Below are 281,957 nucleotides of genomic sequence, written 5' to 3'. Positions count from 1 at the left end.
CTCTCTCTCTGTCTCTCTCTCTCTCTCTCTCTCTCTCTCTCCAACATTAAAGACTTGAGGAAGTTGGAATACCTTATTGCAATATCAAGACTAATGGGTTATTATTCTCTCATGGTCCGTTTCCGTTGTTGCTGTACTTGACCTTGGTAAAACCCGTAACATTTATAATTCAAATTACAGGGTCCACCAAGATCATTTAGTCAAGATTAAATCACATTTCCAGAGGAAGGAACTGCCTCCTTAATAATGACCTAGCTGCCATTTTGCACAAGGCTGCTGAATTCCTGTGTCACTGTGTCTCAGAGGAGAGGAGGTCCCTGTTCCAGGTGTCACATGACACTGTGACATTCCCCATCTGTTCCTCACACGCAGTGCTAACATGCCTGACATGTCCGGCCATAAAAACAACCTGTACCTGAGGACATGCTAGCTAGTTAGCGGTTAGTTTTTACTTCAGAGCTAACATTCCAACCTCGGAAGGGGTGCTAGCTAAGCCTGGTACCAGATCTGTTGGTTCTTTTGCCAACTTTATCGTTATTGTCAAGCCCAACATGCATGACAATTACATTTGTCAAGAGACCAGAAACAGACTGACACCCAGGCTAGATGTTAGCTAGTTAGGTCAAACCCAACCACTGACATTCTGATTCTAGTGATAGAAATGACATGCCGACTGGACTGACGTCACTTATAATGTTCTCTTTGAAGTTAGAACACAAATTCCTGAACACAGTATTGATGTTGCAAATGTGAATGTGTTGTCTTGGTGAAGAGACCTTCACGGTTGAAAAGCTATGTGTCTCAGTATGCGAACTGAAGGCATTAACTTCACTTTTGGGAGGAGCAATATTGGGTAGTGGAGTTTTTTGTTTGGTTCTTAATGCCTTGGAACAGATTGTTCAAGCACCACGTAACATTTTGGCTGTGTTATTGCCCGTTTTTGGAGTGCACATTTCAATTTGAAGGAATTGCTAGTCGTCATGAACATAATAAAACACTTGGGAACAGTAATACAGATTTATTTTACTTTCTCCATATAATTCATGCTTTACCAAGCAGTGCTAACTTTTATATGCAGCCTACATATTGCATAAAAAATGTATTTCCTGCCAAAGGCAAAGTGTTCATCTATGAAAGAAACTATTGAAGTCTGGAAGAAATTATAGGCTATATCACACAGGTGATGTAAGGGATTCTTTGGAAAATTGGACAGACAGCTACTGTGAAATACACACATGTAGACGCCACGACGGCTAGGCTAGACACAGGATGGAGCTACGTTGATAAAGGCAAAAATAAAGGATCAACCTATTTCTCTGGCACGATTTGTGTCTGCCTATGTCTGGTTCATAAAACACACAGGGTGTGAGAATGGGTTAGATATATCAGGGTTGAATGATTTTTTTTGTTGTTATTTATAATGCTCTCTGAAGAACCTGAGTCTCGAATGGTGTGTACGTTTTTACTCATGTGTGTGTGCATATTAGCCAATCCTAATGAAATCTGTCTGAAGATGTTCTGTTCTGAGCCGTTACCAAACCCTCTCTCCACTTCTAGACACTTACTTAATGGGTACACTTACTTACGCAACTTGAAATAAATAAAAGCATTGGAATTTTTGTTTTTCATTACAATAGCTTCTATTCCAGGGGTACGACCTTGAGATATAAAGACGAAATTGACTGTAGCACTAGGATATCAAAAGGCCATCCAGAGACCATTTTCGCCATGAAACACTGTATTGTCTTCAATTACCTGATGATTATTGCAGATATCCCCCTTGTGACACACACACAGCCTTGAATTGAAAGCTGAAAGAACATGATCAAATGCCCTCGTAAAGTTGACTTTTGTTACAGTAACTGCAGAGGTATGAGGATATATTATAGTAAGTTCCCTCTGGAGAAAGGAACGACAGAAATAGTATATTTTCTACGATTTCCCATATATCTGTGATGTGATTCAGGAAACTCGGTGTGAAATCAAAAATGACTCAGAATGAACTGTCTAGACACCCAAGACCTTGAAATGTGAAATTGGACCGGAGAGAACATTGCGCCACTACTCTGCAGTACATTGAGTACAGCACAATCACATCAGAAGGTTATCCACCACAATGGCTCTTGCTTTTCAATCAACCAATCAAATGTATTTATAAAGCTCTTTTTACATCAGATGTCACAAAGTGCTATACAGAAACCAAGCCTAAAACCCAAATCATCAAGCTATTAAAACCTTCCCCAACCAGAAACTGTGGATTGATGGCAGCATTCGCGCAAAACTGAATGCACGAACCACTGCTTTTAATCAGGGCAAGGTGACCGGAAACATGACCGAATACAAACAGTGTAGCTATTCCCTCCGCAAGGCAATCAAACAAGCTAAGCGTCAGTATAGAGACAAAGTAGAGTCGCAATTCAACGGCTCAGACATGAGAGGTATGTGGCAGGGTCTACAGTCAATCAGGGACTACAAAAAGAAAACCAACCCCGTCGCGGACCACGTTGTCTTGCTCACAGACCTTCTAAACAACTTCTTTGCTCGCTTTGAGGACAATGAAGCGCCACCGACACGGCCTGCAGGCTCTCCTTCACTGCAGCCAACGTGAGTAAAACATTTAAACGCTTTAACCCTTGCAAGGCCGCCGGCCCAGACGGCATCCCTAGCCATGTCCTCAGAGCATGCGCAGACCAGCTGGCTGATGTGTTTACAGACATATTCAATCAAACCTTATCCCAGTCTGCTGTTCCCACATGCTTCAAGAGGGCCACCATTGTTTCTGTTCCCAAGAAAGCTAACGTAACTGAGCTAAATGACTATCTCCCCGTAGAGCTCACTTCTGTCATCATGAAGTGCTTTGCGAGACTAGTCAAGGACCATATCACCTCCACCCTACCTGACACCCTAGAGCCACTCCAATTTGCTTACCGTCCCAATAGGTCCACAGACGACGCAAGCGCAATCACACTGCACACTGCCCTAACCCATCTGAACTAGAGGTCGACCGATTAAGCGGAATGGCCGATTAATTATGGCAGATTTCAAGTTTTCATAACAATTGGAAATCGGTATTTTTGGGCGACGATTTGCCAATTTTTTCATTTTAATTTTTATACCTTTATTTAACTAGGCAAGTAAGTTATGAACACATTCTTATTTTCAATGACGGCCTAGGAACGGTGGGTTAACTGCCTTGTTCAGGGGCAGAACGACAGATTTTCACATTGTCAGCTCGGGGGATCCAATCTTGCAACCTTAATGTTAACTCGTCCAACGCAATAACGACCTGCCTCGCTCTCATTGCACTCCCCAAGGAGACTGCCTGTTACGCAAATGCAGTAAGCCAAGGTAAGTTGCTAGCTAGCATTAATCTTATCTTATAAAAAACAATCAATCATAATCACTAGTTAACTGCACATGGTTGATGATATTACTAGATATTGTCTAGCGTGTCCTGCGTTGCATATAATCTGACTGACCATACAAGCATACAAGTATCTAAGTATCTGACTGAGCAGTGGTAGGCAGAAGCAGGTGCGGAAACATTAATTCAAACAGCACTTTCGAGCATTTTGCCAGCAGCTCTTCGTTGTGCGTAAAGCATTGCGCTGTTTATGACTTCAAGCCTATCAACTCCCGAGATGAGGCTTGTGTAACCGAAGTGAAATGGCTAGCTAGTTAGCACACGCTAATTGTCATTGTGTTGCTGGTTCGAGCCCAGGGAGGAGCGAGGAGAGGCACGGAAGCTATACTGTTACACTGGCAATACTAAAGTGCCTATAAGAAAATCCAATAGTCAAAGGTTAATGAAATACAAATGGTATAGAGGGAAATAGTTCCTACAATAACTACAACATAAAACTTCTTACCTGAGAATATTGAAGTCTCATGTTAAAAGGAACCACCAGCTTTCATATGTTCTCATGTTCTGAGCAAGGAACTGAAACGTTAGCTTCCTTACATAGCACATATTGTACTTTTACTTTCTTCTCCAACACTTTGTTTTTGCATTATATAAACCAAATTGAACATGTTTCATTATTTACTTGAGGCTAAATTGATTTTATTGATGTATTATATTAAGTTAAAATAAGTGTTCATTCAGTATTGTTGTAATTGTCATTATTACAAATAAAAAAATAAAAGAATTGGCGGATTAATCGGTATCGGCTTTTTTGGTCCTCCAATAATTGGTATCGGTATCGGCATTGAAAAGTCATAATCGGTCGACCTCTAATCTGAACAAGAGGAAAACCTATGTAAGAATGCTGTTCATCGACTACAGCTCAGCATTTAACCCTGGGTCTCGACCACGCCCTGTGCAACCCTGTGCAACTGGGTCCTGGACTTCCTGACGGGCCGCCCCCAGGTGGTGAGGGTAGGAAACATTTCCACCCCGCTGATCCTCAACACTGGGGCCCCACAAGGGTGCATTCTCAGCCCTCTCCTGTACTCCCTGTTCACCCATGACTGTATGGCCATGTGTAATGGATGTGAAACGGCGAGCTAGTTAGCGGTGGTGCGAGCTAAATAGCGTTTCAATCGGTGATGTCACTTGCTCTGAGACCTTGAAGTAGTGGTTCCCCTTGATCTGCAAAGGCCGTGGCTTTTGTGGAGTGATGGGTAACGATGCTTCGTGGGTGACTGTTGTTGATGTGTGCAGAGGGTCCCTGGTTCGCGCCCGGGTATGGGCGAGGGAACGGTCTAAAGTTATACTGCGGCATTGATGCTGTTGACCCAGATCACTGGTTGCTGCAGAAAAGGAGGAGGTCAAAAGGAGGGTGAGTGTAAAGGATGTGAAATGGCTAGCTAGTTAGCGGTGGTGCGAGCTAAATAGCGTTTCAATCGGTGATGTCACTTGCTCTGAGACCTTGAAGTAGTGGTTCCCCTTGATCTGCAAAGGCTGTGGCTTTTGTGGAGTGATGGGTAACGATGCTTCGTGGGTGACTGTTGTTGATGTGTGCAGAGGGTCCCTGGTTCGCGCCCGGGTACGGGCGAGGGAACGGTCTAAAGTTATACTGCGGCATTGATGCTGTTGACCCAGATCACTGGTTGCTGCAGAAAAGGAGGAGGTCAAAAGGGGGGTGAGTGTAAAGGATGTGAAATGGCTAGCTAGTTAGCGGTGGTGCGCGCTAAATAGCGTTTCAATCGGTGACGTCACTTGCTCTGAGACCTTGAAGTAGTGGTTCCCCTTGCTCTGCGAGGGCCGTGGCTTTTGTGGAGCGATGGGTAACGATGCTTCGTGGGTGACTGTTGATGATGTGTGCAGAGGTTCCCTGGTTCACGCCCGGGTATGGGCGAGGGGACGGTCGAATGTTATACTGTTACACATGCACGCCTACAACTCAAATCATCAAGTTTGCAGACGACACTACAGTGTTAGGCTCGATTACCAACAACAACGAGACGGCCTACAGGGAGGAGGTGAGGGCCCTCGGAGTGTGGTGTAAGTAAAATAACCTCACACTCAATGTCAACAAAACAAAGGAGTTGATCGTGGACTTCAGGAAACAGCAGAGAGAGCACCCCCCTATCCACATCAACGGGACAGTAGTGGAGAAGGTAGAAAGTTTTAAGTTCCTCGGCGTACACATCATGGACAAACTGAAATGCTCCACCCACACAGACAACGTGGTGAAGAAGGCGCAACAGAGCCTCTTCAACCTCAGGAGGCTGAAGAAATTTGGCTTGTCACCTAAAACACTCACAAACTTTTACAGATGCACAATCGGGAGCATCCTGTCGGGCTGTATCACTGCCTGGTATGGCAACTTCTCTGCCCACAACCGTAAGGCTCTCCAGAGGGTAGTGAGGTCTGCACAACGCATCACCGGGGGCAAACTACCTGCCCTCCAGGGCAACTACACCACCCGATGTCACAGGAAGGCCATAAAGATCATCAAGGACAACAATCATTCGAGCCACTGCCTGTTCACCCTGCTGCCTGTTCACCTCGCTATCATCCAGAAAATGAGGTCAGTACAGGTGCATCAAAGCTGGGACCGAAAGACTAAAAAACAGCTTCTATCTCAAGGCCATCAGACTGTTAAACAGCCACCACTAACATTGAATGACTGCTGCCAACATACTGACTCAAATCTCTAGCCACTTTAATAATTAAAAATTGGATGTAATAAATGTATCACTAGCCACTTTAAACAATGCCACTTTATATCATGTTTACATACCCTACATTACTCATCTCATGTGTATATACTGTACTCTATATCATCTACTGCATATTGCCTATGCCGTTCAACCATCGCTCATCCATATATTTTTATGTACATATTATTTTTTCATTCCTTTACACTAATGTGTATAGGGTAGCTGTTGTGAAATTGTTAGATTACTTGTGAGATATTACTGCATGGTCGGAACTAGAAGCACAAGCATTTCGCTATACTCAAATTAACATCTGCTAACCATGTGTATGTGACAAATAACATTTAATTTCATTTGATTTGTGGACAATTTATGTTGTTCTGTATTGCATAGAGCACTATTACTCAATTCAATATCATCATACACAAAGACCCATGGGTGGTCACACACACATACACAAACTCACACACGCATGCACACACATGCACGTACACACATAAGACATGAGTGTAACATGGTTTGGCAGGACAGCTATGGAGAGCTTTCCTCAAGGGAAAGCTGAATGAACAGAGCTCTGTTTTGCATGTTAAGCTGAGATAACTCGGCTCATTTGGGAGGATTTGCCTTGGATGAAAAAGACAAAGACGGTGCTTAGCCAAAACAGAAACACACACACACACACACACAGACAGACATGGTACAACTTTTTCATATGCAAAGTCTGAAGTTCAACAGAGTGCAGTGAAGCATGATGCAGTTGTTTAGTTATAAACCTGCTAAAGGATAGGCCTCTATCAGCTGCCTGAGGGAAATCCAAGTACCTAAAGACAGGTGGTCCACAAATATCCCTGGCACAATGGGTGTGTTTGCCATGTGTGGGATTGCGCATGTGTGAATTTCTGTGCTGGAATGTTGTGCATGTGTGCTTTCATATATGCGTGTGTGTATGTCTGTATAGTGCCAGCCGGTAGTGATGGGAGGAAAAAAATCTATACAGTTACATATGACAATATTATATACACACAAAAATGTTTATACATTTTCGCTAAATAGCATTAGCTATCGCTAGTCTGCTATACCCACACCAAAAGGTCAGTGTTTTTCATCCTACAGCTTGTTCTCCATCTTCTTTTAAATAGTGAGCCAACATGTTTTCAGCACTTTTATTTCCATGGCTGACCAAAACAAATTGTCTCATGCTCTCGTCTCTCTGCAGGAGATATACAGTGCATTCGGAAAGTATTCAGGCCCCTTGACTTTTTCCACATTTTGTTACGTTACAGCCTTATTCTAAAATGGATTACATATTTTTTTCTTCATCAATCCATACACAATACCCCATAATGACAAAGCAAAAACACTTTTTAGACATTTTTGCAAATTTATGAAATTTTTTAAAAAATATTAAAAAATTACATTTACATAAGTATTCAGACCCTTACTCAGTACTTTGTTGAAGCAGCTTTGGCAGCGATTACAACCTCAAGTCTTCTTGGGTATGATGCTACAAGCTTTGCACACCTGTATTTGGGGAGTTTCTCCCATTCTTCTCTGCAGATCCTATCAAGCTCTGTCAGGTTGGATGGGGAGCATTGATGCACAGCTATTTTCGGGTCTCTCCAGTGATGTTCGATCAGGTTCAAGTCCGGGCTCTGGCTGGGCCACTCAAGGACATTCAGAGATGTTTTTATTTTATTTTTATTTCTCCCTTTTCTCCCCAATCTACCCCTTTTTCTCCCCAACAGTCTTGACTCATCGCTGAGGTAAAGGTCGAGAGCCATGCATCCTCCGAAACACAGCACTGCCAAGCCACACTGCTTCTTGACACACTGCTCGCTTAACCCGGAAGCCAGTGTCACCAATGTGTAGGAGGAAACACAGTCCAACTGGCAACCAAAGTCAGCTTGCAGGCGCCCGGCCCTCCACAAGGAGTTGCTAGAGCGCGATGGGACATGAACATCCTGGCCGGCCAAACCCTCCCCTAACCTGAACGACACTGGGAAAATTGTGCGCTGCCTCATGTGTCTCCCTGTCACAGCCGGTGGTGACACAGCCTAGGATCAAACCCGGGTCTGTGGTGCGATGCAGTGCCCTAGATCGCTGCACCACTCAGGGAGCACCGACATTCAGAGGCTTGTGAAGCCACTCATCCGTTTTCTTGGCTGTGTGCTTAGGGTCGTTGTCCTGTTGGAAGGTGGACCTTCGCCCCAGTCTGAGATTCTGAGCGCTCTGGAGCAGGTTTTCCACAAGGATCTCTCTGTACTTTGCTTCGTTCATCTTTCCCTCAATCCTGAGTAGTCTCCCAATCCCTGCCGCTGAAAAACATCCCCATTTCCTACAGACGTGACACTTGTAATTTTTCATTTAATCCATTTTCGAATAATGCTGTAATGTAACAGAATGTGGAAAAAGTCAAAGGGTCTGAAGATTTGGAATATCTAATCGCAATAAAATCACAGTATCGAATCGCAATACATATAGAATTGTAAGAATCGTGAGAATTGCAATACATAACGTATCAGCACCTAAGTATCATGATAATATCGTATCGTGAGGTCCCAGGCAATTCCCAGACCTACCAGCCAGCAGTAGGGTGACACAATTGTAAATACCCAAATGCGGGACAACGCAAAGATTTTGTGTGACATTCGTGGGACAGTGTAGCCTACATGAACAAAACACACACACAAATCTCCCTCCCGCTGAGTAATTGAAGCGCACATTGCCTACTACTATTTAACGAGAGACCCTTGTTTGTCTGGTTGGTCTCAAAACACTTTTAAAACGTGATTGTGGGAAGAAGTAGCACCAAATGTGTTGAATGCGCAACTAATAGAGAGCCTCAAATTCGTCGAAATCACCTTATATATTTCAGTCTAATACGGCTATTTACATAATTTTGTTGCTCTTCGTTAGAAGCACATTTTTTTGTACGTACAGTAGTAACCACAGTTTCATACTGTACTGTCTTTGTAGTAACTGTCATGTCCAAGTTTAGCTGGAATTTAGCCTGAAAGGATTTGACAAATGTGATTGGTTGACATTGCCCCACATCTCGTTTTGCGCTGCGCAGAATATCAGCTCGCAACAAGCTATTAACATCACCAGTATCTTGTCATAAGCGGAACGTGATTGCAAAAGAGACACTGAAATGTGGGACAAATTGGTGTAAATTAGAGATGTTTTAATTTGTTGATAAAATTGATATGATTGATGGACAGGTTGGTTGCGGGACGCTGGACAAATGGCCAAAACACGAGACTGTCCTGCACAATCCGGGACATGTGGTCACCTTAGCCAGCAGGTGGGAGAAAGTTGAATCCTGGGGGGGGGGGGGGGGGGATCAGTGACTACGTCTGCGCCTCTATGTCTAGCAGCAATGCATGTTGGGTACCCAGGTAGAGCTGCAGCATCTGGCCCAGCTTCATGAAGAAAAAACACCCGCTTAAACTGCTTTGCTAACTTAGATAAAGCAACAATGCCCTTTTACCGTTCATCACCAGCCCAATGTAGTGCATGACTGAGGACATTTAAAGGTGAGCATGCTACTACTGCTAAACATAGAGCATAGCCTAACTGATAGCTCGTGTCTGTTATACAGCAGTGAGGCAAGCAGTTAAATGCATGCCTGACAGTAATAAACTCAACCAGCCACCCAGCCACAGCCTAAATGTCACCACTCAGCATGTTTCACTATGGAAGACTCGTTTAAAGGAAAACTCCACTCCAAAACAACATTTTGGTATTGTCATGTCAGCAGTCAAGTTTTCAAGATATTGGACATTCAAGAAACAAAGTGTCACCAGGCCACATCATCACATTGCATGTTGCATCATAATGATGATGTGGCCGGTGACACTGCTTCTTGGAAGTCAAATAACTTGAAAACTTGACTGCTGACATTGGACTAACAGTGGACTAATGGATTCCTCCTTTGGTATTTTAAGATCCCCATTAGCTGTTGAGAAAGCAGGGGCTACTCTTCCTGGGGTCCACACAAAACATGAAACATGACATAATAGAGAACGTTAATAGAAAAGAACAGCTTAAAGACAAAACTACACTGAACAAAAATAGAAACGCAACATGTAGCAATTTCAAAGATCTTATTAAGTTGCTGTTTATATGATGAAATCAGTCAATTTAAATAAATTCATTAGGCCCTAATCTATGGATTTCACATGACTGGGAATACATATATGCATCTGTTGGTCACAGATACCTTTTTTTTAAATGGGCCTCACAATTTCATCACATTATTTCTGTGCATTCAAATTTCCATCGATAAAATGCAATTGTGTTCGTTGTCCGTAGCTTATGCCTGCCCATACCATAACCCCACCATGGGGCACTCTGTTTACAAGATTGACATCAGCAAACCGCTCGCCCACACAACGCCATACACGTGGTCTGCGGTTGTGAGGCCGGTTGGACGTACTGCCAAATTCCCGAAAATTACATTGGAGCAAGCTTACGGTAGAGAAATGAGACAATCAATTGTCTGGCGACAGCTCTGGTGGACATTCCTGCAATCAGCATGCCAATTGCACGCTCCCTCAAAACTTGAGACATCTGTGGCATTGTGTTGTGTGACAAAACTGCACATTTTAGATTGGCCTTTTATTCTCCCCAGCACAAGGTGCACGTGTGTAATGATCATGCTTCTTGATATGCCACACCTGTCAGGTGGATGGATTATCTTGGCAAAGGAGAAATGCTCACTAACAGGGGTGTAAACAAATTTAAGCTTTTTGAGAAATAAGCTTTTTGTGCGTATGGAACATTTTGGCGATCTTTTATTTCAGCTCATGAAACATGGGACCAACACTTTAAATCCTTTGAAGGTCCAATATAGCCATTTCTATCTCAATATCAAATCATTTCTGGGTGACAATGAAAACGGTGTCAGAAATAGAGCTTTTTAGCGCTGTATTTTGAAAGGTATATAATTTAGATGAATCAAATTAATTAATGTTTAATAAATCAAAATATATATTATAAAGTATTTAAGGTCTTTGGCAGTACACTCACACGATGATGTTGGATTGGCTGTATTACCAAAGTGGCAATGGTAACACTAATGATCTATCACTGAAATCAACTAAACTCCAATGGACATCAATGGTACAACAGGAAAGAAATTACATACAGTATATTCCATGCAAATAATATCACAAAGAAATCCATTGAAACTGCTAAAACCCCCTGTTACAAATGACAGGCCTCGCCCAGCCAATCAGCGGCAGATATTTGATGGATGGGGTCATCTAGAAGGCACATGCCATTCCGTCTATCCATTAAAGCCTCCACTAAGACAGTTGGCAGAGGAAATGTCACAGGGCCATGCCACATTGCAGGCTTAATTACCGGTGTGTGTGAAAGCCCGGGCTCAGGCTTAACACCAGTGAGATCACTATTGATCCAGTCTCTACCAACCGCTGTAGTCTCCTGACCAGCCCACTCCTATTCACGCGTGCGTGTGTGTGTGTGTGTGTGTGTGTGTGTGTGTGTGTACCTGCCTATGCTCATGAATGGACATGGGAGACACATAGTCCACACACACTGTACACAACACACACGTGTAAACACATCATCATCACTGACAAAGAGGCACACACAGTTCTACACTGATCCCCTGCAGCACATGCTTCTAAATGCATGACACTTGCACATTTGCACTCATGTACCATGACCGTAGACACATTTTCTCTCTCTATCTACTGGCTGGCGGAGGAAGCCTGAGCCAGAGAGCCTAAGTGGAAACACAAAAACCACCAATCATCCTAAACTTCAGAGTCCAGGCATATTATTGTATTGTCAAGTGTCTTTATATCAATGATCATCCTGTGTTGGTTTTTACTGTGTGTACACTAGTCTAAATTGGTATTTCAAGGGTATTTTGAGTAAATCAGAGTAGCATTTAGAAGAAGTAAAAATGACTATGTCCTAGGGGCCTCTCAGGGGTGCACAAATTTGGCTTTGCCCTATAGCACTACACAGCTGCTGATTTGAAGAATCAACTCATCATCAAGCTTTGATTATTTGAATCAGCTGTGTGGTGCTAGGTCCAAAAAAAACTCAAACGTGCACCACTGAGAGGCCCCAGAAACCCTGCTCTATGTAAACATGACTAGTTACTTTGGGCCTAGATTACTACTGTATAACAAAAGATGGGCCTGACGTTTCCCCTTGACTTTGACCCTGCTGGGCCTACATAGCCCTGGCACACTGATCCATCCAGACACAGTCAGAGGGTGTGATTTGGCCACAGCCCCAGTTCACAGGGCCATGTGAGGAGGATAGGGACTCTCTAGTGACTCCAGTAGCTCCAGATTGATTCTGCAACATGGCTGCCGATGACGCAGGCCTCGTTCCAACACGATGAGTTCATACTGTCCCTGACTACCTGCTTGACTGATGTACACTAGGCTAGCATAGCATATTGTAATGAACTGATAAAGGGTCCAATCACGAACTTGGGTCTATTGTGGGGAAAATGTCATAGGATCAAAGAGGATAGAAGCCATTGACCCCTGTACAGACTGCCTAGAGCCTTAGCTTGGTAAAGGGGATATTGATCAGCTTGCCTCTCCCTCGACCAATGGCGGAAACAGATTGAATTATCCTAGCGATTCACAGGCCGTTCATCCCAGTTGGTCATTGATAATCACTCCCTGAGGACGGTGAGGCTAGCTAGCGGTCAACGCTAACTGTAAATGATCCTAAAGCATAGCCATCCGTTACAGAAGAAACTGATGTCTGCTAACCACGAGATCCCTGAAAGCCGGCAAACACAGTCAGTAAAGAGCTACTCAGCTGTTTCAATGGGTTCTTGTGTGGCTCAGGTGGTAGTGCCTGTCACTTGCAATGCCAGAGTTGTCGGACAAAAACCTCTTATCTCCAAAACAAAAAATCTGGAAATTACAAATAAATGACCATATTTTCCAATTAATGGACATATATTTACTCAATTTCAGAAGCTATTTTAAATACATTTTCTTAGTCCTAGAGTCATAAAATGTTGAGAGTACATTGATGCGAATGTACTGCTTTCTATACGTGTTAAAAGTAAATGAACCAAAATTGAAAAGGGACAAAAAGTTTTGTTATGAGGATTTCCTCTGACAGCGCAACGAGATACTACAATGAAAGCTTCCCTCAACATATGATATCAACCAACGTCTATCATTCAAACACCACAGAGCAATCCGTCCCGCAGCAGATCCAGTACATCATCACGAGCAGCCAGCCCAGTAGAATGACCGAACCATTGTGGAAGCCAGCCGTGACCACGTAGTTTGAACACTCCCATTTCACCACCCATTCCAATTCAAACCGTTCCATCAACAGCCGTCTCTAACATTCACCCATCATTCCACTAACATACAGGTCCCGTGAAAATGAATCGGGCAGAGAAGACAGATAGTTTGACCTGTCCAAGACGGAATATGTCACTTTGTTATTTTCTGTCCCCAGTACACCTCTCGGGGTGAGTTTGCAAGACAGTGTTGATGAGAACAGAGGACTGCTACATATTCCTGCCTCATTTCACAGACAAACTCCAACCCTCTTCTCGTCAGCAGTGCAAACAGGAGAGCCCTTACTGTGCCCAGTATTGACTAATGGTCTACCACATTAAAGCTGTTTGCCTGTGTTGCTTGTGTCATGCCTCTGCTCTGTCTCAGTAGTGAGAGGCAGCTCGGACAGCTTCTACGTTCTTGATTTCATCAAATCTATTATGATTTGGATCCCATAGGCCAGGGATGGGTAACTTTGATGGGGGTGGGTTAGGGTTAGGGTTAGCCTAACCCTAAGTCATCATGAGGGGCCGCAGTGGCTCGGGGGTCTGCGTACCTACCAGAGGAGACTGGTGGGAGGAGCTATGAAAGGCTGTAATTTTTTGGGGTGTTTTAGAGTTAATTTCTTGCAATTCTACACATTATGCCATTGGTGGAGAGAAATGTTAGCAGTCCTTAATCCTCAATCCTTATCTGAGTGAGAGTGACTAACAAAATCAAATCGGGGCCCCCCCCGGTCGGTAATTTCTACCATGACTGGTACAAGTTTAGATAGCTGGCTGCTAGACTGACCAATCAGAAAAATGTTAGTTGACATGGGCTAATCGAATGACTGTCAGTGACCATCCTAACGTATAAGGCGCTTCTTTCTTTCTTGTCCTGACGAGAGAGAGAAAAAAAACTGTCGGGGGAGGTTATCTTCTTCACTGTTCGACTCATCCAGTAAATGTGGAGGAAGAGTTAAGATGGAGTGTTGCTTTCTTAACACATGTAACCGCAGCCCAATATAGCAGCTTGAGTATGGGTGAGTGGGTGTGTTGAGAGCCGTGGGTATATGAACAGCGAATGAGCTAAATTGGGCAGATGTGTTGCCACTCAAGACCGTTTTGCGTGGCTGATTGGGCTGCACGATGAGTCAATAAGCCGGTGACCAGTGCACCGGTGTTGTATCGACGTGCCTGCCGACTTGGAAGTGCTTCCTACTGGGTATCACGGTCGTGTCACAAGCAGTAGCCAACATGGCCATTTTTTTCTCTCACCATGATTTTATTTCAAGTAGGATTCAACAAACACAATAAATAACTAATATTGATAACCATTTAGATGTTGGGTTGTGCTGTGGGGGAGTTCTTCGTGGGCTATACTCGGCCCTGTCTTAGGATGGTAGGTTGGTGGTTGGAGATATCCCTCTAGTGGTGTGGGGGCTGTGCTTTGGTAAGGTGGGTGGTGTTATATCCTACCTGTTTGGCCCTGTCTGGGGGTATCAGTGTCTCCCGACCCCCACAGTGTCTCCCGACCCCTCCTGTCTCAGCCTCCAGTATTTATGCTACAGTAGTTCATGTGTCGGGGGGCTAGGATCAGTCTGTTATATCTGGAGTATTTCTCCTGTCTTATCTCTTTCTTTCTTTCTCTTGGAGGACCTGAGCTCTAGGACCATGCCTCAGGATTACCTGGCCTGATGACTCCTTGCTGTCACCAGTCCACCTGGTCGTGCTGCTGCTCCAGTTTCAACTGTTCTGCCTGCGGCTATGGAACCCTGACCTGTCCCAGACCTGCTGTTTTCAACTCTCTAGAGACAGCAGGAGTGGTAGAGATACTCTCAATGATCGGCTATGAAAAGCCAACTGACATTTACTCCTGAGGTGCTGACCTGTTGCACCCTCTACTGCAACCACTGTGATTATTATTATTTGACCCTGCTGGTCATCTATGAACATTTTAACATCTTGGCCATGTTCTGTTATAATCTCCACCTGGCACAGCCAGGAGAGGACTGGCCACCCCTCATAGCCTGGTTCCTCTCTAGGTTTCTTCCTAGGTTCTGGCCTTTCTAGGGAGTTTTTTCCTAGCCACCGTGCTTCTACACCTGCATTGCTTGCTGTTTGGGGTTTTAGGCTGGGTTTCTGTACAGCACTTTGAGATATCAGCTGATGTAAGAAGAGCTTTATAAATCAATTTGATGGATTGATTGAGATGTCACCTTGATACATACAAAAATACAATGAACTGCTAAATGGGGAGGGCATGAACGGCAACAACACAAGGACACATGGGAAGTAGCTACCTAGTAGCCAATATCAGGGTGACAGTCACAGTAAGCAACAATACACCCATCAAAAAAAAACAATTCTCAATTTTAGAACTGAAAATGTACAGTTATTTGTGTAAAACTAACAATGAAGTAAGACTCAGACTCATCCTCTGGCTTAAAAACAGAAGTTCAAACTCTTGCGGTACGTTATCTCAATGTATGGTAGTTGCGTGTTAAGAAACAACAACAACAACAAAAATGCTAAATCAAACCATCTAACCTAGGGCCTCCCGGGTGGCGCAGTGGTCTAAGGCACTGCATCGCAGTGCTAGCTATGCCACCAGAGATTCTGGGTTTGAGGTCCGAAAGCAGATGTCGCGTCACAGGCTCTCTTTCCATTTCCCCTGAAAACCGGATGCAACCGGTTATGACCGACCCTTCTGAGTGTGGTCAGTGACTGACATAACAAGAGAAACTGCAGATGCACAACCATATTTAGAAATTGCTATTGTGTGTGGGTTTTTTTGCGTTATTTGTAACTTATTTTGTACATAATGTTTCTGCCACCGTCTCTTATGACCGAAAAGAGCTTCTGGATATCAGGACAGCGATTACTCACATCGCACTGGACGAAGATTTTTTCATAAATGAGTCGGACACGAAGGATGTACTTCAGACACTGGACAAGGCCCAAATTCCCATAATTTCCACGAGAAAGAGACAGAGATATCGGGGACGTAGGTCGGGGTGCCTCCGACGGCGAGTGTGTAATCTGCCTCTACCAATCTGCCTCTGTCTTAGCCAACGTACAATCATTGGATAACAAAATAGACGAGCTACGATCACAAATATCCTACCAAAGGGACATTAAAAACTGTAATATTTTGTGTTTCACAGAGTCGTGGCTGAACAACAACACGGATAACATACAGCTGGCAGCGTTTACGCTGCATCGGCAAGATAGAACAGCTGCCTCCGGTAAGACAAGGGGTGGCTGTATATTTGTAGACAACAGCTGGTGCACGAAATCTAATAATAAGGAAGACTCAAGGTTTTGCTCGCCTGTGGTAGCCTAGTGGTTAGAGCGGTGGGCCAGTAACAGAAAGGTTGATAGATCGAATCCCCGAGCTGACATGGTAAAATCTGTCGTTCTGAACAAGGCAGTTAACCTTCTGTTCCTAGGCGGTCATTGTAAATAAGAATTTGTTCTTAACTGACTTGCCTAGTTAAATAAAGGTACAAAAATGATAACCTGTCGACCACACAATTTACCAAGAGCGTTTTCATCTTTATTTTCTGTAGCTGTCTATTTACCACCATAAACCGATGTTGGCATTAAGACTGCACTCAATGAGCTGCATAAGACCATAAACAAACACTAAAACGCTCATACAGAGGCGGCGCTCCTAATGGCTGCTGGAGACTTTAATGCAGGGAAATTTAAATCTGTTTTACCTCATTTCTACCAGCATGTTAAATTTGCAACCAGATGGAAAAAACTCTTTACTCCACACACAGAGACGCATACAAAGCTCTCCCTCGCCCTCTATTTGGCAAATCAGACCATAATTCTATCCTCCTGATTCCCGCTTACAAGCAAAAACTAAAGCAGGAAGCACCAGTGACTCGGTCAATAAAGAAGTGGTCAGATGACACAGATGCTAAGCTACAGGACTGTTTTGCTAGCACAGACTGGAATATGTTCCGGGATTCTTATCATGGCATTGAGGAATACACCCCATTTAGTTATTTTTTATTTCACCTAACCAGGTAGGCCAGTTGAGAACAAGTTCTCATTTACAACTGCGACCTGGCCAAGATAAAGCAAAGCAGTGCGATTAAAAACAACAACACAGAGTTACATATGGGATAAACACACGTACAGTCAATAACACAATAGAAAAATATATGTACAGTGTGTGCAAATGTAGTAAGATTAGGGAGGTAAGGCAATAAATAGGCCATAGAGGCTAAATAATTACAATTTAGCATTAACACTGGAGTGATAGATGTGTAGAAGATGATGTGCAAGTAGAGATACTGGGGTGCAAAAGAGGAAACATTAAAAATAACAATATGGGGATGAGGTAGTTGGGTGTGATATTTACAGATGGGCTGTGTACAGGTACAGAGATCAGTAAGCTGCTCTGACAGCTTTCCAATCTTTGGGGATCTCAGATGATACGAAAGAGAGGTTGAACAGGCTAGTAATAGAGGTTGCAACAATTTCGGCTGATAATTTTAGAAAGAGAGGGTCCAGACTGTCTAGCCTAGCTGATTTGTAGGGACCCAGATTTTGCACATCAGCTATCTGGATTTGGGTGAAGGAGAAGCGGGGGGTAATAGGCTTGAGCAAGTTTCTGCAGGGGGTGCAGAGCTGTTGGCCGGGGTAGGGGTAGCCAGGTGGAAAGCATGGCCAGCCGTAGAAAATGCTTATTGAAATGATCGATTATCGTAGATTTATCGGCGGTGACAGTGTTTCCTAGCATCAGTGCAGTGGGCAGCTGGGAGGAGGTGCTCTTATTCTCCATGGACTTTACAGTGTCCCAAAACTTTTAGGAATTAGTGCTACAGGATGCAAATTTCTGTTTGAAAAAGATACCACTTTTAAAGAGCAACCAGGCATCCTCTACTGACGGGATGAGGTCAAAATCCTTCCAGGACACCCGGGCCAGGTCGATAAGAAAGGCTTGCTCACTGAAGTGTTTTAGGGAGCGTTTGACAGTGATGAGGGGTGGTCGTTTGACTGCGGACCCATTACGGATGCAGGCAATCAGGCAGTGATTGCTGAGATCCTGGTTGATTCACATATAATTTCACATATGGTGTCCAGGGCACAGCTGGGGCTGAGGGGGGTCTATAACAAGCGGCAATGGTGAGAGACTTATTTCTGGAAAGGTGGAATTAGAAAAAGTAGCTCGAATTGTTCGAATTGTTTGAGCACAGACCTGGATAGTATGAAAGAAGTCTGCAGGCTAACTCCGCCCCAGTGACATCAGCCAGTGACATCAGTCACTGGCTTCATCAATAATTGAAATAAGTGTATCGATGACGTCATCCCCATAGTGACCGAACGTACATACCCCAACCAGAAGCCATGGATTAAAGGCAACATCCACACATCCACAAGGAGCGGAACTCTAACCCGGACGCTTACAAGAAATACCGCTATGCCCTCCGATGAACCATCAAACAGGCAAAGCATCAATACAGGACTAAGAATGAATCATACTACACTGGCCTCAACGCTCGTCTTATGTGGCAGTGCTTGCAAACTATTACAGACTACAAAAGGAAGCACAGCCGAGAGCTGCCCAGTGAAACGAGCCTACCAGACAAGCTAAATTACTTCTATGCTCGCTTCGAGGCAAGCAACACTGAAGCATGCATGAGAGCATCAGCTGTTCCGGACGACTGTGTGATCATGCTCTCTGTATCCGATGTGAGTAAGACCTTTAAACAGGTCAATATTCACAAGGCCGCAGAGCCAGATGGATTACCAGGACATGTACCCGACCAACTGGCAAGTGTCTTCACTGACATTTTCAACCTGTCCCTACTGAGTCTGTAATGCCAACATGTTTCAAGCAGACCACCATAGTCCCTGTGCCCAAGAACACTAAGGTAACCTGCCTAAACCACTACAGACCCGTAGCACTCACAACTGTAGCCATGAAGTGCTTTGAAAGGCTGGTCATGGCTCACATCAACACCATTATCCCAGAAACCCTAGACCCACTCCAAATTGCATACCGCCCCAACAGATCCACAGATGATGCAATCTCTATTACATTCCACACTGCCCTTTCCCACCTGGACAAAAGGAAAACCTATGTGAGAATGCTATTCATTGACTACAGCTCAGCGTTCAACACCATAGTGCCCTCAAAGCTCATCACTAAGCTAAGGACCATGGGACTAAACACCTCCCTTTTCAACTGAATCCTGGACTTCCTGATGGGCCGCCCCAGGTGGTAAGGGTAGGTAACAACACATCTGCCACGCTGAACTTCAACACGGGGGACCCGTGCTCAGTCCCCTCCTGTACTCCCTGTTCACCCATGACAGCATGGCCAGGCATGACTCCAATAACATCATTAAGTTTGCAGACGACAGTGGTAGGCCTGATCACCGACAACGATGAGACAGCCAACGTGATCGAGGCAAAGGAGATGATTGTGGACGACAGGAAAAGGAAGACCGAGCATGCCCCTATTCTCATCAACGGGGCTGTATTGGAGCAGATTGAGAGCTTCAAGTTCCTTGGTGTCCACATCACCAACAAACTATCCAAACAGACCAAGACATTAGTGAAGAGGGCATGACAAAGCCTATTCTCCATCAGGAGTCTGAAAAGATTTGTCATGTGTCCTCAGATCCTCAAAAACGTATACACCTGCACAATCAAGAGCATCCTGACTGGTGCATCACTGCCTGATGTGGCAACTGCTCCGCCTCCAACTGCAAGGCACTACAGAGGGTAGTGCGTATGGCCCAGTACATCACTGGGGCCAAGCTTCCTGACATCCAGAACCTCTATACCAGGCGGTGTCAGTGGAAGGACCTAATAATTGTCAAAGTCTCCAGCCACCCTAGTCATAGACTGTTCTTTCTGCTACCGCACGGCAAGCGGTACCGGAGCTCCAAGTCTAAGTCGTAAAGGCTTCTTAACAGCTTCTACCCCCAAGCCATAAGACTCCTGAACAGCTAATCAAATGGCTACCCAAACTAGTGCCGCCCCCTTTTACGCTGCTTCTGCTCTCTGCTTATCATCTAAGCATAGTCACTTTAACTCTACCTACATGTACATATACATACTACCTCGATTATCTCGACTAACCAGTGCCCCCGCACATTGACTCTGTACCGGTACCTCTTGTATATAGCCTTGCTACTGTTATTTTACTGCTGCTCTTTAATTATTTGTTATTTTTATTTCATTTTTTACTTATCTCTATTTACTTAACACTTATTTTTCATAAAACTGCATTGTTGATTAAGGGCTTGTAAGTAAACATTTCACTGTAAGGTCTGCCTACACCTGCTGTATTTGGCGCATGTGTCACGGTCATTATAAGGATCGGACCAAGGCGCAGCGTGGTATGCGTGCATTCTTATTTATGAATGTACGCTGAACAAACTAACAAAATAACAAAATGAAACGTGAAGCTATACAAACGAGTGCTGACAGGCAACTGCACATAGACAAGATCCCACACCAGAAAGTGGGAAACAGGGCTGCCTAAATATGATCCCCAATCAAAGACAACGATAAGCAGCTGTCTCTGATTGGGAACCATATCAGGCCAACATAGAAAAACAAAAACCCCTAGACATACAAAACCCTAAACATACAACACTTGAGTACCCACCCTAGTCACACCCTGACCTAACCAAAAGGCTGGCTGCCGGCCGCAAAACAGAAACTATAGGGGAGGTTCCGGGTGGGCATCTACCCTCGGTGCCGGCTCCGGTTTCCTGACGCAGTCCCCCTGCTTACACTGATCCCTCCGCTTTTGTGGCACCAGATCGTGGATCATCGCCGGAGACCCGAGATTGGGGACCGTCGCTGGAGACCCCGGACTGGGGACCGTCGCTGGAGGTTCCAGGATGTGGACCGTCGCTGGAGGTTCCGGACTGTGGACCGTCGGTGGAGGTTCAAGACTGTGGACCGTCGTTGGAGGTTCCAGACTTGAAACTGTCGCCGGAAGCTCTGGACTGGGAACTGTCGCAGGAAGCTCTGGACTGGGAACTGTCGCAGGAAGCTCTGGACTGGGAACTGTCACAGGAAGCTCTGGACTGGGAATTGTCGCCGGAACCTCTGGACTGGGAACTGTCGCCGGAACCTCTGGACTGTGGAGGCGCACTGGAGGCCTGATGCGTGGGACCGGTACTGGTGGTACCGAGCTGATGACACGCACCTCAGGGTGAGTGCGGGGAGGAAGCACAGGACATACTGGACTGTGGAGGCGCACTGGAGGTCTGATGCGTGGTGCCGGCACTGGTGGTACCGGGCTGGGGACACGCACCTCAGGGCGAGTGCGAGGAGCAGGAACAGGACATACTGGACTGTGGAGGTACACTGGAGGCCTGGTGCGTGGGACCGGTACAGGTGGCACCGGGCTGATGACACGCACCTCAGGGCGAGTGCGGAGAGGAGGCACAGGACGTACTGGACTGTGGATGCACACTGGAAACCTGATGCGTGGGACCAGTACAGGTGGCACCGGGCTGATGACACGCACCTCAGGGTGAGTGCGAGGAGAAGGCACAGGACTTACTGAACTGTGGAGACGCACTGGAGGTCTGATGCGTGGGACCGGTACAGGTGGCACCGGGCTGATGACACGCACTTCTGTCACGTTCGTTATAAGGATTGGACCAAGGCGCAGCGCGGTATGCGTACATTCTTATTTATTAAAAGAATGTACGCTGAACAAACTAACAAAATAACCAAACGAAACATGAATCTATACAATCTATACGAGTGCTGACAGGCAACTGCACATAGACAAGATCCCACACCAGAAAGTGGGAAACAGGGCTGCCTAAATATGATCCCCAATCAGAGACAACGATAAACAGCTGTCTCTGATTGGGAACCATATCAGGCCAACATAGACATACAAAAACCCCTAGACATACAACAACCCTAGACACACAAAACCCGAGACATACAACCTAGTACCCACCCTAGTCACACCCTGACCTAATCAAAATATATAGAAAACAGAGATATCTAAGGTCAGGGCGTGACAGCATGTGACAAATTAAAATGTATTAGATTTGATGTTGTATTCGACTATTCTAGGCAACTTAGTTCGTAACATTTTCTTCATAAAAATAATGTCATTTTTTTTGCGGGGGGGGGGGGGGGGAGTATCCACGGGCCTACAAAAGGGGGGTGCCAAAGGGGGTGAACTGAATGCGGGTTTAAGGCGCCCGATGCCTACGCTCATCACACAGTAAGTCTTCTTGACGTGATGGTGTTCATACCAATGATGTTCTTTATTCAACTGTTCAGCTACTGTACTGTGCTTTTTGTCATGCCCATAGTCATTCAAATGTGGTAATATAACATTACACAGGATGGACACATAGCAGACTTGAAACACTGATGTCCTCACGTGAGACCAGCATATCAGCCTGTAGCTCCAGACAATGTAGCTATGATGACCCTGTCGATGTGGAGAGACTGCATTGCAACATAAACGCCAAGGCAATGATGCCTGGAAGTAGACGCCTAGTGGGCGTTTCTACACCACAAAGCCATAAAAATGGTGTTTCACAGTGGGAGAGCTATAGCTCAATTAGGACCGTTGTCTTAGATTGGTATCTGCAGCGTGCTTTACATGTCAGTGTAAACATTGTCACGGATATTATATGACTATCATTATGCATGTCTTGATTCAGTAACTGCTTTGCTGTGTAATAGCTGATAGTGCCATATGATGATGACAATGGCAGCATACAAACTGGTAATTGTCATAGAATTGCTATCATCAAAGCACGACTCATATAAACTACAGTCTGGTATAGGCTAGAATAAGATTTTACCTGTGCTCATGGTAATCGCAGGATGTTTCTTCACAATCCGATGTACAGTGGCTATAGCCTCATTCAACTACACACCTCTGGTCAGGAGTGTAGACTGCACATTGATGATGCCTCCCTGCAGAAGATGCTTAATAAGTCGACTCCCCTATGTCCCTTCAGAGATGTATCCTGTAGTACAATGTCGAAGCTATGAAATGTTCTGCCGCCGTCAATTAGCGCTGATACTGGAATATAGCAATATCGTATTATGCGGCACAGTAATTGTTTTACTTCCTTTCCGACAGCACGGGTTGGGTTTGGGCGTACAGTCGCGCTTGACGCTTGCGCCGCTGCTTCAGCAGGAGCATCACTCGAACCAGGCGATCAATAGCGCCTCAACAGCTCCACTGGGCTCCCCACGAACAAGGGCGTCTGGGAAATTGCGTTTATACCAATAGAAACCAGATTTCAAGTGACTTCAATTTCCGAGTGGTACGACCGCGACGCAGTGTAAACAAAACGCGTTGGAATGCACTGTGCGATAGAGCAGAGGCACTGCAATAACGGCAGTGTATATTCTCCCCGAAGTGGCTCTTTTATCAGTCGTAGAAAAAATGTTTTGGACACAATGCTGTAGCCTGGAGTGATGTGTAGTTCTTCAGAGAAAAGTACATTCCCCTAATATTATTGTTGGACTTTCTTAGGCCTATCTATAGGCATATTATGTGAGGCCTATTATATTAGCCTATAGAAATTTGACAAAGGCCTACATCACTTTTCATTTCCAACATTCAAGTGATTGAAATGCACAACGTCCATGACTGATAATCAATACAATAATTCATTGAGTTATTATACACAATAATTGGAATATATAACCTCATAAACAACCATTTTTCATTTGAAATCTATCAGAAATCAGTACATTTTAAAACACTGTGTATAGAGTACAATACAGAACAGCACAGTAGGCCTGCAGTAGCCTAAAGTGTTATTCAAGGTCTAAGGATTTTTACTTTCCTATGCTTTTTGTATGGCCTGATGGGCAAAGAGCAGGCTTTACTGCAATGCTGCTATGCCGTTTCGTCCAGATGAAAACAAGCACAATATACAATGTTGCAACTAAGTTAACATTTTCAGATGAAACATTGGTTACATTGTTCATCATAACCTCATAAACTCAGCAAAAAAAAGAAACGGCCCGTTCTTTCAAAGATAATTCGTAAAAATCCAAATAACTTCACAGATCCTCATTGTAAAGGGTTGAAACACGGTTTCCCAAGCTTGTTCAATGAACCATAAACAATGAATGAACATGCACCTGTGGAACGGTCTTTAAGACACTAACAGTTTACAGACGGTAGGCAATCAAGGTCACAGTTATGAAAACTTGGGACACTAAAGAGGCCTTTCTACTGACTTTGAAAACACCAAATAAAGATGCCCAGGGTCCCTGCTCATCTGCGTGAACGTGCCATAGGCATGCTGCAAGGATGCATGAGGACTGCAGATGTGACCAGGGCCATGAATTGCAATGTCTGTACTGTGAGACGTCTAAGACAGAGCTACAGGGAGACAGGACGGACAGCTGATCGTCCTCGCAGTGACAGACCACCTGTAACAACACCTGCACAGGATCGGTACGTCCGAACATCACACCTGCGGGACAGGTACAGGATGGCAACAACAACTACCCAAGTTACACCAGGAATGCACAATCCCTCCATCAGGGCTCAGACTGTCCGCAATAGGCTGAGAGAGGACTGGACTGAGGGCTTGTAGGCCTGTTGTAAGGCAGATCCTCACCAGACATCACAGGCAACAATGTCGCCTATGGGCACAAACCCACCGTCGCTGGACCAGACAGGTCTGTCAAAAAGTGCTTTTCACTGACAAGTCGTGGTTTTGTCTCACCAGGGGTCTGATTCGTGTTTATCGTCGAAGGAATGATAACACCGAGGCCTGTATTCTGGAGCGGGATCGATTTTGAGGTGGAGGGTCCATCATGGTCTGGGGTGGTGTGTCACAGCATCATCGGACTGGGGTTGTTGTCATTGTAGGCAATCTCATTGCTGTGCATTACAGGGAAGACATCCTCCTCCCTCATATGGTACCCTTCCTGCGGGCTCATCCTGGCATGACCCTCCAGCATGACAATGCCACCAGCCATACTGCTCTTTCTGTGCGTGAGTAACAGAGTGAGAGGACGTTTCTTTTTTTTGCTGAGTTTATTTCTACTTTAGGGTGGCAACAATGTAACGCGATATGGAGGTGGGTGACTAGCGGAGACGGTGGACAGTGGTTGGAAGAGCGCGCTTGTTTGAAATGGAAAAGCGTTGTGGTAACTTTCGATTAAAAAGTGCATCAAGACGAAGCAACTGCTTTACAAGTGGGAGGCACTGTCGAGCGTTACATCCAGAGGGGATCGTGCTGATTGTACGGAGATTGTGACAGACGGTTAAATGGAATCCCTTGAGAAGGCAAGAACAAGATGTATGTCAGGAGAAGTACAGTACAGTACAGTATTATTATCACGACGCCAGGACAGCGGAGTCAATCACCACCTTCCGGAGACACCTGAAACCCCACCTCTTCAAGGAATACCTAGGATAGGATAAGTAATCCTCCTCACCACCCCCCCTTAATGATTTAGATGCACTATTGTAAAGTGGCTGTTCCACTGGATGTCAGAAGGTGAATTCACCAATTTGTAAGTCGCTCTGGATAAGAGCGTCTGCTAAATGACTTAAATGTAATGATAAGGAGACGTATACCTGGAATACGGAGGAGGAATGGAAAAGGAGAGGCAGAGGAGGTCTAAGAGAGAGATGGAGGAAGAGGGTGAGCTTGAAAATGGCGGGGAAAAGGAAGATGGGTTGTTAAAGAAGAATGGTAGAAAGTGTAAGTCGAGTGAGGTGACGACAGGAGGAGAAATGGAAGCGAATGAGGTTGACGTATTTGAGGTGGTAGGCATGGTGGAACACATGGAATTTTTTTAGCTTCTAAAATGTGAGAATTGGGTTTTCATGAGTGAATGAGGCCCGACTCAGTGGCCCGCCCACGTGAAAAGACATTGGTTATAAACTATGAAACACGCCCTCCTCTCCCTTCCTATATAAAGCCTTGACCACAATATAACTTTCTATTCCGGGTACATTAGGATGACCATCCGATGTCAGAAGGGTTCAGATAATAACTACAGGACTAAGCCAACCTCAGCGTGAGCTTTGGTTTTGAACTCTTATTCACTACAGAAGTGATACCTCCTAGCCGTTGAGTTAGCAACAGCAGCTGCAATTGGGTTTTCCCAAATAAAATTTGATTTGATTTGCAAACGTGGGCTAGGAGAGGACACGACGTTACTACAACGTATCCAATTTACCACCAGAGACATTATTCCGAGGACAGGAAGATCTCTGTTGGCCAACACGACCAGCATCTACGACCAACCTACCGATGCGCAGCTCAGAGTAAATATGTATTGCATTTTCCTTTTCCAAATGGGCAGTAATTTAGAATGCATAAGATTCTGTATTTACGATAGAGTAGCTGCCTACGGCCCGATAGAAACATTGCTTCTCCCTTTGTTTTTCAGTCTTCCCGCTCTTTCACTCAAACCCAGCCCCCTTTTCTTTGGGTAACCAGCTGTCATATCTGTTCCGTCCGCTAGGGACGTTTTCCTTTTTATGACATAATTTGTAATCAATGTATGGTTCATTCTGTGTATATGTAATTCTGTGTGATTAGTTAGGTATTTAGTAAATACATAATTAAACCCAATTTTGTATTGCTGATTCAAATTGTTAGCCAGGGTTCCAAGAATGTACAACTTTCAGATGAGACTGAAATAAGGTGACGATTAATATTGACTGATATTGATATAAAATATTAACTATGAAGAGTTTTCTGAAGATAACAGCTCTATAAATATTATTTCGTGGTCCCCCTGACTTTCTAGTTAATTACATTTACCTGATTAGCTCAATCAGGTAATATTAATTACAGATAAAGTATTTTATAGAATAGCATGTCATATCACTTAATCCGGCATAGCCAAAGACACGACACTGTACTAGCTCTTTGTGCCGAATACATTGTGTTGTTACAGGTGTCAAGCTTATGGGCAGCAGTGTGTAGGAGGGAGGTTCCTAGGTGTGAGAAGTGTGCAGAAGGGCATGAGACAAAATAATGTGTATCATTGGGGAAAGTAGTGGTATGTGTTAATTATAGGGGTGCCCATGGGCTGGAGATCAGAAATGTCCAGTGCGTGAGAGGCAGGTTGAGGTATCCAGGGTCAGAGTAGTGCAGAAGTTGTCATATGCTGAGGCGGTGAAGAAAGTAGAGGAAGATGGGTCAAGGGGAGGGATCCTGAGAGGAGTGGTGTGAATAGTATATCTGTACCAGTACAGAGGGATAGGCCAACAAATGATATATGTTTCAGTAAGATTGGATTTTTAGCATGTATAGCGTTGGTTATCAACTGTACTGCAGGAATGTAATGTAAATAGCAGAAAATAGAGGTTGTGGTGGCAGCTGCAGATAGGTATTTTGGTGTGCGACACTTGACATCAGAAGAGTTACAGGGTGTGTTAAGCAGTGGTGTCCCATCCTTTCAGGTTGTTGGTCTGAGGTAGGACTAAATAGATTTAAATAGTGGAGTAGGGGGGTGATTTTTGTATTTTTTTGTGATTGTCGTGTTAGGTAGTAGGGTATTTATTTATTGATTTTTCAAGCAAAGTATAAGGGAGTTTTACTCCAGTCTAGTAGGTGGCGGTAATGCTACATTGTTTGGATACCAACCGCCGTTAAACCTCATCGAAGAAGAAAAAAACTACGTAACGTGATATGGAGGGGCGTTGCCTTGAGTGACGTCGATTATTCGCGACTGACAGCATGGCAGGAGAGACATGCGTATAATATTTTGATCAAGCAAATATATTTGGTTACGCTACTTTTTACGAACATGCAACTAAAAGAATCAGATGAAGACGGCTTTGGAATAGAGATTGTACTTCAACAGGGAGACAGAAAAGCACCATCCTGTGTGCATGGTAAGTACCCAAATGTCTGAATGATTGCAAAGTTAGCTAGCTTGCTAGCGTCTACTTAGCTAGGTTTGGGAAAAGGGCCATATGAATCTATTATATAACGTTAGATACTATCTAGCTAACTACAGTCCAAAGCTAGCTATATTATTATAAGTTGTGTTTTACCATTGACATCTGAAAAAGGAATTCTTCGGTGAAGTATGCATACTGTAATGCAGATGTTCTTGCCCCCATGCAGGTCCAACTTTGCTGTTTGAAAAGGTCTGCAAAGGAGAGGAGAAAGGCCGGAGGTTTTATGCCTGCTCAGCGTGCAGAGACAGAAAAGAATGCAATTTCTTTCAGTGGGAAGATGATAAGGTAACCGAGTTAACTAGCTAGCTTTTTAAAATGTTATTTACTGGCAAATATAGTTGGCTTACACATACACTGCATTCGGAAAGTATTCAGACACAAAGTTAAGTATTTTTATTTTAGCAAATGTATTACATTTAAAACGGAAACCTTTCAATCAGACTTTTTGCTATGAGACTCGAAATTGAGCTCAGGTGCATCCTATTTCCATTGATCATCCTTGAGATGTTTCTACAACTTGTTTGGAGTCTACCTGTGTTAAATCCAATTGATTGGATATTATTTGGAAAGAAAGCTACCTGTCTTTTTAAGGTCCCACTGTTGACAGTGCATGTCAGAGCAAAAAACAAGCCATGAGGTTGTAGGGCTCCGACAGGATTGTCGAGGCACATATCTGGGAAAAGGACCAAAAAATGTCAGCAGCGTTGAAGGTAACCAAGAACACAGTGGCCTCCATTATTCTTAAATGGAAGAAGTTTAAAACCACCAAAAACTCTGTGCCGCAATGCACCCCATCCAACTAACAGCTTGAGAGGATATGCAAAGAAGAATGGGAGAAACTCTCCAAAATATAGCTGTGCCAAGCTTGTAGCATCATAGCCAAGAAGACGCAAAGCTGTAATCGCTGCCAATGGTGATTCAACCAAGTACTGAGTAAAGGTTCTGATTACTTCTGTAAATATTTCAGTTTAAAAAAAAAATATATATATATATATATACATACATACATACATTTGCAAATGGGGGGGGTCTGAATACTTTCCGAATGCACTGTATATGTAGTGGCTTAGCTACCTCGTCAAAAGTTCCTGATGGCCACTCTGGCACAGGTGGGTTTGGACATGTTCAAAGACTGCAGCAAAGCAAACCACTTTCCAGCATCGATCTTTAGTTCAGTCGACTCTTCTGGCAATTTATTAGCACCAAATGTAGCAAGAATTCCATAGTCAGATGTCATTACAGTAGGTGCATGTCATAGAGTTTGACGGTGTAAATGGTAAACTGACACAGTCCTTTTTTTAAATGTTAAACGTTATATTTTTTGACTATAGCCTACAAGTGCTTTTTTTTATGGTACCTTTATTGATTCCTTTGACTTATTGGAAGTCCTCGGTTGAGTTCTTCACCGACGACATTGCAGACACATGCCAGATCTTACAGAGCCTAAAACCTGCTAACCACATGATGTGTGCCATCTGATGCCCAACTGCACAGTCGGTGGTGTGGTGTGTGGCATGCAACCGTTGGTTGACCGCAATGCAATACCTGTGCGTCTGGTTGTGCAGATGGCTAGCTACACTCTCCTATTTTTCACCAAGTGTGTGACTTGAGCGTCTTGTGTTGTAGGTGTCTGAGGCCAGGCTTTTGGCCAGAGAGGAGGAGAACCGGTCAAAGATGCCTCCTTTTACCCATCAGGAGTACTGCTCCAGGTAAATGGCCTACACTTGACCTGTAAGGGGGCTCTATCCACGGTTCCATTCCACGTTAGAATGGAACAGAATAGGTGTGTGGATAGCAGCTCCATTGTAAGTACCTATTTTTTTAAATTAAGATGCCAGGAAGATCATTGATCTCTTGAGATGCGTCTTGTTTTCACGTGTAATTTAAAACAAATACTTAGTAACAAGAATAAGATGGCAACTACTGTCTAATTACATTAACAGCATTAAAAGTTGTTGTACAACTACTAATAGATCTACAACTAATAAAAAAATACTGCTACAACTACTATTAAAATGTTTGTTTCTTCTTTCCAATCCAGGTTCAGAAAGTTCCTTGCCCTCCCCCTAGGAAGGAGGTTCTGCCAGGACTGTCAGCTCCTCCTCCTACCAGGGAATGGGAAATCCACGCTTCTCACAAGATGTCGCAGGCTGATGACATCACAGAGGCCCGGCTGAGCAGGCCTAGTCTAATGCTCAAACCGCTGGAGAACAAGAAGAGTAACGCCCAGTACCTGTTTGCCGACCGCAGCTGTCACTTCCTGTTGGATACTCTGGCCAAACTGGGCTACAGGAAGGTGCTCTGTGTCGGAACACCCAGGTGAGGGGTTTGATTTAATTGAGACTGTTTGCCTGTCGCTTTGATTAAACGGAGATTGTGTTAATTCTAGTTTTTTTGCCCGTTTGGTTCACACGGTACCTCTCTGTTTCACTCCATTCCAGAGTGTTTTCTTGAACATGGCCTGTTTATTTTAGATTAGATTCAAGTGCTTTGTTATGCTCAGGGTTTTATGTGTATGATTGATTGTTGAATTCACTGTTTCTTCCAGACTCCATGAGCTGATCAAGCTAAGAAATCAGGAGGGCAAGAGTGACCCCATGAAGAGTCTGCTACTGGACATTGACTTCAGGTCAGTTTTATTTTATTGGATCACACAATGCATAGATACTATTTTACAGCGATGAGCATTTGAGATGAGTGACCAAAACAGGCATCGAAAGAATTTAGAGCTGAGCACACACTTTAAAAATGTGTATCCCATTTACACGCTTTTGTGAAGTCGGCTGGGGCCACTACTTTTACATATGGGTGGCCCCAGTTAATGCATTTTGAGCCACACAGGACCCATGGCCTACATGAATGCGCTTATTGCTTTTTGAGCGATGCCTATTGACATTTATGGATTGCGATGGGAGTGTTGACGTCCCGTATCTCCATATGACAAGCCCACGCCTGTCCCTCCGGTGGCCTTAGGAGGCGGAACACAGGGTAGAGGGGCTCCGCGAACTGATGATTAACCCTGTCAAACACGAGCATCAGGGCTGCAGAAGACTCCTGCAGCACCTTCATCGTATCGGCGTCCTAGAATTCCAGGTTGCCCTTGCTGGTGGAGCATGCCACACGGGCCTGTCGTTTTGCCAGGCGGAGAGACGCCCATCACGAAGCGCCACGAGTTCCTGTTCCGCCACCAGCTTGGCTGGTGTCCCGCCCATTTCTGTCCAGGCAGCTGTAGGCCACGCCCACAGCCCAGGCGGAGCAGCAGCGGACGTTGGCCCGTTGTCGCGGCAGCAGAGTCGAGTGCGTAGCAGGCGTGGTCGAACTGAAGGGGGTGCTCTGAAGAGGACAGGGTGGGCCAGAGAAGCACATGCCTCGTCCCTCTCCTGTAACTGTCATTGGCTATGGCAGTTCTGCCTATGAATGGTCACAGGGGAGGAGACCGAGACGATGAGGGGATTCGATGGATCTGTCCTGGGCGCCCTGGTAGGCGTGTTTTACCTGGTTGACAACCTAACCGAGCAGCGCAGATGACTGTTTTGATTTGAGAAGGGTGCTCCTCTCTCGTCTCTTTTCCTGTAGTACTTCTTGATATTCTACAGGGGGAGCCATGGCACCACTCTGGGCTGAGAGAGAAAAATCTGGACCAGAGGACACCACCCAGTCTCTCTGACCATCGGTTATTGGGTCGTTCTTTGCCGTGGCTTAGAAAAGACGTACACACTTGTCAGTTAGTAATCACATGCATTGAAGACGCGCCCGCAAAATCTATTCGCTACCGTTGTGCACCGACGATCCCCCTTCATTCAATATGTGGTTCTCTTAAATCCGAATAATTTCTAGCAATGTGTTGGCAGTGTGATTTGTATTATGAAGGTGAACTAGTGCTTCTGGCTTTAGGAGGCTGGTGTCTGTGATCTCGAGGCGTGTCTGTTGTCTGCGTTCTCCAGCCTTTCATGATCATCAAAAAATACAGGTCATTCTACAAAATCGTCAAACAACTAGCAGGATCGCTGACTGCAGGATAGCTCTTGAATTAATGCTTTCTTGACTCGACGTTCACAAATGAGTGGTGTCATTTATTAGTATATAGGCCTATCGTGCAGCGTTCTGTGCCCTATAACCCTCCCCCAAAATAGACGTAATCATAATGTGCAGTATGTTTCCGAGATGCTCTTCCTGTTTCTGATCCGTCCTGTTCGTCTGCAAGGAATGTGTCCGGTAGAACAAGGGAAAGGGCGCGTTGACAAGCTAAAGTGTGTGTGTGTGCTGCTGTTAAGTGCCCTTCAGTGATTATCTTGGCAAGATTGTAAAGTTATATTTACACCCATACACTTCTGTTGACTTTCTCAGCCTTCTCCTGTAGGTCAAACTACAGTAGTGGTCCCACCTTGAACCAATGTCACACAACCATTGACTTGCTATGGGCGTCCATAATAAAACATTTTAAAGCAAATGTAACCTGGAATGTTTTTATTTTTGTGTCTTTTCCAGATATGCCCAGTTTTATGGCACGGATGAGTTCTGCCACTACAACATGTTCAATCATCACTTTTTTGGAGGCGAGGTAAGTTTCAACCTTATGTTTGTCTTAGAGCCTTTGGATAAATCCATGAAAAAAAGTCTTGATATCCGTTTTTTATTTTTTACACAGGCGGCAAGTGGGGTCCTCCGAGCCTTCCTCGGGGAGGAAGATGGGGAGAAGGTGATAATGGTGTCCGACCCTCCGTTCGGGGGCCTGGTGAAGCCTCTGGCCCACAGTTTCTCTCAGATCTCAGAGACCTGGCGGAAACTGCAGACCTCCGAGGGCGGTGTTGTGGAGATGCCCATAGTGTGGATCTTCCCTTACTTCTTTGAGCCACGCATCCTTGAGTGCTTCCCCTCTTTCACCATGCTAGACTACCAGGTTACCCATCTTCTTTTTTTTTTATAGACGTCAGATGCATTCACAAATGTACCCATTTGCATGACTAGAGAATACTGATGGGTCATAACATACATTTGTGTGGTGCTTTGTCAAACTCCTAGGTGGACTATGACAACCATCCCCTCTACAAACATGGAAAAACGGGTAGAAAGCAGTCCCCAGTCCGCCTGTTCACCAACCTGACACCACGAGACGTCGTCCTCCCTAGGGAGGAGGGTTACAGGTGCAGTGTATACACACACACACACACACACACCAACCTGACCTCGCGAGACATCGTCCTCCCTAATATACAACCCACCTCACCCTATCGCGGGCGAGCCAAAAAACATTATTACAGTAAGATGTTATCCTAGATGGAAAATATTTGTTAACAGCTCATTGGTCGGCTGAGAGATTTAATTGGAGTGGGAAAGTATTGGAGGAATCCTTCAGAGGCACGATTACGTTAGATTCATCCGTCTGTCTCTTCGCTTCTCTTTTAGATTCTGCAAAGTCTGTGCGAGATATGTGTGGTCTGGGAACAAGCATTGCACTAAATGCAACCTGTGCCCTTCAAAGGTATGCATTTCCCTGTCGCAGGCCGGGAAAAGTAAGGTTGGACAGTTGTAACTTGATGAAATGGTTCGCTCTCAGGTGTCACTTTTCACAACCGATCAGGCTTTTCCTCATTTTTGTCTCCTTTGTCCTTTCAGGACGGGAGAGTGTGGAAGCATTGCTCAGAGTGTCAGAAGTGCGTGAAGCCATGTGAGTATCCCATAGACTCTGTCATCTTATCCAGAGCGACTTACAGTTGTGAATGCATATGTTGTTTTTGTACTTTCTCATATTGTCGTCGTCGTCCCCCCGTGGGGAATTGAACCCACATCCCTGGTGTTGCAAGTGCCATGCTCTACCAACTGAGCCACCCGGTACCACCCCGGCAAACCCCGATGTTCATATTTTGGTTGGAGTGATGGTCTGATTGGTACCTCTGCCCTCTCATCACCTCCCCAGCCTGGCGCCACTGCCAGTCCTGTGCCCGCTGTGCCCTCCCAGACCACCCCTGTGGGAATAGCCCAGGTCTGGAAGGCTGTTTCAACTGTGGCAGCCTGAAGCACAAGCGCAGAGCCTGCCCCCTCAAAGACAAACGGAGGACCGATAACAGGTGAGTTTTACTACCTGTGTCATATACCCAGACACAACCCATAAACACACGGACGAGCACAGGGCTGACGTGACTTATTTCCCAAGACACTAATCTGAAGTGCCTGTGCTACCCGGTACAGTGTTGATGCAGTCTAAACGACTAGTGTTCGTACGGGCTGTTTACCTGCCTGACGTGTGAGTGTGTCAACTTTCTCTCTGTTTCCGTGTGTGTAGATCCAAGGCCATGAATTCCAAGAGGACGTCTGGGGCCCAGCGCAGAGCCAACAAGTTGAAGAAGAAGATGACAGAATAAGTCCCATGATCCCACTCTCCTAATCAGACAGCGAGGGAGATGTGTGTATGTGTGTGTGTGTGGCAGATGTGAAGTTGCTATTGAGAGCTCATCGTCTTTCATGTGTGGTTTCTGTACTGTAGACAGTCTTTTTTTAAAAATTGTACATGATGTTTTTGCATAATAAAAGCATCGAATCAAGATGGAATCGCATGTTATTTCACAAAATTCTCGATTTCCTGGTTTTTGCGACTGTCTAATTCCGCCATAGTGCTCGTATGAACATGTCTATACAATGAACAAAATACGTAGTTGAATGCTCTGTGCACGTTTACTAGGCTTTACTTGAGATGATTGCTGGATGTTTCCGCCAGTAGGCATCTGCCATTGCGTCAATATAACTGACTGGATGTATGTGTGAAACTAGAGCGGCGCCTTTAGGACATCTCTTATGTCACAAAATAGGTGAAGGACATGACCTTTTTTTTTAGTTCTGTGTTCAATGGGGCTCTGGATAAAACATTTGACGCCCCCCCCCCCCCCCCCCCAAGTCATGTCCTTCCAAGAAAAAGGAACGCAGGCAGTCAACAGACGATGGGGGCGCTTTCAGGACCCTCTGGAATAGTTGTGGGATCTCGGTGCATTTAGAGTGTTTGGTTGCTGAATAACAGTGTAGAAGATGAGATGTGAATGCTGCCTTGGAACAAAAGCTACTGGAGAGATTTCATTCCAAGGCCAATTGGTGACGAGATGTTGAATCTACCCGATATGCATTTGAATTAGAAATGCACATTCGTATGAACTGGAGTGACTCATAAATTGATTTTCATTGTGTTCCTTTGTAAGCCACATGGGGGCAGAATGACTTCCCGCAGCGGTCATGGACACCATTCCCTGTGGATTTTCAGTTTATTTACTTCCACCACAGGAGGTTGCCGGCACCTTTTAATTGTGGAGAACGGGTTCGGGGTAATCACTGGAGTGGAATGGTACCAAACATGGTTTCCATGTGTGTGATGCCATTCGCTTCGTACCGGACATTATTACGAGCCCCCCCCCCACAGTAGCCTCTTGTGGCTTCCGCCTAACCTTATCCGAACGTCTCATTGATGTGTTTTCAGTGAATGCAGTGTGAGTAGGAGTGGACATAAAGACCTTATCGGAAGTGACACTGAGCATACATGCACACACACACACCGGCCACTGCATGGGGACAAGGGAGCAATAGAGAACACACAGCCATATTCATACATATATTCATGGGGAAGATGGAACGAAGAGAGATTCACAGTGAGCCATAACACACAGGGAAGTGAGCGACCGCCTGCCCTAACACACACACACACACACACACACACACACACACACACACAGCCCTTCCTCGGTGGTAGAGGGGTCTCTTCAGGACAACCTTGCTTCAGTGAGCTGAGCAGAGATCAATTCTCAAATTGCTCTACCGCCCTGAAGTTCCTGTGCAGTGGATACAGTGTCCCTTTGGGCTGCTCCATACATCCAGTTTTACTGGTCTGTGTCAATCATTTCCTGGCCAATTATCCACATCAAATGAACAAGACTGAAGTTGTGTCAGGCACACTTCCTCGGAGACTGAAAAGGGAGACCGTGACTGGAAAGAGTGAGAGACCAGAGAGGAGAAAGAAAGTGAATGGCCAGCAGACCATTTGAAGCTGAACAGGGCTGACTGGTGTTTCAAATGGTAAACAGATCTATATCTGATGTCTGCGCCTCTATGAGTTGGAAATGAGTCTATGGGTGAGAGAGAAAAAAACTAATTTGATCTGTGATTGACTGGTTAAATGGACTGTCTCTTCTCCCAACGAATTCAATAAATCTGTTTAATCTTTTCTCTTTTTTCCCTCCCACATCAAACCACTACTGGGACCGGTTAGAGGAGGGATGAGGAGGAGTAGAAAGAGAAGTGGATCAGAATAGAGATCAAAGAACAGGATGCGTGGGGACACACATGCACACAGACTACCCGGTCTGTCCCCCTGTATCTCCTCTCAGTTGTCATAATGTCCACTTAATTATCTGGTATTTCAGAAGCTGTTATGGTCCCTGTGGATATGAACCGTGTTTTGGTCCAGGATCTTGTTGTAAATGGACGACGTCCTTGCCAGGCCACACAAAGCTCTTGTGTGAGTCCTTTGTAACACCTCGGGCGAATTCGGGTTTTAATTCAACTGCTGCGACGTGTTTCTCTTTCTCTACCTGTCGTTGTGGTACTGTGCTGGCATTTCTTCCTATTTTTGATCCCAAGCACCCTTCCATTTGTTCCTTCGAGAATAAGAGTCGAGCGCGTTATTTCCCTTCACCTGTTGTGGCGCGGCAAAATGAGATGGTGGTACTTCCAAAATGACAAAAACCCATCCGTCAATTCACTTCGGTCGCAAGATGTTAGGCCCAGTTGATTGACACATGGACCACCATGTTCATGTGAAGTTCATGTAGCCATCATTTATTGAATGGCTACACAGTGAGTGGAGCTAACGATCACAGCTGTGCCAACTGTGAAAATGGCAAACAACAGCTGTTGTAGAGAGAATGTTGCCCATTCGGGCTCCTAATGTTGACAGTTGCCTGCCTCTGGCCTGAAATTGACAGCAACCAATATAGCCATGTGGGCCGAAATGGTTGTGGTGATGGGGGGAGGAGTTTCTGTGCTGTGACAGAATGGCAGAAGGAGTCTAAGGACAAGGAGTGTGTGTGCAGCGACTGGATTCATTCCCAGAATATTTCTACATTCAGGCCTGGCTCTGTCTCAGGTGTACAAGCCAAGGACCTGTTATTGTGTGTTAACAGCCGTTGACTGTGTCTGCGTGTGTGTGTCCGCGAATTGCATGCGTATGTGCACGCGCGTGTCATGCACCTTCTTATCCCAAAGCAAACTCTTCAGCAAGCCTCCAAAGTCTAAATTCATCATCTCTTATCAAAATCTACACTAACACAATCTACCTGCCCTATTTCTATAACCTGTATCAGCCTTCCTTATTGCATCGCTGGTCTCTATCACTGATTTGAACAGACTTATGTGATAGTGGGATCCCTTGCCTCATAGACAGGTCCAGAGGTGCATAGTGAAATGTCACGTGTGACAAAATTGGCCCACAGGAAATGGTGTCCCTCTCCTTTGGCCCTTAGCATGCGGGTTAAACACTGAACTGGACACTGTACGGTCAGCTCCTGTGATTGGCCTTGAAGGCACACAGGCAGAAAGTTTATCACGAGCTCTAAGGACACCAAACAGGACATTGGAGGGAGGGGGGGGGGGGGGTGGAATAGCCACAGGTAAAATATGATCTAAAAACCAGATAGGCCTACATCTGAGTTGTCATCGTTTTCACGACCTATAAAGACACTAAGATAATCACTAGAGTACAAGAATGAAGTAAAAAAAAAAGATTTGGAGGACATTACATGACGCACATCTGAAGGAACCAGATTTAAGCAAAGAAATGTAGCATTTGGCGTAGGAATAGGATGTCTCTTTGAACCCCCCGTAACCTTTGAAGCAGAGGACCAACCACCCAGCGGGTCTGTTGGGATCTCCTTTCATGCAGCGGGAACAAAGATTAACGCATCCTCACGCCACGGCAGGTGACACACATCTTAGACCTTACATGCACCGGCACTCACGCCACACACACACACACACACACACACACTCCCGTGAGGTTGTACGCACACGCATACTCAGTGATGGGAATGATCAATTAGAAACAGCCAAACCCTCAGACTACATCCAACTGCTCACACATCCCATACATACACACACTGTTGCATCATGTCTCACCCCAGACACTGTGATTTCCCTGTTTTCAACTTCTGAAACTCCTTGTAACTCTTGTTACTAAGGAAGTGTAGAGGAGAGGAATGGAGAAGGAATATCTCTGTCCCAGCAGGTCAATTCCAGTAGCAACCAGGACTTAAACATGGAGTTTAGTTAGTGGGAGTGGTGGACCTGAGATTTCAATGTCAACCCTTTCACTCACTCATAAACACACACGATCAATGGGCCTGTATGTTTAAAGAGCATGTGTCTTCTGAGAGTTGCTGGGAGATAGGGAGATATACAACAAAAATGAGCGATGGAGAATAGAGAAGGGGAAAGAAATAGAAAGTTGGTGAGAGAGAAAGAGAGGGTTAGAGGAGAAGAAAAGAGCGAGAGAAAGATAAGGGGAGAGAGAGACCACGTTACAACAAGAGGTCCCAGCTCACTATCCCTGCAGGGCTGCACAGTAGGGAGGAAGGGGGGGGGGGGGGTGCGAGAGGTGGAGCGGTGGAAGAAGGGGTTGTAGCGGTGGGGGCCGGCTACTTCTCCGCCTTGGCAGAGAGGGAGCAATTATCAATCCCTCTCTCCATCCCCTCGATTCCTCCATCCCCTCTAGTCCCAAAAAAGGATATAAATAAACAGCCAGTCCTCCCAGAGCCCTCGCCAGAAAGGGGAAAAGTTTTACACGAGAGGAGAGGAGGAACGGAGAAGAGAGGAAACCCCTTGTCTCTGGTGTCAGAGTGTGTGTTCGGTGGTAGCAGCCGTGGTCAGAAGAGAGAGGGAACACATTCCTCCACCATGGGGTGAGTACTGCAGCGATAGAGGGGACGCTGTGTCGTCCCGACTGTAACCACCTTTTGCCTGTGAGTTTATCATCTTTCCCATCGCTGTGACTGGGAGAGTATGTGCGTGTGTGTGTTTACGAGTGCTTATCCCAGCAGCTCGGATGGGCGCACTTCATAGGGTTAAGGGTAACTGTGAAACTGAGAAACACACTGTGCTCACACACACAACCAGAAATCACTTCTGGCGTTTGTGTGTGTGTGTGTGTGTGTGTGTGTGTGTGTGTGTGTGTGTGTGTGTGTGCCAGAGGAGGCTGGTGGGAGGAGCTATAGGAGGACGGGCTCATTGTAATAGCTGGAATGGAATCAAGGGAATGGTACGAAACACATGGAAACAACTTGTTTGTCATTCCATTCATTCCTGCCATTACAATGAGCCCGTCCTCCTAGAGCTCCTCCCACCAGCCTCCTCTGGTGTGTGTGCATGCCTTCATGCGTGTGTGTGCAAGTGGATGTGTGTTTGCTAAGACGGCATTACTTTAAGTGCATGGCATCGGAGCAGACCTGTGACTATAATTGACTGTGCATAATGGAACAACCTCACGACGTAATTCTTTCTGAGTGAAACTTTAACACTGGCGCAGAAGAAACGCCAGGCAGACGGAAAAACAACTTAAGTGGCCCCGCTGTCTCGGAGCGGGGGCATTTACGTCCTTATGATTTATATCCACTCACAGTCCAAGACTTTTCCAACATGTAGGCTTGTTTTTCCCAGTTCGCCTCCAGACTACATTTATTATCCTTCGTTTAGCGTTAGCGACTGTCGTGGCGTGGGTCTTTGTAACCTTGCTGCGTACGTCTCGTCTTTTGACTTTCGCATTTTTGACAGCTCCCAGCTCATGCTTCAATTCGCCAGAAGCGTGGGGTCTCTTTTACGCGTTTCCCTATGTGCGTCCATGGTGATGTAAATACAATTTGAATAAACACGTCACAGTAAACATCGCCAGTGGCTCCCAGGAACACAGCTGTTCGCGGAGTGAAGCCAATCTTCGTGGGAGTCGGTGTCCGTGTCAGACCCTGGGAGGGAGAGATTCCTCTAAAAACATCTTTATTGAGCCAACAATACAAACCGTTGTGCAGCATCACCTCTGACCTCTAACCTTTTAGAGTGGACTATCCTGATTTGTCCAAATCCCGTGATGACTGGAGTCTGTATGGAGGAAGCTTAGGGCTTCCCTGCTGGTCAGTTTCCTCATTAAACTCTAGAGACAGCATGCTTCTCTTTCCTTCTTTCTCTCTCCCGTTCTCTCTCTCTCTCTCTCGGTCCACCAACTGTCTCTTCTCTGTTTGCCACCCATATTTACAAGGTTATTAAACACAAAAGGCACATCCTTCCCTACTAACTATGGGCCTATCCCTCTGTTCTTAACTAACCACAGTGCTTCATCAGAGGACCTCAGCACTCTGCTCATGTTGTTCTAGTTCTGCCTAAGACTGGACTCGGGAGAATTCTTTGCATTGTTCTATTTACAGGCGAAGTATGCCTGCAGTCCTGCTGGCTTATCTGTGACGTCAGGACGGGGGATAGGAGAGGCTTCCGTCACAGTAGATTACTGTACCTGATGCTGGGGATGAGTTTGTTGTTTGCTCTGACGGTAGATGGCTTCATCTTCACAGCTTTTTGGTCCGTTCTGGTCTGTTGCTCATTCTGCCCCGAAAACCTAACAATCTGGTTTTGTTGGTCTGGTTGTGGAAATGTCTCTGGGGCATTTCTTTTGGGATTTGTGCGTCCCTTGCTGGTGGTTTTGGTGCGGGTGTCTGTCGGTATCTTGATTGGTGTGGAGAGCTCTTTTATCTTCTGAAAGGGCTGAGTATGTTGATGGACAAAGTGTGTCGATGTAACTGAGCAAGTATTATAATAATTTGGTGGGTGCTTATATTTGTCCTGTGTTTCACACGCTTGTGTGATTTGGACACGTGTTGTTTTTTTCCCCACCCTGAGACACTCTCGGAGAGTGGGGTCACAGCCAGGGTCTGCCATTGTCAGTGGCGACCGTGCAGCAATTAGGGTTAAGTGCCTTGCTCAAGGGCACATAGACAGATTTTTCACCTTGTCGGCTCAGGGATTCAAACTAGCAACCTTTCAGATTATTGGCCCAGCACTCTAAATGTTAGGCTACCTGTGGCCAACACTGATTGTGTGTACTTGTATGTAATGCTGGAGCAGTGTCTCTTGACAGATGGGGTGTTTTTGACTAGAGGATTTTGATTGGTCAAATTGAAGAGATAATGGTCAACATTTAACTTCAGAATAACATTCCATCAGACTGCAGTCTTTGTCTTGCACTCTGCTCTCAAGTGGTGCCACACCAGAAATGCCTGTTAACAGTGTCTTTTGCAATAAGATCTCATGGTTTGACAGCGTCTGACTTGAGTATTCCCAACCTGGTCTCAGAGCATATTGTATTATTCTGTATGTAAATCCAAGATACTCCATTTAGTATGATATGTTATGTTTCGTATGGTATGTATTCATTTGTGGATGTGCGTCATCCATTTAGTATGATATATTACTAATTTCAATTCGTAGGATATATTACGAATTACAATTCAGATGACATGTTACAATTTGCAATTTGTATGATATGTTACGAATTTGTTGTAGCTAACGTTGGCTAGGTGGCTAATTTTAGCTAGGCTAGGGGATAAGGTTAGGGTTAGGGGTTAGGTTAAAGGGGTTAACATTGAGTTAAGTTTAGGCATTAATTTCGATTGGTAAGTTAAGTGTTGGTTTTGAAGTAGTCAACTAGGTGGGACTTCCTATGGGTTAAGGAAGGATCACGTTATTCCATCCAGGTCAGGGTTCCCCAAATGGTGGTTTAATTTGTAATCTGAGCAAACTAATTAGAAATGTCATTTTTGTTTATATTATTTATAACTTTCATTGTTGGACATAAAAGACTGTAAAAACACCAGGAAATCAGCTCCAAGTGATTTTTCTGTTCCCACATAATATAAAGACACATGGTAGAAGAAATAGTAGTCGAAGAAGAAAATTGCCTACTTCAAAATGGAGACGGCCTCAATGGAGCTGCCCGTGCGCTCACAGACGCCACAACGGGACAAATACAATGCTGCGATCTCTATACATTCCCATGCTCCATTTACAGCTTCAACCCACCTTTTCAAATCCATGACAAGATACACAAACGCGCTGGTGTGTCGCCTCTGTTTTCTAAATAGGTATTTGCTCAGAAGGAAAGTAATAAAAGGGCTCCATCCGTTTTATTAATGGCTTAAGTCAGCGGCTTCATTTGGATTAGGCCTCTGCAGGCCCTGCTTGGAAGTTATTACTTCATAATGCGATCATGTAAGCAACAGCCCATATGCTTCTCATCACAGGGGAATGGCATCCGTCCAGAGGGGAAAAGAGAAAGGCAAAGTTGAAAAATGCATATCTGATCTACAGTATGTCCCTCGGGAGACCGTTACATGTCACACACACACACGTTCACGGGCACGCTCACACGCACACTCTCCCTTTCTTTCTGGTAATGGAGGGAGACCTCAGTGACGTGGTGTTTTTTTTTGGGGGGGGGGGGGTTGAGGTTTCATGAGTCACTTTTTCCCTCAGGGGGTAGCAGAGCAGTGCCAAGTTCCCATTGTGTCCGTCCCAAATATCAATTTCGGGACGGACACATAGCCAAGAATAGAATAGCCAACATAGCCAAGAAACGAGATGAGAAGAAGTGCCGTGGTCAAACAAGAGAAGAGGATGTAGATGTAGAAAAGGCCACTGCTGCTTAGTTTAGGTTGTATATGTAAGGTAGCATGGAATGGGGGCAAACGTTTCACACCCTCACACCTAAGGGTGCTGGGGAGGTTTGACAGGGGGCCCCAGAAAAGAGGAAAAACATGACTCCAAGCTTTCAGGCTCTAAAAAAGTACTTTGAGGGTAACGTGATTGAGTGCTACTGAAGTATAGCTCAAACACTTACACTGACCAGGCCATGTGTTTCCTATGAGGTCTGAGCTACGATAGCGTGTCGCTGACGCTTGCCCTGTCAGATGGAAACTAAATCTAGGACACATTTCCGCTCCCCCGAGGTGAGTGTCTCGCTCTCGCACGTCTCAGCATTTATGCGAGGAAATTGAATTCAATAAATCTCTCTCGAGTGTGTGAGATTAAACAAAAAGGACGGAGGAGGAAGATGAAATATTTGATACCTAAATATGGCCATATCCATCTCTAGCACTCTCCTGAGTAATGTTCTCCATTTGGTCCCCTGTCCTGGACTAAGACGTGTGTGGGATGGAGGTTGCTGCTGGGAAGACGGGTCCTTATGTGTCTGCGTCTGGTCTACGAGATCAGTGGTTCCCAACTCCAGTCCTCCAGTACCCCCAACAGTACACATTTGTATTGTATCCCCAGACAAGCACACCTGCCGGGGTACTGGAGGACCGAAGTTGGGAACCACAGTATTAAATGACATGACAGGGGGGGTCCAAAGATTTTTAGGCCAATGATGGCTTCCTTAAGTGATATTTGATTTCAACCTGAATTTAAGCCAAGCAAAATGTTATACACGGAAACCCACCTGTGGAGAAATATTATTTGATATAAACATTAGAGGGCAAAATTGGTAACATAAATGTATTGCTGCTCAACACCGTAGGTAGGCTACTATATTTAGAAAGAAACATTGTTTAGTTGAACGTGTCTCACCCTGGCCAAGAGGGGCTGTGACTAAACTCGGTACCATAGATCCAACTACACCACTCTAAGTTTACACCAAGAGCATAGGGAGCTCTAAATAGCATTTGTACCATAGGCTACACGAGTTATTTTAGTTAGGGATTGAGTGGAAGAACATGGAAGGAGTGTCAGAGGCAGGTCACTCTTCGGTATGTTTGATTTTCCTCCAATTGTCAGTATCCATAAATTAACCAGTTAGCGGTGCACGGAAATGGAGGGAGGATGTAAAACAAAACCAGTTACACAATCAAATGAGACAAAAAAAAAACTGTTTCCGTGCAGGTGGAGGGAAAGCATGACGGCTAACTAACTCCGGGCATCGTCTATCAAATCATACTTCTCTTAACAAAACCGAGGCTTCCAAAAAAGAGCTCTGCCACAGCTTCAGTCAAACGTAGCGTCCCTCTCCCCTGCATCTTATCACCTGGGCGGCCGCACCTCGGACAACGAAAACAACGGTCACAAAAACAGGGTGGCAATCACATTTCTCAATTCGTCACGGTGTTAACAAGCACTCAACTAGGAGCACATACAGTGGGGAGAACAAGTATTTTTTATACACTGCCAATTTTGTAGGTTTTCCTACTTACAAAGCATGTAGAGGTCTGTAATTTTTATCATGGGTACACTTCAACTGTGAGAGACGGAATCTAAAACAAACATCCAGAAAATCACATTGTATGATTTTTAAGTAATTCATTTTGCATTTTATTGCATGACATAGAAGTATTTGATCATCGACCAACCAGTAAGAATTCCTTACTGTATGTTAAAGCATGCACAGTAATCAAGGGCATTCATCACGCCTGTGACAAGTGGATGAATCCCTAAAACCAAAACATTACAAACTGAACAATGTTTACCAGCCTCTCTCTAGAACCAAACATTAACCATGGGTTTATTAACAATGTGGCAGCATCATTAATATCTATTAGAAAGAGCCGAGCCGAACCACCCAGGGGATGCTGGTGCTCTCTCTCTTTCCTACTCTCTCCCTCTCTGTATCACCCTCTGTCTCAATTCAATTTCAATTTAAGGGGCTTTATTGGCATGGGAAACATATGTTTACATTGCCAAGGCAAGTGAAATAAACAATTTAAAAAATGAGCAGGAACCATTACACACAAATTTCCAAAAGAATAAAGACATTTCAAATGTCATTATGTCATTATGTCTCTCTCTCTCCCCATCCTCTGTATATCACTCTCTCTCACTCTCTCTGTCTCACCCCTTCTTTCTCGCTCGCTCACTCTCTATTTCTCTCTCATCTCCCTCTTCCCTGTCTCTCTGCCTCCCTCTCTGTCTCTTCTGCACAATCTCCCTCTCTACCTTTTCTGTATGTGTTTGTGCCTGCTAGACGACTGTGCCAACCAAGCATCCTGGGCATCTGGCTATACCCAGACAGACCTCCCTGGGCGCTGATGGATGCCCAAGAGCCGGCACATCTCCAACACCCAGCCTGGCAGGCTGGCGCCTAATGCCACACATTCATCACCCACCACTGCCAGCCCCCAGAGCAACAGAGCTCTCTAGCCCCACAGCTCCACACACAGCTCAGACACAGCAGTGGGCTAATTCATTTAGGGTGTAGCTGGATCTGCCTGCCGGCTGCTTGCTGCCACTGCACCAGACACCAAGGCCTCTCTGTTGGAATTAATGGAGTTTTCATTTAATACATTTTTTTTATCATCTAATAGAATGTGTCAAAATGGGAGGAATGAGGTGTGGGGGGATGAATGTGATGGGTTGTTCTGCCTCACACACTGTGCTGGGAGAATTTCAGGAAGTGGCAGTTTACCCTCACAATAGTATTGTTGGAGCCATATTGAAAATGGTCATGTTGATGAAAATAACGTTGTGGAAACACATTATTTGAAAGAAAATGAAGAACACCACTTGGTTCAAATATAAACATTTCTCCCTCTCTGTCATCACGCGTGGCTGTTTCTCTTCCTACATCAACATAAGAAACTGTTTTCCAGTTCAGCAAAGTTGACGTCAATTTGTCTTGTCGTTGCGTTACCTATCGACAGTGTTGATGTGATTTTGTCTTGTTGTTGTGCATGGAACTCCAACTAATGACAGTGTGTATCTCAGTAAAAACACCCCAGCATTAGGTCACTGATTACTTCTGGAAAGCTCTGTCAAAGGTGGCTTTTACCGACTGAAGTTCAGAACCACTTGCAGGGAATTAACAGGTTATTAGTCTGTTTAGACACATATTACCTGATAACACTGTAATCTGGCAGTGCCTTGGGATAGGATGACAGGAGAATGAGATAGGAGCATATTATTATTATTATTATTATTACTACCTCAGTGAACAAGAGAGTTCTAGGAATATGTTCCCAGAACTATTGTAACTCAAAGTGGAAATTGATATTAGTTCATGTGTTATTATTCCCCATAATCTTGAGTTACTTGAAGTATTTGAGGAATTGACATGGTTTATCGGGAATGGTTGACTGTGGTCCTTGATGGCCGTGGCAGGTATCTACTGGTTGTAATCCAAGTCTTTAATCAGTGACTTGCTGATTAAGGCAAGTGATGGCTCTCAATGACATCAACTGGCATCAATTTACCTACCAGGGAGAAAAGCTCATCAGTTGCACACTCGTTAAGCCCCACCGGATCCCCACAGTGGCAATTAGAAGAGCAATTAGGAGAGACCCGTCCCCATAAACCACATTAAGTTAGGTAATCCAAGGACTCTTCTATCAAAGTAGGACAGGGCATGACAAACCTGTAGCCCTGTGCTATGTTGACTAGAGAATGACATTTACACTAGTGTAGGGAGTCAGGAGTGCATGCGTGCATACTTGCATGTTAAGGACAGGTTAGACCAAGATTAACGTTGGCCGTGCACAGTAGATCCTCTGCTGGGTGTCAACAGAGATACTGTATGTAATGATGAGATGGTCTTGTCTCCGCCTAAACAATGGGTGTTGTCAGCTTATCGGTCTGATTGTCAGTCTGCTTATCGCTGTATTCACCCGTGGACAGATTTTGACAGGGGTTGACCCTCTCGTCTACACATTGTTTGCAGGGCCTTTCCTATAACGTCATCATCCAATCCCTGTAGTATCTCCCCCAGAGGTCTGTAACTAGCAGCAGATAAACCCATCCGTTGTTCGCCATCTGTGGCTCCATGCCTATTTGAGAAATACACAACGATGACAAATGGGGGCATCATCGTGTTGCTCTTCCTGAACCAACAAGGGGAAGGCAGGAAAGACTCAAAACCGCTACCTCTCGCCCCCAGTTGCCAAGCAACAACGATCCTCCCACGATATCTGAAATTGTATAAGGAGCCTCGTCGTTACCAAATATGGATCATTAAAAGACCATTTAGGGTCTGATGTGTATCTGGTATTCCAAAACAGAGAATATTGTTACAAACAATTTTCAAGATAAATGAGAGATGTAAGGAGTAAACATTGCGTTTGAACTTAGGATGTACTTAAAAGTTAGAGCACTCTTTTGTAAACGTGATAGAAATATTTGCAGTACCTATAGATAGGATATTCTTTTAATATGATACAATATTATTACACGATGAATGGAGGTGTTTTGAAAAGGTAAAAACAAACTTACTGCAGGTGAAATCCATTGAACCTACTGTAGTTCAGAGCCTGCCTGTTTTTCATTAACCTAAGCTGAACTGACTATCTATGAGCTGCTGGCGTTTTAGGAATGTACACATGTTCCTCTCGGGATAGGCGTATCTTTACTTATAGTCTTATGTCCATAAGCAATGACACCATCCCTCTCTCTGTGTGTGTTTGTACGGTGGGACTTTGGTGTACAATCCTTTCCCAAGGTTTGTAAACACCTTTCAAGAAAGTGAGGGGCGTGTGACATAATTTTTGCACGCACAGCACCAGTGGTGGAAAAAGTACTCAATTGTCATACTTGAATAAAAGTACAAAGTAAATGCTACAACATCAACTTCTTTATTAAGAAAACCAGACGGCACAATTTGTATTTCATTTGTATTTATTTACGGACAGCCCGGGACACACTCCAACACTCAGACATTATTTACAAACAGAGCATTTGTGTTTAGTGAGTCCGCCAGATCAGAGGCAGTCGGGATGACGACATGTTATAATGATAGGTGTGTGAATTGTACCATATTGCTGTCTTGCCTGCACATTTGAAATGTAACACGTACTTTAGGTTGTCGGGGGAAAATGTATGGGAGTAAAAAGTACATATTGTCTTTAGGAATATAGTGAAGTAAATGTAGAAGTTGTCAGAAATAGAAATAGTAAAGTACAAATAGTAAAGTACCCTAAAAAAAAACGCCTTACAGTACATTCAGAAAGTATTCACTCTCCATGACTTTCTCCACGTTTTGTTATGTTACAGCCTGAATTTAAAATGGATTTACATGTACATGTTGTGTTGCAGGCCTACACACAATACCCCATCACTTCAAAGTGAAATGATTTTTTTAAATGTGCACAAATCAATACAAATAAATCACCTGAAATGTATTTCATCAATAAGCATTCGTCCACTTTGTTATGGCAAGAGCTTATATAAGTTCAGGCGTAAAAATGTCCTTAATAAGTTGGATGGACTCACTCTGTGTGCAATAATAGTGTTTAACATTGTTTTTGTAGGACGACCTCATCTCTGTACCCCACACATACAATTATCTGTAAAGTCCCTCAGTCGAGCAGTGAATTTCAAGCACAGATTCAACCACAAAGACCAGGGAGGTTTTCCAATGCCTTGCAGAGGGACACCTATTGGTAAAAAAAAAGCAGAGTGAATATCCCTTTGAGTTATTGATTAGACATTGGATGGTGTATCAATACACCCAGTCAATAAAATGATACAGGCGCCCTTCCAAAACTCAGTTGCCGGAGAAGAAGGAAACGGCTCAGGGATTTCACCATGAGGCCAATGGTGACTTTAAAACAGTTACCAATGGCTGTGATGGGAGAATACTGAGGATGGATAAACAACATTGTAGTTACTCCACAATACTAACCTAAATGACAGAGTGAAAAGAAGGAAGCCAAAAACAGAATAAATATATTCCAAAATGTGCATCCTGTTTGCAAAAAGGCACTAAAGTAAAACTGCAGAAAATGTGGCAAAGAAAATAACTTTATGTCCTGAATACAACGCGTTATGTTTCAGGCAAATCCAACACAACACATCAAGCACGGTGGTGGCTGCATCATGTTATGGGTATGCTTGTCATCGACAAGGACTAGGGAGTTTTTGGGGGGATAAAAATAAACAGAATAGAGCTAAGCACAGGCAAAATCCTGGAGGAAAACCTTGTTCTGTCTGCCTCCAACAGACACTGGGAGACCAATTCACCTTTCAGCGTGACAATAACTTAACACACAAGGCCAAATATACACTGGAGTTGTTTACCAAGATGACATTGAATGTTCCTGAGTGGCCTAATTACAGTTTTGACTTAAAGTGTCTTGAAAATCTATGGCAAGACTTGCAAATGGCTGTCAAGCAATTGATCAACAACCAACTTGACAGAGCTTGAATAATTTTAAAAAGAATCATGTGCAAATATTGTACATCCGGTTGTGCAAAGCTCTTAGAGACTTACACATACATATATACGGCTGTAATCGCTGCAAAAGGTGATTTTGACTCAGGGGTGTGAATACTTATGTAAATGAGATATTTCTCTATTTCATTTTTAATAAATTTGTAAATATTTCTAAAAACATGTTTTCACTTTGTCATTATGGGCTATTGTGTGTAGGTGGGTGAGACAAAAAAAAAGTGTAATCCATTTTGAATTCAGGCTGTAACACAAGAAATGTGCAATAAGGGGTATGAATACTCTCTGGAGGCACAGTAAGTGGTACTTCAAAGTATTTATACTTAGTTGCTTTACGCCACTGCACAGCACCGTGAGATGGATGGTAAACACAGAAATTCTGCCTCCGATTGTTGAGAAGAAGACCTTGGTTGTATTCATTAGTGCACCTGTTTTCACATTTCACAACAGAAAATAAGAAAAGTGTTTCTTATTGAACACGTTTGGGAAGTTCCACTCCCTGCTTGTTTCAATCTGCTATCTTCTGTTTGATGCCTAATGAATTTGACCCTCAATGCTAACTCACTGTTTCTTAACAGAAGAGCAACATGTGACTCGAACAAAGATTGGTGATAAAGAGGCTTCTGAGATTAGGAAATCATTATGCCTTACAAACCGGTCGATCTAGCCTAGCATACATCTCAAATGACCCTATTCCCTACAATATGGTGCACTACTTTTGGCCAGAGCCAGAACCACATACTAGAAAGACATACAGTATGGCCCTACTACTTCTGTCCAGAGCCAGAACCACATACTAGAAAGACATACAGTATGGCCCTACTACTTCTGTCCAGAGCCAGAACCACATACTAGAAAGACATACAGTATGGCCCTACTACTTCTGTCCAGAGCCAGAACCACATACTAGAAAGACATACAGTATGGCCCTACTACTTCTGTCCAGAGCCAGAACCACATACTAGAAAGACATACAGTATGGCCCTACTACTTTTGGCCAGAGCCAGAACCACATACTAGAAAGACATACAGTATGGCCCATACTAGAAAGACATACAGTATTACTTTGGCCAGAGCCAGAACCACATACTAGAAAGAACCACATACTAGAAAGACATACAGTATGCCAGAACCACATACTAGAAAGACATACAGTATGGCCCTACTACTTTTGGCCAGAGCCAGAACCACATACTAGAAAGACATACAGTATGGCCCTACTACTTTTGGCCAGAGCCAGAACCACATACTAGAAAGACATACAGTATGGCCCTACTACTTCTGTCCAGAGCCAGAACCACATACTAGAAAGACATACAGTATGGCCCTACTACTTTTGGCCAGAGCCAGAACCACATACTAGAAAGACATACAGTATGGCCCTACTACTTTTGGCCAGAGCCAGAACCACATACTAGAAAGACATACAGTATGGCCCTACTACTTTTGGCCAGAGCCAGAACCACATACTAGAAAGACATACAGTATATGGCCCTACTACTTTTGGCCAGAGCCAGAACCACATACTAGAAAGACATACAGTATGGCCCTACTACTTTTGGCCAGAGCGCTGTACGTCTGCATAGTATGTGGCACTGGCCAACATTAATGAACTATATGATTTGAGACAGTATTGATTTTCAGATAATAAGTGTGTAAATCAGGTTACTACCATAAGAGCCTCAAAGAGCAATCTGGTCTCAGGGCAATTCCTAGGATTTGGTATGTAAATGCTCTTACCTCCATTTAGTATGCTATAGAAGTTAGGTTACATTATGAATGGAATAGTGGTTGTGCAGTATCGAATGAACGGAAATATAGTATTATACGTATTACCCAGTCGTACAATAGCATAGGAATTTGATGGTATAACTTATCATGCCCCTTGGAGGTCATATAGTATTATACGTCTTTCTCTGATACCATGTTCCTTATTGCGTTGTAAAAAAACTACATTGAGAATTACGGTGAGAATTTACGTTGGTGGTTACGAGAACTAACGGCAAATGTTAGGATAGTTTACGTAAATGGTTAGGATGACTTTTAAACGACAGAGGTTGGCAGAATGTACATAGCAGGTTAGTTAAATTGGGTTAAGGTTAACATCAGGGTTACGGGAAGCTCTCTCCTACACGACTCTTTGTATTGTTAGACGGTCCACTGTACAAGTCCAATCTCCCTACTTTCGTTTCTGTCTGAAGAAACGAGAACATTAATATGTATAATTTGTCTTGGAGGTGCTCAGAAATACATTGGGTATGGACTCACGCATAGGTTGCCCTTCTGGTGAGCAATGTGTTGTGAGGCGGTGGGTGTAATAACGTTACCCCCGGGCCATGCAAAGATAATGGTTGGTTATCTAACTCAGCGATTCTCAACTGGTTCAGACTGGAGTGGGTCGCGACTGTCTTATAAGAAAAAAATAATACAAAAAAATACATGTATTTTTTTTAATTTTTATTTTTATTTTATTTAAATGAAAAACACTCCATTCTGAACTTAAACGACTAAAAGCACGTAGAAAGTGTTTAGAAATAATAAGAAACCTATATATATATTTTTTTTATATATATATTTATTTTTTAATTAAGTTAACCTCGGAACTAACTTCAATTAAAGTATTTTCAAAATAGAGTTATTAGTAGTGCTATTTCGCGGATTTGTTTGATTTTGTGGTCTAAAACCAGTGAGTTTAACGTTCTTCATGAAGAATATGGGCAGAATACAATTGTTAACAAGGAGAATGTGGGACTGTTTTTCCTTGTCATATAATTGGTAGATTTACTATCGGTATAGTTTTCCAGATTGCATTTTGGGAACAATAAAAAAATGACGATGTAAATATTGGGGAACCTGATCAATATGGGTTCCGAGGTAAAAAATAAGTTGAGAACTACTGATCCAATTTAATTAGTGAGTTTCCGCTCAGATTTTTTCCAGTGTTGCTTTCCACCAAGCAAGCACCTTTTCCACGCACATGCACACGCTCATGCTTGAACGCACTCACATGCACATGTGCACACACTGTATATGCACACACATACATGCACGCGTGCGCGCGCACACACACACATTAAATAAATGTTTAAGGGTAGGTTAACAACAGATCACCCCATTCTGATATGTTATTCCTTTTTTCTTTCTGTCTGGGAAATTGTATAGGCTGGAGGCAGATTCATGACCATTACCAGAAGATCAGTATTTTTTGCCTGAAAAGTGAGTTTGAAAACATTCAGCATTGTATGTATGTGTATGCCTGTGTGTGTGTGTGTGTGTGTGTGTGTGTGTGTGTGTGTGTGTGTGTGTGTGTGTGTGTGTGTGTGTGTGTGTGTGTGTGTGTGTGTGTGTGTGTGTGTGTGTGTGTGTGTGTGTGTGTGTGTGTGTGTGTGTGTGTGTGTGTGTGTGTGTGTGTGTGTGTGTGTGTGTGTGTGTGTGTGTGTGTGTACGTGTGTGTGTGTGTGTTTGTGCATGCACACATGCATGTGTGTGTGTGAGTGTGCGTGAGTGTGCTCGTGTAATGTGTCCAATGAGTAGTGTGAGTGATTTTAAGATCATGCATCAAGAGGCTCTGTAATCAATCAACACAATCACTAATCAACACAGACAAGGACAGAGATTACTTTCCATGACATTCACACTAAGATTAGTGGTCCCTGAGCCATATATATATAGCATACCAAGCTTTGGAAGCTATCCTTCATGTTGGCACTAATTGCTCCATGACAATGACATTCTAATTTGCATTCTGTCTTGGAACATGTTGGAGCCAAGATGGGGCCCGTAAAAAAATTTAAGCTCCAACTGGGTTCCCTGGATTGTCCACTATGGCTGTCTGTGAACTCTAATAGCCCATTCCTCCTCAACAGAACCTAGGTCGCACAGACGACTGATGGGACACTCGGGCCCACTTCTTTTTCCATTATGCTTCACCGAGTCCCCACGAGTCACACAAATCCATCCATTATGTTGACACATGTCCCCATAAACCACTTTAGATTGTATTAACCAAGGAACCGTCCTATCAAAACAGGAACGGGAATAAATGTATTTCTTCTCATGGGGATCATCTAACAAAATGCAGAGTTCAGACAGAGGTAACTGATAATATGTTACAGTGTGATGCTGTATATGATGCAGTATTACAGCATGATGCAGTTTAATGCAGTATGATGTAGTATGTGCAGTTCCCATCCTGACAGACACCTAGTTAAGTTTGCTGATGACACTGCCTTGATCAGCCTGTTGCACGATGATGAGGAACACCATGCCCGGTCCTAAATGACTTTTTAGAGGGGTGTGACGGATCACACTTGGTCCTCAATACCAACAAGACCATAGGCTTCAGGAAGCAAACAACACCTACCTCTGCAACATCTATCAGAGGTCAGAACATAGAGGAATACAAATATCTGGGTGTCCTCTTGGACAATAAACTTCGGTTGAGTAAATTAACAGACCTGATCTACAAAAAGAGTCAACAGAGACTGTACTTTCTCAAAAAACGGGTATCTTTTAATGTTGACTGTACTATACAGACCCTGTTTTACAAATCTTTTATTGAGAGTATTTTAACTTTTTGTATTGTTTGTTGGTTTGGCAATGCTACTGTCAGTCAGAAAATATGCTGAGAAAACATTTTTTTGTATTTTTTTTTATAATTTTTGAAACAAGTAATATTTTAAATTTCACTTCACCAATTTGGACTATTTTGTGTATGTCTATTATATACAATTCAAATAAAAATCTATTTAAATTACAGGTTGAAATGCAACAAAATAGGAAAAACGCCAAGGGGGTGAATACTTTTGCAAGGCACTGTATATCAGTATGATGCAGTATTACAGTGTGATGCAGTATTACAGTGTGATGCATTATATGATGCAGGGAGTACAGTATGATGCAGTATTACAGTATGATGCAGTATATGATGCAGTGTTAAAGCATGATGCAGTATATGAGGCAGTATTACAGTAAGATACAGTATTACAGTATAATGATGCAGTATATGATGCAGGTATTACAGTATGATGCAGTATATGAGGCAGTATTACTGTAAGATGCAGGATTACAGTATAATGATGTAGTATATGAGGCAGTATTACAGTAAGTGTAACGGTTCTCGTCTGACGAAGGAGAAGCGGACCAAAATGCAGCGTGGTGGTTATTCATGTTCTTTAATGAAAAGGAACTCGACATGAAATAACTAATAATACAAAAACAACAAACGGAACGTGGAAACCTATACAGCCTATCTGGTGACAACAAACACAGAGACAGGAACAATCACCCACGAAATACTCAAAGAATATGGCTGCCTAAATATGGTTCCCAATCAGAGACAACGATAAACACCTGCCTCTGATTGAGAACCACTCCAGACAGCCATAGACTTTGCTAGATAACCCCACTAAGCCACACACCCAACACCCCACAAAACCCCAAGACAAAACACACCACAATAAACCCATGTCACACCCTGGCCTGACCAAATAAATGAAGACAAACACAATATATTACGACCAGGGCGTGACAGTAAGATGCAGTATTACAGTATTTGAGGCAGTATTACAATAAGATGCTGTATTACAGTGTAATGATGCAGTATATGAGGCAGTATAACAGTAAGATGCAGTATTACAGTATAATGATGCAGTATTAGAGTATAATGATGCAGTATTAGAGTATGATTCAGTATTACAGTATAATGCAGTATTACAGTGTGTGCAGTATTAAAGTATGATGAAGTATTACTGTGTGATGCAGTATATGAGGCAGTATTACAGTAAGATGCAGTATTACAGTATAATGATGCAGTATTACAGTGTGATGCAGTATATGAGGCAGTATTACAGAATGATGCAGTATATGAGGCAGTATTACAGTATGCCACAGTATATGATGCAGTATTACAGTATGATGCAGTATATGAGGCAGTATTACAGTAAGATGCAGTATTACAATATAATGATGCAGTATTACAGTAAGATGCAGTATTACAGTATGATGCAGCATTACAGTACGATGCAGTATATGATGCAGTATTATAGTGCGATGCAGTATGTGAGGCAGTATTACAGTGCGATGCAGTATATGAGGCAGTATTACAGTAAGGTGCAGTATTACAGTATAACGATGCACAACTCACAGTGTGATGCAGTATGAGACTGTAGATATGTGGAATTATTTCTCTATCTACCAAAAGATGCAGATACTGTAGATCCCAGATGGGTAGGTCCACTGTGAGTTTAGATCTCTCCTTTAGAATGATGGAAACTGTAATATATCAGGCTGGTAATTGGGATGTCTGACAAGCACCCTTTGATGTTGAGATGGATGAACATACATGGGAAACTGAGCGCATTGAGTGCATTCCCAGACATGGTCTGTTTCAAAGCCAAATTCCTCTGGTTTACAGATAATAGGGAAAGGCAATTGTTAGTGCACCTACTATATTTATGGTGGAAGGGAAGGCATAGAAATACACGTAATTGATGCAGAAATACACGTTTGATGTCATTAAAATAGCATGTGCTGTATAGGCATACTAGAATTCTCTCAGGCAAGGCTGTCAGAGCTGTAGCTGGAATGGTTATTCCAAACTAAAACTGCTCACAATGTCACTAATGAGTAACATGATATCCCTTCATCCTGATTGAGTAGTTCATTAAATGTTTTTAAACCACCTGTTTGCAGCTGAAGTTTCTCTCGCCAAACCCATTCAAGGTATTCAAGGTATTCAAGGTAACATCAGTACTGTTGCAGCTAAAACACAGCTATCACTTTTTCATTTTAGCCCGGGAACAGGGAACATTGGCAATGTACAGCTTATTCAAGTGATCTTGTTTCTTCAGTTTCAGTTTAATTTCCCGTTTCTTGTCAGTGACTGACTACGTGTGTTAAAAAAGCATCTGCTGCGTATGATGATGATGATGATGATGATAATGATTGCAAAAACTTGAAACAGTTTTGAGCAGCGGGTGCTACACATTAGCAGTGGATGGCTTCCCTCGTTAGGATGTAAAACACCTGTACCCTTGCAGTACAGCTCTATACACAGTAAAGGCAATCCATTACTGCCGACTGCCTGCATCTACTACACATGTGTGATATTACTTTGACGCTGGGAAAGGGTTGGGGAAACCCTGTGCCAGATGACTCAAATGTAAATGTGAAAATGTAAATGCAGTCGGTTTCACTCGTAAACGTCAGTCATTCTGAAGCGCCGTGACAACACTGCAATGGGGGAAGTGCTACGTGCAGAGATGGGGGGGGGGGGGGATACGTGAAAATGTGTCTTGTTACAATAACAAGATACTCTAAAGACCAATGTATCAAGCTAAAATGCAAGATACTTATGCAAGTGCACACCTTCACGACGACAACATTTTCAGTAACGGTAACAAAAAACCTTGACTGTGATATGTGGTTGTTTATCTACCGTAGTTGAATGCACTGACTATAAGTACCTCTGGATAAATGACCAAATGTAAATCACCCCTTTCACCTCGCACTGCTATCAGAAGTCTGATGGCACTATGGTGTGATGAGTGTCTGCTAAATTACCCAAATGTAAATGTACAAATGAACAATTGCAGAGCACACCGTGTCACACCCTGATCTGTTTCACCTGTCTTTGTGATTGTCTCCACCCCCCTGCAGGTGTCACCCATCTTCCCTATTACCCTCAGTGTATTTATACCTGTGTTCTCTGTTTGTCTGTTGCCAGTTCGTTTTCTTTGTCAAGTCAACCAGCGTTTTTGTGTCTCAGCTCCTGCTTTTCCCAGTCTCTCTTTTTCTCGCCCTCCTGGTTTTGACCCTTGCCTGTCCTGAGTTGGAGCCGCCTGCCTGACCACTCTGACTGCTCCTGAGCCTGCCTGCCGACCTGTACCTTTGCCCCACCTCTGGATATTTGACCTCTGCCTACCCTGACCCTGAGTCTGCCTGCCATCCGGTGCCATTGCCCCACCTCTGGTTTACTGACCCCTGCCTTGACCTGTCTATTGCCTGCCCCTGTTGGATTATTAAACCATTGTTAATTCGACGTTGTCTGCATCTGGGTCTTACCTTCACACCTGATACACTGGGTGTTATTATTGGCCTCGTTTCTGGGCGGAGTTCATTAGAATAATACCCAATGTGCTTTGCAAGTATTAATTTTCAATTGTACATTTTAGTCTTTTAGCAAACACTCTTATCAGTGCCATCAGTCTTATGATACCACTGCAGGGTGGAAGGGGACAGACATTTTGAAACGCTATAAGAAATTATATTAAAAAGTATTTTGTATTTTGAAAATACAAATTACACGTCTAAGTATTCTTTTAACCAAATACATTGGATTGTAGTTCAGGCCAGTGTAACACAAATGTCAAAATACTTAAAAGTATTTCAAATGTAATTCAATACGTATTTCAAATACAAGTCGCAGAAATCTCTGGCTACATGTTATTACAGCTGCAGGTGCACTGACAAATCCAGTACATTGAGTTTTCTGCTTAGAATCGGCATAATCTGCATAATACTCATCAAGTGTGTTTATGTGTGTGACGCTTAAAGGCCATGTATTCAAATGAATCTTGTCAAATGCCTCTCGCTCATAATTTTGCCCCCAGGGAGGTGTTGCAACGATTATAAAATCACTCAAGAAAAACTTGCTCTGTCAGAAAGACGATGAAAGGTTCACTGGCCCCTATGGCTTCTCCCTGGTTTGTTTGTCGAAGCAGGACACACACACACACAGGCACGCTCACACACTTGCATGCACTCACAACCATCCACCTACTCATCCACTCGCACACACACACACACACACACACACACACACACACACACACACACACACACACACACACACACACACACACACACACACACACACACACACACACACACACACACACGCACACACACACACATACGAATGCACACAGGCGTCAGGCTCGCAAGCACAAACACACACACACCTCAAACTGATCAGACAATAGTGGTAATAGAACGACCATAATAACTATGTTTCAATTCAAACCCTCTGGAAAATGAGGGTCTTCTTCTTTCTCCCTGGTTCTTTGTGGAAAACTAGATCCATTTTAGCCCCTCTAATGTCAACAAAACGATGGTTGTTGCTGCGTACGGCTATATTTCCGGTCCCTTTTTGTACATTTGAACACTAGTAGGACCAATCTACCTTTTATCAGGGCTCTAAAGCAATACTAGTTGTGCCCCCCCAACCCATGGATTTAAAATGCCCCCTTTAGGCAGGTCATCCTCAAGCCGGTCCTGATGTCAAGGCTCAGGAGAGGAAGAAGAGGACAGAAACGAACCATGACTGATATTGCTCTGCAAATGGAAATGTGCTCTTTCTGAGTGAGTGGGCTTCCAGCGGCTCAGGAAATGACTTTCTTTTGTCTGGAACAACTTAGTGATCCCCCAGTCTTCCACTGTAAACACATGGTTCCATGCAATAGAGGACAGTTGTATAACATCGGGAACCGGGTTCTCGGAGAACATTGAAACAGAACAGGCCCCTAAGCTGCTTCGGACAGACAGACAGAGGTAGTAGGTCATCTCGTTCAGTTAGGAGTTCGTCCCAGAGACCAACCCTCCCCCGGGACTGTGAACTTAAACCTCTTTTTCTCTCGTCCAATTTGATTTACCAGTGACCGTGTGCTCTGGGCTGACGTTCTACAGAGACGGTTCTGTGTTTTGTCAAATATGGAGAGGAAGCATGGAAAGTAGCCATTACAGCCCAGACCCATGCTTCTTCGCTACTCTGCCTGCCTGCACATATTTCAGCACACAAACTGGCCTGCTTAGAGAGAGGTATTCTAATCTAAGCTATTCTATGGGGTATTTCGAAGCAGACACTTCTCACATTGTTCATCTTGTGTTAGTAGTTTATGTCAGAGGGGTAGACCTGAAATGTACTGTACCTGCGATATCTGAAGGGCCATGAAATTGCACAGGACAAAACATCACACTTAGCTTACATTGAGTACATGATAAGTACTCCTAATATGCGAAGGATAAGAATAACGGTATGAGTGCTCTACGGCACACATTAAAGCCGTTCTCCAGACAACACAGTTAGTCTGATCATCTCTGTGTTCTTTTCCTAACATCTGTCTGTACCAATAATGACAAAGCACCAGGAACAGCAGAATAATCACCCATAATAACATCTTTATAGTGCAGTGAGTGAACACTGAGTTACATTGAGTCTCCATTTAGAACAAGAGAATATAGGCCTTCTACCCCATGGTCTTTTCCCATTATGAGCCACAGCCATAAAGTAGCGTCCCTCCATGTTTCAGAATAACTCGTGTTTACTTAATGGCTCCACTGGAAAAGCCTGCAGGGCAAAGTCCACCGGAGAGGAGCTAAGAATGGGTTGAGTTGAGGTAGAGAGATCCCACAGGCTCTGTGTGTGTCTCTGTGTGTGGTTGTGTGTGTGTGCACTCGAGTGAGTGTGTGTGAGAGAGGGGGGGGGGAGTAGTGGATAGTGTGTATATAAACTGTGTATGTATTAGATTGTGCTGGTGCAAGCTACTACCCACTGTGGTTAAGAAGTAGGATTGTTTCCCTATGATAGCCGTGTGTGTGTGGTGCACTGCACTCAGCATTGCTTCCATGATAGGAATGTACAGTATATGGAAAGGTTTACTGCAGCGGGGTTATCTCTCAGAGTACAACTGAAGGCCACGTTTACAATAGGGAGCTGGCTGTTTAAGCTGGAGCCGGGAATTATATGGTGGAGAGGGGAGTGTTGTTTGACTGGTGAGTGAAGGCCGAGTCATCACACCCAACCTCTCTCTGTCTGCTGAGTGACTACACCTGGACAGTGTTCCTGTGAAGGACATACACGCACTTGAGAGCGTGTACACACACATAAGCACGCACACACACACGCACACAACCAATACACTTCCAGGATGACTCCTATGCTTTCAAGGTCCCCAGACTGGTGTCATAGACATCATAAACGTAAATCCAAGACACTCAAATTAGTATGAAATGTTACATGAGACAAAAGGAGAGTGGTTGGGCATATAACGCGAACGTCTGGCAACCCAAACACATCCTAACTTTAAACCCTAACTTTAACCCCTAACACATATTCTCCCGGCTTTGGGGACCAACCCAAAGCATTTTCTTGCACTTCTATACATGTTTCCATGTCTAATGTGTATTCATGTGATATTTGAGTGACTCAAACATTATTACAAACTGATGATTCACTACCCAATTCTGAAATTGCACCTTGTGCATTCTACTCTCACATCTTTCAAGAGTAAGTTGAAAGTCGGACTGAGTTCCTTCAAAGCCCCACAGTTTGGGAACCACTGCCCTAGCCTAGCTAACGTTAGCGTTAGCCACCTAGCCACCCCTAGCTAACATTAGCCACAACAAATTGGAATTCGTAACATATCATACATTTTGCAAATTAGAAACATATTGTACATTTTGCCAATTCGCAACATGTTTTACGTTTTGCAAATTTGTTACATTGTATGAATTGCAATTTGTAACGTATCATACGAATTGTCATTTGTAATGGATGATGGACATCCACAAATGAATACATACCATACGAAATGTAACGTATTATACTAAATGCTCTGGGACCACTTTGCAGCAGAATGACAGACAGTGAGATTTAGAGAGAGACCTGACAAGTCTAGACCAGCTCGGTTTTGAAACACACACTGTTGGAACATCTGGAAGAGAGCCTGGGGTGGCCCTGTGTGTGTGTGTGTGTGTGTGTGTGTGTGTGTGTGTGTGTGTGTGTGTGTGTGCGGTTGTGTATGCGCGTGTGCGTATGTGTGTATATGCATGCGTGCGTGTGTGTGTATGTACGTGTCTGTCCTGGGCATATGTGTTAATTTTGGGGAAGGGTCCCACTATCAGATCCCCCTATCAGATAGACTGGATGCCTAATGTTCTGGGCTGTCCAGATTCTCTAGTAGGAGGGCCAGGGAGCTCCCATATGCCTGGGGAGCGGGTCCTGTGCTCCCAGGGGTAAAAGAGATGCCATCTGCTGGGTAAGGTAACACCACAGTATCAGCATGGTCCCACTGGCTGGACACCAGAGAGACACAGGATCTAAAGGGCCTGTGACAATGAATAGTATATAGTGGAGGCCATTACTATTTGCCAATTCAGTGTGGGCCTCGGAAATGGGCTGGGGAGTTCAAATGGAGCATGTTCGGTGATTGATTGTATTGAGATTGCACACTCGGTGGTTCGTATTCATAAAGCGTCTTAGAGTAGGAGTGCTGATCTAGGAACAATTTGGCTTTTTAGGTAATAATGCATTGTATTATATGGATGGGAGGGGGCCTGATCTTAGATCAGCATTCCCAATCTGGGATATTTTTTTATTAATAAGGGCTAGCAGCTTAAAATACAGATTTTTGTTGTTGTTGAGGAGAACCAGTGGGTCATCCCTCCTTGCAAAAGGTTTCCTTGTAGTTGCTAACGATTGTTTTGCCCTTGTATCAGCATTCACCAACACCCACTCAAATATATGAGGCAAGTAAGGTCATTTGAGTGTAAGGAAGGAGCCATAGCTCATGCTGTATGTTAAGTAGTTCCATGTATTCATGAGAATATGCACATGGTGAAAATGTCGATCTATTTGGTTGACAGTTCGGCTTAAAATATGTTCAGCTGACTTATCGAGGGCACATTTGAACCATCTTCCATGAATTAACTTAGTTCACTGATGTGAAAATCTCTGCCATCCTGAATATGTACACATATTATTGTAAATTATGCCCTTTGATGTAAACCCATATCTACTTTTCTGTCAAATAAACATACAAACAAATCACAAGAAAACATCGCTTTTCCATTTTGGAATTTAGAATCCGTTATTGGAGGGAGGGGGGGCATGTTGCTGAGGCGATGTTGCTGCGCAAAGGCAATGAGACTCTTGCAGAAGTCTACCCACAGGCGCTCACAATGTAGGAAGCGCTCGCTTGAAAACAGATTACCACCACACACACTGCTTGCCAGTGACTGATATTATTTGCTTCCATCTTCGGAGTGTTGATGGTAATCTGATTAATTTGAGGAATTTTGGCTCTGAGCATGGAGAGCTGCTATCTCCCCGAATACGAAAGGATGGAAGCGTGGCTTGACGACCACTTGGAGTTCGCTCACTCCTACTTTGTCAGGAAGGCTACAAGGTAAGCGCGGGGTGAGATTTAAGTCGTAACTGATTAATTGCATTTCCGAAACAGGGATAGCTCCTTTTCTGATACATCCTCGCTGTCTATTACATTTGAATCAATCTGAGCGATAATTAATGTGTTCCTGAGTTGAAACAACCTGAGGTGTTTCAACGTAAAACGACATGCTACTAACGTTACTGACTTGTATTATTGGCCCGGACCATCGGCACTACAGTCAGTAACCATTCACCAAAATAGCAAGAGAATTGAGAGCATAAGTGTAATCATTAACCTTTATTCGGGCGATTCCATTCCACGCTGTTCCAAAAAGCGCAGTGAATTAAAAGTTAAACAGGTTTTGTTGTGTTACCACAACTTCTGGAATAGATACTATTGACATTATTAGTTGTTTTGGTTTTATTCTAATATAAAGGTGTTATGGCATGTTTTGACATATCGCAGTGGCTCGTGTGCAGTTTGTGTTACTGTTTAGATAAGACATTAAAGGCTGGATACATTTGCCTAGATTGCAATCAGAACCTAAAAGGACAATTATTTCATGTTTAGACATACAATCAGTAAACAGTCATTATTTACAGTATTTTATATCACAGCAGCACACTATAAATTCCTGGGTGAGGTGCCAGTTGTTGCAAGCAAGCAGGGCATATTCTGTCCATATAGTGATGCTGGCACCTTGGCATCACAACTATCAGTCCTAGTTTCGTTTCGAGTTTCAAGTTTTATTGTCACTTGCACAAGTACAGTGAAATGCCTTCCTTGAAACCTCCAAACCCGACGATGCAGTGATCAATATCAATGTGGCACAACAACAAAAATAACACAAGGAAGAACAAAAACACAATAAATAAACATACGAAATAAGAAGAACACGAGAAAGTACAAAGCTTTATACGGTGTCAGTTCCAATACCGTACAATGTGCGGGGATACTGGAGTGGAAGAGGTAGATATGTTTAGAGGTAAGGTGACTAGGCATCAGGATATATGACAAACAGAGTATCAGCAGCATAAATGACGATTGTATGTGAGTGTGTGTAGAGTCAGTATACACGTTTGTGCAGGTTATGTGTGTGTGTTGGAGTGTCAGTGTGCGTGAGTGTGTAGAGTCCTGTGAGTGTGCATAGAGACAGAGCAACAACAACAAAAAGGAGTACAAGGGTCAACTCAGATAGTTTGTGTAGCCATTCTTTTAGCTATTTAGAAGTCTTATGGTTTGGGGGATAGAAGCTGTTCAGGAGCCTATTGGCACCTGTACCACCTGCCGTACGGAAAGCAGAGAGAACAGTCTATGGTTTGCGTGGCTGGAGTCTTCAATGATTTTCCGGGTCTCCTTTTCACACCGCCTGATAAAACGGTGCTGGAAGGCAGGCAGGGAGATCGGCCCCAGTGATGTACTGGGCTGTCCGTACCACCTTCTGTAGAGCCATCCGATCGAGGGCGGTGCCGTTGCCATACCAAGTAGTGATGCAACCGGTCAAGATGCTCTCAATGGTGCAGCTGTAGAACTTTCTGAGGATTTGAGTGCCCGTGCCAAACTTTTTCAACCTCCTCAGGGGGAAGAGGCGCTGTCGTGTCTTCACAACCACGCGCGTATGAGTGGACCATTTTAAGTACTTGATTTGAACACCAAGGAACTTGAAGCTCTCGAACCACTCCACTGCAGCCCCGTTGATGTGGATAGGGGCATGCTCGCCCCTTGTTTCCTGTAGTCCACGATCAGGTCCTTGGTCTTACTGAAGTTGAGGCAGAAGTTGTTGTCTCGGCACCACACTGCCAGGTCACTGACCTCATCGCTGTAGGCTGTCTCATCGTCATCGGTGACCAGGCCTACCACCGGCCTGTCTTGATGATGGTGTTGGAGTCGTGCGTGGCCACGCAGTCGTGGGTGAACAGGGAGTACAGGAGGGGACTAAGCACACACCCCTGTGAGGCCGCCGTGTCGATGCTCAGCGTGGCGGAGGTGATATTGCCTACCATCACCACAATGGGTTGAGACTTCCACTGCACTTGTGTCAGCACATCATTTGTTGTCGATGAAGAGGCAAATCCCTCCCCCTCTCGATTTCCCTGACTCTACTGTCCTGTCCACTCGGTGACTGCAGAATCCATCGAGTTGGTTAGCCCCGAGGGCTATCTTGTCCGAAAGCCATGTTTCAGAAAAGCAGAGTTATGAGAGTCCCGTTTGTAGCAAATCCACGATCAGAGGTCATCCGTCTTATTATTATTATTATTAGTGATTGGCCAATAGAATGGAGGGAAGAGGTGGCAGGTTTTCCCTACGGCTTAATCTCGCCAAGATTCCCCCTCTCCTGCCTCTTGGAAACCCTGAAATGTGGGTCGGAATTACATAAAGCGCCCAAGGCAGATGAGTCAAAGTTAAAATCGTAATTGGGGTAAGTAACTGCTGATCTGATGTTCAAAAGTTGTTGTTGGCTATAAGACATGATAGTGGATGCCTTCTGTGCAAACAAAGTGAAGACTTCATTGGGGCTACTTATTTGCATTTGTCTAATCAGAATAAGTGTTTGTCTATCCAGAATAAGTGTTTGTCTATCCAGAATAAGTGTTTGCCTATCCAGAATAAGTGTTTGTCTATCCAGAATAAGTGTTTGCCTGTCCAGGTTTGCATAACTTACATTTCAGTCAAATAATCTTATCTCATTTGATACCATCCCGTTTTCCACAGGCCCATGGAAAGGTCAGACATATTTCTCTTAGAGATGTTAACAGGAGATATGCATTTTCTTGTGTGTATCCACAGTAACCGCGTTATGTGAAACATGATTTGATTGACACGTCGAAATATATCCGTTTGCACATATCATCAGATCGGATGTTTAGGTCTGAAACTCATTTCTCTAAGAGCTCCTAAGGACACATTAGGGCTGCTCTATGGGGGATTCTCACTAGGGGGTCTCACACACACACACACACACACACACACACACACACATACAATCACACACACACACAGACGTACACACAGGTTGCTGTCTCTTATGCTTGGCGAGATAACATTCCGCTTCCATCGGCTTGCGATTTCATAGTGCGGTTAGGGCTCAGTTTTATGTGTCTGGCAGGCAGCCTAATCTCCAGGCACATTTCATGGCAAATCCGTTTTTACAGACGCCGGGGGTTTCGGAAGGTTTCAGTAGGGCTGTTCAGCCAAAGTAAGTCTTTGACAAAATAAAAAAGGTTGGGATTTGAACCTAGGACCTTGTGGTTAACAGTGTTTTTTTAATGCTGGCACTGTGCATATCAGTCATGCTTTACAAATGTGCACTGCCGACCAGAATTAGTCTGTGAGTTACTGTGTGAGGGGGAACGTGTGTGCGTGGTGCGTGCATACGCGTGTGCCGCTGGAATTGCGGTAGAAAGTTGTTCAAATGTCTAACATTGTTGATGAATGTATTGTACGTCTGGTAAGGCATATCTCATGATGTGTTGTAATGCATGTCCTGTATGTCCTGTCTATTGTCTATTAGGAGATGGAGAAATCTGGTAGAACCTCTTCGCACTACCTCCACATGTAAAGCTTGTCAAATACACAAATTCCTCAGATTGTTTATATTTTCCTCTAATATCCTATAATGTCATATTGACCTGTTGTATGATATTGGTTATTGTTTTTATAATGTCGTATAATGTCCCGTGTGTTGTGTGTTGATACAGGGAGATGGTGAATGCCTGGTTTGCTGAGCGAGTCCACTCCATCCAGCCCTCCTCATCATCCTCCTCCTCGTCATCCTCCAAAGAAACCCTTACACCTCAGAGACCCACCCAGCCCTCAGACAGTCCCTGCCTAGCCTTCTCCCTGCCCCCTTCCCTGGGCCTGAACGACGGGCGCTCTCCCTCCCCGTCCCCAGCCCCGCTCCTAGCACCCCCACCCGCAAGATCTCTGCATCTGAGTTTGACAGACCACTGAGGCCCATCGTGGTCAAGGACGCGGAAGGCTCACTAACCTTCCTCTGCGACGCCGAACCCGACCGAGGCGACATCCGGACGCCCATGCCCTTCAGAACCCAGCAGGGAGGGGTCGGGCTTGGCATCCCCGCGGGGATGATGGACGAAGTGAGCAGTGCCCGGGGGTTGGACCGCTGTGCCAGGCTGTTGGAGTTGGTGAAGGATGTGTCGAGTCATTTGGACGTGACGGCTCTGTGCCACAAGATCTTTCTGCACATCAACGAGCTGATTGCTGCCGACCGCTACTCCCTCTTCCTGGTAGGTAGGGGCATGATGGGAAAGAAGGATTGGGCACGGTTAGCTTATGAGAGAAAGAAGGATTGGGCACGGGTTAGTCTATGAGAGAAAGAAGGATTGGGTACGGGTTAGCCTATGAGAGAAAGAAGGATTGGGCATGGGTTAGCCTATGTCATGAAACAAATTTAGTATGAGATGATGAAGGATTAGTTTTTCAATTATATGGTGCTGAATTAAACTGTTGGAATAGTTGGCTCCCAAGTGTACTTCCTGCTCTCTCTTATTATGAAAAATTATTATTATTAGAATGACATTTTTCATATTATAGATTCCCCCCCCCCCCCACACCAGATACAAAACATACACATTCGAACAACAACTTACAAATGCACACAAACCACGACTACACCTGCTCTGCCCAGACCCGCATGCTCACACCTCCATCCCTAGTGCCTGCATTATTGTTTGGCACATTGTGTCAAATTGTAAAAAGAAATCAATCTCGGTCGCCGGTGTTATTTCAATAATACATCATTCGATTTTTCCATTGTGTTAATGATGGCCGATTGATTGATTTCCACGTTTTTAGTACATGTTTTTTTCAAGATGAGAAGAGACCCATTTGGCTGGATGATTATCTCACAACAATCCGATATGCCATTGTCTTGAACTATGCAGACAGACGGATTAAAAGTAAGTCTACATTGTAAAACCTTTGACAGCCAACTTTCTAGCTCTGCCCATGGGCTGAGACTTCACAGCAGTCCCAGAAAGCATGGATTATTGAGTCCTTGTTAGTTTCACACTTAAGACATGACTCTGTCGTTGTGCTGTAGAATTTGTGAATTTTGTCTCTTGTATGATACATTCTATACATTCGTTTATGCTGGATTAAGCATACATTCTAGTTAGCTGTAATTTCATTAGCTATGCTCCAACAATCCCTCCATCTTGTGCCAACTTCAGTTATTTTTAGGTCTTGGTTCCAATAGTTTATATTTTTTTTCTAAAAGAGTTGGAGATGCTCTCTTTAAAGTTCTGTATATCTTCCCTCTCATATAAACATCCTTTTCTGACTCAAATAAGATTCCCTCAAGGTTGCTCTGGTTTCTAATCAAATTTCATGATATGTAACTTTTAAGTAGCATATACTTGAAAATATTTACATCGGTCAGTCCAAAATGGCTTTTTAATTATATTTCTGGAAATAAATGTACATATGTACAAAAGTATGTGGACACCACTTCAAATGAGTGGATATGGCTATTTTAACCATACCCATTGCTGACATGTGTATAAAATCGAACACACAGCCATGCAATCTCCATAGACAAACATAACGACTGCGAGCCAGGCGTAATGGCCCAACATTAGTGCCTGACCTCAGTAAATCAAATCAAAGTTTATTTGTCACGTGTCCCGAATACACCTTACAGTGAAATGCTTACTTATAGGCTCTAACCAATAGTGGAAAAAAGGTGTTAGGTGAACAATAGGTAAGTAAAGAAATAAAACAACAGTAAAAAGACAGGCTATATACAGTAGTGAGGCTATAAAAGTAGCGAGGCTACATACAGACACCGGTTAGTCAGGCTGATTGAGTTTGTATGTACATGTAGATATAGTTAAAGTGACTCTGCATATATGATGAAGAGAGAGTAGCAGTAGCGTAAAAGAGGGGTTGGCGGGTGGTGGGACACAATGCAAATAGTCCGGGTAGCCATTTGATGACCTGTTCAGGACGCTTATGGCTTCGGGGTAAAAACTGTTGAGAAGCCTTTTTGTCCTAGACTTGGCACTCCGGTACCACTTGTCATGCGATAGTAGAGAGAACAGTCTATGACTGGGATGGCTGGGGTCTTTGACAATTTTTAGGGCCTTCCTCTGACACCGCCTGGTGTAGAGGTCCTGGATGGCAGGCAGCTTAGCCCCAGTGATGGACCATTCTAGTTTGTTGTTGATCTGGACACCAAGGAACTTGAAGCTCTCAACCTGCTCTACTACAGCCCCGTCGATGAGAATGGGGGCGTGCTTGGTCCTCCTTTTCCTGTAGTCCACAATCATCTCCTTAGTCTTGGCTACGTTGAGGGATAGGTTGTTATTATGGCACCACACGGCCAGGTCTCTGACCTCCTCCCTATAGGCTGTCTCGTTGTTGTCTGTTCTCAGGCCTACCACTGTTGTGTCGTCTGCAAACTTAATGATGGTGTTGGAGTTGTGCCTGGTCATGCAGTCGTGGGTGAACAGGGAGTACAGGAGGGGACTGAGCACGCACCCCTGTGGAGCTCCAGTGTTGAGGATCAGCATGGCAGATGTGTTGCTACCTACCCTCAACACCTGGGGGTGGCTAGTCAGGAAGTCCAGGATCCAGTTGCAGAGGGAGGTGTTTAGTCCCAGGATCCTTAGCGTAGTGATGAGCTTTGAGGGTATTATGGTGTGGAACGCTGAGCTATCGTCAATAAATAGCATTCTCAAATAAGTGTTCCTTTTGTCCAAGTGGGAAAGGGCAGTGTGGAGTGCAATAGAAATTGCATCATCTGTGGATCTGTTTGGGCGGTATGAAAATTGGAGTGGGTCTAGGGTTTCTGGGATAATGGTGTTGATGTGAGCCATTACCAACCTTTCAAAGCACTTCATGGCTACAGACGTGAGTGCTACGGGTCTGTAGTCATTTAGGCAGGTTGCCTTTGTGTCCTTGGGCACAGGCACTATGGTGGTCTGCTTGAAACATGTTGGTATTACAGACTCAATCAGGGAAATGTTGAAAATGTCAGTGAAGACACCTGCCAGTTGGTCGAGCACATGCCTGGAACACACGTCCTGGTAATCCGTCTGGCCCCGCAGCCTTGTGTATGTTGACCTGTTTAAAGGGCTTTCTCACGTCGGCTACGGAGAGCATGATCACACAGTCGTCCGGAACAGCTGATGCTCTCATGCATGCCTCAGTGTTGCTTGCCTCGAAGCAAGCATAGAAGTGATTTAGATCGTCTGGTAGGCTTGTGTCACTGGGCAGCTCTTGGCTGTTCTTCCCTTTGTAGTCTGTAATAGTTTGCAAGCCCTGCCACATAAGATGAGTGTCGGAGCCGGTGTAGTATAATTCAATCTTAGCCCTGTGTTGACGCTTTGCCTTTTTGATGGTTCGTCGCAGGGCATAGCAGGATTTCTTGTAAGCTTCCGGGTTAGAGTCCCGCACCTTGAAAGTGTCAGCTCAACTTCTGGTTGGGGTATGTACGTACAGTCACTGTGGGGACGACGTCCTCGATGCACTTATTGATAAAGCCAGTGACTGATGGCCCAACATCCGTGCCCGACCTCACTAATGCTCTTGTGGCTGAATGGAAGCAAGTCCCCGCAGCAAGGTTCCCACATCTAGTGGAAATCCTTCCCAGAATAGTGGAGGCTATTATAGCAGGGGGGCCAACTTCATATGCCCATGAATTTAGAATGAGATATCAACAAGCAGGTGTCCACATACTTTGGTCATGTAGTGTGTTTCCTGTTACCACGTCATTTACGGTTTCTATGCCTTTAGTTTTCCTTGTGAATGATTGAGAATTCTGAAACGCTATCCAAGGATTGTTCCATAGGGTTGTGTTTTTAGGGAGTGATACTGGTTCTTGTAGAATATGTTTCATTTTCTTCCATATTGTTATAGTTTTATTAACTATGAAGTTGTTAATGTTCTTAGCTTTATCCTTTGAACATAGACATGTAAAAAGATTCTGGGGATGAGCATGTGCATCTTCAATATGTACCCATTGTTCGTCTAACTATGTTGCAAGTAAAAGCCTTGGGTAGCGTGTTGCAGTTTAGGCTCCTCAGGGGAGGAAGGGGAGGACCATCCTCCTCAGTGAATTTCATAAAAATCTAAATTGTAAAACATTTAAAATTATAATTTTTATATAAAACAATACTAAATATAATCACGTGACCAAATAATTGATTAAAACACTATTTTGCAAAGAAGGTCTACAGTAGCCTGTAGGGCAGCACCATGGTGTAGCAGGAGGACAGCTAGTTTCCATCCTCCTCTGGGTTCATTGACTTCAATACAAAACCCTAGGAGGCTCATGGTTCTCACCCCCTTCCATAGACACACAGTAATTATGACAACATCGGGAGGACGTCCTCCAGCCTATCAGAGCTCTTGCAGCATGAACTGACATGCTGTCCACCCAATCAAAGGATCAAGAGAGAGAATTACAATAGTTGAACAGTTTTGAATAAGTTAATTTCTTCCAAAATGAAGGAGAAGTAAGAGAAGCAGTTTCACTTACTTAGCTAGCAAATTCACCTAGGTAGTTTAGCCTACTGAAACACCCTGCTAAAACAGAGGGATGCTATGTTAGCTAGCTGGATATGACTTTCCAACAAGGTAAGCTTTTGGTATTACTAATTTATTGCCACCGGGGGCCACGCCGGTGTAACTGCTTACTGACTATACACTGTAACAATACTACATGATTGTAGCAGGTTTACTAACGCGTTCGTTTTATTAGCTATGCTGACTATGACGTTACTTTAGCTAATATGGTGACAACGATGTAGGCTGTGTGTAGCGGTTTGGCATGAAAAGGTTTTTTCACCTGGTCACATACAGCTGATGTGTTGTACATTGAAGTCCACAAGCGAAGGGAAGAGGTGAGATGAGGAGAGTTGCGAGAACGGATACAACGTGGCTGCTATGAAAGGGAACAGTGTTTACGCGTGATCAGGGGTGTATTCATTCCGCCAAATCTGTTGAAAAACGTTTCTTAAACGGAACAAAACGGGGAATTAACATACCTGAATTTGTCCAATAGAAGCTCTCGTTTGCAACTGTTGTACTAATGATTACACCCTATGTCAGCTAGATGCAGGCATAGGGTGTAAAAGGCAGTATTAAATGTCACTGTCTGTCCATGTGTCACTGTCTGTCACCTCATATTTTCCTCTCGACCTGTGTGCACCTAAGTTGTAAACTTTCATTCATACGCTAGGTTTAAGCAACCTCATGATGGGTATAGGGAACATTTTGTAGCCTAAACCTATCGCTGTTACATTGAACTGGGTGAATAGAATATGAATGACAGCCATCCAATATGCTGTAATAGAAATAAAACTCACCCTCCCTCATCTTTAACGGCACTTACCGCCACTGGCGTGTTGATACAATTCCAAGTCTGGAAGGTTAAAACCACACTCAGACCTTTTTATTCTATGAATTTTATTTGCTCATATCTTTGAATTCCTGTCTAATCCTTATCTAATTATACAACCGTATCAGGTAGAAATGATAACATTTCCATGCAAATTAACAGTAAAGTATCATATCAAATCATGGCGTAGTGTAAACTGTGGAGCATTTTGCACAGTTTCTTCCTGTAGAATCTCAATAGGTATGACCTCACTTCTGTTCCTCGTTTTGTGAATCCCAGGTGGGCGAGGACAGCTCCAACAGGAAGTTCCTGGTGAGCAGGCTGTTTGATGTGGCCGAGGGCTCCACACTGGAGGAGGTGTCCAATAGCTGCATCCGCCTGGAGTGGAACAAGGGAATTGTGGGTCACGTGGCGGCCACGGGCCAGCCCCTCAACATCAAGAATGCTTACGAGGTGAGACTTAAAAAATAATAATATAATAATAATATTTAACTAGGCAAGTCAGTTAAGAACAAATTCTTATTTTACAATGACGGCCAAACCCTCCCCTAACCCGGACTACTCTGGGCCAATTGAGCTCTGTCCTATGGGTCTCCCGATCACGGCCAGTTGTGATACAGCCCGGGATTGAACCAGGGTCTGTAGTGACGCCTCAAGCACTGATATGCAGGAGACGGAGCCTTTCTTTCCTCGTTTTTTGGTAGTCTCATTCTCCTTTTTATTTTCCTTCTTGGGTAATGCTTTAATTTACTATACGATTTCAGCTGGTACTTACTAAAACATTATGCGTTTAAAAGCAGTAATTTATGGAGCCTGTTTCAATGAATCGTCAAGAAACCCAAAGGTAGTTATCACAGTAGGTAATTGAATGATTATTACAACATATTCCCGTGTACATTCTAAGTACTACCTAAATAAAGGGTAATGCTCTTTTGACCTCCTTTTTTTGCAGCATCCCTTGTTTCTCTGCTTCGTGTCAAGTAATATGGACACCCGGTGGGATTATGATGATGAATATAATGAGGATGTTGGGTGTGTGTGTTTTGAATCAGGCCACTGTTAGTGTCGGGGAGTATGTGTCTTTGCTGTCGGAGTGCAGGACCTGAGAATGACTGGCCAAGCATAAACCACAGAGCGGGAGGGAGGGAGGGAGAGAGGGAAGGGGGAGAGGGAGGGGAGAGGGAAGGGGGAGGGTGATGGGGAGGAGAGGGAGGGAGGGGGAGAGGGAGGAGAGGGAGGGAGGGAGGGGTAGAGAGGGAGGGAGGGGTAGAGAGGGAGGGAGGGGGGAGAGGGAGGGAGGGGGGAGAGGGAGGGGTAGAGAGGGAGGGAGGGAGGGAGGGAGAGAGAGAGAATTTAAAAATCATAGATAAAAAAATGATCACGTGGGTCAAAAAGTACATCACTGGATTGAAGGACACACATTCAACCCCTCTCACACACACGCTTAAAGTGAAATACTCACAAAAATCAGTGCGAGTTGACCTTTTACGTAAGGGCCCAGACATACCTCACTCATGACATGTCGTCCCTTGACAGTTTGAGTATATCGATCCTGTTAGGTATTGTTTTACAAGACGTATCACTTTCTTGCTGTAATCAATAATCAAACCGTCTTGACCTTTCAACCTGTCATTACCAAGGCAGTCTAAGATGGTCAGTCATGAGTATATAGAGTATAGTAAAGGTAGTAACGCTGTAATGATCTGTAATGATTAAAGGTCGTAGTATCAGTCTTGGCCCAGTTACAATGTCATGGCCCCTGGAGATCATGCCGGATTTTAACCTTTGACCCACATAGTGATGTCACTGCACAGGGCCTAAAACAGGGCTCAGCTTTCCTTGCTGTCTCTCAGACACGGAAATTACATGGTTTTGCTGAGTGTGTGTATAGTGTGCGTGCGTGCATGTGTGTGTCCTTCAGCTGCAAGTGGCCTCTGTTCTACTCCATTTTTGCCTTGCTGTCACATGTACATTAAGAGCAGGATTGTAGACATACAGTATGCGTTTGATTACGTACATGGCGCGTGTATCTACTCACACCGCAGACCTGATCCCCCTCTCTAGGACAGTGGTTTCCAACCTTTTCAAAACCCTTTAAGTACCCCCTGTAAATAGGCCAAGTACCCACAAGGGTCCTAGTGCCCCTGGTTGGGAACCACTGTTCTAGGAGATGTAAACTTATCGGTGTTCTCCCAGTAGGGTCCCAGCTCTGTCAATTGGTGGAGAGAGAGATGAAAGCCAGAGTCTGTAAGGAGGACAGGATGTGTAATGTGAAGAGCTCACACACACACACACACACACACACACACACACACACACACACACACACACACACACACACACACACACACACACACACACACACACACACACACACACACACACACACACACACACACACACACACACACACACACACACACACACTCAGTCAGACCCCCTGTGGAGGAAGTATGTCTTTGAAAGAGAACGCAGATGTTTGAGAGAGAAGAAGAGTGTTCTTTATTCTTTGTATACATGTCCATGTCTCCTCACATGCAATTTCATGTGACATCACTCTACCTTACCCCTGATTAGCTAGCTGCTACGCAATCATCTGGTTGCCGGCCAACAGTGTTCAGACTAACGACGATGACTTTATTGGTGATATTTATAGCACTTAATTTTGATGAAGTGGCCGGGTGTTTTCCTAAACAAGCCTACAGGGACCTAGACTGGAGGGAGGGAGAGAGAAGAAGAGATAAATTAGAAGAGACAGAGCGAGGAAGAGACAAAGACAGCGAGAGAGAGAGAGAGCCCGTGGCTTCTTGTCAACGCACCTGTGTCCAATTAGTTTGTTAATCCGGCACCTGTGTCCAATTAGTTTGTTAATCCGGTATGGACACAGGAGAGGAGGTGTGTGTGTGTGTGTGTGTGTGTGTGTGTGTGTGTGTGTGTGTGTGTGTGTGTGTGTGTGTGTGTGTGTGTGTGTCTGTTAGCAAAACAAGCCACCAGCTGGGTCCATAGAACCTGATACGGGACCTGCGTTATGTTTTTACAAAACAGCCAAAGCTTTCAGGAAGTGCATCTGCGTCACTCTGCATGGAGGTAGCTCCTACCTAGGGAATTCCTAGCTCTCTGATTGGCTCGTTAAGCCCCAGTTTGGGCAGTTGTGACGGCATTCAAATTGGTGGTGAAACCTGGGATCAAAAGTCCCCTCTGGATGGTTGATGTGGCGCAGCACTCTGTGGGGAGAGTGGTTGGCAACCGCACAGGCCAGACCCATATGTGGAATTTACAGGGAAGTTTTCTTACCAATACCCCTACAGTGTTGTCTCTAGAACAGCGGTCACTTTTACACTGAAAAAATATATAATCTCAACATGTAAAGTGTTGGTCCCATGTTTCATGAGCTGAAATAAAATATACGCATAAAAAGCTTATTTCTCTAAAATGTTGTGCCCAAATTTGTTTGCATCCCTGTTAGTGAGCATTTCTTATTTTCCAAGATAATCCATCCACCTGACTGGTGTGGCATATCAAGAAGCTGATGAAACATTATGATAATTACACAGGTGCACCTTGTGCTGGGGACAATAAAAGGCCACTCTTAAATGTGCAGTTTTGTCACACAACATAATGCCACAGATGTCTCAAGTTTTGAGGGAGTGTACAATTGGCATGCTGACTGTAGGAATGTCCACCAGAGCTGTTGACAGAGAATTGAATGTTAATTTCTCACCCACAGACCATGTGTATGGCATCATGTGGGCGAGCGGTTTGCTGATGTCAACATTGGGAACAGAGTGACTCATAGTGGTGGTGGGCTTATGGTATGGACAGGCATAAGCTATGGACAATGAACACAATTGCATTTTATCGATGGCAATTTGAATGCACAGAGATCCTGAGGCCCATTGTCGTGCCATTCACCCACCATTATCACCTCATGTTTCAGCATGATAATGCTGTACACAATTCCTGGAAGCTGAAAATATCTCAATACTCACTAGACATCTCAACCTTTGAACATGTTTGGAATGCTCTGGATTGACGTGTTGGCCAGCGTGTTCCGGTTCCCGCCAATATCCAGCAACATCGTACAGCCATTGAAGAGGAGTGGGGACTACATTCCACAGGCCATAATCAACAACCTGATCATCACTATGGAAAGGAGATGTGTCGCGCTGCATGAGGCAAATGGTGGTCACAGACACGGACTGGTTTTCTGATCCACTCCACTACCTTTTATTTTAGATATCTGTGACCAGTCATATGAAATCCATAGAATAGGGCCTAACAAATGTATTTCAATTGGCTGATTTCCTTATATGAACTGTAACTGAGTAAAATCTTTGAAATTGTTGCGTAATGCATTTATATTTTTGTTCGGTATATTTCAACGATTTCTGTGACCAACGTAAGTTATACACTAATGACCGACTTAGGTAATATTGACTCCGAGATAGAACTATTAAAAAAATCATAGCCACATTCATAGCAAAAACAAAAGTTTTCTCTTGTTAAAATATCATCAGTTATATAAATTACTTTAGAATTCAAATAACCAAGGCAGATTATTATTTTAAGGAAAAGTCTGCCTCCAAAGATTTGGTCTGGCTCTAGCCATTATATTCTCAATCTCTACATTAGTCATAGAGATTTTGGCCTGCAATCAAAAGGTGTCTCAGAGTACGAGTGCTGAGCTAAGTTACTGTATATTATCGTATTCCTTTTTATTTAAATGGCAATTTTTTTTATCCTATATCAGCACTCCTAATTTGAGACTCTTGAAGACCGAGGTCTGAAATTCTAGTTGATTAGGAGTTCCTCTGTTTAGAGGCGTGTCCAGTGTTAGAGGAAAAGAAATGACTCATTTGGGAAAGAGAGAGCAGTTGATTTGGTCCTTGTTTATGTGGGGTGGAGGTTAGAAGGGAATTTATATGGGAATTGGAAAGTGGGTGTTTTATGAAATCAGTATAATGTTCATCGTTTCGTCATAAAATGTGTCAGTGTGTGTATTAGGCATCTGAGGCGTGCTCGTACATGTGCACACACCATCTAGAAAGAAAGGTCACGGTGTGGGTGGTCGTAGAACCACAAGGAGAGGGTACTTCAGGACATCCATCCACTCTGGATGCATCCCAAATGACTCCCCATTCCTTATATGAAATCCTACTTTTGACCGTAGCCCTATGAGCCCTGTGTAAAATGAGTGCACTATATAGGGAGTAGGGTGTCATGTGGGACTCAGCCTCTGTCTCACCAAATAGGGATCCAGAACAGTAGTCTGGTCATTCTCACAGTAAAGCGAAAATGTGGTGGTTATTCCTTTAAGTCTAGTCAATTGTCTAGAATGTCCATGTGTTTCTGGGCCCATATTCACAAAGGAGGAAATTCAGACCTGAGTTACCCGTGCGTAAATGGAACATTATTCAATTTTTATGCACTTTTCTCTCTATGCGTATTCTGACCTTGGGGGAAATACCAGTGCCAGCAAGGTACACGTTTAGAGTGGCGATCAAAGAATTTGAGGTGTGTCTACAGATACGCCATATTCTGACCTAATAATTCCACCACCTTTACACACGAGGAAACCATGAATAAGGTTGAGCAAACCAAGTGAAAAAAAAGCATCTCATTAATTGTTTTCTGATATAAATATGAGCATTCTCCATGAAATTTGATTTATAAATTGATATGATAAGAGCTACATTTAATTTATGTTACAGCCTGAATTTAAAATGGTTTAAATTGAGATTTGTTGTCACTGGCCTACACAGTGACACTGGCCTACACACAATAGCTCATAATGTCAAAGTGAAATTATGTTTTTCTAAATTTTAACCCCTTTGTTATGGCAACCCTAAATTAGTTCGGTAGTAAACATGTGGGAAACGAAGGGAAACACTCAGAGATTTCACCATGAGGCAAATGGTGACTTTAAAACAGTTACAGAGTTTAATGACATGTACATATATTCCAAACTATGCATTCTGTTTGCAACAAGGCCCCAAAGTAATATTGCACAAAATGTGGCAAGTGATACATTTTTTGTCCTGAATACAAAGTGTTATGTTTCTGGCAAATCCAATACCACACATTACTGAGTACCACACTCCATATTTTCAAGCATAGTGGTGGCTGCATCATGTTATGGGTATGATTGTAATCCTTAATGACTGGAGAGTTTTCAGGATAAAAAAATAAATGGAATGGAGCTTAGCACAGGCAAAATCCTAGAGGAAAACCTGGGAAATGAATTCACCTTTCCGCAGGACAATAACCTAAATCACAAGACCAATTCTACACTGGAGTTGCTTACCAAGAAGATAGTGAATGTTCCTGAGTGTCCAAGTTACAGTTTATATAAAGTTTATATAAATCTACTTGAAAATCTATGGCAATATCTGAAAATGGTTGCTAGCAATGATCAACAACCCATTTGAGTTTGAAGAATTTTGAGAAGTATAATGGGCAAATGTTGTACAATTCAGGTGTAGAAAGCTCTTAGAGACTTACCTAGAAATACTCATGGGCTGTAAATCGCTTCCAAAGGTGCTTCTACAAAGTATTGACTTAGAGTTATGTAAATGAGATATTTCTATGTTATAACTTTGCCATTATGGGGTATTGTGGGGTATTGTGTGTAGATTGTCTTTTTTTTAATCTATTTTGAATTCAGGCTGTAACACAACGAAATGTGGAATACGTCAAGGGGTATGAATATGTTCTGAAGGGACTGTAGGTATAATGTCGGCTAAATGACCATTTTTTTCAGATCTATTTTACCTTATGATCGAGGAGATGAATGTGAAACCAGTCATATGGCAGGAAACGGAAACGTATATCAACATGACTGTTAGGACTGTTTATGCCCCTTTCCCACAGTGAAGTAGTGTGCCGTTATGCCGAATTTGAATCGTATGACCTTATAACTTGAAGGGATAAAACGTGGAGACACAAGCCAAATTGGATGACAAAGGCAAAGAGCCACTCTAAATGTAACCTTTGTGTTCTCTAGGATGTTTTAATCGTGTGCCCCAACTTTTCCTGTTTCTTTCAATTTGTAGGCTATAGCCTATGTTAATAAATATTGTTAGCCACTATCGATAGCAAGTCATAACATAGTATATTTAACTTCCAATTCAGTATTCATTCCCTTCATTCCCTACATTGGTATTATTCCATTCCATTGTTTGATTTAGCCGACCTTTATTTATGTCCTCTGTAAACGCGGTTACGTCATTTTGGTTTGTGGCTGAGGGTCAAGTAATTGTGGATGGTGTTTAATGAAGACCAAATACAAATTGTAGTAAAAAAAAAGAAGAAATTGGGACATGCAGGGTTATTAAATCATGATGGAGCTTATTATGGAGCTCAAACCTTTACTTAGAACTTGCTATCACACAGTTCCGTGATCAGTGAGGGCCCTGAGCAAGGCAGTTAACCCACTGTACCCCGGGCGCCGAAGACGTGGATGTGGATTATGGTAGCCCCCCCCCCCACACCCACACCTTTCTGGTTCAGAGGGGTTGGGTTAAATGCGGAAGACACATTTCAGTCGAAGGCATTCAGTTGTACAACTGACTAGGTATCCCCCCTTTCCAATTACGGTATATGTATTATATCATACTACGCTATACTCTTCTCCATATTCTAATTATATTTACATTTACATTTACATTTAAGTCATTTAGCAGACGCTCTTATCCAGAGCGACTTACAAATTGGTGAATTCACCTTCTGACATCATATTGTAGGCTAAACTACTTCCAACGCTTACATTGATGAACTTTAAGGTGGCAACTTTCAGAATTAATCAAAACACCTTTTTTAAATTCATGCGTAGAGGCTCTGTTTTTCCATGAAGTACGATTCATGATTATTCCCCTAATCAAAAAATCATGTCTACAATCAGAGGTTTAAAATCTACCCATGGGTTCTGAGACGGAGACAGATAGGCAAATGCTTTCATGGCTATCTTTCTATATTCCGAACGCATTCTCTATAGTCTACATTCAAGTCTTGTGCTGATCAAATTCAAATTAAGGGTACACCACATTTGCTTTAGAGAAATAAAACAGAAAAAAATGAGTTGAACAAAAAACTCCTAGATGAAATTGGTAGGCCACCCAGGGGATGTGTTTTCTGGGGTTGAAGTAAATGTATTCAGTGTGCACAAGGAAACCACGCCCACAAACCTGGTTTTGCCCCTCCATACGGTAAATCTGAATACCAACTACTGAGAAGTACGTAGGAAAGGAGTGCGTAGTCTGGATCGGCCCCGAAGTGTCTCAGGGCTGACCTAGGATCGGTTGACCATTTAAATCATAATGAATAAGAGCGGGGGACCTGATCCTAGGTCAGCGCTCCTACTTACGAGATGCTTTGTGATTACATGTCTGGTCACGTTGAATGAGATTGTAATTCATACTGTTTGTATCTCATCACAGGACCCCAGGTTCAATGCAGAGGTGGATCAGATTACAGGCTACAAGACCCAGAGCATCCTGTGTCTGCCCATCAAGAACCATAGAGAAGAGGTGAGACACAATTGACTGTGAAAGTAACCGCCCCTTTACGCTTCACTTCCGGGTCATGCCCTGTGCGGTTTTGAATGGGCTTCAAGGGAGACTGTGAATACTTCAGAAAGTATTCACACCCCCTTGACTTATTCTACTTATTTTTTTATGTTACAGCCTGAATTTAAAACGGTTTATATTGAGATTTGTTGTCACCGGGCCAACACACAATCGAACTCATAATGTCAAGGTGGAATTGTTTTAACAAATTAATTAAAAATGAAAACTTGAAATGTCTTGCGTCGATACGTTTTCAACCCCTTTTGTTGTGTCAAGGCTAAATTAGTTCAGGAGTGAAAATGTGCTTAACAAGTCACATAATAAGTTGCATGGACTCACGCTGTGTGCAGTAATAGTGTTTCACATTATTTTTGAGTGACTTTCTCATCTCTGTACCTCACATATTATCTGTAAGGTCTCTCAGTCGAGCAGTGAATTTCAAACACATTCAACCACAAAGACTAGGGAGGCTTTCCAATGACTAACAATGAAGGACACCTAATGGTAGCTGATATTGAATATCCCTTTGAGCACAGTGAAGTTATTAAATATACTTTGGATGGTGTATAAATACACCCAGTCACTGCAAAGAAACAGGCGTCCTTCCTAACTCAGTTGCTGGAGAGGAAGGAAACCGCTGAGGGATTTCACCATGAGGCCAATGGTGACTTTAAAACAGTTAAAGAGTTTAATGGCTGTGATAGGAGAAAACTGAGGATGGATCAACAACATTTTAGTTTCTCCACAATACTAACCGAATTGACAGAGTAAAAAGAAGGAAGCCCGTACAGAATAAAAAATATTCCAATACATGCATCGTTTTTGCAACAAGGCCCTAAACTGGTTCAGTCTTTCCATCATACACTGGGAGGTTAATTCACCATTCAGTAGGACAATAACCTATAACACACAGCCAAATCTACACGGGAGTTGCTTACCAAGAAGACAGTGAATGTTCCTGAGTGGCTGAATTACAGTTTTGACTTAAGTCTATGTTAAAATATATGGCAAGACCTGAAAATGGTTGTCTAGCTAGCACTGATCAATGACCAATTTGACTGAGCTTGAAGAATTTTGAAATTAATAATGGGAAAGTGTTGCACAATCCAGGTGTGAAAAGCTCTTAGAGTCTTACCCAGAAAGACACACTGCTGTAATCGCTGTCAAAGGTGATTCTAACATTGACTCAGTGTTATTTTATAAATATATATATTTTTTTACAAATGTTAGAATTTTTCTTCCACTTTGACATTGCAGAGTATGTTGTGTAAATCATTGACAAATATTGACAATTTAATACATTTTAATCCCACTTTGTAACACAACAGAATGTGGAAAAAGTCAAGGGTTGTGAATGCTTTTTGAGGGCACTTTACCTCAGAGTTTACAATTGAGCAATTGAGGTCAGATAGAAATCATTTCATTTTTTTGCTCCTGTTCATCTTTCTGTTTTCTACTCTTTGTAGTTGTGGCTCTGCGTTTTGATGGATGCTCTTCTTGCGTGTGTTTGATCTACTTCTCTCCTCTCTATTCCCCCTCTCATCTCTTTGGTCTGCCAGGTGGTAGGAGTGGCTCAGGCCATCAACAAGAAGTGTGGAGAGAACGGTACTTTCACTGAACAGGATGAAAAGGTACTGGTGGAGAAAGACACCGGTGTTCAAAGCTCTCTTTCTCTGTAAATGCCATGCTCTGAATCAAGCTCATAGTCTTGATTTCCCTGACAGGACTTCTCCGCCTACCTGGCCTTCTCCGGGATCGTCCTACACAACGCCCAGCTCTACGAGACGTCCCAGCTGGAAAACCGACGCAATCAGGTATGTTGCTGTGAGTGGATTCTTATGTTCTCAAAGTGTGTGTGTGTGTGTGTGTGTGTGAGTGTGTTTGTGTATGTGTGTGCCCCTGCGTGCATATGTAACAAGCTCTCACGGTCTCACTGCAGAATAAGACATTCTCCAAACGTCAAATTTTGAAGTTGCTCCAAACGTCAAATTTCAAAGTGTTTTTGTTGCTCCTGCTGCTCTATATCGTTCCATTTTGCCAAACGTCAAATTTAGAAGTGAAATGTTATGTTTAGGCCCTCAAAGGGTTAAGGTTAGGTTTATGGTTTGGAATAGGGTTAAAACATTAAGTTTAGGCACTCAATCCATAAGGATAAGATTTGGGATAGTGTAATAATAATACAAATAAAAAAACTGAGTCCATGACTGGGATTGAATACGCAACTTTCTGATCCTGATATAATACCCAACCACCACCCCTGTTTACAACACCCTAGCAAAACCCAAGTCTACCTCGTGGTAATAGTGCTCACTATTTCCCCTAGTGGAAGCTAGCAAAACCCAAGCCAAGTTCATGGTAATAGTGCTCACTATTGCCCCTAGTGGAAGCTAGCAAAACCCAAGCCGAGTTCATGGTAATAGTGCTCACTATTGCCCCTACTGGAAGCTAGCAACATCCAAGCCTACTTCATGGTAATAGTGTTCACTATTGCCCCTATTGGAAGCTAGCAAAACCCAAGCCTACTTCATGGTAATAGTGATCACTATTGCCCCTAGTGGAAGCTAGCAAAACCAATGTTTACTTCATGGTAATAGCGCTCACTATTTCCCCAAGTGGAAGCTAGCAAAACCCAAGCCTACTTCATGGTAATAGTGCTCTCTATTGCCCCTAGTGGAAGGTTTTGACGGCATTTCTCAACGTCCTCAGGAGATGGATAGACATGCAATTTCTGGAACAATCTCCCTGGCATATGCGAAAGGTGTGTGTGGGTGTGTTTACCATGCTTTCTTGTGAGTGTGTGTTCGTGTGTTTGTGTATGAGTACGTGGGTTTGTGTTCATGCTGTCATATGTTTGTGTGTGTTAGTGGTTTACTCTGTCTCCCCCAGGTGCTGTTGGACCTGGCCAGTCTGATCTTGGAGGAGCAGCAGTCTCTCGAGGTGTTACTGAGGAAGATAGCAGGCACCATCCTCTCCTTTATGCAGGCCCAGGGCTGCACTGTCTTCATAGCTGATGGAGACTCTATGGTGGGTTCACACGTGCACACACACTCACTCACTCACTCACTCACTCACTCACTCACTCACTCACTCACTCACTCACTCACTCACTCACATACATGCTTGCCAGGGCAGTACACAGAACTTTCAGGGGGCAGGTGCTCAAAATGGAAAAAAATGGCACCCACTGGTGAAATGATGACTATCATAATTCATATCTCGCAATTTATAACATAACTGATTGCTTCTGTAGATAAGATTTGACCATTCCTGAGCATAGGCCTATTTATTTCTCGAACAACACTCATCCCAAATCGTAAGCAAGCTACAGAGTGACTCCTAAAGACATGATTGACATCGGGAAAAGGGGGTAGGCTGATCAATGGTGTTAAATCTGCTAGTTAATATTTAGATTGCGATTTATCTCCAATGCTCTTAAATATTAACTTAATAATATAGTATTCCTAATCTTCTGACTCATGTTTGGATATCGGGTGCATGCAATCTCCGTACAGGGCAGTCTCCGTACAGGGCAGTCTCCGTACAGGGCAGTCTCCGTACAGGGCAGTCTACGTACAGGGCTTCCTCCGTACATGGCAGTCTACGTACAGGGCAGTCTACGTACAGGGCAGTCTACGTACAGGGCAGTCTACGTACAGGGCTTCCTCCGTACAGGGCAGTCTACGTACAGGGCAGTCTACGTACAGGGCAGTCTACGTACAGGGCAGACTGGGAAAGACTTGACGATGTCACAACGACTTAAGGGCACTGGGTTCAGAACAACAACGACCCCAAAAAAAGGAAGAAAACACCCAAAAGGCCACTTGGCGAGTGGGAAGGCAAAGGGACAGGTACAGGGAGACCCGTATCTGTGCAGGTGCCTGATGCTTGCACATGCACACACATTCAAAGAGACAAAAGAGAGAATGAATGGAGGTGCCACAGAATGACAGAAAGAGAGAAATAAGGAGATGAATGCCTTGATTGACACTGGGTAGGCGGAGAGGGCAGCGCAGTCCACCTTGTTCACAGTTCCATGGTGAGCGAGAGAACAATTATAAAAGAGAGAGAAAGAGGAATGATCAAAGAGAAAATGGAAGAGATTGTATTGACAGTGAATAGACATGTCTCAGCGAGGAGAGAATAACTACAGGACTTCCACAGTATTCTATAGAGACCCATTCTGTTCTGTATTCCTCTTGTGTAGCTCCAGCCTTGAATACCTTTTGAGGTTTTCTATTCAGACAGCCCATTGACAACACAGCAATCTTCAATATCGTTGGTATGAATGATGATGCTTAATCAAGGGAGAGTTCAAAATAATTCCCATTCATTTCGGGATCAAGGTCTATGGATTTCCCCTAGGCCTACTCTATTGAATTGTCAATACAGACTGCATGGAATTTGGACTGAGCTCGGCCACTTTTGTACGAAAACATTGAACAAAATGATATTTCGGGTTCAACTATCCCAGACAGCATCCATTGAGAGGCCCTCAGCATTTAGCCGAGTACTCGCGATGCAATCAGCATTAACAATTGAAGGCTGTTTTGTTCCCTTGTTAGTGGGGTAAATATGAAATGCCATTGTAATAGAGAAAAGGAATGACTGCATTGAGCCCAGTCCACTAGACAATGAGAAACATTATTCTAGAAGTGCTTGTTTGTGTTCTTTCTGCCTCCTATGGATATGAGAGAAACGGAACTGAATGGGACGTGGCCTGTCTGTTCAGATCTAAACTGTAACTAGAACATAGAGTAATATGACTGCTGGTGGCTATGGAAACTAGTACATATAGTAACATGACTGCTGATGGCTATGGAAACTAGTAAATAGAGTAATATGACTGCAGGTGGCTATGGAAACTAGTACATAGAGTAATATGACTGCTGGTGGCTATGGAAACTAGTACATATAGTAATATGACTGCTGATCGCTATGGAAACTAGTACATATAGTAACATGACTGCTGATGGCTATGGAAACTAGTAAATAGAGTAATATGACTGCAGGTGGCTATTAAAACTAGTACATAGAGTAATATGACTGCTGGTGGCTATGGAAACTAGTACATATAGTAATATGATTGCTGATGGCTATGGAAACTAGTACATATAGTAATATGACTGCTGGTGGCTATGGAAACTAGTACATAGAGTAATATGACTGCTGGTGGCTATGGAAACTAGTACATAGAGTAATATGACTGCTGGTGGCTATGGAAATTAGTACATAGAATAATGTGACTGATGGTGACGATGGAAACAAGTACATAGAATCATGTGACTGCTGGTGGCTATGGAAACTAGTACATATAGTAATATGACTGCTGATGGCTATGGAAACAAGTACATATAGTAATATGACTGCTGATGGCTATGGAAACTAGTACATATAGTATTATGACTGCTGGTGACTATGGAAACTAGTACATTTTGTAATACGACTGCTGGTGACTATGGAAATTAGTGCATATAGTAATATGACTGCGGATGGCTACGGACACTAGTACACAGAGTAATATGACTGCTGGAAGCAATGGAAACTAGTACATAGAGTAATTTGACTGCTGGTGGCTATGGAAACTAGTACATAAAAGAATATGACTGCTGGTGGTTATGGAAACTAGTACATAGAGTAATATGACTGCTGGTGGCTATGGAAACTAGTACATAGAGTAATATGGCTGCTGGTGGCTATGAAAACTAGTACATAGAGTAATATGACTGCTGGCGGCTATGGAAACTACTACATAGAGTAATATGACTGCTGGCGGCTATGGAAACTAGTACATAGAATAATGTGACTGCTGGTGATTATGGAAACTAGTACATAGTCTAATGTGACTGCTGATGGCTATGGGAACTAGTACATAGAGTTATATGACTGCTGGTGACTATGGAAACTAGTACATATAGTAATATGACTGCTGATGGCTATGGAAACTAGTACATATAGTAATATGACTTCTGGTGGCTATGGAAACTAGTACATAGAGTAATATGACTGCTGGTGGCTATGGAAACAATTAAATAGAGTAATATGACTGCTGGTAGCTATGGAAACTAGTAAATAGAGTAATTTGACTGCTGGTGGCTATGGAAACTTGTACATATAGAGTAATATGACTGCTGGCGGCTATGGAAACTTGTACATATAGTAATATGACTGCTGACGACTATGGAAACTAGTACATAAAGGAATATGACTGCTGGTGGTTATGGAAACTAGTACATAAAAGAATATGACTGCTGGTGGTTATGGAAACTAGTACATAGAGTAATATGACTGCTGGCGGCTATGGAAACTAGTACATAGAGTAATATGACTGCTGGTAGCTATGGAAACTAGTAAATAGAGTAATATGACTGCTGGTAGCTATGGAAACTAGTAAATAGAGTAATTTGACTGCTGGTGGCTATGGAAACTAGTAAATAGAGTAATATGACTGCTGGTAGCTATGGAAACTAGTAAATAGAGTAATATGACTGCTGGTAGCTATGGAAACTAGTAAATAGAGTAATATGACTGCTGGTAGCTATGGAAACTAGTAAATAGAGTAATATGACTGCTGGTAGCTATGGAAACTAGTAAATAGAGTAATTTGACTGCTGGTGGCTATGGAAACTAGTACATATAGAGTAATATGACTGCTGGCGGCTATGGAAACTTGTACATATAGTAATATGACTGCTGACGACTATGGAAACTAGTACATAAAGGAATATGACTGCTGGTGGTTATGGAAACTAGTACATAAAAGAATATGACTGCTGGTAGTTATGGAAACTAGTACATAGAGTAATATGACTGCTGGTGGCTATGGAAACTAGTACATAGAGTAATATGACTGCTGGCGGCTATGGAAACTACTACATAGAGTAATATGACTGCTGGCGGCTATGGAAACTAGTACATAGAATAATGTGACTGCTGGTGGCTATGGAAACTAGTACATAGAGTAATATGCCTGCTGGCGGCTATGGAAACTGCTACATAGAGTAATATGACAGCTGGTGGCTATGGAAACTAGTACATATAATAATAGGACTGCTGATGGCTTTGGGATCGGGTACATAGAGTAATTTGACTGCTGGAAGCTATGGAAACTAGTACATATAGTAATATGACTGCTGGTGGCTATGGAAACAATTACATAGAGTAATATGACTGCTGGTAGCTATGGAAACTAGTAAATATAGTAATTTGACTGCTGGTGGCTATGGAAACTTGTACATACAGTAATATGACTGCTGGCGGCTATGGAAACTTGTACATATATTAATATGACTGCTGACGACTATGGAAACTAGTACATAAAGGAATATGACTGCTGGTGGTTATGGAAACTAGTACATAAAGGAATATGACTGCTGGTGGTTATGGAAACTAGTACATAGAGTAATATGACTGCTGGGGACTATGGAAACTTGTACATATAGTAATATGACCTCTGGCGGCTATGGAAACTAGTACATGTAGAGTAATTTGACTGCTGGTGGCTATGGAAACTAGTACATATAGTAATATGACTGCTGACTACTATGGAAACTAGTACATAAAGGAATATGACTGCTGGTGGTTATGGAAACTAGTACATAAAGGAATATGACTGCTGGTGGTTATGGAAATTAGTACATAGAGTAATATGACTGCTGGTGGCTATGGAAACTAGTACATAGAGTAATATGAATGCAGGTGGCTATGGAAACTAGTACATAGAGTAATATGACTGCTGGTGGCTATGGAAACTAGTACATAGAGTAATGTGACTGCTGGGGACTATGGAAATTAGTGCATATAATAATATGACTGCTGATGGCTATGGAATTTAGTACACAGAGTAATATGACTGCTGGTGGCTATGGAAACAATTACATAGAGTAATATGACTGCTGGTGACTATGGAAATTAGTGCATATAGTAATATGACTGCTGATGGCTATGGAAACTAGTACACAGAGTAATATGACTGCTGGTGATTGGAAAGTAGTACATATAGTAATATGACTGCTGGTGACTATGGAAACTAGTACATAGAGTAATATGACTGCTGGTGACTATGGAAATTAGTGCATATAGTAATATGACTGCTGATGGCTATGGAAACCAGTACATAGAGTAATATGACTGCTGGTGACTATGGAAACTAGTACATATAGTAATATGACTGCTGGTGTCTATGGAAACTACTACATATAGTAATATGACTGCTGGCGGCTATGGAAACTAGTACATATAGTTATATGACTGCTGGCGGCTATGGAAACTAGTACATAGAATTATGTGACTCCTAGTGGCTATGGAAACTAGTACATAGAGTAATATGACTGCTGGTAGCTATGGAAACTAGTACATAGAGTAATTTGCCTGCTGGTGACTATGGAAACTAGTACACACAGTAATATGACTGCTGATGACTATGGAAACTAGTACATAGAATCATGTGACTCCTAGTGGCTATGGAAACTAGTACATATAGTAATATGACTGCTGGCGGCTATGGAAACTAGTACATAGAGTAATATGACTGCTGGTGGCTATGTAAACTAGTACATATAATAATATGACTGCTGATGGCTTTGGGATTGTGTACATAGAGTAATTTGACTGTTGTTGGCTATGGAAACTAGTACATAGAGTAATTTGACTGCTGGTGGCTATGGAAACTAGTACATAGAGTAATTTGACTGCTGGTGGCTATGGAAACTAGTACATAGAGTAATATGACTGCTGATGGCTATGGAAACTAGTACACAGAGTAATATGACTGCTGGTGGCTAAATATGACTGCTGGTGGCTATGGAAACAATTACATAGAGTAATATGACTGCTGGGGACTATGGAAATTAGTGCATATAGTAATATGACTGCTGATGGCTATGGAAACTAGTACACAGAGTAATATGACTGCTGGTGGCTATGGAAACAATTACATAGAGTAATATGACTGCTGGTAGCTATGGAAACTAGTACATATAGTAATTCAACTGCAGGTGGCTATGGAAACTAGTACATAGATTAATATGACTGCTGGTGGCTATGGAAACTAGTTCATAGAGTAATATGACTACTGGTGGCTATGGAAACTTGTACATAATGTAATATGGCTGCTGGTGGCTATGGAAACTAGTACATAGAGTAATGTGACTGCTGGTGATTATGGAAACTAGTACATATCGTAATGTGACTGCTGGTGGCTATGTAAACTAGTACATAGAGTAATATGGCTGCTGGTGACTATGGAAAGTAGTACATATAGTAATATGACTGCTGATGGCTATGGAAACGAGTACATATAGTAATATGACTGCTGGTGACAGGAAACTAGTACATATAGTAATGTGACTGCTGGTGGCTATGTAAACTAGTACATATAGTAATATGGCTGCTGGTGACTATGGAAAGTAGTACATATAGTAATATGACTGCTGGTAGCTATGGAAACTAGTACATATAGTAATTTGACTGCTGGTGGCTATGGAAACTAGTACATAGGGTAATATGACTGCTGGCGGCTATGGAAACTAGTACATAGAGTAATATGACTGCTGGTGACTGGAAACTAGTACAGATAGTAACATGACTGCTGGTGGCTATGGAAACGAGTACATATAGTAATATGACTGCTGGTGGCTATGGAAACCAGTACATAGAGTAATATGACTGCTTTTAGCTATGGAAACTAGTACATAGAGTAATTTGACTGCTGGTGGCTATGGAAACTAGTACATAGAGTAATATGACTGCTGGTAGCTATGGAAACTAGTACATAGAGTAATATGACTGCTGGTGGCTATGGAAACTAGTACATAAAGTAATATGGCTGCTGGTGGCTATGGAAACTAGTACATAGAGTAATATGACTACTGGCTGCTGTGGAAACTAGTACATAGAATAATGTGACTGCTGGTGATTATGGAAACTAGTACATATAATAATGTGACCGCTGGTAGCTGTGGAAACTAGTACATATAATAATATAACTGCTGCTGACTATGGAAACTAGTACATAGAGTAATATGACTGCTGATGGTTATGGGAACTAGTACACAGAGTAATATGACTGCTGGTGGCTATGGAAACAATTACATAGAGTAATATGACTGTTGGTGGCTATGGAAACAATTACATAGGGTAATATGACTGTTGGTGGCTATGGAAACTAGTACATATAGTAATATGACTGCTGATGGCTAAGGAAACTAGTACATTTTGTAATATGACTGCTGGTGACTTTGGAAACTAGTACATATAGTAATATGACTGCTGATGGCTAAGGAAACTAGTACATTTTGTAATATGACTGCTGGTGACTATCGAAACTAGTACATATAGTAATATGACTGCTGGTGTCTATGGAAACTACTACATATAGTAATATGACTGCTGGCGGCTATGGAAACTAGTACACACAGTAATATGACTGCTGATGACTATGGAAACTAGTACATAGAATCATGTGACTCCTAGTGGCTATGGAAACTAGTACATATAGTAATATGACTGCTGGCGGCTATGGAAACTAGTACATAGAGTAATATGACTGCTGGTGGCTATGTAAACTAGTACATATAATAATATGACTGCTGATGGCTGTGGGATTGTGTACATAGAGTAATTTGACTGTTGTTGGCTATGGAAACTAGTACATAGAGTAATTTGACTGCTGGTGGCTATGGAAACTAGTACATAGAGTAATATGACTGCTGGTGGCTATGGAAACTAGTACATAGAGTAATATGACTGCTGATGGCTATGGAAACTAGTACACAGAGTAATATGACTGCTGGTGGCTAAATATGACTGCTGGTGGCTATGGAAACAATTACATAGAGTAATATGACTGCTGGGGACTATGGAAATTAGTGCATATAGTAATATGACTGCTGATGGCTATGGAAACTAGTACACAGAGTAATATGACTGCTGGTGGCTATGGAAACAATTACATAGAGTAATATGACTGCTGGTAGCTATGGAAACTAGTACATATAGTAATTCAACTGCAGGTGGCTATGGAAACTAGTACATAGATTAATATGACTGCTGGTGGCTATGGAAACTAGTACATAGAGTAATATGACTACTGGTGGCTATGGAAACTTGTACATAATGTAATATGGCTGCTGGTGGCTATGGAAACTAGTACATAGAGTAATGTGACTGCTGGTGATTATGGAAACTAGTACATATCGTAATGTGACTGCTGGTGGCTATGTAAACTAGTACATAGAGTAATATGGCTGCTGGTGACTATGGAAAGTAGTACATATAGTAATATGACTGCTGATGGCTATGGAAACGAGTACATATAGTAATATGACTGCTGGTGACAGGAAACTAGTACATATAGTAATGTGACTGCTGGTGGCTATGTAAACTAGTACATATAGTAATATGGCTGCTGGTGACTATGGAAAGTAGTACATATAGTAATATGACTGCTGGTAGCTATGGAAACTAGTACATATAGTAATTTGACTGCTGGTGGCTATGGAAACTAGTACATAGAGTAATTTGACTGCTGGTGGCTATGGAAACTAGTACATAGAGTAATATGACTGCTGGTAGCTATGGAAACTAGTACATATAGTAATTTAACTGCTGGTGGCTATGGAAACTAGTACATAGAGTAATATGACTGCTGGTGGCTATGGAAACTAGTACATAGAGTAATATGACTGCTGGTGGCTATGGAAACTAGTACATAAAGTAATATGGCTGCTGGTGGCTATGGAAACTAGTACATAGAGTAATATGACTACTGGCTGCTGTGGAAACTAGTACATAGAATAATGTGACTGCTGGTGATTATGGAAACTAGTACATATAATAATGTGACCGCTGGTAGCTGTGGAAACTAGTACATATAATAATATAACTGCTGCTGACTATGGAAACTAGTACATAGAGTAATATGACTGCTGATGGTTATGGGAACTAGTACACAGAGTAATATGACTGCTGGTGGCTATGGAAACAATTACATAGAGTAATATGACTGTTGGTGGCTATGGAAACAATTACATAGGGTAATATGACTGTTGGTGGCTATGGAAACTAGTACATATAGTAATATGACTGCTGATGGCTAAGGAAACTAGTACATTTTGTATTATGACTGCTGGTGACTTTGGAAACTAGTACATATAGTAATATGACTGCTGATGGCTATGGAAACTAGTACATTTTGTAATATGACTGCTGGTGACTATCGAAACTAGTACATATAGTAATATGACTGCTGGTGTCTATGGAAACTACTACATATAGTAATATGACTGCTGGCGGCTATGGAAACTAGTACATATAGTTATATGACTGCTGGCGGCTATGGAAACTAGTACATAGAATTATGTGACTCCTAGTGGCTATGGAAACTAGTACATAGAGTAATATGACTGCTGGTAGCTATGGAAACTAGTACATAGAGTAATTTGCCTGCTGGTGACTATGGAAACTAGTACACACAGTAATATGACTGCTGATGACTATGGAAACTAGTACATAGAATCATGTGACTCCTAGTGGCTATGGAAACTAGTACATAGAGTAATATGACTGCTGGCGGCTATGGAAACTAGTACATAGAGTAATATGACTGCTGGTGGCTATGTAAACTAGTACATATAATAATATGACTGCTGATGGCTGTGGGATTGTGTACATAGAGTAATTTGACTGTTGTTGGCTATGGAAACTAGTACATAGAGTAATTTGACTGCTGGTGGCTATGGAAACTAGTACATAGAGTAATATGACTGCTGGTGGCTATGGAAACTAGTACATAGAGTAATATGACTGCTGATGGCTATGGAAACTAGTACACAGAGTAATATGACTGCTGGTGGCTAAATATGACTGCTGGTGGCTATGGAAACAATTACATAGAGTAATATGACTGCTGGGGACTATGGAAATTAGTGCATATAGTAATATGACTGCTGATGGCTATGGAAACTAGTACACAGAGTAATATGACTGCTGGTGGCTATGGAAACAATTACATAGAGTAATATGACTGCTGGTAGCTATGGAAACTAGTACATATAGTAATTCAACTGCAGGTGGCTATGGAAACTAGTACATAGATTAATATGACTGCTGGTGGCTATGGAAACTAGTACATAGAGTAATATGACTACTGGTGGCTATGGAAACTTGTACATAATGTAATATGGCTGCTGGTGGCTATGGAAACTAGTACATAGAGTAATGTGACTGCTGGTGATTATGGAAACTAGTACATATCGTAATGTGACTGCTGGTGGCTATGTAAACTAGTACATAGAGTAATATGGCTGCTGGTGACTATGGAAAGTAGTACATATAGTAATATGACTGCTGATGGCTATGGAAACGAGTACATATAGTAATATGACTGCTGGTGACAGGAAACTAGTACATATAGTAATGTGACTGCTGGTGGCTATGTAAACTAGTACATATAGTAATATGGCTGCTGGTGACTATGGAAAGTAGTACATATAGTAATATGACTGCTGGTGACTATGGAAAGTAGTACATATAGTAATATAACTGCTGGTGGCTATGGAAACTAGTACATATAGTAATATGACTGCTGGTGGCTAAAGAAACTAGTACAGATAGTAATATGACTGCTGGTGGCCATGGAAACGAGTACATATAGTAATATGACTGCTGGTGACTGGAAACTAGTACATATAGTAATATGACTGCTGGTGGCTATGGAAACTAGTACATAGAGTAATATGACTGCTGGTGACTATGGGAACTAGTACATAGAGTAATATGACTGCTGGTGACTATGGAAACTAGTACATAGAGTAATATGACTGCTGGTGACTGGAAACTAGTACAGATAGTAACATGACTGCTGGTGGCTATGGAAACAGTACATATAGTAATATGACTGCTGGTGGCTATGGAAACCAGTACATAGAGTAATATGACTGCTTTTAGCTATGGAAACTAGTACATAGAGTAATTTGACTGCTGGTGGCTATGGAAACTAGTACATAGAGTAATATGACTGCTGGTAGCTATGGAAACTAGTACATATAGTAATTTAACTGCTGGTGGCTATGGAAACTAGTACATAGAGTAATATGACTGCTGGTGGCTATGGAAACTAGTACATAGAGTAATATGACTGCTGGTGGCTATGGAAACTAGTACATAAAGTAATATGGCTGCTGGTGGCTATGGAAACTAGTACATAGAGTAATATGACTACTGGCTGCTGTGGAAACTAGTACATAGAATAATGTGACTGCTGGTGATTATGGAAACTAGTACATATAATAATGTGACTGCTGGTAGCTGTGGAAACTAGTACATATAATAATATAACTGCTGCTGACTATGGAAACTAGTACATAGAGTAATATGACTGCTGATGGTTATGGGAACTAGTACACAGAGTAATATGACTGCTGGTGGCTATGGAAACAATTACATAGAGTAATATGACTGTTGGTGGCTATGGAAACAATTACATAGGGTAATATGACTGTTGGTGGCTATGGAAACTAGGACATATAGTAATATGACTGCTGATGGCTAAGGAAACTAGTACATTTTGTAATATGACTGCTGGTGACTTTGGAAACTAGTACATATAGTAATATGACTGCTGATGGCTAAGGAAACTAGTACATTTTGTAATATGACTGCTGGTGACTATCGAAACTAGTACATATAGTAATATGACTGCTGGTGACTATGGAAACTAGTACATATAGTAATAAGACTGCTGGTGACTATGGAAACTAGTACATATAGTAATAAGACTGCTGGTGACTGGAAACTAGTACATAGATTCATGTGACTCCTCGTGGCTATGGAAACTAGTACATAGAGTAATATGACTGCTGCTGACTATGGAAACTGGTACATAGAGTAATATGACTGCTGTTGGCTATGGAAACTAGTACATAGAGTAATATGACTGCTGGTGGCTATGGAAACTAGTACATAGAGTAATATGACTGCTGGTGGCTATGGAAACTAGTACATATAGTAATATGACTGCTGATGGCTATGGAAACTAGTACATAGAGTAATTTGACTGCTGGTGACTATGGAAACTAGTACATAGAATCATGTGACTCCTAGTGGCTATGGAAACTAGTACATAGAGTAATGTGACTTCTGGTAGCTATGGAAACTAGTACATAGAGTAATATGACTGCTTTTAGCTATGGAAACTAGTACATAGAGTAATTTGACTGCTGGTGGCTATGGAAACTAGTACATAGAGTAATATGACTGCTGGTGGCTATGGAAACTAGTACACAGAGTAATATGACTGCTGGTGGCTATGGAAACAATTACATAGAGTAATATGACTGTTGGTGGCTATGGAAACAATTACATAGAGTAATATGACTGTTGGTGGCTATGGAAACTAGTACATAGAGTAATATGACTACTGGCGGCTGTGGAAACTAGTACATGGAGTAATATGACTGCTGGTGGCTATGGAAACTAGTAAATAGAGTAATATGACTGCTGGTGGCTATGGAAACTAGTACATAAAGTAATATGGCTGCTGGTGGCTATGGAAACTAGTACATAGAGTAATATGACTACTGGCGGCTTTGGAAACTAGTACATAGAATAATGTGACTGCTGGTGATTATGGAAACTAGTACATATTATAATGTGACTGCTGGTAGCTGTGGAAACTAGTACATATAGTAATTTAACTGCTGGTGGCTATGGAAACTAGTACATAGAGTAATATTACTGCTGATGGCTATGGGAACTAGTACATAGAGTAAAAAGACTGCTGGTGACTATGGAAATTAGTGCATATAGTAATATGACTGCTGATGGCTATGGAAACTAGTACACAGAGTAATATGACTGCTGATGGCTATGGAAACTAGTACACAGAGTAATATGACTGCTGGTGGCTATGGAAACAATTACATAGAGTAATATGACTGTTGGTGGCTATGGAAACAATTACATAGAGTAATATGACTGTTGGTGGCTATGGAAACTAGTACATATAGTAATATGACTGCTGATGGCTAAGGAAACGAGTACATTTTGTAATATGACTGCTGGTGACTTTGGAAACTAGTACATATAGTAACATGACTGCTGATGGCTAAGGAAACTAGTACATTTTGTAATATGACTGCTGGTGACTATGGAAACTAGTACATATAGTAATATGACTGCTGGTGACTATGGAAACTAGTACATATAGTAATATGACGGCTGGTGACTATGGAAACTAGTACATAGATTCATGTGACTCCTAGTGGCTATGGAAACTAGTACATAGAGTAATATGACTTCTGGTAGCTATGGAAACTAGTACATAGAGTAATATGACTGCTTGCGGCTATGGAAACTAGTAAATATATTAATATAACTGCTGCTGACTATGGAAACTAGTACATATAGTAATATGACTGCTGGTGACTATGGAAACTAGTACATAGAGCAATATGACTGCTGGTGACTGGAAACTAGTACAGATAGTAATATGACGGCTGGTGGCTATGGAAACGAGTACATATAGTAATATGACTGCTGGTGACTGGAAACTAGGACATAGAGTATTTTGACTGCAGGTGGCTATGGAAACTAGTACATAGAGTAATATGACTGCTGGTGACTGGAAACTAGTGCATATAGTAATATGACTGCTGGTGACTATGGAAACTAGAACATAGAGTAATATGACTGCTGGTGACAGGAAACTAGTACATATAGTAATATGACTGCTGGTGACTATGGGAACTAGAACATAGAGTAATATGACTGCTGGTGACAGGAAACTAGTACATATAGTAATATGATTGCTGGTGACTATGGGAACTAGTACATAGAGTAATATGACTGCTGGGGACTATGGAAACTAGTACATAGGGTAATATGACTGCTGGTGACTGGAAACGAGTACATATAATAATATGACTGCTGCTGACTATGGAAACTAGTACATATAGTAATATGACTGCTGGTGACTATGGAAACTAGTACATAGATTCATGTGACTCCTCGTGGCTATGGAAACTAGTACATAGAGTAATATGACTGCTGGTGACAGGAAACTAGTACATATAGTAATATGACTGCTGGTGACTATGGGAACTAGTACATAGAGTAATATGACTGCTGGGGACTATGGAAACTAGTACATAGGGTAATATGACTGCTGGTGACTGGATACGAGTACATATAGTAATATGACTGCTGGTGACAGGAAACTAGTACATATAGTAATATGACTGCTGGTGACTATGGAAACTAGTACATAAAGTAATATGGCTGCTGGTGGCTATGGAAACTAGTACATAGAGTAATATGACTACTGGCTGCTGTGGAAACTAGTACATAGAATAATGTGACTGCTGGTGATTATGGAAACTAGTACATATAATAATGTGACCGCTGGTAGCTGTGGAAGCTAGTACATATAATAATATAACTGCTGCTGACTATGGAAACTAGTACACAGAGTAATATGACTGCTGATGGTTATGGGAACTAGTACACAGAGTAATATGACTGCTGGTGGCTATGGAAACAATTACATAGAGTAATATGACTGTTGGTGGCTATGGAAACAATTACATAGGGTAATATGACTGTTGGTGGCTATGGAAACTAGTACATATAGTAATATGACTGCTGATGGCTAAGGAAACTAGTACATTTTGTATTATGACTGCTGGTGACTTTGGAAACTAGTACATATAGTAATATGACTGCTGATGGCTATGGAAACTAGTACATTTTGTAATATGACTGCTGGTGACTATCGAAACTAGTACATATAGTAATATGACTGCTGGTGTCTATGGAAACTACTACATATAGTAATATGACTGCTGGCGGCTATGGAAACTAGTACATATAGTTATATGACTGCTGGCGGCTATGGAAACTAGTACATAGAATTATGTGACTCCTAGTGGCTATGGAAACTAGTACATAGAGTAATATGACTGCTGGTAGCTATGGAAACTAGTACATAGAGTAATTTGCCTGCTGGTGACTATGGAAACTAGTACACACAGTAATATGACTGCTGATGACTATGGAAACTAGTACATAGAATCATGTGACTCCTAGTGGCTATGGAAACTAGTACATAGAGTAATATGACTGCTGGCGGCTATGGAAACTAGTACATAGAGTAATATGACTGCTGGTGGCTATGTAAACTAGTACATATAATAATATGACTGCTGATGGCTGTGGGATTGTGTACATAGAGTAATTTGACTGTTGTTGGCTATGGAAACTAGTACATAGAGTAATTTGACTGCTGGTGGCTATGGAAACTAGTACATAGAGTAATATGACTGCTGGTGGCTATGGAAACTAGTACATAGAGTAATATGACTGCTGATGGCTATGGAAACTAGTACACAGAGTAATATGACTGCTGGTGGCTAAATATGACTGCTGGTGGCTATGGAAACAATTACATAGAGTAATATGACTGCTGGGGACTATGGAAATTAGTGCATATAGTAATATGACTGCTGATGGCTATGGAAACTAGTACACAGAGTAATATGACTGCTGGTGGCTATGGAAACAATTACATAGAGTAATATGACTGCTGGTAGCTATGGAAACTAGTACATATAGTAATTCAACTGCAGGTGGCTATGGAAACTAGTACATAGATTAATATGACTGCTGGTGGCTATGGAAACTAGTACATAGAGTAATATGACTACTGGTGGCTATGGAAACTTGTACATAATGTAATATGGCTGCTGGTGGCTATGGAAACTAGTACATAGAGTAATGTGACTGCTGGTGATTATGGAAACTAGTACATATCGTAATGTGACTGCTGGTGGCTATGTAAACTAGTACATAGAGTAATATGGCTGCTGGTGACTATGGAAAGTAGTACATATAGTAATATGACTGCTGATGGCTATGGAAACGAGTACATATAGTAATATGACTGCTGGTGACAGGAAACTAGTACATATAGTAATGTGACTGCTGGTGGCTATGTAAACTAGTACATATAGTAATATGGCTGCTGGTGACTATGGAAAGTAGTACATATAGTAATATGACTGCTGGTGACTATGGAAAGTAGTACATATAGTAATATAACTGCTGGTGGCTATGGAAACTAGTACATATAGTAATATGACTGCTGGTGGCTAAAGAAACTAGTACAGATAGTAATATGACTGCTGGTGGCCATGGAAACGAGTACATATAGTAATATGACTGCTGGTGACTGGAAACTAGTACATATAGTAATATGACTGCTGGTGGCTATGGAAACTAGTACATAGAGTAATATGACTGCTGGTGACTATGGGAACTAGTACATAGAGTAATATGACTGCTGGTGACTATGGAAACTAGTACATAGAGTAATATGACTGCTGGTGACTGGAAACTAGTACAGATAGTAACATGACTGCTGGTGGCTATGGAAACGAGTACATATAGTAATATGACTGCTGGTGGCTATGGAAACCAGTACATAGAGTAATATGACTGCTTTTAGCTATGGAAACTAGTACATAGAGTAATTTGACTGCTGGTGGCTATGGAAACTAGTACATAGAGTAATATGACTGCTGGTAGCTATGGAAACTAGTACATATAGTAATTTAACTGCTGGTGGCTATGGAAACTAGTACATAGAGTAATATGACTGCTGGTGGCTATGGAAACTAGTACATAGAGTAATATGACTGCTGGTGGCTATGGAAACTAGTACATAAAGTAATATGGCTGCTGGTGGCTATGGAAACTAGTACATAGAGTAATATGACTACTGGCTGCTGTGGAAACTAGTACATAGAATAATGTGACTGCTGGTGATTATGGAAACTAGTACATATAATAATGTGACTGCTGGTAGCTGTGGAAACTAGTACATATAATAATATAACTGCTGCTGACTATGGAAACTAGTACATAGAGTAATATGACTGCTGATGGTTATGGGAACTAGTACACAGAGTAATATGACTGCTGGTGGCTATGGAAACAATTACATAGAGTAATATGACTGTTGGTGGCTATGGAAACAATTACATAGGGTATTATGACTGTTGGTGGCTATGGAAACTAGGACATATAGTAATATGACTGCTGATGGCTAAGGAAACTAGTACATTTTGTAATATGACTGCTGGTGACTTTGGAAACTAGTACATATAGTAATATGACTGCTGATGGCTAAGGAAACTAGTACATTTTGTAATATGACTGCTGGTGACTATCGAAACTAGTACATATAGTAATATGACTGCTGGTGACTATGGAAACTAGTACATATAGTAATAAGACTGCTGGTGACTGGAAACTAGTACATAGATTCATGTGACTCCTCGTGGCTATGGAAACTAGTACATAGAGTAATATGACTGCTGGTTGCTATGGAAACTAGTACATATAATAATATAACTGCTGCTGACTATGGAAACTGGTACATAGAGTAATATGACTGCTGTTGGCTATGGAAACTAGTACATAGAGTAATATGACTGCTGGTGGCTATGGAATCTAGTACATAGAGTAATATGACTGCTGGTGGCTATGGAAACTAGTACATATAGTAATATGACTGCTGATGGCTATGGAAACTAGTACATAGAGTAATTTGACTGCTGGTGACTATGGAAACTAGTACATAGAATCATGTGACTCCTAGTGGCTATGGAAACTAGTACATAGAGTAATGTGACTTCTGGTAGCTATGGAAACTAGTACATAGAGTAATATGACTGCTTTTAGCTATGGAAACTAGTACATAGAGTAATTTGACTGCTGGTGGCTATGGAAACTAGTACATAGAGTAATATGACTGCTGGTGGCTATGGAAACTAGTACACAGAGTAATATGACTGCTGGTGGCTATGGAAACAATTACATAGAGTAATATGACTGTTGGTGGCTATGGAAACAATTACATAGAGTAATATGACTGTTGGTGGCTATGGAAACTAGTACATAGAGTAATATGACTACTGGCGGCTGTGGAAACTAGTACATGGAGTAATATGACTGCTGGTGGCTATGGAAACTAGTACATAGAGTAATATGACTGCTGGTGGCTATGGAAACTAGTACATAAAGTAATATGGCTGCTGGTGGCTATGGAAACTAGTACATAGAGTAATATGACTACTGGCGGCTTTGGAAACTAGTACATAGAATAATGTGACTGCTGGTGATTATGGAAACTAGTACATATTATAATGTGACTGCTGGTAGCTGTGGAAACTAGTACATATAGTAATTTAACTGCTGGTGGCTATGGAAACTAGTACATAGAGTAATATTACTGCTGATGGCTATGGGAACTAGTACATAGAGTAAAAAGACTGCTGGTGACTATGGAAATTAGTGCATATAGTAATATGACTGCTGATGGCTATGGAAACTAGTACACAGAGTAATATGACTGCTGGTGGCTATGGAAACAATTACATAGAGTAATATGACTGTTGGTGGCTATGGAAACAATTACATAGAGTAATATGACTGTTGGTGGCTATGGAAACTAGTACATATAGTAATATGACTGCTGATGGCTAAGGAAACGAGTACATTTTGTAATATGACTGCTGGTGACTTTGGAAACTAGTACATATAGTAACATGACTGCTGATGGCTAAGGAAACTAGTACATTTTGTAATATGACTGCTGGTGACTATGGAAACTAGTACATATAGTAATATGACTGCTGGTGACTATGGAAACTAGTACATATAGTAATATGACTGCTGGTGACTATGGAAACTAGTACATAGATTAATGTGACTCCTCGTGGCTATGGAAACTGGTACATAGAGTAATTTGACTGCTGGTGGTTGTGGAAACTAGTACATAGAGTATTATGACTGCTGGTGGCTATGGAAACTAGTACATATAGTAATATGACTGCTGATGGCTATGGAAACTAGTGCATAGAGTAATTTGACTGCTGGTGACTATGGAAACTAGTACATAGATTCATGTGACTCCTAGTGGCTATGGAAACTAGTACATAGAGTAATATGACTTCTGGTAGCTATGGAAACTAGTACATAGAGTAATATGACTGCTTGCGGCTATGGAAACTAGTAAATATATTAATATAACTGCTGCTGACTATGGAAACTAGTACATATAGTAATATGACTGCTGGTGACTATGGAAACTAGTACATAGAGCAATATGACTGCTGGTGACTGGAAACTAGTACAGATAGTAATATGACGGCTGGTGGCTATGGAAACGAGTACATATAGTAATATGACTGCTGGTGACTGGAAACTAGGACATAGAGTATTTTGACTGCAGGTGGCTATGGAAACTAGTACATAGAGTAATATGACTGCTGGTGACTGGAAACTAGTGCATATAGTAATATGACTGCTGGTGACTATGGAAACTAGAACATAGAGTAATATGACTGCTGGTGACAGGAAACTAGTACATATAGTAATATGACTGCTGGTGACTATGGGAACTAGAACATAGAGTAATATGACTGCTGGTGACAGGAAACTAGTACATATAGTAATATGATTGCTGGTGACTATGGGAACTAGTACATAGAGTAATATGACTGCTGGGGACTATGGAAACTAGTACATAGGGTAATATGACTGCTGGTGACTGGAAACGAGTACATATAGTAATATGACTGCTGGTGACAGGAAACTAGTACATATAGTAATATGACTGCTGGTGACTATGGGAACTAGTACATATAATAATATGACTGCTGCTGACTATGGAAACTAGTACATATAGTAATATGACTGCTGGTGGCTATGGAAACTAGTACATAGATTCATGTGACTCCTCGTGGCTATGGAAACTAGTACATAGAGTAATATGACTGCTGGTGACAGGAAACTAGTACATATAGTAATATGACTGCTGGTGACTATGGGAACTAGTACATAGAGTAATATGACTGCTGGGGACTATGGAAACTAGTACATAGGGTAATATGACTGCTGGTGACTGGATACGAGTACATATAGTAATATGACTGCTGGTGACAGGAAACTAGTACATATAGTAATATGACTGCTGGTGACTATGGGAACTAGTACATAGAGTAATATGACTGCTGGTGACTATTTAAACTAGTACACAGAGTATTATGACTGCAGGTGGCTATGGAAACTAGTACATAGAGTAATATGTCTGCTGGCTGCAATGGAAACTAGTACATAGAGTAATATGACTGCTGGTGGCTATGGAAACTACTTCATATAGTAATATGATGCTGATGACTATGGAAACTAGTACATGGAGTAATATGACTCCTGGTGGCAATGGAAACTAGTACATAGAGTAACATGACTGCTGGTGGCTATGGAAACTAGTACATAGAGTAATATGACTGCTGGTGGCTATGGAAACTAGTACATATAATAATAGGACTGCTGGTGGCTTTTGGATCGGGTACATAGAGTAATTTGACTGTTGTTGGCTATGGAAACTAGTACATAGAGTAATATGACTGCTGGTGGCTATGGAAACTAGTACATAGAGTAATATGACTGCTTTTAGCTATGGAAACTAGTACATAGAGTAATTTGACTGCTGGTGGCTATGGAAACTAGTACATAGAGTAATATGACTGCTGGGGACTATGGAAATTAGTACATAGAGTAATATGACTGCTTTTAGGTATGGAAACTAGTACATAGAGTAATTTGACTGCTGGTGGCTATGGAAACTAGTACATAGAGTAATATGACTGCTGGGGACTATGGAAATTAGTACATAGAGTAATATGACTGCTGATGGCTATGGAAACTAGTACACAGAGTAATATGACTGCTGGTGGCTATGGAAACAATTACATAGAGTAATAATACTTCTGGTAGCTGTGGAAACAAGTACATAGAGTAATTTGACTGCTGGTTGCTATGGAAACTAGTACATATAATAATATGACTGCTGCTGACTATGGAAACTAGTACATATAGTAATATGACTGCTGGTGACTATGGAAACTAGTACATAGAGTAATATGACTGCTGGTTGCTATGGAAACTAGTACATATAATAATATAACTGCTGCTGACTATGGAAACTGGTACATAGAGTAATATGACTGCTGGTGGCTATGGAAACTAGTACATAGAGTAATATGACTGCTGGTAGCTATGGAAACTAGTACATAGAGTAATATGACTGCTGGTAGCTATGGAAACTAGTACGTAGAGTAATTTGACTGCTGGTGGCTATGGAAACTACTACATATAATAATATAACTGCTGCTGACTATGGAAAGTAGTACATAGAGTAATATGACTGCTGATGGCTATGGAAACTAGTACATACAGTAATATGACTGCTGGTGACTATGGAAACTAGTACATAGAATCATGTGACTCCTAGTGGCTATGGAAACTAGTACATAGAGTAATATGACTGCTGGTAGCTATGGAAACTAGTACATAGAGTAATTTGACTTCTGGTGGCTATGGAAACTACTTCATATAGTAATATGATGCTGATGACTATGGAAAGTAATACATAGAGTAATATGACTGCTGATGGCTATGGAAACTAGTACATACAGTAATAGGACTGCTGGTGACTATGGAAACTAGTACATAGAGTAATTTGACTGCTGGTGACTATGGAAACTAGTACATAGAGTAATATGACTGCTGGTGACTATTTAAACTAGTACACAGAGTATTTTGACTGCAGGTGGCTATGGAAACTAGTACATAGAGTAATATGACTGCTGGTGACTGGAAACTAGTGCATATAGTAATATGACTGCTGGTGACTATGGAAACTAGAACATAGAGTAATATGACTGCTGGTGACAGGAAACTAGTACATATAGTAATATGACTGCTGGTGACTATGGGAACTAGAACATAGAGTAATATGACTGCTGGTGACAGGAAACTAGTACATATAGTAATATGATTGCTGGTGACTATGGGAACTAGTACATAGAGTAATATGACTGCTGGGGACTATGGAAACTAGTACATAGGGTAATATGACTGCTGGTGACTGGAAATGAGTACATATAGTAATATGACTGCTGGTGACAGGAAACTAGTACATATAGTAATATGACTGCTGGTGACTATGGGAACTAGTACATATAATAATATGACTGCTGCTGACTATGGAAACTAGTACATATAGTAATATGACTGCTGGTGACTATGGAAACTAGTACATAGAATCATGTGACTCCTCGTGGCTATGGAAACTAGTACATAGAGTAATATGACTGCTGGTGACAGGAAACTAGTACATATAGTAATATGACTGCTGGTGACTATGGGAACTAGTACATAGAGTAATATGACTGCTGGGGACTATGGAAACTAGTACATAGGGTAATATGACTGCTGGTGACTGGAAACGAGTACATATAGTAATATGACTGCTGGTGACAGGAAACTAGTACATATAGTAATATGACTGCTGGTGACTATGGGAACTAGTACATAGAGTAATATGACTGCTGGTGACTATGGAAACTATTACATAGAGTAATATGACTGCTGGTGACTATTTAAACTAGTACACAGAGTATTTTGACTGCAGGTGGCTATGGAAACTAGTACATAGAGTAATATGACTGCTGGTGACTGGAAACTAGTGCATATAGTAATATGACTGCTGGTGACTATGGAAACTAGAACATAGAGTAATATGACTGCTGGTGACAGGAAACTAGTACATATAGTAATATGACTGCTGGTGACTATGGGAACTAGAACATAGAGTAATATGACTGCTGGTGACAGGAAACTAGTACATATAGTAATATGATTGCTGGTGACTATGGGAACTAGTACATATAGTAATATGACTGCTGGTGACAATGGGAACTAGTACATAGAGTAATATGACTGCTGGGGACTATGGAAACTAGTACATAGGGTAATATGACTGCTGGTGACTGGAAACGAGTACATATAGTAATATGACTGCTGGTGACAGGAAACTAGTACATATAGTAATATGACTGCTGGTGACTATGGGAACTAGTACATAGAGTAATATGACTGCTGGTGACTATGGAAACTATTACATAGAGTAATATGACTGCTGGTGACTATTTAAACTAGTACACAGAGTATTATGACTGCAGGTGGCTATGGAAACTAGTACATAGAGTAATATGTCTGCTGGTGGCAATGGAAACTAGTACATAGAATCATGTGACTCCTAGTGGCTATGGAAACTAGTACATAGAGTAATATGGCTGCTGGTGGCTATGGAAACTAGTACATAGTGTAATGTGACTGCTGGTGATTATGGAAACTAGTACATATAGTAATGTGACTGCTGGTGGCTATGTAAACTAGTACATAGAGTAATATGGCTGCTGGTGACTATGGAAAGTAGTACATATAGTAATATGACTGCTGATGGCTATGGAAACGAGTACATATAGTAATATGACTGCTGGTGACAGGAAACTAGTACATATAGTAATATGACTGCTGGTAGCTATGGAAACTAGTACATATAATAATATAACTGCTGCTGACTATGGAAAGTAGTACATATAGTAATATAACTGCTGATGGCTATGGAAACTAGTACATATAGTAATATGACTGCTGGTGGCTAAAGAAACTAGTACAGATAGTAATATGACTGCTGGTGGCTATGGAAACGAGTACATATAGTAATATGACTGCTGGTGACTGGAAACTAGTACATATAGTAATATGACTGCTGGTGGCTATGGAAACTAGTACATAGAGTAATATGACTGCTGGTGACTATGGGAACTAGTACATGGAGTAATATGACTGCTGGTGACTATGGAAACTAGTACATAGAGTAATATGACTGCTGGTGACTGGAAACTAGTACAGATAGTAACATGACTGCTGGTGGCTATGGAAACGAGTACATATAGTAATATGACTACTGGCTGCTGTGGCAACTAGTACATAGAATAATGTGACTGCTGGTGATTATGGAAACTAGTACATATAATAATGTGACTGCTGGTAGCTGTGGAAACTAGTACATATAGTAATTTAACTGCTGGTGGCTATGGAAACTAGTACATAGAGTAATATGACTGCTGATGGTTATGGGAACTAGTACACAGAGTAATATGACTGCTGGTGGCTATGGAAACAATTACATAGAGTAATATGACTGTTGGTGGCTATGGAAACTAGTACATATAGTAATATGACTGCTGGTGACAGGAAACTAGTACATATAGTAATATGACTGCTGGTAGCTATGGAAACTAGTCCATATAGTAATTTGACTGCTGGTGGCTATGGAAACTAGTACATAGGGTAATATGACTGCTGGCGGCTATGGAAACTAGTACATATAATAATATAACTGCTGCTGACTATGGAAAGTAGTACATATAGTAATATAACTGCTGATGGCTATGGAAACTAGTACATATAGTAATATGACTGCTGGTGGCTAAAGAAACTAGTACAGATAGTAATATGACTGCTGGTGGCTATGGAAACGAGTACATATAGTAATATGACTGCTGGTGACTGGAAACTAGTACATATAGTAATATGACTGCTGGTGGCTATGGAAACTAGTACATAGAGTAATATGACTGCTGGTGACTATGGAACTAGTACATGGAGTAATATGACTGCTGGTGACTATGGAAACTAGTACATAGAGTAATATGACTGCTGGTGACTGGAAACTAGTACAGATAGTAACATGACTGCTGGTGGCTATGGAAACGAGTACATATAGTAATATGACTACTGGCTGCTGTGGCAACTAGTACATAGAATAATGTGACTGCTGGTGATTATGGAAACTAGTACATATAATAATGTGACTGCTGGTAGCTGTGGAAACTAGTACATATAGTAATTTAACTGCTGGTGGCTATGGAAACTAGTACATAGAGTAATATGACTGCTGATGGTTATGGGAACTAGTACACAGAGTAATATGACTGCTGGTGGCTATGGAAACAATTACATAGAGTAATTTGACTGCTGATGGCTAAGGAAACTAGTACATTTTGTAATATGACTGCTGGTGACTTTGGAAACTAGTACATATAGTAATATGACTGCTGATGGCTAAGGAAACTAGTACATTTTGTAATATGACTGCTGGTGACTTTGGAAACTAGTACATATAGTAATATGACTGCTGATGGCTAAGGAAACTAGTACATTTTGTAATATGACTGCTGGTGACTATGGAAACTAGTACATATAGTAATATGACTGCTGGTGACTATGGAAACTAGTACATATAGTAATATGACTGCTGGTGACTATGGAAACTAGTACATAGATTCATGTGACTCCTCGTGGCTATGGAAACTAGTACATAGAGTAATATGACTGCTGGTTGCTATGGAAACTAGTACATATAATAATATAACTGCTGCTGACTATGGAAACTGGTACATAGAGTAATATGACTGCTGGTGGCTATGGAAACTAGTACATAGAGTAATATGACTGCTGGTGGCTATGGAAACTAGTACATATAGTAATATGACTGCTGGTGACTATGGAAACTAGTACATAGAATCATGTGACTCCTAGTGGCTATGGAAACTAGTACATAGAGTAATATGACTTCTGGTAGCTATGGAAACTAGTACATAGAGTAATATGACTGCTTTTAGCTATGGAAACTAGTACATAGAGTAATTTGACTGCTGGTGGCTATGGAAACTAGTACATAGAGTAATATGACTGCTGGGGACTATGGAAATTAGTGCATATAGTAATATGACTGCTGATGGCTATGGAAACTAGTACACAGAGTAATATGACTGCTGGTGGCTATGGAAACAATTACATAGAGTAATATGACTGATGGTAGCTATGGAAACTAGTACATATAGTAATTTAACTGCTGGTGGCTATGGAAACTAGTACATAGAGTAATATGACTACTGGCGGCTGTGGAAACTAGTACATAGATTAATGTGACTGCTGGTGATTATGGAAACTAGTACATATAATAATGTGACTGCTGGTGGCTATGGAAACTAGTACATAGAGTAATATGACTGCTGATGGTTATGGGAACTAGTACACAGAGTAATATGACTGCTGGTGGCTATGGAAACAATTACATAGAGTAATATGACTGTTGGTGGCTATGGAAACTAGTACATATAGTAATATGACTGCTGATGGCTAAGGAAACTAGTACATTTTGTAATATGACTGCTGGTGACTATGGAAACTAGTACATATAGTAATATGACTGCTGGTGACTATGGAAACTAGTACATATAGTAATATGACTGCTGGTGACTATGGAAACTAGTACATAGATTCATGTGACTCCTCGTGGCTATGGAAACTAGTACATAAAGTAATATGGCTGCTGGTGGCTATGGAAACTAGTACATAGAGTAATATGACTACTGGCGGCTGTGGAAACTAGTACATAGATTAATGTGACTGCTGGTGATTATGGAAACTAGTACATATAATAATGTGACTGCTGGTAGCTGTGGAAACTAGTACATATAGTAATTTAACTGCTGGTGGCTATGGAAACTAGTACATAGAGTAATATTACTGCTGATGGCTATGGGAACTAGTACACAGAGTAATATGACTGCTGGTGGCTATGGAAACAATTACATAGAGTAATATGACTGTTGGTGGCTATGGAAACAATTACATAGAGTAATATGACTGTTGGTGGCTATGGAAACTAGTACATATAGTAATATGACTGCTGATGGCTAAGGAAACGAGTACATGTTGTAATATGACTGCTGGTGACTTTGGAAACTAGTACATATAGTAACATGACTGCTGATGGCTATGGAAACTAGTACATTTTGTAATATGACTGCTGGTGACTATGGAAACTAGTACATATAGTAATTTGACTGCTGGTGGTTGTGGAAACTAGTACATAGAGTATTATGACTGCTGGTGGCTATGTAAACTAGTACATATAGTAATATGACTGCTGATGGCTATGGAAACCAGTACATAGAGTAATTTGACTGCTGGTGACTATGGAAACTAGTACATAGATTCATGTGACTCCTAGTGGCTATGGAAACTAGTACATAGAGTAATATGACTTCTGGTAGCTATGGAAACTAGTACATAGAGTAATATGACTGCTTGCGGCTATGGAAACTAGTAAATATATTAATATAACTGCTGGTGACTATGGAAACTAGTACATAGAGCAATATGACTGCTGGTGACTGGAAACTAGTACATAGAGTAATTTGACTGCTGGTGACTATGGAAACTAGTACATAGAGTAATATGACTGCTGGTGACTATTTAAACTAGTACACAGAGTATTTTGACTGCAGGTGGCTATGGAAACTAGTACATAGAGTAATATGACTGCTTTCAGCTATGGAAACTAGTACATAGAGTAATTTGACTGCTGGTGGCTATGGAAACTAGTACATAGAGTAATATGTCTGCTGGTGGCTATGGAAACTAGTACATGGAGTAATATGACTGCTGATGGCTATGGAAACTAGTACACAGAGTAATATGACTGCTGGTGACTTTGGAAACTAGTACATAGAGTAATATGACTGCTGGTGGCTATGGAAACTAGTACATAGAGTATTATGACTGCTGGTGACTATGGGAACTAGTACCAAGAGTAATATGACTGCTGGTGACTATTTGAACTAGTACACAGAGTATTATGACTGCAGGTGGCTATGGGAACTAGTACATAGAGTAATATGTCTGCTGGTGGCTATGGAAACTAGTACATGGAGTAATATGACTGCTGATGGCTATGGAAACTAGTACACAGAGTAACATGACTGCTGGTGACTATGGAAACTAGTACATAGAGTAATATGACTGCTGGTGGCTATGGAAACTACTTCATATAGTAATATGATGCTGATGACTATGGAAACTTGTACATATAGTAATATGACTGCTGGTGACTATGGAAACTAGTACATATAGTAATGTGACTGCTGGTGGCTATGGAAACTAGTACATATAATAATAGGACTGCTGGTGGCTTTGGGATCGTGTACATAGACTAATTTGACTGTTGTTGGCTATGGAAACTAGTACATAGAGTAATATGACTGCTGGGGACTATGGAAATTAGTACATAGAGTAATATGACTGCTTTTAGCTATGGAAACTAGTACATAGAGTAATTTGACTGCTGGTGGCTATGGAAACTAGTACATAGAGTAATATGACTGCTGGGGACTATGGAAATTAGTACATAGAGTAATATGACTGCTTTCAGCTATGGAAACTAGTACATAGAGTAATTTGACTGCTGGTGGCTATGGAAACTAGTACATAGAGTAATATGTCTGCTGGTGGCTATGGAAACTAGTACATGGAGTAATATGACTGCTGATGGCTATGGAAACTAGTACACAGAGTAATATGACTGCTGGTGACTTTGGAAACTAGTACATAGAGTAATATGACTGCTGGTGGCTATGGAAACTAGTACATAGAGTATTATGACTGCTGGTGACTATGGGAACTAGTACATAGAGTAATATGACTGCTGGTGACTATTTGAACTAGTACACAGAGTATTATGACTGCAGGTGGCTATGGGAACTAGTACATAGAGTAATATGTCTGCTGGTGGCTATGGAAACTAGTACATGGAGTAATATGACTTCTGGTAGCTATGGAAACTAGTACATAGAGTAATATGACTGCTTGCGGCTATGGAAACTAGTAAATATATTAATATAACTGCTGGTGACTATGGAAACTAGTACATAGAGCAATATGACTGCTGGTGACTGGAAACTAGTACATAGAGTAATTTGACTGCTGGTGACTATGGAAACTAGTACATAGAGTAATATGACTGCTGGTGACTATTTAAACTAGTACACAGAGTATTTTGACTGCAGGTGGCTATGGAAACTAGTACATAGAGTAATATGACTGCTTTCAGCTATGGAAACTAGTACATAGAGTAATTTGACTGCTGGTGGCTATGGAAACTAGTACATAGAGTAATATGTCTGCTGGTGGCTATGGAAACTAGTACATGGAGTAATATGACTGCTGATGGCTATGGAAACTAGTACACAGAGTAATATGACTGCTGGTGACTTTGGAAACTAGTACATAGAGTAATATGACTGCTGGTGGCTATGGAAACTAGTACATAGAGTATTATGACTGCTGGTGACTATGGGAACTAGTACATAGAGTAATATGACTGCTGGTGACTATTTGAACTAGTACACAGAGTATTATGACTGCAGGTGGCTATGGGAACTAGTACATAGAGTAATATGTCTGCTGGTGGCTATGGAAACTAGTACATGGAGTAATATGACTGCTGATGGCTATGGAAACTAGTACACAGAGTAACATGACTGCTGGTGACTATGGAAACTAGTACATAGAGTAATATGACTGCTGGTGGCTATGGAAACTACTTCATATAGTAATATGATGCTGATGACTATGGAAACTTGTACATATAGTAATATGACTGCTGGTGACTATGGAAACTAGTACATATAGTAATGTGACTGCTGGTGGCTATGGAAACTAGTACATATAATAATAGGACTGCTGGTGGCTTTGGGATCGTGTACATAGACTAATTTGACTGTTGTTGGCTATGGAAACTAGTACATAGAGTAATATGACTGCTGGGGACTATGGAAATTAGTACATAGAGTAATATGACTGCTTTTAGCTATGGAAACTAGTACATAGAGTAATTTGACTGCTGGTGGCTATGGAAACTAGTACATAGAGTAATATGACTGCTGGGGACTATGGAAATTAGTACATAGAGTAATATGACTGCTTTTAGCTATGGAAACTAGTACATAGAGTAATTTGACTGCTGGTGGCTATGGAAACTAGTACATAGAGTAATATGACTGCTGGCGGCTATGGAAACTAGTACATATAATCATGTGACTCCTAGTGGCTATGGAAACTAGTTCATAGAGTAATATGACTGCTGGTAGCTATGGAAACTAGTACATAGAGTAATATGACTGCTGGTAGCTATGGAAACTAGTACATAGAGTAATATGACTGCTGGTGACTATGGAAACTAGTACATATAGTAATATGCCTGCTGGTGACTATGGAAACTAGTACATAGAATCATGTGACTCCTCGTGGCTATGGAAACTAGTACATAGAGTAATATGACTGCTGGTTGCTATGGAAACTAGTACATATAATAATATAACTGCTGCTGACTATGGAAACTGGTACATAGAATCATGTGACTCCTCGTGGCTATGGAAACTAGTACATAGAGTAATATGACTGCTGGTAGCTATGGAAACTAGTACATAGAGTAATATGACTGCTGGTAGCTATGGAAACTAGTACGTAGAGTAATTTGACTGCTGGTGGCTATGGAAACTAGTACATATAATAATATAACTGCTGCTGACTATGGAAAGTAGTACATAGAGTAATATGACTGCTGATGGCTATGGAAACTAGTACATACAGTAATATGACTGCTGGTGACTATGGAAACTAGTACATAGAATCATGTGACTCCTAGTGGCTATGGAAACTAGTACATAGAGTAATATGACTGCTGGTAGCTATGGAAACTAGTACATAGAGTAATTTGACTTCTGGTGGCTATGGAAACTAGTACATAGAATCATTTGACTCCTAGTGGCTATGGAAACTAGTACATAGAGTAATATGACTGCTGGTAGCTATGGAAACTAGTACATATAGTTTTATTACTGCTGGCGGCTATGGAAACTAGTACATATAGTTTTATGACTGCTGGCGGCTATGGAAACTAGTACATATAATAATATAACTGCTGCTGACTATGGAAACTAGTACATATAGTAATATGACAGCTGGCAGGCTATGGAAACTAGTACATATAATAATGTGACTGCTGGTAGCTGTGGAAACTAGTACATATAGTAATTTAACAGCTGGTGGCTATGGAAACTAGTACATAGAGTAATATTACTGCTGATGGCTATGGGAACTAGTACATAGAGTAAAAAGACTGCTGGTGACTATGGAAATTAGTGCATATAGTAAAATGACTGCTGATGGCTATGGAAACTAGTACACAGAGTAATATGACTGCTGGTGGCTATGGAAACAATTACATAGAGTAATATGACTGTTGGTGGCTATGGAAACAATTTTATAGAGTAATATGACTGTTGGTGGCTATGGAAACTAGTACATATAGTAATATGACTGCTGATGGCTAAGGAAACAAGTACATTTTGTAATATGACTGCTGGTGACTTTGGAAACTAGTACATATAGTAACATGACTGCTGATGGCTAAGGAAACTAGTACATTTTGTAATATGACTGCTGGCGGCTATGGAAACTAGTACATATAATCATGTGACTCCTAGTGGCTATGGAAACTAGTACATAGAGTAATATGACTGCTGGTAGCTATGGAAACTAGTACATAGAGTAATATGACTGCTGGTAGCTATGGAAACTAGTACATAGAGTAATATGACTGCTGGTGACTATGGAAACTAGTACATATAGTAATATGCCTGCTGGTGACTATGGAAACTAGTACATAGAATCACGTGACTCCTCGTGGCTATGGAAACTAGTACATAGAGTAATATGACTGCTGGTTGCTATGGAAACTAGTACATGTAATAATATAACTGCTGCTGACTATGGAAACTGGTACATAGAGTAATATGACTGCTGGTGGCTATGGAAACTAGTACATAGAGTAATATGACTGCTGGTAGCTATGGAAACTAGTACATAGAGTAATATGACTGCTGGTAGCTATGGAAACTAGTACGTAGAGTAATATGACTGCTGGGGACTATGGAAATTAGTACATAGAGTAATATGACTTCTTTCAGCTATGGAAACTAGTACATAGAGTAATTTGACTGCTGGTGGCTATGGAAACTAGTACATAGAGTTATATGTCTGCTGGTGGCTATGGAAACTAGTACATGGAGTAATATGACTGCTGATGGCTATGGAAACTAGTACACAGAGTAATATGACTGCTGGTGACTTTGGAAACTAGTACATAGAGTAATATGACTGCTGGTGGCTATGGAAACTAGTACATAGAGTATTATGACTGCTGGTGACTATGGGAACTAGTACATAGAGTAATATGACTGCTGGTGACTATTTGAACTAGTTCACAGAGTATTATGACTGCAGGTGGCTATGGGAACTAGTACATGGAGTAATATGACTGCTGATGGCTATGGAAACTAGTACACAGAGTAACATGACTGCTGGTGACTATGGAAACTAGTACATAGAGTAATTTGACTGCTGGTGGCTATGGAAACTAGTACATAGAGTAATATGACTGCTGGGGACTATGGAAATTAGTACATAGAGTAATATGACTGCTTTTAGCTATGGAAACTAGTACATAGAGTAATTTGACTGCTGGTGGCTATGGAAACTAGTACATAGAGTAATATGACTGCTGGCGGCTATGGAAACTAGTACATATAATCATGTGACTCCTAGTGGCTATGGAAACTAGTACATAGAGTAATATGACTGCTGGTAGCTATGGAAACTAGTACATAGAGTAATATGACTGCTGGTAGCTATGGAAACTAGTACATAGAGTAATATGACTGCTGGTGACTATGGAAACTAGTACATATAGTAATATGCCTGCTGGTGACTATGGAAACTAGTACATAGAATCATGTGACTCCTCGTGGCTATGGAAACTAGTACATAGAGTAATATGACTGCTGGTTGCTATGGAAACTAGTACATATAATAATATAACTGCTGCTGACTATGGAAACTGGTACATAGAATCATGTGACTCCTCGTGGCTATGGAAACTAGTACATAGAGTAATATGACTGCTGGTAGCTATGGAAACTAGTACATAGAGTAATATGACTGCTGGTAGCTATGGAAACTAGTACGTAGAGTAATTTGACTGCTGGTGGCTATGGAAACTAGTACATATAATAATATAACTGCTGCTGACTATGGAAAGTAGTACATAGAGTAATATGACTGCTGATGGCTATGGAAACTAGTACATACAGTAATATGACTGCTGGTGACTACGGAAACTAGTACATAGAATCATGTGACTCCTAGTGGCTATGGAAACTAGTACATTTAGTAATATGACTGCTGGTAGCTATGGAAACTAGTACATAGAGTAATTTGACTTCTGGTGGCTATGGAAACTAGTACATAGAATCATTTGACTCCTAGTGGCTATGGAAACTAGTACATAGAGTAATATGACAGCTGGTAGCTATGGAAACTAGTACATATAGTTTTATGACTGCTGGCGGCTATGGAAACTAGTACATATAGTTTTATGACTGCTGGCGGCTATGGAAACTAGTACATATAATAATATAACTGCTGCTGACTATGGAAACTAGTACATATAGTAATATGACAGCTGGCAGGCTATGGAAACTAGTACATATAATAATGTGACTGCTGGTAGCTGTGGAAACTAGTACATATAGTAATTTAACTGCTGGTGGCTATGGAAACTAGTACATAGAGTAATATTACTGCTGATGGCTATGGGAACTAGTACATAGAGTAAAAAGACTGCTGGTGACTATGGAAATTAGTGCATATAGTAAAATGACTGCTGATGGCTATGGAAACTAGTACACAGAGTAATATGACTGCTGGTGGCTATGGAAACAATTACATAGAGTAATATGACTGTTGGTGGCTATGGAAACAATTTTATAGAGTAATATGACTGTTGGTGGCTATGGAAACTAGTACATATAGTAATATGACTGCTGATGGCTAAGGAAACAAGTACATTTTGTAATATGACTGCTGGTGACTTTGGAAACTAGTACATATAGTAACATGACTGCTGATGGCTAAGGAAACTAGTACATTTTGTAATATGACTGCTGGCGTCTATGGAAACTAGTACATATAATCATGTGACTCCTAGTGGCTATGGAAACTAGTACATAGAGTAATATGACTGCTGGTAGCTATGGAAACTAGTACATAGAGTAATATGACTGCTGGTAGCTATGGAAACTAGTACATAGAGTAATATGACTGCTGGTGACTATGGAAACTAGTACATATAGTAATATGCCTGCTGGTGACTATGGAAACTAGTACATAGAATCACGTGACTCCTCGTGGCTATGGAAACTAGTACATAGAGTAATATGACTGCTGGTTGCAATGGAAACTAGTATATGTAATAATATAACTGCTGCTGACTATGGGAACTGGTACATAGAGTAATATGACTGCTGGTGGCTATGGAAACTAGTACATAGAGTAATATGACTGCTGGTAGCTATGGAAACTAGTACATAGAGTAATATGACTGCTGGTAGCTATGGAAACTAGTACGTAGAGTAATATGACTGCTGGGGACTATGGAAATTAGTACATAGAGTAATATGACTGCTTTCAGCTATGGAAACTAGTACATAGAGTAATTTGACTGCTGGTGGCTATGGAAACTAGTACATAGAGTAATATGTCTGCTGGTGGCTATGGAAACTAGTACATGGAGTAATATGACTGCTGATGGCTATGGAAACTAGTACACAGAGTAATATGACTGCTGGTGACTTTGGAAACTAGTACATAGAGTAATATGACTGCTGGTGGCTATGGAAACTAGTACATAGAGTATTATGACTGCTGGTGACTATGGGAACTAGTACATAGAGTAATATGACTGCTGGTGACTATTTGAACTAGTACACAGAGTATTATGACTGCAGGTGGCTATGGGAACTAGTACATAGAGTAATATGTCTGCTGGTGGCTATGGAAACTAGTACATGGAGTAATATGACTGCTGATGGCTATGGAAACTAGTACACAGAGTAACATGACTGCTGGTGACTATGGAAACTAGTACATAGAGTAATATGACTGCTGGTGGCTATGGAAACTACTTCATATAGTAATATGATGCTGATGACTATGGAAACTTGTACATATAGTAATATGACTGCTGGTGACTATGGAAACTAGTACATATAGTAATGTGACTGCTGGTGGCTATGGAAACTAGTACATATAATAATAGGACTGCTGGTGGCTTTGGGATCGTGTACATAGACTAATTTGACTGTTGTTGGCTATGGAAACTAGTACATAGAGTAATATGACTGCTGGGGACTATGGAAATTAGTACATAGAGTAATATGACTGCTTTTAGCTATGGAAACTAGTACATAGAGTAATTTGACTGCTGGTGGCTATGGAAACTAGTACATAGAGTAATATGACTGCTGGGGACTATGGAAATTAGTACATAGAGTAATATGACTGCTTTTAGCTATGGAAACTAGTACATAGAGTAATTTGACTGCTGGTGGCTATGGAAACTAGTACATAGAGTAATATGACTGCTGGCGGCTATGGAAACTAGTACATATAATCATGTGACTCCTAGTGGCTATGGAAACTAGTTCATAGAGTAATATGACTGCTGGTAGCTATGGAAACTAGTACATAGAGTAATATGACTGCTGGTAGCTATGGAAACTAGTACATAGAGTAATATGACTGCTGGTGACTATGGAAACTAGTACATATAGTAATATGCCTGCTGGTGACTATGGAAACTAGTACATAGAATCATGTGACTCCTCGTGGCTATGGAAACTAGTACATAGAGTAATATGACTGCTGGTTGCTATGGAAACTAGTACATATAATAATATAACTGCTGCTGACTATGGAAACTGGTACATAGAATCATGTGACTCCTCGTGGCTATGGAAACTAGTACATAGAGTAATATGACTGCTGGTAGCTATGGAAACTAGTACATAGAGTAATATGACTGCTGGTAGCTATGGAAACTAGTACGTAGAGTAATTTGACTGCTGGTGGCTATGGAAACTAGTACATATAATAATATAACTGCTGCTGACTATGGAAAGTAGTACATAGAGTAATATGACTGCTGATGGCTATGGAAACTAGTACATACAGTAATATGACTGCTGGTGACTATGGAAACTAGTACATAGAATCATGTGACTCCTAGTGGCTATGGAAACTAGTACATAGAGTAATATGACTGCTGGTAGCTATGGAAACTAGTACATAGAGTAATTTGACTTCTGGTGGCTATGGAAACTAGTACATAGAATCATTTGACTCCTAGTGGCTATGGAAACTAGTACATAGAGTAATATGACTGCTGGTAGCTATGGAAACTAGTACATATAGTTTTATTACTGCTGGCGGCTATGGAAACTAGTACATATAGTTTTATGACTGCTGGCGGCTATGGAAACTAGTACATATAATAATATAACTGCTGCTGACTATGGAAACTAGTACATATAGTAATATGACAGCTGGCAGGCTATGGAAACTAGTACATATAATAATGTGACTGCTGGTAGCTGTGGAAACTAGTACATATAGTAATTTAACTGCTGGTGGCTATGGAAACTAGTACATAGAGTAATATTACTGCTGATGGCTATGGGAACTAGTACATAGAGTAAAAAGACTGCTGGTGACTATGGAAATTAGTGCATATAGTAAAATGACTGCTGATGGCTATGGAAACTAGTACACAGAGTAATATGACTGCTGGTGGCTATGGAAACAATTACATAGAGTAATATGACTGTTGGTGGCTATGGAAACAATTTTATAGAGTAATATGACTGTTGGTGGCTATGGAAACTAGTACATATAGTAATATGACTGCTGATGGCTAAGGAAACAAGTACATTTTGTAATATGACTGCTGGTGACTTTGGAAACTAGTACATATAGTAACATGACTGCTGATGGCTAAGGAAACTAGTACATTTTGTAATATGACTGCTGGCGGCTATGGAAACTAGTACATATAATCATGTGACTCCTAGTGGCTATGGAAACTAGTACATAGAGTAATATGACTGCTGGTAGCTATGGAAACTAGTACATAGAGTAATATGACTGCTGGTAGCTATGGAAACTAGTACATAGAGTAATATGACTGCTGGTGACTATGGAAACTAGTACATATAGTAATATGCCTGCTGGTGACTATGGAAACTAGTACATAGAATCACGTGACTCCTCGTGGCTATGGAAACTAGTACATAGAGTAATATGACTGCTGGTTGCTATGGAAACTAGTACATGTAATAATATAACTGCTGCTGACTATGGAAACTGGTACATAGAGTAATATGACTGCTGGTGGCTATGGAAACTAGTACATAGAGTAATATGACTGCTGGTAGCTATGGAAACTAGTACATAGAGTAATATGACTGCTGGTAGCTATGGAAACTAGTACGTAGAGTAATATGACTGCTGGGGACTATGGAAATTAGTACATAGAGTAATATGACTGCTTTCAGCTATGGAAACTAGTACATAGAGTAATTTGACTGCTGGTGGCTATGGAAACTAGTACATAGAGTTATATGTCTGCTGGTGGCTATGGAAACTAGTACATGGAGTAATATGACTGCTGATGGCTATGGAAACTAGTACACAGAGTAATATGACTGCTGGTGACTTTGGAAACTAGTACATAGAGTAATATGACTGCTGGTGGCTATGGAAACTAGTACATAGAGTATTATGACTGCTGGTGACTATGGGAACTAGTACATAGAGTAATATGACTGCTGGTGACTATTTGAACTAGTACACAGAGTATTATGACTGCAGGTGGCTATGGGAACTAGTACATAGAGTAATATGTCTGCTGGTGGCTATGGAAACTAGTACATGGAGTAATATGACTGCTGATGGCTATGGAAACTAGTACACAGAGTAACATGACTGCTGGTGACTATGGAAACTAGTACATAGAGTAATATGACTGCTGGTGGCTATGGAAACTACTTCATATAGTAATATGATGCTGATGACTATGGAAACTTGTACATATAGTAATATGACTGCTGGTGACTATGGAAACTAGTACATATAGTAATGTGACTGCTGGTGGCTATGGAAACTAGTACATATAATAATAGGACTGCTGGTGGCTTTGGGATCGTGTACATAGACTAATTTGACTGTTGTTGGCTATGGAAACTAGTACATAGAGTAATATGACTGCTGGGGACTATGGAAATTAGTACATAGAGTAATATGACTGCTTTTAGCTATGGAAACTAGTACATAGAGTAATTTGACTGCTGGTGGCTATGGAAACTAGTACATAGAGTAATATGACTGCTGGGGACTATGGAAATTAGTACATAGAGTAATATGACTGCTTTTAGCTATGGAAACTAGTACATAGAGTAATTTGACTGCTGGTGGCTATGGAAACTAGTACATAGAGTAATATGACTGCTGGCGGCTATGGAAACTAGTACATATAATCATGTGACTCCTAGTGGCTATGGAAACTAGTTCATAGAGTAATATGACTGCTGGTAGCTATGGAAACTAGTACATAGAGTAATATGACTGCTGGTAGCTATGGAAACTAGTACATAGAGTAATATGACTGCTGGTGACTATGGAAACTAGTACATATAGTAATATGCCTGCTGGTGACTATGGAAACTAGTACATAGAATCATGTGACTCCTCGTGGCTATGGAAACTAGTACATAGAGTAATATGACTGCTGGTTGCTATGGAAACTAGTACATATAATAATATAACTGCTGCTGACTATGGAAACTGGTACATAGAATCATGTGACTCCTCGTGGCTATGGAAACTAGTACATAGAGTAATATGACTGCTGGTAGCTATGGAAACTAGTACATAGAGTAATATGACTGCTGGTAGCTATGGAAACTAGTACGTAGAGTAATTTGACTGCTGGTGGCTATGGAAACTAGTACATATAATAATATAACTGCTGCTGACTATGGAAAGTAGTACATAGAGTAATATGACTGCTGATGGCTATGGAAACTAGTACATACAGTAATATGACTGCTGGTGACTATGGAAACTAGTACATAGAATCATGTGACTCCTAGTGGCTATGGAAACTAGTACATAGAGTAATATGACTGCTGGTAGCTATGGAAACTAGTACATAGAGTAATTTGACTTCTGGTGGCTATGGAAACTAGTACATAGAATCATTTGACTCCTAGTGGCTATGGAAACTAGTACATAGAGTAATATGACTGCTGGTAGCTATGGAAACTAGTACATATAGTTTTATTACTGCTGGCGGCTATGGAAACTAGTACATATAGTTTTATGACTGCTGGCGGCTATGGAAACTAGTACATATAATAATATAACTGCTGCTGACTATGGAAACTAGTACATATAGTAATATGACAGCTGGCAGGCTATGGAAACTAGTACATATAATAATGTGACTGCTGGTAGCTGTGGAAACTAGTACATATAGTAATTTAACTGCTGGTGGCTATGGAAACTAGTACATAGAGTAATATTACTGCTGATGGCTATGGGAACTAGTACATAGAGTAAAAAGACTGCTGGTGACTATGGAAATTAGTGCATATAGTAAAATGACTGCTGATGGCTATGGAAACTAGTACACAGAGTAATATGACTGCTGGTGGCTATGGAAACAATTACATAGAGTAATATGACTGTTGGTGGCTATGGAAACAATTTTATAGAGTAATATGACTGTTGGTGGCTATGGAAACTAGTACATATAGTAATATGACTGCTGATGGCTAAGGAAACAAGTACATTTTGTAATATGACTGCTGGTGACTTTGGAAACTAGTACATATAGTAACATGACTGCTGATGGCTAAGGAAACTAGTACATTTTGTAATATGACTGCTGGCGGCTATGGAAACTAGTACATATAATCATGTGACTCCTAGTGGCTATGGAAACTAGTACATAGAGTAATATGACTGCTGGTAGCTATGGAAACTAGTACATAGAGTAATATGACTGCTGGTAGCTATGGAAACTAGTACATAGAGTAATATGACTGCTGGTGACTATGGAAACTAGTACATATAGTAATATGCCTGCTGGTGACTATGGAAACTAGTACATAGAATCACGTGACTCCTCGTGGCTATGGAAACTAGTACATAGAGTAATATGACTGCTGGTTGCTATGGAAACTAGTACATGTAATAATATAACTGCTGCTGACTATGGAAACTGGTACATAGAGTAATATGACTGCTGGTGGCTATGGAAACTAGTACATAGAGTAATATGACTGCTGGTAGCTATGGAAACTAGTACATAGAGTAATATGACTGCTGGTAGCTATGGAAACTAGTACGTAGAGTAATATGACTGCTGGGGACTATGGAAATTAGTACATAGAGTAATATGACTGCTTTCAGCTATGGAAACTAGTACATAGAGTAATTTGACTGCTGGTGGCTATGGAAACTAGTACATAGAGTTATATGTCTGCTGGTGGCTATGGAAACTAGTACATGGAGTAATATGACTGCTGATGGCTATGGAAACTAGTACACAGAGTAATATGACTGCTGGTGACTTTGGAAACTAGTACATAGAGTAATATGACTGCTGGTGGCTATGGAAACTAGTACATAGAGTATTATGACTGCTGGTGACTATGGAAATTAGTGCATATAGTAATATGACTGTGGATGGCTATGGAAACTAGTACACAGAGTAATATGACTTCTGGTGACTATGGGAACTAGTACATAGAGTAATATGACTGCTGGTGACTATTTGAACTAGTACACAGAGTATTATGACTGCAGGTGGCTATGGGAACTAGTACATAGAGTAATATGTCTGCTGGTGGCTATGGAAACTAGTACATGGAGTAATATGACTGCTGATGGCTATGGAAACTACTTCATATAGTAATATGATGCTGATGACTATGGAAACTTGTACATATAGTAATATGACTGCTGGTGACTATGGAAACTAGTACATATAGTAATGTGACTGCTGGTGGCTATGGAAACTAGTACATATAATAATAGGACTGCTGGTGGCTTTGGGATCGTGTACATAGACTAATTTGACTGTTGTTGGCTATGGAAACTAGTACATAGAGTAATATGACTGCTGGGGACTATGGAAATTAGTACATAGAGTAATATGACTGCTTTTAGCTATGGAAACTAGTACATAGAGTAATTTGACTGCTGGTGGCTATGGAAACTAGTACATAGAGTAATATGACTGCTGGCGGCTATGGAAACTAGTACATATAATCATGTGACTCCTAGTGGCTATGGAAACTAGTACATAGAGTAATATGACTGCTGGTAGCTATGGAAACTAGTACATAGAGTAATATGACTGCTGGTAGCTATGGAAACTAGTACATAGAGTAATATGACTGCTGGTGACTATGGAAACTAGTACATAGAATCATGTGACTCCTCGTGGCAATGGAAACTAGTACATAGAGTAATATGACTGCTGGTTGCTATGGAAACTAGTACATATAATAATATAACTGCTGCTGACTATGGAAACTGGTACATAGAATCATGTGACTCCTCGTGGCTATGGAAACTAGTACATAGAGTAATATGACTGCTGGTAGCTATGGAAACTAGTACATAGAGTAATATGACTGCTGGTAGCTATGGAAACTAGTACGTAGAGTAATTTGACTGCTGGTGGCTATGGAAACTACTACATATAATAATATAACTGCTGCTGACTATGGAAAGTAGTACATAGAGTAATATGACTGCTGATGGCTATGGAAACTAGTACATACAGTAATATGACTGCTGGTGACTATGGAAACTAGTACATAGAATCATGTGACTCCTAGTGGCTATGGAAACTAGTACATAGAGTAATATGACTGCTGGTAGCTATGGAAACTAGTACATAGAGTAATTTGACTTCTGGTGGCTATGGAAACTAGTACATAGAATCATTTGACTCCTAGTGGCTATGGAAACTAGTACATAGAGTAATATGACTGCTGGTAGCTATGGAAACTAGTACATATAGTTTTATGACTGCTGGCGGCTATGGAAACTAGTACATATAGTTTTATGACTGCTGGCGGCTATGGAAACTAGTACATATAATAATATAACTGCTGCTGACTATGGAAACTAGTACATATAGTAATATGACAGCTGGCAGGCTATGGAAACTAGTACATATAATAATGTGACTGCTGGTAGCTGTGGAAACTAGTACATATAGTAATTTAACTGCTGGTGGCTATGGAAACTAGTACATAGAGTAATATTACTGCTGATGGCTATGGGAACTAGTACATAGAGTAAAAAGACTGCTGGTGACTATGGAAATTAGTGCATATAGTAAAATGACTGCTGATGGCTATGGAAACAATTACACAGAGTAATATGACTGTTGGTGGCTATGGAAACAATTTTATAGAGTAATATGACTGTTGGTGGCTATGGAAACTAGTACATATAGTAATATGACTGCTGATGGCTAAGGAAACAAGTACATTTTGTAATATGACTGCTGGTGACTTTGGAAACTAGTACATATAGTAACATGACTGCTGATGGCTAAGGAAACTAGTACATTTTGTAATATGACTGCTGGTGACTATGGAAACTAGTACATATAGTAATATGACTGCTGGTGACTATGGAAACTAGTACATATAGTAATATGACTGCTGGTGACTATGGAAACTAGTACATAGATTCATGTGACTCCTCGTGGCTATGGAAACTGGTACATAGAGTAATTTGACTGCTGGTGGTTGTGGAAACTAGTACATAGAGTATTATGACTGCTGGTGGCTATGGAAACTAGTACATATAGTAATATGACTGCTGATGGCTATGGAAACTAGTACATAGAGTAATTTGACTGCTGGTGACTATGGAAACTAGTACATAGATTCATGTGACTCCTAGTGGCTATGGAAACTAGTACATAGAGTAATATGACTTCTGGTAGCTATGGAAACTAGTACATAGAGTAATATGACTGCTTGCGGCTATGGAAACTAGTAAATATATTAATATAACTGCTGCTGACTATTGAAACTAGTACATATAGTAATATGACTGCTGGTGACTATGGAAACTAGTACATAGAGCAATATGACTGCTGGTGACTGGAAACTAGTACAGATAGTAATATGACTGCTGGTGGCTATGGAAACGAGTACATATAGTAATATGACTGCTGGTGACTGGAAACTAGTATATAGAGTAATTTGACTGCTGGGGACTATGGAAACTAGTACATAGAGTAATATGACTGCTGGTGACTATTTAAACTAGTACACAGAGTATTTTGACTGCAGGTGGCTATGGAAACTAGTACATAGAGTAATATGACTGCTGGTGGCTATGGAACCTAGTACATAGAGTAATATGACTGCTGGTGACTGGAAACTCGTGCATATAGTAATATGACTGCTGGTGACTATGGAAACTAGAACATAGAGTAATATGACTGCTGGTGACAGGAAACTAGTACATATAGTAATATGACTGCTGGTGACTATGGGAACTAGAACATAGAGTAATATGACTGCTGGTGACAGGAAACTAGTACATATAGTAATATGACTGCTGGTGACTATGGGAACTAGTACATAGAGTAATATGACTGCTGGGGACTATGGAAACTAGTACATAGGGTAATATGACTGCTGGTGACTGGAAACGAGTACATATAGTAACATGACTGCTGGTGACAGGAAACTAGTACATATAGTAATATGGCTGCTGGTGACTATGGGAACTAGTACATAGAGTAATATGACTGCTGGTTGCTATGGAAACTAGTACATGTAATAATATAACTGCTGCTGACTATGGAAACTGGTACATAGAGTAATATGACTGCTGGTGGCTATGGAAACTAGTACATAGAGTAATATGACTGCTGGTAGCTATGGAAACTAGTACATAGAGTAATATGACTGCTGGTAGCTATGGAAACTAGTACATAGAGTAATATGACTGCTGGGGACTATGGAAATTAGTACATAGAGTAATATGACTGCTTTCAGCTATGGAAACTAGTACATAGAGTAATATGCCTGCTGGTGACTATGGAAACTAGTACATAGAATCATGTGACTCCTCGTGGCTATGGAAACTAGTACATATAATAATAGGACTGCTGGTGGCTTTGGGATCGTGTACATAGACTAATTTGACTGTTGTTGGCTATGGAAACTAGTACATAGAGTAATATGACTGCTGGGGACTATGGAAATTAGTACATAGAGTAATATGACTGCTTTTAGCTATGGAAACTAGTACATAGAGTAATTTGACTGCTGGTGGCTATGGAAACTAGTACATAGAGTAATATGACTGCTGGGGACTATGGAAATTAGTACATAGAGTAATATGACTGCTTTTAGCCATGGAAACTAGTACATAGAGTAATTTGACTGCTGGTGGCTATGGAAACTAGTACATAGAGTAATATGACTGCTGGCGGCTATGGAAACTAGTACATATAATCATGTGACTCCTAGTGGCTATGGAAACTAGTACATAGAGTAATATGACTGCTGGTAGCTATGGAAACTAGTACATAGAGTAATATGACTGCTGGTAGCTATGGAAACTAGTACATAGAGTAATATGACTGCTGGTGACTATGGAAACTAGTACATATAGTAATATGCCTGCTGGTGACTATGGAAACTAGTACATAGAATCATGTGACTCCTCGTGGCTATGGAAACTAGTACATAGAGTAATATGACTGCTGGTTGCTATGGAAACTAGTACATATAATAATATAACTGCTGCTGACTATGGAAACTGGTACATAGAATCATGTGACTCCTCGTGGCTATGGAAACTAGTACATAGAGTAATATGACTGCTGGTAGCTATGGAAACTAGTACATAGAGTAATATGACTGCTGGTAGCTATGGAAACTAGTACGTAGAGTAATTTGACTGCTGGTGGCTATGGAAACTACTACATATAATAATATAACTGCTGCTGACTATGGAAAGTAGTACATAGAGTAATATGACTGCTGATGGCTATGGAAACTAGTACATACAGTAATATGACTGCTGGTGACTATGGAAACTAGTACATAGAATCATGTGACTCCTAGTGGCTATGGAAACTAGTACATAGAGTAATATGTCTGCTGGTAGCTATGGAAACTAGTGCATAGAGTAATTTGACTTCTGGTGGCTATGGAAACTAGTACATAGAATCATTTGACTCCTAGTGGCTATTGAAACTCGTACATAGAGTAATATGACTGCTGGTAGCTATGGAAACTAGTACATATAGTTTTATGACTGCTGGCGGCTATGGAAACTAGTACATATAGTTTTATGACTGCTGGCGGCTATGGAAACTAGTACATATAATAATATAACTGCTGCTGACTATGGAAACTAGTACATATAGTAATATGACAGCTGGCAGGCTATGGAAACTAGTACATATAATAATGTGACTGCTGGTAGCTGTGGAAACTAGTACATATAGTAATTTAACTGCTGGTGGCTATGGAAACTAGTACATAGAGTAATATTACTGCTGATGGCTATGGGAACTAGTACATAGAGTAAAAAGACTGCTGGTGACTATGGAAATTAGTGCATATAGTAAAATGACTGCTGATGGCTATGGAAACTAGTACACAGAGTAATATGACTGCTGGTGGCTATGGAAACAATTACATAGAGTAATATGACTGTTGGTGGCTATGGAAACAATTTTATAGAGTAATATGACTGTTGGTGGCTATGGAAACTAGTACATATAGTAATATGACTGCTGATGGCTAAGGAAACAAGTACATTTTGTAATATGACTGCTGGTGACTTTGGAAACTAGTACATATAGTAACATGACTGCTGATGGCTAAGGAAACTAGTACATTTTGTAATATGACTGCTGGTGACTATGGAAACTAGTACATATAGTCATATGACTGCTGGTGACTATGGAAACTAGTACATATAGTAATATGACTGCTGGTGACTATGGAAACTAGTACATAGATTCATGTGACTCCTCGTGGCTATGGAAACTGGTACATAGAGTAATTTGACTGCTGGTGGTTGTGGAAACTAGTACATAGAGTATTATGACTGCTGGTGGCTATGGAAACTAGTACATATAGTAATATGACTGCTGATGGCTATGGAAACTAGTACATAGAGTAATTTGACTGCTGGTGACTATGGAAACTAGTACATAGATTCATGTGACTCCTAGTGGCTATGGAAACTAGTACATAGAGTAATATGACTTCTGGTAGCTATGGAAACTAGTACATAGAGTAATATGACTGCTGGTGACTATTTAAACTAGTACACAGAGTATTTTGACTGCAGGTGGCTATGGAAACTAGTACATAGAGTAATATGACTGCTGGTGTCTATGGAACCTAGTACATAGAGTAATATGACTGCTGGTGACTGGAAACTCGTGCATATAGTAATATGACTGCTGGTGACTATGGAAACTAGAACATAGAGTAATATGACTGCTGGTGACAGGAAACTAGTACATATAGTAATATGACTGCTGGTGACTATGGGAACTAGAACATAGAGTAATATGACTGCTGGTGACAGGAAACTAGTACATATAGTAATATGACTGCTGGTGACTATGGGAACTAGTACATAGAGTAATATGACTGCTGGGGACTATGGAAACTAGTACATAGGGTAATATGACTGCTGGTGACTGGAAACGAGTACATATAGTAACATGACTGCTGGTGACAGGAAACTAGTACATATAGTAATATGACTGCTGGTGACTATGGGAACTAGTACATAGAGTAATATGACTGCTGGTTGCTATGGAAACTAGTACATAGAGTAATATGACTGCTGGTAGCTATGGAAACTAGTACATAGAGTAATATGACTGCTGGTAGCTATGGAAACTAGTACGTAGAGTAATATGACTGCTGGGGACTATGGAAATTAGTACATAGAGTAATATGACTGCTTTCAGCTATGGAAACTAGTACATAGAGTAATTTGACTGCTGGTGGCTATGGAAACTAGTACATAGAGTAATATGTCTGCTGGTGGCTATGGAAACTAGTACACAGAGTAATATGACTGCTGGTGACTTTGGAAACTAGTACATAGAGTAATATGACTGCTGGTGGCTATGGAAACTAGTACATAGAGTATTATGACTGCTGGTGACTATGGAAATTAGTGCATATAGTAATATGACTGTGGATGGCTATGGGAACTAGTACACAGAGTAATATGACTGCTGGTGACTATGGGAACTAGTACATAGAGTAATATGACTGCTGGTGACTATTTGAACTAGTACACAGAGTATTATGACTGCAGGTGGCTATGGGAACTAGTACATAGAGTAATATGTCTGCTGGTGGCTATGGAAACTAGTACATGGAGTAATATGACTGCTGATGGCTATGGAAACTAGTACACAGAGTAACATGACTGCTGGTGACTATGGAAACTAGTACATAGAGTAATATGACTGCTGGTGGCTATGGAAACTACTTCATATAGTAATATGATGCTGATGACTATGGAAACTTGTACATATAGTAATATGACTGCTGGTGACTATGGAAACTAGTACATATAGTAATGTGACTGCTGGTGGCTATGGAAACTAGTACATATAATAATAGGACTGCTGGTGGCTTTGGGATCGTGTACATAGACTAATTTGACTGTTGTTGGCTATGGAAACTAGTACATAGAGTAATATGACTGCTGGGGACTATGGAAATTAGTACATAGAGTAATATGACTGCTTTTAGCTATGGAAACTAGTACATAGAGTAATTTGACTGCTGGTGGCTATGGAAACTAGTACATAGAGTAATATGACTGCTGGGGACTATGGAAATTAGTACATAGAGTAATATGACTGCTTTTAGCTATGGAAACTAGTACATAGAGTAATTTGACTGCTGGTGGCTATGGAAACTAGTACATAGAGTAATATGACTGCTGGCGGCTATGGAAACTAGTACATATAATCATGTGACTCCTAGTGGCTATGGAAACTAGTACATAGAGTAATATGACTGCTGGTAGCTATGGAAACTAGTACATAGAGTAATATGACTGCTGGTAGCTATGGAAACTAGTACATAGAGTAATATGACTGCTGGTGACTATGGAAACTAGTACATATAGTAATATGCCTGCTGGTGACTATGGAAACTAGTACATAGAATCATGTGACTCCTCGTGGCTATGGAAACTAGTACATATAATAATATAACTGCTGCTGACTATGGAAACTGGTACATAGAATCATGTGACTCCTCGTGGCTATGGAAACTAGTACATAGAGTAATATGACTGCTGGTAGCTATGGAAACTAGTACATAGAGTAATATGACTGCTGGTAGCTATGGAAACTAGTACGTAGAGTAATTTGACTGCTGGTGGCTATGGAAACTACTACATATAATAATATAACTGCTGCTGACTATGGAAAGTAGTACATAGAGTAATATGACTGCTGATGGCTATGGAAACTAGTACATACAGTAATATGACTGCTGGTGACTATGGAAACTAGTACATAGAATCATGTGACTCCTAGTGGCTATGGAAACTAGTACATAGAGTAATATGGCTGCTGGTAGCTATGGAAACTAGTACATAGAGTAATTTGACTTCTGGTGGCTATGGAAACTAGTACATAGAATCATTTGACTCCTAGTGGCTATGGAAACTAGTACATAGAGTAATATGACTGCTGGTAGCTATGGAAACTAGTACATATAGTTTTATGACTGCTGGCGGCTATGGAAACTAGTACATATAGTTTTATGACTGCTGGCGGCTAAGGAAACTAGTACATATAATAATATAACTGCTGCTGACTATGGAAACTAGTACATATAGTAATATGACAGCTGGCAGGCTATGGAAACTAGTACATATAATAATGTGACTGCTGGTAGCTGTGGAAACTAGTACATATAGTAATTTAACTGCTGGTGGCTATGGAAACTAGTACATAGAGTAATATTACTGCTGATGGCTATGGGAACTAGTACATAGAGTAAAAAGACTGCTGGTGACTATGGAAATTAGTGCATATAGTAAAATGACTGCTGATGGCTATGGAAACTAGTACACAGAGTAATATGACTGCTGGTGGCTATGGAAACAATTACATAGAGTAATATGACTGTTGGTGGCTATGGAAACAATTTTATAGAGTAATATGACTGTTGGTGGCTATGGAAACTAGTACATATAGTAATATGACTGCTGATGGCTAAGGAAACAAGTACATTTTGTAATATGACTGCTGGTGACTTTGGAAACTAGTACATATAGTAACATGACTGCTGATGGCTAAGGAAACTAGTACATTTTGTAATATGACTGCTGGTGACTATGGAAACTAGTACATATAGTAATATGACTGCTGGTGACTATGGAAACTAGTACATATAGTAATATGACTGCTGGTGACTATGGAAACTAGTACATAGATTCATGTGACTCCTCGTGGCTATGGAAACTGGTACATAGAGTAATTTGACTGCTGGTGGTTGTGGAAACTAGTACATAGAGTATTATGACTGCTGGTGGCTATGGAAACTAGTACATATAGTAATATGACTGCTGATGGCTATGGAAACTAGTACATAGAGTAATTTGACTGCTGGTGACTATGGAAACTAGTACATAGATTCATGTGACTCCTAGTGGCTATGGAAACTAGTACATAGAGTAATATGACTTCTGGTAGCTATGGAAACTAGTACATAGAGTAATATGACTGCTTGCGGCTATGGAAACTAGTAAATATATTAATATAACTGCTGCTGACTATTGAAACTAGTACATATAGTAATATGACTGCTGGTGACTATGGAAACTAGTACATAGAGCAATATGACTGCTGGTGACTGGAAACTAGTACAGATAGTAATATGACTGCTGGTGGCTATAGAAACGAGTACATATAGTAATATGACTGCTGGTGACTGGAAACTAGTATATAGAGTAATTTGACTGCTGGGAACTATGGAAACTAGTACATAGAGTAATATGACTGCTGGTGGCTATGGAAACTAGTACATAGTGTATTATGACTGCTGGTGACTATGGAAATTAGTGCATATAGTAATATGACTGTGGATGGCTATGGAAACTAGTACACAGAGTAATATGACTGCTGGTGACTATGGGAACTAGTACATAGAGTAATATGACTGCTGGTGACTATTTGAACTAGTACACAGAGTATTATGACTGCAGGTGGCTATGGGAACTAGTACATAGAGTAATATGTCTGCTGGTGGCTATGGAAACTAGTACATGGAGTAATATGACTGCTGATGGCTATGGAAACTAGTACACAGAGTAACATGACTGCTGGTGACTATGGAAACTAGTACATAGAGTAATATGACTGCTGGTGGCTATGGAAACTACTTCATATAGTAATATGATGCTGATGACTATGGAAACTTGTACATATAGTAATATGACTGCTGGTGACTATGGAAACTAGTACATATAGTAATGTGACTGCTGGTGGCTATGGAAACTAGTACATATAATAATAGGACTGCTGGTGGCTTTGGGATCGTGTACATAGACTAATTTGACTGTTGTTGGCTATGGAAACTAGTACATAGAGTAATATGACTGCTGGGGACTATGGAAATTAGTACATAGAGTAATATGACTGCTTTTAGCTATGGAAACTAGTACATAGAGTAATTTGACTGCTGGTGGCTATGGAAACTAGTACATAGAGTAATATGACTGCTGGGGACTATGGAAATTAGTACATAGAGTAATATGACTGCTTTTAGCTATGGAAACTAGTACATAGAGTAATTTGACTGCTGGTGGCTATGGAAACTAGTACATAGAGTAATATGACTGCTGGCGGCTATGGAAACTAGTACATATAATCATGTGACTCCTAGTGGCTATGGAAACTAGTACATAGAGTAATATGACTGCTGGTAGCTATGGAAACTAGTACATAGAGTAAAATGACTGCTGGTAGCTATGGAAACTAGTACATAGAGTAATATGACTGCTGGTGACTATGGAAACTAGTACATATAGTAATATGCCTGCTGGTGACTATGGAAACTAGTACATAGAATCATGTGACTCCTCGTGGCTATGGAAACTAGTACATAGAGTAATATGACTGCTGGTAGCTATGGAAACTAGTACATAGAGTAATATGACTGCTGGTAGCTATGGAAACTAGTACGTAGAGTAATTTGACTGCTGGTGGCTATGGAAACTACTACATATAATAATATAACTGCTGCTGACTATGGAAAGTAGTACATAGAGTAATATGACTGCTGATGGCTATGGAAACTAGTACATAGAGTTATATGTCTGCTGGTGGCTATGGAAACTAGTACATGGAGTAATATGACTGCTGATGGCTATGGAAACTAGTACACAGAGTAATATGACTGCTGGTGACTTTGGAAACTAGTACATAGAGTAATATGACTGCTGGTGGCTATGGAAACTAGTACATAGAGTATTATGACTGCTGGTGACTATGGGAACTAGTACATAGAGTAATATGACTGCTGGTGACTATTTGAACTAGTACACAGAGTATTATGACTGCAGGTGGCTATGGGAACTAGTACATAGAGTAATATGTCTGCTGGTGGCTATGGAAACTAGTACATGGAGTAATATGACTGCTGATGGCTATGGAAACTAGTACACAGAGTAACATGACTGCTGGTGACTATGGAAACTAGTACATAGAGTAATATGACTGCTGGTGGCTATGGAAACTACTTCATATAGTAATATGATGCTGATGACTATGGAAACTTGTACATATAGTAATATGACTGCTGGTGACTATGGAAACTAGTACATATAGTAATGTGACTGCTGGTGGCTATGGAAACTAGTACATATAATAATAGGACTGCTGGTGGCTTTGGGATCGTGTACATAGACTAATTTGACTGTTGTTGGCTATGGAAACTAGTACATAGAGTAATATGACTGCTGGGGACTATGGAAATTAGTACATAGAGTAATATGACTGCTTTTAGCTATGGAAACTAGTACATAGAGTAATTTGACTGCTGGTGGCTATGGAAACTAGTACATAGAGTAATATGACTGCTGGGGACTATGGAAATTAGTACATAGAGTAATATGACTGCTTTTAGCTATGGAAACTAGTACATAGAGTAATTTGACTGCTGGTGGCTATGGAAACTAGTACATAGAGTAATATGACTGCTGGCGGCTATGGAAACTAGTACATATAATCATGTGACTCCTAGTGGCTATGGAAACTAGTACATAGAGTAATATGACTGCTGGTAGCTATGGAAACTAGTACATAGAGTAAAATGACTGCTGGTAGCTATGGAAACTAGTACATAGAGTAATATGACTGCTGGTGACTATGGAAACTAGTACATATAGTAATATGCCTGCTGGTGACTATGGAAACTAGTACATAGAATCATGTGACTCCTCGTGGCTATGGAAACTAGTACATAGAGTAATATGACTGCTGGTAGCTATGGAAACTAGTACATAGAGTAATATGACTGCTGGTAGCTATGGAAACTAGTACGTAGAGTAATTTGACTGCTGGTGGCTATGGAAACTACTACATATAATAATATAACTGCTGCTGACTATGGAAAGTAGTACATAGAGTAATATGACTGCTGATGGCTATGGAAACTAGTACATACAGTAATATGACTGCTGGTGACTATGGAAACTAGTACATAGAATCATGTGACTCCTAGTGGCTATGGAAACTAGTACATAGAGTAATATGACTGCTGGTAGCTATGGAAACTAGTACATAGAGTAATTTGACTTCTGGTGGCTATGGAAACTAGTACATAGAATCATTTGACTCCTAGTGGCTATGGAAACTAGTACATAGAGTAATATGACTGCTGGTAGCTATGGAAACTAGTACATATAGTTTTATGACTGCTGGCGGCTATGGAAACTAGTCCATATAATAATATAACTGCTGCTGACTATGGAAACTATTACATATAGTAATATGACAGCTGGCAGGCTATGGAAACTAGTACATATAATAATGTGACTGCTGGTAGCTGTGGAAACTAGTACATATAGTAATTTAACTGCCGGTGGCTATGGAAACTAGTACATAGAGTAATATTACTGCTGATGGCTATGGGAACTAGTACATAGAGTAAAAAGACTGCTGGTGACTATGGAAATTAGTGCATATAGTAAAATGACTGCTGATGGCTATGGAAACTAGTACACAGAGTAATATGACTGCTGGTGGCTATGGAAACAATTACATAGAGTAATATGACTGTTGGTGGCTATGGAAACAATTTTATAGAGTAATATGACTGTTGGTGGCTATGGAAACTAGTACATATAGTAATATGACTGCTGATGGCTAAGGAAACAAGTACATTTTGTAATATGACTGCTGGTGACTTTGGAAACTAGTACATATAGTAACATGACTGCTGATGGCTAAGGAAACTAGTACATTTTGTAATATGACTGCTGGTGACTATGGAAACTAGTACATATAGTAATATGACTGCTGGTGACTATGGAAACTAGTACATATAGTAATATGACTGCTGGTGACTATGGAAACTAGTACATAGATTCATGTGACTCCTCGTGGCTATGGAAACTGGTACATAGAGTAATTTGACTGCTGGTGGTTGTGGAAACTAGTACATAGAGTATTATGACTGCTGGTGGCTATGGAAACTAGTACATATAGTAATATGACTGCTGATGGCTATGGAAACTAGTACATAGAGTAATTTGACTGCTGGTGACTATGGAAACTAGTACATAGATTCATGTGACTCCTAGTGGCTATGGAAACTAGTACATAGAGTAATATGACTTCTGGTAGCTATGGAAACTAGTACATAGAGTAATATGACTGCTTGCGGCTATGGAAACTAGTAAATATATTAATATAACTGCTGCTGACTATTGAAACTAGTACATATAGTAATATGACTGCTGGTGACTATGGAAACTAGTACATAGAGCAATATGACTGCTGGTGACTGGAAACTAGTACAGATAGTAATATGACTGCTGGTGGCTATGGAAACGAGTACATATAGTAATATGACTGCTGGTGACTGGAAACTAGTATATAGAGTAATTTGACTGCTGGGGACTATGGAAACTAGTACATAGAGTAATATGACTGCTGGTGGCTATGGAACCTAGTACATAGAGTAATATGACTGCTGGTGACTGGAAACTCGTGCATATAGTAATATGACTGCTGGTGACTATGGAAACTAGAACATAGAGTAATATGACTGCTGGTGACAGGAAACTAGTACATATAGTAATATGACTGCTGGTGACTATGGGAACTAGAACATAGAGTAATATGACTGCTGGTGACAGGAAACTAGTACATAGGGTAATATGACTGCTGGTGACTATGGGAACTAGTACATAGAGTAATATGACTGCTGGGGACTATGGAAACTAGTACATAGGGTAATATGACTGCTGGTGACTGGAAACGAGTACATATAGTAACATGACTGCTGGTGACAGGAAACTAGTACATATAGTAATATGGCTGCTGGTGACTATGGGAACTAGTACATAGAGTAATATGACTGCTGGTTGCTATGGAAACTAGTACATGTAATAATATAACTGCTGCTGACTATGGAAACTGGTACATAGAGTAATATGACTGCTGGTGGCTATGGAAACTAGTACATAGAGTAATATGACTGCTGGTAGCTATGGAAACTAGTACATAGAGTAATATGACTGCTGGTAGCTATGGAAACTAGTACGTAGAGTAATATGACTGCTGGGGACTATGGAAATTAGTACATAGAGTAATATGACTGCTTTCAGCTATGGAAACTAGTACATAGAGTAATTTGACTGCTGGTGGCTATGGAAACTAGTACATAGAGTAATATGTCTGCTGGTGGCTATGGAAACTAGTACATGGAGTAATATGACTGCTGATGGCTATGGAAACTAGTACACAGAGTAATATGACTGCTGGTGACTTTGGAAACTAGTACATAGAGTAATATGACTGCTGGTGGCTATGGAAACTAGTACATAGAGTATTATGACTGCTGGTGACTATGGAAATTAGTGCATATAGTAATATGACTGTGGATGGCTATGGAAACTAGTACACAGAGTAATATGACTGCTGGTGACTATGGGAACTAGTACATAGAGTAATATGACTGCTGGTGACTATTTGAACTAGTACACAGAGTATTATGACTGCAGGTGGCTATGGGAACTAGTACATAGAGTAATATGTCTGCTGGTGGCTATGGAAACTAGTACATGGAGTAATATGACTGCTGATGGCTATGGAAACTAGTACACAGAGTAACATGACTGCTGGTGACTATGGAAACTAGTACATAGAGTAATATGACTGCTGGTGGCTATGGAAACTACTTCATATAGTAATATGATGCTGATGACTATGGAAACTTGTACATATAGTAATATGACTGCTGGTGACTATGGAAACTAGTACATATAGTAATGTGACTGCTGGTGGCTATGGAAACTAGTACATATAATAATAGGACTGCTGGTGGCTTTCGGATCGTGTACATAGACTAATTTGACTGTTGTTGGCTATGGAAACTAGTACATAGAGTAATATGACTGCTGGGGACTATGGAAATTAGTACATAGAGTAATATGACTGCTTTTAGCTATGGAAACTAGTACATAGAGTAATTTGACTGCTGGTGGCTATGGAAACTAGTACATAGAGTAATTTGACTGCTGGTGACTATGGAAACTAGTACATAGATTCATGTGACTCCTAGTGGCTATGGAAACTAGTACATAGAGTAATATGACTTCTGGTAGCTATGGAAACTAGTACATAGAGTAATATGACTGCTTGCGGCTATGGAAACTAGTAAATATATTAATATAACTGCTGCTGACTATTGAAACTAGTACATATAGTAATATGTATGCTGGTGACTATGGAAACTAGTACATAGAGCAATATGACTGCTGGTGACTGGAAACTAGTACAGATAGTAATATGACTGCTGGTGGCTATGGAAACGAGTACATATAGTAATATGACTGCTGGTGACTGGAAACTAGTATATAGAGTAATTTGACTGCTGGGGACTATGGAAACTAGTACATAGAGTAATGTGACTGCTGGTGGCTATGGAACCTAGTACATAGAGTAATATGACTGCTGGTGACTGGAAACTCGTGCATATAGTAATATGACTGCTGGTGACTATGGAAACTAGAACATAGAGTAATATGACTGCTGGTGACAGGAAACTAGTACATATAGTAATATGACTGCTGGTGACTATGGGAACTAGAACATAGAGTAATATGACTGCTGGTGACAGGAAACTAGTACATAGGGTAATATGACTGCTGGTGACTATGGGAACTAGTACATAGAGTAATATGACTGCTGGGGACTATGGAAACTAGTACATAGGGTAATATGACTGCTGGTGACTGGAAACGAGTACATATAGTAACATGACTGCTGGTGACAGGAAACTAGTACATATAGTAATATGGCTGCTGGTGACTATGGGAACTAGTACATAGAGTAATATGACTGCTGGTTGCTATGGAAACTAGTACATGTAATAATAAAAACTGCTGCTGACTATGGAAACTGGTACATAGAGTAATATGACTGCTGGTAGCTATGGAAACTAGTACATAGAGTAATATGACTGCTGGTAGCTATGGAAACTAGTACGTAGAGTAATATGACTGCTGGGGACTATGGAAATTAGTACATAGAGTAACATGACTGCTTTCAGCTATGGAAACTAGTACATAGAGTAATTTGACTGCTGGTGGCTATGGAAACTAGTACATAGAGTAATATGTCTGCTGGTGGCTATGGAAACTAGTACATGGAGTAATATGACTGCTGATGGCTATGGAAACTAGTACACAGAGTAATATGACTGCTGGTGACTTTGGAAACTAGTACATAGAGTAATATGACTGCTGGTGGCTATGGAAACTAGTACATAGAGTATTATGACTGCTGGTGACTATGGAAATTAGTGCATATAGTAATATGACTGTGGATGGCTATGGAAACTAGTACACAGAGTAATATGACTGCTGGTGACTATGGGAACTAGTACATAGAGTAATATGACTGCTGGTGACTATTTGAACTAGTACACAGAGTATTATGACTGCAGGTGGCTATGGGAACTAGTACATAGAGAAATATGTCTGCTGGTGGCTATGGAAACTAGTACATGGAGTAATATGACTGCTGATGGCTATGGAAACTAGTACACAGAGTAACATGACTGCTGGTGACTATGGAAACTAGTACATAGAGTAATATGACTGCTGGTGGCTATGGAAACTACTTCATATAGTAATATGATGCTGATGACTATGGAAACTTGTACATATAGTAATATGACTGCTGGTGACTATGGAAACTAGTACATATAGTAATGTGACTGCTGGTGGCTATGGAAACTAGTACATATAATAATAGGACTGCTGGTGGCTTTGGGATCGTGTACATAGACTAATTTGACTGTTGTTGGCTATGGAAACTAGTACATAGAGTAATATGACTGCTGGGGACTATGGAAATTAGTACATAGAGTAATATGACTGCTTTTAGCTATGGAAACTAGTACATAGAGTAATTTGACTGCTGGTGGCTATGGAAACTAGTACATAGAGTAATATGACTGCTGGGGACTATGGAAATTAGTACATAGAGTAATATGACTGCTTTTAGCTATGGAAACTAGTACATAGAGTAATTTGACTGCTGGTGGCTATGGAAACTAGTACATAGAGTAATATGACTGCTGGCGGCTATGGAAACTAGTACATATAATCATGTGACTCCTAGTGGCTATGGAAACTAGTACATAGAGTAATATGACTGCTGGTAGCTATGGAAACTAGTACATAGAGTAATATGACTGCTGGTAGCTATGGAAACTAGTACATAGAGTAATATGACTGCTGGTGACTATGGAAACTAGTACATATAGTAATATGCCTGCTGGTGACTATGGAAACTAGTACATAGAATCATGTGACTCCTCGTGGCTATGGAAACTAGTACATAGAGTAATATGACTGCTGGTTGCTATGGAAACTAGTACATATAATAATATAACTGCTGCTGACTATGGAAACTGGTACATAGAATCATGTGACTCCTCGTGGCTATGGAAACTAGTACATAGAGTAATATGACTGCTGGTAGCTATGGAAACTAGTACATAGAGTAATATGACTGCTGGTAGCTATGGAAACTAGTACGTAGAGTAATTTGACTGCTGGTGGCTATGGAAACTACTACATATAATAATATAACTGCTGCTGACTATGGAAAGTAGTACATAGAGTAATATGACTGCTGATGGCTATGGAAACTAGTACATACAGTAATATGACTGCTGGTGACTATGGAAACTAGTACATAGAATCATGTGACTCCTAGTGGCTATGGAAACTAGTACATAGAGTAATATGACTGCTGGTAGCTATGGAAACTAGTACATAGAGTAATTTGACTTCTGGTGGCTATGGAAACTAGTACATAGAATCATTTGACTCCTAGTGGCTATGGAAACTAGTACATAGAGTAATATGACTGCTGGTAGCTATGGAAACTAGTACATATAGTTTTATGACTGCTGGCGGCTATGGAAACTAGTACATATAGTTTTATGACTGCTGGCGGCTATGGAAACTAGTACATATAATAATATAACTGCTGCTGACTTTGGAAACTAGTACATATAGTAATATGACAGCTGGCAGGCTATGGAAACTAGTACATATAATAATGTGACTGCTGGTAGCTGTGGAAACTAGTACATATAGTAATTTAACTGCTGGTGGCTATGGAAACTAGTACATAGAGTAATATTACTGCTGATGGCTATGGGAACTAGTACATAGAGTAATATGTCTGCTGGTGGCTATGGAAACTAGTACATGGAGTAATATGACTGCTGATGGCTATGGAAACTAGTACACAGAGTAACATGACTGCTGGTGACTATGGAAACTAGTACATAGAGTAATATGACTGCTGGTGGCTATGGAAACTACTTCATATAGTAATATGATGCTGATGACTATGGAAACTTGTACATATAGTAATATGACTGCTGGTGACTATGGAAACTAGTACATATAGTAATGTGACTGCTGGTGGCTATGGAAACTAGTACATATAATAATAGGACTGCTGGTGGCTTTGGGATCGTGTACATAGACTAATTTGACTGTTGTTGGCTATGGAAACTAGTACATAGAGTAATATGACTGCTGGGGACTATGGAAATTAGTACATAGAGTAATATGACTGCTTTTAGCTATGGAAACTAGTACATAGAGTAATTTGACTGCTGGTGGCTATGGAAACTAGTACATAGAGTAATATGACTGCTGGGGACTATGGAAATTAGTACATAGAGTAATATGACTGCTTTTAGCTATGGAAACTAGTACATAGAGTAATTTGACTGCTGGTGGCTAAGGAAACTAGTACATAGAGTAATATGACTGCTGGCGGCTATGGAAACTAGTACATATAATCATGTGACTCCTAGTGGCTATGGAAACTAGTACATAGAGTAATATGACTGCTGGTAGCTATGGAAACTAGTACATAGAGTAATATGACTGCTGGTAGCTATGGAAACTAGTACGTAGAGTAATTTGACTGCTGGTGGCTATGGAAACTACTACATATAATAATATAACTGCTGCTGACTATGGAAAGTAGTACATAGAGTAATATGACTGCTGATGGCTATGGAAACTAGTACATACAGTAATATGACTGCTGGTGACTATGGAAACTAGTACATAGAATCATGTGACTCCTAGTGGCTATGGAAACTAGTACATAGAGTAATATGACTGCTGGTAGCTATGGAAACTAGTACATAGAGTAATTTGACTTCTGGTGGCTATGGAAACTAGTACATAGAATCATTTGACTCCTAGTGGCTTTGGAAACTAGTACATAGAGTAATATGACTGCTGGTAGCTATGGAAACTAGTACATATAGTTTTATGACTGCTGGCGGCTATGGAAACTAGTACATATAGTTTTATGACTGCTGGCGGCTATGGAAACTAGTACATATAATAATATAACTGCTGCTGACTTTGGAAACTAGTACATATAGTAATATGACAGCTGGCAGGCTATGGAAACTAGTACATATAATAATGTGACTGCTGGTAGCTGTGGAAACTAGTACATATAGTAATTTAACTGCTGGTGGCTATGGAAACTAGTACATAGAGTAATATTACTGCTGATGGCTATGGGAACTAGTACATAGAGTAAAAAGACTGCTGGTGACTATGGAAATTAGTGCATATAGTAAAATGACTGCTGATGGCTATGGAAACTAGTACACAGAGTAATATGACTGCTGGTGGCTATGGAAACAATTACATAGAGTAATATGACTGTTGGTGGCTATGGAAACAATTTTATAGAGTAATATGACTGTTGGTGGCTATGGAAACTAGTACATATAGTAATATGACTGCTGATGGCTATGGAAACTAGTACATAGAGTAATTTGACTGCTGGTGACTATGGAAACTAGTACATAGATTCATGTGACTCCTAGTGGCTATGGAAACTAGTACATAGAGTAATATGACTGCTGATGGCTAAGGAAACAAGTACATTTTGTAATATGACTGCTGGTGACTTTGGAAACTAGTACATATAGTAACATGACTGCTGATGGCTAAGGAAACTAGTACATTTTGTAATATGACTGCTGGTGACTATGGAAACTAGTACATATAGTAATATGACTGCTGGTGACTATGGAAACTAGTACATATAGTAATATGACTGCTGGTGACTATGGAAACTAGTACATAGATTCATGTGACTCCTCGTGGCTATGGAAACTGGTACATAGAGTAATTTGACTGCTGGTGGTTGTGGAAACTAGTACATAGAGTATTATGACTGCTGGTGGCTATGGAAACTAGTACATATAGTAATATGACTGCTGATGGCTATGGAAACTAGTACATAGAGTAATTTGACTGCTGGTGACTATGGAAACTAGTACATAGATTCATGTGACTCCTAGTGGCTATGGAAACTAGTACATAGAGTAATATAACTGCTGCTGACTATTGAAACTAGTACATATAGTAATATGACTGCTGGTGACTATGGAAACTAGTACATAGAGCAATATGACTGCTGGTGACTGGAAACTAGTACAGATAGTAATATGACTGCTGGTGGCTATGGAAACGAGTACATATAGTAATATGACTGCTGGTGACTGGAAACTAGTATATAGAGTAATTTGACTGCTGGGGACTATGGAAACTAGTACATAGAGTAATATGACTGCTGGTGACTATTTAAACTAGTACACAGAGTATTTTGACTGCAGGTGACTATGGAAACTAGTACATAGAGTAATATGACTGCTGGTGGCTATGGAACCTAGTACATAGAGTAATATGACTGCTGGTGACTGGAAACTCGTGCATATAGTAATATGACTGCTGGTGACTATGGAAACTAGAACATAGAGTAATATGACTGCTGGTGACAGGAAACTAGTACATATAGTAATATGACTGCTGGTGACTATGGGAACTAGAACATAGAGTAATATGACTGCTGGTGACAGGAAACTAGTACATATAGTAATATGACTGCTGGTGACTATGGGAACTAGTACATAGAGTAATATGACTGCTGGGGACTATGGAAACTAGTACATAGGGTAATATGACTGCTGGTGACTGGAAACGAGTACATATAGTAACATGACTGCTGGTGACTATGGGAACTAGTACACAGAGTATTATGACTGCAGGTGGCTATGGAAACTAGTACATAGAGTAATATGTCTGCTGGTGGCTATGGAAACTAGTACATGGAGTAATATGACTCCTGGTGGCAATGGAAACTAGTACATAGAGTAACATGACTGCTGGTGGCTATGGGAACTAGTACATAGAGTAATATGACTGCTGGTGGCTATGGAAACTAGTACATAGAGTAATATGACTGCTGGGGACTATGGAAATTAGTACATAGAGTAATATGACTGCTTTTAGGTATGGAAACTAGTACATAGAGTAATTTGACTGCTGGTGGCTATGGAAACTAGTACATAGAGTAATATGACTGCTGAAGGCTATGGAAACTAGTACACAGAGTAACATGACTGCTGGTGGCTATGGAAACAATCACATAGAGTAATATTACTTCTGGTAGCTGTGGAAACAAGTACATAGAGTAATTTGACTGCTGGTTGCTATGGAAACTAGTACATATAATAATATGACTGCTGCTGACTATGGAAACTAGTACATATAGTAATATGACTGCTGGTGACTATGGAAACTAGTACATAGAATCATGTGACTCCTCGTGGCTATGGAAACTAGTACATAGAGTAATATGACTGCTGGTTTTTATGGAATCTAGTACATATAATAATATAACTGCTGCTGACTATGGAAACTGGTACATAGAGTAATATGACTGCTGGTAGCTATGGAAACTAGTACATAGAGTATATGACTGCTGGTAGCTATGGAAACTAGTACGTAGAGTAATTTGACTGCTGGTGGCTATGGAAACTAGTACATATAATAATATAACTGCTGCTGACTATGGAAAGTAGTACATAGAGTAATATGACTGCTGATGGCTATGGAAACTAGTACATACAGTAATATGACTGCTGGTGACTATGGAAACTAGTACATAGAATCATGTGACTCCTAGTGGCTATGGAAACTAGTACATAGAGTAATATGACTGCTGGTAGCTATGGAAACTAGTACATAGAGTAATTTGACTTCTGGTGGCTATGGAAACTACTTCATATAGTAATATGATGCTGATGACTATGGAAACTTGTACATATAGTAATATGACTGCTGGTGACTATGGAAACTAGTACATATAGTAATGTGACTGCTGGTGGCTATGGAAACTAGTACATATAATAATAGGACTGCTGGTGGCTTTGGGATCGTGTACATAGACTAATTTGACTGTTGTTGGCTATGGAAACTAGTACATAGAGTAATATGACTGCTGGGGACTATGGAAATTAGTACATAGAGTAATATGACTGCTTTTAGCTATGGAAACTAGTACATAGAGTAATTTGACTGCTGGTGGCTATGGAAACTAGTACATAGAGTAATATGACTGCTGGGGACTATGGAAATTAGTACATAGAGTAATATGACTGCTTTTAGCTATGGAAACTAGTACATAGAGTAATTTGACTGCTGGTGGCTATGGAAACTAGTACATAGAGTAATATGACTGCTGGTAGCTATGGAAACTAGTACATAGAGTAATATGACTGCTGGTGACTATGGAAACTAGTACATATAGTAATATGCCTGCTGGTGACTATGGAAACTAGTACATAGAATCATGTGACTCCTCGTGGCTATGGAAACTAGTACATAGAGTAATATGACTGCTGGTTGCTATGGAAACTAGTACATATAATAATATAACTGCTGCTGACTATGGAAACTGGTACATAGAATCATGTGACTCCTCGTGGCTATGGAAACTAGTACATAGAGTAATATGACTGCTGGTAGCTATGGAAACTAGTACATAGAGTAATATGACTGCTGGTAGCTATGGAAACTAGTACGTAGAGTAATTTGACTGCTGGTGGCTATGGAAACTAGTACATATAATAATATAACTGCTGCTGACTATGGAAAGTAGTACATAGAGTAATATGACTGCTGATGGCTATGGAAACTAGTACATACAGTAATATGACTGCTGGTGACTATGGAAACTAGTACATAGAATCATGTGACTCCTAGTGGCTATGGAAACTAGTACATAGAGTAATATGACTGCTGGTAGCTATGGAAACTAGTACATAGAGTAATTTGACTTCTGGTGGCTATGGAAACTAGTACATAGAATCATTTGACTCCTAGTGGCTATGGAAACTAGTACATAGAGTAATATGACTGCTGGTAGCTATGGAAACTAGTACATATAGTTTTATGACTGCTGGCGGCTATGGAAACTAGTACATATAGTTTTATGACTGCTGGCGGCTATGGAAACTAGTACATATAATAATATAACTGCTGCTGACTATGGAAACTAGTACATATAGTAATATGACAGCTGGCAGGCTATGTAAACTATTACATATAATAATGTGACTGCTGGTAGCTGTGGAAACTAGTACATATAGTAATTTAACTGCTGGTGGCTATGGAAACTATTACATATAATAATGTGACTGCTGGTAGCTGTGGAAACTAGTACATATAGTAATTTAACTGCTGGTGGCTATGGAAACTAGTACATAGAGTAATATTACTGCTGATGGCTATGGGAACTAGTACATAGAGTAAAAAGACTGCTGGTGACTATGGAAATTAGTGCATATAGTAAAATGACTGCTGATGGCTATGGAAACTAGTACACAGTGTAATATGACTGCTGGTGGCTATGGAAACAATTACATAGAGTAATATGACTGTTGGTGGCTATGGAAACAATTTTATAGAGTAATATGACTGTTGGTGGCTATGGAAACTAGTACATATAGTAATATGACTGCTGGTGACTATGGAAACTAGTACATAGATTCATGTGACTCCTCGTGGCTATGGAAACTGGTACATAGAGTAATTTGACTGCTGGTTGTTGTGGAAACTAGTACATAGAGTATTATGACTGCTGGTGGCTATGGAAACTAGTACATATAGTAATATGACTGCTGATGGCTATGGAAACTAGTACATAGAGTAATTTGACTGCTGGTGACTATGGAAACTAGTACATAGATTCATGTGACTCCTAGTGGCTATGAAAACTGGTACATAGAGTAATTTGACTGCTGGTGGTTGTGGAAACTAGTACATATATTAATATAACTGCTGCTGACTATTGAAACTAGTACATATAGTAATATGACTGCTGGTGACTATGGAAACTAGTACATAGAGCAATATGACTGCTGGTGACTGGAAACTAGTACAGATAGTAATATGACTGCTGGTGGCTATGGAAACGAGTACATATAGTAATATGACTGCTGGTGACTGGAAACTAGTATATAGAGTAATTTGACTGCTGGGGACTATGGAAACTAGTACATAGAGCAATATGACTGCTGGTGACTGGAAACTAGTACAGATAGTAATATGACTGCTGGTGGCTATGGAAACGAGTACATATAGTAATATGACTGCTGGTGACTGGAAACTAGTATATAGAGTAATTTGACTGCTGGGGAATATGGAAACTAGTACATAGAGTAATATGACTGCTGGTGGCTATGGAACCTAGTACATAGAGTAATATGACTGCTGGTGACTGGAAACTAGTGCATATAGTAATATGACTGCTGGTGACTATGGAAACTAGAACATAGAGTAATATGACTGCTGGTGACAGGAAACTAGTACATATAGTAATATGACTGCTGGTGACTATGGGAACTAGAACATAGAGTAATATGACTGCTGGTGACAGGAAACTAGTACATATAGTAATATGACTGCTGGTGACTATGGGAACTAGTACATAGAGTAATATGACTGCTGGGGACTATGGAAACTAGTACATAGGGTAATATGACTGCTGGTGACTGGAAACGAGTACATATAGTAACATGACTGCTGGTGACAGGAAACTAGTACATATAGTAATATGGCTGCTGGTGACTATGGGAACTAGTACATAGAGTAATATGACTGCTGGTGACTATGGAAACTAGTACATAGAGTAATATGTCTGCTGGTGGCTATGGGAACTAGTACATAGAATTATGTGACTGCTGGTGGCAATGGAAACTTGTACATGTAGTAATATGACTGCTGGTGACTATGGAATCTTGTACATATAGTAATATGACTGCTGGTGGCAATGGAAACTAGTACATATAGTAATATGACTGCTGGTGACTATGGGAACTAGTACATAGAGTAATATGACTGCTGGGGACTATGGAAACTAGTACATAGGGTAATATGACTGCTGGTGACAGGAAACTAGTACATATAGTAATATGACTGCTGGTGACTATGGGAACTAGTACATAGAGTAATATGACTGCTGGGGACTATGGAAACTAGTACATAGGGTAATATGACTGCTGGTGACTGGAAACGAGTACATATAGTAACATGACTGCTGGTGACAGGAAACTAGTACATATAGTAATATGGCTGCTGGTGACTATGGGAACTAGTACATAGAGTAATATGACTGCTGGTGACTATGGAAACTAGTACATAGAGTAATATGTCTGCTGGTGGCTATGGGAACTAGTACATAGAATTATGTGACTGCTGGTGGCAATGGAAACTTGTACATGTAGTAATATGACTGCTGGTGACTATGGAATCTTGTACATATAGTAATATGACTGCTGGTGGCAATGGAAACTAGTACATATAGTAATATGACTGCTGGTGACTATGGGAACTAGTACATAGAGTAATATGACTGCTGGGGACTATGGAAACTAGTACATAGGGTAATATGACTGCTGGTGACTGGAAACGAGTACATATAGTAACATGACTGCTGGTGACAGGAAACTAGTACATATAGTAATATGGCTGCTGGTGACTATGGGAACTAGTACATAGAGTAATATGACTGCTGGTGACTCTTTAAACTAGTACACAGAGTATTATGACTGCAGGTGGCTATGGAAACTAGTACATAGAGTAATATGTCTGCTGGTGGCTATGGAAACTAGTACATGGAGTAATATGACTCCTGGTGGCAATGGAAACTAGTACATAGAGTAACATGACTGCTGGTGACTATGGAAACTAGTACATAGAGTAATATGACTGCTGGTGGCTATGGAAACTACTTCATATAGTAATATGATGCTGATGACTATGGAAACTAGTACATGGAGTAATATGACTCCTGGTGGCAATGGAAACTAGTACATAGAGTAACATGACTGCTGGTGGCTATGGGAACTAGTACATAGAGTAATATGACTGCTGGTGGCTATGGAAACTAGTACATAGAGTAATATGACTGCTGGGGACTATGGAAATTAGTTCATAGAGTAATATGACTGCTTTTAGGTATGGAAACTAGTACATAGAGTAATTTGACTGCTGGTGGCTATGGAAACTAGTACATAGAGTAATATGACTGCTGGGGACTATGGAAATTAGTACATAGAGTAATATGACTGCTGATGGCTATGGAAACTAGTACACAGAGTAATATGACTGCTGGTGGCTATGGAAACAATCACATAGAGTAATATTACTTCTGGTAGCTGTGGAAACAAGTACATAGAGTAATTTGACTGCTGGTTGCTATAGAAACTAGTACATATAATAATATGACTGCTGCTGACTATGGAAACTAGTACATATAGTAATATGACTGCTGGTGACTATGGAAACTAGTACATAGAATCATGTGACTCCTTGTGGCTATGGAAACTAGTACATAGAGTAATATGACTGCTGGTTTTTATGGAAACTAGTACATATAATAATATAACTGCTGCTGACTATGGAAACTGGTACATAGAGTAATATGACTGCTGGTGGCTATGGAAACTAGTACATAGAGTAATATGACTGCTGGTAGCTATGGAAACTAGTACATAGAGTATATGACTGCTGGTAGCTATGGAAACTAGTACGTATAATAATATAACTGCTGCTGACTATGGAAAGTAGTACATAGAGTAATATGACTGCTGATGGCTATGGAAACTAGTACATACAGTAATGTGACTGCTGGTGACTATGGAAAGTAGTACATAGAGTAATTTGACTGCTGATGGCTATGGAAACTAGTACATACAGTAATATGACTGCTGGTGACTATGGAAACTAGTACATAGAATCATGTGACTCCTAGTGGCTATGGAAACTAGTACATAGAGTAATATGACTGCTGGTAGCTATGGAAACTAGTACATAGAGTAATTTGACTTCTGGTGGCTATGGAAACTACTTCATATAGTAATATGATGCTGATGACTATGGAAACTTGTACATATAGTAATCTGACTGCTGGTGACTATGGAAACTAGTACATATAGTAATATGACTGCTGGTGGCTATGGGAACTAGTACATAGAGTAATTTGACTGCTGGTGGCTATGGAAACTAGTACATATAATAATAGGACTGCTGGTGGCTTTGGGATCGGGTACATAGACTAATTTGACTGTTGTTGGCTATGGAAACTAGTACATAGAGTAATATGACTGCTGGTGGCTATGGAAACTAGTACATAGAGTAATATGACTGCTTTTAGCTATGGAAACTAGTACATAGAGTAATTTGACTGCTGGTGGCTATGGAAACTAGTACATAGAGTAATATGACTGCTGGGGACTATGGAAATTAGTACATAGAGTAATATGACTGCTTTCAGCTATGGAAACTAGTACATAGAGTAATTTGACTGCTTGTGGCTATGGAAACTAGTACATAGAGTAATATGTCTGCTGGTGGCTATGGAAACTAGTACATGGAGTAATATGACTGCTGGTGGCTATGGAAACTAGTACACAGAGTAATATGACTGCTGGCGGCTTTGGAAACTAGTACATAGAGTAATATGACTGCTGGTGGCTATGGAAACTAGTACATAGAGTAATATGACTGCTGGTAGCTATGGAAACTAGTACATAGAGTAATTTGACTTCTGGTGGCTATGGAAACTACTTCATATAGTAATATGATGCTGATGACTATGGAAACTTGTACATATAGTAATATGACTGCTGGTGACTATTTGAACTAGTACACAGTGTATTATGACTGCAGGTGGCTATGGGAACTAGTACATAGAGTAATATGTCTGCTGGTGGCTATGGAAACTAGTGCATGGAGTAATATGACTGCTGATGGCTATGGAAACTAGTACACAGAGTAATATGACTGCTGGTGGCAATGGAAACTAGTACATAGAGTAACATGACTGCTGGTGACTATGGAAACAAGTACATAGAGTAATATGACTGCTGGTGTCTATGGAAACTACTTCATATAGTAATATGATGCTGATGACTATGGAAACTTGTACATATAGTAATATGACTGCTGGTGACTATGGAAACTAGTACATATAGTAATGTGACTGCTGGTGGCTATGGGAACTAGTACATAGAGTAATATGACTGCTTTTAGCTATGGAAACTAGTACATATAATAATAGGACTGCTGGTGGCTTTGGGATCGTGTACATAGACTAATTTGACTGTTATTGGCTATGGAAACTAGTACATAGAGTAATATGACTGCTGGGGACTATGGAAATTAGTACATAGAGTAATATGACTGCTTTTAGCTATGGAAACTAGTACATAGAGTAATTTGACTGCTGGTGGCTATGGAAACTAGTACATATAGTAACATGACTGCTGATGGCTAAGGAAACTAGTACATTTTGTAATATGACTGCTGGTGACTATGGAAACTAGTACATATAGTAATATGACTGCTGGTGACTATGGAAACTAGTACATATAGTAATATGACTGCTGGTGACTATGGAAACTAGTACATAGATTCATGTGACTCCTCGTGGCTATGGAAACTGGTACATAGAGTAATTTGACTGCTGGTGGTTGTGGAAACTAGTACATAGAGTATTATGACTGCTGGTGGCTATGGAAACTAGTACATATAGTAATATGACTGCTGATGGCTATGGAAACTAGTACATAGAGTAATTTGACTGCTGGTGACTATGGAAACTAGTACATAGATTCATGTGACTCCTAGTGGCTATGGAAACTGGTACATAGAGTAATTTGACTGCTGGTGGTTGTGGAAACTAGTACATATATTAATATAACTGCTGCTGACTATTGAAACTAGTACATATAGTAATATGACTGCTGGTGACTATGGAAACTAGTACATAGAGCAATATGACTGCTGGTGACTGGAAACTAGTACAGATAGTAATATGACTGCTGGTGGCTATGGAAACGAGTACATATAGTAATATGACTGCTGGTGACTGGAAACTAGTATATAGAGTAATTTGACTGCTGGGGACTATGGAAACTAGTACATAGAGCAATATGACTGCTGGTGACTGGAAACTAGTACAGATAGTAATATGACTGCTGGTGGCTATGGAAACGAGTACATATAGTAATATGACTGCTGGTGACTGGAAACTAGTATATAGAGTAATTTGACTGCTGGGGACTATGGAAACTAGTACATAGAGTAATATGACTGCTGGTGGCTATGGAACCTAGTACATAGAGTAATATGACTGCTGGTGACTGGAAACTAGTGCATATAGTAATATGACTGCTGGTGACTATGGAAACTAGAACATAGAGTAATATGACTGCTGGTGACAGGAAACTAGTACATATAGTAATATGACTGCTGGTGACTATGGGAACTAGAACATAGAGTAATATGACTGCTGGTGACAGGAAACTAGTACATATAGTAATATGACTGCTGGTGACTATGGGAACTAGTACATAGAGTAATATGACTGCTGGGGACTATGGAAACTAGTACATAGGGTAATATGACTGCTGGTGACTGGAAACGAGTACATATAGTAACATGACTGCTGGTGACAGGAAACTAGTACATATAGTAATATGGCTGCTGGTGACTATGGGAACTAGTACATAGAGTAATATGACTGCTGGTGACTATGGAAACTAGTACATAGAGTAATATGTCTGCTGGTGGCTATGGGAACTAGTACATAGAATTATGTGACTGCTGGTGGCAATGGAAACTTGTACATGTAGTAATATGACTGCTGGTGACTATGGAATCTTGTACATATAGTAATATGACTGCTGGTGGCAATGGAAACTAGTACATATAGTAATATGACTGCTGGTGACTATGGGAACTAGTACATAGAGTAATATGACTGCTGGGGACTATGGAAACTAGTACATAGGGTAATATGACTGCTGGTGACTGGAAACGAGTACATATAGTAACATGACTGCTGGTGACAGGAAACTAGTACATATAGTAATATGGCTGCTGGTGACTATGGGAACTAGTACATAGAGTAATATGACTGCTGGTGACTCTTTAAACTAGTACACAGAGTATTATGACTGCAGGTGGCTATGGAAACTAGTACATAGAGTAATATGTCTGCTGGTGGCTATGGAAACTAGTACATGGAGTAATATGACTCCTGGTGGCAATGGAAACTAGTACATAGAGTAACATGACTGCTGGTGACTATGGAAACTAGTACATAGAGTAATATGACTGCTGGTGGCTATGGAAACTAGTACATAGAGTAATATGACTGCTGGGGACTATGGAAATTAGTTCATAGAGTAATATGACTGCTTTTAGGTATGGAAACTAGTACATAGAGTAATTTGACTGCTGGTGGCTATGGAAACTAGTACATAGAGTAATATGACTGCTGGGGACTATGGAAATTAGTACATAGAGTAATATGACTGCTGATGGCTATGGAAACTAGTACACAGAGTAATATGACTGCTGGTGGCTATGGAAACAATCACATAGAGTAATATTACTTCTGGTAGCTGTGGAAACAAGTACATAGAGTAATTTGACTGCTGGTTGCTATAGAAACTAGTACATATAATAATATGACTGCTGCTGACTATGGAAACTAGTACATATAGTAATATGACTGCTGGTGACTATGGAAACTAGTACATAGAATCATGTGACTCCTTGTGGCTATGGAAACTAGTACATAGAGTAATATGACTGCTGGTTTTTATGGAAACTAGTACATATAATAATATAACTGCTGCTGACTATGGAAACTGGTACATAGAGTAATATGACTGCTGGTGGCTATGGAAACTAGTACATAGAGTAATATGACTGCTGGTAGCTATGGAAACTAGTACATAGAGTATATGACTGCTGGTAGCTATGGAAACTAGTACGTATAATAATATAACTGCTGCTGACTATGGAAAGTAGTACATAGAGTAATATGACTGCTGATGGCTATGGAAACTAGTACATACAGTAATGTGACTGCTGGTGACTATGGAAAGTAGTACATAGAGTAATTTGACTGCTGATGGCTATGGAAACTAGTACATACAGTAATATGACTGCTGGTGACTATGGAAACTAGTACATAGAATCATGTGACTCCTAGTGGCTATGGAAACTAGTACATAGAGTAATATGACTGCTGGTAGCTATGGAAACTAGTACATAGAGTAATTTGACTTCTGGTGGCTATGGAAACTACTTCATATAGTAATATGATGCTGATGACTATGGAAACTTGTACATATAGTAATCTGACTGCTGGTGACTATGGAAACTAGTACATATAGTAATATGACTGCTGGTGGCTATGGGAACTAGTACATAGAGTAATTTGACTGCTGGTGGCTATGGAAACTAGTACATATAATAATAGGACTGCTGGTGGCTTTGGGATCGGGTACATAGACTAATTTGACTGTTGTTGGCTATGGAAACTAGTACATAGAGTAATATGACTGCTGGTGGCTATGGAAACTAGTACATAGAGTAATATGACTGCTTTTAGCTATGGAAACTAGTACATAGAGTAATTTGACTGCTGGTGGCTATGGAAACTAGTACATAGAGTAATATGACTGCTGGGGACTATGGAAATTAGTACATAGAGTAATATGACTGCTTTCAGCTATGGAAACTAGTACATAGAGTAATTTGACTGCTTGTGGCTATGGAAACTAGTACATAGAGTAATATGTCTGCTGGTGGCTATGGAAACTAGTACATGGAGTAATATGACTGCTGGTGGCTATGGAAACTACTTCATATAGTAATATGATGCTGATGACTATGGAAACTAGTACATGGAGTAATATGACTCCTGGTGGCAATGGAAACTAGTACATAGAGTAACATGACTGCTGGTGGCTATGGGAACTAGTACATAGAGTAATATGACTGCTGGTGGCTATGGAAACTAGTACATAGAGTAATATGACTGCTGGGGACTATGGAAATTAGTACATAGAGTAATATGACTGCTTTTAGGTATGGAAACTAGTACATAGAGTAATTTGACTGCTGGTGGCTATGGAAACTAGTACATAGAGTAATATGACTGCTGAAGGCTATGGAAACTAGTACACAGAGTAACATGACTGCTGGTGGCTATGGAAACAATCACATAGAGTAATATTACTTCTGGTAGCTGTGGAAACAAGTACATAGAGTAATTTGACTGCTGGTTGCTATGGAAACTAGTACATATAATAATATGACTGCTGCTGACTATGGAAACTAGTACATATAGTAATATGACTGCTGGTGACTATGGAAACTAGTACATAGAATCATGTGACTCCTCGTGGCTATGGAAACTAGTACATAGAGTAATATGACTGCTGGTTTTTATGGAATCTAGTACATATAATAATATAACTGCTGCTGACTATGGAAACTGGTACATAGAGTAATATGACTGCTGGTGGCTATGGAAACTAGTACATAGAGTAATATGACTGCTGGTAGCTATGGAAACTAGTACATAGAGTATATGACTGCTGGTAGCTATGGAAACTAGTACGTAGAGTAATTTGACTGCTGGTGGCTATGGAAACTAGTACATATAATAATATAACTGCTGCTGACTATGGAAAGTAGTACATAGAGTAATATGACTGCTGATGGCTATGGAAACTAGTACATACAGTAATATGACTGCTGGTGACTATGGAAACTAGTACATAGAATCATGTGACTCCTAGTGGCTATGGAAACTAGTACATAGAGTAATATGACTGCTGGTAGCTATGGAAACTAGTACATAGAGTAATTTGACTTCTGGTGGCTATGGAAACTACTTCATATAGTAATATGATGCTGATGACTATGGAAACTTGTACATATAGTAATATGACTGCTGGTGACTATGGAAACTAGTACATATAGTAATGTGACTGCTGGTGGCTATGGAAACTAGTACATATAATAATAGGACTGCTGGTGGCTTTGGGATCGTGTACATAGACTAATTTGACTGTTGTTGGCTATGGAAACTAGTACATAGAGTAATATGACTGCTGGGGACTATGGAAATTAGTACATAGAGTAATATGACTGCTTTTAGCTATGGAAACTAGTACATAGAGTAATTTGACTGCTGGTGGCTATGGAAACTAGTACATAGAGTAATATGACTGCTGGGGACTATGGAAATTAGTACATAGAGTAATATGACTGCTTTTAGCTATGGAAACTAGTACATAGAGTAATTTGACTGCTGGTGGCTATGGAAACTAGTACATAGAGTAATATGACTGCTGGTAGCTATGGAAACTAGTACATAGAGTAATATGACTGCTGGTGACTATGGAAACTAGTACATATAGTAATATGCCTGCTGGTGACTATGGAAACTAGTACATAGAATCATGTGACTCCTCGTGGCTATGGAAACTAGTACATAGAGTAATATGACTGCTGGTTGCTATGGAAACTAGTACATATAATAATATAACTGCTGCTGACTATGGAAACTGGTACATAGAATCATGTGACTCCTCGTGGCTATGGAAACTAGTACATAGAGTAATATGACTGCTGGTAGCTATGGAAACTAGTACATAGAGTAATATGACTGCTGGTAGCTATGGAAACTAGTACGTAGAGTAATTTGACTGCTGGTGGCTATGGAAACTAGTACATATAATAATATAACTGCTGCTGACTATGGAAAGTAGTACATAGAGTAATATGACTGCTGATGGCTATGGAAACTAGTACATACAGTAATATGACTGCTGGTGACTATGGAAACTAGTACATAGAATCATGTGACTCCTAGTGGCTATGGAAACTAGTACATAGAGTAATATGACTGCTGGTAGCTATGGAAACTAGTACATAGAGTAATTTGACTTCTGGTGGCTATGGAAACTAGTACATAGAATCATTTGACTCCTAGTGGCTATGGAAACTAGTACATAGAGTAATATGACTGCTGGTAGCTATGGAAACTAGTACATATAGTTTTATGACTGCTGGCGGCTATGGAAACTAGTACATATAGTTTTATGACTGCTGGCGGCTATGGAAACTAGTACATATAATAATATAACTGCTGCTGACTATGGAAACTAGTACATATAGTAATATGACAGCTGGCAGGCTATGTAAACTATTACATATAATAATGTGACTGCTGGTAGCTGTGGAAACTAGTACATATAGTAATTTAACTGCTGGTGGCTATGGAAACTATTACATATAATAATGTGACTGCTGGTAGCTGTGGAAACTAGTACATATAGTAATTTAACTGCTGGTGGCTATGGAAACTAGTACATAGAGTAATATTACTGCTGATGGCTATGGGAACTAGTACATAGAGTAAAAAGACTGCTGGTGACTATGGAAATTAGTGCATATAGTAAAATGACTGCTGATGGCTATGGAAACTAGTACACAGTGTAATATGACTGCTGGTGGCTATGGAAACAATTACATAGAGTAATATGACTGTTGGTGGCTATGGAAACAATTTTATAGAGTAATATGACTGTTGGTGGCTATGGAAACTAGTACATATAGTAATATGACTGCTGATGGCTAAGGAAACAAGTACATTTTGTAATATGACTGCTGGTGACTTTGGAAACTAGTACATATAGTAACATGACTGCTGATGGCTAAGGAAACTAGTACATTTTGTAATATGACTGCTGGTGACTATGGAAACTAGTACATATAGTAATATGACTGCTGGTGACTATGGAAACTAGTACATATAGTAATATGACTGCTGGTGACTATGGAAACTAGTACATAGATTCATGTGACTCCTCGTGGCTATGGAAACTGGTACATAGAGTAATTTGACTGCTGGTTGTTGTGGAAACTAGTACATAGAGTATTATGACTGCTGGTGGCTATGGAAACTAGTACATATAGTAATATGACTGCTGATGGCTATGGAAACTAGTACATAGAGTAATTTGACTGCTGGTGACTATGGAAACTAGTACATAGATTCATGTGACTCCTAGTGGCTATGGAAACTGGTACATAGAGTAATTTGACTGCTGGTGGTTGTGGAAACTAGTACATATATTAATATAACTGCTGCTGACTATTGAAACTAGTACATATAGTAATATGACTGCTGGTGACTATGGAAACTAGTACATAGAGCAATATGACTGCTGGTGACTGGAAACTAGTACAGATAGTAATATGACTGCTGGTGGCTATGGAAACGAGTACATATAGTAATATGACTGCTGGTGACTGGAAACTAGTATATAGAGTAATTTGACTGCTGGGGACTATGGAAACTAGTACATAGAGCAATATGACTGCTGGTGACTGGAAACTAGTACAGATAGTAATATGACTGCTGGTGGCTATGGAAACGAGTACATATAGTAATATGACTGCTGGTGACTGGAAACTAGTATATAGAGTAATTTGACTGCTGGGGACTATGGAAACTAGTACATAGAGTAATATGACTGCTGGTGGCTATGGAACCTAGTACATAGAGTAATATGACTGCTGGTGACTGGAAACTAGTGCATATAGTAATATGACTGCTGGTGACTATGGAAACTAGAACATAGAGTAATATGACTGCTGGTGACAGGAAACTAGTACATATAGTAATATGACTGCTGGTGACTATGGGAACTAGAACATAGAGTAATATGACTGCTGGTGACAGGAAACTAGTACATATAGTAATATGACTGCTGGTGACTATGGGAACTAGTACATAGAGTAATATGACTGCTGGGGACTATGGAAACTAGTACATAGGGTAATATGACTGCTGGTGACTGGAAACGAGTACATATAGTAACATGACTGCTGGTGACAGGAAACTAGTACATATAGTAATATGGCTGCTGGTGACTATGGGAACTAGTACATAGAGTAATATGACTGCTGGTGACTATGGAAACTAGTACATAGAGTAATATGTCTGCTGGTGGCTATGGGAACTAGTACATAGAATTATGTGACTGCTGGTGGCAATGGAAACTTGTACATGTAGTAATATGACTGCTGGTGACTATGGAATCTTGTACATATAGTAATATGACTGCTGGTGGCAATGGAAACTAGTACATATAGTAATATGACTGCTGGTGACTATGGGAACTAGTACATAGAGTAATATGACTGCTGGGGACTATGGAAACTAGTACATAGGGTAATATGACTGCTGGTGACAGGAAACTAGTACATATAGTAATATGACTGCTGGTGACTATGGGAACTAGTACATAGAGTAATATGACTGCTGGGGACTATGGAAACTAGTACATAGGGTAATATGACTGCTGGTGACTGGAAACGAGTACATATAGTAACATGACTGCTGGTGACAGGAAACTAGTACATATAGTAATATGGCTGCTGGTGACTATGGGAACTAGTACATAGAGTAATATGACTGCTGGTGACTATGGAAACTAGTACATAGAGTAATATGTCTGCTGGTGGCTATGGGAACTAGTACATAGAATTATGTGACTGCTGGTGGCAATGGAAACTTGTACATGTAGTAATATGACTGCTGGTGACTATGGAATCTTGTACATATAGTAATATGACTGCTGGTGGCAATGGAAACTAGTACATATAGTAATATGACTGCTGGTGACTATGGGAACTAGTACATAGAGTAATATGACTGCTGGGGACTATGGAAACTAGTACATAGGGTAATATGACTGCTGGTGACTGGAAACGAGTACATATAGTAACATGACTGCTGGTGACAGGAAACTAGTACATATAGTAATATGGCTGCTGGTGACTATGGGAACTAGTACATAGAGTAATATGACTGCTGGTGACTCTTTAAACTATACACAGAGTAAACTGCAGGTGGCTATGGAAACTAGTACATAGAGTAATATGACTCCTGGTGGCAATGGAAACTAGTACATAGAGTAACATGACTGCTGGTGACTATGGAAACTAGTACATAGAGTAATATGACTGCTGGTGGCTATGGAAACTACTACATATGGAGTAATATGATGCTGACTATGGAAACTAGTACATGAGTAACATGACTGCTGTGACTATGGAAACTAGTACATAGAGTAATATGACTGCTGGTGGCTATGGAAACTAGTACATAGAGTAATATGACTGCTGGTGACTATGGAAACTAGTACATAGAGTAATATGACTGCTGGGGACTATGAAATTAGTACATAGAGTAATATGACTGCTTTTAGGACTATGGAAACTAGTACATAGAGTAATATGACTGCTGGTGGCTATGGAAACTAGTACATAGAGTAATATGACTGCTGGTGGACTATGGAAACTAGTACATAGAGTAATATGACTGCTGGTGGCTATGGAAACTAGTACATAGAGTAATATGACTGCTGGTGGACTATGGAAACTAGTACATAGAGTAATATGACTGCTGGTAGCTATGGAAACTAGTACATAGAGTAATTTGACTGCTGGTTGCTATGGAAACTAGTACATATAGTAATATGACTGCTGCTGACTATGGAAACTAGTACATAGAGTAATATGACTGCTGGTGGCTATGGAAACTAGTACATAGAGTAATATGACTGCTGGTGACTATGGAAACTAGACATAGAGTAATATGACTGCTTGTGGCTATGGAAACTAGTACAGTAATATGACTGCTGGTTTATATGGAAACTAGTACTGACTGCTGGTGGCTATGGAAACTAGTACATAGAGTAATATGACTGCTGGTGGCTATGGAAACTAGTACATAGAGTAATATGACTGCTGGTGACTATGGAAACTAGTACATAGAGTAATATGACTGCTGTGGCTATGGAAACTAGTACATACAGTAATATGACTGCTGGTGACTATGGAAACTAGTACATATAGTAATATGACATACAGTAATATGACTGCTGTGGCTATGGAAACTAGTACATAGAGTAATATGACTGCTGGTAGCTATGGAAACTAGTACATATAATAATATGACTGCTGACTAATTTGACTATGGAAACTAGTACATAGAGTAATATGACTGCTGGTGGCTATGGAAACTAGTACATAGAGTAATATGACTGCTGGTAGCTATGGAAACTAGTACATAGAGTAATTTGACTGCTGGTAGCTATGGAAACTAGTACATAGAGTAATATGACTGCTGGGGACTGTACTGACTGACTATGGAAACTAGTACATAGAGTAATATGACTGCTGGTGGCTATGGAAACTAGTACATAGAGTAATATGACTGCTGGTGGCTATGGAAACTAGTACATAGAGTAATATGACTGCTGGTGGCTATGGAAACTAGTACATAGAGTAATATGACTGCTGGTGGCTATGGAAACTAGTACATAGAGTAATATGACTGCTGGTGCTATGGAAACTAGTACATAGAGTAATTTGACTGCTGGTGGCTATGGAAACTAGTACACTGCTGGTGACTAGTAACATGGAGTAATATGATGACTGAACTAGTGGTAATATGACTATGGAAACTAGTACATAGAGTAATATGACTGCTGGTGGCTATGGAAACTAGTACTGATATGGAAACTAGTAATATGACTGCTGGTGACTATGGAAACTAGTACATAGAGTAATATGACTGCTGGTGGCTATGGAAACTACTACATATAGTAATATGATGCTGATGACTATGGAAACTAGTACTAGTAATATGACTGCTGGTGACTATGGAAACTAGTACATATAGTAATGTGACTGCTGGTGGCTATGGAAACTATGGAAACTAGTACATATAATAATAGGACTGCTGGTGGCTTTGGGATCGTGTACATAGACTAATTTGACTGTTGTTGGCTATGGAAACTAGTACATAGAGTAATATGACTGCTGGTGGCTATGGAAACTAGTACATAGAGTAATATGACTGCTTTTAGCTATGGAAACTAGTACATAGAGTAATTTGACTGCTGGTGGCTATGGAAACTAGTACATAGAGTAATATGACTGCTGGTGGCTATGGAAACTAGTACATAGAGTAATATGACTGCTTTGAGCTATGGAAACTAGTACATAGAGTAATTTGACTGCTGGTGGCTATGGAAACTAGTACATAGAGTAATATGATGAAACTAGTACATAGATAATATGTGACTGCTGGTGGCTATGGAAACTAGTACATAGAGTAATATGACTGCTGGTGGCTATGGAAACTAGTACATAGAGTAATATGACTGCTGGTGGCTATGGAAACTAGACATATAGTAATATGACTGCTGGTGGCTATGGAAACTAGTACATAGAGTAATATGACTGCTGGTGACTATGGAAACTAGTACATAGAGTAATTTGACTGCTGGTGGCTATGGAAACTAGTACATATAGTAATATGACTGCTGGTGCTATGGAAACTGGTACATATAGTAATATGACTGCTGGTGACTATGGAAACTAGTACATAGAGTAATATGACTGCTGGTAGCTATGGAAACTGTACTAGAGTAATATGACTGCTGGTAGCTATGGAAACTAGTACATACTGCTGGTGACTATGGTAATATGACTGCTGTGGCTATGGAAACTAGTACATAGAGTAATTTGACTGCTGGTGGCTATGGAAACTAGTACAGTATATGAGTAACATATAGTAATATGACTGCTGATGGCTATGGAAACTAGTACATAGAGTAATATGACTGCTGGTGACTATGGAAACTAGTACATAGAATCATGTGACTCCTAGTGGCTATGGAAACTAGTACATAGAGTAATATGACTGCTGGTAGCTATGGAAACTAGTACATAGAGTAATTTGACTGCTGGTGGCTATGGAAACTAGTACATAGATTTGAAGTGGCTATGGAAACTAGTACATATAGTAATATGACTGCTGGTGGCTATGGAAACTAGTACATATAGTAATATGACTGCTGGTGACTATGGAAACTAGTACATATAGTTTTATGACTGCTGGCGGCTATGGACTAACTGGTGACTATGGAAACTAGTACATAGAGTAAATAGTACATATAATAATGACTGCTGGAAACTAGTACATATAGTAATATAACTGCTGGTGGCTATGGAAACTAGTACATAGAGTAATATGACTGCTGGTGGCTATGGGAACTAGTACACTGCTGGTGACTATGGAAATTAGTAATAGAAAATGACTGCTGGTGGCTATGGAAACTAGTGAGTAATATGACTATGGTACATAGAGTAATATGACTGTTGGTGGCTATGGAAATTAGTACATAGAGTAATATGACTGTTGGTGGCTATGGAAACTAGTACATATAGTAATATGACTGCTGATGGACTAAGGAAACTAGTACATTTTGTAATATGACTGCTGGTGACTTTGGAAACTAGTACATATAGTAACATGACTGCTGATGGCTAAGGAAACTAGTACATTTTGTAATATGACTGCTGGTGACTATGGAAACTAGTACATATAGTAATATGACTGCTGGTGACTATGGAAACTAGTACATATAGTAATATGACTGCTGGTGACTATGGAAACTAGTACATAGATTCATGTGACTCCTCGTGGCTATGGAAACTGGTACATAGAGTAATTTGACTGCTGGTGGTTGTGGAAACTAGTACATAGAGTAATATGACTGCTGGTGGCTATGGAAACTAGTACATATAGTAATATGACTGCTGATGGCTATGGAAACTAGTACATAGAGTAATATGACTGCTGGTGACTATGGAAACTAGTACATAGATTCATATGACTCCTGGTGGCTATGGAAACTAGTACATAGAGTAATATGACTGCTGGTGGCTATGGAAACTAGTACATAGAGTAATATGACTGCTTGTGCTATGGAAACTAGTACATAGAGTAATATGACTGCTGCTGACTATGGAAACTAGGAGTAATATGACTGCTGGTGACTATGGAAACAGTACATAGAGTAATATGACTGCTGGTGACTATGGAAACTAGTACATAGAGTAATATGACTGCTGGGGACTATGGAAACTAGTACATAGAGTAATATGACTGCTGGTGACTATGGAAACTAGTACACAGAGTATTATGACTGCTGGTGACTATGGAAACTAGTACATAGAGTAATATAGCTATGGAAACTAGTACATAGAGTAATATGACTGCTGGTGACTATGGAAACTAGTACATATAGTAATATGACTGCTGGTGACTATGGGAACTAGTACATAGAGTAATATGACTGCTGGTGACTATGGAAACTAGTACATATAGTAATATGACTGCTGGTGACTATGGAAACTAGTACATAGAGTAATATGACTGCTGGTGACTATGGAAACTAGTACATAGAGTAATATGACTGCTGGTGGCTATGGAAACTAGTACATAGAGTAATATGACTGCTGGTGACTATGGAAACTAGTACATAGAGTAATAACTGCTGGTAGCTATGGAAACTAGTACATAGAGTAATATGACTGCTGGTGACTATGGAAACTAGTACATAGAGTAATATGACTGCTGGTGACTATGGAAACTAGTACATAGAGTAATATGACTGCTGGTAGCTATGGAAACTAGTACATAGAGTAATATGACTGCTGGTGACTATGGAAACTAGTACATATAGTATGCCTGCTGGTGACTATGGAAACTGCTGGTGGCTATGGAAACTAGTACATAGAGTAATATGACTGCTGGTTGCTATGTAAACTGGTACATATAATAATATAACTGCTGCTGACTATGGAAACTGGTACATGTAATGTGACTGCTGGTGGCTATGGAAACTAGTACATAGAGTAATATGACTGCTGGTAGCTATGGAAACTAGTACATAGAGTAATATGACTGCTGGTGACTATGGAAACTAGCTGGTAATTTGACTGCTGGTGGCTATGGAAACTAGTACATATAATAATATGACTGCTGGTGACTATGGAAAGTAACTGACTGCTATGGCATATAGTAATATGACTGCTGGTGACTATGGAAACTAGTACATAGAATCATGTGACTCCTAATGGAAACTGTACATAGAGTAATATGACTGCTGGTGGAAACTACATGAGTAAACTATGGAAACTAGTACATAGAGTAATATGACTGCTGGTGGCTATGGAAACTAGTACATAGAGTAATATGACTGCTATGGAAACTAGTACATATAGTTTTATGACTGCTGGCGGCTATGGAAACTAGTACATATGGAAACTAGTACATGGAATAATATAATTTGGAAACTAGTACTATGTGGCTATGGAAAAGTACTATGTACATGTGGAAACTAGTAATATGTAATTTAACTGCTGGTGGCTATGGAAACTAGTACATAGAGTAATATGACTGCTGGTGGCTATGGAAACTAGTACATAGAGTAATATGACTGCTGGTGACTATGGAAACTAGTACATATAGTAAAATGACTGCTGATGGCTATGAAACTAGTACACAGAGTAATATGACTGCTGGTGGCTATGGAAACTAGTACATAGAGTAATATGACTGCTGGTGGCTATGGAAACAATTTTATAGAGTAATATGACTGCTGGTGGCTATGGAAACTAGTACATATAGTAATATGACTGCTGATGGCTAATGGAAACAAGTACATTTTGTAATATGACTGCTGGTGACTTTGGAAACTAGTACATATAGTAACATGACTGCTGATGGCTATGGAAACTAGTACATATAGTAATATGACTGCTGATGACTATGGAAACTAGTACATATAGTAATATGACTGCTGGTGACTATGGAAACTAGTACATAGATTCATGTGACTCCTGGTGGCTATGGAAACTGGTACATAGAGTAATTTGACTGCTGGTGGTTGTGGAAACTAGTATAGAGTAATATGACTGCTGGTGGCTATGGAAACTAGTACATAGAGTAATATGACTGCTGGTGGCTATGGAAACTAGTACATAGAGTAATTTGACTGCTGGTGACTATGGAAACTAGTACATAGATTCATGTGACTCCTAGTGCTATGGAAACTAGTACATAGAGTAATATGACTGCTGGTAGCTATGGAAACTAGTACATAGAGTAATATGACTGCTGGTGGCTATGGAAACTAGTACATATAGTAATATGACTGCTGGTGACTATGGAAACTAGTACATATAGTAATAATATGAAACTGCTAGTAATATGACTGCTGGTGATGGAAACTAGTACATAGAGTAACATGACTGCTGGTGACTATGGAAACTAGTACATAGAGTAATATGACTGCTGGTGACTATGGAAACTAGTACATAGAGTATTTGACTGCTGGTGACTATGGAAACTAGTACATAGAGTAATATGACTGCTGGTGGCTATGGAAACTAGTACATAGAGTAATATGACTGCTGGTGACTATGGAAACTAGTACATATAGTAATATGACTGCTGGTGACTATGGAAACTAGTACATAGAGTAATATGACTGCTGGTGAATGGAAACTAGTACATATAGTAATATGACTGCTGGTGACTATGGGAAACTAGTACATAGAGTAATATGACTGCTGGTGACAGGACTGTACATATAGTAATATGACTGCTGGTGACTATGGAAACTAGTACATAGAGTAATATGACTGCTGGGGACTATGGAAACTAGTACATAGTAATATGACTGCTGGTGACTGGAAAAACATATAGCTGTAATATGGCTGCTGGGATGGGAAACTAGTACATAGAGTAATATGACTGCTGGTGACTATGGAAACTAAGTATATGACTGCAGGTACATAGAGTAATATGACTGCTGGTGACTATGGAAACTAGTACATAGAGTAATATGACTGCTGGTGACTATGGAAACTAGTACATAGAGTAATATGACTGCTGGTGGCATATGTAAATGACTGGTGACTATGGAACTAGAACTAGTACATAGAGTAATATGACTGCTGGTGACTATGGAAACTAGTACATAGAGTAATATGACTGCTGGTGGCTTTTGACTGCTGGTGACTATGGAAACTAGTACATAGAGTAATATGACTGCTGGTGGCTATGGAAACTAGTACATAGAGTAATATGACTGCTGGCGGCTATGGAAACTAGTACATAGAGTAATATGACTGCTTGGTGACTATGGAAACTAGTACATATAGTAATATGACTGCTGGACTATGGAAACTAGTACATAGAGTAATATGACTGCTGGTGACTATGGAAACTAGTACATATAGTAATATGACTGCTGGTGACTGGAAACTAGTACATATAGTAATATGACTGCTGGTGACTATGGAAACTAGTACATAGAGTAATATGACTGCTGGTGACTATGGAAACTAGTACATAGAGTAATATGACTGCTGGTGACTATGGAAACTAGTACATAGAGTAATATGACTGCTGGTGGCTATGGAAACTAGTACATAGAGTAATATGACTGCTGGTGACTATGGAAACTAGTACATATAGTAATATGACTGCTGGTGACTATGGAAACTAGTACATAGAGTAATATGACTGCTGGTGACTATGGAAACTAGTACATAGAGTAATATGACTGCTGGTGACTATGGAAACTAGTACATAGAGTAATATGACTGCTGGTGACAGGAAACTAGTACATATAGTAATATGACTGCTGGTGACTATGGGAACTAGAACATAGAGTAATATGACTGCTGGGGACTATGGAAACTAGTACATAGGGTAATATGACTGCTGGTGACTGGAAACGAGTACATATAGTAACATGACTGCTGGTGACAGGAAACTAGTACATATAGTAATATGGCTGCTGGTGACTATGGGAACTAGTACATAGAGTAATATGACTGCTGGTGACTATGGAAACTAGTACATAGAGTAATATGACTGCTGGTGGCTATGGAACTAGTACATAGTGACTGCTGGAAACTGGCATATGTAATATGATAGTACATGAGTAATATGACTGCTGGTGACTGGAAACTGTACATATAGTAATATGACTGCTGGTGACTATGGGAACTAGAACATAGAGTAATATGATGGAAACTAGTACATATAGTAATATGACTGCTGGTGACTATGGGAACTAGTACATGAGTAATATGACTGCTGGGGACTATGGAAACTACATAGGGTAATATGACTGCTGGTGACTGTACATATAGTAACTATGGAAACTAGTACATATAGTAATATGGCTGCTGGTGACTATGGGAACTAGTACATAGAGTAATATGACTGCTGGTGACTATGGAAACTTGTACATATAGTAATATGACTGCAGGTGGCTATGGAAACTAGTACATAGAGTAATATGTCTGCTGGTGGCTATGGAAACTAGTACATGGAGTAATATGACTCCTGGTGGCAATGGAAACTAGTACATAGAGTAACATGACTGCTGGTGACTATGGAAACTAGTACATAGAGTAATATGACTGCTGGTGGCTATGGAAACTACTTCATATAGTAATATGATGCTGATGACTATGGAAACTAGTACATGGAGTAATATGACTCCTGGTGGCAATGGAAACTAGTACATAGAGTAACATGACTGCTGGTGGCTATGGGAACTAGTACATAGAGTAATATGACTGCTGGTGGCTATGGAAACTAGTACATAGAGTAATATGACTGCTGGGGACTATGGAAATTAGTACATAGAGTAATATGACTGCTTTTAGCTATGGAAACTAGTACATAGAGTAATTTGACTGCTGGTGGCTATGGAAACTAGTACATGGTAATATGACTGCTATGGAAATTAGTACATAGAGTAATATGACTGCTGATGGCTATGGAAACTAGTACACAGAGTAATATGACTGCTGGTGGCTATGGAAACAATCACATAGAGTAATATTACTTCTGGTAGCTGTGGAAACAAGTACATAGAGTAATTTGACTGCTGGTTGCTATGGAAACTAGTACATATAATAATATGACTGCTGCTGACTATGGAAACTAGTACATATAGTAATATGACTGCTGGTGACTATGGAAACTAGTACATAGAATCATGTGACTCCTCGTGGCTATGGAAACTAGTACATAGAGTAATATGACTGCTGGTTTTTATGGAAACTAGTACATATAATAATATAACTGCTGCTGACTATGGAAACTGGTACATAGAGTAATATGACTGCTGGTGGCTATGGAAACTAGTACATAGAGTAATATGACTGCTGGTAGCTATGGAAACTAGTACATAGAGTAATATGACTGCTGGTAGCTATGGAAACTAGTACGTAGAGTAATTTGACTGCTGGTGGCTATGGAAACTAGTACATATAGTAATATGACTGCTGGTGACTATGGAAAGTAGTACATAGAGTAATATGACTGCTTATGGCTATGGAAACTAGTACATACAGTAATATGACTGCTGGTGTCTATGGAAACTAGTACATAGAATCATGTGACTGCTAGTGGCTATGGAAACTAGTACATAGAGTAATATGACTGCTGGTAGCTATGGAAACTAGTACATAGAGTAATTTGACTTCTGGTGGCTATGGAAACTACTTCATATAGTAATATGATGCTGATGACTATGGAAACTTGTACATATAGTAATATGACTGCTGGTGACTATGGAAACTAGTGACTATGGGAATAGTAATGTGACTGCTGGTGGCTATGGAAACTAGTACATATAATAATAGGACTGCTGGTGGTACATAGACTAATTTGACTGTTGTTGGCTATGGAAACTAGTACATAGAGTAATATGACTGCTGGTGGCTATGGAAACTAGTACATAGAGTAATATGACTGCTTTTAGCTATGGAAACTAGTACATAGAGTAATTTGACTGCTGGTGGCTATGGAAACTAGTACATAGAGTAATATGACTGCTGGGGACTTTGGAAATTAGTACATAGAGTAATATGACTGCTTTTAGCTATGGAAACTAGTACATAGAGTAATTTGACTGCTGGTGGCTATGGAAACTAGTACATAGAGTAATATGACTGCTGGTGGCTATGGAAACTAGTACATATAATCATGTGACTCCTAGTGGCTATGGAAACTAGTACATAGAGTAATATGACTGCTGGTAGCTATGGAAACTAGTACATAGAGTAATATGACTGCTGGTAGCTATGGAAACTAGTACATAGAGTAATATGACTGCTGGTGACTATGGAAACTAGTACATAGAGTAATATGACTTCTGGTGACTATGGAAACTAGTACATAGAGTAATATGACTGCTGATGACTATGGAAACTAGTACATAGAGTAATATGACTGCTGGTGGCTATGGAAACTAGTACATATAGTAATATGACTGCTGGTGACTATGGAAACTAGTACATAGAGTAATATGACTGCTGGTGGCTATGGAAACTAGTACATAGAGTAATATGACTGCTGGTGGCTATGGAAACTAGTACATAGAGTAATATGACTGCTGGTGGCTATGGAAACTAGTACATAGAGTAATATGACTGCTGGTGCTATGGAAACTAGTACATATAATAATATAACTGCTGCTGACTATGGAAACTAGTACATAGAGTAATATGACTGCTGATGGCTATGGAAACTGTACATATAGTAATATGACTGCTGGTGACTATGGAAACTAGTACATAGAATAATGTGACTGGTGGCTATGGAAACTAGTACATAGAGTAATATGACTGCTGGTGCTATGGAAACTAGTACTGACTGCTGGTGGCTATGGAAACTAGTACATAGAATAATTTGTAGTGGCTATGAAACTAGTACATAGAGTAATATGACTGCTGGTAGCTATGGAAACTAGTACATATAGTAATATGACTGCTGATGGCTATGGAAACTAGTACATAGAGTAATATGATGGCTATGGAAACTAGTACATATAATAATATAACTGCTGCTGACTATGGAAACTAGTACATAGAGTAATATGACTGCTGGTGGCTATGGAAACTAGTACATATAGTAATATGACTGCTGGTAGCTATGGAAACTAGTACATATAGTAATATGACTGCTGGTGGCTATGGAAACTAGTACATATGACTGCTGTAATGGAAATGTACTGACTGGTGACTATGGAAACTAGTACATAGAGTAATATGACTGCTGGTGACTATGGAAACTAGTACATATAGTAATATGACTGCTGGTGACTATGGAAACTAGTACATAGATATCATGTGACTCCTCGTGGCTATGGAAACTAGTACATAGAGTAATATGACTGCTGGTGGCTATGGAAACTAGTACATAGAGTATGACTGCTGGTGGCTATGGAAACTAGTACATATAGTAATATGACTGCTGATGGCTATGGAAACTAGTACATAGAGTAATATGACTGCTGGTGACTATGGAAACTAGTACATAGATTCATGTGACTCCTAGTGGCTATGGAAACTGGTACATAGAGTAATATGACTGCTGGTGGCTATGGAAACTAGTACATATAGTAATATGACTGCTGGTGACTATGGAAACTAGTACATATAGTAATATGACTGCTGGTGACTATGGAAACTAGTACATAGAGTAATATGACTGCTGGTGACTGGAAACTAGTACAGATAGTAATATGACTGCTGGTGGCTATGGAAACTAGTACATATAGTAATATGACTGCTGGTATGGAAACTGACTGCTGGGGACTATGGAAACTAGTACATAGAGTAATATGACTGCTGGTGACTATGGAAACTAGTACATATAGTAATATGACTGCTGGTGGCTATGGAAACTAGTAGTACATAGAGTAATATGACTGCTGGTGACTATGGAAACTAGTACATATAGTAATATGACTGCTGGTGACTATGGAAACTAGAACATAGAGTAATATGACTGCTGGTGACTATGGAAACTAGTACATATAGTAATATGACTGCTGGTGACTATGGGAACTATAGAGTAATATGACTGCTGGTGACAGGAAACTAGTACATATAGTAATATGACTGCTGGTGACTATGGAAACTAGTACATAGAGTAATATGACTGCTGGGGACTATGGAAACTAGTACATAGGGTAATATGACTGCTGGTGAAGTACATATAGTAACATGACTGCTGGTGACATGGAAACTAGTACATAGAGTAATATGACTGCTGGTGCTATGGAAACTAGTACATAGAGTAATATGACTGCTGGTGACTATGGAAACTAGTACATAGAGTAATATGACTGCTGGTGACTCTTTAAACTAGTACACAGAGTATTATGACTGCAGGTGGCTATGGAAACTAGTACATAGAGTAATATGTCTGCTGGTGGCTATGGAAACTAGTACATGGAGTAATATGACTCCTGGTGGCAATGGAAACTAGTACATAGAGTAATATGACTGCTGGTGACTATGGAAACTAGTACATAGAGTAATATGACTGCTGGTGGCTATGGAAACTAGTACATAGAGTAATATGACTGCTGGGGACTATGGAAATTAGTACATAGAGTAATATGACTGCTTTTAGGTATGGAAACTAGTACATAGAGTAATTTGACTGCTGGTGGCTATGGAAACTAGTACATAGAGTAATATGACTGCTGGGGACTATGGAAACTAGTACATAGAGTAATATGACTGCTGATGGCTATGGAAACTAGTACACAGAGTAATATGACTTCTGGTGGCTATGGAAACAAGTACATAGAGTAATTTGACTGCTGGTTGCTATGGAAACTAGTACATATAATAATATGACTGCTGCTGACTATGGAAACTAGTACATATAGTAATATGACTGCTGGTGACTATGGAAACTAGTACATAGAATCATGTGACTCCTCGTGGCTATGGAAACTAGTACATAGAGTAATATGACTGCTGGTTTTTATGGAAACTAGTACATATAATAATATAACTGCTGCTGACTATGGAAACTGGTACATAGAGTAATATGACTGCTGGTGGCTATGGAAACTAGTACATAGAGTAATATGACTGCTGGTAGCTATGGAAACTAGTACATAGAGTATATGACTGCTGGTAGCTATGGAAACTAGTACGTATAATAATATAACTGCTGCTGACTATGGAAAGTAGTACATAGAGTAATATGACTGCTGATGGCTATGGAAACTAGTACATACAGTAATGTGACTGCTGGTGACTATGGAAACTAGTACATAGAGTAATATGACTGCTGATGGCTATGGAAACTAGTACATACAGTAATATGACTGCTGGTGACTATGGAAACTAGTACATAGAATCATGTGACTCCTAGTGGCTATGGAAACTAGTACATAGAGTAATATGACTGCTGGTAGCTATGGAAACTAGTACATAGAGTAATTTGACTTCTGGTGGCTATGGAAACTACTTCATATAGTAATATGATGCTGATGACTATGGAAACTTGTACATATAGTAATCTGACTGCTGGTGACTATGGAAACTAGTACATATAGTAATATGACTGCTGGTGGCTATGGGAACTAGTACATAGAGTAATTTGACTGCTGGTGGCTATGGAAACTAGTACATATAATAATAGGACTGCTGGTGGCTTTGGGATCGGGTACATAGACTAATTTGACTGTTGTTGGCTATGGAAACTAGTACATAGAGTAATATGACTGCTGGTGGCTATGGAAACTAGTACATAGAGTAATATGACTGCTTTTAGCTATGGAAACTAGTACATAGAGTAATTTGACTGCTGGTGGCTATGGAAACTAGTACATAGAGTAATATGAGTGCTGGGGACTATGGAAATTAGTACATAGAGTAATATGACTGCTTTCAGCTATGGAAACTAGTACATAGAGTAATTTGACTGCTTGTGGCTATGGAAACTAGTACATAGAGTAATATGTCTGCTGGTGGCTATGGAAACTAGTACATGGAGTAATATGACTGCTGGTGGCTATGGAAACTAGTACACAGAGTAATATGACTGCTGGCGGCTTTGGAAACTAGTACATATAGTAATATGACTACTGGTGACTATGGAAACTAGTACATAGAGTAATATGACTGCTGGTGGCTATGGAAACTAGTATATAGAGTAATTTGACTTCTGGTGGCTATGGAAACTACTTCATATAGTAATATGATGCTGATGACTATGGAAACTTGTACATATAGTAATATGACTGCTGGTGACTATTTGACTAGTACACAGAGTATTATGACTGCAGGTGGCTATGGGAACTAGTACATAGAGTAATATGTCTGCTGGTGGCTATGGAAACTAGTGCATGGAGTAATATGACTGCTGATGGCTATGGAAACTAGTACACAGAGTAATATGACTGCTGGTGGCAATGGAAACTAGTACATAGAGTAACATGACTGCTGGTGACTATGGAAACAAGTACATAGAGTAATATGACTGCTGGTGTCTATGGAAACTACTTCATATAGTAATATGATGCTGATGACTATGGAAACTTGTACATATAGTAATATGACTGCTGGTGACTATGGAAACTAGTACATATAGTAATGTGACTGCTGGTGGCTATGGGAACTAGTACATAGAGTAATATGACTGCTTTTAGCTATGGAAACTAGTACATATAATAATAGGACTGCTGGTGGCTTTGGGATCGTGTACATAGACTAATTTGACTGTTATTGGCTATGGAAACTAGTACATAGAGTAATATGACTGCTGGGGACTATGGAAATTAGTACATAGAGTAATATGACTGCTTTTAGCTATGGAAACTAGTACATAGAGTAATTTGACTGCTGGTGGCTATGGAAACTAGTACATAGAGTAATATGACTGCTGGCGGCTATGGAAACTAGTACATATAATCATGTGACTCCTAGTGGCTATGGAAACTAGTACATAGAGTAATATGACTGCTGGTAGCTATGGAAACTAGTACATAGAGTAATATGACTGCTGGTAGCTATGGAAACTAGTACATAGAGTAATATGACTGCTGGTGACTATGGAAACTAGTACATATAGTAATATGACTGCTGGTGACTATGGAAACTAGTACATAGAATCATGTGACTCCTCGTGGCTATGGAAACTAGTACATAGAGTAATATGACTGCTGGTTGCTATGGAAACTAGTACATATAATAATATAACTGCTGCTGACTATGGAAACTGGTACATAGAGTAATATGACTGCTGGTGGCTATGGAAACTAGTACATAGAGTAATATGACTGCTGGTAGCTATGGAAACTAGTACATAGAGTAATATGACTGCTGGTAGCTATGGAAACTAGTACGTAGAGTAATTTGACTGCTGGTGGCTATTGAAACTAGTACATATAATAATATAACTGCTGCTGACTATGGAAAGTAGTACATAGAGTAATATGACTGCTGATGGCTATGGAAACTAGTACATACAGTAATATGACTGCTGGTGACTATGGAAACTAGTACATAGAATCATGTGACTCCTAGTGGCTATGGAAACTAGTACATATAGTAATATGACTGCTGGTAGCTATGGAAACTAGTACATAGAGTAATTTGACTGCTGGTGGCTATGGAAACTAGTACATATAATAATATAACTGCTGCTGACTATGGAAACTAGTACATATAGTAATATGACTGCTGGTGGCTATGGAAACTAGTACATATAGTGATATGACTGCTGGTGGCTATGGAAACTAGTACATATAGTTATATGACTGCTGGAGGCTATGGAAACTAGTACATATAGTAATATGACTGCTGCTGACTATGGAAACTAGTACATATAGTAATATGACAGCTAGGCTATGAAACTAGTACATAGAATCATGTGACTCCTAGTGGCTATGGAAACTAGTACATATAGTAATATGACTGCTGGTAGCTATGGAAACTAGTACATAGAGTAATTTGACTGCTTGTGGCTATGGAAACTAGTACATAGAATCATGTGACTCCTAGTGGCTATGGAAACTAGTACATAATGTAATATGACTGCTGATGGCTATGGAAACTAGTACATAGAGTAATATGACTGCTGGTGGCTATGGAAACTAGTACATAGAGTAATATGACTGCTGGTGACTGGAAATTAGTACATATAGTAATATGACTGCTGATGACTATGGAAACTAGTACATAGAGTAATATGACTGCTGATGGCTAAGGAAACTAGTACATTTTGTAATATGACTGCTGGTGACTATGGAAACTAGTACATATAGTAATATGACTGCTGGTGACTATGGAAACTAGTACATATAATAATATAACTGCTGCTGACTATGGAAACTTGTACATAGAGTAATATGACTGCTGGTGGCTATGGAAACTAGTACATAGAGTAATATGACTGCTGGTAGCTATGGAAACTAGTACATATAGTAATATGACTGCTGGTGACTATGGAAACTAGTACATATAGTAATATGACTGCTGGTGACTATGGAAACTAGTACATAGAATATGACTCCTCGTGGCTATGGAAACTAGTACATAGAGTAATATGACTGCTGGTTGCTATGGAAACTAGTACATATAATAATATAACTGCTGCTGACTATGGAAACTGGTACATAGAGTAATATGACTGCTGGTAGCTATGGAAACTAGTACATAGAGTAATATGACTGCTGATGGCTATGGAAACTAGTACATAGAGTAATATGACTGCTGATGGCTATGGAAAATAGTACATAGAGTAATATGACTGCTGGTGGCTATGGAAACTAGTACATATAATAATATAACTGCTGCTGACTATGGAAACTAGTACATATAGTAATATGACTACTGGTGACTATGGAAACTAGTACATAGAGTAATATGACTGCTGGTGGCTATGGAAACTAGTATATAGAGTAATTTGACTTCTGGTGGCTATGGAAACTACTTCATATAGTAATATGACTGCTGGTGACTGGAAACTAGTACATAGAGTAATTTGACTGCTGGTGACTATGGAAACTAGTACATAGAGTAATATGACTGCTGGTGACTATTTCAACTGGTACACAGAGTATTATGACTGCTGGTTTCTATGGAAACTAGTACATATAGTAATATAACTGCTGCTGACTATGGAAACTGGTACATAGAGTAATATGACTGCTGGTGACTATGGAAACTAGTACATAGAGTAATATGACTGCTGATGGCTATGGAAACTAGTACATAGAGTAATATGACTGCTGGTAGCTATGGAAACTAGTACATAGAGTAATTTGACTGCTGGTGGCTATGTAAACTAGTACATATAATAATATAACTGCTGCTGACTATGGAAAGTAGTACATAGAGTAATATGACTGCTGATGGCTATGGAAACTAGTACATACAGTAATATGACTGCTGGTGACTATGGAAACTAGTACATAGAATCATGTGACTCCTAGTGGCTATGGAAACTAGTACATATAGTAATATGACTGCTGGTAGCTATGGAAACTAGTACATAGAGTAATTTGACTGCTGGTGGCTATGGAAACTAGTACATATAATAATATAACTGCTGCTGACTATGGAAACTAGTACATATAGTAATATGACTGCTGGCGGCTATGGAAACTAGTACATATAGTGATATGACTGCTGGTGGCTATGGAAACTAGTACATATAGTTATATGACTGCTGGAGGCTATGGAAACTAGTACATATAGTTTTATGACTGCTGGCGGCTATGGAAACTAGTACATATAGTTTTATGACTGCTGGCGGCTATGGAAACTAGTACATATAGTTTTATGACTGCTGGCGGCTATGGAAACTAGTACATATAATAATATAACTGCTGCTGACTATGGAAACTAGTACATATAGTAATATGACAGCTGGCAGGCTATGGAAACTAGTACATAGAATCATGTGACTCCTAGTGGCTATGGAAACTAGTACATAGAGTAATATGACTGCTGGTAGCTATGGAAACTAGTACATAGAGTAATTTGACTGCTTGTGGCTATGGAAACTAGTACATAGAATCATGTGACTCCTAGTGGCTATGGAAACTAGTACATAATGTAATATGACTGCTGATGGCTATGGAAACTAGTACATAGAGTAATATGACTGCTGGTGGCTATGGAAACTAGTACATAGAGTAATATGACTGCTGGTGACTGGAAATTAGTACATATAGTAATATGACTGCTGATGACTATGGAAACTAGTACATAGAGTAATATGACTGCTGATGGCTAAGGAAACGAGTACATTTTGTAATATGACTGCTGGTGACTTTGGAAACTAGTACATATAGTAATATGACTGCTGATGGCTAAGGAAACTAGTACATTTTGTAATATGACTGCTGGTGACTATGGAAACTAGTACATATAGTAATATGACTGCTGGTGACTATGGAAACTAGTACATATAATAATATAACTGCTGCTGACTATGGAAACTTGTACATAGAGTAATATGACTGCTGGTGGCTATGGAAACTAGTACATAGAGTAATATGACTGCTGGTAGCTATGGAAACTAGTACATATAGTAATATGACTGCTGATGGCTAAGTAAACTAGTACATTTTGTAATATGACTGCTGGTGACTATGGAAACTAGTACATATAGTAATATGACTGCTGGTGACTATGGAAACTAGTACATAGAATCATGTGACTCCTCGTGGCTATGGAAACTAGTACATAGAGTAATATGACTGCTGGTTGCTATGGAAACTAGTACATATAATAATATAACTGCTGCTGACTATGGAAACTGGTACATAGAGTAATATGACTGCTGGTGGCTATGGAAACTAGTACATAGAGTAATATGACTGCTGGTAGCTATGGAAACTAGTACATAGAGTAATATGACTGCTGATGGCTATGGAAACTAGTACATAGAGTAATATGACTGCTGATGGCTATGGAAACTTGTACATAGAGTAATATGACTGCTGGCGGCTATGGAAACTAGTACATATAATAATATAACTGCTGCTGACTATGGAAACTAGTACATATAGTAATATGACTACTGGTGACTATGGAAACTAGTACATAGAGTAATATGACTGCTGGTGACTGGAAACTAGTACAGATAGTAACATGACTGCTGGTGGCTATGGAAACGAGTACATATAGTAATATGACTGCTGGTGACTGGAAACTAGTACATAGAGTAATTTGACTGCTGGTGACTATGGAAACTAGTACATAGAGTAATATGACTGCTGGTGACTATTTCAACTGGTACACAGAGTATTATGACTGCTGGTTTCTATGGAAACTAGTACATATAATAATATAACTGCTGCTGACTATGGAAACTGGTACATAGAGTAATATGACTGCTGGTGGCTATGGAAACTAGTACATAGAGTAATATGACTGCTGATGGCTATGGAAACTAGTACATAGAGTAATATTACTGCTGATGGCTATGGAAACTTGTACATAGAGTAATATGACTGCTGGCGGCTATGGAAACTAGTACATATAATAATATAACTGCTGCTGACTTTGGAAACTAGTACATATAGTAATATGACTACTGGTGACTATGGAAACTAGTACATAGAGTAATATGACTGCTGGTGACTGGAAACTAGTACAGATAGTAACATGACTGCTGGTGGCTATGGAAACGAGTACATATAGTAATATGACTGCTGGTGACTGGAAACTAGTACATAGAGTAATTTGACTGCTGGTGACTATGGAAACTAGTACATAGAGTAATATGACTGCTGGTGACTATTTCAACTAGTACACAGAGTATTATGACTGCTGGTTGCTATGGAAACTATCACATATAATAATATAACTGCTGCTGACTATGGAAACTGGTACATAGAGTAATATGACTGCTGGTGGCTATGGAAACTAGTACATAGAGTAATATGACTGCTGATGGCTATGGATCTAGTACATAGAGTAATTTGACTGCTGCTGACTATGGAAACTAGTACATATAGTAATATGACTACTGGTGAATATGGAAACTAGTACATAGAGTAATATGACTGCTGGTGACTGGAAACTAGTACAGATAGTAATATGACTGCTGGTGGCTATGGAAACGAGTACATATAGTAATATAACTGCTGCTGACTATGGAAACAATTACATAGAGTAATATGACTACTGGTGACTATGGAAACTAGTACATAGAGTAATATGACTGCTGTTGGCTATGGAAACTACTTCATATAGTAATATGACTGCTGGTGACTATGGAAACTAGTACATATAGTAATATGACTGCTGGTGACTATGGAAACTAGTACATAGAGTAATATGTCTGCTGGTGGCTATGGGAACTAGTACATAGAATTATGTGACTGCTGGTGGCAATGGAAACTTGTACATGTAGTAATATGACTGCTGGTGACTATGGAATCTTGTACATATAGTAATATGACTGCTGGTGGCTATGGAAACTAGTACATAGAATAATGTGACTGCTTGTGGCTGTGGAAACTAGTACATGGAGTAATATGACTGCTGGTGGATATGGAACTATGACATATAGTAATATGACTGCTGGTGACTATGGAAACTAGTACATAGAATATTGTGACTGCTGATGGCTATGGAAAGTTACTGTACCACTATCTGCCTGTCTTGTTCTATCCTATCCCCTACCCTGTTACACAAACACAGGAATGAACGTTCACACACGTACACGCATGCAAACACACACACACACACACACACACACACACACACACACACACACACACACACACACACACACACACACACACACACACACACACACACACACACACACACACACACACACACACACACACACACACACAGGGTGGTAAAAAGGACATCCATCCACCAGCACCTCGTTGCTCTGAAGAAGCCCAGTGTAGCTGGGTGTGAGAAAGGAGAGCATCTACCTGGACTTATATTGACCCTTCTGTTCTTTAGAACAGATCCACAGGTAGCGGCACAGCCTCACTCACTGAATCACCCCCTTATTTATCCCTGCCAAGCAGCCAATCACAATGCTTTTTGAGTAGCACACAAGCACAAAAATGCATGCACACCAATATCACTTAAGCCAACATTCGCACTCACCCATGCTTGCACAAACACGTACGCACACACACCCACACACCCACACTCCGATTTTCACCGTTCTCACACACACAAACTCCATTACCCTCCACTTCAACCCCCCCCCCCAAGCTCACTAAATTGGAATATGGACTTTCAGCTACGACGAGGAGTGTGATTAATTGCAGTGAGCAAGGCGGAGAGGAGAACGCTCGCCCAGAGATCTCCCATTCTCTCCTCTTATGATGTGTTTATATGTTTTCTGTGAGGGAGAAAGGACAGGGTTTACTGGAGGAGGCTTGAGGCTTTCCTGTCCAAGGCGGAATGTTTTTTTTTGGTCGAAATGAGTCAATGTCACAATCAAAGGGGGAGAAAGGGGACGTTTTCAATGCCACTGAAAGAAGAGTGGCCCTCTAGTAAAAGTTCCTCAATCTCGCTGCGCCTATTCTGTTCGTTTTTTGTGTGTGTGTGTGTGTGTGTGTGTGTGTGTGTGTGTGTGTGTGTGTGTGCGTGTGCGTGTGCGTGTGCGTGCGTGCGTGCGTGTGTGTATGCATGTTTGTGCTGTAGACATATGTTTGGGTGCAAGTAAGACAAACAACTGCAACTGCACAGCACGCTGTGGCCAAGACGCTAACTCCATAATATTTACCCAGCAAACGAGCAGAAATCATCTGAGCCATTAATCTTCCACAGTCGTTAGAAGCAGACCTACTCTTAATTACAGTTAGAGTAACATTTCACAGGCAGCTGTCATTGTTATTGATAACTGACAAAGATATGAGTCTGTGATCAAAAACAGACACACTTCCTAAGTCCATGTACTATATTTTGCCTATAATGCTTATGTCCATAAACAGTCTGTATTAATAGCATATACAACAAGTATCATCCTTCAGTTGTTATTTGGATATATGAGGGTTGTGAGGGTTGTCTTATCTAAACAAGCCCAGAAAGGACACTGACCCAAGCATTTCAGGGAGGATGGTACAGTAGATAAGCTTTTTGTTGGTCAAAGATTAGAGCTTGGGCCATAAAGGTTGTTTTGTCACTGTAGCTTCATTAGTACTGCAGCAACTGGCCCAAATAGGGAGCCAGCTTGTTTTTCTTTCTTCTCTCTCTCTCTCTCTCTCTCTCTCTTCTCTCTCTCTCTCTCTCTCTCTCTCTCTCTCTCTCTCTCTCTCTCTCTATTGCCTCTTTCTCTCTATTGCCCCTCTCTCTCTCTATTGCCTCTCTATTGCCTCTCTATTGCCTCTCTCTCTCTCTATTGCCTCTCTCTCTCTATTGCATCTCTTTCTCTCTCTCTCTGTCTGTCTCTCTCTCTATTGCATCTCTCTCTCTCTCTATTGCATCTCTCTCTCTCTCGATTGCATCTCTCTCTCTATTGCCTCTCTCTCTCTCTATTGCATCTCTCTCTATCTCTCTATTGCATCTCTCTCTCTCTCTCTCTCTCTCTCTCTCTATTGCCTCTCTCTCTCTATTGCATCTCTCTCTCTCTATTGCATCTCTCTCTCTCTCTATTGCCTCTCTCTCTCGCTATTGCATAGCTCTCTCTCTCTCTATTGCCTCTCTCTCTCTCTTGCATCTCTCTCTCTCTATTGCCTCTCTCCCTCTCTCTCCCTATTGCCTCTCTCTCTCTCTCTCTCTATTGCCTCTCTCTCTCTCCCCTCTCTCTCTATCGCCTCTCTCTCTCTCTCTCTGTCTCTCTCGCTGTTGCCACTCTCTCTCTATTGCATCTCTCTCTCTATTGCATCTCTCTCTCTTTCTCTCTCTCTCTGTCTCTCTCTCTCTCTCTCAAATTGCAAGGCAGTGGCTGCACAGTAACATGCTATATATGACATCAGAGCTCAGGGTCTCCGCTTCACAGCTATGTATGGGTTTGGACTGACAGCTGTCCTGAACTTGAGCACTGCACGCGACACAAAGTTACCCCCACCCCTCCTTCTAATTGGGCTCTACGTATTTTGAAGGATGAGACGTTGACAGCTTTGATGTCTTACAAGCAAGTCAAACTCCCTCTACCTGTGGAGTCCAAATGTGCACTTCACATTTCCATATCCTAAAACTCGTGTCATATACAGGGTCAACGTTTATGATCACTATCTTTGATGTACAAGTTACAAGATAGCATGGTGTCATACCCTAGGTTGTTCTGAACAGAATGATGTTTGTGTATTGTGAAGAAAATTTCACGACTCAGGATATGACCCAGATGCAGACACGCGAGGCGGATAGTACGAGTCTCAGAAGATTTATTAGAAACACGGGGCAGGCAAAGGGCAGGTCGAGGGCAGACAGAGGTTCGTGATCAGTTCAGAGTCAGGCAGGTACAGGACGGCAGGCAGGCACGAGGTCAGGGCAGGCAGATTGGTCAGAACCGGGATAAACTAGGAAACAGAGCTAGAGAAACAGGAGACAAAGGGCTGTGAGACGTAGGTTTAATCCTAGACACATGAAAAGTGGGATGTATACGGAGGGTGCAGTGCAACAGAAGACGAACAGCAGAGGGGCTAAGGATCTTGGAGATGGGGAAAGGACCAGTAAAACAGGGGGACAGTTTGCGGGACTCTACCCGGAGGGGCAGATTCCCATGTGGAAGCCATAACCTCTGCCCGAGACGATAACGAGGAGCCGGGTCCGGTGGTAGTCCGTCTGTCGTCAATACCTGGAGGTGGTCTTGAGAAGAGCCGACTGGGCTCTCTTTCAGGTACGGCGACAGTGGCAGACGAACATCTAGGCCGAGAGTATGCTGACCTCTTCCTCTTGCTCCGGGAAGAGTGGGGGCTGATATCCCAGGGAGCACTCAAAAGGTGAGAGACCAGTAGCTGAGCAAGGGAGGGTGTAGCGGGCATACTCTACCCACACGACTTGCTTGTTCAAGATGTTGGGATTGGAACCCGGACAGGCTGACCGACAACTCAATGAGCATGTAGAACGCCTTCCTGAACTGGGACGAGAACTGACGACCCCGTTTGGAGACCATGTCCACCGGAAATCCATGGATCCTGAAGAGGTGCTGCACCATGAGTTGAGGGCAGCTTGGGGAAGGCAGCTTGGGGAGAGGGATGAAGTGGGCGGCTTTGGAAAACCGGTCCACCGGTCCACCATGGTAGGGATAACTGTGTTGCCATCAGACGGGTGGAGATCAGTGACAAAGTCCAGGGATATATGTGACCAGGGATGCTGAGGGACGGGAAGTGGTTGAAGGAGGCCAGCTGGAGCTTGCCGAGAAGTATTGTTCTGGGAACACACGGTGCAGGCGGCGATGAATGCAGTGATGTCAGGAACCAAGGTGGGCCACCAAAAACATAGTTGTACAAAGGCCAGGGTCCGATGGGAGCCAGGATGGCAGGCCAGTCGAGAGGAATGTGCCCATTCCAGAACTGAGGAACGGGCAGAGTCTGGGACAAACATCCGGTCTCATGGACCCGGTTCTCTATACCCAAGATGAGTGCAGCCGCGAGACAAGAGGTAGGGAGGATGGTCTTGGGGTCCAATGGTGTAGCAGTGTGGCAATAGAGGCGTGACAGCACATCCGGCTTCACATTCTTAGACCCCGGGCGATAGGAGATGGTGAAGTTAAATCAGGTGAATAGCAGGCCCCATCGAGCTTGCTTGAGTTGCTTGGTGGTATGGAGATATTCCAGGTTCTTGTGATCTGTTCATACTATAAAGGGGTGTTCAGCCCCTTCTAACCAGTGCCTACACTCCTCCAATGAGGAAAGCGCAAGGCTGCAGTTTTTGGTCTTGGGCAAAACGCTGGGACAGGACAGCCCCCACTCCGATGTCCGAGGCGTCGACCTCCACCACAAACTGCCGGGACGGATCTGGATGGATTAGGATGGGGGCGGTAGTGAATTGGTCTTTGAGGTCCAAGAACGCCTGGTCTGCAGCTGGAGACCACATAAACGGGACCTTGGGAGAGGTGAGTGCTGACAGGGGGAAGCCCGGGTGCTGTAGCCCCAGATGAACCGGTGATAGAAATTGGCAAACCCCAGGAAGCGTTGCAGCTGCACTCTGTAGGTGGGTTGCGGCCAATCCACCACCGCTCTCACCTTTTCAGGATCCATCTGGATGTTGCCTGCAGCTATGATATACCCCAGGAAGGAGATGGTGGAGCGATGGAATTCACATTTTTCCCAGAAGACGCTGGAGGACTTGTATGACATGGAGGACATGTTCTTGAGCCGAGTGGGAAAACACAAGAATGTGGTGGCACGGGACTTGCTAAAAACCTCCCAGAGGTCCTGCTACTCCGTGGGACTGACGGAGAGGTCCAGGGCTTTTCCCAAGCCCGCAGGAAGACATCCCAGGGCAGGCAGCGCTAACTACAGGCAACGCCCATGGAAAAATGGGCTCCAACCCAGGATAGAACCAGTAGCCCAGTCAATCGGGGGATTGTGCCTCTGGAGCCAGGAAAACCCCAAAACCACGGGTGCATGAGGAGATACGATTGGCAGGAACTGCATTTCCCATAGCTCCACAATACAGACAGCTCTAGGTGTTACGTCTGTGTAAGCTCTCAGCAGGAGACAATCTAGCCCTGCCCAGTTGCATGGGCTCCGGAGGAGACGATTCGACAGCCCTCGGTGAACTCCAAGAGACTTCGGCCGGCATCGGATCCACTCAGAAATGTGAGTTTGGGGATTTACGGGTTTTCTCTGAGGCGAGGTGTAAATCGAGGACGACCGTCGGCGACAGGGAACAGACTCCCTCTCCCTCCTACGTTCCCGTAGCCGTCCATCGATCTGGATGGATGCTATGACGGAGTCGTGGTCCAGGGGCAGCTCCAGGACTGTGAGCTCGTCTTTAATCACATCCAACAACCGGTGAAGGAACGCGTCAAACAGGACTTCTGGGTTCCAGGCACTCTCACCCGCCAACGTGCGAAAATCCACAGCGTAGTCTGCCACACTACGAGGCGCCTTGCTCGCAGACAACGGAAAATCTAACACTTTCTGTACCTCCGCCACAAACTCCTCCAATCTCAGGCAAACGGTGGATTGTTGCTCCCACACCGCCATAGCCTAGGCAAGAGCCTTCCCGGACATCAGCGTTATCACGTATGCTATCCTCGAGCAATCCCAGGGAATTTAAGAGGGCTGCAGCTCAAAAATGAGAGAACACTGGGAGAGAAACGGACGACAGGATCCGGGATCTCCAGCGTAACGCTCCGGAGGAGGTAAACGTGGTTCTTGGGAAGCCGGTGTAGATTGGCGAGAAACATCGCTGATAGTGGGGTAATTGACAGTCTGAGGGGTTACTGTAGTGTCGGGCTGCCTCACAGACAATCTGCTGAATTGTTCCAGCAATGTGTTGAAGGCATTTCTGGAATCATTCCATAAGACCTTGAAGTAACTCCTCATGTCTTCCAATGGTGGCTCCCCGGGAGGAGACGGCATTGCGGAGCTGGTCCACGTCTGCTGGGTCAGTCATGGCCAGTTCGTACTATCACGACTCAGAATATGACTCCAATGCAGACACAGGAGGCGGATAGTACAGTTCTCAGAAGATTTATTCGAAACAGAGCAGGCAAAGGGCAGGTTGAGGGCAAGCAGAGGTTCGTGATGAGGTCAAAGTCAGGCAGGTACAGGACGGCAGGCTCGGGGTCAGGGCAGGCAGAGGTTCATAATCAGGTCAAAGTCAGGTAATTACAGGACGGCAGGCTGGCTTGGGGTCCAGGTAGGCAGAATGGTCAAAACCCAGGAAAAAATTAGGAAACAGACTTAGAGAAACAGGAAGGTGGGAAAGAACGCTGGAAAAACCTAACAAGACAAGACGAACTGGCAAAAGACAAACAGAGACCACAGGTGTAAATACACAGGGGATAATGGGAAGATGGGCGACACCTGGAGGGGGGTGGAGACTTACACAAAGAAAGGTCAAACATAAACTCATTTCTATTTGCATCAAAATTACGATCTGTTTCTCTGAATTGCCCTGTGAAAGCCAAACACTCTAAGATCATGTTGGCAATAGAACAAGCTTTCAAATGATGCCCACCTGACTCAGATTTCGAGTTATAAATGGCCCATTTCTGGATTGCGTAAACACAAACATGTTCAGGTTACTGAATGTATCCAGAGTATTTTTTCAGATTTCGTTATCAACAAATGAGGCGAAAAGTACAGTAAATGTAAAATGCACATACAATGAACCTTTTATTGTAATGTTAAGATTCAGTCTTGTGTCAGGTGAACTATTATGTCCTCAAATGTGGTCTAAAAATGTTCCCATAATCTCCAAAATGTTCTCTTTCAATTGCTACCATACTTATGCACATGTTTTTCATATTTCTTCTGTAAGAAATACATTTCAATTTAGCCTTATCCATGTAGGCCATTTCCCATTAGTGTGAAGGGTTAAAGTAACACTTTAACACTCATTTATACTAACACTCATTTATACTAACAACAAAGGGATGAATTTACCAAGAATTTCCATAAATAATATCTGGATTTCCTCACCGTAGAGACATTGCTTCTTAGAAGAGCTATACATTTTCTAGAAATATGAGTTTGGAAGCTTTTAGTGTCTATCTGTTTGACAAGCCCATATGCTTATGTCAATGTAAAGCTTTGCACAAACTCAACAAAGACATACAATGTCCCTCTGTGTAAATTCCAGCAAATGACAAAGCTAGCCTTAAACAAGCATCTGAATCGTTTGCCAAGTCAGAGCTCCGATACCTCATTAACTAAGTTCTGTGACTTGTCGAGGGAAGTTTTAAACATTATCCACTGAGCCCCTAGAAGTGGCGACGCTGGGGTGGTTTTATGTGATATCTGATATGGTCCGACGTGCTTCACCAAACGAGAGGTCAGCATGCTCTCCTGCCTTTAAAAATCTCCTCTTAAAAAAAGATACATCTCAGTGTTCTTTTGGGTCGCACACTGACTTGAATCCAACCGAGAGCTGTATCAGATATGGTAAGTATATAACCAATGTCACGCCCTGACCATAGAGAGCCCTCGGGGTTCTCTATGGTGTTTTAGGTCAGGGCGTGACTAGAGGGTTTTCTAAGTTTTATTTTCTATGTTGGTGTGAGTATGGTTCCCAATTGGAGGCAGCTGATGATCGTTGCCTCTAATTGGGGATCATACTTAGTGTGGCTCTTTTCTCACCTGCGTTGTGGGATATTGTTTTGTTTCGTGCCTATGTGCGCTACATACTGCACGTTCGTTTATTCTTTGTTGCTTTGAAGTTTCACTTAAAATGTGAAACTCTACTCACGCTGTGCCTTGGTCCACTCATTTATATAACGAACGTGACAACCAACCAGGCCAGATCAAATCAAATCAAATGTATTTATATAGCCCTTCTTACATCAACTGATATCTCAAAGTGCTGTACAGAAACCCAGCCTAAAACCCCAAACAGCAAGCAATACAGGTGTAGAAGCATGGTGGCTAGGAAAAACTCCCTAGCAAGGCCAAAACCTAGGAAGAAACCTAGAGAGGAACCAGGCTATGAGGGGTGGCCAGTCCTCTTCTGGCTGTGCCGGGTGGAGATTATAACAGAACATGGCCAAGATGTTCAAATGTTCATAAATGACCAGCATGGTCAAATAATAATAATCACAGTAGTTGTCGAGGGTGCAACAAGTCAGCACCTGTGCTGTAAATGTCAGTTGGCTTTACATAGCCTATCATTACGAGTATCTCTACCGCTCCTGCTGTCTCTAGAGAGTTGAAAACAGCAGGTCTCGGACAGGTAGCCCGTCCGGTGAACAGGTCAGGGTTCCATAGCCGCAGGGAGAACAGTTGAAACTGGAGCAGCAGCACGGCCAGGTGGACTGGGGACAGCAAGGAGTCATCATGCCAGGTAGTCCTGAGGCATGGTCCTGGGGCTCAGGTCCTCCGAGAGAGGGAGAGAAAGAAAGAAAGAAAGAAAGAAAGAAAGAGAGAATTAGAGAGAGCATTCTTAAATTCACACAGGACACCGGATAAGACAGGAGAAGTACTCCAGATATAACAGACTGACCCTAGCCCTCCGACACATGACCTACTGCAGCATAAATACTGGAGGCTGAGACAGGAGGGGTCAGGAGACACTGTGGCCCCATCCGATTATACCCCCGGACAGGGCCAAACAGGCAAGATATAACCCCACCCACTTTGTCAAAGCACAGCCCCACACCACTAGAGGGATATCTTCAACCACCAACGTACCATCCTGAGACAAGGCCAAGTATAGCCCACAAAGATCTCCACCACAGTACAACCCAAGGGGGGGCACCAACCCAGACAGGAAGATCACGTCAGTGATCAGCTCAGATAAGGCGACTGGGTTTCATCTGCCTGACATGGACCTTTATAAACAACCTGGATTAGTTTTTATGCCAAACAATTACAGACATTTTTTATTTATACTGAACAAAAATATAAACGCTGGTCCCATGTCTCATGTTGCATGAGCTGAAATAAAAGATCCCAGTTCATTTTTTCATACACACAAAAAGCTTATTTCTCTCAAATTTTGTGTACAAAATTGTTTATATCTCTGTTAGTGAGCATTTGATCCTTTGTCAAGATAGTCCATCCACCTGACAGGTGTGGCATATCAAGAAGCTGATTAAACAGCATGATCATTACACAGGCGCACCTTGTGCTGGGGACAATAAAAGGCCACTCTAAAATGTGCAGTTGTGTCACACAACACAATGCCACAGATGTCTCAAGTTTTGAGGGAGCATGCAATTGGCATGCTGACTGTAGGAATGTCCAAATGAGCTGTTGCCAGAGAATTGAATGTTCATTCCTCAACCATAAGCTGCCTCCAACATCATTTGACAGAATTGGCTCCTCCCAGGCCCACCCATGGCTACGCCACTGCCCAGTCATGTTAAATCCATATATTAGGGCCTAATGAATTTATTGAAGTTGACTGATTTCCTTCTGTAAACTGTAACTCAGTAAAATCTTTGAAATTGTTGCGTGTTGCGTTTATATTTTTGTTCAGTATATTAGGATCCCCATTAGCCGACGCCAATGGCGACAGCTAGTTTTACTGGGGCTTTGTACTTTACAATTGACATACATTTAAAAACATTAACATGTAATGTGCATCTGTGTGCATGACATGTCTCATTAAAAATCGACCCGAACACTCTGCTGACATACACAACCGTTCAAAAGTTTGGGGTCACTTAGAAATGTCCTTTTTTTTAAAGAAAAGCTATTTTTTGTGTATTAAAATAACATCAAATTACGTTGACTGACTTTGAAACACCAGTCTCAACGTCAACAGTGAAGAGGCGACTCCGGGATGCTGGCCTTCTAGGCAGAGTTACAAAGAAAAAACTATATCTCAGACTGGCCAATAAAAATAAAAGATTAAGATGGACAAAAGAACACTGTACAGAGGAACTCTGCCTAGAAGGCCAGCATCCCGGAGTCGCCTCTTCACTGTTGACGTTGAGACTGGTGTTTTGTGGGTACTATTTAATGAACCTGTCAGTTGAGGACTTTTAGGCATCTGTTTCTTAAACTAGACACTCTTTTGTACTTGTCCTCTTGCTCAGTTGTGCACCGGGGCCTCCCACTTCTCTTTCTATTCTGGTTAGAGCCAGTTTGCAATGTTCTGTGAAGTGAGTAGTACACAGCGTTGTACCAGATCTTCAGTTTCTTTGCAATTTCTCGCATGGAATAACCTTCATTTCTCAGAAGAAGAATAGACTGACGAGTTTCAGAAGAAAGGTCTTTGTTTCTGGCCATTTTGAGCCTGTAAGCGAACCCATAAATGCTGATGCTCCAGATGCTCAACTCATCTAAAGAAGGCCAGTTTTATTGCTTCTTTAATCAGAACAAGTTTTTAGCTGTGCTAACATAATTGGAAAAGGGTTTTCTAATGATCAATTAGCCTTTTAAAATGACAAATATGGATTAGCTAACACAACGTGCCATTGGAACACAGGAGTGATGGTTGCTGATAATGGGCCTCTGTACGCCTATGTAGATATTCCATAAGAAATCTGCCGTTTCCAGCTACAATAGTCATTTCAACATCAACAATGTCCACACTGTATTTCTGATCAATTTGATGTTATTTTAATGGACAAAAAAATGTGTTTCTTTTAAAAACAAGGGCATTTCTAAGTGACCCCAAACTTTAGAACGGTAGTGTAGATGGATGCATATACCCCTATGTCTAAGACAAAAGCCAAGAGTTACCTATAGGACTTGGTGGAAACATTCCCTGACAGGATAAAAATGTAAACTAATGACACCCCCACGAACAAACACGACTTCTCCCCATCAATGTCATGTGAATGACTTACTCAGAATCCAAACATCCTGTCTTACCCTCCCGACTATTAAACATGGAAAATGGATCCTTTGCTAGGGGAGTGCAGGTTGAAAACAAGTCCCTATAAGGGAGTAACCGTGAGTCCTGGAATGCTGAAATAAACTCGGCTTCTGGCAAGGCCTGATGTGTAATATATTAACTTCCCTCTCTTCTTTGGGAGCGGGTAGAAAGAGGATTGTAGGGATGGCAGTGCCTCAATTATTATCGTTTGGATAGGAGCGGGAAACCTGATATGTCCTGAATGAAAACTCTCACACAGATGTCATGATACACACACACACACACTCACATACACTCTCTCTCTGAAGTCTACATTTTTACTTGCATTTTACTTGACACACACGTGCACGCTGCACACACACACACACACATACAAACATTCTCTTTCTCTCTCTCTGAGGTCTATGCTATGCTGAATTTGTGTGTACTGTCACTGGAGACTAATAGCATTAGCTGTAAGCCTGCTGGGCTGGCATGTCTCTCTCTCTCGCTCCCTCCTCTCCCTCTGTCAGTAATGGCCGCTGTAAGGTAAATAACCGCTGTGGTGGTTCTGTGTTCCAGAACTCCTTCTCCAGCGTGTTTCACATGGAATACGAGGAGCTGGGAGAGGCCATAGACGTCCCCAAAAGGTAAGGCGATAACCTCTAACTGTTAAACCTGACTAATTTGAAACGGGTTGTTCCTCCCAATACTGCCTAATATGAGAAATATGGCTGCCGTGTGTCGCACTGGTGGGTGATATTACTCTGATGACAGAGGGCCGTGAGTTGCGCCATAAAGTGCTTTGAATGAGAGAAATACTCATTCTCAATCGTAACCTCTACCGAGTTGGGTGTGTATTTGTACAGTAAGTATTGAGTGATTGTCTTTGTAGGCCTTTGAGAGAGGGGGGTCAGGTAAAGAGAGCATCCCAAAGATCTGGAATGGGGGTGAGCTTATCAGCTCTCTCTAATGGGGGGAGGAAAGAGAGATGGAGAGGTAGAATGATTGGGAGGACGAGATGAGAGGCGGAGTGAGAGCTGTTAGCCGCTCGCCCTCTGCCAGGGGGAAATGAATGAGCCTTACATTGAAATGTGGAGGGAAGGTAAATCCCTTTAGCCTGATCCTTCGGGAAGATTTGTGATTTTGTTCTTGTACGTCTCGGAGTCTTCCAGCCAGGCAGCAAAACGCCTACTGTTCACTTCAATCTCTATCTATCTCTGTCTCACTAACTCACATCCATTTTCAATAGGGTTGTACATGGGTGGGAGTGTGGGTAGTGAGATGTGGGTGGGGGGTAGGGCCAGGAGTTTTTCCCACGTCGGGTTAAAGGTCATATGGTCAGGAAAAGCTCCTGCCCCTAGCTATGGTGTTTAGTCGAGACCTGTCTGACGTTAACAGATCTGACTCAAGGTCCTCTGAGGTCTCTTGTGTTTTCAAGAAAAATCCCACATCATCCCTTTGGCAAGAGCCTTGACATCGGATCATGAGCTACTGCCCTTTCCCTGTTAGAGGAGTACTTCTGGTCTGATCTAAGAACGCTGAAAACTTTTCTAAGAACCCCTTTTAAGACTCATTGGACAGCTCCTCCGTCACAATCTGTTTAGGAGCAACCTATTAGGATGAAGGGAGATTTTTCTTCCCCTTTGGAAGGCTTTCAGAGATGGGCCTACGAGCGCACGTCACGCACGGACACGGCTGTTTTGAAGTCGGAAGCCAAGGGCTCAGCCGAGATCTATGCGCTAGTCATGCTGCTTGACAGGCTGTATTGGTTGCACATGTGGGTAGCTAAGGTTCATGGCTCAATAAGCAACGCTACAGAGTCCAATTCAGTGGGGGGTCTATGTGGGAGATGGCAAGTCAAGTGTTGTTTATTATAACAATCAGTGAACAACCCTTCAACGTCATGTCTTCTTTCTACGTGCTAGGTCTGGGGCTAATAACTTGGAACTCAATTGAATTCACCTCAGCTAAACCGCTCTTGTTTGAAAGAATAAAATGGCAATAGTATGTTATAGCAATGTTATATCTTTAGATGATATGGTTGCAGTCTATATGGAACAGAAATTGGAAAAAAACAATTTTGGCTGATTGGCATAGGGAGCTGTGCTGTAGGGACCGTATGAGCACGTGACCTATAGATCACAATTGAATTTTTTTTACCTTTATTTTACCAGGCAAGTCAGTTAAGAACAAATTCTTAACAGTGGGTTAACTGCCTGTTCAGGGGCAGAACGACAGATTTGTACCTTGTCAGCTCAGGGATTCGAACTTGCAACCTTTTGATTACTAGTCCAACGCTCTAACCACTAGGCTACCCTCCCACCCCAATTTTTTTTTATTTTACCTTTATTTAACCAGGCAACTCAGTTTAAGAACACATTCTTATTTTCAATGACGGCCTGGGAACAGTGGGTTAAATGCCTGTTCAGGGGCAGAACGACAGATTGGTACCTTGTCAGCTCGGGGGTTTGAACTTGCAACCTTCCAGTTACTAGTCCAACGCTCTAACCACTAGGCTACCCTGCCGCCCCAATCACCTAAAGGTCATGGGTTCGTGCTCCAAATGGGTTCATACCACACAAGCTTTTGTGTGCTCATACATCACCAACTACCAACAAAAAAATCTGGAATGGGGGGAGGGGGTAAGATTATCAGATCTCTCTAACGGGGGGGGGAGAGGTAGGACGAGATGACAGGGGGAGAGAGAGCGGTTAGCTGCTCGTCTTCTGCCAGGGGAAAAATGAATAAGCCTTACATTGAAATGTAGAGTGGAGGTAAATCCCTTTAGCCTGATCCTGGGGGGAGATTTGTGATTTGTTCTCGTACGTCTCGGAGCCCTCCAGCCAGGCAGCGGAGCACCTACTGTTCACTTCAATCTCTATCTCCATCTCACTAACACTCATCTCACAGCCATTTACAATAGGATTGTATGTGGACGGGAGCGTGGGCATTAGGATGGGAGGGGTGGTGTCGGTGTGTATGTTTTGTGTGTGTGTGTATTTCTGTCTGTCTGCCTGTCTGAAAGTGTGCACTTGTCCTAGAGAGAGAGACAGAAATGGAGAAAGACAGCAAGAGAGAGCATGCTCCCAGGCAAGACACAGAGAGACTTCCAGGGGGACAGAAGTGAGATGAAACAGACACGGTTGCTTTTTACAAAAGTGTGTCTCATTCTTTTACATTCTGGCTCAGCCGACCCAAACGCTTTCTATTCTGTTTACATCTTCTAATGGGCCGAATAGGATGTTCTGTGTGTACTGTAGGACCACTCCTGGCTGAAGAGGCAGTCATTTGTAGCGCTCCACCACGCGGGGCCAATGCCAAATGGGATACAGCTAACAGCAGGATGTTAGCTTTGACTCAGTGGTCAACTGTCGGTGGGAGGCTTTTTAGGAACACGCACGCACGCACACACACACACACACACACACACACACACACACACACACACACACACACACACACACACACACACACACACACACACACACTTGACATTAGCCCTGGGCGAAGGAGGCCGAAACTGCACAGCATGGAGAAGAGGAATGTCACGGAGAGGGTAATTCAATCCTGTTCTGAATCAATGCAATCCTATTACTCATTGAAGCTGATTTTGTATAATTATCTCTAGTAGTTTTTGTTTGACTGATTCTTTCATTCATTGACCCACAGAATTCCTGGGTTATTTGTTTGATTGAAAGACTAATTGTATCTTTATATTGAAATTAAGTTTCACAGTTTCCTTTTTAGGTTCGATGTTCCTAATATAAAAGTTGCTTTGAGGCCAGCATGTGATAACACTGATAATTAGCCAAAAGACTGTGCCTAGACACACACACATGCGCCACACACACGTCCAGCACCATTCCAGCCAATTCCATCACATTCTCCAGCTGCTCTGTCTCTCTCATTAGTTTCTAGTGCCATCTAATCATGGCTAATTTAGCGAAACGAGAGCTCAGATGTGATCTTTTTAAGGATGTTCAGCACAGTCACAATCACTCTCACACACACCTCAAAGTAACAGTGGCGATTTTAGCATGCCAATCTTGATGGGGCAAACAACACAAACTGTTTCGGCCAACATAAAGCTGTCCCAACAGCAGTCCCAATACCTTACCACTGCTTCTCCTGGAGCCTTGTCTGGCAGCCAAACAGTTCAATCAGCCTCATTTACTGCCTTTAAAAAATACATAGCTGATATATAGCTGACTTGCTTAAACAAATGTGGTTTATACTGACAATTGAGATGTACAAACTGTGGCATAAGGGGAGGACAAGCGGATAAGAGGTGATCCGTAATTTCAATGAAGACGTTAATGAGCAAGCTAGGACGGACGTAGTCAATATAACTATTTGTTCAGCACTTTTGAAATGTACAGCAACAGAATTCAGAACATGGGCCATTCTTACAGTGTTCTCCCTGTACACCAAGTCAGAACCATATGATAAATATAAAGGGGGCATATAAGCAGACAATGAAAGCTTTTCTTGCATTTCTTTAGAACAGGTTATAGGCTACATGTGCACCACCAAGTCAGAACAGTAGGCAAAATTAAGAGGGGAAAATGGACCAAATTATTAGGGTGAGGCACATGGGCTACTAACAGCTTACTATACAGTATTACTTTCTTAGCTATAGTATACACATCTCCCTGGCATATTCCATCATTTATGCAGTAGCATTCAAGACAATTTTGGACTCACCTTGTTGTGCTTTGCTCACTTGAACAGTACACTTTTATCAGGTTTGAGGTAAGACCCAGATGCAGACAATGCCGACTTAACAACAGTTTATTAATCCAACAGGGGCAGGCAAAAGACAGGTTAAGGGCAGGCAGGGGTCAGTAATCCAGATAGGTGGGGCAAGATACAGGATGGCAGGCAGGCTCAGGGTCAGGGTAGGCAGAGGTCAGTAATCCAGATAGGGAGCGGCAAAGGTACAGGACAGGCAGGCAGAAAAGGTCAAAAACAGGGAAACTAGAAAACAGGAACAATCAAGAAACAGGAACAAGGGGGAAACGCGGGTAGGCTTGATGAAACAAATCGAACTGGCAACAGACAAACAGAGAACACAGGTATAAATACACAGGGGATAATGGGGAAGATGGGTGACACCTGGAGGTAGGTGGAGACAATCACAAAGACAAGTGAAACAAATCAAGGTAGGTGTGACAACTTTGTCATCAAAGTCTAGCATTCTCAAGATTTATGGTGCTTTCAAGACAACTGGGAACTCTGAAAAACCTCTAGGGGTGCCAACTGGCGTCCTACCTGGGCGCATACCTGTTTGACCAGGGTGTTGGAAATCTGCGATGAGGCCTGCGTCCAGAATGTCCCAAGTGGGAACCCATAACCCTCCCAGTCAACCATGTACTGGAACCCCCTGCCCCGAGGTCGAACCTTCAGGAAAGGCGGTTTTACAGATCACCAGCCGGTGGAACCGGAGGAGTCTTGATATCATGATCTGAGCACAGACATGCAGGCAGCGTGCTGCCCTCAGACGGGGGAGACCCGTGACGAAATCCAGGGATATGTGGGACCAGGGACGGTGAGGGACAGGCAGTTGTTGCAGATCACCAGCCGGAGCTTGCGGAGGAGTCTTGATATCATGATCTGAGCACAGACATGCAGGCAGCGACAAACGCGGCGACATCCGTAACCATAGTAGGCCACCAAAAGCGTTGTCGCATGAAGACCAGGGTCCGACGGGAGCCCGGGTGGCAGGCAAGCCTGGAGGAATGGGCCCACTCCAGGACCGTGGAGCAGACAGCATCAGGCACAATCATCCGGTTATTTGGGCCCCCCCAGGGTTAATCTGGGAACGCTGCACCTCCCAGACATGTTTCCCTATACCCAAACTGAGTGCTGTCACCAGGCACGAGGTGGGAAAGATGGTGGGGCTATAGCGGCGAGACAGGGCATCTGGCTTGACGTTCTTGGACCCCGGCTGGTAAGAGTAGGAAAAGTTGAACCGGGTAAACAGCAGGGCTCATCTCGCTTGCCTGGAGTTTAGGCGCTTGGCGGTGCGGAGATACTCCAGGTTTTTGTGGTCGGTCCACACAATGAACAGATGTTCTGCCCCTTCCAACCAGTGCCTCCATTCCTCCAAAGGCATCTTCATCACGAGAAGCTCTCCATTCCCCACATCGTAGTTCCTCCACGTGACGTTGAGGCAGTGGGAGAAGAAGGTGCAGGGATGCAGGAACAGTGGTGAAGTGCTGTTTGAGGTCCTGGAACGCCCAGTCAGCGGCAGAGGACCACGTGAACGGAACCTTGGTAGAGGTGAGTGCAGACAGGGGAAGCCAGGGTGTTGTAACCCCAGATAAAGCGGCGATAAAAGTTGCTAGGGAGAAGGTCAATTTCGCAGTCATAGGGTTGGTGCAGTGGAAACGAAGTGGCCTGGGCCTTGCTGAACACCTCCCCGAGGTCCTGGTACTCCGCGGGGTTGGGGGAAAGGTCCGGGGCACCTTCCGAGCCCCCAGGAAGACGTCCCGGGGCAGGTTGCACTAACTTCAGACAATGGGCGTGGCAGAACGGACTCCAGACCATAATGGCACCAGTTGATGAGGGGATTGTGTCACTGGAGCCAGGAGAATCCCAAAACCATGGTGATCTGAGGAGACTTTGAATAGTCTCACTGTGATTCCCTGACAGCTGTAGGTTGATGGGAGTGGTATTATAAGTGACCCGGCCTATAGAGTGCCCCTCCAGCGCACTAACATCCATGGGAATGGAGAGAGGCTGAGTGGGGATGTTCAGCTCGAAAGCCAGTGTAGCGTCCAACAAACTCATCGGCCCTAGAGTCAAGAGAGAGAGAGATTTAAGAGAGAGATTTAGACTGGTTTCCCCACAGCAGAATGGCATGAAAAGGGGTGCGAGCAAGGGAAGCAGAAAGGTTCTCCATATGGCGCAACAGAGTACTCACTCCTACCGGTGAGCCTGGTCTTTTAACGGAAAAGAGGACACAAAATGACCAAGAGTCCCGCAATACAGACACCTCTTCGTGTTGATCCTGTATTGCCGTTCCGCTGGCGACAGCCCAGCTCTGCCTACTTGCATAGGCTAGGGAAGCGGTGACTCGGCCAGCTTCGACGACTCTTGGGGAACGATCAGGAAGCCTCGGTTTCTTTCATCAACAGGACCATTGGGGACTTCTGGGTTGACTCGGAGGCAAGTTGGAATCCCTGGACGTGTGAGCGAAATCAAATTTCCTTTCACTCCGTCGTTTCTGTAATCGCCCATGGTCAACGCGATGAGGGAATCGAGATCCGTAGGTAACTCCCGAGCAGCAAGCTTGTCCTTGACCACCTCCGAGATGCCGTGCAGGAACATATCAAACAGCGCTTGACCACCGCATAGTCTGCCACTCTGTGGGAGTCCTGCTGCAGTCGGATTAGCTTCCGGGCAGCTTCTCTCCCATAGAATGGACCATCAAAGCCTTCTTCACCTCTCCCACGAACCCCTCCAGACTAAAGCATATGGCTGGCTGTTTCCATACAGCAGTAGCCCAGGTGAGAGTCCTCCCAGGTGAGTGTGATGAGGTAGGCTATCTTGGAGCGATCCTTGGGGAAGGAGGAGGGCTGAAGCTCAAAGATGAGGGCACACTGAGCTAGAAACGCCCGACAGGTGCTCAGCTTTCCATTGAAGCGTTCCCGGGGGAGGTAAGCGGGGCTCCCGAGAAGGTGGAGTAAGCGGTGAGACTGCGCTGATAACAGCTGAGTTGCTGAGGGGTTATCACCGTGGTAGGTTGTCCCCCAGACAACCTGTGGTATTGCTCCAGCAAAATGACCAACGCCCGGTCATGGCATTCAGCCAATGTTTAAATTTGCACGATTAAACTGTGCTATAAGGTTAGCAAGGGAGGCCGAGTGTTGTATAGGCTCACTTTTTAAAGTATTCCAAGTATCAATTTATTTTTATTTTTAAGAACTAACTTGATGGTTTATTAAGGCCTCCATAAGGCCACGAAGCAATTCCTCGTGCCTCCCAATGGTGGCTCCTTGGGAGGAGATGGCGTTGCGCAGCTGGCCCGGATAGGTGGGTCAACGGTACAGGATGGCAGGCAGGGTCAGGGTAGGCAGAGGTTAGTAATCCAGATGGGTGGGGCAGAGGTACAGGACGGCTCTTAGTGTCAGGTCTGACAGAAAAGGTAAAAAACAGGAAAACTAGAAAACAGGAACAATCGAGACACATGATGTGGTGGTTAATTTCTTTACTATCAAATGAGGAGAGACAACCTTATCACACAAGTCAGAGTTATACTTAAACTAAATCTTGAATCACTTATTAATAAGGGAGCAGGTCAATACAACACACACATATAAAGTGAATCGATTGAGTGCTCTACGATAATGATGGCTGGTTGACAATTCACGATCAAATGATTCGTTGAGAGCCCCAAGACAAAAGTACAAAGGTATTTTATAGTCAAGATACACCCCTTTCAACCTACATGACGAACAACAGATGGGAACTCTGGGGTGGGTCAAATGGGTCACAAGGTTAAGATTTTTATGAAAGATACCTATAATGCATAGCAGACAGTATCTTCTGTGTCAACAGTGTCTGGCCCTCTGACTCCAAACTGGAACCATCTCTCCCTGGTACGGTATAGAACAGAAACATTAACTCATGCTCTGGAATGCTCTTCAGGTTTTATCACCCAAAAGACACGGTAAATCTCCCGTCAGTGTTATCTCCCTGAGACCCATCCTCAGTAGAACACACACACAATAGTTAAGAATACTCTATTCTGTTGAATAAAACAACCGTTTGATGCAATTAAAGTATTATAACAATCTTTCAATTTTGCACTCACATTCCCCCATTTTGAGAATCCTCTCAATTTATGAGAAAATTACAAGATTGAAGAACATTCATTCACATGTAGAAAATGCATACATTCTACATAAACCAAGAAGTACAAAAACAATAACTCATTGCATGGTATCCTGCACGTGACCGAATGCCACAGCACTGGCTCAACCTCCTTCGAGGAAACTTAGCACTGTCTCCCATTTCAGCCTCCAACACATTTTCTAAGTATTATAGCAATTTGTCTGGGAAGGTTATGATACACAGTCACCTGCACGAACCCACGAAGAAAAACAAAAAATGCATACAATTTATGAGATTCAAAGCTATATATTCATAGACAGTGAAAATCACATATTTACTGCATAATCCAGTGTATGCAACAATGGAGTTTACCAAAATAATCTTTAGTTATCCATCATACTTCAATGGGTCAGCATGGTGGAAATAACTATTTCCATCCCAGAAACTGACATTAGCATATCCAGGTAGTGACTCCGAGCTAAGGTCAAATTTATTCCATTGGTGCCTAATGAAAATGACCCAAGACAAGCATCATGATTCCACTATTTACAAGGCAATGCCTATAGAGCAAATAGATTAGGATCACTCTCCAGATCAGAGTTCACCCTCTCCATTCACCAGGGCATGCTGATAATAGTGTCGACATCTTTAGTTCATAACAACAATCAAAGCAATCAATCCATAACACATTCATTGCTTCATTCATATAAGTATTAACATACTAAACTCAAATCAACCCTTCAGTTTAAAAAATCATTCAGTTTCCAAATCATAATTAAAAATCTAATTAATTCTCCAGCCAAAATTTAAAATGACATTACTCAGTAATTCAAATTGGTCCTATCACTCAAAGTAAAAAAAAACAACTACATTTTACACACATCAACATTGGCAGAATCTAAATTATATTAACATCCAGTCAAAAACCCAATTCATTCTACTATTAACTTTTTTTAGCACGATTATTGTTACGGATACAGGTATCCTGTGTGTGTATTTGTTTTCTCTCCTTCTTCCCTAGTCACAGGTGGCAGTAATCAGTCGCCAATCAGTCGCCACTGAAGACACACCTGCTCCTTTTCCCTTACCCTTTTCCCTTACCCAGTCAGTAGTTTTCCCAAACTCTCTCTCTCTCTCTCTCTCTTGTTTTTGTGCCTACATGTCACATTTGTCTGTTATCCTGTGAGTATGTATTGTTGTGGTGTATGACTGTTTGTTTGTTGGTGTGAAAAGGGGATACCAAGCCAAGTCGCCCATGGGCATACATTACCCCTAGGAAAACATTGTCTAAATACCCAAGTTAGAACTGGGTGGACCACCCACTGTATTTTATTGGTTAGTCAGCTAGCTGTGCTTGAAGCAGGTAAGACTAGCTTAGGGGTTTTTGGATATTTATTATTTCTTTCCTTGGGTCCAGCTCAGCCTGTTTTCCCACACCCCATTGCCGTGTGTTTAAAATAAACCCGAAGTGTTTGACGGTAGATTTAAGTTGTCTGTGGATTTCTTTTAGTTCTCACTGTTCCTTTTCACTGTTATGATTTGCATGAGATATGTTATGGGTCCCGTTTCCATCCCCCCTAGACTGCAGGGCCAAAGGGGTTCGTAACAATTACAATACAGATCAGTATCTCAATGCATTATTAATCTAAATTATTGGGCACAGTTGACCCCCCCCCCTCCACAGTTCAAAGTGGATGGCCATGATAATGTCCCAATTTCAATGTCTCACCTAAGCCGCCATCACCTTTACCACCCACCCATGTCTTGTCCATTTGTCAACCAGTATACCAGCAACATAAGAGAAGTTTAGAACAGATCTCTCTCCATGCTCACTCCATGCGGACTCCTCTCTCACTCCTGAGAAAAGACATGAGTGAAAAGCAGTTGATAGCTTAGATCGGATGCTGTACAACCGGTTGCTGGCTCGGACTCGTTTCCTTCGGTAGAAGTGGTTCGAACAGGGCCTTATTCAACGCCTTTGTCACTCTTCTTCAGCCAGTTTAGAGGGGGTTTTGAGGTACACACACTGTTCGGTCCAAGTATCTCTTTCATGCATTAAGATGCCGTCTGATGTCACTTTTCATGATAACCTTGAGAGGACAGATCAGAACAACAGTTAGTTCAGTTCATTAACTATATGATAAATGATTACTTTTACCAATTATTCATACTACAAATGTCTAAACATATGTCAAAGAGAATAACAACACATTCTATTGAAACTATTCTTTCAAATTGGCTTATACTCCCCATCACACTGTCAACTTCATCGCAGAGCCACAGGATCAGGAAGTTAGCCCTATAACCCATCGGGAATAGAACAGAACAAACAACACAACAATACACTCCTTCACATATCACTCCATACACTCCTACACATCACTCAAGGTGTGTAAACTTCAATCCAAAACCTCAGAGGACTGTACCCTCCCCATTTTGACACATAGCTCTCCATGTGAGTAATGTGTAAAAAAAAACAACAACACTACTATTGGTCAAAAAATAAAACAACATTTCAAGTAACAAAATCAAATTCAAATCACTAGTCTTAACGACTAGATAAAGAAAAATAATTGCACACATACGGTCAAATAGACGTAAGGCAGCCTACCCATAGTCAAAGGAAATGCCTTCTCCTTCTTCACATTGATCCAAATCACAAATATGTCTAAGAACTATACATTTCATCATAATTATCAATATTACAAAAGACCTTGAAATCAGTATTACAAATGACCTTAAATTCATTATCCAAATGGCTTTCCAATGAGGGTGATCAAACCACAAGGTCATACAAACCCTTCAAAGAAGTGTTTCTTATATATATTAGACAAATTAATGAAAAACAGTCAAACATTTCATAAATGTTGTGTCCCAGGTTTCCATTACAGTCCTTTATCAAAATAATTAATGTATTTAATTAAAACTCAGAAAAGAAAAACTTCTGAAAATTCCATGTGTGTGCATGCCCCTTTAAGATACCTTGGCAATAAGACAAATGGAAAACCCACGAAACTCAAAGGAAATAGAACACACAAATCAAACATAGTATTTTAAAAACACCAACAAATAACAAGTATGTTGTGTGTGGGTATTTGCAAACCTTGAAGAACTGGCAACAGACAAACAGAGAACACAGGTATAAATACACAAGGGAAAATGGGGATGATGGGTGACACCTGGAGGGAGGTGGAGACAATCACAAAGACAGGTGAAACAGATCAGGGTGTGACAACTTTGTCATCAAAGTCTAGCATTCTCTAGATTTATGTTGCTTTCAAGACAACTGGGAACTGAAAAAAAGGTTCAATTATGATGACGTCAGTGATCTTTGGGTGGTAGCTCTAGAAAGAGTCCCGAGTTCCTAACTAACAATTCTGAGTTGGATGACCGTTTAAAATATATTTTGCCAGTCAGAGCTCTTTTTTCCCCAGAGTTCCCAGTTGTCTTGAACTCACTAAAGTCAGATTTCCCAGTTCCGAGTTAACAGTTGTTTTGAGCATGGCCAATGTTGAATGTTTATCATTTTAAGCTTGGAAAAGAGAACCTTAAACCCAGAATAGGGACCACACAGCCACTCCACTGAATAGCAGGCTAGTGATTGCTTTGCAGTGCTTGCAGTTCGCCACTGATTCCTTTCAAACCAATCATTGTGTAATGATGGCCGATGAGCACCGATACGTTTTATCTTTATTTTATCTTCATTATTTCTCTTCATATGACAAGGATTAAAAAGGATTTGCCAGTAGATTGTCGACGTGATTCATGAAGATCAATGCTAGCTAAGATTTTGAAAGTATGATGTTGACATGATCAGTCCAATCAAAGCTACTGTAGATATAACGTGATTTGACATCCTTTTATCTGTGGCCAATGACCTTAAGCCTTCTTGGATGGGCTCTTCTATTGTAACTCTATGGCAGCACCCAAGGGGCTTGAATTTCGAGCTCTACCCTTAGATTTGGCAGTGACGTAGTGTCCCAATGAGTGACAGAACACTGAGCCAATTATGGCGCAACTAGAAAACATTCCCAAGCCCTACGCTCCATATTTTCCACTGGCTGCCCCACCAGCACAGTAAGCACTGAGCTAGGCTGAAACACCTGCATTTTGCAGCTACCTTGCTCAAGAAAGCAAAAAATACTATGTTTGTATGAAGGCTTTATTAACTCACTAACGTGGGGCCCCTGAATGGCGGGTCGCCACTGAAAAGTAACAGTGTGCGTCTGCGAACCATATTGGAGAAGGGTAAACAAGTTTTGTTTTTTTAAACTTAAATTCACCGCAGACAATTCTTAATCCTTAACCCTCATCCTACCCTGAGTCAATCAAATAAAGACGTATCACCCCCCCGTCACGCCGGCTGATGAGGAGCGCAGTAGCGAAGGTTCTCCACTTTTGTCTGTCTTTTGGCCATCTTCTCAACCGTGCCACAGCTTTGCTGCTGCAGTTAGAGCTTGTCTTTAAAGACATATGCAGTAGTACAAATAGGATATTAGTTATTCATGTTTCTGTCTGTACTGGCATCAGTTGAGATAATAATAAACAGTCATTATGCCGTGACAGGCCTGGTCAAGCTTAATCATAGTCAGTTCCTTCTGACAATCAGCCAAGATGTTCTTAAGTCCAGGTATGGAGCCTTCAGCACTGGCTAGAGTCCAGTGTTCTGCCTCAGTCGTCATATCGGGAAGAGCACTGGCTTCTGTACATGCGTATTCACTGAGGCTTAGATAGACAATACAATGCAACACAGCCAATGCAGTGGCAACGTGATGAGATCCACCCAACTCAACAGAGCAGTCATACGGTAAGGATGCTTGGGGTGTTTATGTGTAAGTAATGTAGAAGTTGTCCACAGTCTAATAAAACAATTATTACAATGTTGTGTTCCCCACAGGGACTGTGACGTGAGTCAGATAAACTACATGTATGCCCAGTACGTGAAGAACACCATGGAACCTCTGAACATCTCTGATGTCACCAAAGACCAACGCTTTCCCTGGATGGTCAGTACTGAACATGATCTGTTCCAGAATGTTCATCCTATGTCGGCCATCTTTTTTGTTGTTGTCCAGAGCCTCTAGTTGTGGTTCTCTGTTTCCTTCAGAGTGAAAACCCAGAGCACCCCAGTAACCAGATCAAGAGTTTGCTCTGTACTCCTATCAGGAACGGGAAGAAGGATAAAGTAATAGGTACCTACCTGTCCGTCTGTCTGTCTGTCTGTCTGTCTGTCTGTCTGTCTGTCTGTCTGTCTGTCTCTCTCTCTCTCTCTCTCTCTCTCTCTCTCTCTCTCTCTGAGTCTCTCTCTCTCTCTCTCCCTCTCTCTCTCTCTCTCTTTATGGTTTGTGTTTACAGATATTGCCCTATTGTATCCTCAGTCATTAGTCGTAACCAAGAGTTTTCCCTCTCATTCATTAATGCATCCTTAGCACTAGCATAATTTGCATTTGCATTATAACCTAACATCATTAGCTGAGATCATTACAAGACCTAAACAGGTCTTTCTTGTAAAAGAGATTTGAATTGCATGTATGAATAAAGGCACAAATAGATCAATTAATTAGCTGGGCAGTGGTGTAACCATAATGTATGTCCCCCCACTCCCCAATGATCAAACAGAACAGGTCCCTTTAGCCTCTCAACCAACTGCCTGAAGAGTCCAGGAGACACTCAGATCAAAAGACAACCTACTGCCACTAGACTTTAATATAGAATGTATTACCATACCTCCCCTTCCCCTTCTACACTCAACTTAATTTCCTTAGAATTCATTTATTGATTCAAACGTGGACATTATATATTCTTAGTAGCTCTGACACTGACATTAATGAAGCAGTATACATTTTTTTCCCTAGTGTAACTCACTCCGGATAAGTCACATTGTAAAATGTGACTTATGTATTTGCATTAGTTAAACCACCTATAATGTCAAGCAGGATATGTAGGAGAAAGGGCAGCTGAAGGTAAAGGGGAAGGATCAGAGTGTTGGCGATGACACGTTTCCATGATGTGACTAGTAAGTAGGTCTCCAGGCTGAGGATAGGGCAGGTGTTTTATACATTAGAACTTTGCTGTCAACCAACATTTATGGGACTATTAGTCATGGAGTAGATGGAGCTTTTAGTTTCAGACAAGAGGTCCCTCACAGCAAACTATTGAATATTGAACATGAGAAGCAAACTGAAGTTGTGTCACCTAAGTGTCTGGAATGTGTGTCAGTTCGTGGGGGGAAAAAGAAGAAACTTAAAAAGAAAAAAAAGAAGCACAAAACCTTTTCGTCCTGTGTGTCTGCAACTGTGTGTCAGTTCGATGTTTTGTCTGGTGTGTATGTGTCATTAACGTCTTGATATGTTTCCAACATTTACCCCTATGTCGGTCTTGAAGGTGTGTGTCAGTTGGTGAACAAGATGGATGAGGCATCAGGGAAGGTGAAGTCCTTCAACCGAAACGATGAACAGTTCCTGGAGGCCTTCGCCATCTTCTGTGGACTGGGTATACAGAACACCCAGATGTATGAAACAGTGGAGAGAGCCATGGCCAAACAGGAGGTCACATTGGAGGTAAGAGACACAGGTCTCAGGTCAGTTTGGAGTTTTACATCCTAATGGTTCGTGATAATATTGAGGGAAGGTACTGTAAGATAATGCTAGCTCAGTGCCTCTGTAGGCAACTACAATATGAGACCTTAAACATGGGGGATCGAGAGTAACAGCGATGGTTGCCAATAGGAAAGACTGGCTAGTCTTCTCCACACTCTGCTCCGTCTTCCCCCGCGTTAAAACAGAACTAGCGTGATCACTCCAACTCTATCCTAGACCTCTTCAGCCCTCGATGACGTATGTATCCCCCTCCTCTCCTCCGGTCCTCCCCCTCTCCTGTTCTCTCCCTGACTGTTCTATTCTGGAGCTGTCACTGTCAGGGCTCCCCGGTGACGTCCCCTCTCGGCTGCAGCTGACACTCTCCCCGCCGTTACCCAGCAGCCACCACTTCAGCCCATTCTCCAGCGGCGCTGTAGCCGTCACGAGGACTGACCTCTTCTAGCTTTCTCAGTTTTCCTCCCCCAATTATCAATGACAGGCCTCTGATATGGATGGACTTGAGGTTGAAGGATGTGTGTGTGGCAGGGCTGTCTGTCTGAGGTCAGAAACATCTCATGGGGGAGGAAATCTGTGAAAGTGTCATCTACCAAAATGTGAAATCTGTTTTTTAGTTGTATACTCGGTCAGAGCGATCGTGTTGACTTTTAAGGAGAACAGTCGCTGTGTGTTTGTGTGTGTCATTCTCAGGTCCTCTCGTATCACGCCTCTGCTGCAGAGGAAGAGACACGGGCGCTGCAGGTAACCGCGGTAAATTACAATTTATTAACTTAACACTATACACACACACACACACACACACATACACTTGCGTCCATACACAATGCCAGACAGATGCCTTCCATCAGGCAGTGTAAAGATGAGTGTACTTCAGCCGTCATGTAACGAGACCCAGTGCTGATTCAGCATGTAAACCCAACCAATTAGTAACACAATATGGCCGACTCTCACACTGATACATACATTAAGACCTATGGGGATAATGGACTGAAGAAAAAAAGAACAGGAAAAAAGAGCGCAGTAGGGTTTAAAAGTGAAAGTATACACAATACCCATTCCAGAAAGCCTATTTAAGTCCCGAATCATTTGCTTTTAAAGATTCTCAATGATTAATTGGGGTTAAGAGAATAATCCGACTCCTGCCAGCTAATGCAAAGGTGTCAGCATATTTAACTCCTTATGAAGTCATTTAGGTGGCGAGTCTTTAGGTCTGCCGCTAGCTGCCATAATATATGGATTAGAGTGGGAGCGGCTATTTAGTTAATATGACTCATTTAACGACTTGTCTAATTCTATTCTAACTGTGCCCAAGAGGAGACACTACGACCACATAGGGAGAAGGGCTTTGTTTAAGGCTACGCCTTCATTAGCTTTTACTTTGTCTCTTTTTAGTTTCCTTCTTCTTTTCCTTCTTTCTCTTCCTTTCTTTTTTGTTGCATTTTCGGGATAAATCCATACGGCTTTCTATGAAACTTGGTCCCACCCCCGAACACTATTAGACGCTCATTTCTACTGCGTGACCTTTTCCGAAGATCATACGGCATTTTCATATCCTGAGATGAAATGGCCTGATGACGAAATCTAATTATATATTTTCCCTGAGGCAGTGGAGGCTGTAGTATGGTGGCTGATGAGGTACAGCACAGTATCATATCTGGGCCACGGACTCCTTTTTAGGCCATATCACCCTCCCCAGGCAATGTTCCTTCACTGTTGCTGTGCCGTTGACTCTCTGAAGTATTGATGTTTCCCTAGTTAGAATGATTTATTATTTATTTATTTATTTTATTTAACCTTTACTTAACCAGGAAGGGCTCATTGAGATTTAAAATCTCTTTTTCAAGAGCGTCCTGGCCAAGATAGGCAGCACCAAGTCTTTACAAGAATTACAGACAAACAATGTGAAAAACTGCAAGTAATCTAGTAAAAACCATAGAATTCACAAGAGTATAACAAAATCAAAAACAGCAAATTAAAAACGTTGACAGGTCAGGGAATCAGTCTCAAGATCATTCATCAGTGATTTAAAAATACCAACCGGGACAAGTTCTTCCAGTTTAAAAGTATTTTGTAAGGCGTTCCAAGACGATGGCGCAGAGTACCCACCACATTTCTGAACAATAGAAATGCCCAAATAAAAAGGTAGTAAACCCAAAATGGCTTTGTAAATAAAAGTATAAAGTGCAGTGGTGCGTAAGGGTTTTGCAGTTTAAAATAAATCTCAAAGTGCCATGGTAAAGGGTGTCAATTGATCTCAAACACTGAGCGGAAGCATTCATACTGTATGTCTGCTACAGATTATGGGGATATTATCTACATGCATGCTACGGCATCAACACTTAAATCACTGGATGCTACTTATCATTGCGCACTTAGGTTTATCACGGGTCCTAGCTACAGAACTCACCATTGTGTTTTATATCAAAACGTGGGTTGGACTTTGCTGTCTAATGCAAGTTCTTGTGCTGTCGGTGGAATAACCTGTGTGTAAATGTAATCTGTTGCTGTATTTTTTTGTGTTATCTGTGATCGTCTTGTGTAGTTTCTTAATCATTGTACCTAAACTGTATGTGTAAACATGTATACGCAGGGCCCAGCTGTAAAAGAGACCTTGGTCTCAGTCTGTGTTCCTTGTTGACATAAAGGTATAACATTTAAAATTAATAAATAAAAACGTCTTCTCTGTGGCTCAGTCGGTAGAATATGATGCTTACAATGCCAAGGGTTGTCGGTTTGATTCCTGGGATCACCCATGTGTAAGGAATGTGGATAAAAGCGTATGCTAAATGGCGTACACTGTATCTATGGTGGTGGTAGTAAAAGCTGTTATGCTTTCTGTCTGACAGAATAATATTACGGGATTCCCCTGCTTTCGCTCTTTTATCTCTCTCAGTCCCAACGGCTTCTCTCTGTCTCTCTCCGTCTGAGCTGGCTCTGCTGCCAGAAAGAGATAGAGATTAAAACGACCAGACAGAGAGGTCAAGAAAATGCCAGAGTGTGTATATGCAAGATGGAGAAAGGAGGGGGCAGAGAGAGAGAGATGGAGAGAGGAAGAGAGAGAGAGAGAGATGGAGAAAGGAAGCGAGAGAGAGAGAGATGGAGTGAGGAAGAGAGAGAGAGAGAGATGGAGAAAGGAAGAGAGAGAGAGAGATGGACAGAGGAAGAGAGAGACTGCAGCGGATATAGACGGTGACAGGGGGACAGAAATGGAGAAGGAGAGAGAGGATTAATATACAACCACAGATTAAAGAGGAAGTGATCCGAAATAAAGTGAGAGACGGAGTGGTAGAGACAGCAGAAGAGGAGAGAGAGAGAGATCCTGTGTGCATTAGGGGGTGTCCTGTCTGCTCTGTGTAGATGTGCCGTCTGTCAGTTGTAGGGGAGGCGAGCCGAACACAGATAGATGCTCCTCCTGTGTGCCTTAGACTCTGCTGATCACAGCTCATCGATTATTAATGCCTGCTATAGATCCCTGGTGTTTTGGGAGGGTATGTGGGCGTGTGAGCATGCGAGTGTCTATGTGCGTGCGTGTGTGCATACCTACAGTATATGTGTGTGTGTGTACATGCGTGCATATCGTATATGAACGTGTGTGTGCATCCATCTCACACACTCCTCTACCCTCTCTCTCCCTCTGTATTTGAAGGCAGCCACTGTTCCGTCAGCCCAGTCTCTGCGCCTGATGGAGTTTAGCTTCAGTGACTTTGAGCTGTCCGACGCTGAGACCACTCAGGCCACCATACGCATGTTTGTAGACCTCAACCTGGTCCAGAACTTCCAGATGAAATACAAGGTTGGTGGGTGTGTGTGTGTGTGTGTGTGCGCGCATACGTGCATACCGACGTGCGTGTGTGTTAATTGTGTGTGTGTGTGTGTATACGCAACTGTGCATACAAGTGTTGACATAGATGTGTGTTTTTACATCCTAAAATACAGCCCCTCACCCCATTACATATTATTAAGAGGTTCTCTAACAGCACAGTTGCCCTCCGGAGTGCCCGCGGCGAGGACGGCTCATAAAGAGAGCCTTTGATTGGCTGTGAGGGCCCTACACAGAGCCCGGTTATTTTTCAGCTCTGTGAGTGAGAGTAGGCACGCTGACCACCCAAGTGTATAAACAAGAGCAGGTCAGCGCTCAAGTTCAGTGTCGGGCTGTACCTCGCTGATCACTCCACTGCACTCCTATGAGGCATGGTTGACCATCACTGGCCTAAGAACAGCCATACGATTGAGAATTGAGAGGATACAGTATGAGAGATAGCGTAGTGACCTGACCTTTCAGCAGTAACAATAGATTGGACTTGAACAGCAAAGCATTTTGAGGTTGAGAAAAGGGCAACATAAATGCCAATCAAATTCATTTTCGATTATTGGCAAGTCAGGCGAAAAGTGTTAGCCACTACTGTGCATTGACTAATGGGGAATTGTTTTGGAAGCCGATGCCGGCAAATGGATGGACATGGGAAGATTGGATAAAGATACGATCAACAGAATCTAATGATTTGATTAGCAGTGTGGTCAGGGTTTTCTCTATAGTGCCAGTCAGAATGCCAGGCTGGCCAGATTATATCAAGCCCTACTGATTGAGGATGTGCAGATACTCGCTGTCACTGTTTACCATTTGGTCTGTTTTTGCCCTCTTCTCCTCCTCCTCCCCCATGTCTTTCCCTCTTTCTCCCCACTTTTTCTTGTCTTGTCATCTCCTGCTGCAATCCCTCAACCCCCCCCCCTTTCCTCTCTCTCTGTAGAGTCTGTGCCAGTGGATCCTGAGCGTAAAGAAGAACTATAGGAAGAACGTGGCCTACCACAACTGGAGACACGCCTTCAACACCTCCCAGTGCATGTTCGCCCTGTTCAAATCTGGCCAGTTACAGGTGAGCTCAGCCAATCAATGGCCAGCAGGGCAGGGGTGCTGGGTCACGTCGTCCAATCAGTAGATAATCAACCCCAGCAGCACGTCTTATGTGTGTTAGTTCGATCAATGGCTAATGAGTCACCGTGCTGTAACAGTGCCATGACTGGGTCCGTCCGACCATTGTGTTTTGTCAAGTCAGCATTAGCTTCCAGTAACCGCCATATTTAAATACCAAAACAACAAATATTCTCCACTACATCTGAATGTGTTACTCTGATATCTTGACTGAAAGTCATCAGATATTATGAAGAATATTGTTATTGCGAATAGCAAGTTGAAGACACTTGAACGGACACTTGAGCAGGCACTGTCTCAGACATAAACAGAACTCAACATATCCCAAACACGCAGTTCCAGTTTAACCCGGTTCCCCTCGGCGCTCACACCCAGCTCTGTCCTTGTTGGCTTTGCAGAGGAAGCAGTAGGTTAAATGTTACACTCCCGTTGTTGCTAACAAATGGCTGTTGAGTTCATGTGTAAGCTGCTCTCTCAAGCAGACAGTGCTAAGAGCCTAGCACCCCTCTCTGTAATGAGTGTGCGTGCGTGTCGAGGGTTGCCGTGTGAGTCTGTTTGCCTAACAATTTGTGTCTCGTTGGTCGTATTTATGACGTGATAAGCACCTGTGTGTTCTTTTGTCGAGGTAGTGGAGAGGAGGGGATATATGTGTGCGTATGTGTGTGGATGTATGTATGTATGTATGTATGTATGTATGTATGTATGTATGTATGTATGTATGTATGTATGTATGTATGTATGTATGTATGTATGTATGTATGTATGTATGTGGGTTTATGTATGTGTGTGGGTGTATGTGTGTGGATGTATGTGTGTGTGGGTGTATGTATGTATGTGGGTTTTTGTATGTGTGTGGGTGTATATGTGTATGTGTGTGTGTGGGTGTATGTATGTATATGTGTGTATGTGTTTGGGTGTATGTATGGGTGTATGTGTGTGTGTGTATGTGTGTGTGTATGTGTGTACGTGTGTGGGAGTATGTGTGTGGATGTATGTATGTGGGTTTATGTATGTGTGTGGGTGTATATGTGTGTGGGTGTATGTATGTATGTATGTATGTATGTATGTATGTATGTATGTATGTATGTATGTATGTATGTATGTATGTGTGTGGGTGTATGTATTTATGTATATGGGTGTATGTGTGTGAGTGTATGTGGGTTTATGTGTGTATGTGTTTGGGTGTATGTGTGTGTGTGGGTGTATGTGTGTGGGTGTATGTGTGTGGGTGTATGTATGTATTTGAGGTCGACCGATTATGATTTTTCAACACCGATCCCGATTATTGGAGGACCAAAAAAGGCGATACCGATTAATCTGCCGTTTTTATATATATATTTGTAATAATGACAATTACAACAATACTGAAAGAACACTTTTATTTTTACTTAATATAATACATAAATAAAATCAATTTTGTCTCAAATAAATAATGAAACTGTCACGCCCTGGTCGAAGTATATATTGTGTTTGTCTTCATTTATTTGGTCAGGCCAGGGTGTGACATGGTTTTTTTGTATGTGGTGTGTTTTGTATTGGAATTGTAGCTTAGTGGGGTGTTCCAGATAAGTCTATGGCTGTCTGAAGTGGTTCTCAATCAGAGGCAGGTGTTTATCGTTGTCTCTGATTGGGAACCATATTTAGGCAGTCATATTCTTTGAGTGTTTCGTGGGTGATTGTCCTTATGTCCTTAGTGTTCAGATGTCCTTGTTCTGTGTTAGTTTACACAAGTATAGGCTGTTTCGGTTTTCGTTACGTTCATTACGTTTTATTGTTTTGTAGTGTTTGTGTTTAGTGTGTCTGTCATTAAACATGAATCGTAATCTACACGCCACATTTTGGTCCGACTCTCCTTCCCATACAGAAAACCGTAACAGAATCACCCACCACAACAGGACCAAGCGGCGTGGTAACAGGCAACAGCAACAGCGGCGCAATGAGGAATGGACATGGGAGGATGTTTTGGATGGCAAGGGTTGCTACACATGGGAGGAAATACTGGCTGGAAGAGATCGCCTCCCTTGGGAACAGGTGGAGGCACTTAGGAGAGCAGAGGCAGCCGGAGAGAGGAGGCGGCGTTATGAGGGAACACGGTTGGCAAGGAAGCCCGGGAGTCAGCCCCAAAAATTTCTTGGGGGGGGGGCTCACAGGGAGTATGGCGACGCTAGATAGGAGACCTACGCCAACTTCCTGTGGTTACCCGGGGGCTGGAGAGACCGGGCAGGCACCGTGTTATGCTGAGGTGCGCACGGTGTCCCCAGTGCGGGTGCATAGCCCGGTGTGGTATATTCCAGCTCCGCGTATCGGCCGGGCAAGATTGAGCGTCGAGCCAAATGCCATGAAGCCGGCTCTACGCATCTGGTCCCCAGTGCGTCTCCTTGAGCCGGCTTACATGGTACCAGCCTTGCGCACGGTGTCCCCGGTTCGTCTGCATAGCCCAGTGCGGGCTATTCCACCTTGCCGCACTGGCAGAGCGACCGGGAGTATTCAACCAGGTAAGGTTGGGCAGGCTCGGTGCTCAAGAGCTCCAGTGCGCCTGCATGGTCCGGTCTACCCAGTACCACCTCCACGCACCAGCCCTCCGGTGGCAGATCCCCGCACCAGACTTCCTGTGCGTGTCCTCGGCCCAGTACCACCAGTGCCAGCACCACGCATCAAGCCTACAGTGCGCCTCACCTCTCCTGCGCTGCCGGAGTCTCCCGACTCTCCAGCGCTGCCAGAGCCTTCCTCCTCTCCTGCGCTGCCGGAGTCTCCCGCCTGTTCAGCGCTGCCAGAGCCTTCCTCCTCTCCTGCGCTGCCGGAGTCTCCCGCCTGTTCAGTGCAGCCAGAGCTGCCAGTCTGCAAGAAGCCGCCAGAGCTGCCAGTCTGCAAGGAGCCGCCAGAGCTGCCAGTCTGCAAGAAGCCGCCAGAGCTGCCAGTCTGCATGGAGCAGCCAGAGCCGTCAGTCAGCATGGAGCAGCCAGAGCCGCCAGTCAGCATGGAGCAGCCAGAGCCGCCAGTCAGCATGGAGCAGCCAGAGCCGCCAGTCAGCATGGAGCAGCCAGAGCCGCCAGTCAGCATGGAGCAGCCAGAGCCGCCAGTCAGCATGGAGCAGCCAGAGCTGCCAGTCAGCATGGAGCAGCCAGAGCCGTCAGTCTGCCATGATCCGTCAGTCAGCCAGACTCTTCCAGATCTGCCAGTCAGCCAGGCTCTTCCAGATCCGCCAGTCAGCCAGGATCCGCCAGTCAGCCAGACTCTTCCAGATCCGCCAGTCAGCCAGGATCCGCCAGTCAGCCAGACTCTTCCAGATCTGCCAGTCAGCCAGACTCTTCCAGATCCGCCAGTCAGCCAGACTCTTCCAGATCCGCCAGTCAGCCAGGATCCGCCAGTCAGCCAGACTCTTCCAGATCTGCCAGTCAGCCAGACTCTTCCAGATCTGCCAGTCAGCCAGGCTCTTCCAGATCCGCCAGTCAGCCAGGATCCGCCAGTCAGCCAGACTCTTCCAGATCCGCCAGTCAGCCAGGATCCGCCAGTCAGCCAGACTCTTCCAGATCTGCCAGTCAGCCAGACTCTTCCAGATCCGCCAGTCAGCCAGACTCTTCCAGATCCGCCAGTCAGCCAGGATCCGCCAGTCAGCCAGACTCTTCCAGATCTGCCAGTCAGCCAGACTCTTCCAGATCTGCCAGTCAGCCAGACTCTTCTAGATCTGCCAGTCAGCCAGACTCTTCCAGATCCGCCAGTCAGCCAGGATCCTCCAGCCAACCAGACTCTTCCAGATCTGCCAGTTAGCCAGACTCTTCCAGATCCGCCAGTCTGCCAGACTCTTCCAGATCCGCCAGTCAGCCAAAATCTGCCAGAACCGCCAGCCAGCCAGGATCTGCCAGATTCAACTACCTGCCTGAGCTTCCTCTCAGTCCCGAGCTTCCCCTCAGTCCCGAGCTACCTCTCAGTGCCGAGCTACCCCTCAGTCCCGAGCTACCCCTCAGTCCCGAGCTGCCCCTCAGTCCAGTGGGGTTCTGGGTGAGGACTACTAGGCCATGGTCGGCGGCGAGGGTGGACTATCCAAGGACGCGAGGAGGAGGGACTAAGACTTTGATAGAGTGGGGTCCACGTCCCGCGCCGGAGCCGCCACCATGGACAGACGCCCACCCGGACCCTCCCCTATGGTTTTTGGTGTGCGTCCGGGAATCCGCACCTTAGGGGATGGGGGGTTCTGTCACGCCCTGGTCGAAGTATATTGTGTTTGTCTTCATTTATTTGGTCAGGCCAGGGTGTGACATGGGTTAGTGGGGTGTTCTAGATAAGTCTATGGCTGTCTGAAGTGGTTCTCAATCAGAGGCAGGTGTTTATCGTTGTCTCTGATTGGGAACCATATTTAGGCAGCCATATTCTTTGAGTGTTTCGTGGGTGATTGTCCTTATGTCCTTAGTGTTCAGATGTCCTTGTTCTGTGTTAGTTTACACAAGTATAGGCTGTTTCGGTTTTCGTTACGTTTTATTGTTTTGTAGTGTTTGTGTTTAGCGTGTTTGTCATTAAACATGAATCGTAATCTACACGCCGCATTATGGTCCGACTCTCCTTCCCATACAGAAAACCGTAACAGAAACATGTTCAATTTGGTTTAACTAATGCAAAAACACAGTGTTGGAGAAGAAAGTAAAAGTGCAATATGTTCCATGTAAAAAAGCTAACATTTAAGTTCCTTGCTCAGAACATGAGAACATATGAAAGCTGATGGTTCCTTTTAACATGAGTCTTCAATAATACCAGGTAAGAAGTTTTAGGTTGTAGTTATTATAGGACTATTTCTCTCTCTACCATTTGTATTTCATATACCTTTGACTATTGGATGTTCTTATAGGCACTTTAGTATTGCCAACCTAATCTTGGGAGTTGATAGGCTTGAAGTCATAAACAGCACAATGCTTGAAGCACAGCGAAGAGCTGCTGGCAAACGCAGGAAAGTGCTGTTTGAATGAATGCTTACGAGCCTGCTGCTGCCTACCACCGCTCAGCCAGACTGCTCTATCAAATATCAAATCATAGACTTAATTATAATAACACACAGAAATACGAGCCTTAGGTCATTAATATGGTCAAATCCGGAAACTATAATTTAGAAAACAAAATGTTTATTTCAGTGAAATACGGAACCGTTCCGTATTTTATCGAACGGGTGGCAACCCTAAGTCTAAATATTGCTGTTACATTGCACAACCTTCAATGTTATGTCATAATTATGTACAATTCTGGCAAATGAATTACGTTTGTTAGGAAGAAATGATCTTCACACAGTTCGCAACAAGCCAGACGGTCCAAACTGCTGCATATACCCTGACTCTGCTTGCACAGAATGCAAGAGAAGTGACACAATTTCCCTAGTTAAAATAAATTCATGTTAGCAGGCAATATAAACTAAATATGCAGGTTTTAAAAAATGTACTTGTGTATTGATTTTAAGAAAGGTGTTGATGTTTATGGTTAGGTACATTGGTGCAACGACAGTGCTTTTTTTCGCGAATGCGCTGGTTGAATCATCACCAGTTTGGCGAAGTAGGTTGTGATTCGATGAGAACTTAACAGGCACCACATTGATTATATGCAACGCAGGACAAGCTAGTTAAACTAGTAACATCATCAACCCTGTGTAGTTAACTAGTGATTATGTTAAGATTGATTGTTTTTTATAAGATAAATGTAATGCTAGCTAGCAACTTACATTGGCTCCTTGCTGCACTCGCGTAACAGGTGGTCAGCCTGCCACGCAGTCTCCTCGTGGAGTGCAATGTAATCGGCCCTAATCGGTGTCCAAAAATGCCGATTACCGATTGTTATGAAAACTTGAAATCGGCCCTAATTAATCGGTCGACCTCTAGTATGTATGTGGGTTTATGTATTTAATTTTTGTATTTCATCTTTATATAACCAGGTAGGCCAGTTGAGAACAAGTTTTCATTTACAACTGAGACCTGGACAAGATAAGGCGTGTGTATGTGTATGTGTGTGGGTGTATGTATGCGTGCATATGGCACACTTATGTGAACCTGTGTCTGTTTGTTTGCTGGTAGCCTCCTATGGCCTTGTGATGGAAATTGGTGCGGGGGTGCTTGTGTCTGTGTGCGTCTGTCAGTGTGTCTGTCTGTCTGTTTGTGTGTGTCTGTGGGCGTGTGTGTGTGTGTGTGTGTGTGTGTGTGTGTACTATGGTCTTTGTAAAGGGAAACCCCATGGACATCTTTGTGAATGGTGTGCCTCATTCTCTTCTTCTCCCTCTCTTTCTCTTCCTCCATCTCTCTGTCTGTCAGAGTAATATGAGTGAGCTGGAAATCCTGGCCTTGATGATCGCCACCCTGAGTCACGACTTGGACCACAGAGGAGTCAACAACTCCTACATACAAAGGTAGGCTGTAATAGTGAGTGTGTGTGTGTGCGCGTATCCTTCTCTGTGTGTGGTGTGTGTGTGTGTGTGTGTGCGTATGCATATCTTTCTCTCTCTCTGTGTGTTTGTGTGTGTGTGTGTATCTTTCTGTGTGTGTGTGTGCGTATATTTCTCTGTGTGTGTGTGCCTGTGTGTGTGTGTGTGTGTGTGTGTGTGTGTGTGTGTGTGTGTGTGTATCTCACAGTTCTGTGTGTAACTACTTCCATCAGGAGTGACCACCCCCTGGCCCAGCTCTACTGTCACTCCACCATGGAGCACCACCACTTTGACCAGTGTCTCATGATCCTCAACAGCCCAGTAAGAACACACACACACACACACACACACACACACACACACACACACACACACACACACACACACACACACACACGCACTTGTTCACTCATTCCGTTATTTACTCAGGAAATTGGATCATACTTGGGAGATGCTCTGCAGATGGTCGTATTATCAACAAACTATCTGTTGATCAGCGTCTGCTTGCTAGGGTTACGTTAAGGTTAGGTTTAGAATAAGGGTAAGGGTTAAGTTTGTGGTTAGGATAAGGGGTTAAGGTTAGGATTAGGGTTAGTAGATAGTCAGTTGAAATGTTATTGTAGAGCATCTACAGATGGGCTATCCAAATAAACTGTTACCGTAACTCGTTCAGTCAGTTCTGCATTTATTCTTCAGGAACAATAAAACGTCCGGCATCATTGGCCATAATGTATTTGAGATACAGTGCCTTGCAAAAGTATTTGGCCCCCTTGAACTTTGCGACCTTTTGCCACATTTCAGGCTTCAAACATAAAGATATAAAACTGTATTTTTTTGTGAAGAATCAACAACAAGTGGGACACAATCATGAAGTGGAACGACATTTATTGGATATTTCAAACTTTTTTAACAAATCAAAAACTGAAAAATTGGGCGTGCAAAATTATTCAGCCCCCTTAAGTTAATACTTTGTAGCGCCACCTTTTGCTGCGATTACAGCTGTAAGTCGCTTGGGGTATGTCTCTATCAGTTTTGCACATCGAGAGACTGACATTTTTTCCCATTCCTCCTTGCAAAACAGCTCGAGCTCAGTGAGGTTGGATGGAGAGCATTTGTGAACAGCAGTTTTCAGTTCTTTCCACAGATTCTCGATTGGATTCAGGTCTGGACTTTGACTTGGCCATTCTAACACCTGGATATGTTTATTTTTGAACCATTCCATTGTAGATTTTGCTATATGTTTTGGATCATTGTCTTGTTGGAAGACAAATCTCCGTCCCAGTCTCAGGTCTTTTGCAGACTCCATCAGGTTTTCTTCCAGAATGGTCCCGTATTTCGCTCCATCCATCTTCCCATCAATTTGAACCATCTTCCCTGTCCCTGCTGAAGAAAAGCAGGCCCAAACCATGATGCTGCCACCACCATGTTTGACAGTAACTTAAGGGGGCTGAATAATTTTGCACGCCCAATTTTTCAGTTTTTTATTTGTTTAAAAAAAGTTTGAAATATCCAATAAATGTCGTTCCACTTCATGATTGTGTCCCACTTGTTGTTGATTCTTCACAAAAAAAATACAGTTTTATATCTTTATGTTTAAAGCCTGAAATGTGGCAAAAGGTCGCAAAGTTCAAGGGGGCCGAATACTTTCGCAAGGCACTGTACATAGCAGGATGCTAGTGTTTCCTCATTTCCTCTTTAGTGCCAATTCCATGTGCCTTATGGCACCCTATCCCCAATATAGTGCACTGCCTCTTACCGCTCACTACCCTGTCAAAAGTCGTGCACTGTATAGGGAGTATGTAATTTGGGTTGCAGTCCACAAGCTCCAGCTGCTAGTCTCTAGGAGATAACACTCCTCTATGGTGTAATAAAGCGCCACTTCATCTTTATGGGCACAGATTCACTGGAGAGCAACACTTAGTTCATCTGGGATGTAGTAGACACACACACACGTTGACACACACCATTATACACACACATCGCAAAGAAAGGAGAGCAGATCCAATTGTTGAATTGATTTCAAGTGTTTTGGAATTTGTGTTGTCATGGCGCCCATGCTATAGTTGAACTTGCTCAATAACTTGTACGCCCTCCCTCTCTCTTTCTCTCTCCATCTCCCTCCCTCTCTCTCCATCTCCCTCCCTCTCTTTCTCTCTCCATCTCCCTCCCTCTCTCTCTCTCTCTGCATCTCCCTCCCTATCTCTCTCTTTCTCTCTCCATCTCTCTCTCTCCATCTCCCTCCCTCTCTCTCTCTTTCTCTCTCCGTCTCCCTCTCTCTCTCTATCTCACTCCCTCTCTCTCTTTCTCTCTCCATCTCCCACTCTCTCTTTCTCTCTCCATCTCCCCCCTCCCCCTCTCTCTTTCTCTCTCCATATCCCTCCCTCTCTCTCTCTTTCTCTTTCTCTCTTCATCTCCCTCCCTCTCTCTCACTTTCTCTCTCCACCTCCCTCCCTCTCTCGCTCTGTCCCTTCCCTCTCTCTCCCCCAGGGGAATCAGATTCTGAGCAGTCTGTCTCTGGATGAGTACAAGGCCACTCTGAAGATGATCGAGAGGGCTATTCTGGCAACAGACCTGGCTCTGTACATGAAGTAGGTTAAATGTCACACACAGCTGGCACGCTCACAGCGGGAGCCCATTCAAGTCAAATTTTATGCAGTTTTCATTATAACTTCAATTTAGGTTGATGGGCTGTGGAAAATGTCAAGGTGGAAGTGGAAACCCATTGGCCTATTCATTAGAAGATCCTATGATGATGTTCTGAAACTGTGATTTACTATATCTCTCTCCCCCCCCCAACCTCTATCACACATTTATCTTTTTTACACCCACCTCTCTCCTAATATCCCCTCCCTCTCCCTCCTTGTCCCCCCCCCCCTCTCTCCCTGTCTGAAGTGTGGGCGTATAACTAGACTGTAGGCGGAGGGGAGATGTGCAGTTAATTGGATATCTATTTTATCTTTTCAGGAGGAGAGGAGAGTTCTTTGAGCTGACCAAGAACAGCCAGTTTGTCTGGGACGATGACTACCATAAAGACTTACTGAGGTTAGTGGACCCTACATAGAGCATACCATCTTCACCATTCACCTGGGGACTGATTATTTGTGTCTGTCAAGGTCGGTATCAATTCCATTTCAATTCAGTCAATTTCGAAAGGCAATTGAAATTCCCTATCAAACATTCCCAATGAAAAAGTCCCCATTTTTTTATTTCACTTTTTAAATGGACTGGATTGAGGTGGAATTGACATGAACCCTGGTAGGGCTGGGAATTGCCAGGGACTTCACGATACGACATTATCACAACACTTAGGTGCGGATAAGATATGTAGGGCGATTTGATGTTCCAAACATATTGCTGACTATGTCTGCTGCAGGGAGACAAAAGAGAACATGAGAAAGTGAGTTTTGATTATTCGTGGGATTAAAGTGATGAAAATATGCTGACTCACTATTTGAAAAGAAGTTGAGAACAAGCTATAGGATGAAAATATCAGAGTTTTGGTGCAGGTACAGCCGACTAGCTATAGCTAACGCTACCTAGCAAAATAAATATCATTATTTTGTACAATTCGATAGTTGGAGTCAAAGTATAAATATAATATTGTCCAAAAATTATATATGCGATGTGTAACTACACATTTTTACCCCCATCACTGTATAATATACCTGAGGGTACAAAATATTAGGAACACCCTCCTACTAATGAGGGCGGTTTTTGTCATCAGAAAGGCCTTTTTGTGGGGAAAAACTCATTCTGATTGGCTGGGCCTGGCTCCCCAAGTGGGTGGTCCTATGTCCTCCAAGGCCCACCCATGGCAACACCCCCTGCCCAGTCATGTGAAATCCATAGATTCAGGCCTAATGAGTTTATTTCAATTGACTGATTTCCTGATAAGAACTGTAACTCAGCAACATTTTTGAAATTGTTTCATCTTGCATTTATATTCTATGTTTTTGTGTTGGTTTATTACCCCCTGAAGGTCAATGCTGATGACCGCATGTGATATTTCTGCCATTACCAAGCCTTGGCCAATACAGAAGAGGGTAAGACTGTCCAGTTAGATAACTTTCACTACACTCAAGACTCACTTTATCAACCAAACTGTCTTGTTACTGGTATCTCCTTTGAAATCCTTAGAAACGTGTCTTTCTCCTTTATGAGGACCTCTGCCTTTTTTTTCTCCCATTAGATTATGTTCTCTTTCTGTCGCTCTCTTTCTCCTTCTACCCGTCTCACTTCAACTCCCCTGTGTAAGTCTGTTTCTCCTGCTCCTCATTAGGCTCCCTAGGTGCAATGGAGGGAGAGGTTCAGACAGGCCTCTAGCCGTGTGTGTGTGTGTGTGTGTGTGTGTGTGTGTGTGTGTGTGTGTGTGTGTGTGTGTGTGTGTGTGTGTGTGTGTGTGTGTGTGTGTGTGTGTGTGTGTGTGTGTGTGTGTGTGTGTGTGTGTGTGTGTGTGTGTGTGTGTGTGTGTGATCAAAGAGCTAGATGCTCATTAGAGGACAGACACAAACTGCTGTAGCCCTGTCCTCTCCTCACATAATACCTACAGAACTGATATGCACACACGCACACACACACAAATGCAATTCAGTACAGTCTTAACAGAAAATCTGTGCACACACAGTCTCTTTCACATACATACACATTCCGTTGAGCTCAGTAGATATTATTAGAGTTGAAGCTATTTCAGCCAAGATGTGTACAAAAATGTCTTCTCCTCCCCCTTCCTCTCCTCCCCTGCATTCTCTCCTTTCCTCAACTGAACCCCCCCCCTCCCCTCCCCTCCCCCCAACCCCAACACCCCGCGGCTCTCTAGTCTTGATTACACAGCTCCAATCAGTGTTTCCGCAGATGGCTGCCACACACACACTTCCTTGATTGGGGACCCGAGGCCCTAGTCAGATCTTATTGATCCCTTGTTAAGAGAAAGAGTCCATCAATGCAGCAGGGTTGTTGCTCTGTTCAGAAGCAGCAACCCTGCTGATTCTTTCTTTCTCTATATATTTTCTCGCTATTGCATCATTCCCGTGCTAGAAATGTCAAGGAACACTTTGTAGGGCGCTGAGCGAGTGCTATTGTGGTGTATCAGATCAAATTGGCAACAGAGAACTTCCTTTTGATCCACATAACAGAAGTACGTTTGGAGTACTATCCAGCATCCATTCCCTCTCAACCTGCCTCGTAATCACATTCATGTAAAACACCTCCGTTGAAATGCACAGATATCTGCAAAAGGCATGAACAAACTGAAAAGCCTGAGTAGGACAAACGATTGGCTGAAGCAATTGTTCAGATACAATCCTAGGGCTGCATCCTATCAAACCGCACTCGGCACGCGGTTGTCGAAAAGACTACGAGGGTTACATTTGTCCTTTAACCCGATTGAAACATCATTCCACTTTGAGGCACTTCTAAAAGTTGCCTGTCTCTCTCCATCTTCCCTTGCAGATAGCCGAGCTAGTGGCTACAGAGTTCTTTGAGCAAGGGGACAAGGAGAGACAAGAACTCAACATTGAGCCAATAGTAAGCACTTCTTCTATGCCTTACCACCTGCACTTATTATTCTGTATTGCACTACTCCATGGCTCAGTTGGGCCAATGCCATCGGAGATCAGGGTTTGTGAAATTGATTTTACAAGGCTCTGATTGTAATATCCTGGCATGTGTACACACTGACTTTGTGCAAAGCTAGGTTTTTACTAGTTGGCACGCTAAGTCAGATATCAATTTGAGAGCAAATTAGATTTGGACTTAAAAAAAAGGTGATGTTTTCTGACGTTCGTTTTCTTTCCTAGGATCTGATGAATCGGGAAAAGCGGGATAAGATTCCGAGCATGCAGGTATCGTTCATCGATGCCATCTGTACACAGTTGTATGAGGTGAGGCACACAAATGATTGATCTTTGTTTATCATATTTTAAGAAAAATGTAATTGGCCATATACCATGTATGACATGTAAACACTGACATAAGGAAGGTGCGCTATCATTCTCCCTGTTCCCCTCTCTCTCTCTCTCTCTCTCGGTCTGTCTGTCGGTCCATCAGACCCTGGCTGGTATGTCTGAGTCCTGTTCGCCACTACTCGAGGGCTGCCAGAAGAACAGGCAGAATTGGAAGATTCTGGCCGAACAGGGCGACAAAGGCTTCTTCAACGGAGTGGTGTAGAAGTGGTCAACGTCCCTCCTCCATCCCCACCATCACTCCATCCCTACACCACCCCAACCCCGAGCAGACGACATCAACACTAAGCTATATTTATAACCATAGTCTTTTTTTCTTCTTCTCCCTACATGAAGGAAGTCTCACTACGGTATATCCCTGAGTCTGAGGAAGTGAAGTAGACTGAACAGGAGAGGTTTGCTTGTGCACGGCTACTATCGGGCCTACTGAGCTCCAAGGAGTCAATACGACACCGTAGTGCTGTAGACAGACAGACCCGGGTTCAAGCAGTATTTGCAACCTCTCAAATAACTTGAGCTTGCCCGGAGTGCCTGATGGGCGGGGCAGGATTTGTACAATGGACTATTCCATTGGTGCCACTGCACCAGGAGAGCGCCATTAAAGACTACAAATAATATTTGAACCCAGGTCTTAGTACAGATACAACTTTACTTTCTACACACCGTACAGCACCACAGTAGGAAGCTTGTTTCGTAACACCAGGGTGCAGGCAGACACCACAAAGGTTTTGAGAGAACGTAGATTTTTGTAACATTGTCACTCGTTATAACTATTGCATATTTATGTTTTATATATTTATTAGTTTTCTATACTGTATCGTCAGTTTCGTGTTGAGAACACACACACACACACACACGTCTTTATAAAACAATGTATGTTTTATTACCAAACGATCCAAATGTCTCTGCTTTGAAAAGTTCACTCGACCATCCATTCATGTGTGTATTTCTAGGGGTTGTAATTATTTTAACTTTGCAAATTGTAAAGGAGCCAAAGACTAGACACGTGGTCTAGAAGATTCCACTGCCTTCCTGTGACATGATAGGTATGAGGTCCAATTTCACAAGAACCTACTTGTATGTAGACACTTGTTGGCCCTCAATATGGACCAGCCCAGCAGGTGGTCATTTTTTAAAACGTGTTGAATGTGAGGCTGGGGTGTCTCGTTGAAAGCAGAGCTTGACAGTCAGAAGCCCAAAATCAATTTGCAATATTGTCAGTCTACCTTGAGGTACTTTGTATTTATAGTGGAACACTTTAAAATGGCATTATAGAATTGTTTTTATTTTTTAAATTTCTTCCAATACAGGGAATGACAGGACTGAATAACCACAAACTCTCTTTCAATCAGAAAATGACTTGTCTTTCTCTAAACTTTCTGCCTCCAACATTTACACAATATACTATAGTACTTTTCAGGTAGAGAAATGTGAACTGCATCACTGTCATTCACAGGAGAAACTCATCCAAATGTTACTAAACCATGTCCTAACTTGCAGCACTTATCCGTGTAGATGTGCGTGGTCACTCTGAGGACCACAGTTGTTACTGTGGTTGTATTTTGTACTTGAAGAAGATTCCAGAAATACCGTTGTTCCTGAATTTGTGCTTTAAAAAAAAGGGGGGAAAAAAAGAGGATAGTTGCTTTTCTTTTTTCAATTCCACACAGCTTTGGTCTCCGATTGGTATTTCTAGAAAAGATGTGTTCCTTCAATGATAGACCTGTGTGTTGCATGTGAAGTTACAGAATCCTATAGAAGGTGGCTATGTGCAGTCACAGGACAGCAGCCCTGTGGGTTATTAGTGGAGGCTGAGGTAATACGATGTGTATCACGGTTCCGTGTGAAGACAAAGGGGTTCCCCCGTCCTGCTCGTCGACTCTGAAGAACACTGAGACAAGTTGAATGGTACATCCCATTAAAAGGATACTGCTTATTTTCTGTGTGCCATGTCATTTGTGCAAACAAACTTTGGATAACGTCATACTTGTCTAAACAACCATTTATTTTACATTTACAGAGAGACGATAGCTAACCAGAACTAAAAAATAAAAAAACTTGTTACTTTGCCACCTTCTGGGCAATTGCAGTAGTAACACACAGGTCAGACTTGAGGACGATCAAATGGACACATTTCAGGAATTTTCTTAAAAATACAACACAAACCACTAGCTTCTAAAACAGAGAGGCTCCGAACTGGATAGAGGACAAGAAAAAAAATGAAGGCAAAGTGGATCAGTAACCACTTACAGGCAATATTTACATCAAAGCAGCGAGCCAGGAAGAACAAAGTATCCCAATACACAGAGAAAAAGACAGGACAGAATAATCAGTGTAAAAGGATTCTTTATATACACAGTGCCTTTGGAAAGTATTCAGACCCCTTGACTGTTTCCACAATTTGTTACGGTACAGCCTCATTCTATAATGGATTACATTTTTTAAATCCTCAATCTACACACAATACCCCATAACGAAATATTTGCAAATGTATTACAAATTTAAAAACTGAAATACCTTATTTACATAAGTATTCAGACCCTTTGCTATGAGACTCGATATTGAGCTCAGGTGCATCCCGTTTCCATTGATCATCCTTGAGATGTTTCTACAACTTGTTTGGAGTCCACCTGTGGTAAATTCAATTGATTGGATATGATTTGGAAAGACACACACCTGTCTATATAAAAGGTCCCACAGTTGACAGTGCATGTCAGAGCAAAAACCAAGCTATGAGGTCGAAGGAATTGTCCGTAGAGCTCCGAGACACAGATCTGGGGAACGGTATCAAAGAATGTCTGCCGCATTGAAGGTCCAAGAACACAGTGGCCTTCATCATTCTTCAATGGAAGTTTGGAACAAATAAGACTCTTCCTAAAGCTGGCCGCCCGGCAAAACTGAGCAATCGGGGGAAAAGGGCCTTGGTCCGGGAGGTGACCCAGAACCCGATGATCACTCTGACAGAGCTCTAGAGGTCCTCTGTGGAGATTGGAGAACCTTCCCGAAGGAAAACCATCTCTGCAGCACTCCACCAATCAGGCCTTTATGGTTGAGTGGCCGGACGGAAGCCACTCCTCAGTAAAAGGCACGACAGCTCACTTGGAGTTTGCCAAAAGGCACCTAAAGACTCCCTGACAATGAGAAACAAGATTCAACTCTTCTCCCTGAATGCCAAGCGTCACGTCTGGAGGAAACCTGGCACCATCCCTACGGTGAAGAATGGTGGCGGCAGCATCATGCTGTGGGGATGTTTTTCAGCGGCAGGGACTGGGAGGGAAAGATGAACGTGGCAAAGTATAGAGATGAAAAACGGGGGGGGGGGGGGTCATTTTCCAACAAGACAATGACCTTAAGCACACAGCCTAGACAACAATGGCTGAGTACTTATGTAAACGTGATATTTCAGTTTGTTATAAATTATCCTTTTCTTTTTTTTTTACTATTTTGCTTTGTCATTATGGGGTATTGTGTGTACATTGATGAAGGTGAAAAAACATTGAATACATTTTAGAAGACGGCTGTAACGTAACAAAATGTGGAAAAAGTTAAAGGGCCAGAACACTTTCCGAAGGCACTGTACGTAAAGAAAGATGATGAGAGACATGAGTTGCGAAGGGAGAAGGCTTTGTAACATTTCTGTTTTCATATGCATTGTGTGCGTTTGAGATTGCAGTCGGCGACTCCAAACTGACTCATCTACAAATCACCTGGCATCCTAAATGACGACCGAGTATGATTTGTAGATCCGTTGTAATCAATCTCCAACATACCTATAGTACGCAGCAGGGGAGAGGAGACCATAAGAGTTAACTATGTACAGTGGGGATCGTAGGTTAGAGGTCAGGTTCTAGGCTGAGTCGGTCCTCTTGTAGGTCACCATGCTGTTGACCTTGTGGATGGAGGTGGTGAAGGAGCGCAGGCGAACCTCCTCCGACTGGTCAATGATCTGGGGGCCTGACTCCTCCCACTTGTCCGGCACTTCCAGGTCCTTGTCGGTGTAGACGAGGAGGTCGAAGGCACCTGGGGAGAAGGATCAAGGGTTATCAAGGAACATCAGGCAGCGTGGTGAAATGTCATTAACACCACATGGAAGTGGCTGCAATAATTATGCAAGGAGAAATGATAGACCACCAAGTAAACATTGGCTCTTTGCACGTCTCCCTCTGTCGATATTTACTAATTTTACCTTTATTTAACTAGGCAAGTCAGTTAAGAACAAATTCTTATTTTCAATGACGGCCTAGGAACAGCGGGTTAACTGCCTTGTTCAGGGGCAGAGCGACGATTTTTACCTTTGTCAGCTCTGGGATTTGATCTTGCAACCTTACTAGTCCAACACCCTAACCACCAGGCTACCTGCCGCCCCATATGCCTTGCCGTGTCAATATTCCCAATCGATTGATTTTGACACTTGTATGTGCCTCCAGTAGTTAAATACCTTAAACATTATAAGAACAGTGAAAATTAAGTTAACTACTTGACCAGGCATTAGAGGAACAAACATTGCTTCATCTAAATAATACTCATTGGTGGATTTGCATGACACTTCTGTAATTTCTGTTGAGGGAGATTAATCTGTCAAAACATCCTAAAATACCAAAAAACTTAACTGCGCGACAGACATTGTGACTGAAAGAGAACAAGAACCCCCCCCCCCCCCATGCATAGCTAAAGTGATGTATATGGGTCTTTCTATAACCTAGGGTACCAGTGAGGATTTCCTACGCTGGACAACTAGTTACAGCTGTTGATAAATCATTGATAACAATCTGCCATTTGTTTTCTTCTTGTCATTACAGATAGAGGAGGGGGATCATAGCTTTATTCAATAAAATGCACAAGTTTATTTAAAACCTGTTTAACCCTTTATCATGGTTGGTGTCTTGACACATTTGTCCAAAATCGTGGCACAAAACATGACTTTTCTGTCCTTGCATTTATGTAGTAAGTTATCATATTTTAAGCATTAATCAGTTAAATTAGACATTGAATTTGAACCTAGCTATCAGACAGTTGTTTGTATAGAGATCTCAGAAAGGCAGTATAACCACATAACATTTCCTATCTCCTTATGTTACAGGGTGAAAACAGTTTTCACAGGCACACAAATGCACAATAATAAATGTGATTGCAAAAATGAATGCTTCTAACCGACAGTCATCGTACCTTGATACTTAAAACTTAAATCGATACGGTCATTAACGTGGTTCTTCAATAATTACGCAATAATACTTGTTGGGTGCGCATTTGGTGTCCGGCTGATTAGTTACACCGTGATATTTTCACATCTGACAGTCAAGTGTCAGACAGCTGTAGTGATAGCACATGTGAAAAAAGGTGTTCGCGAGGAACGTTCAGAGTATTTGGTGTCTCATTAGTTATGCCGGCGAAGACAGTGGTGCCTGGATCCACGTCGGATCTAACAGCCTTTGCAAATTGATGTTGATCGTTGGTTGTAGTTATTGTCCGCTTGACTCACAGCGGGGTCCCGTTAAGATTTAACAGAGAAAGCGTCAAGGTAATGTGTTCATGTTTGCATATGTTTTTGTGCCTCGGATTGGACACATGTCCACTGTGCGCAATTGTGGAGGATAGAGTATTGCAGAACAACCAAAGCTATTCCTATGAGTTAATATGGATATAATGACAAATTACATAGCGTAGCGGCAATGAAATAACATTACAAACATTTTGTTTCCCATGTTACACTTGCAATGTTAAACAATTACAAGGGGCTTGACGTAGCCTACTTGAACTTGGAGCTCAGAAATTCAAGTATCTCTTTGGCCTACCTTGAAAATCAGACATTTCCTTAATTTAGAGCTTGAAAAGTCCTGCAATTATTGCGGCCAATGTAAAAGTTATCCTGCTCCCTTATAATTACAATTAAGTGCTTGAAAAAAATCCCTGAAAGTCCTTGAATTTGATTTGCTAATATCTGTATGAACCCTGCTTAATTAACTTCTTATGGCTTGGGGGCAGTATTTCGACGTCTGGATGAGACGCATGCCCCAAGTAAACTGCCTGTTACTCAGGCTCAGGATATACTCAGGATACGAGTATAAAAGAACTGATATGGCAGGCAAAAACCCCGAGGAAAATCCATCCAGGAAGTGGGATTTTTTGACGTGGGTAGTTTTCACTTGAATGCCTATAGAGTATCTAATGGGTTAGGACCCAGATTGCAGTTCCTATGGCTTCCACTAGATGTCAGTCTTTGAACATGGTTTCAGGCCTGTTTTCTGAAAAATTAAGAAGAATGACACCTTTTTGTCAGTAGACTGTAGAAACATGCAGTGCTGGTTTCGCGCGTGACCGAGTGCGCGCCCTTCGTTGTTTTTCCTTTCTATTGAATACGCTATTGTCCGGTTGAAATATTATCGATTATTTAGACAATTGACAACCTGAGGATTATTAATTCTAAACATCGTTTGACGAACTTTACCGGTGCTATTAGGATGTATTCGTCTGCATGTTTTGACCACCTTTGTGCCAGTGGATTACTGAAAACAGTTTTTGGGATATAAAGAGGGACTTTATCGAACAAAACAAACATTTATTGTGTAGCTGGAACTCTTGTGACTGCAACCATATGAAGATCTTGAAAAGGTAAGTGATCCATTTTATCGCTATTTCTGAATTTTGTAATTCCTTTACTTGGTTGTAAAATGTTTGTATACTTTTGTAAGCGGGGCGCTGTCCTCAGATAATCGCATGGTATGCTTTCGCCGTAAAGCCCCTTTGAAATCTGACAAAGCGGCTCGATTAACAAGAAGTTCATCTTTAAGCCGATGTATAAGCCTTGTATTTTTTACGAGTGTTTATTATGACCATTTCTGTATTTTGAATTTGGCGCTCTGCAATTTCACTAGCAGAATGCCTGCGCCAGAAAGGTTATAAGATGTATAGTCCTAGGCCTGTTGTTGTATAGGTGGAGTTATGGGTCAATTCACTTTTATTCCTCGAAGTACACATGCGGAACTGCATGAAAATCATTTAATTTAGTGTTTCACAATATTTTTTTTATCCCAATGGCACACATTGGCCTCATTATTTCTAGAAGGACCCACATAGGATATTTGTTTTCATCAGGATATCTTTTGGCACACAACGTGTCCGGCAATATTTTGGTTCGTCTGCCTTCTTGTATTTTTTTAATTTTATTATTGGCCAAAAGCAGCCAATTAACGGCTAATGGAAACACTGGTTCACACACAAACAGTACTCACAGGCAGTCTCCAGCAGGGGTAGGAAGGTGACAGTGGCAGTGATCTGTCTGATGACTGAGCGAATCTCATCCTGGATGGACTTGATGGATTTCTCCCTGGGAGCACTGAGAGAAGAGACAAAGTCAACCACACATTTACTCTAAATGTCAAACCATACTGCACTATTGCACCAAGTGGTCAGGCATGAATTAACCTTGTCCTAACTGCAGCGGCATGACAGGAAAAGTCAATATTGGCAAGCGGTGAAATAGCAAATGCAACAAAATTGCCAAAGGGCATAAACGGATGACCTCTTCATAAAAAATACCCACATTCTCAAAGTATGACACTGTTCCTGGTGGGAAGTACTAGAAGGCTACAAATAGTCCAATGTGTTCTGAGTAGTGTGTGGGTGTGTGTGGTGGTCAGGTCCACTGCTGGAGTATCCTCCATTACCTGATCTCCTTGGCACTCTTGTCACACTCAATGTCAAACTGCCACCTCTCCAGCACCTCGTTGGTCTCCAGACATGTGATCACCAGCACCAGCTTCTGCACTGTGCAGTCAAACAGCCACTCTGCAATACAGAGACACAAGTTACACACCAGACTACAGCAAAAAAAAAACATGTATGCTCTGTTGGTCAGGCGGGGCATCGCGGTACCACTAGCAGCATTTTAGTCAAAGCCTGTTATACTAGCTGTCTCGTCCGTCTTTAAAAAAAAAAATGCACAATAAACATAGAACACAATTAGACTGAACAAAAACATAAACGCAACATGTACAGTGTTGGTCCAATGTTTCATGAGCTGAAATAAAAGATTGCAGAAATGTTCCATTTCACAAAGCACCTTTCTCACATTTTGTGCACAAATTAGTTTACATCCCTGTAAGTGGGCTTTTTTATTTTGCCAAGAATATCCATCCACCTGACTGGTGTGACATATAAATAAGCTGATTTAACAGCATGATCATTACACAGGTGCACCCTGTATTGAGGACAATAAAATACCACTACAATATGCAGTTGCCACAACACAATACCACAGATGTCTCAAATTGAGGGAAAGTGCAATTGGTATGCTGACTGCAGGAATGTCCACCAGAGCTGTTGCCTGACCTGAGATTAAATTCACACACTTATCAAGATAACATCCATGGTCATGTCTACTGCCTCTGATCTGGCAGACTCACTACACACATGCTTTGTTTCTAAATGATGTCGGAGTGTGCCCCAGGCTAGAGGTGTGCGGCAGGACTGATTTATTTTTCCCGCAATTGCTGCTTTCTGTCCGACTCCCACCCACTACCGCAAGAATTGATCTCAAACCCAACCGCAGTCCCGCAATATTAATGTAGGCGTATGCGACGATGCAGCTCACTTGCCAGCCATCGTTAGCAACCTAATTCAATGTGCAAATATAACCTACAAAAAGTAGTTAAATAACTAGTGATTCTCACGTGACCCATTAGATTGGGCTATATCAGCGCATATGCTAGGCGTAGTTTGAAGACAACCGAGTAGGAGAGACTTGCACTTTCTCTTGAGCTAGCTACGTTTTATAGCCTACCTTTTAGGAGCGAGACGATTTTCAGACGGAGACAAATATGGGTGATTAATATTTATTTATAGGCAATGTAGTACATTATAGCCTAACCTTGGAACCATAAATGCCCCATGCTTCTGCGCCCATGCATGCATAGGCAGCCTACCACACATATACTAGGCGCACTTGATCTTGCACGCCCAATTAAAGCCTTGTTCACACTGCAGGCCTTAATGCTCAAATCAGTTGTTTTCCAAATCCTTTTTGGACTACTGGACCACGTGACCAAATCGGATGTGTGTGTTTTCAGACAGCTGTCATTTGCTGGCATATCTACACTTGTTGTCATAGTAACGATGGGTGTACGAGCAGTGGTGTAGGCTGATTGATGGTGCTCATGCTTCCTGCAGTTATGTAGCAAGCTAAGGTGAAAACTTTGCCTGCCATTGACGTGTCCCAGTTGCTTTGAATGTTGACAATCATAGTGTAATAACATGTTTAAAGCCGCAAAAGGATAAGATGACCCAACTTTAAAAACAAATATCTTTTGGCTAGCCACAGCAGACAACTAGCTAACTAGCTGTCGAGCAACGTCAACAATGTAGCTAACACGTAACTGGGTTGGCAAGTAGCCTAGTGGTTAGAGCGTTGGACTAGTAACCGAAAGGTTGCAAGATCAAATCCATGAGTTGACAATGTAAAAATCTGTCGTTCTGCCCCTGAACAAGGCAGCTAACCCACGGTAACCCGGTCAGAAATGGTTATTTAACCGACTTGCCGAGTTAAATAAATACTTACGAGCAAATCAACCAGATTTGACCATTCAGACAATTCAAATGTCCAAGATTCAGCTTTATATAAAGCCACATTTATTCAGACTGCAGGAAAATGTAAAGATTCAAGTCGGATATCCAAATAAATAGGATTTGATTCACTTCAGACTGCTAATGTGCAGCGGTGGAAAACTTACCCAATTGTGATACTTGAGTGAAAGTAAAGATACCGTAACAGAAAATGACTCAAGTGAAAGTCACCTAGTAAAATACTACTTGAGTAAAAGTATTTGGTTTTTAAATATACTGAAGTATCAAAAGTAAATGTAATTGCTAAACTAACTAAAGTAAATAAACAATTTCAAATTCCTTATATTAAGCAAACCAGACTACACCATTGTTTTGTTAAAACTTGATGGTTAGCCAGGGACACACTCAGTCATAATTTACAAACGAAAGCATTTTCATTTGAATCCGCCAGATCAGGTGGTAGGGATGGCCAAGGATATTATCTTGATAAGTCGTGAATTGGACCAATTTCCTGTCCTGACAAACTTTCAAAATGTAAACAGTACTTTTGGGTATCAGGGAAACTTTATGGAGTAAAAGGTACATAATTTTCTTTAGGAATGTAAGTGAAGTAAAAGTTGCCAAAAATATAAAAAAGTACATCTACCCCCAACCCCCCAAAAATACTTAACGTTAGCAGTTTAAAGTACGTTTTACTTAAGAACTTTACATCACTGCCAATGTGAACAAAGAGGTAGGAGACTTAACTTTAAGCAGTGCATTCGGAGTGTGTGAATGATGCAACAATTATGTGCTTTTAATACAACATGTAACCTTAGGCGAACTCATACAAAGCAGAAAGACTACAGTTTCCAAATAATCCGCGGGACAACAATTATTTTCTTCACAAAATTGTCTCAACTGATCGCCCACTCCCAGCCAGCATAACAAAAATAACGAACGCGACGCAATTATCTCTGTCGAGAACTGCAGATTCCGCAGCCCTCTAACATTACCCCTGGCCTCCATAAATAAAAACAAGAAAAAGGTCCCGTTAAAATACGGAAGTTTAAATGACTCAACATTTACTCCAGCAGTATTTTCCTGGGTGACTTTCACTTGAGTCATTTTCCATTAGGGCATCGCTACTTTTACTTCAGAATGACAATTGGATACTATTTTCGGAGACTAAACAAAAAAAATATATTTAAAAAAAAATCACTGTACTAACTAAAGTAAACAACGTTCTGTGCATGTGCTGAATTCAACTAAATTGCGTTTATTTCAGTCTGTACCTTTGAGTTGAGATACCACGTTGGTCAGGTAGCTCTTCAGCTTGGTGTCAGTAGTGAGTTGAAGGCTCATGTCATACTGGGTGACTCGAGAGAACGTCTCCGGAGGGTAGATCCCTCGCTGGTACAGGATGCTGTTGATACCGAATGCTGCAGGGAGGGAAAACAAATTAACTAGCTAAACGTTACAAACAACCACACAGGTTAGCTACTTAGCTAAAGTAGCTGGTTAACTTATCTACAAAATACAGAATGTTAATAACTAAGATTGAAGCAAAATACATTGACAACGTATGGCCGTGCACAAATGCGGATGTGGTAGCTGAAAACAATGTTAGCTAGCTTCCACAAAGAAAATCCTCGCCATGTTATTCATGCTTGCATTCCTTACTTCTTTTTTTGATCAGTCACAAAAACTGTTCAAATAAAACCAAGTCGGTAAAATACTTACAGAAAAACTCGGCCACAAGCTCAGCGCTTCCTTTCAGGGTAATACCTTTCAGTGTGCTCGTCATTATTTAACTATTTAGTTATATCCTTTAATTGTATTGTATTTTCTTGCCAGGTCTTTCTACCCGCTCCCCAGTTTGAAATTTGTTAGCGTTGGACTTCCTGCGCATGCGTTTTACCAACGTGTCGCATAGTTGATGACGTTTCAACTATGTATTATTATTTTTTACTCTAGAGGGCGATGTTCACTAGATTTCGAGATTTACAAACTTCTGCAGGTAATTTCTCATCCATGCTATTATATAAGAAGCCTCCAAGACATAGCATATTATGTTATGACAATTACGTGCTTTTCCAATCAGCAGTTACAACAATAACAAAGCGACTCCCCACCTCTGGTTCGGTAAAAATCTGAGGCGAAATGTAATCACTCAAATGTAATCACTCAAATTCACAGACAGTGTATGGATGCAAGGACTGATCATCCATGATATCAAAATCATAGTTTTAACCATGTTTTGAGGCTATGCATTGTTTAAAAAACAAGCTTATATTTTGAGTTCTGATAAGGACACTTAAACTAAGCTCGTTAATCAGTTATACGTTATATTCTTCAAGAACCAATGGGTGCGTATCATTTCATTCATAAATCCAATAATGGATGTAGCAACCGCTGATTGTCCCTTTAACCATTCCATTTTTTCTCAACACTTCTGACTCTAGTCTGTTTCAACACTATTATCCTTCACTGTCTAATTCACAGGCCACTACAAAATCATTATGACTCGAAGGGTTTGAGGTTTTTACGATCTTCTTCATCATAATTTTTTTTTTTTTAGAGATAGCAATAGTGCTGCTGGGAAAAGATATTTGTAAGCATGAAAGGATCCCATTGCCCTTTGCCCTCTCGCCAGCCTTTGACCACCACATTTGTCGTTCATTTTTTCCATTTTAGATGAGCTGCAACACACCATCAAGTCAAAAACCATATGTGCAACAATCTCACATTTTTTTCCAGCGATAACTATATCATCTGCCAGATGTCACAACACTGTTGAGGAATAATGCCACAACTGAAAATGTGATGTTGTCTATGGAAAAAGCACTTTCTCTTTCCTGGTACTGTAGAAAAACGATACAGGCTATAAGCCTAAACAGTGAAATCATCTTTTGCACAGTACTCACATGTTGGCCATTGAAACATGCATTATCCCTACCACAGGCATGAGGGTTCTCATTCATCATCCTATCAATAAGTTATGAAAGTTCGAGGAAACATCCAGACAAGGGTAAAGAACATAAAAGCCCATCAACTAAATGCAGGATTTAAGAGGTGTAGAATACACCATAGCAGGGTTGTGTTTGTGTGTAAAATATAGCCGATAGCCTTTCCCCAGTCCTGGTGCTCCCCGGTGCCCCAGAAAAGGTTACCTAGCCTTCGACCAAGTACAGTACAGGAGAAGGAGAGGACCTTGTAAAAACCTCAAGTGTACCAGATGTCTCTCATAGCGTTGAAGAGGCTGCAGACTAGTTTAGGTCTCACACAGGTTAGCTGTGACAAAGATTAATTTTCCAATATGTGGAGGTGTGATGAATTGAGCCAGGAGTTTTTCCTGACCATGTGACTGAATATATGGTCTGGAGTATTTCCTGTTCAGGTCATGTGATCAAGAACAAAACCTGGTCCTATAGCCTGGCCTGTACAAACATTCGGAACACCTTCCTAATATTGAGTTGCAAATCCCCTTTTGCCCTCAGAACAGCCACAATTCGTTGGGGCATGGACTCTACAAGGTGTCGAAAGCGTTCCACAGTTGTGTCAAGTTGGCTGGATGTCTTTTGGGTGCTGGACCATTCTTGATACACACAGGAAACTGTTGAGTGTGAAAAACCCAGCAGTGCTGCAGTTCTTGACACAAATCGATGCGCCTGGCATCTACTACCATACCCTGTTCAAACGCATTTACATGTTTTATCTTGCCCATTCAACCTCTGAATGGCACACACACAGTTCATGTCTCAATTGTTTCAAGACTTGCAAATCCTTCTTTAACCCGTATCCTCCCTTTCATCTACACTGATTGAAGTGGATTTAACAAGGGACATCAATAAGGGATCATAGCTTTCACCTGTATTCACCTGGTCAGTTTATGTTGAAAGAGTGGAAAGAGCAGGTTGAACTTAATGTTTTTTATACTCACTGTATATATTTTTTGAATAGGCCCACGAATGCAACAAAGTCCTTCATTCTCACATTAATGTTTGCATTTGAGCAAAGCCTCTGCTTTAAATGAGCAAAAAAATGTGATAACTTTCCAATGATGATAAAAATAAAGGTTGGTGGTCCTCCCTCTGGCCTTGAACAACAGTATTGGCCAAGTGGTGCTTGAGTTTGGTCCAATCCCAGCCCACTGAATAACCAACCAACTGGCTGATTGTGCAATCGAACTGTTCAGTAATTGTATCCAAAGACCTCAGGACCAGTGTTACGTTTCACAAAAGAGACTGTGGTTGCTGGCATGAAGTCCTCTCACGAGTAAAAGTTATACTATTTCACAAAAAGCGAAAAGAGTTGTCTTTCTCTTCTCTCTTTTGGGTGTCAGCAACTCTTTTGAATGGCTTACTTGTTTTGAGTCCAGTTCCCAGTACCACTAGGCCTAAACTACTACTATTTTACCATTGTATAAATAGCAACTCACACTCCTGCTCTCAAACACCGCAACAAAACATTATAACAGCACAATTCAAGTATAATAACTCCCCTTTTACATGTAAATGTGGATAATGACAGATTCGCAAAACAAATACTATTTATTTAATACCATATCAAGTTTGGCCACCGTTTGTTTTGTGAATCAAAACGTTAAATTCCCACCAGCACATGGCATGCGAGGTGTTAGGTTTGTGTGCTGATATTATGCTGTCAACATACAGTATGATGAAGTGTTTGTGGCAAATTCATTCTCCCAGGTCTTAGCAGATAGCAAGGGAGAGAGAGGACAGATTCTATCCCTTTAGTGACAGATGTGTACACTTACCCTCCTGGCACTTTGCCTGTGTTCCCTAGTGTTCCATAAGCAACAGCTGGAGATTAACACACACACACACACACACACACACACACACACACACACACACACACACACACACACACACACACACACACACACACACACACGCACACGCACACGCACACGCACACGCACACGCACACGCACACACACGCAATGCTTTATTATGTCATATACACGCACACACACCACAGGATGTTTATGCTAGGCCTATAGCCCTGGCAGAGATGTGTATGTGTGTCAGCTAACATTTCTTTGATTAATGATGGTCACTAGATACGATTCAGTGTCGGATTGTTGATGTCCTATAAGGTCTCTCTTTTCAAACAAGCTTTGCTAAACACAGGATAGTGATGGCATACATAAAGTATGGGTTTACTATTTAATGTGTTTACTGTTTACTGTTTAATGGTAACCCCAGCTAACAATTCCAGGGTGAGAGAATGTTTTTGTAATGTTACCGGTAATGTTCCCCTAATGTTTGAGTGTTCAGTTTTCCATTCGGGGGAACATGCTATCTATGCTAGCAAAACAATTCAGATAACTTTTTTTTTAAGCATGTTTTGGTGTCAAAGTTAGAACATTCCCTTCATGTCAAGCAGAACTTATCTGGAACGTGATTACAATATTCTTAGAATATACAACATTAATGTCCCCAGACACATTTTATGGGCCGTTGCAAGAACAACCCGATGTCCATCTTTCTGTGGGCCAGGAGAATATTCCATCAATGTCACATCTAATGTACACAGAGCACGGATGCCATGTTCCCCAGAATATAAGATCTGAATGTTCTAAACACGTTTCAAGAGAATGTTGCAAGAATACTCATGTGTCCAGTTTCCTGAGGGTCAGGAGAATATTCCATCAACATCCCACCAAACGTACATTGAACACACACACACTGTAACTATCCGATCGCGCCTCCTTTCTCATCCATTTTCTCCTCACTGTCCACTCGTGCTCCGTCCCCACACTCTCCTCCCCAGTGAAACCACTTGCAGTCGATGGTTCCAGACCTTCTCCTTCTCCAGCCCCCGTTACGTGTCGACCTTGCCTTTCCTGTCACGGTGCACAGCGGCACAGCTGTGTTTTCGCACAGGACCAGTCAGAGGGCAGCCGGCTCACTGTCTATATGAGACGCTGTGACTCTACTGTGGAGAGGCCTGCTGAGTTCATAGAGCCATTCTAGCATGTTTGTTTTTTTTAGTCTTCATTTCTGGGGTCTGCTAGAATGAACTGTGGGAGGATGATCCAGTAACTTTCCATTTGCTGTCTGTCTGTGCTTGCCTGCCTGCCGGCAGCTCTCTCGCTCTCTTCTCGTAATCTACCTATCCATCTCAGTCAGCCTTATCATCAGAAGGCTTTCCTCCAGCCAGGGCCCATTTCCCAGGATGCACCAATGTTGTTGTTGTTTTTTTACACCCGTATAGTCGGTTAGCCAGATGATTACGCTGAGCCCATAAATCAGTCGACGGTCACTGTAAACGTTGAATACTCATGACAAACACACGCTGTGTTGTGCTTGTGGGGGTGCGAGGAGGAGTGTGTGTGTGTGTGCACGTGTGCGTGTGCACGCAAGCATTTGCGTATGCGTGTGTTTGCATGAGTGTGTGCATGCGTGCGGATGTGTGTGTGTCTGTTTCGCTCCCTGGCTTTGGCACAACTGCCCCGTTGCATACATCCAGCCCTTGCAGCCCTGACGCAACCAATAACACAAGTCATCTGGTTTTGTTTATCCCTGCTGTGTGTGGATGCGTATTAGTAGATTCCCTCTTGTTTTGGAATTGCAAAATAGCCACTCTGCTGAAAACACGGACTGGTACTGGGAAAGTTTGTGTTGAACCACGGACCGCAAACCAACACCACACATAGGCCATATTGGTAGTGGAATGAAGCAAAACTGTTCAAGAAAGCATCGTATGAGATTATGTATGTGTTTATATTTATGGGCATTTTAATGTGTTTTTACATGCTTCATTACATGTCAAGCATCAGACCAGTACGTCAGACACACATCTGCAGATTCATCATGCCCAGGGGCCCATGCACAGGCACAGAGAGACACACGCACACACGAACAGTCCTGTGTTATCTTTACCATTGTAGCGCACCTTTGCCGTGTATACTATCGAATCAGAGAGGCCATAAATTGAGGTAAAAAAAACTATTTTTAACAGGGTTTATGTGTGGTGAAAGAGGGTCAGTGTGCCTGGGTGAAAACAGTGCTCATTTATCTAGTGTCAGAGGTTGTGTGTGTGTGTGTGTGTGTGTTGAGGCTCACTGATTACATCCCGAGCTCAGCTAGCTCACTTAATACACCTCCACCTGAACCAGAATGCAGTGTGGCAGCTAAAAATAGACCCAGCGGCCACAGTGGGCTTCCTTTGTGTGAGGTGGGGATCTTGTTAAGAGCAGGGATGAGTTACCTCATATGGCCCCCGCTCTGACCCTCTTCTGCCACGCGCCACTTCGTATGGAACACATAACACATATGGAATCATGTAGTAACCAAAAAAGTGTTAAACAAATAGAAATATATATTATATTTGAGATTCTTCAAAGTACCCACCCTTTTCCTTGATGACAGCTTTGCACACTCTTGGCATTCTCTCAACCAACTTCATGAGGTAATCACCTGAACCGCCACTTGAAATGAAGACCCAGAGTTACCTTTGCTGCAGAGGATATGTTCATTAGAGTTACCAAGGGAGTGTGATATATTTTTTTATGGTTGGTCCAGCCCCTTCTTGGGGCTCTATTTTAACAACCCTAATGCAATTGTAAATCTTGTGGTAGGGCTATAGGTCTGGGGGTGTGTCAAAAATATTTTAGCTATTTTCATTGCTGGAATGAGGAAGCGCAATAGCTTGTGGTGGCGCTAAAGGCCTGGGTTTTGATAAGTAAATACATTATATATAAGGGCACAAGGTGAGACCCAGATGCAGACGGTTATAGTCTTTGTTGTTTATTTAATCCAAAAGGAGTAAGCAAGAGAATGGTCGTGGACAGGTTAAAGGTCAAAACCAGATTCTGAGTCCAAGAAGGTAAAGAGTGGCAGACAGGCTCGATGTAAGGGCAGGCAGAAGGGTCAGGCAGGCGGGTAGGAGTCCATAAAAAAACAGGCAAGGGTCAAAACCGGGAAGACTAGAAAAATAGAATAGAAAACCTTGATGAATCTGGCCAGATTAGACTAAAATTTAGCTTTTTGGCCATCAAGGAAAACACTATGTCTGGCGCAAACCCAACACCTCTCATCAGCCCGAGAAGCATGGTGGTGGCGGCAGCATACTGTGGGGATGTTTTTCATGGGCAGGGACTGGGAAACTGGTCAGAATTGAAGGAATGATGGATGACGCTAAATACAGGGAAATTCTTGAGGGAAACCTGTTTCAATCTTCCAGAGATTTGAGACAGGGATGGAGGTTCACCTTCCAGCAGGACAATGACCCTAAGCATACTGCTAAAGCAACACCAGAGGGGTGTAAGGGGAAACATTTAAATGTCTTTCAATAGCCTAGTCAAAGCCCAGACCTCAATCCAATTGAGAATCTGTGATATAACTTAAAGATTGCTGTACACCAGCGGAACCCATCCAACTTGAAGGAGCTGGAGCAGTTTGGCCTTGAAGAATGGGCAAAAATCCCAGTGGCTAGACGTGCCAAGCTTATAGAGACACACCCCAAGAGACTTGCAGCTGTAATTGCTGCAAAAGGTGGCTCTACAAAGTACTGCCTTTGGGTGGGTGAATAGTTATACACGCTCAAATGTTCCGTTTTTTTTGTCTTATTTGTTTTTTTGTTAACACAAAAAAAAATGTTTGCTTCTTCAAAGAGGTAGACATGTTGTGTAAATCAAATTATACAACCCCCCCCAAAATCTATTTTAATTCTAGGTTGTAAGCCAACAAAATAGGAAAAATGCCAAGGGGGGGGGGGGATACTTTCGCAAGCCACTGTAGCCTAGGCCCGACCATTGATGTGGTGTTATAGGAATGAATCATTTGAATAGCCTATGTTTGGAGGAGCGTGTCTTTGGTAACCAGGCAAGAGTCGCTCTTTGAAAATGGGGACACCTGAATGGAGTAGCTTATGCACTGCAGGTGAATTGTGAATACTGCAAAAGCATAATAGCCAAAGCCTCCATATAGAAGGAGGATAGGCTACTTGGCTAATGCATGGCCAGGATAAGAAATACAATGCATTCGGAAAGTATTCATACCCATTGACTTTTTACACATTTTGTTACGCTACAGCTTTTTTCTAAAATGGATGAAATCGTTTTTTCCCCTCATCAATCTACACGCAATACCCCATAATGACAAATCAAAAACAGGGTTTTAGAAATGTTTTCTAATTTATAAAAAACAAAAAAGTGAAATATCACATTGCATAAATATTCAGACACTTCACTCAGTATTTTGTTTGGGCACCTTTGGGAGTGATTACAGCCTCGACTCTTCTTGGGTATAACACTACAAGCTTGGCACAACTGTATTTGGAGAGTTTCTCCCATTCTTCTCTGCAGATCCTCTCAAGCTCTGTCAGGATAGATGTTCGATCGGGTTCAAGTCCAGGCTCTGGTTGGGCCACTCAAGGACATTCAGAGACCTGTCCCAAAGCCACTCATACGTTGTCTTGGCTGTGTGCTTCAAAAGGTGTACTGTTGGAAGGTGAACCTTCGCCCCAGTAGGAGGTTCTGAATGCTCTGGAGCAGGTTTTCATCAAGGATCTCTCTGTACTTTACTCCATTCATCTTTCCCTCTATCCTGACTAGTCTTCCAGTTCCTGCCACTGAAAAACATCCCCACAGCATGATGCTGCCACCACCATGCTTCACTATATGAATGGTGTCAGGTGACACTTGGCATTGAGGCCAAAGAGTTCAATCTTGGTTTCATCAGACCAGAGAATCTTGTTTCTCATGGTCTGAGAGTCCTTTAGGTGCCTTTTGGCAAACTCCAAGCGGGCTGTCATGTACCTTTTACTGAGGAGTGGCTTCCGTCTGGCCGCTCTACCATAAAGGCCTGATTGGTGGAGTGCTGCAGAGATGGTTGTCATTCTGGAAGTTTCTCCCATCTCCACAGAGGAACTCTGGAGCTCTGTGAGAGTGACCATCGGGTTCTTGATCACCTCCCTGACCAAGGCCCTTCTCCCTTGATTGCTCAGTTTGGCCAGGCAGCCAGCTCTAGGAAGAGTCTTGGTGGTTCCAAACTTCTTATATTTAAGAATGATGGAGGCCAGTGTGGTCTTGGGGACCTTCAATGCTGCAGAATTGTTTTTGTACCACCCAGATCTGTGCCTTGACACTATCCTGTCTCAGAGCTCTACGGACAATTCCTTCAATCTCATTGCTTGGTTTTTGCTCTGACATGCACTGTGGGAACTTCTATAGACAGGTGTGTGCCTTTCAAAATCTTTCCAATCAGTTAAATTTTCCACAGGTGGACTCCAAGTTGTAGAAACATCTCAAGGATGATCAATGGAAACAGGATGTACCTCTCATAGCAAAGGGTCTGAATACTTAAGTAAAGGTATTTCTGTATTTAATTTTTACTACATTTGCAAACATTTCTAAAAACCTGTTTTTTTCTTTGTCATTATGGGGTATTGTGTGTAGATTGAGTTTTTATTTAATCCATTTTAGAATATGGCTGTAATTTAACATAATGTGGGATCTGAATACTTCCCGAATGCACTGTACACCAGACGCATTTCTGCTTTCGTTATCGTAATTTAAGGGTAGCCCATAAGGGCTTCTTTTTTGATCAAATGAAACAGAAAACAAACAATTGTTACAGGAAAATACTTCAGCGCTGGCGCCAGGGTTTAAAAACAGAAGAGCGCCAGCTTTAAGAAATCTAAATTGCAAATGAGTTTAAAATTGACAAGTGCGCTGGCTAAACTGCAGCCAAACATTTTTTTAACCTTTATTTAACTAGGCAAGTCAGTTAAGAACAAAATTTGTATTTTCAATTACGGCCAAGGAACAGTAGGTTAACCGCCTTGTTCATTGGCAGAACGACACATTTTTACATTGTCGGCTCGGGGATTCAATCTTGCAACCTTTCGGTTACTAGTCCAACGCTCTAACCACTAGGCTACCTGCCACCCACATAGAGTCCTTGGTCTCTTCCTCTACTTCTTCCTCTCTTTTTTGGGATTTCAACACCTCAGTGTGTATTTTGCTGAAGAACAGTTTTCTTCCCTGCAGGCTCTCTCTCTATCTCTAATTTAAGGGCTTTATTGGCATGGGAAACATTAACAGTAAACATTACACTCACAGAAGTTCCAAAATAATGAAGACATTTCAAATGTCATATGTCTATTTACAGTGTCGTAAAGATGTGCAAATAGTTAAAGTACAAAAAGGAAAATAAACAAATATGGGTTGAATTTACAATGGTGTTTGTTCTTCACTGGTTGCCCTTTTCTTGTGGCAAGAGGTCACAAATATTGCTACTGTGATGACACACTGTGGTATTTCACCCAGTAGATATGGGAGTTTATCGAAATTGGGTTTGTTTTCAAATTATTTGTGGATCTGTGTAATCTGAGGGAAATATGTGTCTCTAATATGGTCATACATTGGGCAGGAGGTTAGGAAGTGCAGCTCAGTTTCCACCTCATTTTGTGGGCAGTGTGCACATAGCCTGTCGTCTCTTGAGAGCCTTTCTCAATAGCAAGAGCCTGTACATAGAGTCTGTACATAGTCAAAGCTTTCCTTAAGTTTGTTTCAGTCACAGTGGTCAGGTATTCTGCCACTGTGTACTCTCTGTTAAGGGCCAAATAGCATTCTAGTTTGCTCAGTTTTTTTGTTAAGTCTTTCCAATGTGTCAAGTAATTATCTTTTTGTTTTCTCATGATTTGGTTGGTTCTAATTGTTTTGCTGTCCTGGGGCTCTGTGGGGTGTGTTTATGTTTGTGAACAGAGCCCCAGGACCAGCTTGCTTAGGGGACTCTTCTCCAGGTTAATTTCTCTGTAGGTAATTGCTTTACTATGGAAGGTTTGGGTATTACTTCCTTTTAGGTGGTTGTAGAATTTTTAGAATCATTAGCGGGTATCGGCCTAATTCTGATCTGCATGCATTATTTGGTGTGTTACGTTGTACATTGAAGATATTTTGCAGAATTCTGCATGCAGAGTCTCAGTTTCGTGTTTGTCCCATTTTGTGAATTCTTGGTTGGTGAGCGGAACCCAGACTTCACAAGCCATAAAAGGCAATGGGTTCTATAACTGATTCAAGTATTTTTTAGCTAGATCCTAATTGGTATGTCAAATTTTATGTTCCCTTCGATGGCATAGAAGGTCATTCTTGCCTTGTCTCTTAGCTCGTTCACAGCTATGTGGAAGTTACCTGTGGCTCTGATGTTTAGGCTGAGGTATGCATCGTTTTTTGTGTGCTCTAGGGCAACGGTGTCTAGATGGAATTTGTATTTCTGGTCCTGGCAACTGGACCTTTTTTGAAACACCATTATTTTTTGTCTTACTGAGATTTACTGTCAGGGCCCAGGTGTGGCAGAATCTGTGCAGAAGATCTACAGTAGGTGCTGCTGTAGGCCCTCCTTGGTTGGTGACAGAAGCACCAGATCATCAGCAAACAGTAGACATTTGACTTCATATTCTCTAGTAGGGTGAGGCCGGGTGCTGCAGACCGTTCTAGTGCCCTCGCCAATTTGATGATATATGTTGAAGAGGGTGGGGCTCAAGCTGCATCCCTGTCTCACCCCACGGCCTTGTGGAAAGAAGTGTGCGTGTTATTTTGCCAATTTTAACCAATTTTAATGTCTTATGTATTTCCCCCAACACCACTGTCCATCCATTGGTATAGCAGATATGCCAAATTGAGTCAGTCTTTTTTTTAAATCAACAAAGCACGAGAACACTTTGCCTTTGTTTTGGTAAAGTAATTTGGTAAAAAGCCAATTTGACATTAGCTCAGTACATTGTTTTCACTGAGGAAATGTACGAATCTGCTGTTAATGATAATGCAGAGGATTTTCCCAAGGTTGCTGTTGATCCACATTCCACAGTAGTTATTGGGGGCAAATATGTCTCCACTTTTGTGGATTGGGATGATCAGTCCTTGGTTCCAAATATTGGGGAAGATGCCAGAGCTAAGGGTGATGTTAAAGAGTTTAAGTATTGTCAATTGGAATTTGTTGTCTGTATATTTTATAATTTCATTGAGGATACAATCAACACGACAGCACTTTTTGGGTTGAAGGGTTGTATTTTGTCCTGTAGTTCATGCAATGTAATTGGAGAATCCAGTGGGATTTTTATTTGATCATGTATATATTGCTATATATATATTGCTAGTAGTTCATTGTTATAGGGCCAAAAAGATTGGAGAAGTGTTTTACCCATACATCTCCATTTTGGATGGATAACTCTTCGTGTTGTTGTTTGTTTAGTGTTTTCCAATTTTCCCAGAAGTGATTAGAGTCTATGGATGATTCAATTACATTGAGCTGATTTCTGACGTGCTGTTCCTTCTTTTTCCATACTGTATTTTTGTATTGTTTTAGTGATTCACAATAGTGAAGTTGTAAACTCAGGTTTTCTGAGTCTCTATGTTTATGGTTGGGTAGGTTTCTCAATTTCTTTCTCAGGTTTCTTGAATTCTTCATCAAACCATTTGTCATTGTTGTTCATTTTTTTCGGCCCTCTGTTAGATTTTTTTTTTGATTTGCTAAGGAAGCTGAGAGGTCAAATATACTGTTTAGATTTTCTACTGCCAAGTTTACACATTTTGTCCAGGAAGTTGTCTAAAAGGGATTGAATTTGTTGTTGCTTCATTGTTTTTTGGTAGGTTTCCACACTACATTCCTTCCATCTATAGCATTTCTTAATTTTATTCAGTTCCTTTGGCATTGATGCCTCATGATTGAGTATTGCTCTGTTCAAGTAAACTGTGATTCTGATAGGGGTACCAGTGGGCTGACGTGAACACTCTGAGAGACTCTGGGTTGAGGTCAATGATAAAGTAGTCTATAGTACTACTGCCAAGAGATGAGCTATAGGAGGCCCCTCAAAGACTTCCATTGACTATGTACATACCCAGCGTGCGACAGAGCTGCAGGAGTTTGTCCCCCTGTGTGCTGAGGGTGTCAGTTTCTTGTCCAGTTCTGGCATTTAGGTCGCCACAGACTAGTACATGTCCCTGGGCCTGGAAATGATTGATTTCCCCCTCCAGGATGGTGAAGCTGTCTTCATTAAAGTATGGGGATTCTAGTGGGTGGATATAGGTAGCACAAAGGAGGACATTTTTCTCTGTTACATTCTCTCTCTCACTCTTCCCCTTTCTCTCTCTCTCGCTCTCTTTCACAGCCTCTCATTCTCCGTATCTCTCCAGTTCTCCCGTCAGTCTGCACGGTTTGAGCTAGCGCAGAAGCCCCCTATCTTTGTGTGACACGTCCACTGTGTGCCTCTGAGGCTTCGAGTGAGAACGGGGAATGAGAGGAGCAATGGGAGTTGAAAATGGATCCCTCCCCAGATGGCAGGTAAACCCGTGGGAACCACACTCACCGATGCCCAGGCTGCATCCATCAAGCCAATAAATCCCAAATGGGAAACCTGGGAGAGAGGCGGACCATTCCAGTCCCGGGACCAGCACCCTGTTTCTCTCACTTGCAGAGACAGACACAAGGTTCACTCTAGGTTCATTGTATGGGAGCGGTTAGAGTGGTTAGAACTGTGTATGGAGGAAAAGCAAGAGGGAGAGAGTGAGGGAGAGAAAGGGTAGAAAGAGGGGGGGAGAAAGAGAGGTAGAGATAGAAAAGGGGGAGGGAGAGGAAGTGAGACGTAGAGAGAGTCTGGTTTACAGGCTAGGTTAACTGAGCGACATCTGTCCAGTGGTATGACCTTTCACCTCTGTGAGCTGATAAGGGTCACAGACAGGAAGTGCTGCCTGGGTCAGTGGTGTTGAGTGAGGGGTGGAAACCGTTCTACCACAAACACATATTCTATGTACCCGTTATGGTCTTTAAAAGATGCAGTCTGGGATCTTATGCCAAACAAATTCGTAACATATTACCAAATTAGAGGAATAACATATCATACGAATTGCATTTGTTATTTTATTATTTATTACATAACATATCATAAGAAATGGATGACATAGTACACAATTGGATGACGTAGTACACAATTGGATGACGTAGTACACAATTGGATGACGTAGTACACAATTGGATGACGTAGTACACAATTGGATGACGGAGTACACAAAAAACGGGGACCAGTTTTTGCTCGTGAGCACCACTTTTAAAACTACCGTCTGAAATTATTCAAAAGTTCTGGAGCACCATTAAAAGAGAGAAGGAGAGAAGTGAGTGAGAATAAGAGACAGAGAGAGGAGAGGGCAAACAGCAGAGTGAACAAACCCAAGTCTCCACACTATTCCAATCAAATAAGAGAACCGATGACAACCTCGACAGTACTGTGTGTATGTGTCACAGTGGAGCTGCGGTGTGCGGCGACGTCACACTGACCCGCACGCCACAGGAACGGTTCAAATTTACGACGTGGTAACACCATGTACACAAACCACAACTACTGCTCTTTTATTTTGGCAACGTCGAGGCCTGGGGCTCCCGCTGGTTCTGCAGGATACTTTGTTGTATATATCACTCTCTGTGTGTATGCTGCCTACCCTGGCGACCGTCATGCAGGCAGCGACTCACATATTTCCCCTGCTGACTCATCACTTTTCCCCTCTCTTTTCACATCCTCCGTCTTTTTCTCCTCAATCCTTTCTTTCTCTCTCTTCTCCTCTCCTTACCTGTTATCACTTGCTCTACCATCTTGTCCTTTCAATTCAGCTGTCTTACCCCTCTACTCTAGCCCCTCTCCTCTAGCCCATCTCCTCTAGTCCCTCTCCTCTAGTCCCTCTCCTCCAGCCCCTCTTCTCCAACCCCTCTTCTCCAACCCCTCTTCTCTAGCACCTCTCCTCTAACCTATCCCCTCTAGCCTCTAGCCTCTCTCCTCTAACCCCTCTTCTCTAGCCCCTCTCCTCGAACCCCTCTAGCCCCTCTTCTCTAGCCCCTCTCCTCCAGCCCCTCTCCTCCAGCCCCTCTCCTCCAACCCCTCTAGCCCCTCTTCTCTAGCCCCTCTCCTCCAGCCCCTCTCCTCCAGCCCCTCTCCTCCAACCCCTCTCCTCCAACCCCTCTCCTCTAGCCCCTCTCCCCCAGCCCCTCTCCTCCAACCCCTCTAGCCCCTCTTCTCTAGCCCCTCTCCTCCAGCCCCTCTCCTCCAGCCCCTCTCCTCCAACCCCTCTCCTCCAACCCCTCTCCTCTAGCCCCTCTCCCCCAGCCCCTCTCCTCCAACCCCTCTTCTCTAGCTCCTCTCCTCTATCCCCTCTCCTCTAGCCCCTCTCCTCCAGCCCCTCTCCTCTAACCCCTCTTCTCTAGCTCATCTCCCCTAACCCCTCTCCTCTAGCCCCGCTCCTCTAACCCCTCTCCTCTAACCCCTCTTCTCTAGCTCCTCTCCTCTAACCCCTCTCCTCCAACCCCTCTCCTCTAGCCCCTCTCCCCCAGCCCCTCTTCTCTAGCTCCTCTCCTCTAGCCCCTCTCCTCTAACCCCTCTCCTCTCCTCTAGCCCCTCTCCTCTAACCCCTCTCCTCTAGCCCCTCTCCCTCAGCCCCTCTTCTCTAGCTCCTCTCCTCTAACCCCTCTCCTCTAGCCCCTCTCCTCTAGCCCCTCTCCTCTAGCCCCTCTCCTCTCCTCTAACCCCTCTCCTCTAGCCCCTCTCCTCTAACCCCTCTCCTCTCCTCTAGCCCCTCTCCTCTAACCCCTCTTCTCTCCTCTAGCCCCTCTCCTCTAACCCCTCTCCTGCACATTTGCTTTTCTTTCCTCCTACTTCTTGTTTATTTTCCATCATTTCCATCCTCTCTTCTCCCTCCTGCTGCTGGAGTGGAATCAGGAGCTCAGGACCGACCTGGAGCTCCAGACATCTCTACTCAGCCAGGAACAGTTCTCTCTCTCTCTCTCTCTCTCACTCTCTCACTCTCTCTTTCTCTACCCCTCTTTCTCGCTGCTCTCTTTCCTTCTTTCTCTCACCACCTCTTTCTCTCTGCCTCTCTTTCACGAGGGCCCATGCTTGTTTATTTGTTCTACTTTGTGTTTATTTTTTACACTAAGAGAGAGAGAAAAGGAGAGAGAAGGGAAAGAAAGAGAGAGAGAGAGGTCCTGAGAGGCAGACATTTTTGAAGAGGAGAACAGAAGATCCAGACCAAAGGGAAACACTTGGCCAAGAGCCAGTAGTACACTGCACACTCCAGCCTTCAATAGTGACCCTGAAACTTTTTCCCTATAAATCAATGTATCTCTCTCTCTCCTCTGCCTTCTTGTGCAAGGTATGTGTAAAAAAGTAGGTGGCTTTATCATGTCTAAAGCTAGACATGTGACATGTGACAAGGTACAGTTTTTAGAGTCTTGCTTTGGAACTCACCGTGATGACTCTCCTGTGGGGACTGCTGGCGAAGGGTATCGCCCTAATTCATTGTACGCAGAGAGAACACAGGTCTTGTCGATCCAGTCATTCGAGCCAACTGGATAACACATTAAGCACTTGCCATACAAACTGGGGCTGTGCGCGAGGCCAAAAGAAACCACGCTGAAATAACAACACAAGCCCTCTAATCGCATAGCCGTATTGGGAAGTGAGTTACCTGAGCCGAGCGCTAACTTATTTATTAACCAGTCAACTTGGTTTAGGATATTGGGTATTGTTTCGACAGGTTGGTGATTTTAGTTTTGAGTTTTGAGTTCCCGAGACAGCGTATGACATAATGAACCAATGAAGTCTGTGTGTTAGTGCGTGTAGCCATCCTACCTGTTTTTCCAACACAAGAGCCCTGTTCTCTGCCCAATGACTGTCCGGATACGTTAAGCGGTCAAAGGTCAAATTTGGCCAAACGGTCCGCCAATCCGACCACAGTGAGCTTCTCCCTGAAGCTACTGAATCATCTCGCTCTTCTCCTCTTCCTCTCCTCCTCATCTTTCACTAATTTGCCCTGTCTTTTTCCGTCCATATCGTCCTCACTGACTTGGTCAGATTCTTATCGCCTTCCTCCCTCACACCTTCTCTTGATGTGAGATTACAAACCAGACATGACATGACTTAATAAACATCTTTGGCTTTTTGTTTGCTGGTGGAAACACCATACTCTTGTTTTTTTCTGGCTGTGCTTATTGCTCCAGCAGCATTTGCAACACAATCGCCTCAGCTGTGTTGTGTGTTGGTTGAGAGGAGAGGAGGCGAAGACAAAGACGAGATGAGGGAGATTAAACAACTGAACCTGTAAACCTTAGATCAGATAACACCGGCATGGGTGTCCACTTAGCAGGCATGCCTTTCCCTCAACACCTAGTACCTGAGGGGGCAGCCAGACTGTCTGGAGTGAAACAGGCTATATTTCTAAACATTGCAGTCCGTCCTTTTCTTCGCCGTGATCAGCACTCTCGTAAGGTGTCAAGCCACGTCGCTTTCTGCTGCCATCTCTGTGTCCATCTTCCTTGCTACTTACGCGCCGCTCCCCGAAAAATCTTGTTTTAATAAAGCTGAATGAAATAGAGTGAGTAGGTCTATTGGGGAAATAACTACCTCACTGTTGGCTTTTTAAAAGTCACGGAACACTGATCTTTATTTCAGCAATCGAATTTGTATTGGAAAAACAGGCTGACGACACTCGATTTTGGATGCCTTGACAAAGACTCCATTGCAAGTCGCACCTCCGGGTTCCCCCCCCCTCTTTCTCTCCGTCAACCTCTTGGTGACAGGTGAGACTTTTCGTGCGTTTGTTCTCGTCCACCACCGTAGCAACACAAGCACAGCCAAAACAGTGATTCTATCAGGGAAGGGAACTAGCATGCCTGGATTCACCAGAACACGAGCAAACGAGGCCTTTACATTCAGCCCCGTCGGTGGGTTGTCTCGTCTGTGCTGGGGCATGTCTGACATGCTAACAAAGCAGTGGGGAGTTGGCCGGGACAGCAGCACAACGATAGAGGCGATAAAGCAAGCATCCTTTCCTCATTGCGTCTCATTAAACACCCTCTACAGAGTTGGTCTACACCCTCTGACATTATAATATCATAGCTATATTGATAACGCCATGCAGAAATAATGACATTGTAAGAGCTCGGACAATCCATATCCCAAGTTTACCACCGTTTCCACTTGATCGTCTGCTCCTGAGTAGAACAGTACACTTCTCAAGTTCTCCTCCTTTTCAAATGGAGATGATTGGCGCAGTTGGCGGACACAAAGCTCTTCACAAAAAGGCTTGTTTTTGCCCAGTCGGTCCCTTTAAAACACAGGAGCAAGAGCTGGCTGATGATTTGTACTGAGAGGAAAGAAACTACATTTTCCCTGTTGTTTAAATCTGCGTTCATTGGGAGCCATGCAGCGCCTGTAGCTCCTTATAAGGATTTGCCAGCCAGTTGGAATGGATAGTCCGCGGGTTCACAGGGGTCACCTGTCTACGCAGTCAAGAGATCAGCTGACTGACTCATTATATTTATCGGAGGGGTAGATAAGTTATTTCCAGTTGGTCAGGTCGGCCGCTCGATCGGACCCCATCGCGTGTGATGAAGGTGCACTCTGTTGAGGTGGAAAGGGTTCGGAGGAATAAAGCTGCGTCACATGTCACAGACTAGCATTGACACTCTTTTAAACCTGTCCCAGAGACTGAGCTTAAGTCACTGAGATCTGGGCTGTGCTCGAAACCTCCATATCAGGTTTTTGTTCACTCCTATTATCATGCCTGAGATCAGGGATGGCTTAACAATATAAAAGAATCATCTACAGCACAATAGAATAGTTATCTACAGCACAAAAGAAGAATCAGCTACAGCACAATAGAAGAATCAGCTACAGCACAATAGAAGAATCAGCTACAGCACAATAGAAGAATCAGCTACAGCACAATAGAAGAATCAGCTACAGCACAATAGAAGAATCAGCTACAGCACAATAGAAGAATCAGCTACAGCACAATAGAAGAATCAGCTACAGCACAATAGAAGAATCAGCTACAGCACAATAGAAGAATCAGCTACAGCACAATAGAATAGTTATCTACAGCACAATAGAATAGTTATCTACAGCACAATAGAAGAATCAGCTACAGCACAATAGAAGAATCAGCTACAGCACAATAGAATAGTTATCTACAGCACAATAGAAGAATCAGCTACAGCACAATAGAATAGTTATCTACAGCACAATAGAAGAATCAGCTACAGCACAATAGAATAGTTATCTACAGCACAATAGAATAGTTATCTACAGCACAATAGAATAGTTATCTACAGCACAATAGAAGAATCAGCTACAGCACAATAGAAGAATCAGCTACAGCACAATATAATAGTTATCTACAACACAATAGAAGAATCAGCTACAGCACAATAGAATAGTTATCTACAGCACAATAGAATAGTTATCTACAGCACAATAGAAGAATCAGCTACAGCACAATAGAAGAATCAGCTACAGCACAATAGAATAGTTATCTACAACACAATAGAATAGTTATCTACAACACAATAGAAGAATCAGCTACAGCACAATAGAATAGTTATCTACAGCACAATAGAATAGTTATCTACAACACAATAGAAGAATCAGCTACAGCACAATAGAATAGTTATCTACAGCACAATAGAATAGTTATCTACAACACAATAGAAGAATCAGCTACAGCACAATAGAATAGTTATCTACAGCACAATAGAATAGTTATCTACAACACAATAGAAGAATCAGCTACAGCACAATAGAATAGTTATCTACAACACAATAGAAGAATCAGCTACAGCACAATAGAATAGTTATCTACAACACAATAGAAGAATCAGCTACAGCACAATAGAATAGTTATCTACAACACAATAGAATAGTTATCTACAACACAATAGAAGAATCAGCTACAACACAATAGAATAGTTATCTACAGCACAATAGAATAGTTATCTACAACACAATAGAAGAATCAGCTACAACACAATAGAATAGTTATCTACAGCACAATAGAAGAATCAGCTACAACACAATAGAATAGTTATCTACAACACAATAGAAGAATCAGCTACAACACAATAGAATAGTTATCTACAACACAATAGAAGAATCAGCTACAGCACAATAGAATAGTTAGCTACAACACAATAGAAGAATCAGCTACAGCACAATAGAATAGTTAGCTACAGCACAATAGAATAGTTATCTACAGCACAATAGAATAGTTATCTACAACACAATAGAATAGTTATCTACAACACAATAGAAGAATCAGCTACAGCACAATAGAATAGTTATCTACAACACAATAGAAGAATCAGCTACAGCACAATAGAATAGTTATCTACAACACAATAGAAGAATCAACTACAACACAATAGAATAGTTATCTACAACACAATAGAAGAATCAGCTACAGCACAATAGAATAGTTATCTACAGCACAATAGAATAGTTATCTATAGCACAATAGATGAATCAGCTACAGCACAATAGAAGAATAATCTACAGCACAATAGAAGAATCATCTACAGCACAATAGAAGAATCATCTACAGCACAATAGAATAGTTAACTACAACACAATAGACGAAATCAGCTACAGCACAATAGAATAGTTATCTACAACACAATAGAAGAATCAGCTACAACACAATAGAATAGTTATCTACAGCACAATAGAATAATTATCTACAGCACAATAGAATAGTTATCTACAGCACAATAGAATAGTTATCTATAGCACAATAGAAGAATCAGCTACAGCACAATAGAAGAATAATCTACAGCACAATAGAAGAATCATCTACAGCACAATAGAAGAATCATCTACAGCACAATAGAAGAATCATATACAGCACAATAGAAGAATCATCTACAGCTCAATAGAATAGTTATCTACAGCACAATAGAAGAATCATCTACAGCACAATAGAAGAATAATCTACAGCACAATAGAAGAATCATCTACAGCACAATAAAAGAATCATCTACAGCTCAATAGAATAGTTATCTACAGCACAATATAAGAATCATCTACAGCACAATAGAATAGTTATCTACAGCACAATAGAAGAATCAGCTATAGCACAATAGAATAGTTATCTACAAGGCCTCCCGGGTGGCGCAGTGGTTAAGGGCGCTGTACTGAGAGAGACTCTGGGTTCGCGCCCAGGCTCTGTCATAACCGGCCGCGACCGGGAGGTCCGTGGGGCAACGCACAATTGCCCTAGCGTCGTCCGGGTTAGGGAGGGCTTGGCCGGTAGGGATATCCTTGTCTCATCGCGCACCAGCGACTCCTGTGGCAGGCCGGGCGCAGTGCGTGCTAACCAAGTTTGCCAGGTGCACAGTGTTTCCTCCGACACATTGGTGCGGCTGGCTTCTGGGTTGGATGCGCTGTGTTAAGAAGCAGTGCGGCTTAGTTGGGTTGTGTATCGGAGGGCGCATAACTTTCAACCTTCGTCTCTCCCGAGCCCGTACTGGAGTTGTAGCGATGAGACAAGATAGTAGCTACTAACAATTGGATACCAAGAAATTGGGGAGAAAAAGGGGTAAAAATTCACACAGAAAAAAAAGAATAGTTATCTACAGCACAATAGAAGAATCAGCTACAGCACAATAGAATAGTTATCTACAGCACAATAGAAGAATCAGCTACAGCACAATAGAATAGTTATCTACAGCACAATAGAAGAATCAGCTACAGCACAATAGAATAGTTATCTACAACACAATAGAAGAATCAGCTACAGCACAATAGAATAGTTATCTACAGCACAATAGAAGAATCAGCTACAGCACAATAGAATAGTTATCTACAGCACAATAGAATAGTTATCTACAGCACAATAGAAGAATCAGCTACAGCACAATAGAATAGTTATCTACAGCACAATAGAAGAATCAGCTACAGCACAATAGAATAGTTATCTACAGCACAATAGAATAATCAGCTACAGCACAATAGAATAGTTATCTACAGCACAATAGAATAGTTCTCAGCACTATAAAAGAGTGTCTACGGCACCATAGAATAGACATCTACAGCACATACAGTATGGGAGCAGGCTACATAGATAGTTTTACATTCCCTTCAAATCGGCAGATCAGGGATATACACTGAGTGTATATTTCCATGACATAGACTGACCAGGTGAATCCAGGTGAAAGCTATGATTCCTTATTGATGTCACTTGTTTAATCGACATCAATCATTGTAGATGAAGACAGGTTAAAGGAGGATTTCTAAGCATTGAGACATGGATTGTGTATGTGTGCCATTCAGAGGATGAATGGGCAAGACACAATATTGACGTGCCTTTAAATGGGATATGGTAGTCGGTGCAAGGCACACCGGTTTGTGTCTAGAATGCTTCCAGGTTTTTCACGCTCAACAGTTTCCGGTGTGTATCAAGAATGGTACACCACCCAAAGGATATCCAGCCAACAATGGCCAGCATCCTTGTGGAATGCTTTCGACACCTTGTATCCCCATTAGGACCCCCACTTGCCACATTGGTATTTCCCCCTAACCCACTCTGACATGTCTGACACAATTACAGTGCTGTCGGGTGAGTGTCTTAGATCATGTGGATCCTGCTCAGTCATTGGCTGGCCCATCGGTAACGTCAATGTCAACACCTTGGAGATAACATGGAGATTGGTCTCCTCTGTGCTACTAACAAAAAGGGTCATTTCAGTGTCGAAACATTTTGAGTGTATGGAAATATTAACACACTGTACCTGTGCAATGTGGCCATAGGTGTTGCAGCCCTCTATAAGCAGGACGACACGTGTAAATGTCTATAATAGTGGGCACAGAGAGTGATCACAAAGTTGGCTGCTCGATTACAGAAACTTCCACAAATCAAAAGACTTTTCCTCTTCCCCTCCCTACGCCTTGTAAAATGAGTCACCTCAAAAATGAGGCAATTACGCAGGAAGACAGCTCAGTGGGAATGTGCTGAGAGGTTGGTTCCTGGAACAGAGACGTTGGGTTGGCAGTCCCCGGTGTCTGCTAGTGTCAGTTTGGGGTGGTCTACATGCATGGGCATTTGCACTTTAAAGAGAGGATGATGTTGTTTTCAATGATCCACTCATCCACCCACTTTTGAGAGGTCAGAACTATGAAGGAGGGCCTATGACCTCATGCTGAGTCACATTACTCATCGACCGACCGGACCCACCCACGATGGTGATGCAATGGCACAGGATGCAAGGAGTGTGTGTGTGTGTGTGTGTGTGTGCATACAGAAAAATCCCTTGGCTTTGGAAGATTGGAGAATTTTGCAAGTCCTCTTTCCAATGAATTAGTTTCACAGCGATTTTAAGACTCCAGGGGTTTAACCTTAATGACAAGGGGATTTATCCCCCTCTCATCGACATTTAGTACACATGACGGCTCTGACGACTTCATTCTTGGCCTCTGGTCAAGTTCAGTAACACGCAACATTTAGTTTTTGAAACAAAATTAAATGGAATTTTGCCTGTGTGTCTGTCCAAGGTAGAGGTCTTCAATGGGCCTAGGGTTTTCTCACCCAGACCCCATTTGACCTGTAGTCCATGGTGACAGAGGAAATAGTTTTGTCAGATATACAGAGAGCGTACACGGTCTCCTGTTCAGGTACATCTGAGAGCGGGTACAGTCACAGTTTGTGCTTCATTACATTCAAAACTTGGATTGGTAGACATTCTGGAGTCATGCTCCGAGTTGGTGCCGGTCAACCTTGTTTGCAGAGCAGAAAATGAATTCACGTCGCAGACACCTTCTCACTTGGTCATCATGTGGGTCCATGAATTAATGCTCACTGGATCATAGAAAGTCCCAGTCTGTTTGAGTGACCTTTATATACACACAGGCACAAAAACACACTCTACACAACCACACCCCTCCTCCCCAGACACCTCTGGCCCAATTCACAATGAGACTCAGTGAGAATCATAATACTAAGCAGTGGTGTAAGTACTTTTTTTGGGGGGGGGGGGGGGGCTTCTTCTTCTTAACAGCTTCTACCCCCAAGCCATAAGACTCTTAAATGGGTACCCGGACTATTTGCATTGTCCCTACCCCACCCACATTTTTACACTGCTACTACTCTGTTTGTTATCCATGCATAGTCACTTTACTTGTACATGTTACCCACAAGACACTAGGTTGTACCCAAACAACAGAGTGAGGGTAAACCCCGTAGAACGACACGGGATGAGACCCGTAATACACAATGCACAAAACACACAGCACAGGCTGCGCAAACGCATAGATACTCACACGACCAACGGACATGGGAACAATAATTGACAGCCCAATGGGGAAACAAAGGGCACATTTATACAAACACAATCCGTGAGGAATTGGAAGCAGGTGTGCGTAATGACACAGTTCAGTGCAGCAAAATGGTCCAATTTATCAAGAAAACATCCCTGGTATCTGCCTCTGATCTGGTGGACTCATTAAACACACATGCTTCATTTGTAAATTATGTCTGAGTGTTGGAGATAGCCCCTGACTATCCGTAAATTAAACAAACAAACAAATAGTGTTGTCTCGTTTGGTTAATATAAGGAATTAAAAATGATGTATTCCTTTACTTTTGATAGTTAAGTATATTTAAAGCCAAATACTTTTTTACTTTTACTCAAGTACTATTTCACTGCGTGACTTTCACTTTTACTTGAGTCATTTTCTATTAAGGTATCTTTACTTTTGCTCAAGTAGGACAATACAGTACTTTTCCCACCACTTATACTACGATTACTTCCGTAGTACTGCTTGGTTTAACCAACTGCTTATTCCCCCTCAGAAAATGAACGAAATAACCTCAGCTGAATGAATCCTTTCTCTGACGTTAAGTCTACTCCTAAATTGGGAGAGGTAGCCTAGTTCATCATGAGCTATAAGGTAAGCCAGAGGGGAAAAATACAATAGGATAATCAAGCAGTAGGACATATGTGTTCCTGTATGTTGGACTAACAGGAAGTTTTAGCCTTCAGACTAGATTAGTGGTTGACTTCATTTTTAAAAAATCAAAAAAAAAATATCTTCAAATGAAAAAGCTGTCCAAATCTCTACAGATGCCCATCCACTATAAATCCAATCGAGCTATTGCCTTCCATAAATAAATGGCATATCTAGACATCAGAGTGTTGGTTGAAGTCTGCATTATGGAATGCTTCCAACTGTTATGTTTTAAAGATGTTAAAATGAAAATACAGACCACGTATGCTTTTCCTCCATTTGCAATAGATTATTATTTATCTCCCCAACACTGTTATTACAAATGTTGTGACTGTCTCCAGGGGCAGACCATACAGTCCTTTTGTTCTGAATGTATGGACACGACAGTCATTCGTTTTAAATGTTACATTGCCATACTGGCTGGCAATGTTCTTATCCCTTGTATGCTAGCTAGCCAACTACGGCTAATTTACAGTCAAGTCAAAAAGTGCAGCCAGAATAACAGCAAAGTAGCTTCATTTGCATGAACTGTTTTCTATTTGGATACATCCATAACAATGAGCTAATGATTCAAGATTTTTTAAATGCTTTTTATAGTGGAGATCAAGTTTATAAATTGCCTGGCTGGGCTGATAAAACAGTGGATTGCGTGATCAGATGGAACAGTGCAAATGGGCATTTAAATGTCATAGATTTAGCCTGCGGAAATTTGTGGAATGCGGTTTAAACCAATCAGCATTCAGGATTATACCCACCCGTTGTATAATCCACACTGTCACAACCCAATCAATAGGTTGATCCAAATGCTCTTTGTACTCCCCCATCCATTTAAATGTGTGGACTTTGATGGTGGAGTGCACACACACGGAAGAGCAGCCCCTACAGCTGGTGTTTCTAAAACAGACTCGTTGCTGAGAGAGAAGGACCTGTCAAGTCTCTCACGTCCTAGAAGAAACACAAGTGAAGTTCGCGATTGATGCAACACAGTTTTAAGTGAAGAGTGAAGTTGATTCAAAGATTTTGGTAAGAGGAGCCACGTTTCAAACGAGGAATAGAGCATTCCGACGGGAAGATGTTTTGCGTGGCAGAATTTTGGATGAACGTTTTAATGGTGGGGACTTCAAACACGCGTGTTGCATCATTTGAAAGGACTGGACTGCTATTATCGTCGGCTACTGAACACAAACGTTGTCATCGGGCTAGAGTATGAGAGTAGGCCATTGAGGACAATGCTAACACAATTTCCAAGGGCTGCTACACCGGGACATGTGCAACGCTCCACCGCATTCGCTCGTTGTCCACCATGACAATCACTGCCAATAACTTTGTTGCAATGTAGCAAACCAACGATCGCTTAATTGTATATATTTTTTTACTCAGACTAACACAATGATTCGAGTGGTTTGGTTTTTGATGCAGTGTAAACGTCGGGGATGAAGATGTTTATCTTCAGTGTCCTGGCGAGTTTATTCGCGTTTACTTCACTGACATGTGGCTATCAGATGTCGTGGGGAAATTGGAATGGCAATTCGCAGAACCGAGTGAGTAATCGTGACAAGACCACTCAACCTCACATCATTTTCATCCTGGTTGATGACCAAGGCTTCCGGGACGTGGGCTACCATGGGTCCGAGATCAAAACCCCAACTCTGGATAGGCTGGCAGCGCAGGGAGTGAAACTGGAGAATTACTATGTGCAGCCTCTCTGTAGCCCTTCCAGGAGTCAATTGATGACTGGCAGGTGAGTTGAACCTCCTGTCTCGTGGGTATTCAGTTGTGGTCAGTCAACCTGGTCTTAGAGCATTTCGTATTATTCTGTACGTAAAACCGAGATGCTTCATTTTAGTATGACACAGTATTTTACATTTCGTATGGTATGTATTCATTTGTGGATATCCATTACCCATTTTGTATGATATTTTATGAATTTGAAAAATGTCCAATATGTTATGAATTTGCAAAACATACAATCATTTTAGCTAACGTTAGCAAGGCTAGAGGTTAGGGTTGAGTTTAGGACAGGTTAAAGCGTTAGGGGAAGGGTTAGCTAACGTGCAACGTCTTTGCAAAGTAGTTGCTAAAATGATCAAGTTGCCTGTGGTGAGATTCAACCTCACAACCTTTGGGTTGATAGGGAAAGGGTTAGGTAACATGCTAAGTAGTTTTTTTACATTTGATTTATTTCACCTTTATTTAACCAGGTAGGCCAGTTGACGACAAGTTCTCATTTACAACTGCGACCTGGCCAAAATAAAGCAAAGCATTGCGACACAAACAACAAGAGTTACACATGGAGTAAAAAAACATAGTCAATAACACAATAGAAAAGTCTATATACAGTGTGTGCAAATGAGGTAAGATTAGGGAGGTAAGGCAATAAATAGGCCATAGTGGTGAAATAATTACAATTTAGCAATTAAACACTGGATTGATAGATATGCAGAAGATGAATATGCAAGTAGAGATACTGGGGTGCAAAGGAGCAACAACAAAAAATAACTATGGGGATGAGGTAGTCGGGTTGGCTATTTACAGATGGGCTATGTACAGGTGCAATGATCTGTAAGCTGCTCTGACAGCTGATGCTTAAAGTTAGTGAGGGAGATATGTCTCCAACTTCAGCTATTTTTGCAAATCGTTCCAGTCATTGGCAGCAGATAACTGGAAGGAAAGGCGGCCAAATGAGGAATTCGCTTTGGGGGTGACCAGTGAAATATACCTGCTGGAGTGTGAAATAGGAAGGAATATACCTGCTTTCTTGCAAAATAGGAAGCCGGTTCTAGATTTAATTTTGGATTGGTGATGCTTAATGTGAGTCTCGAAGGAGAGTTTACAGTAGAACCAGAAACCTAGGTATTTGTAGTTGTCCACATATATTCTAAGTAAGAACCGTCCAGAGTATTGATGCCAGACGGGCGGGCAGTGATTGTTTGAAGAGCATGCATTTAGTTTTACTTGCATTTAAGAGCAGTTGGAGGCCACGGAAGGGGAGTTGTATGACATTGAAGCCCGTCTGGAGGTTAGTTAACACCGTGTCCAAATAAGGGCCAGAAGTATACAGAATGGTGTTGTCTGCATAGAAGTGGATCAGAGAATCACCAGCAGCAAGAGCGATGACATTGATGTATACAGAGAAGAGTCAGCCCGAGAATTGAATCCTGTGGCACCCCCATAGAGTGCCAGATGTCCGGACAACAGGCCCTCCGATTTGACACACTGAACTCTGTCATTTGAGAAACCAAGGCTGTTGAGTCTGCCGATAAGAATGCGGTGATTGACAGTCGAAAGCTTTGGCCAGGGCGACAAATACGGCTGCACAGTATTGTCTTTTATCGATGGCGGTTATGATATTGTTTAGGACCTTGAGCGTGGCTGAGGTGCACCCATGACCAGCTCGGAAAACAGATTGCATGGCGGAGAAGGTACGGTGAGATTCGAAATGGTCGGTGATCTGTTTGGCTTTCCAAGATCTTAGAAAGGCAGGGTAGGATAGATAGGTCTGTAACAGTTTGGGTCTAGAGTGTCTCCCCCTTTGAAGAGGGGGATGACCTCGGCAGCTTTCCAATCTTTGGGAATCTCAGACGATACGAAAGAGAGGTTGAACCGGCTTGTAATAGGGGTTGCAAGAATTGCGGCAGATACTTTTAGAAAGAGAGGGTCCAGATTGTCTAGCCTGGCTGATTTGTAGGGGTCCAGATTTTGCAGCTCTTTCAGAACATCAGCAGTCTCGATTTGGGTGAAGGAGAAATGGGGGAGGCTTGGGCAAGTTGCTGTGGGGGGTACAGAGCTGTTGGTAGGGGTAGCCAGGTGGAAAGTTGCAAAGTATCTAACTAACTCATTTCAGTGTCCCATATGTATGTTTACTATGTTATGTCTAATCTATGAGACCAGGCTGGGCCAATGCACTGAGTGTGTTAAAGTGTTATAAATGTGTTATAATGTCAAGAGGTGACCATTCCACCTGCATCCCAGGGGGGGATGGTTATTGTCTTCTTCTTCAGACTGATTTACTTATTTCCACTAATTAGCCTGCCCTATACATGCGAGGTGATCAATAGTCAAAATTAATTGTGCATGGGAGGCTTAATTGTTGGCTAAATTGCTTGAGAGCGTTGGAGCGTTATGACTGTGTTTCACTGGAGCATAATAGAAGAGCCCTTTGAAGTTTCCCACGTCTGCATGCAAGCGCAATGTGACTTGAAAGGCTATGCAGACAGACGTCAGTTACAGTGTGTTCTCAAGACACCCAAATGCATGCAACCGCACACAATATAAAATGCGACAATGACTGCTTTGAATCGGCTGTTTCATCTCTCACTCACACACACCTGGTTCCTCTCTAGGTTTCTTCCTAGGTCCCTGCACTTCTAAGGAGTTTTTCCTAGCCACCTAGTTCTTCTAAATCTGCACCGCTTGCCCTTTTTCTTGTTGAAGGCCCGGGTTCTTTTATAAGCACCTTGTGACAACTGCTGATGTAAGAAGGGCTTTATAAAATACATTTGATTGATTTTCTTCAAGATCAACATTTCAAAACGCACAATTGAGTGCTGGAGAACAAAGATGCACAGTAACAACTTAACTGTCTGCATGTGGAGTCGTGTTAGGGAATAATCAGAATTTGTTGGTAACATATGTAAGATGTTTTATATTCATCATATGTTTGTAAGTTACATCTCATCAGAATGGTATTTTTGTATAATACTGTGGCGGGGTTGCAGTTATCTGTTCTATGTCAAGACTAAGTTGCATGGGCCGCAGAGAGGGGAGAGGTCAAAGTGTCATCATGTGTAAACATATCTTTTGCTCCACTGTGTGTGTGCCAGTCACACCCTACTTTTCCCATTGGGGAAAAGGAGGATGGCAGTGTCTGGAATCATTCTCATGCTCCCCTTTATCTTAACCTATAGCCTCACTCTCCTCTCCGTGAGCTTGTCCAGGATTGGTTGTATTTAGAATTGGTTGTATCTAAATGACAATTTGAGATATGCCTGTTGATATGGAGGATTGGTTTATGGTTCTGAGTTTGAGAAAGGAGACACAACTGAACAATAATTTATAGCCAACTCTGTCTGGGGGATACTCCTCTCTGAAGTAAAGTCTTTCTTTGTGTAAGTTCCTGGGACCTGTGGATTGTCATGTTGTCTAGGGGGGGGGATCTTCGCTATAAAGGATCCCATTTGCCATTGTGTGGGGGGTCTCAACTTTTCAGCAGAGATACTGAACTGTTGAGAGTCACAGAAAATGCTATAGAGCTCATATAATTAAAGATGGACTTTGATAACTAACTCTGACTTGTGTGTGTGGTTTGCTCCCATGATTTGGTAAATAGAGGAAATTTCCACGACAGTCGCTATAGCAATCGTCTGGGTCCACAGAGGAAAACGCTACAGATGCAGTGCATTTGGAAAGTACTGAGACCCCGTGACTTTTTCCACTTTGTGTTACGTTACTTATTCCTAAATGGGTTTTCTCGTCAATCGACACACAATACCCCATAATGACAAAGCCAAAACAGGTTTTTAGACATTTTTGCAAATAATTTAAATAAATACCTTGTTCAGACCCTTTGCTGTGAGATTTGAAATTGAGCTCAGGTGCATCCTGTTTCCCTTGATCATCCTTGAGATGTTTCTACAACTTGATTGGAGTCCACCTGTGGTAAATTCAATTGATTGGACATGATTTGGAAAGGCACACACCTGTCTATATAAAGGTCCCACAGTTGACAGTGCATGTCAGAGTAAAAACCAAGCCATGAGGTCAAATCAATTGTCCTTGGAGCTCAGAGACAGGATATTGTGAAGGCACAGATCTGGGGAAGTGTACCAAAACATTTCTGCAGCATTGAAGGTCCCCAAGAACACGGTGCTCTCCATCATTCTTAAATGGAATAAGTTTGGAACCACCAAGACTCTTCCTAGAGCTGGCCGCCCGGCCAAACTGAGCAATCGGGGGAGAAGGGTCTTGGTCAGGGAGGTGACCAAGAACCCAATGGTCACTCTGACAGAGTTCCTGTGTGGAGATGGGGCAACCATCTCTGCAGCACTCCACCAATCAGGCCTTTATGGTAGAGTGGCTAGACCACTCCTCAGTGAAATGCACACAACAGCATGCTTGGAGTTTACCAAAAGTTACCTAAAGACTCTCAGACCATGAGAAACAAGATTCTCTGGTCTGATGAAACCAAAATTAGACTCTTTGGCCTGAATGCCAAGCGTCACGTCTGGAGGAAACCTGGCACCATCCCTACGGTGAAGCATGGTGGTGGCAGCATCATGCTGTGGAATGTTTTTAGTGGCTGGGAGATCAGTCAGGATTGAGTGAAAGATGAACGGAGCAAAGTACACAGAGATCCTTGATGAAAACCTGCTCCACAGCACTCAGGACCTCAGACTTGGGCGAATGTTCATCTTCTAACAGGAAAACGACCCAAAGCACACTGCCAAGAGTGACTTCGGGACAAGTCTTTGAATGTCCTTGAGTGGCCCAGCCAGAGCCCGGACATGAACCCAATAAAACATCCCTGGAGAGACGTGAAAATAGCTGTGCAGTGACGCTCCCCATCCAACCTGACAGAGCTTGAGAGGATCTGCAGAGAAGAATTGGAAAAACTCCCCAAATACAGGCGTGCCATGCTTGTAGCGTCATACCCAAGATGACTCGAGTTTAATCGCTGCCAAAGGTGCTTCAACAAAGTACTGCGTAAAGGGTCTGAGTACATGTGATAGTTCAGTTGCGCCTATAGTGTCTGCCTACTGAAACGGGAAGGTTCCTGGGCACCTATTCTGGCAAATTATGAAAAAAAGTGTCTCCCATGTTGCCCACTCCACCCACCCCTGTTGTACATATGGAAATGTCGGTGTATATACAGTTGTGTTACCAGGCTACTCCTGAGGATGATTGCAAGAGTGGTGGTGTTTTATTAAAACATTTATCTATGTTTTGAAATAGAAGGGTGTCCTCCAAAGAGGAGATTAGGGGCCCTTTGTGTGTGTTTTTACTAATGGATAGAAATGTGAGGAGAGCTACGGTACTGCTATGTGCTGTATATTGGAGGGACCAGACTGGATTTCCCTTCCATGCCTTGCGGTGGGATTTCAGCAGACGTCTGTCCCATGATCCATTCTATAGGGCCGTTAAAATGTCAAGATGTCAATGCTTTTCCCCTTTTGTGGCCTGCAATATAGTAACTTGAATATCGTGCTGAAAGGGTGGTTGTTGTGATCTCTAAACTTTTGCTGGCCGCTTAGGGTCCCTTTTTTGAGGCGTAATTGTTTTTTTTGTTTTTTTGGATTGGTTGGCGTGGCAACCAACGGCATCTGACCCCTTGCCACACACACGCTCAATTTAAATTCCAGTTGTTATTGTTGCGCCCCAATTGTAAACCACAGCTATACACCAGAGGGCAGTAGTTTGAAAATGTTTTTTTTTTCTCAACTGTCTCTAGATGGACAGGTTGTCTTGCCTCGTAAATATTAAGTTCTACCCAGGTGACTGACAGGTCAAAATATCCAGATATCCCGGGGCATGTTGACATGTATGGTAATGAAGTTCAAGTCGAGGTAATATCAGCCATTTCTTCCTCCCCCCCCCATGGCACTGCCACTGACTGGCATTGCAGGGACGAGGTGAGTGTGTTATTCTGGTGAGAAATAAATATATTACCATGTGTTTTCATCTGCTGTGTTTGCATAGTAAGAGCTGTTGTTGAGCCTTTCCGGTGGAAGGATTGTCTGAAGAAAATAATCTTGCATGAAGGCTAATGAAGCCTCTTTCTGGACTGCGTTAGCAATGTGCTTTTTAGTCCAGGAGTAGGCCTGCACAAAAGTCACAAAATGTCTCTCAACCCCGCTGGGCCCCCTCCTCCTACTACCATGCCCACACACTATCATTCCGGTCACTGGTCCTAAAAAGAGAAGCGATCGTTGTCATGGTGACAATGGTCTTTTGAGTCGCGAGGGTTTTCCAGAATCGACTCGATCCACTCGGCTTGTTGTGCAGGATTAGAGATGGCCAGGTCAAATGTTGTCCGTCCCACTCAACCACTCTCCCTTTGCTTTTAATGCAACATGTGGATATCAGAGAGAGGCCCAGATTTGATCCTTCACACACAAGCGCCCACTGTCTTCTGGCCTCAGGTCCTTCATTTGCAGAGATCAGGTGGTGGCAGCATGCAAGACTGACCCAGCCACTGAAATCGCAGCTTTCTTTAAAAATGTATTTCTGTCTTCACCTCATTAAACTCCATTTACAATAGTAAAGGCCCTCCTGTGGGCCATGAGGCTGAGAGAGGAAAAACTGCAGTTTTAAAGCGTATTTCATGCAGTACTACACATTTTGCCGTGTCTTACGCTATCCGAGCGACTCAAACATTATAATAAAATCAATAGGGGCCCCATACCATGACAGAAATACCCCTGAATGCATAATTTTAATTCTTGATTTTTGATTCTCCCTGACTGTCGAGCTTTCATTTCAACCTGGTCTCAGAGCATTTTGCATATTTTGTGTGTAAATTCGAGTCACTCCATTTAGTATGGTATGTTACGAATTACAATTTGTATTATATGTTGTGAATTTGCTAAATATATATGTTGTGAATTCTAGCTAGGTGGCAAACGTTAGCGAGCTGGCTAACATTAGCTAGGCTATGGGTTAAGGTTAGGTTAAAGGGTTAGCTAAAAGTGTTAGGGGAAGGGTTAGCGAACATGCTAAGTAGTTGCAAAGTAGCAAAAAATGTATTAAGTAGTGAGCTAAAATGCTGAAGTTGTCCGTGTTGAGATTCAAACTCACGACTTTTGTCCCACCTCTCCACATTCACATTATACGCCCACCCTGATCAACCACCATACTTTTGCTTTTGCCTTAAGTAACCATCTGTCTTATGTTACGCTTGCTATGGTTACATATCATACTAATTTGAGTGTTTCAGACATTTACGTCTTGTCTGAGATCAGGCAGTTTATTTAGTTGATTGTTAGTTCTCTTATACATACTTTTATATATAGTTTACACTCAAATGTTCCATCCCGAAAATTATGTATGTATGTATGTATGTATGTATGTATGTATGTATGTATGTATGTATGTATGTATGTATGTATGTATGTATGTATGTATGTATGTAGAATGACAAGTGAACCCCATTTGTGCTGCTGCTGTTCGTACAAAGGTAAAGCGCCCCCCCCAAATGACAGGTGCTGCATAACAAATTGCTACGGCAGCTCTGAATCGAAGCACCTCGACCTCTGGTTTTCCTCAGGGCAGCGGCAGAACCCCCCCCCATTTTGAGGCTTCAGTTGAGCATTTGCCTCCCAAGTTCAACAACAGCCCTTGACTTATAGGGCTCTTCAAACCCCATGAACCCTCACTCTACTCCTCAGTAGTTCACTCCTGGATAAGTGAGGAGTTTTATACCAAGGAAATGGCATAGGTTGCATTGACCTGGCAGCGGTTATGGCGTTCCTTATTGAAGTCTGAGAATGTGGACGATGTCTGTGGAAATGGGTATGAGGCAATGGGTGGTGCTCAAGACCAGGTTCTCTGAAATAACTTCTCCGCTAGACAAGGCAGTTGGGACAAAGGACATTTTTCGGAAAGTTTTGTAAACACACCCGGTAGTATCAAAGATGTGCGTATTTCACAGCTTGAGAGACCTGACGACAAAACGTGTCCGGACAGAGCTGATGTGTGGCCTCTGTCAAAGGTGTTTAGTACACCAATGTGGAATTAGGCATTCATAAAAGACAGCTGATTTCAATTTTTGCCAGAACGTTGGAAACTTCACAACCTCACAGCTGTTTGTCAGGTAGTGTTAAAATGGACTTGAATTATGTCTCGTTGCTGTAGTCTAAATTCACTATTACATTCTCAGACGCACTCCATTTTATAAAGATGTATGTGACTAGTCTGAATAAAAACTATTAAGAAAATTGCCAAAATCCCCCCCCCCCCCCGAAACGCTTTCTTTTCTCTCCCTCTCACACACATCTATCAGTCCCGCTCTGTTCCTCTCTTTCTACTTCCCACGGGGGATGACTCCGGTGGAATCGACGTAAAGCTACATTCTATTTAGCTATCAAAGGCCCACATCGCTGATGAACCTCCATCCACAAACAAATGATCAGGAATGTGCCCCACAGTGGCTTCTGGGTTGCGTGGAGGACATCGCCAATGTGGATAAGGGCAGCTTCATAAAACCAAACACTGTGCTCTCTTGGTGTCAAGGCGCTGTAAGTTGTAACTCTAACAAACCGCGGGCAGAGCCGTGGTTTATTTGCACAGAGCTACTCTTACTCTTTTTTTTCTCCTCCCTTTTTGTCCTCTCACCCCAGTCAAGTTTCACCTTCCACTTCTCCTGACCCCATGCAGAGACTGTCCACAGTCGTCCAGCTTCCCCTCTCACTCACCCATCCCCATGTCGCTCTCTCTTTGTACATGTCGCTCTCCTTCACCCTGTACCCTCACTCTGTTGCACCTTCTACCCTTCCCTTCACCCTGTACCCTCACTCTGTTGCACCTTCTACCCTTCCCTTCACCCACACTGGGTTGCAGAGAGAATGCATACTGGGTCGGTTGACGAAGTGAACCTGTGGATATGTGAAGCAAGGCCAACGTGTGAATAAGGGAATGAAGGTTTAAGGGAGGGTCTGGACAAGAGCTTGGGAATCTATAGTGTTTTGAGTCCTGGATGGGTTAAAGAGGACTAGTGCCAAAGAGGGCGCAGCAGAAGTGCGATTGAAGGGGCGGTCCAGTCGGATCAAGTCGAAAGGGAGGAAGGGAATAAGCGAGGGAACCGCACCGCTCCAAGGCTAAATTTCATTAGCTTTCGAGAGCCGAGGAGAGGCTGCTTATTCGAACCATATGTGGGGAGGACGTGGAGCAGTTCCGTGGGGTTGGCACATGGAGCCGGGCCCAGCCCCAGGGATAGTGATGGTTTGAAACCTGGTATAGGCCTAGAACCCAGTGGTTGTGTAGCCTAGTAGTGGTATCCCCGTTGTGCCTTGTGGGATTCTGTGATTGCAAGCTGCACTTGTTGAGTTGTGTTTTAATGGCTTGTTGTGATTTGTTGGTCCAGCGGTTGTGTAAAAATAAACCAGGGCGATAGCTAGTGTGATTTACAATGGGTGTTTTGAGATTGTGGCTGTACTGTAATTTGGTTGATATGGACTTAAAGTAGGGAAGAACCATGAGCTCGTGCCATAAGATGTTAATGAGGGTCTGTAAACGGGCCGTATGCGACAGGGTGGGAGGCACATTGAATACGCTCACTACTCCAGTCATTATTATTTTATTTTTTTACCGGCCCATAAAGACTAGAAAGCAGAAATGTCCTTCAACCACTCAAGACCCACACAAATTCAAGGCCAATGACCCATTCCCTTGGAATGCCGTAGATATAGACCAGGATACTTTGGAAATCCAGTCCACGTCAAGAGGTTTTGTTTTAGATGACTGATCTGTTTAGGGATGAGAGACTGCGTAGCGTGACATTCTCATTACACGCCTGTAACCTTTTGGTATGTGAGCACCAGCATCCCATAAGACTCTCTGGAGGGTTAGGATTATATGGTGAATTCACACACACTCTCATACGTAGATGAATTCGTGCAGTCACACGCATACGCACTCGCAGAAACACACATGCGCTCACACACACACACACACACACACACTTGCTCTCTTTCACATGCCCACTCTACCTTTCGGATGAACACATAAGAGACTCTTATATTATACACACACACACACACACACAGCTCTGACGTGCATCTGTCCTTTTTTTCTAACTGTGTTGCGTTGTGATTTTGTGTGGCTTTAAAAATCTGAAGAAAAATATGCCCTCAGGGAGACATTGTCCCTTCCTCTCACAATCCCAGATTTCAATCCTTGGCTTTTTAATACGAAGCTGGACAAATAAAAACAAATGAAGTTTGAAGGAATGGAAAATCTAATCTTATACGCCGGTGGAATGTATACAAGCTGGTCCACGTCTGGCTGAGAATGAAGATAATGGAGCAGAAAACCCTCCAGAAACAGCACTTTTTTTTATAGACATTTATGGGCAAATGAAGAGAGTAAACATGGACGGATAATTGCTTGTGAAAAGCGCTAAACAGAGAGATGGCATATAGATGGAAACTAAAGTTTTCTCTGCACATTTATTATCTGCAGTTGTGAAGTCTGAGTTCACTTCAACGTATGTCACCGACTATATAATGGCAATTGGGGTTCAGATTCAGCTCTAGTCAAAGCCTACGCGCTCGGCGCCAAGTTCCACCATGGACCACCAAAAGAGCTTGATTGTCTCTCTGGTCTCTACCCAGAGACAGATGTTGCTTTTCCCTTGACTTATTTTTTTCCATCACTATATTAGTTAATTTGATCCATATTGGATCCGGTTAATGATCGCCCAGGGCAACAATGCTTCCTCTATCCCCCCCCCCCCAGTGTGTTTTGTTGTGGCGTGGCGAATGTGAGAGGCCCCTACTCAGACCACTAACTGGTGAGACGTGATCATCCCAGACCCACGTGAAAGCAACACACAATCTGGTTCTCATCCCAGATCCCATAGTAGTGCCCCACTGAATGGTTAGCGTGACATTATCATGTCTATACTTAGATGAATTCTGATTCACTAACATTAAATCTTACATCTTAAAGTTTTATATAGCATTTTAAACTGCCCCACTTCACTTGTTTGTGGCAGGTAGCCTAGTGGGGTGGCAGGTAGCCTAGTGGGGTGGCAGGTAGCCTAGTGGTTTGAGCGTTGGTCTAGTAACCAAAAGGTTGCAAGAACGAATTCCCGAGCTGATAAGGTAAAAATCTGTCGTTCTGCCCCTGAACAAGGCAGTGTTCCCACTGTCAGTTAAGAATTTGTTCTTAACTGACTTGTCTAGTTAAATAAAGGTAAAATAAAATACTTAAATTTAAAAAAAAGAATCCTAGGAGCCACTCAGACCTACGTAGGTCTTTCTTGCAGTCAATGACCTAGTGGAGTGTTTATTAAATGTTTTTATACTTGTACATACTTTTATACTTAACGGATTTGTGATGTGTAATATTGGGACGCTCTATATCTGACATGGTACAGGCGTCTTCCTTTTTTGTAAGCCCATAACCGTGTGTGTGTGTGTGTGAGAGGTGTACACTTCCATTTCAAAGAAAATGTGTTTTAAGACTACCAAGAACAACTCATTTAGCCCACTGCAGTAAAAGGTTCACCCATATGCTACAGTCATTCTCCTTTCAAAAGACACTAGAGGATCTTCAGGTTTTGGATGCCAGATGTTGGGTGTATATACTCCTACTTATGACTCTATCCCTGCGTGTTGCATGTAACTCCACTACAGTCTGCTGGAGATGGGACCAAACAACAACACTGCCACCAGCACACTGGCTACAGATGTCAATTCAACGTCTGGTCCATGTAGGTTCAGCGTAATTGAATTGAAATGACGTGGAAACGGCGCTGATTCACCTGTGTGTGTGTGCCCAGTGGGAGGTGTGTTTTGAACGACGCTATTTTACTACCATAGCGACTGTGCAGCGTTCATTGAGACACATCTGCCACGCAGTGAATTGTAGGAGGAGGAGAAAGAGCTGTTCAGTTGTTCAGTAAGATGGTCCTCCCACCTGACTGACTCCTGAGGCATAGAATACTGTATGGTAGGGAGTTCTGGACTGCCAGAGAGACTACGCCATTACCCTCTCCCGAGGTCCATTAGCAAAACCATGTTCTGTCATTTTAGCATACACACACATGCACAAATAAGCTTACAAACATGCGCACATAGCGGCTTTACACATACAAACACAGCTTGTGCACACACACACACCAATCATTAGGCCATTTTCCAAACTGTTCAGCTTGTGTCTGACCGTTTTTAATATTGCGTGACAGTATTAAGTGAATTACATGTACCTCAGGGAATAACCAATTAAGTCTAAAACCTCCTTAGAACGTTCCTGTGTTTCATCAACTCAACAGCATTTCTAACTTTCAGTTTATCAAGGGAATTATTAGCCAGTTTCCCTAAAACACTTATTAGGTCAGTCCATTTTTTATTATTATTAAAGTTAAGTCAAGGGCAAGGTGTTACTGTAGTGTGTACTCCACAGTATTTGCACTTCCAAGATGCAGTATGCTAAAAACACATGCAAAGACCTGCACAGGGCTGTGTCCAAGTGTGAATAAGCGAGTGTTTTTGGAGGGGGAGCCGCGGAAAAGTTTAAAAATCAACTCCTGCCGCTTTAACCTGCAGATCCTACACATCGTAAACCTAGCCCAAACTGAACCAGGAGCACCGACCAATGACTTCAAGCGTAGGACGATGACCAGCCAAGCTGTGCTGTGTGGAGGGGGATCGCGTGCGTACATGTACATACTCTGTGTAAGCATGGGTTGTTTTTGTGTGAGGGGAGGTATAATTCCACATGAAAAGCATAGATTTGGATACCAAGGAGTGACACTACACAGAGAGCTGCAGTGTTTGCACTACCGCTGTGAAGAGTATAGACCCTGCTCAGGAAGCCTTCGGTTCGATTGTCCACATCCTGGCTTCCCTCTAGCCAAAGCCTCTTTTTTTTTTTTTTTTTTCAAAGTGCACACCAACTTCTTATTTTCTCTACCTCGCCGCAGTGAGTGGTTGCCTGTTTTGCCACTGGCAGCAGGAGAGAAAGAGGGATGAGAGGACGATGATGGATTTGAAGTAGCCTGGCTTTCTCCGTCCAAAAGCAGCACAGGAGAGTCGGACGTAATTACTACCGAGACCGACACCAACGTCCCAGGCTACTGAGCCAAGACGGGCCGCCACCTCCAGACATCGGAGGACCCGCTTTAAAAAAAAGACTAGCTTTGTTGCTCCCGGGGTCGAGCATGGGTAACCTCACCAGGAATCAGTCACTATGTCATTGTACATGAAGGTAGGTGCAGCTTTTGACTTCACGTTACTAACAGAATAGTGCCTTCCTTGATTACATTCCCGAGACTTAAGTGCTCAATTTTAAAACCAACGTTTGCAATATTTACATGGTCTGATACGACGAAACAGACCTTATTCCCACTGCCAAATACAATCACCGACTGGTTTTAGGTACTCGGTAAGCACAAAGAGATGCTTTCAGAATAAGACGTGTGTACATAGGCAGTAGCTGTGTCAACAGATATACTGCAGACACAGTAACTTTGGTTTGTCCGGGGTTTGATCGTTACCACTAGGGAAACGATTACCTCTGGACTTTTTGATTGTTGACTTTAGGCAGGTGGTCCTTTTTCGGGAACTCCGGTCTGTTCTACACAAAGACTCTTGTCACTCTCATAACACCGGCCTCGTGGAGACACCAAGGCAAAGTCGACACAATTCGTCGCTTTGTTTTCCGTCTCGATCGTTGCCAAAATGGTTGTCGCAATATAGAAAGTTAGGAACATCGTTAGTTTCAGGTCACAACTCTTGTTTCCTGGCTTGCATTGACTCTTGAATGATGGGTTTTCCGTGTTGACACTCTTCGCCCCCAGATACCCACCACTAGTACCAAGCATCCTCTGGCATATTGCTCTTGGACATCTCCTGTCAAGCATCACTATGTTCTCTGGTTGCCGGCCCATGTTAGCCAAGCAGTCAACTGTCATTTTAAACCTGTTTGCTTTGGACTAAGTCCATTGTAATTACAATTAGATTGCATAATGTGTGTGATCTGTTACACAGAGCTGTTTTCTGTGCTGTCTCATTGCATTTAAATGGCCTGTGAAAGGCTTCATTGTTGTTTTAGAAACTTGAACTGTATGAACTTTTAAATGGATTTACCAGAACCTTGGGAGAGTTTGGTTTAGTGTATTGGAAATGTATACAGTAGCGTGTTGAAATTGTCCAAATATTCTCATCCAGTATAGCCTATTTACCCTATGCGGAGCAATTTGTGTGCACATCATATGCCATGAAACTCCTTTACAATTCAAGCGTAGAAAAAAGTGGAGGTAGGAAATGTCCAAACACCACAGCAGAGTCATGGCGGCGTATGTATGAACCTGTCATAACATAATACTGCAACTATATTATATTCAGCTGTAAATGTAAGCAAATGCTTTATGATGTGTGACTTGTTTTGGATACTCTAGCCAGCCAGATGAGGATGGTCTCTTTTAAAAAAATGTTTTTTTAAACACTGGTTCTTCTCAATGTTTAGATAAACTAGAAGTGTTTCCTAGCCACTGTCACCTTGGCTTTCTCTTTGTGAAAAAAAAAGTCCTAGATAAGATTTGATTGGTTGATTTGACTAACACCATTTCTTCTGTGTCCCATGCAGGTATCAGATCCACACGGGCCTCCAGCACTCGGTCATCCGGCCCACCCAGGCCAACTGTCTGCCCCTGGAGAACGTCACACTGCCACAAAAACTCCGGCAGGCGGGCTACTCCACCCACATGGTGGGCAAGTGGCACCTGGGCTTCTACAAACGCGGCTGCATGCCCACCCAGCGTGGCTTCGACACCTTCTTTGGGTCCCTGCTGGGTAGCGGTGATTACTATAGCCATTATAAATGTGACGGTCCTGGCATGTGTGGCTATGATCTCTATGAAGGGGAGGAGGCGGCCTGGGAACAAGATAGGGGCCAATACTCAACCCTGATGTTCACCCAAAAAGCTGTGGACATCCTGGCTCACCACAACCCTCAAAAACCCTTATTCCTCTACTTGGCCTTTCAGGCGGTCCACTCCCCGCTACAGGTGCCCGCTCTCTACCTGGAGCGCTACAAGTCCATCCCTAACTTACATCGTCGCAAGTACGCCGCCATGGTGTCCTGCCTGGACGAGGCCATCCACAACCTCACGCTGGCGCTAAAGCGTTACGGTTTCTATGACGATACAGTGATAGTGTATTCGTCAGACAACGGGGGCCAGCCCATGGCCGGGGGCAACAACTGGCCACTGAGGGGGAGCAAGGCAACTTACTGGGAGGGGGGCATCCGGGCCGTAGGCTTCGTCCATAGTCCCCTGCTTGTGAACAAGGGGACCCAATGTCGGGCGTTGATTCACATCACGGACTGGTTCCCAACCCTGGTGTCCTTGGGGGAGGGGACTCTGGACGAAGACCTCAACCTGGACGGGTACGACGTGTGGGAGGCCATCAGCGAGGGCCGTCAGTCCCCTCGACTGGACATCCTACACAACATTGACCCTATCTACACTAAGGCCAAGAATGGATCCTGGAAGGCTGGCTACGGCCTCTGGAACACGGCCATCCGTGCCGCCCTCCGGGTCGGTCACTGGAAGCTCCTTACTGGGGTGCCGGGCTACAGCGACTGGGTCCCTCCGCAGACGTTCTCCAGTCAACTTCTGACCAACCGCTGGCATAACGAACGCATCCGCTGGGACCGGGGAAAGTCCATCTGGCTGTTCAACATCACGGCAGACCCCTATGAACGAGTGGACCTGTCACTACACTACCCACACATAGTGAAGAAGATGCTATTGAGGCTAGCACAGTACAATAGGACGGCCATCCCGGTGCGCTACCCGGCTAAAGACTCCCGCTCCAATCCTAACTTTAACGGAGGGGTTTGGGGACCCTGGTACAAGGAGGAAGAGGATGAAGACGATAGGGAGACTAACCTCTTCACTAACTACCTGGCCAAGAAGAGACGGAAGAAGAAAGCGAGGAAGAGGAAGCTCTGAAAAGAAAGGGGGAGGATTAGACTTTTTTTTTTTATTGTTGTGACTTTTTGTGTGAAAGACTTTTAGATGGTCAGATCTCAGGGATTGACACACAATCTGTCTTAAAGGATTGTCCTGCTCAATGATTTGAGGACTTGAATGGACTGGTGCTTGGATAGTATGGGAAATCAATGGACAAATGGACATAGATTTGCCTCGGAGTAGCTAAAAGTAGGCTTTATGGAAAATACCCACTTTAAATCACTACTGTCAGACCCAACACCTATGACCTCATGACTATGGGTTAAGGCCTTTAAAAGAATGTTTGTTTTTATTGCATGCTTGAATTCCTGTGACATTCAGATTGTTAATAGATTCATTACATTTCATCAGAGAGAAAATAAATATAGAATTAATCTTTTACAGACAGTGTCATATTTTTTGGGTGAAATAAAAAGAACCAAATAAACAAAACAGCTTATTCTATTAGCTGTTGATTGCAGTGTTTTAAAGAATATGAAAACGAAAATGTAGGATTTTATATCTGCTAGTAAGCTGAGATTTACTTTGTTTTATTAGCACAGTCGGTCTGAACCTTAGAATAATGTATGTTCTCCCCCTTAGGTCTGTCTGCTGTGGCTCCAGTTCAACTTGAATGTAAAACAAACTAGCTAACAAAATTTAAAGACCACGATGCAAAAATTTTTTTTTTCATTTGTCTCATTCCGCCACAGCCTTTTCTCATCTTTCTCTCTCTGTACTTCCACGTCTCTCCCTTGCGCTATCTCTTGCTCACTTTTTGTCGCTTGATTTCTCTCGCGCTCTCTTATCTCTCACTGACAAATCTATCATTCCAATTTTGCAGCAGTAAGTTTGTTTTTTTGTGTGACAGGAAAGTTTTCTATGTCTGCTGCACATTGTCACTGCAGCCGATGGCACTTGGCTACTTCATACCTTTTTTTTATTAGTGGAAAATACTATAAAGTTGAACTTGGTCCAGTGTGCAAGATTCAACTCCTTTGTTGCTTGCCTTGAAGCGCCAGATTCATCAGTCGGTGTTGAACAGTAAAACATTAATGCCATAAATGGAAACAAAACACATAGTTTTGGGCAAAGAAATGTAACTTTGAAACCATTTAAGTCAAACAGTATTTTAATTTGATTTTCTGTTGCTTGACGCTGTCAATAAACATACTCTATATATAAAAAAAAAGCCCCGACCTCAACCCCATTGAACACCTTTGGGATGAATTGGAACGCTGACTGCGAGCCAGGCTTAATCGCCCAACATCAGTGCCCGACCTCACTAATGTTCTTTTGTCTGAATGGAAGCAAGTCCCAACATCTAGAGGAAAGCCTTCCCAGAATAGTGAAGGCTGTTATAGCAGCAAAGGGGGGACGAACTCCATATTATTGCATGTGATTTTGGAATGAGATGTTCGACAAGCGGGTGTCCACATACTTTTGTCAATGCAGTGTATGTACATATGCAAGAAAGCACATTTTGTGATGAGGTACGCACGCCAATGTTTAAAGCACAAAATAGCTGCTATAACTTTGATTGGCCCATAAAATACTAATAAAATAGTCATTTAATGATGTTAAATCGCCCTAATGATGGATCCTCCTACAAAATGTATTTCTATAAAAGTGTGTTGTTATATGTTGCTCTTTACATGAATTTAACATGGTTGTATTAATGTTAGCCAAAGTGCTTGGTGCTATTACTCATGGTCCTATTACTGAGTAAAGAGACTCATTTCTGTAGCTTTTTATTTTCCTAATTAATTTCAAATGTCTGATTTTGTTTCAAAACATGAATGCTACGATACTGTCCAAATGGCAAAGTAAAATACCGGTATTCAAAGGCTAGCTCAGAAAGGTCATAGGTCTCATTCCAACCAAACCAGCTCCAGAAGCATGATCCTTCCACACTCCTGCATGGTTCCCCATCCAGACAGCCAGAGAGAGGGGCTCACCACTGGAACCCTCCCCAGGGCGTGATGCATACATAACATAACACCCCCCCTAACTCAACCCGTGCCAGCCAAGCCATGACCTCAGGCTACACTACATTAACCCCCTTCTATCGTGGATTTACCGGCGCTAACCGACTGAGCCGAAATAAAGATGGTTCCCCATGACTGTAGACCACTGTAAATCCCCAGCAGGTGAAGAAGTAATCTTGTTATTTATGCTGTGGATCCTTGGCCTCTGGTTCATATAGATGGTTGTCTAGTGAATAGTTTTGCCTCATGGGAACCAACTTTTACAATGAAGACTTTTATCCATATACACTCGGATGGATCCCATGGGTTTAGAAGGCTGCCAGTGTTAGAGGTAACAAGTTAAACACAGCCTCACTGACAAAAAGCTTCTACATTAAAGGATCTTGATCCCAACACTTTTTTCCCCCAGCAATTTCACTTAATTTTGAGAAATGTAACGCAACCAGCAATTTAATTGCCTGATCCTCGTTATGCAGTACGGGTGCTCTGACAAAAACATGAACACATGCTCCAAAAACACCCAAATACGTCCTTTTAGAAATGCAAATGCTCCCAGTACAGTGATGCAGGTCTTTACATGTTGTACTCATGAAATTATGTCATGCCTAATGATTCGAGCCATTTCCCGTTCTCGGTGTAGCCTGCTGCTACAGGTAACTGCCAAAATAAAGGAAACACCAACATAAAGTGTCTTAATAGGGCATTGGGCCGCCACGAGCCACCAGAACAGCTTCAATGTGCCTTGGCATAGATTCTACAAGTGTCTGGAACTTCCTGTGTGGAAGCACCTGCTTTCAATATACTTTGTATCCTTCATTTACTTAAGTGTTTCCTTTATTTTGGCAGTTCCTTGTAGAGTGGTATTGCCCGAGTCGCACAAAATTGAATATAACGTTGGGGATAAAGTTAGGAATGACAATTTCATTAATACAACATCTAAAGAACTGCATAACTATACTAAGAGTATTTGCATTTCTAAAATGATGTATTTGGGTGTTGTTGTTTTTATAGCTCCCATACTGCAAAATGAGGATGAGGAATTTAATTGCTGGTTGGGGGTAAGTTCCTCAAACAAGTGAAATCGCAAAAAAAGTGTCTGGACCATTCTATAACATTTCATTTACATATTTAAAAAAACAAAAACATTTGGCTGTAAAAAAGCTCAATTCGCCTTTTAAAGAGCCACTGAACACGCTGGTTGGTACGTGTGTTTTTCTGTTGGTCATTAGAAAAACGTGATTTCAGTCCTTGAAGTGTTTCCTGACTGATTATCCCCTATGAGACATTGCAGACTCCTGTTTCACTTCCTCAAACTCTCCCGAATGATAACTCAAGAAATCTGTAAATAATTTTGACCTTTAATCCGGGAATGTTTTATTTTTGCAATCTTACATCTAACTAAGGTGTTTTGTGCAGCGATTCTCAAGTAAAAAAATGAGTAACGTGTAAACAAAGTCGGAGCTGCTGGGCATGTCTGTCTCACTGTCTGCTATTGGATAGAGAGCAATCACTGCAGCTGTCCACCCCATTTTAGTGGGAAAATGGACATCGTCAAATCAAAACCCTACCTTAAATGTTCCGTTATGACACACAAATATTCCAAACTCCGTTTTAGACGAGACAAACTTTATGACCAAAATTATCCTATTTCCACTTTGTAGTCCATTTTGACAGAATACACGTTGCTGACTCATAATTAAAGAGTCAGAAACAGTTTGT

At 41.9% G+C, this 281,957-nt stretch overlaps 4 protein-coding genes across 4 annotated transcripts; 3 read left to right on the top strand and 1 right to left on the bottom strand.

The window, feature by feature from the left end:
* The first annotated feature begins 28,064 nt into the window (after positions 1-28,064).
* LOC135510733 (rRNA N6-adenosine-methyltransferase ZCCHC4-like) lies at positions 28,065-34,852 on the top strand. Its single transcript, XM_064931898.1, is given in 13 exon segments — positions 28,065-28,241; positions 28,477-28,595; positions 29,937-30,019; positions 30,352-30,422; positions 30,425-30,629; positions 30,859-30,939; positions 32,799-32,871; positions 32,959-33,210; positions 33,333-33,454; positions 33,717-33,792; positions 33,927-33,978; positions 34,228-34,378; positions 34,594-34,852. Coding segments are annotated over 13 exon segments (1,452 nt in total). The 5' UTR covers positions 28,065-28,153; the 3' UTR covers positions 34,673-34,852.
* A 27,616-nt stretch (positions 34,853-62,468) lies between these two features.
* On the top strand, positions 62,469-227,179 carry LOC135510731 (cGMP-specific 3',5'-cyclic phosphodiesterase-like). Its single transcript, XM_064931896.1, is given in 23 exon segments — positions 62,469-62,714; positions 66,395-66,585; positions 66,588-66,943; positions 72,340-72,513; positions 80,496-80,585; positions 82,184-82,255; positions 82,349-82,438; positions 83,511-83,648; positions 193,110-193,177; positions 206,266-206,374; positions 206,476-206,560; positions 207,753-207,928; positions 208,655-208,714; positions 211,611-211,757; positions 212,713-212,838; positions 219,176-219,270; positions 219,519-219,606; positions 221,773-221,873; positions 222,250-222,327; positions 223,265-223,328; positions 224,734-224,808; positions 225,081-225,164; positions 225,331-227,179. Coding segments are annotated over 23 exon segments (2,685 nt in total). The 5' UTR covers positions 62,469-62,616; the 3' UTR covers positions 225,451-227,179.
* Positions 227,180-227,229: 50 nt separating this feature from the next.
* Positions 227,230-236,682, bottom strand: LOC135510732 (mitotic spindle assembly checkpoint protein MAD2A-like). Its single transcript, XM_064931897.1, has 5 exons — positions 236,526-236,682; positions 236,078-236,224; positions 232,910-233,030; positions 232,475-232,578; positions 227,230-229,265 (listed from the first exon to the last, which is right to left on the bottom strand). The coding sequence occupies exons 1-5, from the start codon at positions 236,587-236,589 to the stop codon at positions 229,093-229,095; spliced, it is 609 nt and encodes a 202-aa protein (XP_064787969.1). The 5' UTR covers positions 236,590-236,682; the 3' UTR covers positions 227,230-229,092.
* Positions 236,683-261,433: 24,751 nt separating this feature from the next.
* LOC135510730 (arylsulfatase J-like) lies at positions 261,434-279,917 on the top strand. The gene is made up of 2 exons (XM_064931895.1): positions 261,434-262,317; positions 276,882-279,917. Exons 1-2 carry the CDS (start codon positions 262,010-262,012, stop codon positions 278,248-278,250), a joined length of 1,677 nt encoding a protein of 558 aa, XP_064787967.1. The 5' UTR covers positions 261,434-262,009; the 3' UTR covers positions 278,251-279,917.
* The last annotated feature ends 2,040 nt before the right edge of the window (positions 279,918-281,957 follow it).

The sequence above is a fragment of the Oncorhynchus masou genome, chromosome 23, assembly GCF_036934945.1.
Source record: "Oncorhynchus masou masou isolate Uvic2021 chromosome 23, UVic_Omas_1.1, whole genome shotgun sequence".
In the NCBI taxonomy this organism is placed as follows: Eukaryota; Metazoa; Chordata; class Actinopteri; order Salmoniformes; family Salmonidae; genus Oncorhynchus; species Oncorhynchus masou.
This window is presented reverse-complemented; position numbering and strand designations above follow the sequence as displayed.

What these genes read in the sequence shown, in the direction of transcription:
- LOC135510730 (XM_064931895.1), top strand. Translation starts at nt 262,010, where the DNA reads ATGAAGATGTTTATCTTCAGTGTCCTGGCGAGTTTATTCGCGTTTACT. An exon ending in AGTCAATTGATGACTGGCAG is followed by an intron (nt 262,318 to 276,881) that starts GTGAGTTGAACC and finishes TGTCCCATGCAG; the next exon opens with GTATCAGATCCACACGGGCC.
- LOC135510732 (XM_064931897.1), bottom strand. Translation starts at nt 236,589, where the DNA reads ATGACGAGCACACTGAAAGGTATTACCCTGAAAGGAAGCGCTGAGCTT. An exon ending in GCTTGTGGCCGAGTTTTTCT is followed by an intron (nt 236,225 to 236,525) that starts GTAAGTATTTTA and finishes CCCTCCCTGCAG; the next exon opens with CATTCGGTATCAACAGCATC. An exon ending in CGTGGTATCTCAACTCAAAG is followed by an intron (nt 233,031 to 236,077) that starts GTACAGACTGAA and finishes TCTGTATTGCAG; the next exon opens with AGTGGCTGTTTGACTGCACA.